Raw genomic sequence first — 283726 nt, forward strand, 5'->3', positions numbered from 1 at the left:
CCTCCAGTCTTAGGGGGTTGGCTAATCAATATCATGGCGGGAGATCAATCCTTCTCATGGTTTAGATGTGCATGTATCATCTCCCAGATGATCATGTCACATTTTGTGAGACCTCCTGATGATGGCGTAGGTAACACATCGTGGAATCGGTTTTGCTGTTCCTTGCGCAGCGGCGCGGCTATGCGTAACTGCATACTGTATGTGTGTATGTGTATGCAGGCAGGAAATGAATTGTGCATGTGCTGTACCCAGGTGCACCGCCTGGAGGTTACTGGGCTGCGAGGAGGGTGTGTCTGTTTGTGTGTGTGTGTGTGTGTGTGTGTGTGTGTGTGACACACGGCACGGGGAGACGACAGGGTGAATCGGGAGGATCATCTCCCCCAAAATCCCAGAGCAAGAAACAAGGTCAAGAAGAAAAAGCGCTGGAAGGTATTTTTATGCAAATTGTTATCATGCACTGAATGCTCAATGTGGAATAGGAAAGAAAGAAAAATACAATTTGTAATAGTCAATACACAAAAAAAGTCAACTGTGGCGGGAAGTACCGAATTACAAATATTTTGTTACTCTATGTACATATTTCAGTTATCTGTACTTTACTTGAGTATTTATATTTCTGATATATATATTTATATTTCGTTTACTTTTACTCCCTACATTTGAAAACAAATATTTGTACTTTCTACTTGTTAGATTGTCAAGATGGGTTTGTTACATTTTCCAACCTCTGCAGATGACAACACAACATTAAAAAAAAAAAACGTAAATTGAGAGGTAAAGTCAACTGTGGTTGAGATCTTGATTGACTGAGATCTTGGGTCATAGGCTATGTTCATACAACAGCTCAGTTCCGATTTTTTGATTCTGTCATTCAAAAATTATCTGTCTAATACATATAATTAAATACACACATACACAAGTTAATTTTACCAAGAAGACACAAATAGCATATTATTAGTGGCCATGATCCTCCTTTACAAACGGGTTTATGTTGGGCCCTCTTTTGTCTGAGCATGTGAGGCTGCGAATACAAGGCTGTGAAACAACAACACACAAAAACGTGCAGACAGAATGGATATTTCTCAACACTTTGGCCTTGAGAAGACAGGAATAAATCACAAGTGCAAATATTTGGTTCGCAGCCTGCGGTTCCAGCTGAATACGCCATCAGTTGGCAATTCTTGATGTGTGACATTCAAATGTGTGTCTGGGTTTAGATTCACCTTTGTGTATTTTTTTTTCTGATTTTGAACTGCTGCGGTCGGGAAAGCTTGTTTTTCCCCCGTGTTGTAAAACAAAGAAACGATCCTCTTCAAAAACTCAGAGGCATCGTAGAGCGCTGAGGGGGATGAAAGGAGAGAATGTGTTGAGGTGAAACAGAGCAAGAAATATACCGGATGGATAAATGTTATCACTGTGATTGTTAAGACTGTATTATCCTTGTTAGTGGACCCCGACTACTAAAATCCAATTTTACAACCTGATAGAACATGCATTGTACATTTGTCTCAATTCATTTAACTCACATATCCTCATATCGGACCAGCAATTCACACTGATGAATGATCACCCACGCATGTTATTGTCTTGATTTAAATGGAGTTAAATGCTGAAATTCGACAGGAATATTAGTACTGATAGATGATGCCGTTTGATCATCTTCAATCAATAGCAGTGTGCGACTCTCGTCAAACTGGACTGCTTTCATCGTGGCAACATAAATACCAAACTAGCATTTTTTATTCAGCACATAAACAAGACGTAAGGTTAATTTTTTATGACTAAGCCCCTGTGATCGTCACTTATTCCTGTCATAGAGGAAAAACAGCTTTTTATAATAATTCAAACTTTGGCTACATATTGTAATTATCAAATCAACATGCAATCTTGTTGTTTAAAGTATTTGGTTCATAATATTTACACTGACATAATTATTATATATATTTTTTTGAATATCGTTGCTAAAAGTTCTCACCGAATCGGCAGTTATTTAAAAAACGCGAGCTTAGATTGAAGATACACTTCTCCAGCAAGTCTCCGACAAGTGCATGTCACGTGACATGCACTTGCAAGCAAAAAAAATAATAAAAATGAGCAAAACTGTGGCTACCGCTGATGCTAGTTCTGTTCAGCTACGAGTGGAGAGCCGACTGGAGGAGAAGAAGAAACATTGTTAAGACGACTACTAAATTTGAAATTGATGACCCTCCAAAATTCACTCAGGTCAACGGTTTGGGAGAATTTCAGCTTCCTGGTTGGGATGGAAACCGCCTCATCGACAAGACCCAGACTATTTGCTGTATGTGCTTCAAAAAAACTTCCCCAAGCCATGTCAAACATATTAATGACAACATCCCAAAATTTATTTAAGTGGGGCACAGAAGAAAACACAGGCAAAGTCGACACTATATACCTATAGTGCCCTTAATAAAGTTTATACACTATATGAAATGTATTTATCATATGAATAAATGATATAAATTGTAAATATATTTAAACATATAAACTATATATGATACATATGGTTTTATATTTTATACATAATAATATATTTATTATATTAAATTATTTGTAACGATATTATATTTACTATTCAGTGTATGGCTACTGCCCTACCATATACAAATATAGAGTAAATATAAACGCTAATCAGTAGTAAATGAGATCTAATAGGCCTACAAGATCATGTACCAAACATTACATCCCCACTAAGATAACAAGAGCAATCAACAGAGAGCTGACCTTTGCTAAGGCTGAATAAAATGACCATATAGTGGTATAATCCTTCATACTCTCATAACAGCAAGTGTAATACTGTACGAAATGAAACAGAGCACCAAGAAATCTGAGGAAAACGACTCTTGTCAATTTGTTCTTAAAAAACGATGACAACATGCGGAGGCCCAGTTGTAGGTTAAAACAGTCGTACAATGATAGTGCATAATGATCCAGCAGCAATTCACATAACAAAGTGTAGACAGCTGCCTAACAAGTAAAGGCCAAGAAGACATGGCCACCAACTCAGTGCCAAAAGATGTCACAATGATCAAGACAAAAACCGTCGGATCCAATTGCCAGACCCGCAACAAATGTCCTGTTATTCTTCCATGTGTTTTCTCAAATTCCTCCCCAAAGTTTTATGGAAAACATTTTTTTTTTATTTTTTTTTAAAACTATTTTTATACCCTATTTTCTGGTTTAATGACCAGTAGTAGTAGACCAGCATTTACACCCACTTAATATCTGCTGGTGAACATCACCGCAGCCAGATGTTGTAGTGTGGTTTGGGATACTGTAGTCAGAAAATCATAATTGTTGAGGTTTTATGATCCCCCTTGCCCTTTATTTAATTGGGGTGTATTTCTAATTATTTTGTGAATATTGTCATGATACCATGTTCTTCACACAGTCAGGGGGTGTTTCAATGTAAATTGACATGCTGTTTAAAAATGGATCTGTCTGAATTATTCAGTCTGTTATTGTAGTGTCAGTGATGATGTCTGGTTGTCACGGAAACACGGTCTCATGATCTCAAGTCCACAGCTGGGTCCCCTCTGGATAGACAGAGAAAATGAACCTCACCATGCTAGTGATTTTGACAGAAAATGAGGTAACAATATGTACCGTCACACCATGTCAAAATGTGCCAGAGAGAGAGAGAGAGAGACCACATGGGACAATATTAAGGGGGTCGCAAAAAAGCAATATAAAAGGTTATGAAGTGGTTGCTGTTGGTGGGATGTAGAGTATAACACAATACTTGAACTGATGTCTGCATGCAATGGCTTCTCTGTGGTTCTTTATTCAAACACACGCACATGCACATTATGGCTCCCTGGCTGTAGGATTCAGGTAGATCACCAGTGAGACATTGAATACATGGAACAGTCATCCAGCAACCACGATGAGGGGCTGCAAGTTGACATTTCTTTCCCTGGACACAAAGGAAACTCTATTCATTGTCACAGAATGAGCTCTACGTGTGCATAGGCTGGCTTTACAGGCCTGAACAGCTGTTGATTTGTGCTCCCAGTTAAAGTTGACTTTCACTTTAAACACAAACCAAAGAGAATTACACGTTGTATATTTAAAGCATTCACATAACTTTGCCTTAAAGGCCAGTACGCTAGCTTAATGCTGACACATAATGGGAATAGCCCTAGACAGGCTAACGAATACCATCAGCGTTGCGGTGTTATACCCCTTAAGGAACGGGTATTTGAACATAAGCAGTGGAGCCACACATGGAGAGAGAAAATATAACAATACTCACAGGCATATATTGTTTATCCTCTGTGAAGAACGACGAATATAACTGCGGCTTATACTGTGAAGTTGTGATTGTGTCCATATATATCTATTTGTCTGTATTGTACTGCCCCCAGGTGGCCAAGGGGCAATTACCAGAAGGAGCAACATAATGTCCATTTAAGCAATGTGGTAAAAAGAGTTGAATTCTTTACATTCTATTTATTCATGGCATTACTGTATGCTTTTCTGTACGATATTATAGAGTGCTATTTATTTAAAAACATAGCATTTTCTTTAATTGGGAGGAGGCTGCAACAGATTAATGGCATTTCCATTCATTTTAATCGTTGGAAGATGATTGGAGATACGAGTGTTTTAAGGTACGACGGTGGTCACGGAACGAATTAAGCTCGTATCTCAAAGCATGACAGTATGTCGATTTCTTTGTGATTAGGCACAGCTCCCCTGTGCCAAGGCAAATTATGCACACATGCGCGCTCAAGCACACACACACAAACACACACGGGGCACACATACAGTATTGAAGGACTCTAGAACATTGCACGGTGTTTCATCATTTCATCATCTGCTTGTAATCTTTCATTTGAGCATTTGACCTTAAAGAAAAAAACAAATTTAGAAATAGGTATCATGTGGTTTCATTTTAACAAAAAAAAATCGGAGCTGATTCTTGTTAGAGACATAAGCACACGTGCACGTGTACTCATAGTCAGAACTTGCCAGTTTTGCGAGCTACTCCAAATCATTTAGAGCACAAAGAGGTGTGTTCCACAGAGCTGCGTGTTGAGCCCTCTCATTCTTCATTTTTTCTTGAAGTCAGGCAAACACATTTAAGATTAAAGCTATTTGAAACGTATTCCAGCACTAAATAAATCTTTCAGTGCTCATTTGAGAAGCTGTGTGCCATGACAGGCAGAACTTAACGCCACTCAGGATATGTTAATCCCTACCATAGCTATTAGGAGAAGCACAGCGTGCTGTCTTCACAGTGGGACTCCAAATTGGTCCATCTCTTCTTGGCGCTTTTATTCCAACCTGTCAGCAGATGAGGGCCTCGTACACCTGCACCAAGCTGTCTCCGTGTGTGTGTGTGTGTGTGTTTTTGAAAGAGTGTCCTCACCAAGAAGCTTGCTGTGCTAGCATATTCACCGCCAGCGTTTCTGACAAGCCTAATGAATCTCCAGAGAAGCGCTACCTGCCAGCTCTCTCTTGTTCTGTCTTGTCTTCATTGTACTCTCTTTTCTTTTTTCTCCCCTCTCCTCGTGCTCCTTCCCATTTCTTGATGTTTGTCTAAACCAATGAGTGCATTCATTAAATGTATCCTCATCATCTGACAAACACACACCTACATAGAATGGGGGATTTTGACAATCCACAAGAACTCAGAAGTGATATATTGCATCTGAATGCGTCTGGGAACTCCTTCCACAGAAGTGGAGATATTAATTATACCACCATGCTATATTAGTCATGCCTCAGCTCAGCTTGTCTATCCTAAATCCATTACCTTTGCCTGAAGAAGCCTTGTTAGTTCACAATTGAGTACTAATTACACAGTATGATGATACATAGGCATCATCTTGCAGTAATCACAGCAATTAGGGAAATAAAATGGCTTTAGATGAGCGGGGAAGCAGAAGGAGCACGTCTGTGAAGAACAAAAGATTCACCTGTGACCAGTTAAGCGTCCACCTTAAATGTCCTTCAAAACACACGTCAAAAGTTGTGACTGCATCAGTGAGCTGTTGTGCATCAAGGCAGCACGAGCACACCGAGCATGAGTAATGAAACGCTTCACACTCATTTGTTTTTTTGCACTTCAAATGAGATTGGAACAGCGCACAACCATTAGATCTATAACGATTGCACAGCCCACTCCCCAAAGACTACACACACCCTCCCGGCCCCCCGAATAGTCTATGCATTATGCATTCCGCCCATCTGCCGTTGTGTGAGCACTCTATCCCAAGGGGGGGGGGGAGCGAGAGAGGGGAGGAGAAGAGAGGGAAGCGCTCACAGCTGGATGCAGACAGGAAAGATCCTTCTCTCTGTCTTTTTCTCTCTATCTGTCACTGTGCGGGATGCTGGAATGTTTGGGGTTAGTATGAGCGGGACTCACCTGGGTTTTGGCTTCCGACACACACACACACACACACACACACACACACACACACACGGGTGTAAGCATCTGTCATTTTGTGGTTACCTCTGCTGTGTGTGTTCAAGTGGTTGTGATTACTAACTGAGAATGAGGGTGGCACAGCAGGAGATGAACGATCTGTAGCACGAAGTATGTGTCAAGCTTAAAAGTGCGTGCATGTGCGGAAAAGGGATCAACAGAGACGCGTGTGTGTGTGTGTGTGTGTGTGTGTGTTTGTGTGTATGTCTATGAGGCAGGAAGGCAATGAGGGATGTTTGAATGTGATGCGGCACGGCCGCATGGTGACGGAGTGGTTAGCACGTCTGCCTCACAGTTCTTAGGTTTGGCTTTCCAATCTCGGCTGCGGCCTTGCCTGTGTGGGTTTTCTACGTGCACTGGACAAGTGTTGAGAATTGGCGCCCATGCAAAAACACTTAAAGCAATGCTTCTGGTTTTTCCAATGTTTTTGTGACATCTATATCAAATAAATTCTATCTTCCTTCCACATTCCAACAACATGCATGCTAGGCTCATTGAATACTCTAAACTGCCTACCTGAAGTCTCATTCGGCCCCAGGCACTGCTAGTAGTGCCTTGCTGGAAGACCTCAAGCAGCAGACACACCCATATGGACAATTTGGATATGGATGAATGGGACGCATGTATTGTCACTGTACATGCTCATAAAGAGAGACACTGTTTGAACACAAGGCAATAAATTCATTATCACAGTCACTGTAGGCGCAAAAAATAAAATAAATCCCCAGTCCTTGGGAACATCACGGCAAAATCCACATAAAGAGAGGTACTGTATTCCAAAGTGAGAGCTGATGGAATCACAAGGCATCTGCTTATCAAATATAATGTTTGTTCAACAAGCTGAGGGCCACAAGGGATCATTTTAATGGCATCTTTGTTTCACAGCTGCCAAACACTGACCCAAACCAAACTGCAACCTCATGATCCTCATCTACCATGTTACCCTTCAGCTGTTTCCGTCTTACTGCTCTTTGTGCGTGCATGTGAGAGGAAACAGAAGCTTTCTTGTTATGAAATCATCGGGGGTTGTGAATGTTTCAAATTTCACGCAAAGAAAGAAATGATGAGGGAAATGAGGACAAAGAGAGTTAATATGCAGATAATGAAGGAAGCGGTGCCTGGAACAATTGTGTGAATTGATAACACTTCTACTTTGATCTTTATCCTGATTTGTGGCTAGTTTGTTGAAACTTTGTGGAAGTGTGGTGCTCCTTTTGGTTATCTGGCTTTTGCAGGGTAAAGCCAAACATTTGGTGGATGGCAGAAGCCATATTGGTGTTGCCCTTTATCGGGCACTCATTGAAATACCAAAAATGTAAAATTTAAAAACCATTATGGACGCCAGATACACAACTTTATTCTTGGTAAGAATGTCGGTCAAGCCTTCCTGCATGGGGTTTGCATGTCCTCACTGTGAATATTAGCTTAGCGTTGGCGAATCAATGTGCCTTATATATGCACAGTTGTGTTATACCCTACTCTAAATGTCATTCTTGTACCCAAACACACAAATGCCATCAAGGCTGTGCTTAATAAAGACCACCAGCCCCTTACCCTCTTCCCCACCGATGTGTGTGGTGCACTGAGCAAGATTAATGCACGCAAGGAGACTGGCCCTGATGGCATCCCCAGATGTGTGCTCAGGGTCTGTGCTGGGCAGCTGACTGAGGTCTTAAGCTGACATCTTAAAATCCTCATACTGAACACTGGTGTTCCACAGGGCTGTGTGTCGAGCCCTCTCATCTACTCATTTATCATCTACAACTACACACCTGTCCATGGCCCTAATATCATTGTCAAGTTTGCACACAGTGCAACGGTGATGGTCCTCATCAGCAACAATGATGAGTCCGACTACAGGGAAGAGGTCCAGCATTGGCCCAGTGACCAGCAACCTGGCCCTCAACACCAAGAAGACCAACAAGGTCATTGTGGACTTCATGAGGAGACCAATGACACTGACCAATAGGATTGCGTATTGTGACCGGCGCATTCCCTCCCATGCTTGCTGTTGTCAACATAGTTAGTCGCCATTGTCAACATTTATTCACGCGCACAAACCAATGTTTACCAAAGCTTTCGAGGATTACTCCACAGAACGCCTGCACGTTTATGTACAACCGTTATTGTTAGCACTAGCTTGCTAGGCTACACAGCATTTTGTTGCCTCCTTGCGAGCCATATCGTATTAAAAGTACGTGAGCATACCTCAAGCAATTCTCGAATGAATGTTCTGTTCGGGGCACTGGTGGCGACCACAAAACATTCTTCCGCATTTTGTGCTCCCCCCTCCCCCCACACACAATACATTGGCGTGATCAGAATATGAACGCACCTGCAGACACAACCACACCACCCCCTTCTATATGTTTGTTTGAGGGAAGAGAAGAACAGATTCACTACATAGCTGTGGACCATGTGCGCACACACCCAACACACACACACACACAGGCATGCAAGCACACACAGATGTGCAGAACAACATTTGTTGAAGGATGGCTTGTTTGTGATTCGTTGGTGAAGAGGGGTGTTGAAAGGTGGAAGTGGAGAAGGGAAGCAGAGGTGTGGAGGTGCTGACAAGCTGGACGTTCAGAAACAAACTGTCTTTGTGAATGGTGCTCTGCGTGTGCGTGTGTGTTATAGAAAAAGTTGTTTTATGTCCTATCATCCTGCTGGGACATGCCGAACACTTTAAGGACAAAAAAACTACAGTATTATTTTCTTTAAGGTCTTGTTCAAGTTTGTAATTTAAGAAAGTTCGAGATAGGTACGGTCCTGTACTGTAGTTGTTGTGACAAAGCTGTGTTTGTGTGTCTGTACCCTGATTTCAGCTGTGATGTAATGGATTTGATAAATCCTTTGAAAAAACGTAAAAAAAATGTTAGAAAAATATTAAATAGGGTTATCTCTTGTCTGCATGTCTTTATGGGTGGTTCTTTGATTAGAATGAAAGAAAATTATATACACTGACTGAAATAAAATTGATTTAATGGCACTTCATTGTAGAATATAGTCTGGAGAATAGCTTGCGAAATCTGCAATATACAATATTGTGTCATTCTTTGTTTGTTATTGAAATCTCATAAGTGCAATGTAGTGTCAGTATCATGGTTTTGTGTATTTGACTAAATGTGTCTTATATGTATGAGAAAATATGATCAAATATAAGTGTCAGACTATCACAATTATCACAACTCATCCACTAAACCCCTTTTCTAAGAGTACTGTGTGTGTGCATATAATTGAGTCATGTTTGGCCCAAGCTACCTTGCTGTGACTCACACAGTCACGCCGCATAATTTATGAACCACGGAATCGCACTATTTGGTGTCAATTAGTCACTCCCACCGGCTCGCTCACATACTTGCAGTGTGCGCACATAAAGACAAACCACACACAGAGTCCACACCAGGGCACAAAGTCTAGCTGAAGGTAGTTGTAGGTGGTAAATGATGGTCAATCCATGCACAAGATGCAATATAAAGCGGCAATAAAGGCAAACACAGTGTAGATATGCGAAGCAAGTCAAAAATGATCTTGAATTATGGAAGCTTCGCCTCGGAACGTGTCCAACCGTTTCAACTTTAAGTGAAAAAGGAAGTCGAATCAGACATTCGAAACAACTCCGTTGTTAAGCAATTCGTTTACAACCCAAAGCAGTTGTTACTCCTTTAAATGTGTATACTCCATACAATCGGTTGATATAATGTGTGCAAATCAAGTCGAAACAAAGACTCTTCCTTTAAGAAGTGCAGCGCAAGATGCTTGGGTCACTGAATATTCTTGTTTGATTGCTTTATCTGCCTTTCACAGAAGACAAAAATAAATCGAACCATGACGTCAGTTTTTCATGATTGTATTTCTTTTTTTGAGGGCTGACAGACTATTGTGTCCCTTCATGAATAGCATAATATCTTGTTTTATTCTTTTTTTAAATGAATTTGTATCTTTTTGCACACATCGAAACGATAAATGTTTGTAAAGGTCAAATATTGTCTCTCTCTCTCTCTCTCTCTCTCTCTCTCAATCCTTGTGGGCGTGATTTCCCACCAGCAGGGCTCACTTGAAGCTCTATTGATTTGTTGGAGGAGGAGGAGGGAAAAAAAGTGAAAGGGGAGGATTGGATGATGAGAAGGAGGAGGAGAGTTCGGGCAGAGGGAAGCTGAGCGGAGATTGTGCGCGTTTTGAGTCCGCCAAGTAGCGAACGACCGTGAAAAGCAAGCAGTTAACGTGTTTGAGGGGTGGGGTGGGTGGGGGGGGGGACGGGCAATCACGTGCGCGGGACTGCAAGTGTGGATGCGGGAACAAGTGAAAGTGTGACCACTATCGCTGACAGACTGACTTTCTCCTCTCCTTGCAGCATCTACGACCTGCATTCCGCGGAGTGTGTTGTAAGTGTTTTCATGCTCCTGCTCACCCGTGGAGGAGAACAAGGAGAGAAGAGTGAGGAAGAAGAAGAAGAAGAAGTCGTAGTTCTCCCGAGGCCCGGCCATCACTCCTCCTCGCCTTTTGGAGCTCGGTCCTCTCCCCCTTCCTGGCCCTGCATGGACGGGGATGGGGAGAACCGGATGCTGTTGCAGCGGGGCTGAGCGCCTCGCCTCCCCGTCTATGGTGCGCCGTTTCCGGCCACTGCTTCTGCTGATCATCGCTCTGACCTCGGCTGCCCGCATAGGTAAGCGTGACACCGCAGCCTCTCTTTATCCCTCTCAGCTCACACTGTGCTATGAACACGATCAACATAGCACACGTATACAATCACCACACAAGCTTTTATGTATATATATTTTTTCTTTGACACCCTTTTATTATTCTTTGTGTTGGGCCCACGCCTGCCTGACATTGGCTCTGTGTATAGCGGCAGCGCAGCAGTCCCAGCCCGGATCGAGTTTCTCCTCCTCTCTCTGGAGCCGTCATTCTCCTGTTTCCCCCTTAATGGCTGCTAGAGAAGGGGATTTAAAAAATAAATAAAAATCAATACCAATTAATAGCATATCCATGCATCCTGAGTAGGACAGGTCTTAATAAAAGTGAAGGTAATTTTATTTTGTTGAAAAGCATATCTACAGCTTTTAGAAATACTAATAAATGGCATCTTTATACGTCGCCTTCCAAATAAAAATGGAAAACATTTACAGCTGGTATAAATGCTAACATCTGATAACAATAATACATCGTATAATGCAGATATCCAGTGGGGATATATTTCATGGTAAAAGTTGAGCTCAGTTTGTGTTGAAAAGCCATCTGAAAGCAATCTATGCATCTCTTATGCAGTTATCTTAGTCATCATAATGATAAGTTAGGCTCAACTTCATGCTTCCGATCAACAAATGTTAGGAAAGACATGTTCCTAACATAAACTGCATTTTAAAAACCAGCAGCAAGAAAAACACATCTTTGTCCTGAATGAAGACTTCAGTCTAAAGGATGTGTGTGTTCACCGGAAGCTAACGGTTCATAAGGTCTTTTATTTATCTATGACCATGAAATACAACAGACGAGCAGCTTTATTTTAAAGCTGTTGAATGACTTACGTCCTAAGGACATGACTTATTTCCTCGTCCCACATGTCTGGATTCTTTTATCCTGGAGAACAAATGCATGTTTATTAGGAACAAAAAAGCCCCAAAAATCTTTATGAAGCCACCATTCCTCTTGTTCAAAAGTGCGTGTACGTTATTGCGCGTGTGCAGGGGGTCGGCTGTCTGTGGAGCAGTCACACCTTCAGTAATTAGTTTAACACAGCAAAGGCAGCGGGACAAAAGCACCTCTGCACACAGCCTGGTGGGTGGGTGTGGGGTTGACGGGGAAAGAGACCCAGCTGCCATTAAAAAGAACCCTTTAGGCAACCCTCGGCCTCACCTGGAAAGAATGCACATCATTCATTTACCAAACTTCGATTTGTATTAACTTGTAATAACTGTCTGTTATTGTTCCTGAGACGTACTTCTCACCGCCGCTTAGCCGTCTTTGCAGACGTCAGCGCCCCGCGTTTGTTTAGACAGGAAGGCAAGAATGTTGGAAGCTTGTCTACTCACTCCGGCCTGTCTCGTCATGGAGGGATGCATGCTGTTGTGAGTTCCTGTAAAGTGTTGCAGCCTCCGCTCGGAGGGCTTTTTGCATGATCCGACCTTTGGGTGAGAGAGAGAGAGAGCGAGCGAGTGCACAACAGGGTGATCAATAAGCACTCGGGCTGCGAGACGATGCCTGGAGATTCCTGTCGGATCTCTGGGGATCAAAGAGGTTGGAGGCTTCCAAATGGGGAGACAAAAGAAAACTCCAAATCAAACTGGGGAGATTCACGTTGTGGATCTTTTGACCCCCCCCCCCGCCGCTCCCCAATCTCTCAGTGTGTTTGCCAAGAAGCCTTGTGGGAAATGCAGTAGCTTGGCTGCCGGCTGAAATATTGCTGATGGTGGCTCATTATTTGAGGTGGGAACAACATCAACGGCAGAGCGTAAGTAGCATCTATCGAGCAGAAGGCATTGAACCTCTGAGATGATAGAAGCAGCCTGGAGAGGCAACGGCGCAAACAATATTTTATTGTGCAATACTGTTTCATTGTGTCTGTTCATCCCTCTGGGTATGAAGCACATCAGGCTCTCAATGTGGTGACTAGCCTTCATGTACTTCTATGTCGCTTAAGGAGATACGAATGCCATTTATTTACCTTGACTCACTGTACCACAAACTGCTAGATTTGTTTTTATTCAAGAACAATTTCCACCAAGCAGTAAAGCATGATCTTTTCTTCAGTTTGGGTGCCAACCACAGTGGAATTTCACAGAGGACGCAGCTGCACACAGCAGTCTGTTGATTGGTTCACTGTTGTGCAACAACGGGGATGAACTAGGCAGAGCACATCACGCATGTTCTCATAAACAAATCTCGTCTTCTTGGAATAAGAAGTTACGTGCCGAGAGGAAAGACCACAAAATGCTCCATTGTCGTCCTTTGTTTATCGTGTTCCAAACATTTAATAACATCAAAATTAATTGATTACTCCCAGTGTCTGTGGTATTAGTGGCCTTTTGATATTTAAAAAAATTGGTGGTGCACTGACCCCCTTTGAGACGCCATAGAAGACAATAACATTTTCTCTGGAGTCCCTCCCAAAGCAGAAATCATTCAATGCACGATTCACTTTAAAATTCAACTGAACTGAAATAAGAATTTGACATAGCAATATAGATCAACATAGCCCCCCCGCCCCCCTGCGCCCTTTGATCATGTCAGACATTTGAATGAGCACTTGTTGACCAGCGGAATTCTTAGGCCTCAATCATAATGAAGCCTTAGGCCAATGGAATTCTTTGCCAGCGGGCATACAGTATCCGACATCAAGCATTTCAGGCTTCCCAGTTTTCTGGAACGCGATCATGGTAAAAACGCAAACCAGAGCACGATTTACATTCCAAAGTGTACCAAAACAGTTGTTATTCATCATAGAGAGATCCTGGTTTTGCGAAACATTATAGCATTTCTTCATGCCTTCTTTGAACTCAGTTCTCATTGGAGTTGCTTCCCTTGTTGCTCCATCACTCTGCTCATTTCTGGTGGTGAAAGGGTGCTTTTGTTAGTGTTAGTACTGCTACTGATAATGGTACCTGAAAGGGAATAAACCCACATTGATTAGATATGAAGCTGTATTTTAGTGCTGCCTGCACATGGGAACAGAAGTCAGGTTAATTCGGTCAGGGACAATGTTCCCTCAGTACTCACAGTTTCGGGTGGCCTGCCCTGTAATATAGGTGTACGAGCTGGTGTCAGTATTTTTGAGTGAGGTGTGAGACATGGTTGTGTGTGTGTGTGTGTGGGGTAGGGGGGGTGGGGGGGGGGGGGTAAACTCAGAGCACTACTGCCCCCAAATGGTGGTACAGACTCCTTCATGCCCCCAAAACCAATATGTGTACAAATGAGTGCTTGTGTGCCTGTTTTTGTGTAAGCCAAATCTAATAATGTTAAATGATGGTGTGATGTCCAAGGAATTTGTTGATTTCAGCTGAAACAATTTCATATTTTTCCTGATTGCCCTGCATACCACCATACGAAGTCTAGATGAAAACACAACCGGCATTCTTTGTCTTGCGTCTGAATGTGTGTATGCAGCTGCCCATTGACTGTAGAGCCCCTCTTTGGCCTAATCTAATAGAGGCATGCTTTGACTGATGCATTAGATCTGCTCTCTACTGGCCCTCCCTCACTCCAATGTTACAAAAACGTCCGTATGACTTTTGTCACATTCCAAAATTTTAGCAGTGAGAACAGCAACAATCCAGATTTGGTTTTAAAAGAAACACAATTGCATGCATGTTTTTGTGTGTGCAGTGTTTCTTGGTTTAAACATGAATTAAAGTGATTAAAGTCATGTATTACGGGCGACTGTCTGCTTTTCTCACCTTCTACGACTCAACCCCTCTTTCGCCCCTCACTGCTACTTTGCCACACACAGACATGCTCTGTCATTAACACTGGCTAAACTTTCCATTTGGCAAGTAAAATATCGTCACTCAAATGAAACCTAATGAGAGTAATATATTTAAACATTTAGCACCAAATGAAACTGTCATGAATAGAAATAGATAGATAGATAGATAGATAGATAGATAGATAGATAGATAGATAGCAAGGTAACTTGGCACAACAACAATAACAAAAAAAAACGTCTCCATATACAAAATAGTTTCCCTGTTTTAAAAACGTATGTAGTACTTGTACGGAGAAGAAGAAAATAAATCACGTAACATGTTACAAGTTAGTTTTTTCTTTTAAACCAATAGCTACAGTAGTTAGCGCTGGCTCAACATTTATGCTATCAAAACAACATAGTCCCATAGCTTTGCCGACATTGTGAATTAAGTAACCAAAAAAAATGCTAAATTAGCTGACAGTGGCAAAAAACCTGAACTGAAACTTGTACAGTATGTTTTCAAAAGTAGGGAGTAAAAGTAAAGAGTGGTTGGGAAAAAAAAATACTCACGTAGAGTACAACAGTATTTGTACTTTCTTACTTCTCACCAGTATACAATTGTCAGTGTCAAAGTGCATAGTGCAAATGTAAGCCAACATGCTCCTGTCTTATTTCGCACACAATGTGGTGAAGGCCTGTGGTAGCTTTTTATGGTTACTGATGATAAACGCGATCTTATCTTTTTCAGCCTTAAGTAGTCCTAACAATTCTTTATCTTTTCTTTCTGCTGCTCTCTGATCTTTGGTTTATTACACATGGCCTTTATTACACTCACAGAGCGCTTCGGTTGATCGATCGAAACGTAAGCAGCCGATGGGCGGCTGTTTTTCTTCTTTTATTAGATTGCAGCCGGCCAGTAAGTTTGTTTGCTAAAGATCAAAGCCGGCTACAAACAGTCGTCTTGGTTGTGTTCGGTGTGGGCATAAACTTTCCATTTCTGCTTCAAGCCAACCTGCCAGCTTTCTCAGACAGATGATCATGTTTCAGGAAGTTTTCAGCCCACCTTTGTTACTTTCTCTCATTCCGCTCTAGGTCAGTCCCAGGTGATCACCCCTCAGTGTCGCATCCAGAAGTGCACCACTGACTTTGTCTCCCTGACCTCCCACCTCACGCTGGCTGTGGATGACTTTCACGTAGAATTCTGCAAAGCTTTGCGGGCTTACTCGGCTTGCACGCAAAGGACAGCAAAGTCCTGCAGGGGCAACCTGGTCTTCCACTCGGCCGTGCTGGGCATCTCAGACCTCATGAGCCAGAGGAACTGCTCCCGAGACGGCCCGACTTCCTCCACGTACCCTGAGGTCCACCATGAGCCGTGCAACTACTACAGTCGCACTCAGCATGTGCACGCCCACGGCCCACACTCGCAACCACAGTCACACAAGGCCCGGATTCCTTTTCTGCGGGCTGTTCGGGGACCCCCACTTGAGGACATTCAAGGACAGCTTCCAGACTTGCAAGGTGGAGGGGGCGTGGCCTCTCATCGATAACGACTATCTGTCGGTTCAGGTCACCAATGTTCCTGTGGTCACGGGCTCCTCTGCCACGGCCACCAATAAGGTAAGAAACAAGGTATTTGTTGATGATTTACTGCTTTTAAGGATACAAAAGAAAACAACAAACTCTTAAGCCATTGTTTCAACCAAGCTATAAATTCAGTTTACAGTAGCTTGACAGTTTGTTAAACCTGGTCTGGCATGCATTCCAAGCCTGTCAAGTTGAAAGCCCCTGCAAAAGGTTGAGCCAAATTCTTGGAAATCTACCATTGTTCTTGACGTCATGCAGGGCTTGACATTAACAGCCGCCAACCCGCCAAATGCAGGAAAATTTCAGCAGTGGCGGGCTAGCACCACAACTCTCACTAGCCACTTTGGAGGCTTGTGCTTTGGGATATTTATTTTTCGTCGGCACAACCCCCCCGCCCCTCCTCCATTGACAAATGTATGTATTCAGTTCGCCAATGTATGTCGCTTATGAAAGACAGTACACAGTGGTGACAAAATAGTTCGTGTCAAGCCCTGGGACTCATGCGAAACCTCCATGAATCTCACAAGTCTTGATGGCCCGTGATGATGAAGAAGAAAAAAAATGTGATAATGACCATAAAATCAGAAACTGAACTTCTGAATTGTAATGTAGGACACGTCTTACATTGTCAGTAGTAATAAAATGTACTGTTGAAAGGGAGCTTATTTTATTTGTTATGTCAAGTGATTCACATCTGAAGCGCAAGCAACCATCATTCTGTCAACGTCAAAGTTAGGATTCTTGTTTTATTTGAACAGATGTAACTATGGTTATGACAGTTAAAAACCAAATTTTAAATAAATTGGGATGGTAACAGCGTAACGCTGAATGGATTGTGTTTGACCGTAGAGGTTCCACCGTGGTATGACATCATACCACTGAGACACAATTTTAAACCTCCTGTAAATTCCATCAAGAAGACGTGATGTTATTCTCTGCTGACCAATCAATGGACTGCAGTTTGTCAAGCTCCACCCCTTTCCTACCTCAGTACTGTTTAAAGGAGTTTGCAATTCCCCCCCACAGTCATTGTGACTTGGCAATAGTTCACGATACATTTGATCTGTGCAAAAGCAACCAATCAGAGACAGAACGCATGACTTACGAGGTGCCAAAGCGTGACAAATTATTGATTTTATTTTTTTCTAAATTTCAAACTTCCCAATAAATGGTCACAAAATGTGGTATGGTGGCGTTATTCGAGTGCCGCCTTTTGACCTTTGACACTTAAAATGGTACCGATAGGTGTAAAATGTTAGCGATATATCAATCTGCTCTACTTTCATGTAAGTATGTCTCTCCGGGTTTCAGCCAGTCAGCCTCGCAGGTGTGCGGCCACAACAGCTCGATCTTGTGACTGTCTCTTGTGACTGAAGCACTGTTGGGGGAAAAAAAAAAAAAACTAACTTGGTTAATGGCTCACCATAGTCTGACCTTTAATAACATGGAATGACATGTGTGAAAGGACCCACTGTTTATTGCTGGGTGCGTTTGTGCGTCCGGCTTCCAGAGTTTTATGCCTTTATCCTTGTATGACAACAAAGATGCACAAAATAAGTAGTGGACATCTAAAAAAGAAAAGAAAAAGGTACATTGATGTTTCTTCTGTAGTTCTGTCATATTTAGTGTAGTCCGTACACATCTTTCGTCATTTAAACACATACACACCCACACAAGCAAATAGACTTGCGTACATACCTTGGCAGACACGCACACACAACCACCCACACACACCCACACACGCTGACACACAAAGCAAAGAGTATGGTGGCTGCACTGTGGAGATGAAGGGCTGACCTTGTGTCAGAGGCGGGGCACGTTATTTGTCACAATTATTAGAAGCACGCACACACAAACAGCTCTCCAGGCTTAGTGGCCTGACAGGGCTCATGCCTCACGGCTGTCATGTGCACAAAGCCGCCATTCACCGGAACTATGATGGCGGAATAGTGCTCCCTGCAAGGTTCACGCCACACCTCTGTGCACACACCACTGCTTCCACTATCCACTGTAGTCCTGTGTGTGCGCGCGCGCGTGTGTGTGTGTGTGTGTGTGTTTGTGTGTGTGTGCATGCGTGTGCCAGCATGTTTGCATAGCTGTGTCAAATTGCAACTCGTTAAAAACTCATTTAGACATTTCTTAAATGTTTCTCGGAGTGTCAATAACGTGTGCAATGAATGAGTGTTAATATTTGAGCTGTGTGTGAGTTGCTAAAAGACCTTTTAACATGCAATTTATTGAAGTAAACTAGTAAATAAATAGTGCAAGGAATAACGCACTGAGCGTACAATTTATAGCTTATCCTCCAGTCGATAGCTCAAGTGCCAGTAATCAGAAATCAGAAAATGCTTCAAAATTGTAACCTGCTCATCAGCTCAGTACTGTTACTTCAATTAATGATCACTCTGAAGTGTGAGCGACTTCACTATATGGGCAAAATGATAAGGAAACCTGGCCATTACACCTATAAGAAGTAAAAATATTTTGAATGAACACAAATAGCATTCACGCTTGAGGGAATATAACTTTGTCTGTGTTTCTGTGGGACAGCCTTCCATTCAAAAGAACATTTGTGTGGTCAGAGATCCCCGATGTTAAACCTGGCTCACAATCGTTGTTGTAGTTTACCTCCAAAGGTCTTTTAAGCAATTGTTTTTTTAAATGCATTTTTACAGTATTTTATTTCATAACTGTAATGCCCTCACATGTGGGATAGCTTTTGTTTGTTTTGATTGACTTCCCTGGGTTTGTTCAGTCCGCAAGTCACGTTTCCATTTTGTCATGTTTGCTGTTGTGGTGCATTTATAGATCACCGTTATCTTCAAGCCCTATGAGGGTTGCACAGACCAAAGGGTCTACCAGGCCGTGACAGACAACCTACCCGCCGCCTTCGACGATGGCACCGTGAGCAGCGGAGACCCCATCCACATCTCCACGGGGAGCGACGGCGCCACCGGGAAAGTGAGGGCCCTTTGGATCTCCGAGCGCAGCCCGGGTCACCACGTGGAGCTGCACGCGGGCTACATCGGCGTCACGGTGATCGTCCGACAGCTCGGTCGCTATCTGACCCTGGCGGTGCGGATCCCCGAGGAGCTGGCTCAGGCTTACGACGCCAGCCAGGACCTGCAGCTGTGTCTGAACGGCTGCCCGAGAGTGGAGCGCATCGACCAGGGCGGCCACCTGCCCCTGTCTCCGCCTTCGGTCGGCCTTCAGTTCCAGCCTCTGCACAGGCCCAGGTATTCTTCACAGACACAGTTATCCTCCCACGGCGACAGGCAGGTCTTCACCGCGGAGGCGGCTAAGGAACGCTGCCGGGACCAGCTGGAGGTGCACGACATTTACTTCCACTCCTGTGTCTTTGACCTGCTTACCACTGGCGACGCTAACTTCACCGTGGCAGCATACAGCGCCCAGAAAGACATGGAGAGTCTTCACCCGCACAGAGACAGATGGAGGATCTACCCTGGAGGTTCGGCCGCCTCCACCTTGTACGCCCAACCTTTGCGACTCCTCACTCTGTTTCTGCTTTTTTGTACACTCATCTTGGTGTAAGAGTGGTTGTCCTGCATGTACGTGAAGTGCACTAAAGAGAGCTTTTGGCAGAGCACTGGTACTGACTACTGGTTCCTCTCTTTAAACACGAAGCTTTTACTTTTGCGGTGGTGACACACCTCTAATAGCGGTAACACTTTCAAGCGTTCTTCATCTTTCGATCAGAATGACTTAAAATGTTGGTGTGTAGGTGAAAAATGACGCATCACCCAATTTGTAAATAATGTTTTGGTCTTTCTAGCACAGTGTAATAGTGCAGAGTGTTTTTTGAAAATTTAATTTCTTTGTTATTTGGTGTGTTTTTCAGGTGTTTGTCTTCTTAGAAGCACTTTATTTTGATTTTTCGCTCGTTCAAATCCACATCAGTGTTTCTTACTCACGCGACTACAAAGTTCCTTCACCAACACTTTCTCTGGCATGTTTTATCCTGGCAGAGTTCAAAGTTGGCGATTTTTTTACAATGAAAATACATCAATCTCACAGTAGCTGACTGTATTCAGTATAATGTTTTAAGTATAATGTGAATTGTTATCTTTTGAATGTACTAAAAACATTTGTTTTTTTCCTCCGCAGTCCTTATTTCAACATGTGCGCGCGTGTGTCAGTGTTTTTTGATCCAATTGCTGACTTGCCTGGATGTGTTTCTGCTTCCTCTGGGAGTCATTTTAGAGCATTCCCACCTCTTTGCCAATAGGCTGCAAGTACATAATATGGACGGCTAATATTTGTTGCTCAGTGTACTCTTTGTTGGGTAGCTTTGAGCCAAAGACAAATGGACATTTCTTCATGTGGAGAGGACATAACGCACCATCGAACCAGCACCTTCCCCCGCTCCTGTTTTTTGAATAGAAGTGTGTCAGCTATGGACTATTAACCATCAAGTCGAATGAAATTCTCTGTAATGATTCCGTTTGTTTGGCCAAAAGCTTAAGCAAATTTAATTAACGCGTTCGCTTTTATCATGCGTGACTGTTTCGTGACGAGAGGCGGCCATACTTAACTTATTTAAGTACTCTAGATTCCTGTATAGATAGCTACATCCACTTGCCATGTGAATAATTTAAAAATTGTAAGTTGTGATTGTACTGTCACCCAGTGGTGCTCTGTTGCTATGTCAGTGTGTTATTCAAGGCACTTAAAAATATGGAGGAAAGAAACATGTGTAAGTGTTTTATTTCTGCAAACAATAGAATCCAGACAGCCCCACTGTAGTTCGCGGTTACCTAATCTTTAACAAAGACATTTAAAACAACTTTCCAAGCTATGAGATGGGAAGGAACATCGGGATCACACTCTTAGAATGCACTAACGTCTGTCTGAGGTTAAGTGCGCTCCTGATAAGACGTGAGGTTTGGCTTCGATACAACCTCAACTGACAACCGTTGCCTACACCTGGGAAGCACGCTTTTCAAAACAATAAATGGCTCTCGAGACCTGCCTCCCTATTGACCCCGGTTGTGGATAAATGACTTAATTCCAAAATTATTCGGATCCAGAATGATTTCATCAAGCCGCTCGCAAAGATGGTGGGACTCTTCCATTTCTAGTGCAGATTTCAGAGAGAAAATAAAGTCTCCTCCATGGGTTGCTTGTGGCACATCCCAGTCACCTGAAAGTAAAACACATTGTTAAGGCTTCAAGAAACAATTTAATTTTGTTCATGATTGATATGACTCTCCACACAAAACCTGATGATCAGTATTAATGTGGTAATACTACTATCAGAACTTGACGTTCTGGCCCGAACTAACGTAACACATATTTCAGTTATTCAACTTCAAAGTATACACATTTTCCAGGGTTGAAAAGGTACCAATATTTTCCTCAAAATGTTGAGTGTCATGGGTACAAGCAGTACGTTTGAGGGTACCACCACAAGACATTGTACCCCTGAAGTTAAAATGACTTTGTTTGATTGATGATTTGTGAGTGAAGCACATATAATCTCTTACCACTTTAGAACAACGTATGTTGTCACCACAGAGTTAAAAACAAGAATCTTCAAGAGGAGCAGCCTCATGCCGATGACGATGACTGCGTTTGTCCATTTTGCAACATCTGGAGGTGAAACCACACCAAGTGTTGAAAAGAACCCCGTCTTTTTTTGAATAGTAATAATAACAACATATTCGCTTGGCACCTCTCATGACTGTACCGATTAAAAAGAAAATGTGCAACACAATGTAAGATAAAACAAACAATATATTCTAAGAAAAGATACAAAATATAAATCATATTAAAACAAACAATACATCAATGACATTTGTTAATATATTATGTCCGATTGGTGAGATTTGAAAGTAAGGGAGTGGGGGCACAACGACCACATGTAATTAACATGTACCTTTGCTTTGATCATTTCCATTGCAGATGTTGTCTTGGGCATCTGGAGGGATTCAAAAGGGATTTTTGTCACGAGAAATATTCAGGACGGTGGAAATGAGTGACTATAAACTGTGCCACCTGTGAAGGTGCCGCCGCGGCGTCTCTTGCCCACTCTGGGATGTCGACTCACAGAGCAGCTGTACGACGCCCACTCATTGGTGGCCACCGTGATTCCCGCCACGACGCTGCCTCCGAGATGCCCGCTGTTCGCAGCTAAGCGGACCGGCCCACTTGACTTGCGGCCTTCTGACGGCGACCTCCAGCTGACCTCCAGACGCCCTCTCCTGAAGTTCCTCACCAAGCAAAACAACAGCGTCCAGCCTCGTCTCTCCCCGGACAGGTGAACGGGGGCTGCCAATGATGCCAGCATGTCACATTGAACTCCTCCAAATAAAGAAAGAGGGGAAGGTGTCAGGGGATTTGAATTGCCCAAAAATCACAGATAAAACAATAACAACATATACTGTAATATCATAGTTTCGGATGTTGACAATTTCATTATTTTTGAGGACACCAGTTTTGAAAGCAGGTGACAAAACTATTAAATATGGTGTAAAAATGTACCGCAATTGAAAATTAAATGGAACAAATACTCACTTTATTCTTTCTCAGGTGAATAAACATTTGGGGGATATGCTACAGCTCATATCAAAACCTCCTTCCTCCTCCAACCATCTTAAATGTTTAGTACAATCTAAATCTAAATATATACTTAGAAAAACAATTTTAAAAGAAAAAAGTGTTTGAAACCACAAAATGTTCTTAAAATTAGATCATTCTGATATTGTAACCCCAGTCAGAACGTTTTGGTCAGAAGTTTGGAATGCAAGTTTTGTGATAAAGTGAAATCATTTTTTGAAATATTCTTGAAAAAAATAATAATTTGGTGAGCTTCCATGCATATCATTCTGTTGTTTTTTTTTTTTAAACAATATACAAACGTAGAACTTCTCACCTTTCCATAAGCAGATGAGGATCAGGTAAAATAATGCTCTGTCTGGTTCTGCAAAGCCTGCATACGCTTTCATTGTTCACTTGTCTCTCTGTACAGTTGTGTAGGCCTGGCAGTTTATATTGTGCGTGTGTGCACGACTTGCGGGTGTGCACGTGAGCGTTGGGTGCATGCCATTTTTTTTTTTTTGTTCAAGAACACTGCATTAAGGGGAATTGAACACCTGATGTGACTTTCCTACCAAGTCTCATCAATTGCTGCACGCACACCCACACGTTTCCTGCACTCTTGTGCCACCAAGCGGCAGGTGGAGTCACTACAGTGGGAGGGTTGGTGGTGGGAAAAGAGAAAGTGAAAGTCTCCAGTGGTGTCACAAGGTTGGAGTGATGAAGCTAAAATGATCAAGGTAAAGCTTTCTCGATATTTGCACCACATGTTAGAAATCCATGCAGGTATTTAAAGACGAATCTTGACCAGCACTGTCATGTAAGCTTTTTTGAAGTGCCTCTGTGCTCCTGCAGCTGTTGTCACCTCACACTTTTAGCTGTGGCCTGATTTCCTTCTGTCCACACTGGCGAGCATGTGGCTTGTCTTTGTGTATGCCACAGTCTCGCCTACATTACGTATTATTCCAAATCTTGTTGCTTTATTGTTTTCTTTGTTGTTTTCTTCTCGATCCCAATTTCCTTGTTCTCCTGATCCCTGCAGGCCTCTGTCCTTGTGTGTCATAATCCGCCTGCCCTTGTGTTCTACCTGCAATGGCTGGTGGGTCATAAACCCGAGTATATTTAGACCCACTTTCCATTCAGGCTTCATCAGATCATGGTGCTCTTTGCTCTCTGTCGGAAGTAACATTATTATTGTAGTTGTTGTTTTGCATCCTGGGAGTTTCTGTTACCATTTACAACACCGAGATTGACAATATCTTCTCCAGAGTGACAAACATTATGGGGGGGGGGAAATCCTATTTTGACAGATGATTAGAAATTTTATACCTTAACTCAGGAGCTGTACCTTTGTGATGTGTAACTTACATTTTCGTCATGCATGCCACAGGATATTTATTAGCATTGTTTTGATCCTGGGACGCACCATAGCCTGGAGAGCATTTTTCTTTTTACGTAATGTCAAAGATAAGCTTGACCAAAGGGAAGCTTTTGGGATGACAGTTAACCAAAGTGAGTCTACAAGCATACGGTGAATTGCATTCGGTAATAACGTACAGGGGGCAGTGGAAAAAAAAATCAAACTTAAGCTAAAGTGGAGACAGTGTCTTCTTGCTTCAGGTGCAGGTACCAGTTCATCAAGGTGGTTAAATATGAATGGACAAGAAGACTAAACAATCTTCTTGATTCTTTGTTAGGTTTAAGATGCAAAGAGAAGGAAGAACGTGGCAACGCCTGTAGAGTTTGGCAGGGGACGCGTCTCCTTTACAGGCTTTCAAAAAGACGGATTTGACAGGTTGCTTTCATCAGCAGTTGTTAGCCTGCTGCACAGCTTTGACTTTTTCTTCAGACGAGGACATTTCATCCAAAATGGTCTTGGTGAGGCTGTTCGTGCTGTCTATTATCCATTCATATGTGGTTGGAGTGCAGCCCGCCCAAATTTCACAGCAGGCATCAAGCGCTTCTCAGCCTCCCGGAGAACAAACTCCTTTAGAGACGGGCAATCTGTCCTTCCCTTGGAGTCGCCTTCGCCTGCCAAGGTAATCTCCCTGCTGTCCTTACCCCCAAAAAAGTCAAGTAATTACAAAGAAAGCTGTTTGAATTTATTACAAGATGCGAGCAAGCTGTCGTTTTCTTCTTAGGTATGTGATTCCTCTTCACTACCGCATCGTGGTGCACCCCAACCTCACTAGTCTGCGTTTAACCGGCTCCGTCACGATCCAAATTGACGTCCAGAACAACACAAATTGGGTTGTGTTACACAGCAAGGGCCTGCAGATCTCCAAGGCAACCATATTGGACAAGAACCTCGCTCATCTGTCTGACCAGGTAGTTTTAATGACTAGTAAAACAAAGCTGTCAAATTAGCGCATTGATACTGATCTAACTGACTGCCTTCCCCTCATGTTCTAGGTTCTACCTTGTCTCCATAACCCTGCCCATGAGCAGATCGGCATCTTTTCTCCCAGGGTGCTCAGCAGTGGACAGAAGTACTTCCTGTATATTGAGTTTGGGGTGGAGATGGCAGAGGGCTTCGAAGGTTTCTATAAAAGCACTTACGCAACCAGTTCAGGAGAGATCAGGTAGAGAGTGTATTTTGGTACGTACTGCAGTTCATATTGGTGTAATGTGTATGATAATATGCTTCCTGGCTGTTTTTAGAACCTTAGCTTCCACTCACTTTGAGCCTACGAGTGCACGGATGGCATTCCCTTGTTTTGACGAGCCAAGCTTTAAAGCCAACTTCTCAGTGCGGGTCAGACGGAGCTCTGAGTACATTTCGTTGTCCAACATGCCGATAGTAAGTGTTTCATTTCCCAATGTGGTCTTTTGTATGTGTGAAAATGGCCACGAAAAAACAAAACCGGTGTCCGTTTGTTTCAGGTCAAGTCAGTTGAAGTGGATGATGGCTTGCTGGAGGATCAGTATGCTGCAAGTGTAAAGATGAGCACGTACCTTGTTGCTTTTGTCGTTTGTGATTTCAAATCGGTCACTGCAACGACATCATCTGGGGTGCAGGTATGGCCCATTTTGTGTCTTTTCCTCGTTTGTTGTAAATATCATAATCACTTCTCCCCTCATACGGTGATAGGTGTCCGTCTACGCTGATCCTCAGAAATGGTCTCAGACCCACTATGCCCTTGAAGTTGCTGTCAAAATGCTGAACTTCTATGAGGAATATTTCAACATTAATTATCCCCTACCCAAATATGGTAAAGCTTTTTTTTTCTTCTGTTGCTTACCATAAAACAACAGATTGTTTTATATTTTCTCCATCCTCTTCCAGATTTGATCGCCATCCCAGACTTTGAGATGGGTGCAATGGAAAACTGGGGCCTGACCACTTACAGAGAGAGCAACCTGCTCTTCGACCATCACTTATCATCCGTATCTGATAAACTGAGGGTTACCATGGTGATTGGGCATGAACTTGCCCATCAGGTATGAGTGTGTATAGTCTCCTTTCAACCAAGCGGTATGGTTTGGAAACAAAGCCATTGCCGTTCATTTAAATTAAGTACATTGGCCAGCACGACTGGACGATTCCGAAGGCTCTGGGCAGATTACCTTGGCATGGCATCACACAGAGGCTGAAATCTGATTGGACAAAAAGATCTAGCATCCACATACACTACTAAAAGCGGTGCAGACAAGAAAACTTATACAAAATGAATAGAATAGACTGTTGGGAATACTTTTTTTTTTTTACAATATAATGAAACAAATATTAGAAATTGGGCTGTAAATATAGGTCAGTGCTTCTGATGGTGTTCAGGCCAGCAGGAAAGGACTTCCTGGCTCTGACATCTCACCACTACTGTCAGCGTAGTGCATCGAACTTCATTCCACTGATATCTTCTCATGCCATCCTGGCTACACATCCTGCCCTTTACCTGAACTTTACTTAACCGAACAACATCACTTAGTTGATGGGGATTCATTCCTATATGTATATTCTCTTGTTCTCATGAGGGATTTTTTTTTCTTTTTTCTTTCTCGCAGTGGTTTGGTAACTTGGTAACGATGACGTGGTGGAATGATACCTGGCTGAATGAAGGCTTTGCCAGATACATGGAGTACATTTCAGTTGAGGCGACCTACCCTGAGCTCAAAGTGGTACGTGCTTAAAATAATCTTACAGTTAGGTGAAGGCAGAATCATGTAACATCACAATGTCACCATTCTTGCAGGAAGAATATCTGTTGCACACATGTTTTGCAGCAGTAGGTCACGATTCTTTGAATTCTTCTCGGCCAATATCCAGCCCAGCGGAGAACCCCACTCACATCCGTGAGATGTTTGACACCGTTTCCTATGACAAAGTATGGGTTCTGTCTTTCTGTCACGAGTGTTATGCTTTTCATAACGTTTGGCTGCATATTGGGTGACTGGCTATGTTTAAAAAAATACATTAAAAATGTCTACCTCATGCATCAACATTTTACTCTGCCATTGTAAAACATTTTATTGCACAAGAAGCAATGTTTTAACTTTTGTATGAGTGTAAAAATAACTGTTGCCCAATGTTAATGATACGAATTTTATTTTATTGACAACATCACTTAGCATTGATACGTCAACTGTGCTTATAGCTGCAGCAAAACATCACAAACAGCTTGAGTAAAAACGATCCATCCATTTTTGATACTGCAGACTGCAGACTGCGGCTTTCGGCTTGTCCCATCAAACTTGCGAAACTCATAAAACAGACTGTATTTGTTTTGCTCTTTCTACCTCTAGGGAGCATGCATCCTGCACATGCTGCGCCACTTCCTGTCAGAAGACCTGTTCCAGAGTGGAATCGTTCGATACCTTCGCAAACATAGCTACCAAAATGTACAAAACCAAGATCTGTGGGACAGTTTGGCCAATGTATGAACACAAATGAAATAAGAATCACTTTGCAAAACCTGTTTGAGAATACACTCCATAAATGTATTCAAATTTAAGTGTAGATTAGATTGATGCATAGATAGATAGATATTCATTCATTCATACATTTGATTCATTCAATATGCCATTTTTCAGACTTGTTCAGAGGAGGATTTCATTTCAGGGCAGTATTGTTACACCAGAGAACAGGCCCATAAAAATTCAGTAAGTCAACTCTGACCTCCATCCGGAAAATGTTGAAAATTGAAACTTGGCTGTTTTTTTTTTTTTTTTTATTCAGTACCTCTTGACTGGGGAACACTTGGACTTGACAGCCGTAATGAACACTTGGACTCTGCAGACAGGTGTTCCTCTGGTAATTGTAAAAAGGGCGGGGTCACGTCTGATGCTCAAACAGGTCCGTTTCCTGAGGACAGAACTTCCCTCTGACCCCCTCTGGTCCACATTGCAACGAGGGTGAGGATGCAGTCAAAAGTGGCTCCCTTCAGCATTTAATTAACAATCACCCTTCTTCTCCAGTTACTTATGGCATATCCCTCTCACGTACAAGACGGATACTTCCAGCGCCATCCAGAGACACCTGATGACAACTCATGCAGGTAAACGATAAAAGTTCAGTTCTTGCCTTCAGAATCAGAATCATCTTTATTTGCCAAGTGTGTCCAAAACACACAAGGAATTTGTCTCCGGTAGTTGGAGCCGCTCTAGTACAACAGACAGTCAATTTACAGAACACTTTGGAGACATAAAGACATTGACAAAAACAATTGTGCAAAAAGATGCAGAGTCCTCTAGCACTTCGAGCAGTTCGAATGACTAATATTGCAGTAGTCCGGCGCAATGAGCATTGCGCAAAGGGCGCCAAGACTTCAAGGAGCGGACGCGGTTGAAAGTGACGAGTCGCGCGATCATCTGGGACAATGTTGGTTGTGCAAATGTTACAGATACTCCTCAATCAGTGTGCAAATGGAGCAGATGCTACTCTGGCATGAGTGGCCAGTATATGCAAATAGTGCAGCATGGCGACACAACTACAGTGAGTGCACGAGTAATACACATGTGGCACAGTGGTGCATGAGACATGCACCACTGTGCCACATCTGTTGTACTTTTTTTTGCATTTCTGCTTTTGGTTTGAATAGTATTTGCCTATTTCATAACCCCGCTTTGAGACTCTTTGTAATGTGAATAAACACTAGAGTTTCAAACTATTCTTTGCCGGGAATGTTGATATGCTGACTGTTACACAGTATTTCCAGCATAGTGGCGTGCCTTCGTCCTGTTGTAATTGTTTTAGTTGTCTGCGTGTTTTACAGACAGTGTCCACATAGGAGAGGATGTCAAGTGGGTGAAGTTCAATGTGGACATGACCGGCTACTATGTGGTTCATTATGAGGACGGCGGATGGGAGGAGATAACAAAGCTGCTGAGAGAAAACCACACTGCCCTGAGCTACAAAGACAGGACCCATTTAATACACAATGCATTTCAACTGGTCACGTAAGATGCCTGAATATACTGTACTGTATGCGTGTGTTTACACAACGTGTTTGGAAGTCCGGTTTCGTGAGTTTAAGTCCAGACTACGATTTGTTCAGACGGACACACACGTTTTGGTTGCGTCCCCGCTGTCGGAACGGAACTTTAGATCACAAACTAGTTGAGTCAGTAGTGATTAGTATTGGTTTGTCTTCTAATATAAAGCATTTAATGTTTAATTCCTAAAACGATTATTAGGACTATTCTTGATTTAAAACAATCATACATTCCTTAGTGTTTTCTGCAACATAAAATCAATAAAAAATGTGTTGCGAATAGTAACTTAATCTGTCATGAATTAATTAACTTGGCAGAATCCTCGGCTTTTACCGTAATAATGACTTTTAACCTTTCAAATATTCTTGTGTGTATTTAAAGGGCGGGTTACCTTCCGCTCAACAAAGCGTTCGATTTGATTGGTTATCTGCATCTGGAGACACATACTGTACCTCTGCTCGAAGGATTGGGCTACCTGGAATTCCTTTACCATATGATTGAGAAACGGAGTGATGTGGATCTGGTGGAAAGCTTCAGGGTGAGAAGATAAAGATGTATAAAGACTTACCTGGAATGTGAAGCGTCACTTAAATTGGCCTCTCTGTTTCCTTTGGCACAGAGCTACATCCTACAGTTTTTCCGCGGTGTCATCGACCAGCAGACGTGGAGCGACGAGGGCTCTGTGTCGACTCGGCGACTGAGGTCAGAGGTTCTCTCTTTGGCGTGCCATCTGAATGACACTTCCTCTGTGGATGAGGCACGCTGGCGTTTCAAAGACTGGCTTCAGTCAAACGGAGCGCTCAAGTCAGTCCATCTATCAGCTTCATTTAAACTTTAGAATATCTGTAGATACTTGACGATGCCCGAACAAACATGTCCTCTAATTGTGTCAACTGTAGACTTCCCACTGATGTGGCCGAGACTGTGTATGCAGTTGGTGCCCGGGATGATCGTGGATGGGCCTCACTCTTGCAGCTGTACAAGAACTCGAGCTCAGCAGCACAGAAAGACAAAATTTTGGTTGCTTTGACCAACAGCAGAGACACAAATAAATTATACAGGTACATTCTCTGGTAATAATTGAATAAAATACCTAATGATTGTATATTTTCACATGGCCTATGCTGCCACCATGTGAAAAAAAAAGATTATATTTATTTGCCCACTGCGTGATACAGAATACCTAATTGTGCGTTTGCTTTGTAGACTGTTGGACCTAGGTCTGGAAGGTCAGGTGATACGACCCCAGGACCTGTCCACGCTCATCTTCGGGGTGGCCAACAACCCTCGAGGACACCGCATCGCATGGAATTTTGTCAAGAAAAACTGGGGCACGCTGGTTCAAAAGTCTGTGTCGATAGGAGATAAATTATTGGTTTTATTTTTGGATATATGGTCTTATGGATATATGCTCTTCAGATTTCAGTTGAGCTCACCGACTATTCGATACATCCTCATTGGCACTACAAGTCATTTTTCATATCCAGAGGAATACTCTGAGGTATTGACATCTTTACCGCATGTCATACACAATATTGTACTGTACCTTTTGATTGAACTGGCAAAGTCTGCAGTAGTGCACTGTATTTCCAAATGAATGTTGATGAATCAATGATAGCTGTGCTGAACTTTTTTTTCAATTTTTTTTTTTTTTTTTTTTTTTTTTTACCTTGCAGGTGAAGTCGTTCTTTGAGTCAATCGGAGAACATGCATCTCAGGTCAAAAGTCCTCAACTTGCACTGGACAACTTGCAGAAAAATGTTCGCTGGATGCAGAGAAACTTGGAGACGTTAAAAAACTGTCTGACTGAGAAAAAGAACTTGTGACAAAAGAACGACTCGTGATAGTAGTCATTTTTAAATTACATTTCTTTATATGAGAATGGCAGTTTGTGGTGTGTCTAAAAATGTGTGTGCTTTTCTGAAGGAAACATGAATTTATTATTGTTATTTTTTTTAGTCAACTTTTATTTAACCAGGTTGGTCTCATTGAGATTAAAAACCTATTTTTCAAGGGAGACCCGGCCAAGACAGGCAGCAGCAAAAATACAAAGAAGTTACGGACATACAAGGAAAGACCAAATACAATTTAAACCAACATTTTGGATTTAACGATCTATGAGTCATACCTACGAATCAATTGTTCAAGCAGCTGAGCTAAAACATTCTGTAGAAATGGCTTCCATTTCTTTCATTATAGATTTGGTGAGTGTGTGAGTGGGTTAATGCAACAAACAATGCAATAACCATTGCCAAATTATGTTGCACAAATAACATTCGTCCATTAAAAAAAAAAGACAATAAAACAATTAATTTTACTTTTTTTTTTTGTCTTGTGATAACCGGAACCTAACTTTTTGGTGTGTGTCAATAGGTATAGCACATATCACAGAGAGCACTCACAAAGTGCTTTGCATAGTTCAAATATACAAACACAAATATTATACAGTTCATATATACAGTATTCCCGGCATATTCCTAATTCGCTGCTTGCCAATTCACCTATTTGTGGATTTTATTTTTTGGGGAACCTATCCTCTGATTTTTGCTTAAAAACAGTTTTTGTTCTCAATCCAACTCTATCTAATTGCTTTGGCCTCATTTTGGGGCATCTTGGCGCCAACTAACTGTTGAGGGGAGCAGCTTACTTTAGTTCATAGCCTTGTCTTGTTGAAAAGTAATGCTGCCACCTTGTGGCATCTATGTAGCAGAGAACACCATATTGTGTGTGTACATGCACACGCGCACACTGTATTTTTGTATACCGTGTACCGTTAATACAAAGGGAAGAATAAATCAAGAGAATCAATTCGAACTGGAACACTAGCGTCCAAACAATTTAGTTTTTAGCTGCTTTAAAATTGTGTGCGGATATGTGGCGCTGAAGTGCAACATCTTAAATTGGTAGCAATTAGACACATAAATTTCACCTTAACTGCGAACATCAAAAGTTTCTTATAATTGTCTTTTTTTAATCTTTTTTTTTTTTTGCCAACTACAAAGTGTTGTTTTTCCGGTTCCAGAGTAACGTCATTATTCTAGCCCCACCTCTGAACGGTTGTTAGCCAATAGGATGCAAGAGCTGGTTCAGTTGTCAACAACTGGTCGGCGAGGAAGTCAAGTGTCATCTGCGGTCTTACATTATACCAATATCGTTTGCGGACATATATATACGTATTTTGTGTCTTTCTGCTTGCAGAACGAGACTGCGTTAGCTAAACGAATCTATTGAAGTCAGTCAGCTACAATTATGTGAAGTTGGCTAGTTCCCTGTTAGCAACTACGTAGCTGGTGTTGGTGTTTTGAGGACGGGCTGCAGTGAGGCAGGCACTTTGGTGGCGTGCTCAGCCATTAAAACTACACGTCTGCTCGAAACGTGTCCAAATATCCTGCTACCGGGACGTAAGGTCATCTTTCCAATAACCTGCTATGGATCCTTTTGACTATAACAGTACAGGTAAGGAAGTACGACGGTGACTGCATAAAGACGGTGACGGCATAAAGTCTGTACGTGACAGTATGCTAACAGCAAGCAAGCTCGCTAATGATAACCATTCATTGGGAGTGACTTGAGAGGCATATTTCCCTCCAGTTATGTAATGTGTGACTGTAATTAATGTTTAACTGTTTTTTTTTTTTTAAGATCATCTGACACTATTATCACTTCTGTAATCGGGCCACAAGGTCTGGTTTATTTCAAGTTCTTATCGTCTCCTTTAGGTATTCCACATTACCCAGTACATAGTTCCTCACCTATTAATAGCCATTTATGCAGTCAGTGTGAAACTGACAGACAGATAGACATGTGACAGAAACTCAGCATGTATGAAGTTAACCCCCACTCCCACCCTTGCATTTAGGGTGAATCAATTCTAAACTCTGTTTAATATCACAGTTCGAGACACATTTTTTTCCTCCTTCAAATCTGTTAGATAGTGGCCAGACATCCTCTTTACTCGTCTTACTATGAAGCAATGTATGGGTAATTAGCATGGGGCCATGTTTTACTATATTGACTAATTTTGAATTGGGAAGCTAAACACAACATTTATTGTTTGGGAAATGAGCAGAGAATGAAATTCCCTCCTGGGGAATTTGATGTAGACAAGGCACATCTTGTGACTGCTCACAATGCAGTGCAGGTTGCTGAAAATCATTCTTGTGTAATCTTTGGTAGCATGTGACAAGAGCAGACAAGACATTGTCTTGATTATGTAATTATTTGGAGCTCGTGGAGCCAGTGTGGCGACAAATAACACTTGCAGTTTACTTCACTTGGAGTCATTGCATCAGCGGCATATTAATGGAACATTGAATATAAATACAGTTATAAACATACATGTAAGTTAAAGTAGCAGGAAATACTGTGGTTAAGTAACAGGAAACTGAGATTGTATAGAATACAATAAAATAAAACATTTCCGCAAAACATTGAAGGGGGATGTTGCGTGAGCCGAGGAAGAAATCATACAATTTTGGTGAGGATGTCAATTAAGGTGCAGACACAGGAATTAGTTGTCAGTTAACAAGGAGTTCTTTATGGAAAAGGTTGAAGAGGATTCATTAACATTCACTTCTTGACTGCGGAAAATAAAAGAAGGGCAAATAACAATAGAACAAGAATGGAATCCTGTGGCACTCCAGTGGCAGTTAATGCGAGCGAAGATGTGAAACCGTGTGAAGACACTCATCTTTCACAAGACCTTTCATTTCCTCTTGTGTGTCATGCTTACTTTACCCTGTTTCTTCCGACTGTAGAGCGTGACACCCTGCCAAGGAACATGATTGAGAACAGCATGTTCGAAGAAGAGCCTGACGTTGTGGATCTGGCCAGAGACTCCGCAGCATATCCGGTACGCTCAAGTCATTTCACTATGGCATCAATCACAAATTAAAACACTCCTACGGTTTGACACTCACTGGCCACACAATATTTGCACATCTAATTCAGTCCAATGCGAGATGTTACCTTCACTAATAATCAGAATGCATAGAAAATAAATGTTTATAAATGATACAAAGGTTGTTATGAAAATAACAAACATATAACCAAAATGGAATTCATGTATCTGACAGTCTCAGTTAAAATTGGAAAGCTCAAATGTTTAAATATAGTGCTTACATTCTGTAGCTCATTCTTACTTAATGTTGTGTCCACTGAGTCAGTGTTGCTGGTCTTTACACTGTGAATTCAGACATTTCCGGCCCTAGACCCAGATGAGACTGTGTATGAGCCTCGCAGCTCCCGGCTACTGGTGCGAGGCTTGGGAGAGAATGACGTGGATGACGACGAAGAAGACTGCGGGTCTTCAGCCCGACTTTTGGGCATGTCCTTCATGAACCGCAGTGCCACCCAGAGATCGAACGCTTCTCCTTACGTCAGACAGCCTCTACCCAGGTAACAGGATTTTGCTTCTTATTGTCTTTTTTCAATGACACTGCTGCTGTTTAGATGTACAGTAGGTAAAATGATTGCTTCTCCTGTGTCCCAGATCATGTTCACCACCCTCAGCCCGCACCATGGTTGTTTGTGTGCTATTTTTGGTCATAGTGGCTTCCATGACCATGGTGTTCTACTTTTTGCCTGGGTGCAACTTTACAAAGGTAAGAAAAATACAGTGTTCTTATGCATTTTAGGATTTTAGATTTCCCCAATAGTCCTCTGTGACTATCAGTCACCTGGGCAGCGCGGAGGTCTAGTGCTTAGTGTGTGTACCTCACAGTTCTCAGGATCAGTGTTTGAATCTCTGTTCCAGCCTTGCTGTGTGGAATTTTCATGTTCTCCCCATGTTTGCGTGGGTATTCAGGCTTCCTCTCACATTCCAGGAACATTCATGTTCACTGAAGACAACAGGTGTGAATGGCAGTATGAATGGTTGTTTGACTATAGTCGCCCTGCGATTGGCTGGGGGACCAGCCAGGGTTTAGCCTGCCTCTTACACAAAGCCAGCTGGGAAAGGTTCCAGCTCACTCCCTACTCTAAGCACAGCAAGCACAATTGAAAATGGATGGATGGACTTTTGGTGGCAGCCAGTTTTCTATAAAATTCATCAATTTTTGCAGATGGGATGTCCTAAACAAGAAAACAAGACATCTAATGGCACTGATGGGGAACTCTTCCCCTGGGCACAATACCAGCTCCCTCGCAGCATACGTCCTCTCAGCTATGACCTGACCTTTACCCCTGACTTCAGCACCATGGATTTCAGCGGCCACACTGTCATCAACATGTTTGTACTTCACAGCACCAAGCGCATTGTCCTGCACAGTGCTAATCTCAACATTACCAAAGCTACATTCAAGGTGGGATTTAGGGTTTTAATCTATCTGACCAAATAACTGGCTTTGAAAGCACAGCAACATAGCGTTTGTAATTTCTGTGCAACACCTGTTACTGGTACTTTCCAGTGCTGGTCCCAGCACTGGATAAGTGTGGGTGTGGGAGAGGGCATTTGATGTAAAAACTAATCTGGACAAATCCTGTGATTTGAAGAATGATTACTCAGTGGGATGCGTAAAATTAACAGCATCGGTACTTCACGCAGAATTTGTTCGGATGCAATAATATTACTGGGGGGGGGGGGGCAAATATATAGTTAAAAGCCCCTATTCCTTGCTAAATTCCCATGAGATCATATTGTTATAAGAAGCGGTTTGTTACTGAGGAGAAAAGCATCTTAAAGCATTTTGATGTGTGCTCTGCAAGTAGTTAACTCTAGCTTTCTCTCTTCCAGCTTGGTGATGGGGAGGCCAGTGATATCACCATACTGGAGTACAAGCCAAGGGAGCAAATTGCTGTTAAGTTCTCTGAAGAGCTGAAGGCAGGCCAGCACTGTGTGTTGACCCTAGACTACACTGCCAGTCTGTCACACACCTATGATGGTTTCTACAATAGTTCCTACACAGATCAAGATGGAAACAAAAGGTACCCCGAGCTATGAGTTTTTTCTTCAGTAAAACCTACTAAAATAATAAGTTCTGTAATGTGTCCAGACTCTTTGTAACATCTAATATAAAACAAAATAAATCAATTTAAACTGCTTACCCCTTGATGATTCGTTACAGAGGGAACAGGAAGGTGCTTGTAGAGTGATACTTTTTGGAATTTATTATTTTTTATTGGAATTGGAATTAATTCGTGTACAGTGGTACCTTGTAGTATTAACACAATGTTTTGCGCTGGTAGTTGAACGTCAGCTTTCAAAACTGAAATTTCCATTAAAATGAATTATTTTTGGAATTATTCCGGAGTCCAAACTGTTAACGTCATAAAACCTTTATTAAATCTCCAGGCACTGTTTTAAGTAATGTTTTACATTATTATAACAATACATGTAGTAACAATATTGTAAAAAAGTAAAATCATTCGTTAACCAGTTTAATATTAAAGCTATATGCGTAACTTCTGCTGCCTCCTATGCTTACTCCGGGTTGCCCCCGTTATCGCTCCCTTGTCGGGCACCCCTATCTGCCCTCCTTTCCACCAAACAAGGGACGCCGCCTTGGCCTCGGGCTGGGCGGGGACAGGCTATATTGTGGGCCTAGCGGGATGGTGGAAGGCGTCTCGTCTCGTCTTTCCTCAACTTGTTTACAGCTTTTGTCTTTTGTTGTCTTCTTTTCTTCGATTATTTAGTTACCTTTTCACTCGCTCTCCTTTTTGCTTTTTTTGTCACTCCCCTTTTAAAAACTTTGTTCTGTTCGACTGAAAAACTGTAATTCTCAACAAATATCCAGCATACAATGAAACCACAGTGGCAGCTTAAAAAGTCCACTGTGACACAGTATAACTGTTCTGGCATAAAAGGGATACAGAGCTTCCTTTCTGCTTGACCTAACAGCCGAACAGGGCAACAAAAATAAACAATAAAAAATTCTGCATTACTAAAACAGCCGTCGCTTCACTATGACGAATGCTATGCCTACATCCCCGCCTCCCAAACCCTTCGCGGGTGAATATACACCAACGTGTAAAACTGCTAAAACAAACACGTGGGGTAAATAAAATGGGCGGAGAGAAACTGTCAACAGTTCAAAATGCAGAGTGCATATATGTTCTCTAATGCCCAGCTGTTGTCCCCAGGGTCCTAGCTGCAACCCAGTTCGAGCCACTATATGCTCGAAAGGCCTTCCCTTGCTTTGACGAACCATCATTTAAAGCCACCTTTTTGGTTAAACTCAACAGGAAGCCAGAGTACCTGACACTCTCCAACATGCCTCAGGTACTTTGACATGAGTTTAGATTTATTATAGTTATTCCTGTTTATAATTTCTGCAAATTGTAGTTTGTAATATATATATATCCGAGAGGATATATACAAAAATATTGCACCCACAATAAAACATAATCATGTTAAATTATTATGTCTCTGATAATAGCAATCAAAATGGAGCATTATTATCAGTTTAAAGGCAGATTTCATGTACTAGATCTCATTATATTGAGTAGGAAAAGTGTGGCTAGTGAGTGTATTGTAATTAGCGCTATTTTCTTTTCCTGGTAATCACAAATCGTTTTCCTTCTTGCAATCCTCCTTGCAACTTATTTGAAGCTTTTGGCATGCAGATATTTTAGTTAAAGCACCATTAGTCTGAGGAACAACTAAATGAAAACCAAAACCGCGTCCTCTGATGTGTGCCTCAGGCGCAGACCACGCAGCTTGCCAGTGGCCTCGTGCAAGACGAGTTTGCAAAGACTAGTGTCAACATGAGCACTTACTTGGTGGCATTCGTCGTGGGTAACTTCACCTCCGTCAGCAAAAACGTCTCTGACACTTTGGTAGGTTTGATTTCTTAAGTGCTTTTTCCATTCGGATATTAATTCAGACCGAAAATCTGAATTTGTGTCCGATGATTGCATTTTTAGGTTTCTGTGTACAGTGTACCAGAGAAGAAAGAGCATACGAACTACGCTCTGGATACTGCATCTAAACTACTTGAGTTTTACAATGACTTCTTTGAAATTAGCTATCCTCTTCAGAAACTAGGTGAACATTAACATTAACACCCCCCCACCCTCCCCAATCATTGGAAACCTCACTGAAATGTATTTTCTCATCTGTCAGACTTGGTTGCCGTCCCAGACTTCTTGGCAGGAGCCATGGAGAACTGGGGTCTGATCACCTTCAGAGAAACCGCCCTGCTGGTGGGGGGACACTCCTCGCTTCTGGAAAAACAACAAGTTGCTTCCATCATTGCACATGAGCTGGCTCATCAGGTACCAATTTTTTTGCCTTCATTGCACTGAATGATGAGGGTGCCTGTGCAATAATGTTGCACTGGTGTGTTCCAGTGGTTTGGAAACTTGGTCACAATGAGCTGGTGGAGTGACCTGTGGCTCAACGAAGGCTTTGCCACTTATATGGAGTTCACGTCACTGCAGACGGTGCTGCCACAGCTTGACATGGTAAGTGATTTTGTATTCCACACACATACTGCTCAACAAATTTATCAGACCACCTAAAAAAAAAAGTTCAAGTAAGTTTAAAGAAAGGGCCACAACTGTCCTAAATTAACAGGATTTGTAGTTAGAATTGTCGCGATCCGATCACGTGAATGGATCGGTGCAGCGCCGTATATGAGAACATCGAGGCGCTGCGCTATGTGCTTGGCCATTAAGTTTGTGCGCTTGTGTTTGTAGGGTAACTTGTTCTTAGCGATTCGATTCAGAGCCTTGGATAAAGATGCACTTAACTCCTCCCACGCCGTGTCTACCGAAGTCAATACACCGGAGCAGGTGCACGAGATGTTCGACTCTGTGTCCTATCTGAAGGTGCATTTCTACATATTCTTTTCGTGGTTCCCATCTACTGGATGCATAATTCAGGTAGTCATGAAAATGTGTTGTGCCTTGGTCTCCTAGGGGGCTTCCATTCTTCTGATGTTGAACACATCTTTGCCTGGTGACCAGCAGTTCAGAAAGGGTATCATTCAGTATCTGAAACAGTTCGCCGGGTTAAACACTGACACTGACGACCTTTGGAACAGTCTTACCGAGGTATGTACTTTATTGTTGATAATTTATGGTTCTGATTTATAGATGGGATATAAATATAATACAGAGAAGTCTTAAACCTGAAATAGCATCAATAGGTTTTCTTTTGGTCCTTAGGTAGAGGTCTCAAGTCAGCATCCAAATGTGTCAGAGATGATGAGGTCATGGACATCCCAGAAAGGCTTCCCGTTGGTTACGGTATCCCGTAAGGGGGATGCAGTGAGCTTAAAACAGGAGATCTTCCAGCTCATCTCAGACAACGCCAGCCATTCCTCCAGGTAGCCCACGCCATCTTCCTCCTCCTCATTCTCCTCTTCTTTCTCCCTTGTGATTTGTGGTCATGGAAAGTCACCGGACCTAAAGGTACATTTTATTTTGCACTCTGTCCTAGCTTGTGGAATATTCCGATGACCTATGTGAATGACAGCTGTAGTTTGGGCCCTGAGTGCAAACAGTTGTTCATGCTGAATACCCAGTCAGGTGAAGGACAAAATTATAACTAATAATGATTTATAGTGTAATCAGTTGCCAAAGTTACCCTGCACAGGCAGGGTAAGTGCTAATTCGGTGAGACACCTTTGCATGCTCTCTTCCTAGGGACTCTTAAGGTGTCAGAAACTGTGAAATGGCTGAAGTTGAACTACAGGAACACAGGCTTCTACATCGTTGACTATGGAGATGAAGGCTGGGCTGCTCTGACTGACGCTATGACCAACAACTTCCAAGTTCTCACACAGGAGGACCGTGCCTCACTGATACACAACATCTTTGCACTCTCCAAGTACGTTTGCAAATAAAACACCCTGATGTAGTTGTGTTCGTCACTCTGTATGTCCTTCACATCATCTCAGACTTGGACGCGTGTCCTTCCGCCAAGTCCTCAGCCTCCTAAACTACATGCCAAATGAAACTGAGAGTACTCCTGTGAAAGAGGCCTTGCTGCACCTCACGGACATCTACCAGATGCTGCACAAAAGATACGAGCAGGGCCTTGTCACCCGCATGAAGGTGCGCTCACACACAATCGAAAAAATATGATTTGAATGTTTTACTGTGCTTTAGATGAGGATGTTACATTAAGAAAAAAAGGCCCAAGACACTTAAGTGGTATCAAATTAATGTATCCGAACCGTACTACTCTTTTGGCAACCTTCCATTTATGGAAAAAGAACTGTACCGTGGCGACCTGAACTGGACAACTTGGTGGAATGTAACACTGAATTCGTTGAAACAATGGGGAACCTTGTCCGGACTCTGATTCATTGTAACATTTATTTCCACGAACAGATTTACAAGTACTTAGTTTGTTTTTGGCTTTCTGGACTTCTCTTATTTTAGTTTGTTGGTTACTAATGAAACGTCAGAAAATGGGCTGCAATTACATAGAGAACCTTTTGATAATTGTTAACTGTTCTTCTGTTCGTTAATTGATAACTGTTCTTTACTTGCCTTTTTAAAAGTTTAAAATTAACATCTTAATTCACCTTGAAATATTTGCAGGCATATATTCTGAAATACTTTGGTGCGCTGATGGACAAACAAACCTGGACCAAGGAGGAAGATTTCTCCAAACAGGACTTTCGATCTGCCCTGTTGGAGACGGCCTGTCATCTGGGGCAAGAAAAATGCCAGCAGCAAGCGAAAGCCATGTTCAAGCAGTACGTCGCGTCCAATGGAACCTCCCAGTGAGTAAAACACATTGCTTTTGTTACAATGGTGATAATGACAATCCGAATTAAACAATTTAAACGAAAGTACTGTTGACAGAAGGAGATGTGTGTTTTTTTTTTTTTTTTTTGGCAGGATTCCAGGCGATCTGCAGCGAGCTGTATTCACTGTGGCAGCTCAGTCGGGTGAAGACTGGGAAACTTTGCTCACTATGTATCACTATGCCACTTATGACTCAGAGAAGCTAAAGATGCTAAAGGGATTAGCATCCACCCAGGACACACAGAAGATTGTGTGGTAAGTACCGTATATAACCAGGATCAACGCATTCATCATCACAGACCAGTTAATAGGCTGTTTCTAGTTTGGCGTTTTCAGATTTGCATCTTGAGCTGAAAAACCTTCGGAAACCCTGCTTTAGACAGTTTGAGCCATACTCGTCTGAAACAAAAGTCATCCAATGTTCAAGGGAACAGAAATTGTAATTGTATTTCTCGGAAGTTGAATCTGCAGGTTTTAGATTTATTTATGTAAATTCTTAGATATTTCCCATCGAAACTTGCCCACTTTGAAAGCCCCGGCACACACACAAGCACACATCCACACACGCAAACTGAAAAACTTGAGTTGCCATTTTTTAGTCGAGGGGGTGTGAATTTTGTGGCTTACGCTGTTGGACTTCAATTTCTTTATTTAATTACAGTCGTCGTTCTCATTTTATTGCTTTTTCTGTCTGAAATTGATTTTACGCTCATTAGGCTCATGTTGTTCCCTGCAGGCTTCTGAATACAGGTTTGAATGGTAATATGATCCAGGTACAGAACCTTCCCTTGGTCATCAGAACAATCTGCGAAAGCTTTGCTGGCAACTTGATTGCTTGGGACTTCATTCAAGAGAACTGGAAGCAGCTCATACAAACGTGTGTGGAGCATTTGAAGAAGAAATTAGTTCATACATGAAGACAAAAGAATTTAATCAGTGTTTTTGCTTGTAGGTTCCCTATAGGTTCCTTTTCCTTCCAATCAATCATCAGGTCTGCCACGTCTCAGTTCTCTGAACAGTCACATCTTAATCAGGTATATAATTTTAGCGAAGAGAAAATCTCGGTGGGTGTTATCTTATGCTATGTTTTGTGTGTGTGTGTTGTGCAGGTGCAGTGTTTCTTCGACAGCCAGAGGGAGCACGGTTCTCAGTTGCGAAGCGTCCAGGAAGCGCTGGAAACCATCCGACTGAACCAGCGCTGGATGGAGAGGAATCTTCCCTCTCTTGATAAATGGCTTTAATGCAGGCCAGGCACTCCTTCCATTCTCCGCTCTCCTCCCGACCCCTGATCCCAGTTTAGCTGGTCAACTGGGGTTACGTTGTCAAGACAACCGCAAAGTTTGCACTTTCGTCTCTTAGCTCCGTTTATCCAGGTCTGTGTTGAGCTGGACCGGGTAACCTCCCGTATATGGGCTCCTGTGAGATCTTAGCTAGCTCAGGGCGGCTCTGATTGTATCTGACAGCAACGTCAGACCTAAACACTCCTCACACTTGAAGCTGTCGACCAAACCTCACATCAGACAATCATGCAATCGATCCACTTTGCTTCACAGACCCTTTCAATCAGTGACTGTGCGAGCTGTTTCATCGCTGCTCCTAATAGAGCAAGTACATGTTTGTCAGCATGACGGTGTTTTTTTGTTGTTGTCCATAAGCCTTGGACGGTCTATATGCTTTATTATATAGACTGTGCAGCACATTTAAAGACATGGACTTGTTAAAATTACCAATGTTTCATTTTGGTAAAATGCGTACAGAAACAGTAGCAGCCTGTAATTACACAATTGTTATGCATCCTGCAGCGTTCGCCATATTAGAAAGTGGTTGGTCGACAAAAAAAGAAAGAATGATCCCATTATGTACAGTAGATGGCGCACTGCACCACTGTGCTGGTTTAAAGGCAACCAAGCAGCACACTTCGCATACTACACTACACGGAGACATTTTCTGTGTCAGTCCAAAGCCTATTTTAACTTTGATTTCCCGAAATGTAAAATTCTGGAATTATAATGTGAATATGTTTGGCCCTACAACAGCAGCAACAGTTTTAAATGTGCCAACAAAACTTTAACTCATCTTGACCTTGCTCCACTTGAGTTTAGCTTTTTTTTTTTTTTTTTTTTTTTTTTCTTCTTCTCATATACATAGAATTTATAGAGGATTTTTATTGATAAAACCCGATCAATGCTCTTGTCCAAACACTTTTTACTGTATTTCTTGGATGTATACCACCGCTTGGAGGTCACTTGCGGAGGATTTGTTTGTAAAAGGGCTCACTTGTATAGAAGAATGTTTATATTGGGTATCTGTCCTCATCTGTCTGATATAATGGTTTAAAGTTACTCCAGCTCCAGAGTAAATAGCTGTCAAACTATTTATTATCTTTACTTGACCCCATCCCCACTGCAAGTTTTGCTCCATTGTGTATTTCATTTCACGTTTTCCACATTTTGCTGTTACAGCTGTTGACCCGCACTCACCTTACATAGATTCCGATTAATCATACACATTCAGTATCTTCTTGCCGTCCACAAGACTTTAACAGTTACCCTTTGTGTGTCTGATTGTGTTTGTTTGTGCTCCATTTTGGCCACCAGCAGAAACTCTGAACGCAGTAATGATTTGGTATGAGACAGGAGGTGAGATATTATCGTGAGGCGTAGACTTCCATAAGTGCTGACACGCTCTAGCTATGCTGAAGAGACTCATCAGGTCACACGACGCAGTAATCTTCAAATGATCTAAACACGTGTGTGTGTGTGCAGAACAGAATGTTTTGTAATGTGCTCCCAACAGACAAAACTTCAGTCCAATGATGTGAAATTTAGTGGAATAGTAACTGATTAAACTGAAGCCACACATTGAGAATTTGCAGGTGTTATTGTAGGGGATGTTTTTATTTTTTGGTCATTTATTTTTTTTATGAGCATGTTTCCATTTTATGTGGGTTCATAGCATCATGAGCTGATTCGTTCCCCAAACCAAAAAATAACAAACCCCTCAATTATATGTGCAACCCAATAACTGTTAAACTAACATCCACTCACAGGTCACACATTCACAATTTAATGAAATCTAATACAAAGGCTGTATCAAAAATGCCCTTAGAAAGACTATAATTATCTGTTTTGATTGACACAGACAGAGGTATTTTTTCAACAATACGTTTATTATCGGCATGTTCAACCCAAATGCATGCAACAACTTCCCGAACAGAAATAATAAGGTTTAACTGCTAAACTGTGATGACGCTGAGTAGAGATAATCGTCAGAGTTTCATACCAATCCCCAGAGACTATGCAAGAAGCAGTAAGTAGTATGATTTGTAATTATAGCTTGACTGGCCCTTTTTTTTTTTTTTTTTTTTTTTTTTTTTTAAATTTACAATTCTAGGAATGTTAGGACATCTTTGCCTTGTTCTTCTTGTTCCAATAAGAGTTTGGAATGAGGGAAATAATGTGCCTGTCCTGAACAGGGGATGCATCTTTTTTTCTTTGATAGCATTTGAAATGTTGTTCTTGAAATAGCAGTGCTGTTATGCACTGTTTAAATGTGATTTGTATATACAGAATGCTGCGAATCGGGCATTGACACTAATGAGTTTTTCATTAAGTATTTGCCAGTTCAATAGATAAGCATTACAGTGTCACTTTTAAACTCAACCTAATTTGTCATGGTACATTGTACAGACTTAATTCTAAAATCAGTTCTAGGTCGAACCCGTTTATGAATGAAACCTCTTTGGTATCAATGTATCCACTGTGTTCCACATTTTATATACTACGAATCTGATGAGCATATTAGTGTGACAGAAACAAGCATCCTATTACTGATTAAAATTTAAAAAATAAGTTTACACAAATGAACTTGTTGCTAAAATTACATTTTGACGAACGACTGAAATGCAAACTAATAACCTATTTTTTGCTAAGTGCCTCCATTTTCAGAGGATAAAAAGTAATTTACTCACAAGAGGTTAATTTGTCAAGTTTGGTTAATTCATAGGGCAGTTTTGTGCCTGGAGCTCCGAATATGAAATCAAAAGCAAATTCAGTGTAACTATAGGAGGCCATGACTAGGTTTTAAAAAAAAAAAAACAAAAAAAAAACAACAATCTATAAAAGATACAAAAGACACTTTTGACATGACTAAGACATGGTATATTCTTTAAAAAGATAGCATGCTGGTTACCACTGGTTAACTCAACATAAAATGGCTTGGAAGACCACAGAAAAAGACTTATTTCCAGGGAAAAATACTTTCTTTGGTGGAGTAAATACTTTCACGGCATAAAACAGAAGTCAAAAATACTATCGACTCAAGTTAGGTTGGTAATTGTGAAAATCTACAATTGAGACACTTTTATGATTTTAGAAATATACAGAGGATTCATAACAGGGTCCAAGTTGCTAGCAACATTCAAGAAAAAGAAGCCGATTTATAGACGGAAAACATAAAAAAAAAGTGCTCACTGGTGTTTTTGGGGCATGTGATTGCTGACAACACACATACACACGCACACACAATATATATATATATATATCACACACACACACACAGTGCCACCAGAAAGTATTCACACCCCTTCACGTTTTCCACATTTTGCTGTTACAGACTTATTCTAAAGCTTATTTGAGAATAGTTTTCTTTTTTTTAAAAAAATCTACACAAAATAGTCCCATAATGACAAAGTAAAAAAAAATTTCAAACATTGTGTAAATCTATAAAAAAAAAATTAAACATTCAAACATAATAGATACATACGTATTCACATATGAGACTCAAACTTAAGCTCAGGTGCATCTTATTTCCACTGATCATCCTTGAGATGCTTCTTCAACTTCAATGGAGTCTACCTGTGGTAAATTCAGTTGATTGAGCATCATTTGGAATGGCACACACCTGTCTATATAAGGTCTCATAGTTGTGCAGTGCATATCGGAGCAGAAACCAAGCAATGAAATCTAAGGACTTGTCTGCATACCTCCGAGACTGGATTGTGTCAAGGCACAAATCTGGGGAAGGATACAAAAGAATTTCAGCAGCATTGAAGATCCCGAAAAGCACCGTGGTCTCGATTATTCGGAAAATGGAAGAGGTTTGGAACCACCGGGACCTTTCCCAGATCTGACTGTCCGACCGAGCTGAGTACTCGGAGAAGAAGGGCCTTGGTCAGAGAGGTGAACAATCACCTGATAAATTGTGACCTGATCCCAACCCAATGGAACATGCTCTTCAACCTTTTTTTTTTTTTGGTGCCTGAAAGTTCAGGTTTTCTTCTTTCTAAACGGCAAATGCTATATTTGTGTGTAACGTCTTGAATTATCGATGAAAGTCTACACTTCAGTCACTGTTTTATTTCAGATCTATTGTGGTGTATAAAGGCAGTATAATAAAAACGTGTCACTGTTCAAATATCTCTGGGCCTGCAACCTACTGCTGGTCGTGTATTTGAATTATGACTTGTGTCAAAAGTCTCTTATGTTGTTCCAAGGAGGTTTCCATGCTAGCAAATTTGCATTTGGCTACTCTTCCATTGAGTGGGTGTAACAGGATCATTCTTTCTTTATTGGCCAATTATAAAAGGGCTCACCTTGAACGATTTAAACGCTTTGTTGTCTGCACAGTCATTTTTAATGTTCGATCTTTTGAAAAGTAAAGTACATTCACTTCTAAAACCTGTTTGAACTTTGATTTGGATGTCATTCATAACTCTGAGATTGATTACGGTGCATGTAAAAAGTCTTCACATAAGATAATTTCAAAACGTTACCCACCATTGAGTGTGGTATAATTTTTAAAACTCCGATTTTTTTTTTTATCTTTTTGCGGGAAAATAAAAATAAACAACTGAAAAAATGTGGTTCACAAGTGTAGCTGGGATTTGACTGTGTTCAGGATTAGCCAATCACATTCAAACTCATGTAAAATGTGAGTCAGCACACACCTGCCAGCATTTCAAGTGCCTCTGATTAACCCCGAATACATTTCAGATTTTTGTTCTAGTAGTCTATTCATTACATTTATCCATCCATCCATCCATTTTCTGAGCCGCTTTTCCTCACTAGGGTCGCGGGCGTGCTGGAGCCTATCCCAGCTGTCATCGGGCAGGAGGCGGGGTACACCCTGAACTGGTTGCCAGCCAATCGCAGGGCACATACAAACAAACAACCATCTGCACTCACAGTCACACCTATGGGCAATTTAGAGTCTCCAATTCATGCATGTTTTTGGGATGTGGGAGGAAACCGGAGTGCCCTGAGAAAACACAGGCGGGGCCAGGGATTGAACCCGGATCCTCAGAACTGTGAAGCTGACGCTCTAACCAGTCGGCCACCGTGCCGCCCATTACATTTATATACTTATTTATTTACTTTTGCTTTCCATCTGAAGCCTGAATGTTTTGTCCTAACAGTGACTGGTACTTAAAACTGTTCATAATTCCTTCCAACTTAAAGTCCCAGGTCCAGCTAAAAAAAAAACAAAGCATGATGTTGCCACCACCATACTTAACTGTATATATGCTGTTCCTTTGGTGATGAGCAGCAATGTTTTTGCGTGCCAAACATACACTTTCGCCTTGGTTTAAATGGACCACAACACATTTTCCATTTTATGTTTGAGAGAGGTCACTGATGGTGTAGCGGTACACTCGCATGACTTTGGTGCAGGCAGCGTGGGTTCAGTTCCCACTCAGTGACGGTGTGAATGTGAATCTGAGTGCGAATGGTTGTCCGTGTCTATATTTGCCCTGCGACTGACTGGCGACCAGTTCAGGGTGTAGTCCACCTTTCGCCTGAAGTCAGCTGGGATGGGCTGCGACGCTAGCCAGGATAAGTGGTGTTGGTAAATGGATGTTTGAGAGATTTTGTTCTGCCTCAAAAACTGCTGAGCCATTGGCAACTACTAATTTTGTTAATATGCTTGCTAATATGGCGGTATGGGTGGCTGAGCCCCGAGGTTTAAAAAAAAAAAGAAATAAAAAATGATCACACCCTTCTCCCTTTCCGAAATTGTTCCCCAAGGTTCTGTCCTTGGTCCTATTCTGTTCATAATCTACCCCCTCCCTCTCAACCATATTTTTCAAAAACACATCATTTTCCCTGCTACGCAGATGACACCCAGCTCTAACTGTCCACATCTTCCCACTGAGGTCCGTGTACACTACATGAATTCAGATAAGTGGCTCTCTTATTAACCTTCTCAAACTTAAGAGTGACAAAATGTTCAATTCTCCTCACTGGCACGAAATCAACACATGAACACTTTTTCAGTTACAGGGTGTTATCCTCAATAACACGCTTTCATCTCTGTCACATCGATTCCTTCACGCGATCTGCCTTCTTTCACCGCTGCAACATCTCCTCTCAGTTAGTCTCTGTCACCCAACCATTTCCCCTCTTGATTACCGCAACTCACTTCATTGTCTGCAGCCCACTTTTGGAACACTCTCCCACGTCACACTATAAAGCTAGAAATCATCAGTCAAAACACATCTCTTTAAACAGGCTTATTCATTATAATTGTTTTATTTTTTTATTTTTTTACATTTGTTTATTATTACAATTTTGCCACTGTTGTGCAGAGGTAAAGGTTAATAAATTTACTGTATTGCACAATAATCTTTGTGGAACTGTGCTCCTGACAGGTGAGTACTACAGTTCCTTTTAGCTATTCTCATTTGCATTTAGGTTTGATCTAATTATTGGGTGGCGATATAAAAAAAAAAAAAGTTAAAGAGCAACACAGTGCAAATGTCAACGTTTCATGAACTTGTAATTAAATATGTATGTCGATGGTGTTTTGACTCAAAACAATATGTTGCTATGTGGTGCGGCAGTCTTTGGTGATTCAGTTAATAATCAAGCTATATAGTACAAGAACAATGCCTGCATAATTACAAAAGTTTTTTGTCATAATCTGTTCACAGTATATTAACATAACAAGAGGCAAGTGCCTGAAACGACACGTGAACTTATTGATGAATAATGTTTATATGCAAATGCACTACTTACATAAAGTTAGGGATATTTGTCAGGTGAAATTTCAGGAGAAACCTAAAATTTACGATAAAAGCAGTCCGCAAACTTTGTACCATGGATTGGTTTTACCAGTAACTAATAGTAAAGCAACCCCAATTCCAGTGAAGTTGGGACGTTGTGTTAAAAACAGAATACAATGATTTGCAAATCATGTTCAACCTATATTTAATTGAATACACTACAAAGACAAGATATTTAATGTTCAAACTGATAAACTTGATTGTTTTTAGCAATAATTAGAATTAGAATTTTATGGCTGCAACACGTTCCTAAAAAGCTGGGACAGGTGGCAAAAAAGACTGAGAAAGTTGAGGAATGCTCATCAAACACCTGTTTGGAACATCCCACAGGTGAACAGGCTAATTGGGAACAGGTGAGTGCCATGATTGGGTATAAAAGGAGCTTCCCTGAATTGCTCAGTCATTCACAAGCAAAGATGGGGCGAGGTTCACCTCTTTGTGAACAAGTACGTGAGAAAATAGACCAACATTTTAAGGACAATGTTCCCCAACGTACAATTGCATGGCATGGGTAACTTACACATCTGTGAAGGCACCATTAATGCTGAAAGGTAAATGCAGGTTTGGAAGAAAGCTTTGCTGCCATCCAAGCAACGTCTTTTTCATGGACGTCCTTGCTTATTTCAGCAAGACAATGCCAAACCACATTCTGCACGTGTTACAACAGCGTGGCTTCGTCGTAAAAGAGTGCGGGTACTAGACTGGCCTGCCTGCAGTCCAGACCTCTCTCCCATTGAAAATGTGTGGCGCATTGTGAAGCGTAAAATACGACAACGGAGACCCCGGACTGTTGAACAGCTGAAGCTGTACATCGAGCAAGAATGGGAAAGAATTCCACCTACAAAGCTTCAACAATTCGTGTCCTCATTTCCCAAACGTTTATTGAATGTTGTTCAAAGAAAAGGTGATGTAACACAGTGGTAAACATGACCCTGTCCCAGCTTTTTTTGCAACGTGTTGCAGCCATAAAATACTACGTTAATAATTATTTGCTAAAAACAAACAAGTTTATCAGTTTGAACATTAAATATCTTGTCTTTGTAGTGTATTCAATGAAATATAGGTTGAACAGGATTTGCAAATGATTGTGTTTTGTTTTTACAGACAACTTAGCATAGAAACCATTCCTCATATCTCCCTATCTCAGAGGAAACTGACATTTCACAAGTCACGGTTCAGCGCTTCAGTTTATCACCGCCAGCCCCATTCAGTCACATCATTTGTCAACAGACATTTCAACTATGTTATTCAAAGGAGACGGCACATGGATGCATCAGCAGCATTCGCTGTGTGACACACTATCCCATAGCTCAGCATTGTACTTTATGTGTGTGTATTCGTATAGACCACATTAAATATTGTAGAACCCCAAAGAAGACCAAGGTGGTTTTGAACCAAATTAGTGGCAGTTACAGTGGGTACTCATTGTGGTGCTAGCTCAGGCTGATGAATGGACAGTGGAGAGTTGTCGAAGGCAGCATGACAAAAGCATCGTGCTCAGCAGCTGTCATCTTGTCGAGAACATGTTTTTATCCTTTTTTTTCTTTTCGGTACACTACAGTGAAGTTTGCACCCATGCTTGCGGTGTTTTTTCTATAGATACACCAGCTTCCGCCCACCAGACGCTAAATTGAGTGGAAATGGTTTTCTGTCTAGATTGATTGATTATCCCTCTCCCTTCCAAATCCAGATTTGAGCGTAGCGGAGTCATACCAACAACCTTTCAGTCGTGTAACCGCACGAGGACCACAGCAGAATAACTCACTATACGACGTTATTGCGATAATCAAGAAACAGTATCACATTTTTGTACATATTTGATCTTGTCATGGGACAAAACTGAAATAATGACACTCTGCTATAATGTAAAGTAGTCAGTGTAAAGCTTGTACAAAAGTGTCAATTCCGCTCGAAACAGCTCAACACAGCTAATTCAAGTCTAAACTGCTGGCAACAAAAGTGGGTACACCCCTGAGTGAAAATGTTTAAATTGTGCTCAGTGTCAACGTTTAAAATTTTTTTTGCTGCCACTATTATTTTTTGCACTGACGTAACTCTCCTGGGAATGTAGGTCACGAGAGTTTCTCGTGCTGCCGCTGGAATTCTAATCCACTCCTTCGTGACAAAATCAAATAGCTGGCTGATGTTAAGAGATCTTGTCCTCTTCTGCCGTCCGTTTAAGGATTCCCCACAGATGCTCGATAGGATTTGGGTCTGGAGACAAGCTTGGCCAGTCCCTCACCTTCACCCTCAGCTTCTTGAGCAAGGCATTCGGTTGTCTTGTTTGTCACGTACTGCCCTGCAGCCTAGTTTCTGAATGGAGGGCCCGTGGACATGGTTCCAGTTAAAAACAGTTGCGAGTCAGCTTGTCTTTGGCAAACCGTCTGCGGGCACTTTGTTGTGCATCTTGTTTAGAAGAGGCTTCTTTCTGGGACGGTAGCTTTGCAGAGCAATTTGAAACAGGTGCTTGCAGGCTAACCCCGACCCCCACAACTTCAACTTCGGCAGCAATGTTGGCAGCACTCACGCATCGATCTTCCAAAGACAACCTCTCGATATGACGCCGATTTTGCGAAGACGCGTTATTTGGTCGACCGCGGTGAGGCCAGAGACCTGAGTTGAACCTCCATCCATCCATCCATCCATTGTCAACAGCGCTTATCCTGGTTAGGGTCGCAGGGCGCTGGAGCCTAACCCAGCAGACTTCGGGCGAAAGGCGGACTACACCCTGAACTGGTCGCCAGTCAGTCGCAGGGCACATATAGACACGGACAACCATTCGGGGAACTGATCCCACGCTGAGTGGGAACTGATCCCACGCTGCCCGCACCAAAGTCAGGCGAGTGCACCACTACACCATCAGTGACTCTGAGTTGAACCTGTCCTGTTAAACCTGAACTTCCAGTGACGAGTTGAAAGAGTCTTACAAAGATAACACCAAATTTAACACACGTGCTCCCTTTTCACACCTGAGACTTTTTAACACTGATGAGTCACATGATATCGGGACGAAAAATGCCCAATTGGCAGAGGTGAGAGTTCGTCAAATATGTGCAAGTCACGTACACTATTGGTAAGTCTCAAGTCTTAACATTTAAACTTCAAGTAAGTTCCAAGTTACTCAGACCCTAATTTGCAAAGTAAAATACACTTGTAAAAACTATACAATTTTTTTTTTTTTTTTAAAAACATAATTTTGTTACCATAGAAACAATGTTGTATGACTTTTTCTGACTTTATTTTCTTTGACCCATTTACACACTGCTGTTGCTAACCTAAAACACTTTTGGCAAATCTGCGTTTCAGTGATTCGAGTACTGTAAGTGAAGTACAGTACAGAAGTAAAGTACAAATTTTGCATACAAGATGTAAATTCACCAAACCCTAGACAAGACCAATGCTGCAGATTGGTGAAAATATTATTTATTTCACTCCATATACTCACTTCAGTCAACATGGAGAATCACAAAAAACATGTACTGGTTTTTACTTTTAAGTTCAGCAAATATCAGACAAGCATAAAATAGTGTATCCAATAGGTTACAATTACGGTAAAACAAACACACACACAAATCTGAAGGGAAAAAAATGAAATTAGAGTACAGAAAATATTAGACATTATCTCTTCGCCTAGCTGGATCTGGTCAGAGAATTTCAATGTTCATCATATTTATGGTTCCTCTCGTTCTTAGTGAATATGTCCCCCTTCCGCCATGTTGTTGTTGACCCCCGATCCTATGTAGAAAAAAAAATACATCTAACCTGCATTAAAATGTCATAGGAAGGGGTATCAAAAGTGCTGATATAGTGCATAGAATACTGCAAGCAGCTGATTGCTTTAACTGTAGGCTTTTCAAAAAATGTTGTACCCATTTTCTTCTTGAAATGTCCTCATGTTAGATGCCACTGAAACTCTGCTAAGTTTTGGCTGAACTCTTGAGTCCAGCCTCCCTCAGCGTCAGTCCGTGGTCCACAACATTGTCAACTGTTGTTGTGCGAATTTCATTTTAAAAAATGTGCTCCTGTTTTTCTTTGTTCTCCTCCTTTGTTGGTGTTCTAATTTGACAGTCAGTGCTTTGGAATTGCAATTGACAGCATGAAACGCTTCCGTGTCTAACGTGTATTTAGTGGTTTTCAAATCATTGTGTGTATTGTTTTGCAAAAAGCGTGAGGCTAATGTGTGTTTAGTGGTTTTCAACTCATTGTGTGTATTGTTTTGCAAAAAGCGTGTCGCTGACATCGTGTTGCATAGTGGTGCAAATCTGAGCCATTTTTTTTTTTGCTTCTCTAGTGTAAGGTTTTTTTTGGATAATTGTGTCATACTCTCGATTTCAGTGTTTACGCAGTCGGAAAGAAAAAACTGTAAGCAAGTCAAATCACACAAACTTGCTCAGTCATAACACGCAGGGGTGATAATCAAAATATATTTACGCATACACGTCTAAAAGGAAATGAACAACTGAGATGATAAAATAAAAGTATACATTTATATTGACTCAACTGGAAAATCTGTTCAAAACAGAAACAAGCAGCATGATTGTCATAAACAATATAAATATTGCATAGCATAAAGAGATTAGGGAATACTGATTTATTTTACAATATGTTGGCACTTTGTTGCACTCTGGTTTGTTTTCTGCTGGGCAACAATACTTTCATGTGTAACTAACATGACTAATCAAAGAATCCAAGCGTAAAAAAAAAACAACCTTAAAAGCTCTCTCCATAATAAATATATATGCATTCTGACAGTCAACATAATACCAACAGAGTAATTGGTGACATTGTCCATTTGGAGTGAGTTGTCAGATAGAAAATTCAGTAGGGATTTCACTATACAACTTGATGCACTTTCATTGTCTCTCCTCTGCTCTGTGTCTCTTTTAAACATAGTTTGCAAGTGTTTCTTCTGTTGGGAAGTATTCTGTGGTTTGTTCTCCACCGGCGTCCCACTGCTCGCTCTGTGCCTCGGGCACCGTGACTATTTGTGTCATGCCGGCTTCTTCCGTGGCTCGAAGGTTGAGGCCCAGCTGTATTTTCTCATTGGCTATCGCTTCCTCATTACCCCTCCGCTGCTCCTCTTCCTTTTTCAAATCTTCTTCCATCTTCTCCTGTTTCTCCTGCTTCTTCATCTTCCAGAAGTAGCACAGATTTTTCTCTGGGTAGGTGACTTTGGCAAGTGGCAGCTTAAAGATCTTATTGGTTTCTGTGGTGATGAGCAAAAATGTAAGTGCAGAGAGACAGAAGGGCCATGTGCAGGCTGGCAGACCAAACTGTGGACAGAAATAGAAAAAAACGTGCAGTTAGTACCCCTGCTATTTGGATGTGTTAACAAAATATTCATTTATAGTTTAGAAAACATACCGCGGACATGATGTTGGCGATGGCAGAGCCCAGGTATGCGCAGAAAAATCCTGCAGAGAGCAAGAGAAGATATGTGTAAGATGTGACATTCATGGCATTTGACAATCCTCAAATAATGCGATTGAAATGCCAACTCACCACAAGTAATAGCAAGCAGGTGCACTTGCCAAGTCAGAGCATAAAACATTCCTCCAATGGCAATGCAGGCTAGCACGCAGTTGTAACCCCATAGGCCAAAATAAATCGCACCAAACGGAGCTGCCAAAGCCAGGCCTGCACGGCAAATATGCAAGTCACAACACAGTACGTCACGACCGTCATGAGTGACATCTAATTGGGTTGCTCACAAAGAAAACTCTGTGTTCATTTGGCACATTATCATGGTCCTCTTTTATAACACACTGAGCTTGCATCGTGAAAAGATTTGTATTTACTTCCCAAACCCACCCGAAAGCATGCCAATTGTAGACCCGAGGACAGCGTGAGCGCACGTGATCGGGGAGGAGATCAAGAGTGAGATGATGAACATGCCTCCTGTCCAAGGATTGTCACAGCCGTAGACCTGGCCTATCCCCACAGGCACGGACATGAACAGCTGAGGAGACGTTTCGGAACGTAAACAAGAACAACTCGGCCTGCTTAGACCTCAGATGACTGGAAAAAACTCTCTCACATGAAACAGCTCAAACTAACTCTTACCTTGGCAACATCGATTTCCTCCCAGGTGATATTTGGCAGCTCAGTCCGTGGTTGGATGAGGACTTGGGGGAAGTGGTGGTTGTAGTGACCTGTGGCCACCATGTGGAGGCACACCAGGATGTTGAAGGGCAGCGTGAACACTGGCAGATCCCAGCGACTGTTAATGGATGCCAAGGCACTGGACACGATTGGACTGAAACAATCAAATGCGCATGGAACTTAATCATTCATTCGTAATTTTATTTGCAAAAGTATTGGGACATATTTTTGTTGATTTACAGTCTTGTACCGATATTTACTAACGTACATCCACCCATTCGCTTTCTATGGCATTTGACCTCAACATGATATGAGGACAGTAGCCAACCCCGATTGGCTTTGCGAGAGGCGCCAGCCAATCGCAGGGCACGAATACTGTAAACAAGCAACCATTCACACTCGTGTTCACGATGCAGAGACTTCAATGATCCTAACATGCATATATTTGGAATGTGGGATGAAGTCGGAGTGCCCGGAGAAAACCCACGCGCCAAGCATGGGTCGGGGAGAACATGCAAAGTCCACACAGGAGAGCCGGAGCCAGGTTTTGAAAACTGAACCTCGGAAGTGTGAGCCAGCTGTGCTAACCACTAAATCATCGTGCTTCCTGCCCCACCTCGTCAGATCGTGCATAAAACTGGCTGGACTACATTGAAATTACGATTCGATGTCATCTTATGTGACATTCACACTTTCATGGTTATTAGTATGGTTACATGCTTTAGAAGAGAAAAAAATGTCTGTCAGGCATGACATCGATCTAACATCTTACCACATCATGGACAGGAAGATGTTGGGCAGCAAGAGCCACCAGTACCAGTTTCCTGCATTGGAGAAGACAGCCATCAGCAAGCCCACTAGGATACCGTTGTATCCATACAGTCCTGCAGCAATTGCACCCCTGAAAAAAAAAACTCATTTTATTCCATCATAGAAGTCAAAATGGTTCCAACTATTATGATATTTGAACATACCCCAAATAGGAGCATGGGTTCCCCCTCTTACTGGTATGAAACTAACTACCTGCACCACTAGTTTAATGCAGAGATGAGTGAGCGCAGTAACCTGTTCTGTCGCAGAATGAGGGCTGAAATGGTGGCGAAAAGAGTCCCCACAAAGCCGTTGAGTGCCCACCAGTAGTTCTGCAGGATGAGGCCGGCAAAGATAATGAGGCCGCTCAGCGGGTTGTTCACAAACATGACCTGGGCAGCCCCACGCAGGACCCAGTCCAGTAACTGCAGCAAGAAAAACTGCTCTGAAAGACAAACAAAGAAGAGAGAGAGAGAGAGAGAGAGAGAGAGAGAGAGATGTTGACGTTATTTTCAAAGCTGCAGTTGAAAACTTCTTTCATGAAAATTCAACTCAAGTCAAATGGAATCGATGGCACGTCTGCTCAAAAACGTGTGCGATCAGAGGTTTGGCTGAGAAGTTCGACGAATGATTTTCAACAGAATTCAAAGCCGCAATATTTACATATTGGACTTAAATAACGGAATACTAACGAAAGAATTCTCTTTCTAGTGTTGCCATGGCGAACCTGGATCACATAATTCCTCTATAATATTGAAGCAAACCAGTGGCTCTGAGACCAAATGCCAGAAGAATTGATACAATGCAACCGGGACTTAATTCCAGCAAGATCTGCTTGGTTATGTTTTGCGGGACAATTCTGACTTTTTTTTTTTTAACTCGAAAGGTGTGCAAAATGCCGCTGCACCGCAATAAATTGGAATCTTCTGCAAAAGTTCATTTGTTTCCCAAGTTCAATTGTGAAAGGGAAACTCATGTAGTAAACATATTGGGAAACACTTATCAGGACAACCCCCGCCGAATTTCTTCATTCAAAACATTTTGTGATTTCCCCGAGAAGGCGAATTTGTGGTGTCCGTTAACTGTAAATTGTAATCATCCAAAATTATGAACAATTAAATCATGGAATATCACCGTGAGTAATATTTATGATCATAGTATATATATGTGAATGTGAGGGCGACTGGTTGTTTGTGTGTATGTGCCCTGCGATTGGCTGGCGACCCGTTCAGGGTGTACCCCGCCTCCTGCCCGATGACAGCTGGGATAGGCTCCAGCGCTCCCGCGACCCTTGTGGGGAGAAGCGGCTCAGGTAATGGATGGATGGATTATATATTTCTGACTTATGGTTATTACATTATGATAGTATTATATTGATGTTCTATAACATTATATGGAAGTAGACATAGGGGTAGGAGAAAATAAGTTTGAGTTTACTTTTTCGCATTCGCGAAAAAAAAATTCAATTCAAATTCCACAAGTCTACTGTTTATAATATGACTCTCACTTTTTGAATTGACCTACTGAAATACAGTTGATTAAGCTTGGCATTGTATTATAATTTATTGAGATGCAGCTGGATGTTACAATATTTATATTTGGGGAAAAAAATGTTTTTAAACTGCGCTTGTTTCAAAGGTTTGTGACCACAGTTATTGTACAATGTATTAAAAATTAGTTTTAAAATTTTGTGTATTGTTCTCCTGTACCAAGAAAATATCCATCCGGCTATTTTCTACAACCGCTTATATCCTGTTGAGTGTTGCGGAGCAACTGGCTGGAGCTGCCTATGCCCCGACACTCACCCGAGGGCACCAAGAAAAAAATCTACGTTTGTATTATGTGTCAGCCTGTAGGGTCAACTTACTTTCCATCCACTTTGCAAAAACTGCCATGTCTCCATAGAAGTAGGAGATGCCCCTCAGAAAGCGAGACTTGGCCCTGCGCAGGCACGAGGTTCGTGCCGTCTGGACAGGGGCGTCCACCTGCTTCTCATTCTCATGCTTCAGGTCAGGTTGTGCCATTAGGGGTTGCGATTCCTGCAGCAATGGTTCAAAATGTAACTGCTCCGTCATTGTGTTTAAAAAAACAAAAAAAACAAAAAAAAAGAAATGTGCACAGCATTCATCACTGGGGATTGGCACACACGCACAAGTTCACGCAAGAGTTCTTGATACTCCCGTTAGTATCATCAGGAAACTGAGCTGTACAATCATTTGGCAACAATAGAACAAATTGGAGCCAAATTATACTTTGTTGCCAAATAATGAAAATGACTCCTTGGATAATTCATACCTTATCAATCTAATCTCATGCACAAGCTGTATTCCATATACGAGTCCTTAAAATTATTCTCGGAATCGGCAGCCCTTCCTCCAGTTTCAAATGATCCATTAGAATCTGGAATTTGAATCTCTCAGCAGCGTCATCTGGCAGAAGAGATTCTCCAAAATAAAATGTATAAGAGCTGTTTGTTTTTCAACTTTCATTTAGACACCATTTTTTAGTCCACTTTAATGTGCAATACATTTGAGCTGGATCATTATTTAAGTACAGTGTTCCCTCGCTATATGACGGTTCACCTATTGCGGATTCAGTGCATTGCAGATTTTTTTTTCATATTCATATTGCACAAGTTTTTTGTTGTTGTTTTTTTTGAGGTGGTAATTGGTATAAAAAGTTGCAGAATATAATTGATATAACAAATGAATAATTGTAGCCATGCAATCCATACACTTAATCCAATATCCTTGTCACATTAGAAATGAATGAATGAATATGCATGTATTTTTATTTTTATTTTTTTTAATCCTCCACCTACCTTTGCACAAAGTGATCCCGGCATGTGTTCAAATGGTCAAGAACTTCATGGGTAAAAATCTGCCAAAGGTTTATAAAGCCTCACACTAAGAAGTAACTCCTACTTTCCTCCCTCCACCTCTTTCCTCTCACCCATTTCTTCGTTCCCTCTGTTCATCATCTGCAGTCCAATCTTTGATCATTTCTGCCCCACCCACAAATCCACAAGATACGCTTAACAACCCTGAAGTATGCACAGCACTTTTTACATTCTTTTGTTTTGGCCCTGTATATTATCCACTGTTACTTGTCAAACAGAGTAAGATGCATATACTGTCGGTATTTCCCTGTATTACGTTTGTCAAATTTTGTTTGTTACATTTGTGACTGACAGTCACTCACTCATCTAGAAGATTTTGAAGCGTGTCTGTGGGAAGTCGTGCCATTTTGTGAGGCCACTGAAGTGATTTTTTTTTTTAAATGTCTTTGTCTTTATCTTTAGGAGCAAAGCAAAAAGATAAAAGAAAAAGAGTTCCTCGCCAGTGTGAGATCAAGTTCTAGTTCAAGGCAACAATTTATACAGTTTACACCCCTGTTTTCTATGGCTAAAATCAAGGAAAACAATCATTTATTGTCATTGTAAACCTGGGTTACCCACACAACTGGTAGCCTCCAATGACCACATCAGTAGCCTGTGGGCCTGTTCTAAAAATAGTTCACCAGTGATGGGGACATTGATTTCCTAGGAATGTAGTGGAAGTGATTATTTAAAAAGGTAAACAAAGTGTTGCACACTGATATATATCTGTTTCCTGCCTTGTTACTAAATCATTATTGATAGTGTCTTCATATAACTGCCTATTATTGATGATTAATAATAATATATGAATAATGGGAGTTTGTGCAAATTTGGTATTTCAGAAGTGTGTATCAAACTGGTAGCCTTTTCCATTCATCAGAACCCAAGAAGAAGCTCGCAGTTTCAAAAAGGTTGACGACTCTTTTGCTGTAAACATTATCAAACAACATTTCATCGGTGAAATTACAACCCCAATTCCAATGAAGGTGGGACGTTGTGTTAAACATAAATAAAAACAGAATACAATGATTTGCAAATCATGTTCAACCTATATTTAATTGAATACACTACAAAGACGATGTGTAATGTTCAAACTGATCAACTTGATTGTTTTTAGGAAATAATCATTAACTTAGAATTTTATGGCTGCAACACGTTCCAAAAAAGCTGGGACAGGTGGCAAAAAAGAAAGTTAAGGAATGCTCATCGAACACCTGTTTGGAACATCCCGCAGGCTAATTGGGAACAGGTGGGTGGCATGGTTGGGTAGAAAAGGAGCTTCCCTGAATTGCTCAGTCATTCACAAGCAAAGATGGGGCGAGGTTCACCTCTTTGCGAACAAGTGCGTGAGAAAATTGTCAAACAGTTTAAGGAAAATGTTCTTCAACGTACAATTGCAAGGAATTTAGGGATTTCATCATCTTCGGTCCATAATATCATCAAAAGGTTCAGAGAATCTGCAGAAATCCCTGCATGTAAGCCGAAAGCCAACATTGAATGCCCGTGACCTTCGATCCCTCAGGCGGCACTGCATCAAAAACCGACATCAATGTGGAAAGGATATCACCACATGGGCTCAGGAACACTTCAGAAAACCAATGTCAGTAAATACTGTTCGGCGCTACAGCCGTAAGTGCAACTTGAAACTCTACTATGCAAAGCAAAAGCCATTTATCAACAACGCCCAGAAACGCCGCCGGCTTCTCTGGGCCCGAGCTCATCTAAGATGGACTGATACAAAGTGGATAAGTGTTCTGTGGTGCGACGAGTCCACATTTCAAATTGTTTTTGGAAATTGTGGACGCCGTGTCCTCCGGGCCAAAAAGGAAAAGAACCATCCGGACTGTTATGGGCGCAAAGTTCAAAAGGTAGCATCTGTGATGGTATGGGCCCGTGTTAGTGCCAATGGCATGGGTAACTTACACATCTGTGAAGGCACCATTCATGCTGAAAGGTACATACAGGTTTTGGAGAAACATATGCTGCCATCCAAGCAACGTCTTTTTCATGGACGCCCCTGCTTATTTCAGCAAGACAATGCCAAACCACATTTTCCACGTGTTACAACAGCGTGGCTTTCGTAGTAAAAGAGTGCGGGTACTAGACTGGCCGGCCTGCAGTCCAGACCTGTCTCCCATTGAAAATGTGCGCCGCATTATGAAGCGTAAAATACGACAGCGGAGACCCCGGACTGTTGAACAGCTGAAGCTGTACATCGAGCAAGAATGGGAAAGAATTCCACCTACAAAGCTTCAACAATTAGTGTCCTCAGTTCCCAAACGTTTATTGAAGGTTGTTCAAAGAAAAGGTGATGTAACACAGTGGTAAACATGACCCTGTCCCAGCTTTTTTTGCAACGTGTTGCAGCCATAAAATTCCATGTTAATGATTATTTGCTAAAAACAAAAAAAGTTTATCAGTTTGAATATATATGCCCTATATGTGTATGTATGTGAGTATGGCATCTTGTGAGTCTCGAGGCAGTGACACAAGACGTGCTAATGTGTGACCTTGTAAGCAAAATGCACCATCTCTATGGAATTAGATTATTACATATCGTAACAAACAATCAAGAGACAATGGAAATGTTTTTTAATGTAGAAATTAGGCAGGAATAAGTGGTGTTTCATTAAACACAAAGTGTTTCATGAATCTATATAATGGATGAGTACCGAAATATATTGACTTTTCTACCATATTCTAATTTATTGAGATGTATCTGTACTATTTACTGTAATTATGAAAATTCAAGGTTATGAATGTGAAACAATGAACTAAATCACACATTAGTGTAATATTAGTGTAATACACTGCAAAAGAAACACTTACTACGATACATCCTGTTTTTCCACTTAATAATTTTATATTCATGGTTATCTGTGCCTTGGCTCAATAAAGGTTGTGAAAAGCTGGACTACGTTGTGTTCCAAGTCATGTACAAACTCGGGCTACGTTGCTACCGTAGCAAAGGAACTCATAAACCAAGGACCCCCTGTAAAATTAAAACATAATCAAGGGAAATCAATGCGATTAATAAAATAATGAATATATGAATGTAGTAAATACAATTCCCATTTCACACTACCAGATAGATCACAGTCATGCACTCAGTCTATTTCCTAAAAGCTATAAAGGCAACTAGGGAGTCTTGACTAACCCTTAAGCAATTAAGAGGTGTGTCCCAATACTTTGCCAATGCAGTGCTTGACTTTGTTTTTATAATCCTTCTCTAGGTGTACGTTAAATGGGATCCAAAATTGCTGATTTGACATTTGCTGACACTGAATGGCACGATCATCATCATTGAAGTTTCATTTATCTTTACACGTGAGCAATGAGCACACACGTGCACGCACACCCAGGGTTGGACTACATTTTGTTATGATGGTACTTATGTGATCAAAGTCAAGTCGATGTCGACTAGTTGATGGGAGGTAATGCTTTGAATGACACTCTTGACACTCGCGTGTGTGCACGCGCACACACACACACACACACACAATTTGGCAACATTTAGTTCCTTTTTTATTCATATGTTCATTGAGGCAGTGCAAATGAAAGATGAGAAAACGTTGCGGCTAACTATCCTATTATTCATTTGAAACATTTTCACGATAATAACAATCCAATGCAAAAAACATTGTTCAGTTGTGGTTGACAACTAAATGTGTTTGTTGTTGGGTTTGCAGTAGTCGGCATGGTGAGCCAGTGGTTAGCACATCTGCATCACAGTTCCGAGATTGGTGGTTCGAATCCAGATTCCAACCATCCATTTTCTGAGCCGCTTCTCCTCACTAGGGTCGCGGGCGTGCTGGAGCCAATCCCAGCTGTCATCGGGCAGGAGGCGGGGGACACCCTGAACTGGTTGCCAGCCAATCGCAGGGCACATACAAACAAACAACCATTCGCACGCACAGTCACACCTACAGGCAATTTAGAGTCTTCAATTAATGCATGTTTTTGGAATGTGGGAGGAAACCGGAGTGCCCGGAGAAAACCCACGCAGGCACGGGGAGAACATGCAAACTCCACGCAGGCGGGGACGGGGATTGAACCCCGCACCTCAGGACTGTGAGGCTGACGCTCTAACCTGTCGTCCACCGTGCCGCCAGACTCCAACCTTCCTCTGGAATTTGCGTGTTCTCCCCTTGCTTGTGTGGGGGTTCTCCAGTGACCCTGTCTTCCTCCCATATTTCAAAAACATGCCCCGGGGGTTAATTGAAGAAGACTAAATTGTCCTCGGATGTGAGTGTGACCGGTTGATTGCATATAGAAGTGCCTGGCGGTTGAATGGTGACCAGTTCAAGGTGTACCCCGAAGCTCACCCGCGACCCATGATGCAATGCTAATACCTTATTTTAGCCGCACATGGAAGATTGTGATTGCATTTCTACACTACTTGCAAACTACAACTCAATTTAAAACACATTATTAACTGCACGTGTAAGTTGAATCCTACTGTGAACTTTTTTAATGAACACTTGACAAGTTAACGAGCTTTAGTTGTCGCCCAGGGCCACTTAATCACTCCCTTGCGTCACACCTCCTGCAGTGCATGAAAAATATACACCGCTGTTCAAAAGTTTGGGGTCACCCAGATCAATTCCTTTTTTTTCAATGAACACACATTATTGTATATATATATATATATATATATATATATATATATATATATATATATATATATATGCTAGCATAAAGTTTGGAGGTGGGGGGGGTCACTTTAAATATTAACAAAAAGGGAAATTGTTTTCGTTTTTTCTTCCTTTTTTTTAAAACTTGCACTAACAATGTGTCGATTTTATTTCTGATTTATTTAATGTTATTTCCATTGGGGTGAAATCTGTGCTTTTCTTTTAGAAACAAGGACATTACTAAGTGACTCCAATCTTTCGACCTGTAGCGTATGCAGTATATCTGCCGTATATATGCTACACTAGTACGATGTGACCCAGTTCGATTATCACAACGTCCTATTCACACCGCTCCACTCTCACACACACACACACACACACACACTTTTGATATCCACCCAAAAAGTTATTTGGTACTATATCTCTCATATCATACTACCTCATCTTAAACTCAGCCTTACATATGCAAATATTGTAAATGCGATATTTATAACCATTAACACCAGAGAAATATGTAAAGTGTTGAACCAGCAATAAACCAAAATGACATGTGATGTTTACAGTGGGCACGGAATGTATGCAGACCCCCTTAAATTTGTCAGTGATGGGACATTGTGATTTCCTAGGAACGTTGTAAAAGTGAGCGTTTGAAAATGTAAATTCTTACAGAGATTTACAGAGATAAAGTGTTGATATTTAAATCACTGTTGATAATTATTGTGAGACATGATCAGTCAGTCTTCACATAGCTATATATTATTATTTATTAATGACATATAATTAAAAGTAATTCGAGCAAATCTGAGACGTCTGTATCAAACTGGTAGACCCTTCCCAAAACAAAAACAAAAAACAAAAAGAAAAACCAGTTTGATGGAATTATGTTCTCTCTAAACCAAAATAAAACCAAAATCATGATATTTGGAAAACATCGGAACAGATCCAGATACAGATAGAAGGTGTACATTTCGAAAGGCTGTATGAAAACACATTTCGAGGGGTAATTATTGATGATCAAATTAGCTGCAAACCTCATATAAAACATCGACAAACCAAACTATCTAAAAGCATTTCAGTCCTTGCCAAAGTCAAGTGCTTCCTGAATCCTAAATCACTTTAGACACATTGACCATTGTATTTATATCTATTTATATAATATATCATATATTGACGCTACAATATACATATCTATAAATGTATATAAAGAAATATCATTCGGTTTTGTAATATATATGTGGTGCCTTGTTTATAATACCTACTGTGCATACTGTGTCATCATTTATATATCGTCAATTGTAGTGAATTATAGTTTTGCATCGTTTCGTTTTGTTTGGTTTGTTCTTGATCGATTTTTGTTTTTTCTTTTACATTGTTGTTGTTAAAGACAATCAGTCAATCAATCAAATTTCCAAAAGGTTGGCGACCCCTGGTCTCGACTTAACCCGGAAGAAAAACCCCATGTCCTGTATTGACCTTCACCAAGTCATTGACTGAGCTAACGGGTCATAATCGAGGACCTCCCAGGAAAATGTTACCACATCCCGTAACATGGCAGCAATCTTCCCTCTTATGACGACCCCCGAGTCTGAGGTCAATCAGCGCCTGAGCTGTGCCAGTGGGGTACATACCAGACCCACACTTAACTCTTCATCCTCGTTTTTAAAAATTGTTTATAGTATTTTTCTTTGCCTTTCTTGAATTATTAGTTGGGTGAATCCAGTCCACTGCCTTATAGGCAGTGGGTTATGCAAAGCAACTGCCCACAATGTTTTACCTTATCAAACACTGAAATCAATAACAAAACCGGAAGCTTAGTGTTTCCATAATCTCCAGTCTTTACATAACCATCGTGACATCATGGTCCCGAGAGGAATTTAGGACATTTCAGAACCAAAATCACCTGCAGCAATAGTGCAAGCTGATGCTGACATCTGCTGAAAGAAAAAAACCCCAGCAAGCGTCGTATTCATGATTCCACTCTCATCTCTTCACCTACATTTTACTCAACCAAACTAACACATTCCTATGGGTTCGCTCCTCACTCACGCAAATAAAACCAGTCTGACAAAGCCGTGCAAATACCAGACACTCCGAAAAAGATCTGACAAGATTAGTGGACTGGAGGCACTGGTGTTTTCATGCAGGCAGCTCACTTTGAAGGGGCCACAAAAATGTGTGCCCCTCCGTGTTCTTTTCAGTGGTTGTGTGTGTATGTGTGTGTGTGTGTGTGTGTGTGTGGTGGGGGGCTCCAGCTTCAGTCAGACTCTATGGAACCTGATACTGGATGACTCCCCATCCCAAGAATGTGAGTTTCCTTCTCTCAGAGCATCTGGCTAGACGCCCAGCCACAATTCCATCTGTGTGTGTTTGCGTGCAACTTGTTACTAGTTGCCCCTTTTTCTGAGCCTCACTTCAGAACACTAAGACATTCTTTGTGCCTTTCTTTGTCTACTGGCTTTGTGGACCTTTGCTAACGTAACGTCAGTTTTGTTTCCAACCTTTATGCTTGTTTAACAGTCAACAGGGGCGGAGTGATGGGTGACCAGGGGGTTGGCTGCCCCCCCCCCCCGACCCGCCCCCCTCCTGCGTGGACAATTAGCCGTGAAAAAAATTCTGGTCAAATTTCCTTGAGCAACGCCACTCCCGTCAACCATCAGCTTTCAAGGTGCAAAAAAGTTCGATCAGCAGATCAGCCCCCACGTAATAATACCAATATCGATTTTATTTCAAAGGATGAATGCCACTTAACAGTGCCCAGACCTCTGTTTACGGCTAAACTTTCGATATGTGGGGTTGGTGGTCAAACTTTATATATTAAATACATTCCTGTATTCCATGAATGTATCCAGATCCTCGCCAAAATTGGCCCATGAACCACTTGGGGGGGGGTAACTAATTGCATGTGTCCTACTGGTAAAATAATAAGTGGTCTAGAAAGTGGATGCATGAACTGCTATTCCTGTACTGTATTTGTTAACAAATCCGTCACGATTCCTCTTAAAGTGATTTCCAAATGGTGTGGGATGTGTTTACAGGTGCGATGGCACAGTCTGACCACAGAGGGCAGTAGCGCTCCACTTACCAGCCTGGTGAGCAGCTCGCTCCTGTAAGCAGAGAACAAAATCACTCTTTCAAGTAGGAAAACACAATATTGTAACTTCGATTGGAACACATTATAACCTCATTGACCCTAGGGTGTTTTTTTTTTCTGTAGTGAAAAGACATTTAGTTCATTTGAAGTTGTGGTTTAGATTACAAAGGAACAACATTCAGTCTTAAAGATGAGAGGCCTGTTTGAGGTTTTACGGTTTTCCATTTTTTTTTTTTTTTTTTTTTTGAATGAAGACTGAAGAGTCTGAGAAACGTTTAGTTGTTTGTGTTTCTACAGAGGAATCAATATGAAATTAATGTTTTGTCTGTTTCAATGTGTCAGCCCGTTACTGACTGCTGCTCAGTTCAGCATCCTCAGAAGGGATGTAAAAAAATATTAACACATGACATGATGGACAGCATAAATTAATCTGCACATTCGTCTTATTCATTCTTTTAGTCCCTGTCCACACAAACACAGATGTGTTTAATTAAAAAAATAATAATAATAAAGTTGTCTTTCACCTGCAAAGCTGTTCAATGAAAATCATTGCTCAGTCCCTTGAAAAGTTCAATTTGTTTTGTTTGTTTGTTATTTATATGATTCCTCAATCCATTTTCTATATCAAATGTCGTCATTTGGGGCACTGGGGAGCTGGAGCCTATCCCAGCGGACTTTGGGCGTGAGGCGGGGAACACCCTGGAAAGCAAGGGCAAACAACCGTTCACTTAGAGTAATATTGCACTGATATATCATTTTTATGAAATATAGTGCAGAAGTCGTTGTTTTCAGGACTTTTGTCACTATTTTAGTAGATAGTGTATCTTCGGCGGGGAGCAAATGCTAGCGGATTCTGAGTTTCGTGCAAGCGCGAGGCTCGCTACGCGTGTTTGGCAATTTGGCAGACCGGTCTGCGCCAAGCTAACCCAAAAAATAGTTTCTTTCTTTAATATCGATGAAGTTATGACTTTTTTGGGCCTTAGATTAAAAGGCCATTCCGGTCAATTAACAGTTTCAATTGAGCTGTGCTTGTTTTTGTTTTGTTGAACAAACATTGTCGTGCGTTTGCATTGGGAGACTGGAGTGGTGGAATTGTGTTTTTAAATAGTACCTGATGTGACCGTAATGTTAAACACATACTGTACATGACCGATGCTCAGAATTATAATACATTTGCATTGAATCACGTTCATCCTTAGCCCCAGTATGAGCGGTGATTGATTTTCCTCATTAAAATGTAAACAATGCAAGGAAAAAAAGTACATAAATCAGATTTAGACTTACCCTTCTTCTGTTGTTCATAAAATAAATGTCTCCACATTCTGTTCTGCTATTATTTTTGCAAAGACATGGATTGGCAGAGAATACTGAACTTTGGCAAGACCGGACCAAAAAACAACAACAACAACAACAACAAAACATCACGAGAAGTCTCGCTCTCCTTAAATTAACTGCTGTTTGTGTCTTTCTCCTCTTTAACTTCCAATAAACTTACACTGCTCCCACTTACCCAAACGCATTATAGCAGATTATGTACGCGTGCGTGTGTGTGTGTGTGTGTGTGTGTGTGTGTGTGTGTGTACAAGGACAAAGGCTGAATTGTTCTCAGTCTTGTTTCTTCCTCATTGCACTTTTCACTCATTTATGTTGTTTAACTCTCACTTCCTCACCTCTCTCACTTTCTGGTGATATTTTCATTCAGTGCACAGTATGCAATCAATGTTTACACGCTTGCCATCCATCACTTACGACGTCCGCCGAGGCCCCAGCAAGATGAGGAGAACTTCAGAGGCTAAGTAAACATATATTATAACAGCATGCTGATTAGGGCGAAGCAGTCTGGATGAAAGACAAGACTGGATGATTGAGCTCTGGTGGAAAATCCATCTTTGAACTGCAAAGAGCGAGAGAGACGACGTGAACGGCGGCGAAACAAAGAAGAGGCCGGTGAAGCCAACTCTTAGCTCCGACAGAAAAGTGCAGGAGAATGAAAATCAGACAGAGAAATTGAGAGCAGACATTAGAGATTAAGAGAACGAGAAATGAGAAGGAGGGAGAGAAGAAGACAGAAAGTGGTTGGGTGATGGCTTCCAGCTGCATGGCGCGCCTCCAACGCAACGCACACACATACGCACACACGTACGCGCACGCTCACATATGCTTGAAGTCAGTAGAGGCGCATCAGATAATGGAAGTCTCTGACAGTCTATGTTAGCAACTGTAACATGCCTGGTTGCACAAGACGACAAACAACCTTTTTTGACTGTAAAATGTTGTTGTCTGTTTAAACTTGGCTTTGGTTGCTGGGGAGAAACCATTTGGTTTGTTCAGGGCAGTGATGGAGAAGTTGCTTCCCCCAAAGAAATAATACAGTGTTCCCTCGCCACATCGCGGTTCACTTAATGTGGATTCAGTGCATTGCGGATTTTATTATTATTATTTTTTTTTTCATAGTCATATCGCACATTCATTCGCCATATCGCGGGATTTTGAGTGTATGTTGTAATTTTTTTTGAAAGCATTTAAAATCCCCCCCCCCCAAAAAAACATAAAGTTCATAAAATTCATAAAAATTAAATGTACATAGTGTACAGTAGTACTGTAATTGACCATGTTTAAGATGTTCAAACTGTGTTTAGAAAGGGTTTATAAGCGTAGTGTAGATGTTAAGAAGCGTGTGGGGAGCATTAATAAACGTCTGGGGAGGTTAATAGAGCTTTAAAATATGTATAAATAATCATTAAAAAAATGGGGTGGGACTTTAATGCATTAATTATGATTAGTTACAAACACATTAATTAGTTAAAACAATCATGCATTTTGATGGCATTTTGTGTTCCAAACAATACAGAACCTTTGTCAGCGCACAATTTCCTGATACACCGATTACACTGACGCGCACGTCGGAGCTCGGCCACCAAAATGGAGGAATTGGATGAAACCGCATTGCGAGGACTGATAGGAGGCAAATTCCCTCGCAAAGTGGAGTACAGATCACTTTTACAAGATAAAGGGTGAAAGATGTGCTACATATAGGCAGCGACGTGATCCGAATTTTTGAACTGTCTTGTAGAAGCCATTTTAAGCACTGATGTCAAACTCAAGGCCTGGGCGGCCAAATCCAGCCCGCCACATCATTTTATGTGGGCCGCGAAAGCAAATCACGTGTAAACTTCCATGGTTCTTGGTAAAATCTGTATTAAAATTTAAAATGTTCATCAGGCCATCCATTCATTTTCTGTGCCGCTTATCCTCACTGGGTCACGGTCGTGCTGGAGACTATCCCAGCTATCGTCGGGCGAGAGGCGGGGTCCACCCTGAACTGGTCACCGGCCAATCGCAAGGCACATATAAACAAAAAACCGTTGGCATTCACATTCACACCTATGAGCGATTTAGAGTCGTCAATCAACCTACCACGCATGTTTTTGGGATGTGGGAGGGAACCGGAGTGCCCGGAGAAAACCCACGCAGGCACGGGGAGAACATGCAAATGCCACACAGGCAGGGTCGGGATTTGAACCCCGGTCCTCAGAACTGTGAGGCAGATGTGCCTCACAGGCACAGTCGCCCACCGTGCTGCCCCCACAGGTGAACGGGCTAATTGGGAACAGGTGGGTGCCATGATTGGGTAGAAAAGGAGCTTCCCTGAATTGCTCACCTCTTTGTGAACAAGTGCGTGAGAAAATAGTCGAACAGTTTAAGGACAATGTTCTTCAACGTACAATTGCAAAGAATTTCTGGATTTCATCATCTACGGTCCATAATATCATCAAAAGCTTCAGAGAATCTGGAGAAATCACTGCATGTAAGCGGCAAGGCCGAAAACCAACATTGAATGCCCGCGACCTTCGATCCCTCAGGCGGCGCTGCATCAAAAACCGACATCAATGTGTAAAGGATATCACCACATGGGCTCAGGAACACTTCAGAAAACCAATGTCAGTAAATACAGTAAATATAGCTACATCCGTAAGTGCAACTTAAAACTCTACTATGCAAAGCAAAAGCCATTTATCAACAACACCCAGAAACGCCGCCGGCTTCTCTAGGCTCATCTAAGATGGAGTGATGCAAAGTGGAAAAGTGTTCTGTGGTCCGACGAGTCCACATTTCAATTTTTTTGGTGGAAATTGTGGACGTCGTGTCCTCCAAATTGTTATAAAATTCTAAGTTAATGAATATTTGCTCAAAACAATAAAGTTGATCAGTTTAAACATTCAATATCTTGTCTTTGTAGTGTATTCAATTAATTATAGGTTGAACATGCTTTGCAAATCATTGTATTCTGTTTTTATTTATGTTTAACACAACGTCCCAACTTCATTGGAATTGGGGTTGTGTATATATATAAAAGGATTTGATACCCAACCCTTATTTCATTAACAGGAACTTCGACAAAAATGGGTTTGACACCCCTGGTTTAAAGGCAATACCGATACTGTTCTGAAAACAAAAACTTCTAAATTGGCAATTTAACTGTTTAACTGTTGTCTGTTTTTTTTTTTTAATTTTGGCCGGGTATTTTCTACAGCATTTTTCTACTGTTTTGTATTTGAAATGTAATTCAATGCATTTTTCCAGAGTTAACAATATTCCTGCCCGTGACAATTATTTGACACATTCGTTCACTAAAATACATTTAAAACAAAGTGTCTTTTTCGGACAAATATTGCTATATGATTAAAATGCAATTAATTGAGATTAATTCATTACAAAGCCTCTAATTAGTTGCATTTTTTTTAACCAAGTACCACCCCTAAAAAAAAAAATATGTACAGCAAAAAGTGATTATTTTCTATTAATGCTCAAAGGGTGTTTTTCATGCAAATATTGACTGTAATTCTGACTTTACTGCTGCGTTAGTGCAGGTTAGCGATAAGCTAAGGCACGTTCCGATTTATGTAAACATTTTTGTTATGTCGCCGCTTGTTGCTTTTATATCCAAAAGTGTACATTATTATCTTTGTAAAGGCCAAATATTTGCGACAGCTCTTGCATTGGTTGGGATTACAGTGGATTGTTCAGGCGGCCGTCATGTTGTGGCAGCTGATATACATCACCTTCCCTTTTATCCCAAACAGGATAAGTGGAATAGGAAATTTGCCGCACGGTTAAACCTCCCTTTTAAAAGATTCACACACACACACACAAAAAATATAGCGAATTTAAACATTTGCTAAAAAAAAAAAACAACTGCAGAAATGCGAACCGGCTGAGACTCATTGGCAAACTCTTTGGGTCCGTATGGCGCAGCGTATGATGCACGCTTGCGTGAATCTGACATCTGTTTGAAAAGATAGTAAATTAGCAGGTTTCCCGAGCTCCGCTCGGAAATAAACTGCTCACCCACGCTGAAACATAACCACACAGCCATCGCGCAAGCTGACATGAACATTAAATAGTCAAACTCGACGTAAATTACTCTGAGTCGAGTCCCAGCCTGTGTAGCACATGACAGATTAATGCTGGCGTTCGAAATTTTTACTGCATCCAAACACTAACAACAAATAAAACATGGAGATACATGGTAGGAATACTATATCTGTCAGTGATATTTTTATCGCGTAGATGAATGGATCACTTGTCACTGTCGTGTTTTCAAAAATGGCGTCAAAATGTCATGACATCGATTATCAAGTGAACACAGTACATAGTCAAATGCAATCATTAGGAATTGTCCAAGTTTAAAGACACGAGCCCCTAGAAATACACACAAAGCCAGTTTCCAGCGCCGACGTTAGATTCACTTAAAATACAAGCGCTGAATCACATGAATTCACGATCACATTCACAGAGGTATTCATTTCACGATATCTGTTTATTACTGTAGTTGCTCTGCTTCATACTTAGAACTGTTGCTATACTTCACTATGATGCAATGCAGTTTTACAGCCACAATAAAACACTGTACCTCTCTGCCCTTGCTTTCAGATCATTAATAACAATGTTATAAACTAGTTACGACTTACTGCTAACCAAATCTATTTTCTACAGCGCTTATCCTCACTTGGCTTGCAAGTGCGTTAGAGGCAACAAGCTGACTGTGGGCGAGAGGCAGCGTATACCCTAAACGGGTTGCCATGCTATCACAGGGCACACATAAAGGTAGCTGAAGTTATCTTGGCACACTTAAAAAGAGTTTCTCTTCATTTTTTTTAAGCCCCCCTGGCGCACGCCCCCCCTGGGAAGCCATTAGAAAAAAGATATTAATGTCACATAACTCCCACTTTCGACTTTATCTACGCGGTTACATTTCTGATTTTGCCGTAAGCCTGAACTGCTGCTATTAATTACTGGCAAAAGGGAGCCTTTTTGCAAAGTCTTAGCAAGATCATTTTAATTATAAGATGCCACCGTACATAAATAATACAGGAGCAAAGCGACGGAGTAAAATATAGGTTCATTACTTGGCAAGAAGTAGGTCTCGCTCACTTTTCATATTTAATTAATCATAGTAGTTTATTAAGATTTTATAAAGTCTTGGTAACCCAAGCACGACAGCATGATTTATAACTGTAAAGTGCACGTGTGTAGTAGTACGTGTTCCTAGATGGTTTGTCTCTTTTGTCATGGAACTATTATATTTGTAAAGGCAGACTTTTTGATAGCGCTATAATATTAGATCTCATGAGATGCAGTTTCCTCAGTAAAGTGGCCGGCAGTGTGGTTCAACATCTCAAAAGCCTTCCAACGCTTCATGTCTCCTCCGCGCTCCCAAAAACACGCAACCACCATGCAAAAGTGGAAGTCATAAATCCTCTCTGGTTGTGGCATTTATCAGAAATACGAAACTTGGACACGTCAAAAGAATTGTGTCACTTTCACTCTCTACCGTCTGGCTAATTGATATGCCGCTAACACTTGGAGTTCCAGTTTAGGTCACTCCCAGGCAGTTTGATAATTCCTTAACAGCTCCAACAAGGTTGGAGATGCTTAATCCCTGTCATGAGTCGGTAAAGCCGACTGATGTTTGACATTCTCACAGCTTCCTGCTCTCGCTCCCTCCAAGCCTCCTTCTCGCCTTGAGGCTTTGTCCACTAAGTCAAAACATTGGCAGCGCCCATGTTTTAATTCCTTTCTCAAAACTGTTTTTTCCCCTTTTTTTTTTTTTTTTTTTTTTAAGGCTCGAGCTCATCTGTTTTCCTTGTGACCGTAACGAGAGAATAATGTTATTAGGAGCGGAGTCAAGTCAAAAAAAAAAAAAAAGAAACAAACCATGGATTCAGATGAAGCTTGAGATTGTGGGACCAAGAGAAACCCCCCGCCCCAGCCCACCCCACTCACCCCGTGCTACAGACAAGCACCATTTTGCTGTGAGGCAGATGGCCCGTGGAGGCCTCTGCAGCGCCATCTTCACAAGTGAGCAAATGATTATCTGTGACATTTCAATACGGCCTTTAGTCCGAGCTTCCGCAAAAGCTTCCCGCTCCATTCAATCTAAAGGAGAGCCTCCTTCACAGGGCTTATTCTCCCCACTCATAAGACCCCCGCCCACCCCCACCCCCTGGATCGCTGCTCGTCAAAATCAACTCAAACAATGTACAGTGGAGGAGTGTTTCCACTGTCGAAAAGACACCAGCGTGTAATGACATTTAAGCCCTCCGACGCGCACTCGAAGTGACTGTATCCTTTTTCCGAGTGTGCTTTGCTCACAGCGGGAGACGGGCCAAATCCCCCGAGCGTGGCGCACTAAATTAACATCGTACGAGTCGACTGTGACCGTCAGACTGAGTCTAGTCAGCCGGGATCGTTCACTTAATTAATGAGCGATCTTTACCTTCACCTCCTGATGGCTCCTTATCGGGCCCAGACGGTGTGGGTGTGTCCTTGTGGAACGTACCATTTTATCAGTTAATTAATCAATCAGAGATTAGGCATGATACTTTAGTCCTCCCTCAATCTTCACTTACAAAACAACGCAACAATATTTACAGACCAAAAGCCATTGTGAACAATTGTGTGTGGTCTGGTGTGAGCGATGCCAAAGATGAGCTTGGGTAAGAAAATAAAACCTTTTTTCCCCAATTGCAGTTCAAAGTCCACTTTATCACTCCCTGTGTATAAGATTAATGCCGCAACTATCAGTGCAGTACACGCTTTTGCACACGAATGAACAAAAACTGCCACCGCAAACACTCGTCCACCAGAAGTGTCACATTTTCTCCCGTTGCCGCTCCCTGTTGATGTCACGGCCACGTGTCCCAATACTTGTGTCCGCAGGAGCAGTGAAATGCCGATTAAGCTTTCAGATGGCGCTACGGATTAGATGGGCCTCCTGCGGAGTTCTTGGGGCCCCGGTAGGTGAGCAGACTCCATTGCCTCGCCCAGCCAACACAAACACATCTCAGTCCAGGCCTTCCCTGAGCTCAGCCATAACATGAGCGTCTACTAAACCAAAGTATGTTGAGCTCAGTCACATTAGATCAGACGGTCAACTGGTGACACTGAGAGATTTTAGCCTCAACTCAAGAAACAAGCGAGTGTGAAATAACGTTAGCACCGGTAGATTTTTTATTTTTTTTCTCATTCGCACACACGCGCACACGCGCACACACGCACACACACGCACACTAAAGCATCTGCTACCACTTAAGAAGAAATAAATGAGATCCGATTCAAATTCCACTCAGCTCTGACGGGTTTTGTGATTCTAACGTCTCCACATGACAACAACCTGCATGTCCTGTTTCAACTAAATAACTTACCCGCTATAAAAAAAAACAAAAAAAACAACGTATACATTTGACTTCACTGATTGGGTAATATGTGAAGTTTTCTTATCCAGGTGGCGGCAGAGTCCGATCTGGAGATTTAAGTGAGGCTACGTGCCAATCTCGCTGGCGCTTTGAAAACGGTATACTTTAGCTTTAATTGAAGTTAACCTTATGAGTTAGGGGGCAAAAATACTCGAGATCATCTTGAAGATAAAAATCCAAGGCCTACGATGTGTCACACTGGATACTCCCGAATGTAGAAAGCTATACAAATTCGACCTTTTGAATGATCTTTTTCTCTTTTGGGGCGGATTCAAGTCAGAGCACAACCTGAAGTGAGTATTTGCAGTTTTGCAAAAAGATTGTAACTCGTCTCCGTGCTTCTTCTAATGGCAGTCTGGACTCAAGAAGGAATATAGCTCCAATTATTACCACCGTACCTGTGATTGATCTCAGCAAATCTGTTCTTGATTCACACGCACACACGCACAGACGCACGCACGTATGCACACACATGCAGACAGTGCGTGTCGACGCAGTCCAGATGTTGGCAGCTACGTTCCGAACGAAAGAGAGGCAGTCGGCCAACGACCCGAACCGCTCTCGCCATCAAATGATATGTTTACAATAATACTCTTCGGAGACTCAGGAGACGCGCACACTATTGCACACGGTATGCACAGCGCGCGCACACGTACGTACAGCATGCGCACGGATAAACTGACACACGCGAGAGTCATCTCAAAGCGGGAAAGGAAATGAACGTCAGGAAAGCCGGCGTACGACGACAGAGGCTGTGAAAACCGGAATGCGTGACAAATCAGCTGATCAAAAGAGACACTAAATGATTCTCGTGACCTTGTTGGGCAGAAAGATGTGGGATAGAAAAATTATTTTGCAGTTATGTCATGTAGCTTGTAGTGTTATGAAGGGTAATGTAATGTAAACGGACAAATTAAAAGAAATTGTTCGCCGCAGAAGAGGAGCAGGGCCTATATGAAAAAACGCATGCTCAAGCGTTTTTGACTGAGCAACTCAAAACAATGGAACCCATTTCTGCCAAAGCAGCACAACCAAATATTATATAATAAACAGATGCTAATTTATGATTTTACCTTCGCAAGACAGCGTCAGCTAATTATCGGTGCCCCCCGTGGGATGCAAACGTATTTCATCACGCCTCGTATGTTAGGCGTTCGTCATAAAGGTTTAAACATGATCATAAATGTATCAATTTCTCTACGTAAAATAAAAGACTTAAAAATGATATGCTATTTGCTCAAACATACATAAATATATGTATAAATGTGTGCGTATAATTTTGTTTTGATTTTTGTATACTTTACGCATGACTGTATCCTATAACTATGTGAAGCACTTTCATGGCTCCTCTCTGTAAAACATGCTACATGAATCAAATGCACTTACTTACTGAATTACTTACTTTTATTGTCATTCACACATTTTGATATGCATTGCGCACATTTGACCACCTGTAAGAAACACATCAGCGAATCGGGACGCTTGAATGCAGTACATTAACAGTTCATTTTTGACTCGGTATTTTGGGGCAATTGAAATGTTTAAATCCATGTTACATTTTACTCGCCTGTTGTTTTTCATTTGAAAGCTGCCCTTGCTCCTTGCGATCACGGTCCTGATGGAGGTGTAATGAAGTGTGCAGCGGAGCCCTGCTTCATGTTGGAGACACACAATGAAAACGAACTCGGGACTTGAAATCATTTTTGAACACAAGAGGGGCTCCCAGTGTGTCACATCATCTCATCCACTAAGAGGTGTGCGTTCACTGCAGGGGCCCATTAATAAAATATGAGTGCATCATATACAAGTAATAGACTTGTCTGCTGAATTACAGGAGACAGAGAGACGGCTTATTTGGAATAATTGTAGGGGGAGTGGGAAAAGGAGGAATACGCGAGTGAGAAAGATGGAGACGAAAGAAAAAATATTTGGTGGCTTTCTTCTCATCAAACCAAAGAAGGAGAATCCCTCGTTGTCCTCCAGTGGGGGGGGGGGGGGGAAGTACACGATGAAGACACACAGCATCTCGACCAAAAGCTTCGTCAAGGATGCTAGCGTGGTGGCTGGGGACTTTTTTTTTTTTTTCTTCTTTCCCAATGACATTAAATGTATAAAAGTACAGTATTCACAAACCTGCAAATTTTGCATTGTTTTGGTCTTCATTCTTGCATATAGTGTCCACAAATCTGTCTGCAAAGAGTCCCACTGTCACCATAGCAACAGAGGCCAGCATTTCTATTTTTCTTCACATGAAAATTTAAGAAGCAATCATCTCTCTACCAAATGAACGCATGTTCATTCATGTTCACTGCTATTATAACGATTGATAATACATATTCTTACAGTTTACTCTGGTCAGAGATATGCTACATGAAATGATGCTGTCTATAATGTAATTCTTTTTCAACAATATTGAAACCAATAATATGTTTGCCATACCTTTGGGCTACTTTTGATACTCTTTTGATCAAAGTAGTCTGTTATTTTCGACATTGTCATGATTGTCATCGCTGAGGAAGTGAAGCTCATCTTCTACTGTACAGTCAGTAGGGACCGGGTTTTCAGGCTTTGCCCCCCCCCCGCCCCCCAAAAAAAAAAAAAAAAAGGAAAAACTGAAAAAAATTGTAAAAAAAAAAAAATCTGACGAGGCGAAAACACCAGTGCCGAACCGCAAGATTGCAGGGGTCCACTGTAGAGCTATTTACAAGTTGTTAGTGCTTCTTATCTTATCATATCTTTGGAATAAAATATTGTAAATTGTATAACTATACATATTGTTTGAAGGGATTGCACTCATTGGAAGTTTGCAAGCCCGCTGGCCTGATAGGACCAGAGCTGGACAGACACACTTGCCCACCAGGTGGTGTCTTCAATCACTGTTGGAGGTGTGCAGAGGGAAGAGAAGAGAAAGGGGGAAGGTAGGGGGGTAGGGGGGCAGGTGCTGAGGGCACTTTTGCCAGCTCTATCCATCTTTGGGAGCGCACGCAACAGAGATGAATGGAGGCTCTGCGCAGTGACACGGCAAACCCAAACATTGGGTTTTGTTGCTCAGTTCATCCTTTCATGTGTTTGTCTTGTGCGGGAGAGAGGAGAGGAATTTCATTGCAGCCCCTCATGACTTCCATCAGAAGGGGGAGTTGTATTTATTTTTTATTTTTTTACACCAGCGATGCCAATGGTTCCATCAGCACCACAGAAACACATTTGGGCAGCTCACCCTGCAACCATGGTAACAAGAAGAATTTTACCAGTGGGCTTCAGCCAATAGTGACGCATTCCCCACTGCGCCGGGTCCAATCGGAGAGCAGCCTGCAGCCCGGCCCACTTCCAAGTAACAGTGATGGGCTAGCTAGTGCAGCGAGGAGTTAGAGATGGAGGCTTGGCTGTTGCGCAAGTAAGAGAGTAAGTAAGTGTGTGCGTACATCTGTGAGAGACTGCGCCATAATCGGATGAGAGGATTCTCTCTGTCGTAAAGCTCCATTCACTCCAGCCATCTGACATTTAGTGTCAAGTGTACACAAACGCAGACAGAGGACAACACCAAAGTGGTCCTGGGGGAAAAAGACAACAACAACAACAACAACAAACAAAAAGACGACGCCATGCACCATGATAAGCTTTCAATAAAGTCATTTAATATTTCACACAATGGATAACATGAACAACTTCAACTGTAGTTCTTCTTAATAAGTGCTCAATGCAGCCAGCCAACAGAAGGACAGCAAAAGAATGAGCTTTTCTTTCTCAGGAAAAAGAAGTTAAACCAAACAAAAATACCTACAAGATCATGAAAGATAAACATGACCAAAAGCATGCCGACAGACATGGATATACATATATATTGCATGTATATATGTGCTTAAAGACATATATCTGTATGCTAGCAAATGCAAATACAAAATATATGTGTAGACTTACACATACATACGGTGAAGAATATATGCATATGCATGCGCATCTAGTATTTACTCTATATGTCAAATATTTGCAGTTTTTTAATATTCATACAATGTACAAAAATGCTTCATGAATTAAAAAATTCATTACAAAAAGAAAAAAAAAAATATCAAACAATGTACAAGTGTTGCTCCAAATTCAACTTTCGGCTCGTCTAAAATACTTATGCATACAATCAAGTGGAGCATGCGAAGAAAGGAAAGCCACTAGAAAAAGGTTCAAATTCACTATGTATACAAACTAAAATATGCCCTCACTTTGTGCTCTAAAGAAGTACATTTATTGGTTTCACTCAGTGATTCATCTGCACTTTATTTGTGATATTCGCTGACTTCCACCTGCGAGGATGACTACGTGAGGCTCCGTCTCCTCACAGAATGATCCAAATTTACCGGACAGTTACTGCTTAGCCGCTAACGGGTTACTGGCATGAACGAGCTGAAAGCGTAAAAATCAGAGCCACCGGTCAACGTACGACACCATAAACCCTCATGGTAAGCACAATCCACGGCCAGTCTACGTCAAAGCTCAGGTTTAGGACAATACTTGTCAGTGTTAGAAGGCACCGGAGCATCGGCTGGTAGCAGATAACGGACAAGACGGAAAACATCAAGGATGTTCAACTCTAAAAGCAGCACGCAGCTGCCGTAGCACAGTTGCACGATCCGCAACACACTGCAGACCAGTCTAAGTCCCCACACAGAGCAAGGTCAAGCACACAGCGACCAGGAGGAGTGTATTTTGGAGGGTTGCGGGGGTGTAACCCAAACAAACAAAACGTCTTCGTGCTACTGCACTGCCCCAACTCGGCTGCGGGCAAAATAGTTACTATCCAGCAGGGACTCCTATTTCTGGTCCAACACTCTGTGGTTTAGATCCTTCCTTCAACACTGTGATAAGACAAGTTTGGATTACAGTGGACCCCTGCCATTCGTCGGACTGCAAATAGTGAAAATCCGCTGATAACTGCGTTCTTTTTTTTTTTTTTTTTTTTTTTAACCCAACAAATTCTTGAATAAGTGAGGATAAACTGGCAATAAGTGTTTTCGGGGTTGGTTCCCCCCTCCCCGTTTAGGTGAATCGAGTATGCGGGGGTCCGCTATACTAGCCTTGTTTCAATTCGAACACTGACTGATGTATAGCAACGCCACCAAAATACGTCAAGGTGGCGATTTTGCAAGTGTACTGTGTTGGGCTTGGAGCATTCTACATACAGACTGCTGTGGTTTTTATGACACAATTCCAAACATCCATTAACACTATTTACCAGAGATGGGCGTATTAATTGATATTTAAGGATTCCATGATTGTGAGAAACTGATTGTTGATTAATCGTGTGGTGAAGCAACTGGGGGGAAAAAACCAACAACAACAAAAAAGAAAACTTGGTTGCAACCAGTAAAAAAGTGCTGATGACTTTGCCTCCATTAGTTTGCTGTCTAAAGTTAAACAACATGAACACTACCAGCGATGGAAAATTGAGCTGCATACACTCTGACCTCCATTATGGCAGCAGCAATCTGCTCTATACAACGATGGCATGGAACCTGGAGTTCAGAACAATTTCTTTTAAAAATAATACTTAAAAATGAATCGATTCGTTGAGGGTTAATTTGACCCCATAGTTAGAACATTTAGTCAAATGCCCCCTCCCTACAATTTACAAAAAGAAGAAAACTGTAGTTTCGCACCCAGTTAAGGCTGCACTTGTAAGTTTCAGTTGCCCTATACTTTACTTTAAATGTCACTTCCTGCACAACTTGTTACAAAATATTACTGGGGTTTTTTTTTTACCACATGAGATCATTTTACTTCGTACGCAGGGCCACTTGGTTCTTTTTGTAGAAGAAATTCTTTTTAAGGTTATTGCCAGCCACGGCCAAGTGCATAGCTAACAAGGATATGCAGACATGCGTGACAATCTCCTTTGCTAGTCATAGAGGTGTTTGTAACTTGCAAATATCAGCACAGATGTTCCACTTTATAATATTCCTATATATGGTTTGTAAATTATGCTAATAATGATAGAAAATATTCATAAACAGAACATTTTGTGTCTGTGTGTTACTGTCTGGTAAACAATACTGCTGTAACTTTATGTAGTCTTAGATTTCAGACATTTTTATTTTTTTTTTTTTTTTTTTTCTGGTCACCATGGAGCTGCTAACAAAAGGTAGGCTTATTGTAAAGGGTTATACAAATAATTTTATAATGGGCGACTTATATTTAGCAGATGGCCAAAGCAATAGAACTAAATGTGGGCTAACTATTTGGCAGGACGTCAGTCGCTCTTGCTGTATTGATTTAAGCAGTTTATAAAGGTTTCATAAAGCCTAATTCATAACCAGTTTAAAAAAAAAAATAAAAAAAAATAAAACATTTAAAGTGGTACTGCTACGTAAGTGAGCTTTTACGCTAAGTATCTCCAGTTTGAAAGTCATCTAATAGAGTGGTGCCAAAATGTCAAAACAGCGCATTGAACACACAATCTTTGCCAGTTGCCCCCTTCTAGTTCAGTTAGGACAATTTGAGTCATATCACATTCAGATGTCCAAGATAAAGATGGGATACTCTATGCACAATCATCAATATTTTGGGTTGAATGTTAAATGCCGCTTGCTATTTCTCAGGTCAAATGTCCTTTCCTAGAAGAGAACAACAGAAATCATAAGGCACAAGTTGAGCTGCTGCAACTGAGAATCCCACCCTGTCCAAAGAAAACAGAATCTCCTGAAATAGAACACTGAATAATATTTCTTTATATACGGCATAAACACTAGTGAAGAGATTGCTAAAAGGACACAGTCAGTACACATTGACATTAAAACAATCCTGGCTACATTCTAGAGTGCACAAAGGGGTGATTTACATTGGTGCCAACGCAATGAAGACGCTGATTCAAATTCTGTTAAATAATACATCCTCACAATTAATACTGAGACTTTGGTTTCAAAATACTGGATTTTTGAGGTCCCCAAAAATATTTTTCAAATGAAAGTATAAAGAGTGGGTTAAGCTTTTCCGAACACTATACAGTATTGGAGTGAGCCCTCTCCATTCAATTCATAGCCGGGCTTCGGTTTGACGCTTTTGGCTGCGCAGCCTGCATATACAAATTGATTAAAAGTAATGCATGCTCTCTGGAATGGATAGACACACCATCCAAGGCCAAAAACCATAAGGCTGGAACAAGCATTTAAGTGCTGCATTTGATTGATGCAAGTGTACAGTTTTTCATAGTGCATTAAACCAACTTTTCAGGTTTACAACAACAAAAAACACAAACACACCTGATATTCCCACTGTATACAACGCCCCCCCGCCCCCCCCCACCCAAGATATAAACACAATTATGAGTGTATGACTGAATACGTGGTTTCTATCTGAAAACAAACGTGTCTTGAGTCGCATCCATGTCTGGTTTTGGTTATTGAAACAATATGCAACGTTCATTGTTCATAGTACAACAATTAAATTGGATATACTGAATTCCAGTACTTGTCTGTGAGCTGGTTTCCTGTTGAACAAGGCAAGCGAGAGTGAAAGTTGTGTCTATGTACAGTCTAGGACGGTCTCATCTACCATATTACCTTTAAGTCAGCGTCCAGGATAAGTGTGAACCGGGGATGGGGGGTTAGTAATAAACTTCTGGATTGGGAGAAGGTGACGGGGGGTAAGGGAAATGGGATTAAGCTGCAGGGGTGGACCAAAAAAAAAAAAAAAAAAAAGAAAACCCAAAACAATCCCTACCAAGACGCTAAGATAACAGACACGACATACAGTAAGCGCAAACACTAGGAGAAGTACAAGAGTAAGGTGGCTAAATAACTGCTGTATTCTCTTTGACAGGCTCCCTCAGAAAGGCAGAAAAGAAGCTGAGCTGCACAGTTTTAGTTTTATATGAATCTTAACCCCCATCTTTCCCTCCCTCCCTTCCCCTTGCTGGTAAAATATATGGCTCACGCCACATTCTGATACAGTATCATCAAGTACCATACACATCACTGTATCAGATACATAAAGAATCACATAATATCCTACGCTATCATTAGTACCACACAATTATATAGCATCGGATTCAGTATCAAACGAAAGCAGATAGTGCCATATTAAATGCAGGTCCGAGGAATCCTTCAAAGGCTTGGCACTGGAAGTGTTCTGAGCTGTGTCATTCTCCTAAATCAAAGTGCACCAAGAAGTCACCGGATGTGAGAAGGTCGAAACATCGCTGGCTCCTTTCAACGCTCCTGTTCATTTACAGAGTTGCAGGTCTATTGATTGGAGGGGGCCCACAAGTTATCCTTGCTGTTGGCCCTGCCCCTGCGTTTGCCCCCTTTGGCCGGCAGAGGCACAGAGCGGGCTTTGTGAACCACCTTCTCGATGGTTGCCGAGATGGAATCGTGGTCGGAAAACTCCAGAGGTTCTGGGGTCAAAGTGGGCCTGAGGCTCTGTCTTCCCGGTGGTTCGTCACACCTCTCCAGAACAGGCATCCCCTGAGTCCTTCCGTCGGCTCTTTTACTGGCCAACACGTCCAACCCGCGACTGTCGGCCCGGCTCCCCTCCCTCCTGCCGGCCGGAACCGATTCATCATCCAGGGGTTGTTTTCGGGGCCGTCCGGGTCGTCTCTTGATGATGTTGTTTCCTGTTTTGGCTTGTCGCTGGAGGCGCTTGGCACGGAGGATCTTCTGCACATGTTCGAAGTTCAAGGAATGCATCCTTCTCACCTCCTTCTGGATCTGTTCCACCTCTCTGCGCTTATACCGACGCTTACCGGGAGCACCTGCAACAGTCAAAACGAGTCAGGTGAATAAATAGAAGGGCACGATTCCTAAAGAGTTCTACTTCAATTAAAACGAACATCCTCTGCAAGGCCAAGAAAGACATGATGCCAATTTCACTCATGGAGGGAATGTCTTCTCTTTTTTTCTTTGACTTGAAGAGCTTCCTGCTCATTTTGACATATTCATACAAGCCTTTGAAAGCCCAGCTGAGCCAGGAGAGCGTATCCTTTCCTGTAATTGTCTGCTTAGGAGCAGAGAGGAGGAAACCCACAGAAATGTCTCCTTCAACCATTTCATATGTTTCCACACAATAACAACCTTGTGCATCTGGAGCAAATGCTGCCAAAAGCCATCTAAACACACACATACAGTATAATTAACGCTCCGATTTCTAATTTCCTTCTTGATTTCAGAAAAGCTCTTTCTGAGCTTGGTCCGTCGCTGTCTTTCTTTTTCTTTTCCATCTCTGAGGACCGCCGCCCGCCACCCCCGCCCCACCCCCTCCTCCGTCTGGGCATTGATTCCAGGATTCGAAACGAACCAACACCAAACATGAAGGAAAAACGCAATCAGGGTGCAGACAAAATGCTTTTCTCTATTTTAACCAATTACTCCTGTCCCTTTGAAGGCCCCCATTTATTGTTTTGCCATAGTATCACCAAGTCTACAGTGAGCGCTAAATAAAAGCCCTTGTTCAATACACATTGCACAAGTGTGGCAAATTTGATGGACAGCAGGAATAATATATTGTGGATGTTTCAGTACTGTCTAATGTTGCACATTTGCTGGAAAAAGTACATAATTGTAACTTTAAAAGGCAACGAAGGTCATTAAACAACAAAGCTAGCAGTGGTTCAAAACTCCTCGGTCCTAGTTACATGAGTAACCCGTACTGTAAAGTTGCACTAGCTAACAATTCAAAAGAACCAAAAAGAAACACAAAGGAGCAAGCGAAGACACTGAGAGTCCTGAGTTCCGTTTCGAGGGATTCACTAATGAACCGAGTTGGAGGAGAGATAAAGTGAGACCTGACCACCCTCCATTTACAACTCACAGGAACATCACAGTCTATTGTTACTTGAGAATTCAGGGCAGACAATGAAATTAGTCTAATGCAGAAAGCAATAAGTATCAAGAGTTTATGAGCTGTGCTCGTTATCAGCTCAACTGAGCTGTCTCTCTCTCACACACACACGCGCTTGCACGCACGCACACACACAAAGTAGATGGAATTTATGAGCTGCATACACGGAACATAAAATGGGTGACCTTCAGCAGCACGAGGGTCCATATAGCACTGACGACCTGTTTCCCTGCGCAATAGGAAGCCCCTGCTCCACACACATTGCAGGTTTGATCTTTGACGACTGTTATTTTATAAGATCCTTCTTGGCATCGTCAATGGGTGGGAGCACGTGACTTAAAGGAAATGGTCCTCATTAATTCAGAACAGGAACGACGTTAGTGCATGTAGGTATATGGCGATTATCAGCTGCAGTGAGATGTGCTGAATAAATAGTATCGCTATTGTGAAAAATACCCCAGCTACTGTGTATACATTGCAGTGTTTAATGTGAGGTACTATGCGTGCATGTGGCTGCATACATGCATGCATGTGTGTGTTCATGTACATACGCACACACGCGCCTGTATTTTAATTGGACTAAAGCTGTGAAGTGAAGCAGTAAGTCATGCTAGACGAGGGGCAGAGGGAATAGGAAAAGGAGAGGGTAATGGGGGAACAAGGGGGAGGGGAGACCTGGAAAAAAAAGAGGGAAGTGAAGGGGGAGGAAGAAGTCTGCATATGGATGTGTGGATTCCAAACCATTGAAGGAAAATCAGGGAAGAAAATGTGTAAAAGGAGTGTAAAGGGAGGATAAGAAGACATTAAACTGGAAGGGGAGCACGCACAAGGAGATGTGCTGGTTCGGGGGGAGTAGTGTATATATGAGTCATCCGTACTGGATACCCTGGGGGATGTATTTTAACTGAGCCCTTGCCTTCTCCTCCCCGCCACTGGACTAGGCCCCAGTCATTAAACCCCTGGCTGCCAGCCAGCTCTTTTAACACAGGCAAGGGCTTTTTACGGCGTGTCTGTAGAAAATAAATCACACTGTGTGAATAATATATCTCTGGCAAAGGCATTGGCAGGAGTGGAGGAGGGGAGGGGGAAGGAGAGATTGGTGAATTATAGTTGTCTCCATCCATGCATTACGTTCTCTCGATCCCAAGCCAGATGTGCTCAAAAGCAGCAGGATTCAGGGTGTACAAAAAAATCCATATTAGTTTGGTTGTGGTAATTCTGGACTAAACGGCCTCTTTAAATGCTTTAAAGTCAGGCTATATTTGTATATTTTAGCCTTTCATATGAATTTAAAATTAGGCAAACTGGCCAACGCTAAAGAAATTGTTCTATTAATTTGCTGCCCCGGCAGGGAATCAAAGTATTATAACCACTGAGGAGCAGAACAATATATTAGACAGCAGTTATATTGGCAAACATGCTCTTCAATGACGACATCGAAGAGGTTCAGAACATGAACCAACTGGTTTGGTGTTGCCCAAAAGACAACTTCTTTTTGACTAAAACTAGTCCAATCTCACCAACAGAAAATAAATCCACCAATGTCATCATCCCTCATGTCACACACCAAGACTGATTAATAGAAGAGCCATTAAATCAGTTCTATGAAGTACAATTAAACCCCAAATAATTCATACCCTGTCTAAACATTAAGTGAGTTTGCATTTGTTGAATGAGTGAATGATGTTGTGCGAGGAAAATCCCACGGACGTTACATAAGACACAAAGAAGCGGTCCTAAGTTATTGATATAGTCACTCGGTTTTTAACTATATATATATATATATATATATATATATATATATATATATATTCATATTCCTGACCATTTTGAGGCTATGCACTATTTTTAATGGATCTTGGTAACTTGTAGCATTCTAATCAACTAACAACTAAAATTGGATATGCCTGTATGGAAAAAAAGTTTATTAATATTTTTGTCAAAATATAAAAACAAAACTCTCTCTCTCTCTCTCTCTCTCTTTCTCTCTCTCTCTCTCTCTCTCTCTCTCTCTCTATATATATATATATATATATATATATATATATATATATTATATGTATTCGATTTTTTTTAAAATACTATATCAACCATTTTTGAACTCTTACAGTATGTTGCCACTTTGTTGTGTCATTTCCAGCTTAATCCCCCTGTACAAATAACATTTCTCTTTTAACTCAGAATTTGGCCAGTATACGAGTACATTTGGCACATTGGAAAGAAAGCAAGCAAGCATTGGAAGCTGACTACAGATTTGGCTGTGATGTATGAAGTGATAAAGCGCACAGCATGTCGTGTAATGTAAGTGCTCAAGTTCCCATTATCTTAATGCACAGTAAGTGGTTCTTACCAGAGAGGGGGGGACTGGAGCGCTCGTTCATTTGTACTGGCTCCTGCCTGGCACTTTGTAGTGACATCAGGCCTTGATCTCCAAACACAGTCGGCCTCATCTTCCTGCTCCTTGACCCGCACTCATTCTCCTGTGACCCCAAGAAGAGGAAGGAAGCTGATTCTTGTTGCTGTGATTGGTTACTGTAGCTGCTCATGAAGCTGTTCATCGGCTGTCCAGTCTGACGCAAGTGGAAGCGGCCGTCAGAAAGAGAGGGCGAGGACAGCTTTTCCGGCTCGAACATCCCTAAAGTGGATCCCAGGCTTGAGCCTCTGCCGTTGGGCCTCTTCTCCTGATGCTTTGAAGGGCCTTGACTGGATATGTCACTAAGCATGTTGCGATGTGAATTGGCCTTGGCTCCACTGAAGAGCCCGCCCAACTCTTGCCGGTCTCGTGGAGAAAGTAGGGGTTCATCTTTGTGCTTATGTTTGTGCTTGTGCTTTCTCTTATGGAGGCGAACACCTCCGAGACCACCTGCACTACTACTGCCGATGGATCCTAATCCCTCCCCTCTTGCAGACGGCCCCTGCAGTTGGCCACTGCTGCTGCGATGCTTGACCCCTGGCTGGAGCTTTGAGTGTCCAGTGGAGTGAAAGGCCTTGGGCGGGGGGACAGCAGGTCTCATAAAGGGTGATGGGGGAACATGACCAAGGGAGTGGTGAGGCAGGTAGAACGGAGGTGCTGGGGGAAAATAGCCTAGGCTTAGATGGGGTGTGTAAGGCAGAGCATACGGTGCTGCATAGTAATTCCCCCCCGCCAGTGGATAGCCATATCCTTGAACAAAGGGTATTTTCGAAGTGATCGGCTCACTGGCTTTGGCCGGACGACCGCGTCTCCTCTTGGCCTTCAGATCAGCACTCCTACGGATATACGGACCGGAGTCGCAAGGGTAGGTGTCGTAGGTGACCGGGTAATAATGATGGAAGTTGAGGCGGAAAATAGAGGGATAGGGATTCTGAGGGTAACAGGTATATCTTCTGTGAGACACTCGTAGCTGCTGGAGCTTGGACACAACCTAGAAGCGGGGAGTTGGACAGGATTAGGAAAATTCAGTACATACTTGACTACATTTGAAATTGATCATTAGTGATCACTGAAATTGTAAAAGTAATGCAGAAAATAATGAAACATGTGGCCAACCTCCTCGAGTTCAGAAAGAAAGTGAAGATGATCCCGGCTCTGAAGACACTTCCTCTTACGTCGATTATGTTTTTGCTTCTTCTCCTGCTGACAAAGGAAGTTGTCCACAGTAGCCTGTCGTTCACTTCGAGCTCTGTTGCCTCTGGCGGATGCTTCCAGAGCAGCAGCCTCCGCAGCCTCAAATCCGCACAGATCAAAAGAATACCTGCAACAATATAACACATTTACTAACATCACAACTTTGAGTTTGATATCTACGTATGTATACAAAAGTATTGCACCTGCGCCGAGACGCAGGGCCTTTCTCGGTTTGATCCGAAGTGCTGTTGTTGTCGGTCCCGATCCCGCTGTCACTGGGAATCGTCTCCTCGCTGTGGGACTCACTGATGGGAGACAAGGTGACCTCCTTCACTGATGCACCTTCTGAAAGCTGGGAGGGGGAATTAGCTAGAAGACGTGGAGGTGACAGTTTCCATCCCCCAGAGAGGAATCCTCTAGCTAGAGGTTTGGGAGGCAGGGCTGAGATGGGTTGCAGACTAGGCATAGTGGCATCAGAGTGGCTGACTCTCATTTGTGGAGCACTGGAGTTGGGAGAAGAAGTGGTGGCGGTCATGACAGAGCTCTCGTAGAGACTGGACGTAGAGAGAGTCATGGAGGGCTTGTCCTTTACACTTTTCGGAAGGTTAGCGCCTTGCGTTTCAGCTCGGGGTTTACGGCCTCTCTTTTTACCAATGTAGATAGTTCCTCTCTTGCTGACATTTATCTGTTTTCCCAGCCGAGCCTCAATGGTGGATGCCATGGCATTCATAGCGGAGGTAACAGGTGCGGAAGGAGACTTCATAGTGCTGTTCTTACTCGAGGTTGACAGGATTTCATTCAGGATGCTTTGCATCTTCCCAAGCTTTACCTTATTTACTGGCTTTGAATTGCTTCTGCCACGTTTGACTTTCAGACCATTGGAATTGGAACTGGTATTTGTTGACACCATTTGGACTAATGTTGTATTCATTGTTGCGTTTAGGGAATTAGCCTTCCTCCTGCGGTTTAGCCCGGCAGAGGTTTCTTGCGCTAGGGGGCTTGGTGGTGAGGTGGATGTCCCCTCATGGATGGTTTCTACAGTTAGAAGGGGCTGTTTCTTGGGGCGTCCTCGTTTTCTTTTGACGGGCATGTGGACGGTCAGGCTGTCTGTGTTTGTATAGAGTGGACTTGAAGGAGTTATAGGAAAGGCTGACGGTGGATCAACTACCATTGATGGACTACTGCAGATATCTCTCTGGGGTGAGGTGATGCTGGTGTGACTTTTTGCTTTCAGGTATGACCATCTGTCCTTAGCCTTACTTGATCTGGAGCTGACTGTAGAGATGGTGCTGTGGCTTGGACTCGGACTCAGGGTTGCCCTTGGTCTGGGGCTGGGGCTAAAGTTCGGCCTGGCTTTAGGGCTTAGGCTAGGACTGATACTTCCCTTGGGGCTGGGGCTGGGGTTTGGGATAGGGAGTCGGGGACTTGTGGAGAAGTTTGGTTTGCTGATGTTTAGGGCAAGATCTCTGTGTTTATGTGCATCGATGCTGTTCTTGGGACGGCCCACTGGGTTCTTTTTCATTCTGTTCATGCTAAAAGTTGATTCTGGATCAGTGCAACTCCTGACTGATTCATCTTTTTCTGCCCTGTCTACCCTTTCTACCTTCTCTCTTTTGTCACTTTTATCCGATCTTTCAGTTTTCTCTGACTTCTCTCCACTGATATCACTCTGACTTGTCAGCCTGGAATCATTTTTGTGACTCTCCATCTTATGAGCTACTTTGGGATCTGTAGGCTTATGCTGATACTTCTCTGTTGTGTTAGAGTCCTGTCGTTGGAGGGATTGTTCCACAACAGAAAAGGATTCATGCAAAGAAGGCTTTCTCCGCCTTTTTCTTCCTTTTCCTTCCTCTGTCAGCATGGGTATCCCTCTGTCCTCTTCTTCCCCTTTCCTTCCGGTAATTATTCGCTCTCTTTCATCCTTCCTTCTTTCCTCTCTTTCTTCTTGAAATTGCTCAGTCGTCTCTTGTCTGTACCGCTGCCTGTCCTCTGAATTTGATGGGCTTCCTATTTCTATTTCAGACTGTCTTCCCCACAGCGTGTCAGCACTGTGAGGATTAGAGAGTATCTTCTGGGATTCCTTCCTGCCATACTTTCTCTTGATGTTCCCAAAAAGCTGCTCATTAACTTCCTGCAAACCTTTCCCCCTGAATAAAGAACACAGAACAATGCAGATGAGGCAAATGTATTGTAGAAATATTGTGTAATTTATCACAAAAACTGTCTCATAAATCGGATTGTAGCAGCAAATGGGATTACCATGACATCAACCACAGTCATGCAAACAAAATGACATTGCAGTTACCATGCTCTCATTATGTGAAGACTGTGAGGCAAACATTTAGAGTAAAGCTATAATGGGTCCACTTGGTTTTATCACGCTTAGTAGAACTGTCACTGTAAGTTTCAGGTTCAAACTCAATCAAAATATAAATAAGTAAAATGTGTGGCTCTTTTAGAATCCACGGCAAGAATATAGCACATATTGGAATTTTTCTGCAAGCAAATAAAAAGGCAATAATGTGTAAATGATGCCTAATCAAATCATCCTAATCAGATTGGTCTGATGTTACTCCTCTGCTGCTTACTAACATTCTCGAGCGTGTGATGAGAACCGCTATAAAGGCAAATACCTGCTCAGAGAGGTAAGGTTGAGAATACTGGCATCTGTAACAACTGGCAACTGAAGGTCTGGTGTCAAAGATCTCTGAGGTGAGTGGCTTTGAGTCACAGTTGGCGGGAAAGCTGCATTAGAATCCGTTAGACCATTTGCACTCCTACTGGCTCCCATTAATTCTACAGCTGGCTCGGAATCTGTCGGATTGGCTGGAGAAACCGAAGGTGCTCTGAACGTGATCCAGTCTGGGCTGACTTGGTGCTGCTGAACGTGTTGGAATTGTTGCGTGGGGGTGTGCTGTATCGGTTGTACAGGGGAGGGAGCGGCTGCAGGAAGAAGAGTGTTGCGAAGCTGGTGTTTGGGTGGAGAGGGATCCCCCAATAGTTGCAACAGGCCTCCTTCTCTCTGCTCGGGCATTCTGAACTGCCGCTCGTATGTCTGTAGAAGACACAAAAGAAACAATGAGTGGTTTTTTTTCTACATTCCTCACGATAACGCCACGAAGCGGGGAGGAGAGGGGAAAAGAAAGGATATGATAACGATAAGTGATAAGATTTTACAATAAAAATGTCCTGTCTTCATAAGATTAGGCCTCACAGAACGATAAGGACTTCCAGTTCACATATTGTAAATATAGGTTGTCAGCATATATTGTGTCATTGACTTGTGCTCTGAGAATCTTGTTGTTTTTTCACTGCAGGGCTGACTGAGGCTTTTAATACAGCTTGTCTGTATGAGCAGACCAAACAAAAGGCTTGTTTACAGAGCAATTACATTCCTGTGGCAAGGATGTTGCATGCTGCGCGAGCTGGGGGAGAAAGGTTGCTGAAGTCTGACAGCACACAGTGTGTAAAACACAGTTGTGGAACTCAGCTGTGTCCTTGACTGCCCTTTCACTTGAAGTATGCACAGTCGTAGCACCTATTGTTATTTTATTCTCATCATTCCTACCTCGCACCAAGGGTGTCCTGTTTTCATCGCTGTTTGTTGAAGCTAGGAATTAACGTTCGTTCATGAAGAAAGATAGGACATTCACGTCATTGTGCATTTGAGTGTGTTTTATACCACATTTTAGTCATTGTGCTAATGTGCTCTACATACCAAACTTCATGGAAGGACAAAACATGCAATTTCGTTCATGATTTGATGGTGACTTTATTGTAGAGGTCTTACTTTTGAGCTGATGGCAATTATTCAATACAACTGCCTTTTAAATTTATTTTTGACCGTGAAAATGACTTCAGTTAAGATTTTGTTGTAAGCCAGTGCCACACAATGGTATTCTGTTTGAGTAAAAATAATTTAAGTAAAAAGAACAATTTAAGAGTAATTTAATTACGTTAAAGACAGAAATAAATGTTTTGGTTTCACCAAAATTACCTTGATTTTTTTCTTAATAACATTTGAGTTTCCTATCAACAGATGAGTATCTCTATTTCCAGGTATTTACATGTGCATCTGTTACACAGCTTAAGATCGTTTGTAATGAAACACCACATTTGTTTTTTTTTGTGTTGGGTGGGTCATTATCTTGCCGCACGATGAAGGATCTCACAATCAGGTTGGCATCTTTCTTAAACTTGGCAGACAAAATGTTTCTGTAGACTTCGGAGTTCATTTTGCTGCTTAACATAACATCTTAAATCTTTTCTTTTTAGGAAAGAGCAATGTAGTAACAAATCAAGTCTTTTCCGGGTTACAGTGTGTGTGTTTAGTTAACTTTTATGGGTTTCCGTCCAAATACGTCTTGACATGAAACCAGTCCGTGGTGCAAAAAAAACCTGGGGACCGCTCTACTGTGCTAAAACAAATATCCATGACGTCATCGATTAATAGACTTCAATTCAACTTCCGTCACATTATAGTTAACTACCAAAAAATATTTAGTCGTTAGTCTTTCAACCCCTAGCGCTGTTACAACCCCGAGTTACAGTTGAGTGTTTTTATTAGAGCTGAAACGGTACGAAAATATCACTTCATGATTATTATGATGAAAACGATCATTAATCGGTATTATCACAATATCACTAAAACAAACGTTAACAAACAAATCACTTACAGTCTGGACACAAAGGGTTGAAAGTCTCCTACCCTGGAGGCAATCTCTGAGCGTTCAAGTCACTAAAACACCACAAATGATGCTAGATTTCTTACCGGGTGCTTTCTCGAAAAACAAAATAGTCCCGCAAAGGGTTGGAAAATGAACGCTCTCCTCTCTCTCTGCACGCTCCCTTACCCATTAAAGCACAGGTGCCAAACCGGTGGCCCGGGGGCCAGATCCGGCCCGGAACATAATTTTATGTGGCCCGCGAAAGCTTGTGAAAATACCAAAATTGGTGCCTTTACTTGTATAATGAGATATTGCAAGCATTTTATGTTACAATCACCTTTTTAGAATAAATGTAATAATAGTTTAAATTTTTTTTATTGGCTTCTGATTTTAAAACTAGTTATCCATCAATTTGTTGTGTATATGTCATTATCTGAGACAATATTTCATATGGGTTCACAGTCATAACGGCGCTCCGAGGGAAGCCAAAACTACAATGTGGCCCGCGACAAAAATTAGTTTGACACCCCTGCCTTAAAGGGTCGCATGGCAAGGCAGTCGTAACAATAATTCCAATTTCAAACAGTAAAACTAACCGTTTGAAATTCTATCACGGTTTAAACCATGACCCGTTTTATCTCATCACCTAGTTTTTATCTCATCATCTTATCTGGAGTCTTAATATTAACACTTTCACTGCCATTGACGGCTTTAGAAGTCAAATATGCGTGTTAACTGGGAAGTGATTGAGTGATTGAGAGTAGTGAACTTGTTTACTGTACAAGCCCACATCGCCTTCATGATGGCGAAAGTTGACCCTGTAGCGGGTTATTTCCAATGTGAAAAATGTTTGGAAAGCAGAACAAATCAGAGGCCGACTAGCCTTTTGGAAGAGAAGGTGCTCAAGCTTAGAAGTTTCTAGTTTGCTTTCAGCCACTTAAAACTGTGAATGAGAAGGCTTGACATGCTGCGTTATACAACAATACACTGCTTAACGTGTCACGGCCGCATAATCAAGTGTCTGCTGGAAGATGAGAAACGGAGCAGCGGACGGCCTTTGTGGTTTAGTCTGTTATTAACAGGCTCAGTATGACGCAACAAAACGCTGCTCTGCTGCGCTGCAGGGAGATGTAACCTAACCACAGGCGAGCCTCTCAGCATGTACACATTGGCACGCAAGTGCACATGCACGATAGAGGCACACAGTGTCAACGCTTTGACCGTTTCCTCTCCTCTATCAGTTACAAACACATAAATGTGCACAGCCAGGGCACCAATTTTAATCAAGACGGTTCAGCATCTTGCCAGATAATTAGCTTCTTGCAGACAGATATGCACAGCCAGCTCTGAATATATAATACAGTCATCACAAAGTACTTACTGGAAGAGAAAGTGCTTATTTTCTATATTTGAGATTGCCAATGTCTGGTTATACCCTCATTTCCCTCTCTCGCAGTCAGGCGGTGACACTTGGGTTGTCCTTGCACGCTTGCTGCAGAGGTTGTTTATTATGGAGCGTTCTCATGAGCAAGAGAAACCTGATTAACACAACATGCAAGCTTGAGAACACACTCACGCAAACACTGAGCAGCATGAATGATTAATAATGCTAGAGTGTTGGCGTGCACATACACACACTGTGCTTATGCTGCAACCGTATGTATGTGCGCGAGTGTAAACTGACACAGGAGCAGACACTCCCCTCCAAATCTTAACTCCAATCCAAATATTGGAACAGTGAGGCCAATTCCTATATTTTTGCTTTAAACGGAAAACATTTTGGCTTGACATCAAAAGTTAATAGTTCCTTTTTGCTCCTGTCATCATGTGTTACATCTTCAATGAAGATCAATGTGCTTATCCCAGAAGGAGCGACGCAAGCCCAACCGTGACATTACCTCCACTGTGTTTTACAGATGAGCTAAAGGGGAAAATGAGCTGATTATTTTCCCCCAAACTCTAGCCTTTCCATCGCTTTTGATCATTTAAATATCATTTTTCACTGTTTCACGCACAACAAAAAGTTGACATCATTGCGGTTTGTCGATTGTATGCAATAGCCAATGAAATGCCGAAGGCAGGAAAATGAGCCAATCAGAATCAGGCATCGCTGTGACGTAGTTACGAGACGCATTATTCGAGTACCACAAAACTTTACGTGACGTGACGCGACACACACACACACAACAACAACAACAACGTCCCGGAGATGAACAGAACAATGGAGAATAAAATGATTGGCACTGTTTGTGAGCACCCGGAACTTTTTCGCCGATACCGGGAGCGTACAAAAAAAGAGCAGGCCCGGAGAAATGTGAGCGAGGATATTGGCGGACCTGGAAAGTACTTGTTTACAGCTCTCATTCGCACTTTACTGTGAGTGCTACTGTATGTAGCAATAGCATTAGCCGCACATTATACACACGCTCTTTATCAAGAAATATAATCGATGATAGATGGTGAGATTTCGCCTACTACCAGTCAGGGAAAAGCTGTTTTCCATCTTCAAATTAAGGTGAAAAGAAGACCAATCAGAGCAAAGCTTATTTACATGTCAAACATGAATGAGAAATCCAGCCATACAAACTAAAATAGCTTGAAAAAGGGCATCCTGGGCATTTCCCACCCAAATTATCTCGCAAACCCGATAAGTGAGGTCTCAAAGACTACCAAAAGTAAATAAATAAATAAATATCCATCCATCCATTTTCTGTAGCGCTTTATCCTCACTAGGGTCGCGGGCTGCTGGAGGCTATCCCAGCTATCTTTGGGCGAGAGGCGGGGTTCACCCTGAACTGGTTGCCAGCCAATCGCAGGGCACATAGAAACAAACAACCATTAGCACTCCCATTCACAACTACGGGCAATTTAGAGTCTTCAATCGACCTACCACACATGCTTTTGGGATGTGGGAGGAAACCGGAGTGCCCGGAAAAAAAACCCACGCAGGCACGGGGAGGGCAAGGATTTGAACCCCGGTCCTCAGAACTGTGAGGCAGATGTGCTAACCAGTCGTCCATGGTGTCGCCGCTTTATAGATATTTACATTATTTATATAATCATTATTATAATAGATCTAGGTTTTTCTTTATATTTTGTACACAATTAATAAGTCATATCACACAGAACACCCTTATTACACAGAATGATCTTATCTTTCACACTTAGTTCATGTTTTTTTTTGCAAACCCCCTCTCTTTTCCATCCAAATAGAGCTCACATGGATTTGTAACTCAGTTTCCCCACAACTTGGTGACGCTTTGCCTCGGATTAGTGCAATTTACGAAGCGATCGGGGTCGAACCTTCGCCGTCTAAAAGCACGACAACGCGTCGGCGCCCGCCGTCTTGCGTACACACGCCACCTTACCCTCTCACCGAGCGTCGTCGTGATTACTTCATCCTCATAACTGTGTGAGGGTCACTTCCCTCACAGACCACGCTCACACTCATTCTGCTACATTGCACCCTGGCCAGGTTGGAGCCAATTATTAACGAAAGACTATGGGCTATGGTACTCACATGGTGACACTATATATATATATATATATATAATAGGTGTGGCATAGGACCTTTCATCTTTGTTTCATCATTCCATATAATTTTGTCCCAAAATGTTTTAGGCTTATTTATGTAATCTTGGGGGAGATAAAAAATAAAAATAAAAATAAAAAAGCCTCTGTTCAAGTCTTCTGCAAAGATTGTATTTTGATACTTTCACTCTTGGTCTCTGGATGTTGCTTGCAATGACACTAATAGCTATTTTTGGACTTCTTCACAATGCTTCTGTCATCAACTGCTGCTTTTTCCCGTGATTTCCCAATTTGACATCTGTTACTTAGGACGACAGAGGTTTCTTTATTCTTCAGGACATTCCAAACGGTTGTATTGGCTATGGGCAATGTTTATCCAGTGGCTCTAATTGATTTTCCATCCTGTCTTTCACACGCTTGATTTTCACCAAGACAGCTTAATGTTATTTACACATCTACATTTAACTTGTATAGCTGTAGTCTCATTCATCTTTTGATGTCGAACCCAAATGTGTTAAGTCCACAGCAACAATAAAAGAAATAGCCTGAGTGTTTTAACACTTCTGGACAAGAGTGTAGATGCTGGAGGTCCATGAACTATTAGATGAGAAGCAACTGATACCCGGCCACCTTCTCATTTTACTTACTGCTGCAGGTTAATGTAGGCCAAGGGGTACAGACAGACAGTAAGATGGCCTCGTTTAGACAGATACTAGCACGCACACACACAAACATGCTCCAAAAATGTATTCCCCACTAACCGCACAGTGGCCACAGACCGATAATAAAGACGACACGCATAGATCTTGTTCTTACCAGGGAGAGGAGAGAGAAATACAAGAAGAAGTAAACAACCACCCTCCACTTTCCATTTGAGGTTGATATATTGGCACCAGTTCAGTGTTTTCTTCGTAGCTTCCTCGCCTCTACACCTTCCTCTTCGCCACAAAAGATTCCATGATTTAGTTCAAGGGCAACCACACTCTCATAGTCACAAAAATAATTCAATAATCTAATCTCGCGTTTATCTAAAATGATGAAATAAATTGAAATGCCAGACCACGTTTCTACTGCAAATATCACAAATGTGTCACGTTATTGGTTTGCAGGCCAAGTTCCAATGTCACAGTGTTGATTTGTTCAGAAGGTTCTGCAGATCTAATGCAGCGTAACTTCTGCTGAACTACAGTGAACCCCCATGTATTCATGGTTTGGATTTCAGATATTCACATATTTTGGGCGGTTTGTCGAGTCTGCTCTCTGTTATTGCTGTTTTTGTGCTCAGACAAAAGCAATAAAATTATATGGTGATGCCATCTTGTGACAGCTCGGTGTCAACGAACTATGTTGAAGTGAGTTCAGGAGTTTCATTTGGACAAAAATAGCGCTTGTGCTGCGATCTTGTGGCACTTTGGTGTCAAGGAACTAACTATGTTGAAGTTAGATGAGGTGTTTGATTTAGATTTTTAAAAATTTGCATTGCTGCCATTTCTACAAGCAGTTATGAATCTTTTTGGCGTTGGGCGTCAATTACTCGTGGATTTCCGCTATTCGCGGCGGCAGGGCTCGCCCACTGTAGTTATGTGATGTTAGTTTGTACAGCTGACTCCATTCTTCCATGTTCAGATGATGTTTCAGAAAAATGGGCAAAATTTCAAATAATTTACTTGCACCCTCCTCAACTACACTATAGGGGGCACACAAGCTGAAGGAAAAAATAAATAGGAAAAACATTTTGTGCATAATTGCTTTTTTTCTGGGTGGTTAGTTTTCCACTTCCAAACAGAAACACTGGAAACTGTGCACACTACACCGCATTGAATGGATCAATCAGAGCGAGAAACTAACAACAATGGAGGCCAACAAGGGTCCCTGTATTTACGTCTTGGCATGTGGCTGCTGCCTATGGGAAACCGATTGGGTTTATTTATTTATTTAAAAGGGTACCAAGGGAACAAGAAAAGTTTGCACTGCAGCAACGTGCACACTGTGGAGTATAATGCAGCAATCAGCACTAAGGCACAGCTACTGGTTAAGCTAATGTTGGAATGTGTGTGTGCGTGTGTGTGTGTGTGTATTTTCTTAAATGCCAAAATAACAGCGATGGCAAATTTGCTCAAGCAATCAGCCGTTAACAGTGGTTTTACCTCACATCAGTGAACGAGGTGCTGGTTGGAAACAGTAACCTGTAGTACCTGTCTTTGAAGATGGAAAAGTGTCCTAGAGCAAGTAGAGCGGTGTCAAGCCGAGAAGGTATCTATTTATATAATGCTTGCGTAGGATCTTTGTGCTTTTTGTTCCTTTGAATCCCTTAACCTCCTTTTATCTTTTAAGGTCCTAAATCATTGTCATTGGCTTATTGTGTTTAAGCCTCGGCAGAGGTCTGCGCTCTCTGCATGCTCTTTTTTTTTGGAAATGTGCCTTGTGAGGTAAGTGCAATCCCACCGGCCTGCAGCAGGGGGCAGCGGTTTCGACATCAGCACAGCAAAAACCAGTCGGGACTGAGAGCTTTCAACCACTTCCTCACTGCTCATTCTCTGCCAGGTTGACCTAATATGTATTTACTACACTGCTAAGACCAAACCTAAAACAAGCCTATTTGATGTGATCTTGCATTACACGGCACTCTCCCTTGAGGCTTTAAGCCCTGTGTTGAGGGGTCAAGGGTCCTACTCCTCAGCTAGGTCAACAACCTTTTCCCTCACGTCTTCCTCTGGGTCAGCTCTGCAATAACACACATTGCTCTCGCAAAGGCTCTTTACCACCCAAAAGACAGATATGGAAGTGTGCAAATTCCCTCCCACTGGTGATGTAACCATCAGAGCGCAGTGGAAGAGGTCACGGATAATAAGTGACTAAGAGCTGCAATCACCCAAGTGAGAGGCGATGAGTCGCTCGAGTCAGCATACGGTCTCTTGACAAATGAGTGAAGGGAACACAGCAGGTAAACAGAACTACCAATGTTCAAAATAAAGGGGCTCCACTCCCCTCTCCTCCATTTTTGCTATGTGGCAGCCTTTCCTGCAGCTTTGCTCTCCCGCAGCCTCTTGTTTTCCACTCTTGTATAAACTCACAAGTGGAACTTTTCCCTCACACGGAGCAACCCTGGCTGCACTAGTGCATACTGGGAAAGAACACCCTCGTGCACGGACGGGCACACCCAAATCTCACGACTAGGCACAGACACACGCCGCGCACACACACACACACACACACACACACAAACACGCTGCCCTTCAAATAGTTTTTCACAGCCCTTTATTTGGCAGCATGCCCAGTGGTTAGAGTGTTTCATTTTTCCCTGTGTATGGAACTGGGCAGCTGTCCAGACAGACACACAAAGAGAAGGAGAGAGGGAGAGAACGAGAGAGACAGAGAGAGAGCGAGAGAGAGAGAGAAGGGGGGCACAGAAAAAGAGAGAGGGGTAGAAAAGGGGAGGTGTGTGTGGGGGTGGTGGGGGTTAGTGGAAGAATGAGAGCCGCGGCAAGGGAGGGAGGAAGAGGACCAGCAGAAAAACAAGGAGTGTGAGGTTGCCTGAACATTTGCGACTTGTTCCCTCTGACACCTTATCATGATATTATTCAACCCCCCACCACCTCCTTCACCCCCCCCCCCTACCCCACGCCCCACGATATACACACACAACACACAAAACACGTACTGTAGTTGTCTCCCATTGCCCCAGTCGCCCCCATCTCCTTCGTCTCATCCTTTCTTTTCTGACCCACTCTTCCCCTTTCTGGACCTGACCACTCTTCCTCTGTGGGAACTACCACCACTCCTCTTCTCTCCCCCCCCCCCCCCCCACAGCCCCCACCTCTCTCAAGCTCCATTCAGAGTGCCGTTTCCCTGTGATCTGTGTTTCTGACAGCTCCACACACACACACACACGCACACACATCCCCTCTGCAAACAAACCATGAATTCTAACACAGCTTTGTATCTGCAGCACTTAAAAACTGCCTAAAAGAGGGGGAGGGAAGGAGGGGTGCATGAAAAGTGATAGATAGATAGATAGATAGATAGATAGATAGATAGATAGATAGATAGCTGTAGCGCCATGTTGATTTTGTGGTCACTCTCATAGAATCCCCCCTCACTCTCAACCACTCCCCCCTTCCTCGTCCCTGTTTCCCGTTCTCTCGTTCTTCCCACCAGTTCTCCCGGGAATAAAGACTTCCATTCATGCGCCTGAGGAGACCCACAGCAGGGGAGAGAAAAGAGGGAGGAGAAGGAAAAGAGGGCTTTTTGAGGGGGGGAGGGATTGCTGGTGTCAAGGTGGGACACTGTGGATCACTGGGATCAGGGCCCAGTGCCATAAAATGGTGTGTATGCGCGTGCACGTGTGCTTGCGAGACAAAGCTTCACTATCTCCGATCTGGTGACATGTGCGCCAGCCAAAGCATCTTCTGGGAAAGTTGGGTGGGAAAACTTCCAACGCTGCTATGTCCTCCAGGCAGCAATAAAAACCTGTTGTGTGTTTTGGTGTTTCCTGCATATTTATATATATTTATATATTTTTAATATAAATATGGTATCACACACTCCCACATTTTCTTTTGTGCTTATTCCAACATTCAGTCCCGAGTAAATTTGTCCCTTAGCTCGCTGCAAAGCAGAAGCCGGATTTAATGCACAGCAGTGGGTCTGCAATAAAAGGTTCCCTCCCACATTTACAGCAGTAATACTGCAGACTGAAGTGCTCCTAAAGATAGAAACAAAACACCCGAGTCTTCTTGTCACCCCGAAATGAGTCAATCGGAAGAAAAGCCTGTGATTGGCTGAACTGAAGCATGTCATTAGGGCCCAATCGGAGCTTGTCTCGTGCGCAGTAATCACAGACACATTTACATGCTACACAAAGTATACATCTTATCCCTGCTATTAGCTTTAATGGTGTCCGTGCACTGTGCATGTGTGATTTGTGAATAGCACAACAATAGATAGCGATTTACTTGTTTCAGAGTCAATGCTGACATTCAGTATAGAGAATTATTCATGCACTATCCCAAAGGATAAGTAGACACACACAAGCGCTACCGTCTATGTTGAAGCAGAATCAATGCGCGTGTTTGGGGAAGTGAACTAAAAGAATTTCACACTCACGATCACGACGGTACACATAATCAAACGACTTTCGTACAAACGGAAACTATTAACAGCCAACGAGCTGCCCTAAATCCTAAGGGATGACTTCCTGTGTGGAATGATGGGTAATTCAAGACAGAAGCTGTGGCGAGATTAAATACTTCCTCTCTGACAAACAGGGGTCTCCAAGGCGAAGCCGACCTGACTGATTACTTATTCACATGCGATGCATCACTGTCTTGTTAGAATGTTTCTTTCTGAGCATGCCATTTGACCATAAAAATCCTAAAATAACTTCAACTATCATTTTAATCCTAAATGTTATGTTCCCATCATATCATTTTAACTGGAGAAGATGCAACTTGTGAGTGCTTTTTTTTTTTTTGCTATTTTCTATAAACATGTATTGACTAGCTAGGAGATTAGGACCGCACAAACCTATATAGTTAAAAATCTCTATAATCTCTATCGTTAAGCGCATGCCAAAGCAACAGGTGGCTGTATAACCACTAACATTAATGTCATTGTAGTAAATCCGAAGCCTGAAGAGATCAATTGGCAAATCTGAGAGAGCAGGTTTCAACTTCGCCAAACTGTTAATAAAAGTGAAAAAGAATGTGAGGTGGTTGTGTGTGAGTGATATATTTATTTGAAATAAGTTTTTATTTGCACCAAACTTGGTGGCGGTGGGCAATTTCGGAGCACGAGAGCACAAATATCCATCAATTTGGAAGATTCTAACATGCAAAAAATCCGTCTCGCCACCTGATTTCAAGGTAAGGTTTTAAGGCCCTATGAAATTTGGAATATATGGTGTCAGATGTCCAAATGACTAACAACTTAATAATTATGTATTTGTTTCAGGACTGAGCAGTGCCATGGAAAGAAAAGAGAGTTTGTTAAAATGAATTTTTATTCTGCCTGAAAAGCTTGTTTTCAGCGACCTAAAACGTTTTATAAGATTCTTGTTTTTCTTCTTCTTCTTCTTTTTCAAATAGCCGCGTGAATGTGGAGCTGACATGGCCTGAGCAACACTGGCTGAGCTCAACATGTGCTGTGCTAAATAAAGAAGAGCTATAATTGATTATGTCAAGGATAATTCCTCCCTGAAAAGTCCTTAGATGATCCCCGGCTTGTCAGTAGGAATGGCGGCGGGTTAGAGAGCCGATGTAATGACATCCTCTGTGACGGGGGAGAATGGGCAAAGTGAGACACAATAGTCTTAACCAATCACGCTGCCTGCCTCCCCTCAGGCCCCCCTCACACAAACAATAAACCGCTTTGTGTGGGGCTGCACTCCACTTGCTTCTCCCCACACACACACACATACACACACAGAGCGAGATCACAGCATCATCTCGCACATTTTCACTCACATCGCAAGCAACATCTGTGCATTTAAACGAATTTAAATGTGCACACTTTGCTAACAACGTGGCCCTGTGTGAAGTGTGTGTGTGTGCGCGTTTCCCTCCAGGGCCGGGCACATGACTGCAGCTGCCCCCTCGGTCCCTCCTTTAAAAACGGCTCCCCTCCTTGTTGTAGGTGAGAGGTCACATGAAGTGACATTCCTCTCAGTCTGAGAGCAAGCGAGGATTGCAACGGGCCCAGAGAAAAAAAGAGCGAGAGCGAGATGACGAGGGCAAAAACACAAGGGGCCAAAAAATCCAATAGAGCAAAGCAGGTAAAAGATGAGGAGCGCAGGGGATTTGGGAATGTGTGTGTGTGTTTTGAAATGGACCACCAAACTGAAGACTCTAGTGGCTCTTTCCTGCCTCATAGAAACAGCTGTTTGTTTAGTCTGAGCACCCTCAAGGGACGAACATGCAGACAGAAGGACAGACAGACACAATTATAATCATTTATTCATGTCCAAATTCATCCTGAGGAGACAACTAGCATAAATAAACATTGGACTACAGAGGGATTACTTTACAAAGTCTTGTCGTAAAGCAGCCGGAAACGGGGAGGACTGGCTCACACAAATGTCGATTCTGTTTGTTCGGTCATATATGCTTAAAGATATTTGTTGATAATGTGCAAATACTGAGAACTACGTACCAGTATTCAGTTGTGGAGATATAGCGTTAAACTTCTCACCTTTTCAGTTTTCCTGATTATTTGGATGTGGCTAAAACGATGCCGAGTGACGCACTTTGGAGTCTAGCATGAGTCGGCACTCCGACACTATATAAGAACTTGAGAGCCTTCATGCACACAAAAACGCACGTGCCTTCATTCACATCAGCAGTTGCCCAGCCTCCACCCTGCAAAAGCATCTTCGCTTCAGATAATGCGGTGGCATGACCGCTTTAGAATGCCTTGTTGTCGCTGTGAGTGCACGCACAGAAAAAGGCCAAAGAGGAAGTGGTGGGGGTGCGGGAGGGAGACTTTACAGCCAACGTGTGGACTGGGGCTTCTGGTTGACGTGGTCGCTTTAGAGTGCCTCGTTGTTGGCCGTGAGTGCACGCGCATCATGGGAAGAAGGTGGAAGAAAATCCTCTCGGACCGTCTGCACCCCGGTCACCAGCTCTTCCAGCTCCTTCCCTCAGGTAGGCGCTACCGATCAACGCAAACTAGAACTAGTAGACATTCCAACAGCTTCTTCCCTCTTGCAATCAACTTCTTAAACACCTAACCTATAATTCCACTACAACAAGCTGGCAATTTTTTGACTTGAGTTTGTTGTCACATTTCTGTGGGGCCAATTATGTATTACTTGTGCACTCACTGTAGTTGTCTCGCCATGCTGCACTATTTGCATATACTGGCCACTCATGCCAGAGTAGCATCTGCTCCATTTGCACACTGATTGAGGAGTATCTGTAACATTTGCACAACCGACATTGTCCCAGATGATCGCACTACTCGTCACTTTAAACCGCATACACTCCTTGAAGTCTCAGCGCCCTTTGCACAATGGTCATTGCACCGGACTATTGCAATATTAGTCGTTCGAACTGCTCTAAGTGCTAGAGGACTCTGCATCTTTTTGCACAATTGTTTTTTGTCAATGTCTTTATGTCCCCAAAGTGTTCTGTAAATTGACTGTTTGTTGTACTAGAGCGGCTCCAACTACCGGAGACAAATTCCTTGTGTGTTTTGGACATACTTGGCAAATAAAGATGATTCTGATTCTGATTCTGAATGAGGATCTTTTGAAGCCTCATTTTATAATCTTGGTGATTTATTATTATTATTTTTTTTTTAATGATTCAAATTAGACAGGGTTGTTAACGATACTTCTCTGTAGTGTGTCAAAGTTAGTTTCACTTTACAGGGAGTTTAATTGAAAAATAGTATTTGTAAAGGGATTGGCAGTTTGAAGACTCTCTGTGGGACCATTTATGTGGATATGTTTACATAAAAATGGATTAAAACTGTCATTACAGCTGCTTGTTTACAGGAAGATATCCTTTTGGAGAGCAAAAATACAACTAATCTATTTGGGCTGCACAATTATGGCCAAAATAATAATCGCAATTATTTTGACCAATATTGTGATCATGATTATTAATCACGATTATTCATCATGTTAGGGAAACTTTTTTCTTTCTACTGCACTACTTTTTAACAAATAATATGTAACAGTGATCAGTTCGAAATGAATCTTTAAATAAGAATACATGATAATAATTAAAAAAAATAATGAATTTAAAAAAAAATGACTTTAGCAAGGGCTAACTGATTAAATTACAAAGTGCGATAACATTAGGCTGCAAGAAACCGACATTTCATTTGAAAATCCCCGTCGTCAAATATCGTGAATTGTCAAGGACGGTATGTCTCCGTTGTTCTGCTTGACCATTGGCCAGTAATGCATGGTCACAAACTGCAAAGAACTCGAAAGTTGTGCTTTCCTTCTCTCTTTAAGTCAAGGCAGCCGATTGCTATTAGTGTCTTACCGTGACATGCCGCCACTGCGCTCACATGGTGAGAGTTCCAACTTCAAAATAAAAAACTGCATATATTACTGCATTGGACATCAATCAGCCATTTTAGGATTTTATTTTGAAGTTGGCACCAGAACGCAGTGCCGCAACTTAATCAAGCCTTAACCACGCGCTCGCCCCCTGGTGGCTGGCTGACTAAATTGCGGGCACTATTGAAAATGAAGCACTTTCAAGCATTTTAAATGCACAAACAAATCGCCGACGTTCAGCCTCATTTAATCTTGGGAGCCAAAATTAATATTCAATTAATTGTGCAGCCCTACTATCTATCATCAGAGTTGATATAACCACTTACAACTACATGCAGACCTTTAGAGGGAAAGAAACCATATTTGGCAACTTGAACTTACGTGAATTGGGCTTTTGATTTAGCATCATCTAATGTATTGACCACAGATGGACTGTATATATATATTTTATTGTTACCAAGATTGGTTTAGACGACACATTGCCACTGTCCTCTCATGGTTTAACATTTACCACCCCCCCCCACACACACACACCTTGTGACAGGCACGTCCCAGGCAGCTGATGGGGCCATCAGATTTCACTGACAAACACACTTGTGTTTCAAGTGAGACATAGTGAAAGTCAATACTGCACCTGACTCTCCATCAACCCTAACCCACACCAGTCTAAATCCTTAATGGACCGTCTCTCCAAACCACTAAATACACTCGGACACTGTATGCAAAGGCTCAAACACACACACACGCACGCACGCGCGCGCGCGGTTGCGTAATGCTACCGTTAGAAAAACATGAAGCTTTAACCAAGCGACACTGTTGACATTACATTGTTGAAACTTTCCATTTTTACTCCAAAATATCAGAGGATGTTTACCTTCACTGAAGTTGTTGTCATTTATTTTTGTGTGTTTAGCGAGGACAGTCTTCTTTTTATTTTTATTAGAATGTACCTTGAGCTAGATAGCATATTAGGGTTTGCCTACATCTGCCTGAAGACCCAAAACAACCTGCTGGGACTGAGCACAATGGTGAATGAATGGGGCTTGACCTCTAGGATATATAGAGAAGACGGTTTGCGTGTGTGTCTGATTGAGAAATTAGCTACAGTGCAAACCAAATGGTCGGGGTGCACACACACACACACACACACACACAAACACACACTCGCACATACACATATGCACACAAAAACGCACGTGCAAAAGCAAATCCAGCCCCGAGGGAAAGAAAGCAAAGGCCAGACTCCAGTTGTCTCAACCCTGACCCACTCACACAAACAAACAATTCAGAGCATACACACACACACACACACACACACACACACAACACAAACACAAATGTGGAATCCAGCCATCACCTCAACTTTTGAATGTCCATCAGGGTCACAGTTCATCTCTCCTTCAGCATTCCTTTGTTTCCCAATGTGTATGTGTGTGCGTGTGTGTGTGTGTGTGTGCAGTGCGTGTGCGCACTCACTGGGAGTGACCTTGCAGAGTCAGTCATGTAGACCCACAGCAGCAGCAGCAGCAACACCACAACATAGCTGATTAGTGTACAATCTTGCTTAGCTTCATGAAGACAGTGCGTGTGCATGTGTGTGTGTTTGTGTGTGTATGCGTGTGCGGTATGTGTATGTGCATGTATCTGCGTGTGCGTGTCCACTTGGTGGGAGAGACTGGTGAACAGAATGTGTTTTGTCTGGACAGTTCTTCAGGTTTGAGAGTCGGCCAAAAGCCGATCAGAGGTTAGACGTGAAGTGTGTGCGTGCATGCGTGCGTGCGAGCGCATGTCTGTCCGTGTGTGTGTGTACGTGTGTTTGTCAGTTCGGGTGTCGGTGTGTGTTTCAAGTGTGTACAGGGTGTGTATGGGGGTCAGGCACAGATGGACAGCTGGTGTTTCAGCAGTGCTAAATCACTTACCCCTCCCCATCTTGTGTGCACACGCACGCACACATACACGTACGCACACATGATACATACATCCCATCCCCCTTCAACCATAGGGAAACGCCCCTTAAAACATTCCCAGCTCTTGCTTTCTCAAAGAGTCCAAACTGACGACACAATAAAAAAAGGCTGGCCATTTTCCCCATGATGACACCAGACACCAAAAATGTGAGCGTTTGGTCAGGCCGTAGTAGAGGTGATCTTTTCATGAGCATAAACATTCATAAATCGCTCAAGAGTTGCTGCTCTCTGCGAGCAAAACGATTCACATGAAAGCACAAAATTGACACACACACACACACACACACAAGGCTATTTTATGAGCTCATCAAGTCCCTCAGGTCACCAACCGCCATCTCAGCCAGGAATAAAGAGCTGACATCAAAAGGCTAACTATTTTACACACACAGAGAGAGACACACACACTAGCCACCGCCACGGTGTGCAGCATTAATTTCCTTGTGAATGCACTTGACTAACACATAATAATCCTAAACACTGCCAGGAGACCACCAAGCCGCAACACACACACACACATATACACACAGCCAGGGGGACCACCTAGCAGAGGGGGCTGTCAAGACAAGATAAGTGTACGTCTATCATCACATACACTATGGGTACACACACGTGCACACACACACACACACAAGTGTACATCAACAACAATAATAACAACACACTGACTGGGCAGCACTCCTGGAAAAAAAACCTGCAGCTTATCTCTCTCCCCAGATAGTGAAATGGATTAAGAGCCAGATTTGGTGCGTCCTGAGAACTGGACAGATAACCAGGAAAACACTCACTCTAACTGCAATCTGGCCTCAACATGATGTGTGCGCGAGGTGTGCGTTCGTCTGTGCGTACGCGCTCGAGCGACGGATGTGTGCGCGGGCGTGTGTGTGTGCGTGTGTGTCTAGAAGACTGATGCGGTGGTTGACCCAGGACCCAATCCGTTAGAACGCACGCATTCATCTTGAAAACACACACAGCATGCCCAGACAAAGAGCTGAGTGTGAGAGGACGTCCAGCATGTGTGTGATGTCAGCTGGAGACAGAGAAGGGAAGAGCATCATATCCCATTTATGCGTGTGTGTGGGTTTGTCCCCTGACACGAGGCGTCTGCACATCGTTATAAATGTCTACGGTGAAATATCATGCACTTCCTAAGACGGCCTCTCTTTACGGAAGGCCAGATTTGCTTCCCGATACTTCCTAAAGCTACCTTTAGGCCTTGCAGTTGTCTGCTGCCGAATGGATCTGTTTGCAAACACTAACGAACATTTATGAAAGCTGTCTTTTAATTCATTACTTTCCACAGGACACTGTCAAAGTGCTTTGCCGGACAAATTTGTTTTGTCTTGATTCCCCACAGAAATCATGTTCAGACTTATTAAGGAAATGTTCACAAGGTTATTTTAAAAAAACAGGTCTTTTTCACCTGCTGTTAGCCTTTAGTCCAAACTCACTAAAAATTGATGTTTTGAATGACCGCAGGTATGATTTTATTTCAAAACATATGTAATTTTGGGAAGTTTTAATAGGCTACAGCACAGTCAAAAATCGGGTGTCCAGGATCAAAGGTGAAGAACAAGAGCGTTGCACTATTCCCAGGATTAACCGCTGAAGATGGTCTGCTGCTCCTTTCCTTGTGACGGAGGTCACACAAAACAGGCTCTTGATCTTCGCCTTTGATCCTGGACACCCGCTTGTTGACTGTGCTGTAGCCTACTGCAGCTTCCCCATACATATTTTGAAAAATAGCAATTATTAGTAGGTTAAATAAAATTGGGCGCATTACTTTTTGACTCTTCCTTGTAATTTGTGTACGCAAAAAAATAATCTTGGAGGCTTTTCTCCTTTTTTTTTTTTTTTTTTTTGTGAAGCATTTTTTGGGTTTACTGTTTTTGTTAACTTTAAATTTAAGTGTGATCAGCATCATCCTTTCCAAAATCTTAAGGTCACCTGTTGCTTTGGCATGGGAGGCTGCAAATAAACACCAAAGGCTTAAAAAAGATTCATGAAATGTTGCTTTTTAAAAAAATACTTATGCACATATGGACATAGTCCAATTATGAAGAGATGCCGAGAGGGCTTGTCAGCATTCTTGACAGTTCAAAATATATATTTTTTTTCTGTCACTCTGCCACTCTACATGTGTATCCTCCTACCTCTCCCTTTCCCTGTCTATTGGAGTCAAATCTCTATATTAATGTGCATCTATTATATCTCGCCTCTCCCCCTCTTCTATTCACCGCGCTACCACATGCACATGCACACTCCCTGTGAGAGGGGCCCCTTAACCAGACTCTCCATATGCCTGACCCCCTCCTCCTCTTTCCAAAGCCCCCTTCTTCTCTCTCCATCCCTCGCTCACACTCTGGCTTCTGCTCTGTTGTTGCTGCCCCATGTTGCCATCTGCTACAAGACAACAGTGAGTGAGAGGGGGAAGAAGAGGAAAGGGAGAACGGTGGAAAAAGAGGAGACACGAAGGGAGATAAGTGGAGAAAGAAGGGACAGATAAAGAGAGAGAGAGCGGGAGAATCAACGTGGACACGATACAATAGAAGGCAGAGAGGCTGTCCATCTGCTCCCCTTCCCACCCCCACCCCCGTCCCTCCTGACACACAGCCACACACACCACAAAGAGAGTATTTAACCTCAACACACACACATGGAAGATGGAAGTGTGTATATGAGGGTGGGGGGTGGGAGGCTGGGGGGGGGGTGTCTCTCCTTAACCCGTTCCTCTCCAATGAGCCTGCCTGTAATACACCCTTGGGCTGGCAGGTGATGAGTGGATGGAGGGAAAGCATGTGTGAGGAGCAGGGGGAGGTGGCATGGGGGGGCGGGGGGGTGTCAGGATGTAGGAACAGAGTGCGAGGGATGAAGTCTTGAAACTGATCTGAATCAACACCATCACATCCTACAAGCCCCTCCCATCCCTTAATCTCAAACCTCAATTGGGACCAGCTTGAAGCCCGTCTCCCCCCCGCGCCTCGCCCACCCCGACACCCTGTCACTATGACAACCTCTGTCAATCATACAGTAGCAGTCCAAATGGGGGCCGGCGGTGCCAGATTAGGCTTGGCAGCCCAGACGTCTGGGTGCAGGGTTCACGTCCCTCAACTTACTCATTGATACAAAAATTGAAACAAACCCTAAAGTGAATTTTAAGTCTGACTCTAACGGCATCAGACATTGTGTAGACCCTCATAACCCACTGAAGATCTCTTTGGAGTAACATTGTTTCGGCATTGTGAAGAGACGACACTGAAATCCACTGAGCAGAACAAAAAGCCTTTATTGTCGTTGTATGGTGCAGACACAACAAAATTGCACTGCAAATCTAAGTTTATTGTGTCAAGAATAATAATTTTTGAAAAATAGAATCGAAAAATAAATAATAAAATAGTTATTACTCAAGACTCAATTATGCTATGCAAATAGCAGAATAATGTTATACTGTGGAATAATGTTATACTGTATGTACAGGTAACAGCAATATCCACATGCATTCTTTCAAGCCTGTTACCATTTGTTATAACTACACTGTCAAGAATATGATCCTCACCTTACCAAGGATTTTATTGTCTAGTCCATGATAGGGCAAGGAACCAACCATATTTGAGAACTTACACTTATAGGGGGAGTTTGAAATGTTCAAACAAAAATCACTTTTTGTCATCTTTTCTAAAACTGTCAGTATGGCCTGACAGTAGTACATTCGTTAAATGAACTGTGGGAAAAGATGTCCCTCTCTCGCCCCATTTTGCTCCTCGAACTTTATGTTTAAGAAAACCACCACACCTGAGGAAAATCAACCTATCACAGACAGAAGGGGTGACTGAGGAGTTGTTAATCATTCACGTGCCTTCGCAGGTGCACCCACAGCATTGCGGTGACCTGTTACATTGGGCTTAACATTTAGTGTTATCGTGACACGCCACTGCGAATGAGTCATGCTGCGAACGACAGCTTGTTTACAGTGCACGTTGCGTACGGTGCACGTTATTGAGGGGTGTGGCTTTTGTCAGAAATTCAAGGGGGGAGGGATTAGTGAAGTGAGGCTCCATTCAAATCTTGCTCGCAGTTTTAACACTGCACCCGCTCACTTTAAATGGGCCGTGTTATGGAAAATGACTACAAATAGTCTCTGGAGCACCTGCCCACCCATCGTGTGTGAGATTAAAGAAGCAAGTAAACCTTTCATTGGTTGCCTGGGGGGCTGAGGGTTGGGTGGTGGGGGTGGGGTGTCACAGTTGTAGCTCATCCCAAATGTGTTTGATGTGGTCTAGTTCAGGGCGCTCATGTTCTTGCCCATCAAACTCATCCAAACCTGTCTTTATGGACCTCACTTTGTGTGCCACGGCACAGTCGTGCTACAACAGAAACTGTTTCCACAAAGTTGGAAGCATAGAATTGTACAAAACGTCTTGGCAAGATTAATTGCTATTGAAGGGGTCTAGACCAACCCCTGATTAAATAATTTGGAGGTGTATCCCAAGACATTTATCTTCATAATGTTTCTGCCAGGGCAACTGTAAGCTGCTTGTAAAAACCTCAAGTGATGAAACACCGCAATCACAAAGTCAGGAAATTTTAATTAAGGGTCCACTAGACGGAAGCATAAGAGAACATCGTGTTGACTACATGACACCTTCGCTCCTGCTGAGCCTGTCGAGCTCAGAGCCGCTGCTGTCAGGTTTGGACACACGCAATCACACACACACACACTCACTCCGCAGCGCAGGTCAACACACTCTGCAAACACTCGATTTCCCCAAGGACCTGTACGTACACAGTGTCACACGCACCAAACACCAGTGCATGTGTAACGGGTGTGATGGAGAAGGGGTGAGGAGGGGAGCGGAGAGGAGACAGGAGGGGTCTGCATATGACCACAAATGGAAAGAGCAGACACCAGCTGTCACTTGCTTATGTCAGCCCTATTCTCAGCTCCTGTGTGTGTCAGTGTGTTTGTGTGTGCGTGTGTCATTGTGATCTCAGCTAGCCATGACTGGTTTCAATTACACAGCAAACTTTGACCCTGTGTAACTAAGCAGGGAGATGAACTACTTAGAGGGAGCTCGGAGCGTGCGAGGCAGGGAGTGGTTCGGTCATGTACAGAGGCAGTCATGGAGGCCAAAAAAACGTGAGCTGCGTTCTCCTCTGACATGCATTAAGCTAATCACGGCGGCAGGAAGACTTACCCTTTTTCTGGGCGGTCCTCTTTCCTCATCCTTTTGACCCCGCCCTGATATGGCCCCGCCTCCAGTTCGGCCCTGACGCCCCCCTTTGCCTCCTCCAGCGGGAGGTCTGATGGTCATCCTGATCTCTGGTGGACAAATATAGTTCTCAAGGCTCTTGGGGGGCTTCTTGGTACGCTTGGTGGTCTGGATCTTCAGCTTTAGACTTCCTTCCTGGAAACTCGCTTCCTTGATGGAGAACTCCTGCTCTTCCAGAAGCCCCTCCCCCTGTTCTTCAAGCCCCTCCCCTTCACTGACGCCACCGGGAATCACATCGTCACTACGTGCCGAGCCGATACCTCCCGCTCCTTCATTTCGCGCCGCCCCGCCTCCCAGTAAGTCCGCCTCTTTGGGTCGGGCCGAGCCAACCAGATCGCTTGGCTCCATCCACTCTCCCGCCAGAGCCAGTCAGGATGGGGGAAGTTGTGGCAGCCAGCCAATCGGATTAAATAAAATTGAAGTCTGTCGGCCTTCTGGGTGGTTGTCAGTCAGCTACTGGGGTTGGTTTGGTGGGCCCACTGACACGCTGGGAAGCCAGGGACAATCTGAAGAGAGAGCAGGTGAAAGATATGATCAGTAAAAGAATGACAACTCCCTAAGGCTGCCGTCACCATTGCAGACGCTTATTAGCGTTAGCAGCCTGTTGTATGATGTGTTTAGAAAAACACACAAACTCACCACAGAGCTGTACAGGCATGCTGAAATGCTCTAATTTACATTTTCTCCCTTGGAAAAACAAACTTTTTGCCTCACTTGACATCCTCTGCCCCCTGCTTTCGTCTTTCATCGCTTCTTGCTAATCTTCCCTCCCTCGCTCCTTCCCTCATTTGAGCCTTCCCGCATATGTGAAGCAAAGCTATGCAGACACTAGTGATCAGTGCAAAATAAGACATTCCTCTTCTCTGCTCCAAAACCAGGCTGAAGTTACCCTGAGGACACAAAGGAGGAAAAATGAAAGAAGCTGACTTCTGTTTTTTTCTTCCTTTCACCAGAGCAGGCGAGGAGGGAGGGAATTACACAGGGGGAATGGGAAGGCAACACAGAAAGACGGAGGGAAGGAATCTAAATTCTTTCCCCAGATGTGGTTTACGAGCTGGTCTGGAAAAAAAACACAGTCTGAACTTTTTTACCCATGCAGTGGCATATCTACACACTTGCATGCAAAGAAAATCCCTGCACACTTCTACAAAAAAAATACACAGAATAAACTTAATAGAGAAAGGTTGTGGAAGCCATTTTGCTGAGGTAACAGGGCTTACTTCCTCTAGCTTAGTGTGCATGTGTGCATTTGTTTTTTTTGTTTTTTTGAAGAGAGGAACCCAAATAAACACTGGACTACATTTCTCTTGCTTTGGGGAATCCCATAGAGTGATGTGTTACACATTGACTATTAATATTTTGACAGATGTAATTTTCCCATATTGAATGAATTAGACAGTTTTTCTAAATGTTGGTCCCCCTTTTCAAGCACAACAACAGCACCCACTTGCTTGTCTAGGATGACTTTCTTCTTGATATTGGTGTCTGGAGGATTTTTAACCATTCATCCATTAATAGCATTTATGAGAGGTCACTGATGTTGGATCAGAGGGAATGGCTCAAAATCTTCATTGTAAATCATCTCATAGTTGTTCTTCCACACCAATTCACGTATGAACCTTTCTTTGTTCACTACAACATATGGACGAACTGCTACCACAAACAAAATGTAAGCATAATGCTCAAAATGTCTTGGTACGATGAAGAGTAAAGAGACTCAGGAGGAACTTAATTGATGAATAAATTGAGGGAAAGGTGCGTCCAAAAACGTTTGTCCGTATAGCACAGATACATTTTCAATGAGCTGAGAGCTAAAATGTTAGATGGAATGATTACCAGCTCCTTCCGGGTCTGTTCTCTCTGTACCAGCGCAAGCTACTGTAGTAACAGCTGATCTCCATTGTAATACCTTACAGGCCTCACATCACATGCTTACAGTGGGATTGAATACTCATAATCCACTGCAGTACTCCAACAAGACCACACACAAACTGTGTGTAATGCACAGGCAGAGTATTTAGTGGATATTTTGTACTACATCTGGAAAAAAAGACTGTTGAGGCATTATATTTTGTGATGTATAAAACATTATTTGCAAAGGTTGAGAACACCCCTGTGTGGTGTTAAGAAGCTGTAAAGAACCCTTGCGGCAGTTTTGCATGTTTAACCTTCTGAACTCTAACACTACTGACATCCATTTACTTTACACATGGAATAATACATTTCATGATTGATTTCCCGTCTTCCTGGTAGCTAGCTAGTTTGTTGTTGATATTGAGTGCAATGCAGTGTCACAGCCGAACGTATTTTGTTTGTCGTTGCAGTTGGATTTGTGCTGCTTTTTTGGACCTTCTGTAATCTCAGATGCCAACACCTCCTCCACATGGGAGAGGAGCCCTGCTGTGTGTATGGCCCTACCATGACCAGGGTTGTATCCATCAGTTAAATACACTACGTTAAACGTCAACTTTAAAACATGACCAGTCAGTGATTGGGACCTGGCCAGTACACCTACAGGAAAATATGGAGTTGCTAGAAGCTATAATGCTTGCATTCTTCTTTTGGAGTGTGTTCAGTCACCCAGAAAAAAAAACACGTGTGAGGTCAGAGGTCACTGAAGTTGGCCCTGAGAGAAGGCCTGTCACGCTTTCTCAAAGGCGTTTGAGGGTTGAGGTCAGGGCTCTAGGCTCTCAAGTTTCTCTATATTAAACCTTAAATGGTTCCTTTATGGACCTTGCTTGAAAAGGGCCTTGCCCAAACTTTTCCACGTAATGTGTCAAGGCGCCGCAATAACATTTTGATACCCTGTTATGATATCAAAAACTTGTTATAAAACTCAACACATTCTCTGAAATGGAGTGAGTAAAACAGGCAAGAGGTGACACTCGGAAAAACCGGTTGTTAACAAATCATACACAAAAGAGTTATAGGAGATGTATTATGCATTTTTTTCCCAAAGTTACAAGAGTTGTCCGGATGTCTGTCTCATGCTTTTGTTAAAATAGCTTGTGGACGAAGAATTAGAGATGTAGTTTGACAGTTTTTCTTGCTATGGTGAAATTGGCAGCTCTGTCTCATGCATATGCATATAAATTTGACCTACGGTATAGATTTAGACTCTGTCGACCAGTCGCGGTAACGCTTGTTGATGGCATCATTGTATCGGCCTCAGTGTAAAAATGCCTTCAAGTACATGTGACAACGGAGCTGGAGGAGCTGCCAGCCGTAAAGGTGCGTCCAACAGTCACCCATCCTCCCTGCTTTCCAGGGTTGCTTGGGAACTACTCGGGGAATGCTAGGAGGCGCTAAGCTAACTTGCTCTGCACCAGCTTCAAGGGGCGGCTGGCTAAACAGTTTCCTTCTACCGTGCAAAGCCACTCATCTAAGTCACTAACCCTCACCTCAATGGCGGCGAATAAACTACACTTCTGACAAGTATTGTTATCACTAAAGAAGGACGAGAAATAAACTCATCACGTGACACACTGAGCAAGAAGATGGGCAAGCCATGCTAACTGCTACGCTAATGTGTATAATGTTGAGTAGCGAAACACCAGACAAAGCGCTGAAGTGGTGTAGTGCACTTTTAACAGGAGTCTGCTTTGAACCGTGTGACAGCAGAGCGTAATCAACTATGAACAGCAAATTAGCAGGTAAATTAATAAGTGTCGAGAGAGAAAACAACACAACAGCTACACATCAAGCACACACGTTCAAAACCTGGAAATGAATCAGTACGTTACCACATACATCAGCCAGGAGCAGCCTATGAAGTAAAAAGTATATTAATGTATTGTATTTTACAAATGTATCGTACATATATGTAATGTTATGTGTTCGTTTGCCCTATTTTGCATCATAGAGTTCTGAGTTTTAATTTTAAGCTTTGACATCTGTACAATAAATGTTCTCAAAATGCTATTTTTTTATTTTTGTTGTTTTTCTTTTTCAAAAAGTCTATTTATCTTGTAGCAGTCTATATAACCTATTTAGAAATGTTACACTTCCTGTATGTTTATATTGCGATATATGCTGTTACCGTGAAGGGATTCATTTGATGCGGGATGAATTTTAGGCCGTATCGTTAAGCTCAATACATCACCAAACACAAACACCCCCCTGCCCCTTTTCTAGCCAACAAGTTCATGTGCTTAATCAAGTAAATGTTCATTAACGTGTCGTGAAGCCCAGAAAACTCAATGCTACTCATACACTCCGGAGACCCAACTATTTGCATGGAAACATCAAAGGGCCAATTTGCCATAATATTAATTGGCGTAAGACCATTCGCAACCATGTTTGGTCCATGTAAAGTCTCCAAAAGTCAACACATAGTGGACTCAAACCCGCATGACCCTGTTTGTGCCTCAAGAGCCTCCGTGTCCCTTATGTCTGTTGGGTGACTCGCCCTCATGGCATGAGTGAAAGCTACCCTGCCCGTCATGTGACTGAGCACAATGACAGGAAAAAGAGACAGCTGCCAGCCACCACATCCCACACAGAGACACATCCATCCACAGGCATCAAAGACGAATCGACCCATTACTACTACTGCAGTGTGACAACAAAATGTCGACATGAATGGTGACAATCTTTATTCTGGGTCATAACTGCGTAAACTACTCAGCTGGGTCATGTCTGTCCCTCCTCCCCCATGCGGCGGCCCTAAACTGTGTTAGTTCTCTGTTACTGGCAGGCATGCACAGTTTATGTAAGACTGACCCCACCACGGGCCTCCCTCACCTACTCCAAGCCACGCTGTCTCCTCTCTGTTGCTCTCTCTCCTACACACAAACACTCACTTCCACATATGCATTTGCACCTCGGCTTGCCTGAGACAGCAGAGGGATTGTGAGAGGCCAGACTCGCTGCATAAATAGCTTTATTATGTTCTCCAAACTGCCAGCACTCCACCAGCTTCTCTCTCAGAAAGCAGAAGGTCACTCAGCGAGCTGGATGTGAAAGGCTGCGAATGGGACACATCATTTAGCTCTCCTTCTCGCTCTGGAGACCATTGTGATAAAACAGCGATGATGAAATGCAGATGGGCAGAGCTGAGGCGGTGAATGGTGTAAACGCGCAAGCAAAATGTGCGCGTGTGTGTGTGTGTGTGTGTGTGTGTGTGTGTGTGTGTGTGTGTGTGTGTGTGTATGTGTGTGTGTGCAGGAGAAAACTGCGAGAGAGAGAGCGAGAGAGATGGCGAGCAAGAGATGGCAACAGAAACACAACCTTTTAAGGCTGCATACCCAGCAGCCCGCCGCTTGAGGTGGACTCACAAATAGCTCACTCACTCTCTCACAACCACATGCACAAACACACACACACACACACACACACACCTGTGTATGGTTGTACTAGGTGATTGTGTTTTTTTTTTTTTTTTTTCCTTTGATGAGCAGAGCTTCGACCATTTCAGAGGGATCATGAACAGTGCAAGTCTGCCATTTTCATTTTTCATTTAGCTCTAACGCTTTCATTCCAATCCAATCACGTAAAGCAATGTTTCTTAGAAGGGTGCAGCGATCTTTCGGGGAACAATCAAAATAGGATGGCACCATCTTTCCATATCTGTGGCATGTATCATTTTCTATACTGGAAAAATGTGATTTCAGAGAAGAGCTAGATGCTCACCTTGCGTGCATCAAAGTCATCCCTTTTTTTATCCTCATATGAACTTAAAATAATTGGGAAATCACGAATAAAAACATTTTATCCTCAGCACCAATGCATGGAAGGATAATTATGAATGATGTATAATTAAGACATGCCCTGCGATTGGCCGGCGACCAGTGCAGGGCATGCCCCGCCTCCCGTTCAAAGTCAGCCGGGAGCCTAACGAGGGCAATGGATATAAAAAATGGATGGATTATTCTGAAAGGCCGTAAAACAAATTTGTATTGCTTTAGCCTTTGCATTCTGACTTTTCAGTGGGACTCATAATTCATTCATGAAACCAAACAACAAAATGGGTCCACATACATACTTTTCAAAGAGAATGTGCCACTTAGACGACTTGACAACCTTTAACAACAACCAGGAAGCATTTAAGAAAATTCTTTCCAACCGATTGGTGAATCACTCACCATAGTTGTCAACTAAAGAGACTAAAATGAGCATGACATACAAGGATGCCATTATAGCTTAATATAATACAAGTAACAGAAAATATCGATTAAGCAAGGCATCGCAATACTCCCCTCCCCAATTCAATATCGATTCAGCAAATCCTCTGAATTGATTCGCCTCCTGGCCAGTGGTGGGTACTTTGCATGATTCCAAGCCGATAAAAAAAGAAAAAAAGAAAAACAATAACATGGCAACCAAAGCAGGCAGCGGAATGAAGCCAGCGCCTTCAACTTTTACATTTGACATTCGGGGTGATTTTGAATTGCCCTGTAAATATGGAACACAGGAAAGACTAAAGATGGTCTTCTGTAGGCTTTGCCAGGCATCATTTTTTATTTTCATCACAATTTCCAGGAGGAAAGAATGATTATTTAAGTTTACATGCACTTTACTTTTTCACTGTTTCTACAGAATGTCATGTTTTTACATTTGTGCTCTATATGCTCAAATAAATTCTTAATTGCGCATTTTTTATTTTCAGATTTTCTCTTCCTCCGAACAAAAGTTAACAGTCACAATACAATACAAGGACTTTAAGAATGCAGGCTGTGACTAAAGGGTTGCCAGTTTGATTCCCCGGACTGGGTATCAGAAAGTCATTGAGGCAGAGAGTCCTTCACTTATCAGCACGCTATCCCTCCACCTCTTTAAAAACCAAGCACTTGCAGCAGATTCGCCCTGATCAGGACCCCTAATTGCACCCCTGGGTGCTGGAAAAGTTAACACTGCTTCACAGTGTGTACTTGCTGGGTTCACTCCCATGATTAAATGTCGAAGGAAATCAATGCAATGCATGTATATGACAGTAAAAAGCGTCGATGGGCATAATACATCAATTAATTGATTAACTGGGAATTGATTGTGGATTAATTGCATCTTGCACTGTTGATTCAGTCTCAACTAGTTTGTGGTCCGAAGAGGAAAACATGAAACATGACATCAGCTGAGGCCTACATTCTGGCAGAACATTTTACAGCAGCCGACGCCACAAAATGGCTGTCAGCAAAAACACCTCTGATGCTCCCCAACTGTCTCCTCTTCCTCCTCCTCACCTCACTCCCACCGACCTGTGTTCGTTTGCTTCATCCCAGCGCTACCTCACCCCTTCTGCCTCTTCCCTCCCGCCCTCAACCAAAAGGTGATCCAGCGCTGATATTCCACTAAGAGAGCCTGCCAACACTTAGATTTGTCCTTGGATGCTGTTCATATTCCCTCCCCCTTTTTCCTGTGATCCTATTTCCACCCGGGGTATCCAGCTCAGATGGGGATGCACCTTATTGATTCCTCATGCTTTAATTTAAAGATTGCACGGGCCTTCCATGACCTAATAAGTGAATTATTATCGTGCGTTCTTTCGCACTGCAAACAAAGCCGCTATAGTTTTACCTGAATTCCATTAGTTCCACCTCTTTACAAGCACCTCTCTTTATATGCCTGTCATCTTTATTTTTCTAGATACATATACAACAGACCTGACCAATTTTCCACACTTCCCCCAGATCATTAATGCGTGTCTATTGCTCCTCCATGGCTGACGCTTGTGGGGGGCTGCTGACAGCCACTGCTTACTTGCCTTTCCCTGTCAGCCCTCACCTGCAGACGTACGGCATGAATAACACTGAGCTGCATTGTGTCACACGGCGGAAACCACATGAAAACCTTTTGGAAGTGCTGATGAAAGACATTCGAGCGGAAAACAAAACACCCATGATATACTGTACCTTATAGAGGCCAATAATTAGGGCTACATTACAAAGTACCTTGTGGGATGGAAATGGGCTCCCCACTGTTAAGACATTCCAAAGTGTCGTTCTTACATCCACTCAGGTGGCAACGACACATTGGAAGTAACAGGTCAACATCAAAGGCTGAACTTGTCTATTATCAACCTGAACTTTCATACAAGTGTATAAATCAGTTAACCGCATTCATTTTGAGCGTCGTTAAGATGCACAGATGCACCTCGCGCACCTGAGTTTTTAACATTTTTCGTCACGAACCTCTGTAAATCGCAATATAACGCAGAACTCTGCCTTAACTTTTGACAACAATTGACGACACTGGCGGTGATGCTGCAGTCAGTCATACTGCTTCCAATCTGAGTCGGATTATTTAATGTACTTTTCATCATATGTTCTTCTCACAATTATGCTTAATATCCCATATTAAGGCTGGTCCTTCAGTTTGAATTAGGCATCACTAAAAATCAAACGCATCCTTTGATACTCACTGATCTTGCACAATATGCTAAGATCAAGCATTATGACTGTTCTGCCAAGTTGGCGCAACTTTAGAGGCCTATTTACCCCGAATTCTGGATAAATTCGGAATTTTTTTAACAGGGGTAATCGGACTTTTAGAGGTATTTCTTGCAGCTTAAAATCAGTTCATCATTAGTACTTACTTAACTCTGAGTCCAAGTGTGAATTTCCATCCCTCGAGGTACAATTAACACTAATATACTGCATAGGTTCAAATACTGGCATACGGGAAACTGCACCTTTTCCAGTGGGAAACACTCGCACTGCTATGTTCCTAAAACCGCAGAGGCAGGCACAAAATCCCTACTTTTAAGCTTGCAATATACAATAAGTGTAAATTTGCAATAAAGGTATCATCATGAACACCCAATGCAGGTGATAATGTTCAACATTTACAGAAGAGGTGTATCCATGTGCAGGAGGAGGCCACTTACCCATGTCTAATGTTGTCACACACTCAGCTCTGACGTGTAAATTATTTATCAAGATCATTTACAATCCATTTAGACACATTTTACACAAGCGACGGATGGAATGGCAGCCTCCCGGGGAGCTGTCACACGCTACTGGAATATACTTGGATGCTTTTTGACACAAAACCCCGAGGAAAATGGCGTCAATGTTGCTTTGAAAATGGGGGGGGGGAATATAGAGCAAAATGGGCTATGCAGCCGATGTGATGCCGCCAAGGGAGGTGGAATCCAATTAGAGACGTTTATGTCCAACTCCAAGCTGGAAGAAGCGCTCTCCTATGCGCCTCGCCTGGCGGCCGGACAGCGAAGCGTCCCCGGGGCGCCTTCCAGGACCGCCGGCCACTGGCGGAGCTTCGTCGAGTTAAGATCCCTCACAAATCCGTTGCAGAGCAGAGGTGCGAAGCCTATTACCGCAGTCAAAACAAGCCCGCATCCGTCTTCGAGCTTCGAGGAGCCGGCTCCGAGCGGGCAAATGTCAGCGACGACACGGAGCTTTCAAGCGCAAGCGATAGCGCAGAGGAGCCGCTGTGGTCTGAGGTGGCTTCCCCTCCTCCTCCTCCACCCCCACCCCCCCACCGCCGCCCCCGCCCCCCCGCGCCCGCCGCTTGCATGGGATCGAGGCTGCGAGTGGACTCTCTGCGCTCTCGCTCTGCTGCTTTCCCGATCGGCGAATGTCAGAACCTGGAGCCTGGTGGCTGGTAATGAGCTCACCCAGCCGCCTGAGCTGTGGAGGAGCGACATCGCCTCCACCTGGTGGCAACTCGCCCTGCGCCCACCCGATCTCATCCTGCCGGGGGATTCGAGCTTTTATTTATTATTATTATTATTATTATTATTATTATTATTGACGTACCGGTGAGGACAAATTCGTTTCAAAATGAGCCCCCCATTGAATATTTGGAGACCTCACTTCCTAGCGACAATGAGACCCAATGCAGGAGGAAGTCTACAGTGGGACCTTGACTTACGAGTTAAATGTGTTCCCTAACAAAGCTCTTTATGTCAAATCAATATTCCCCTTTGAAATGAATTGGAATGTCCTCCAAAAACACTACAGTTTGTGTTTCTTTAAAGTGTGTGGGGGGGGGGGGGGGGGTAAAGCACTGCATTATTTATATACACACACACAATGGACCCCTGCATATTTGCAATTTGGCATTTGCAAATTCACCTATTCGCTGATTTATGTGAGAACCCATCCTACTCATGGAAAAAACGATTTTCTGTAACATGGCCAAAAAATCTTTGTGTGTGTGTTAATTTTGTCAATGAAAAATGGACATTCTGAAGGCAATTATTTACCAATTGCTCCAAAATTGACTGATGTCATTGGAAATGACTTCCAGTTTCATTTTCTTGAACAAAAAAAACAACAACAAAAAACATAATAAATGAACTTGATAGTAAAATATGGACCATGAAGACCTTATACCTCCTTTAAGTGAAACAACAAATAAAAAAAACAGCAAACTTGTTGTCCATCCAACCAAACTTCCGCTTAACCAAACTTGCACTGCGGAAGTTAGAAGGTTGTTGTGTGGGTGCACATAAGTTCCCCACACACACTCACTCATCCACCAACAATCAGTGGGAGAAGATAGAGACATGGCAGCGCCCATGTCTGTTTTGGCTCACAACATCCATCCATCCATCCATTTTCTGAGCCGCTTCTCCTCACTAGGGTCGCGGGCGTGCTGGAGCCAATCCCAGCTGTCATCGGGCAGGAGGCGGGGTACACCCTGAACTGGTTGCCAGCCAATCGCAGGGCACACAGAAACAAACAACCATTCACACTCACATTCACACCTACGGGCAATTTAGAGTCTCCAATTAATACATGTTTTTGGGATGTGGGAGGAAACCGGAGTGCCCGGAGTAAACCCACGCAGGCACGGGGAGAACATGCAAACTCCACACAGGCGGGGCCGGGGATTGAACCCGGGTCCTCAGAACGGTGAGGCTGACGCTCTAACCAGTCAGTCACCGTGCCGCTGGCTCAAAACGGTTTTGCCAAAATAGGACTAAACACGACATCGAAAAAAGTGGATTCCATAACAGCAGCTCAGTGGAACATCGCTAAACCTGTCTGAGGTTGCAAGTTCATGTTGTCACTGCGGAGATCCAGCGGTTTCGTCACGGTATCATAAATGATAATGGTGAGGTCACAAAAAAAAAAAAAACCACAACTCACCAGATCAGATCAAGGATTTTAGCTGTTAGCATTGTGGCTTCTTTTCTTTTATTCTCAACAACTTTGCAATGTGCATCACTGTCACTTACAGGACTGGAAGAGAACGTCACGGATTTCTTGATACAACTTCTGCATTACGGGGACATCTCATTCGAATCTAGGGGTGCACAGATTGTTTGGCCAGACTAGTTTATATTTGACAACATGATGAGCAGCATATATATGGATAGATGGATTCAAACAGATATATTCGAAATACACATTCAAAATAATAATAATAATAACTTAGATGTACTGTATAGTGCCTTTCATTGGATTTAGGATCGTCATAATATCTCCAGATCTGAATTATCCCTCACAAAAAGAGAGACCTCCATTTAACTGTGCACGCTCCTATATAGTCCTAACTAAACGTATAAATCTCATCATATGCTGTTTTATTGTTTTTTTTGTTTTTTTTATGGGAAACACAACGCAAAGCCTTGGGTGAACCAATAAACATGTTTTATTGTCTCTGTCTCCACAGGATGCGTTCGGCTCATTAACCACGACTAAAATGACTATAGATGATGCTGACAAGAACAAAGTAATTGAACATATGTGTTCAGGGAGGCTATTCAACAAGGTGTTCCAATTTCAATGTTTTTACGTTATTATGTGGAGCTACAGCCCTCTGGAAACACATCAAGCCATAGATGGTTCGATCCCTTCATCATTGTCAGAAGTTACGTCCGTTTTGTCTTCTAATGCAAAAGTCGACCTTCATTGTTTGGTAAACGTCCCTTTAACATGAACAAATAATGCTAATTATATCAGATGACCTTTTGTGTGTGTGTGTGTGTCTATCTATCTATCAATGCACAAATTGCAAGTTGAAAATCGGCATTGGCATTATTGGCTTTTTAGTTCCCTCACTGAGCCATATTGACTCTTCTTACCCTGTGTGTGCGCGCATGCGTGTGCACGTGTGTCTGTGTGTGTGCTCGTGCGTGCGCAGCACTTGGCATTAGCTTTTTTGGGCCAGCTGCCACTGTTTCCCAGAGTTACTAGCCACTCAGCATTGTAACCAGCCCCAATGTTATATCGAATCCGCCACGGCGGCGATAACCCATTTGGTGGGTTGTCGAGTGTTAATTTCAAGCCCCATGTGCGTGCGTGCGTGTGTGTGTGTGTGCGTGTGTGTGTAGGCCTTTTGCCTACTTTCTCGTGTCTACATTTGGTGTTTATGTTGCAAGTCACACTGCCTTCCATACGTTATATCTGTGATGGCCTTTGTGTATTATTCACATTTTTCATACTCATCAACAATTCTGGAGTCCCTCAGATCAAGACACATTTGGCAATTGTATTGTTTCTCCACCCATCTATTATTAATATAACCATTTGTGAACATGCAATTCATTTACATTACGACGCTGGCTTTTTATAAAGCTATTTTATGTATTTCTATATAATTTACATCTGTTTATTCGCACCTAACGGACAGCAAAAAAATCCCTTGCAATTAATATTTTGCCAAGGTAGGAATCATTTTGGCCTCAATACTAAAGGAGTGTATTTGCACTTTGACGTGCTGACTGTTGTAATTCACAACATTAATCAGACTCGCCAAACCATCCCTCTGGCCAAGGCACATCTGCATTTGTAATGTTTCTCCAGCCATTAATTATTAATTTGTCACTCGTCTGTCAGTGTGTATGTGTGTGTGAGTGTTCACATGTATGTGTGTGTATTGATTTGGGATATGTGCAAGAATACAAAGAGACCCCCGAGACTGGCGAGGTCAACAGCTGCTCCTCAACAGCCAATCAATTGCAGGGTATCAGAAAACACTACACACAGATACGCGGACACATACAGATGGCAGTCTTCCTCCTCAAATGTGTTGCCATGGAAACCAGATACAGGCAGCCAAGAGGGAGCAGTTTTCCAGCTTAAAACTGTAAATATTGAATTATGATGGGCTAGAAAGAGACAGGCCAACATTCGTGCCTGAACGATCAAGATAATCCTTTCATCACTATTCACAGTTACAAGAAATCACTCACGCCTGTTAAGTTTGACACATAAAGATGAACGTGTCTTACCGATGCAGTCATTTATTTGACTCCACACGACACACTGTCCCAATTCCTTCATCGCTCCTCTGCCTTTTCCACAGGAAGATCTTTATTGCCTCAAGTGGGACTCCAAGTAAATAATTCCCCTTGGCTGATTTGCAACGCATAAAAGTGAATAACCTCCATACTTACTTCGCACCAATCGTACAGTGTAATGTGGCAATAGTTTTCTTGTTGGACTTACAGCTTGTAATAGAGACGACAGTACGTGAGGGAGGCGGGGAAATGATTTAACGATCAATTAACACATTGGCAAATATTTGAAATGAGAACAATCAAGAGATAAATCCAATTGATGTGGGTGTCAATAGCTGCTGTCTTTATGAATAATACAGCTAGGAGAGCTCATAACGAAAATAATAACACCACCTGCATGTTCATCTCAGAAGCGCAGTGCATGAGTGTGTCTGGAAAGAGAGCAGTGAGAGTCATTATGCTAACCTTGAGATGACATTGTGAGAGGGGAAGAGGATCCCATCAATGAAGGGCTTTTCTCAGGGAGTCCACTAATCTGAAAGGGCAGCAGAGGGTTCATCAGAGCTGAGAAACCCATGGGACTGAGCGAGCTAATGGGGTCGGCCCAGACAGAGGCATGACTATAGACGCATGGAAATAAATAAATAAATAAATAAAATGTCTGGGGTGATAATGCTGTGCGCTTGTGCTTGTGAGAGTAACAACTACGCAATCTGTGTTTGTGTGTGTGCGCGGGCGCGAGTCAAAGGGAGCGAGGGCCATGCTGATAGAGTGATGAGTTAATGGGACGTGTGACAAGGTTGATTAGCAAGGCTTCAGCGATCTAGCTGGGTTAATGAAGTAAATGACTCCTTGGTAACACACTCGCTCGCTTGCTCCTGATACGCTGACATCAACCACTGTGAAACCACCTTCTACATAATCGACCTTCTAAAGACAATTGACAAGAATACGCTGGTACCTTTTATTCAGATTGGGCACATTATCCTACTCGTTGTGGACTTTTATACTAGATCTCCTTTCAGTCTACACTTAATCTTGTGCACTCACTGGCAACAACATTGGGTACACCTACACAGTCTAAATAAGGTGACAACAGTGTCAATTAAACATTTGTACTGTTATCTTTGTAAAGCTTCTTTTTTCTCTCTCTCTCTACTGCTCTTATTCTGGATCTGAGTACTGAATCATTAAATTGTGCAGTTGTGCCAAATGAAATTTTATTATATGATCGCATACAGTTCATCATTAAAAGCCCTGGTGTTTATCATATTACAAAAAAAAAAAAAGAGAGAAGAGTAGATCCTGAATCCAATGTTTTTTGGTTTATTTTTCCCCAAAAGAAGAAAAAAACCTTTTGTGGTATTTCTTTAAATAAAACCCAAATGCCCAGAGAATTTAATTTACATCATGTATGTGGAATGTGTGTTTCAAACTTTATTGTTCTTTATCAGCATGTGTAGATGTACCTAATAAGGTGGCCCATGTAAGTACAGTTTATTTCTATTGTCAACTATGAAAAAGGACAAAAGATGATCACAGACGGAGCAGTTCATCATTAGCATGCTGATTGCAGTAGGGATGGGCACAATAATAATAAAATTGTGTATGAATTACATGCAACCAACAGAGGCTGTGTTGATTAGGCTCAACTGGTTTGCCATCAAGGGACAAGATAATTTCTCCTGTTAAGCACATTTTTTTAATTTTTGCAAAAAAAATATTATTCTTCATTCTTTAATGCAAACAAACACACTTTCCACAATATTGTCTGCCATCCAAAATGATCATAAAAATATACGTTTTTTTCAAGAGATTCGTAATGTAATTTTCCACATTTCAAGAAAAATATATATTTAAATACATACAGTACATACATATACATATATAAGGAAAGAGTGGGACGCTGCAAGGCTTTGTTTTCCATTTGGCTGGAAGGTAGAAATCCCCCTAATGAGAGTGATAACCATGTCTGACAGGAGCTACAGACCAGAACCAAAAAAAGCAATGCAGGTGGTAACCAAGACAACAGTAAACACCGCCTCAAATACTTCTAACTGTGGGCTCCATGCCGTCTCTGTCAATCTGAGGAGACGGCACTGCCCCCCCCCCCTCTCCCCCTCTCCCCCTCTCCCCAAGCCACCACTCGAGAGAACATAATCATAATTTTGTTGTCTCGCAATGAGCCAAGCAATCAAATGGGCTCATCATGAAGTCCTGCACAAGTGTTTTTGCTGATGCTCAGATACTGGCCAGAGAAAGTGGCAAACAAAAGCCGTCTTAATACTTATTCAAACTGACAGCTGGCATCTAACAATGTTGTGAAGTCCCCATTTGGTTGTGTACAAATAACAACAAGTCACTGAGCGGCTTTCCCAAAGCTCATCCATATATAACAGCGCCTCAAGATGCGTTGAGCCACTAATCATTGATTATCCACCAATCCATCCATTTTTTTTTTCAACCACTTGTCCTCAATAGAGTCGCGCTAATTTAATTAATTACAAATAATTGACACAGTGTGATAGTATGTGGTGGCCACTCATCTCTATAGTATCGTTTATTGCGGTTCTAATAGGCACCGTGTCTCAACAAGTCAGTGTATGTCGCCCACTTGGACAAATGAGTGCTTCTCCTGAAATTGACTTCTCCTTCAAATCGAAGGCTGGTATGCTTGAGGTTCAGTAAATAAATAAACACCCTCGACCACCAATTAAGGAAATACTCTGTGTGGTAGTTGCTGCAGTGGGAGGTTTACTTACGACACTCCATACATCTCTGTACAAGTAATAATGACCGTGCACGTTGTTTACACCTGAATTACACTTGGGCCACCACAGGCTCAGTCCACTACAAACCAATACAAAAGATGGGTTAACAAATTTGCATTTACAAGTACACAGGTGATCATGCTGTTTTGATTGACACTGTCATCGAGGTGTAAATTTAACAAAATGTCTATTATTATTGCAATGAGCTGCCAAGCATCCACACAATGGCTTTTCCCATTCACATTTGTTTTGATAAATTAATGTCGCCTGTGTTCTTAAACATTAGTTTATGTTCAATATGTGTTGATGTTGTTGCACTTTTATGAAGTATTTTAGGCCTCTGATTTCAGCCTTGGGGAGGAACCAATTGTCTAATGTTTTGGAAAAAACAAAAAAATTATCAACCATCCACAGCATGAAATGGCGAAAACGGATAGGCTGTATAATAATCATATTTAGTTCTCGGAAACCAGATTTGGTTTGTCCTAGCATGTGCGAACTTTCACACCTCCCGCATCCAACTTTGAACATCCTGTTGCATTTTAAGTGTGCATGTGGCCTGAAGCAGCTGCACTGTGAGTGCATTTACTTTGAGAAACACATTCAGCAGGTGTTTGACAAACACGCTGCTAACCGGGATTGGGCTGCCTGACTCATTCATCGTCGTTGACACATTCGGTCCGAGCTTGAAAGCTCTTTTGAAAACGACTCAATCGACAGGACAACCTAATGTGGGGGCACGTACACCGTGGATTGTGAGTGATGTATGAAAACAAGCCAATAAAAAGAGAAGACATTCCCTTTTGAGCATCCATCCATCCATCCATCCATCCATTTTCGATAACATTTATCCTGATTAGGGTCGCAGATAAACTGGAGACTATCCCAGCTGATTTTGGGTGAGACCTGGACTGGTTGCTAGCCAATTGCAAGGCACATATAAATAAACAACCATCCACACTCACATTCACAACCTATGGTCAATTTAGTGTTGTGAATTAACCTAACACACGTTTTTTGGAATGTGGGGGGACCGCGAACCTCAGAACTGTGATGTGGATGTGCTAACAATGTGCCCAGTTTTAAGCAAATGTGTTTATTTATAGTGGTACAGTGGTGGGCGAACTACGGCCTGCGGGCTACATGCGGACCACTCCGTTCCTCAATCCGGAGGACCGAGCGTTTTCATGATCAAGACTCCTCTAAAAAAAAAAATCCTCAAATTGGTTAATTAAAATGTATTGATTCTTTTTTATTTATTTCTTGGCAATTTATCTCATTTATTGATTATGACAAATAAGGAGTCTTTGTTCATCTATCTATGCCAGCGACAGGCAAAACAACTAAATGCTCTTTAGCAGGATAGAAGAAGGTGCAAAATTAACCTGCATATCCACTTTTGGTGACAATTGTGTTTGGTGGTGTGCCATGGAATTTCTTTCTTCTGTAAAAAAAATAATAATAATTCGCCATGGCTATTTAAAGGTTGGGAAACACTATCTGAGATACAACTATGCAGAGATCTAAGCAATCTTTTTTGTGTACATGTGTCTCTGTGTTGTGGCCACATTATACACATTGTCAACAGTACCTCATGTGAACATTCTCAGCCTCCCTGAAACAGGATGTGGTGGTGCGACGGCAAGTACTCGCTCAACAACACCCATTTCCTACGGGTTTGATAAACAGCCTTGTGGTTTCACCCCCCGCCCCTCTGCTCGGTGCGCTTGTACACACAAACACAGCAGCTCAACTGCATCGCCATCTGCTAATGTGACACATAACCAGAGTGAGTTAGTGTGCATAACGCTATCATGAGATTTACTGTGACAAACTATATAAACGCCAGCAGAAGCACTTACGCCTCTATAACTCAGCCGCCTCTCCTCTCATGAGCAGCAGCACTCGCAGAGAAAGACATGAGTGGAATGAGCGTAAGAACGCGCTCAAATCATAGCTGAATTAGACATGGGTATCAACATGTCACATTTATTTTAAGACTCACTGATCTAAGCGGTTTTGAGTTATGTCATGGACAGTTGTGTTCCACATTACGGCCCACCTAAGTGTCTCTAGAGGTTGATAATAGGATGCCAGGAAAGGTTGCTGCAGAAGTCTGAAGAAGAAACAGTTGCATGAGGACATACGGTGCCGTCAGTCACGACTGTGAGCTGTCAGCGTACGTGCAGAATGTGCACATGCATCTGAGGGGAGAGTGAGGGGTGTGTTAGGCCCGCTTATCCTTCACACTTCTCTTGTCAAATGTAACATGAAAATGAAAGCTGTGTGTGTGGGTGTTTGGCGGGGTGCGGGGGGGGGGGGGGGGGGGGGGGGGGGCAGCGCGGGTCATGAGAGAGGAACCGTGCCTAATCCTGTGGGATGTGAGGGCATCTACTGTGTATGGAGATGGGATGTAGAGATGTGTTCGGCGGTGCATGGATCACAAAAGCTCCCTCACTGACAGAAGATACTCCCAGGAGAGCAATGTCAAGCTGCTAAAGGAAAATACATTGAAGGAAAATTGACATTTTTTTGCCAAACTGTGAGGAACATTATAGCATTTAATACTAGCCATGTAACTGATACATTCACTATATTTACAAACACTGTACATTCTGCCTTTTATTAACATACTTTTTCCATTTTAGTTCAGTTTTGATTGACAGGGAGGTATTCATTTATTGTGGTTTTACTTTGCAGTAAAGTCACTGCACTGTATCGTACACAGATCTGTTGTAATATTTTGAAATACAGTAGCTACATAAGAGGAGACGAATATTTGGGTTGTTGTCCACGTGATATATATAAATTTGTACTTTACAGACTGTACTGCTGATAAACAAGATTACAAAAGACAGTACTCAAAATTAAACTGAAATACAGTTTGGAAGAAGTCTTACCGCTGCTACTACAACTAACAACAACAACAACAATAATAATATGTTATTACTTGTGTGTGTGTGTGTGTGTGTGTGTGTGCGTGTGTGTGTGCGCGCGTGTGTGTGTGTGTGTGTGCAGCATACGCTAGTAGCTTAAGTGTGTGCTGAACAGGGTTGTTAATAAAATACATATATTATGCCGAGCCAAGCAAAATATTCGTAAGCAGCAACAAAGAAGAGAGCACACATACAGGAGAAGTTGCAACAAATATCTCAAAGCTGGGAAATAATTGCAGTATGAGTACAGTGGTCCGATGTACATATCCAATACAATAGAACAGTTCACACAACACTTCAAACCCATAGTTACCGGAATGTTGAGGTGAGAAGAAAACCAGGAAGCAAAACGACAGTCAAAGAAACATTAAGTTGTTGTTTTTTTCTCGGCTAAATCAGCAGCTGTAGTTTAACACAGCCGTGACCTTACGTCACCTTCACGTGCTGACATGGCAAACCAGTAGATGGCGGTGCTGCACCAAATAAGACTTTTTCTTTTCTTTTCGTTTCCTTTTTACCCGGAAACACTACTTATAGACCTTTAATAAAGCGGAAGTTGACACTCATGGCAATATACGCGTAATATTACCGTGATGGCGCTTGATGTAAAGTCCAGAGCCAAGCGATACGAAAAGTTGGATTTCCTCGGAGAGGGCCAGGTGAGCCCTATCTGTGGCTGTGTGTGTGTGTGTGTGTGTGTGTGTGTGTGTTTTTACACGTTTAAAGCCTCTTGCAGGTCTTTTCCGGGCTCTGTTTTCTCCTTGCATGGAAGAACGTTAGTAGCGTGCTAGCAACCGGTTGTTAATGTCAACAAAGGCTCTGCTGTGCAAATTTGGAACAAGGGAAGAAATGTTGATCATCAATATGTCGAAATGTTGAATTTTTGCTATGAAATGCCGTACAGTGATATGAAACAGCCATAGCTGTCAAATGATTTTTTTTTTATTTTTATCTTTTTATCTTTTCATTAAGTTGTTGACGCTGTAATGTATTAATTGGGGCGGCTGGAACTCAGCCGGACGTCAAATCTAATATTGCCAGCTAGTTTTTTGAAGAGATGCTAGTTTGTTTCTTGGCTACTGTCGTGGTGCCCTTGAGCAAGATACCGTCTGGCATCTATCGGTCCATGTCTGTGTTCTGACTTACTCTGTGGTGTACAACACTAAATACACAGCAGAGAGCGAGTAGAATTTTCCCCTTGAGCGATTATAATGAGAATAATTAATAAATTTCCCTCAGTATTAATAAATTAACCCATGTATCAATCTCTGCTCTCTAGTTTGCCACAGTGTACAAAGCCAGAGACAAAACAACTGACACTATAGTCGCCATAAAAAAGGTAAAAGCATGCATTTGCACCATGTCAACAACTTTGGGCTATTCTGGTGTATGTATATTAAATGTTGTCCCTCCCCCCCAACCTAGATTAAAGTTGGCCACAGAACTGAAGCTAAAGATGGTAAATTCAGACTCATTTGGTAGACTGTACAATATGTATGAAATATCGACTTTGTAAAGGCATAAATGCTCATTTATCGTTGTAGGTATCAATAGGACTGCCCTACGAGAGATCAAACTACTGCAGGAGCTCCATCACCCAAATATTATTGGAGTAGATACATTTTTATTTGTAATTACTCTTATGTTTCCACAGACACGTAGAGCTCTTTTTTATTCTAACCCAATCAACTCTTTGTTTTAGCTGTTGGATGCATTTGGACACAAATCGAACATAAGTCTGGTTTTTGATTTCATGGAAACTGATCTGGAGGTAAAAAAATTTAATACCTCATGTCTGTGTGTTGTAGCTCATCAATCAATTTTAAATATATGTCTAAAATTATCACTGGCATTATGATGCTGCTTGTTTTATATCATTTATCAAATCCAAAGATTCGCAATTCACCTCCCTAAAATTAAACATTCATCATGGGATTCATGTTTGTTTACTTTTTGACACATTGACAACCATCCGCAAGTCACATAAGGTGAGAAAGATTTTTAGATGTACAGTCACATGATTAACACACAAGACACTGATATAATGAACAAAGTAGTACAACTATGAAAGCAACAAACGTTGTTTTTTTCACTATATATTGTAGTTTTAGCATTCACTGCCCTTGATGAATGTGCACCACTTATGAATCATGAACAAGATTAAAGTGCTTTCAAAGAAAAATCAATAACTTTTCACTCCTGGCTCTAACAGCCAATTGGTGCCATTAGCAGCTATTATGAAATATGATTCTGTCCTCAAGACCAGTGCTAAAAGCTTCTTTGTAGGCATTTAAAAGATGGAGGATGGTATTCATTGCATGTAGGTAGCAGGATACCACACTGTAGGTGGAACAAACAGCACTTTAAAGTGAGGGCTGGTGTCTGAGTTTAGCCGCACAGCTTCATTGACTTCATCTTCAATTATTGGTTGTAAATCATCTCAGCTAGCATCTGGCTGCATTTTCTGTTTAGCCCCTTTTTCCCCTCGCTCTTCTTTTTTTCTTTTTTTTTCTTTTTTAAAGGTGATCATCAAGGACACCAGCCTTGTCCTAACTCCAGCCCACATCAAAGCCTACATCCTCATGACTCTTCAGGGATTAGAGTACATGCATCAACACTGGGTTTTACACAGGGTAAAAACAAAATATACAACGGAAGCACACATACAGAGTTATGGTTCTAATGCTGTAATGGAAAATCACAGATACCATTAAATGTTGTAATGGAGACAGAATTCTGCCAGGTTGTCGTCACAATTGAATGACAGTTACTCAAAAGAAAGCCATAGTATGTCAGGGAGCAACATGAACATGGTCGTAATTCCACACAACATGTGCAGACTGTACTTGATATTTGCTGCTTTGAATTTCCAGGATTTGAAGCCCAATAATCTTCTGCTGGACGGTAATGGAGTGTTGAAGTTGGCGGATTTCGGTTTGGCCAAAGCCTTCGGCAGCCCCAACAGGGTCTACACTCATCAAGTTGTTACCAGGTCTGTGCTGGTGCATGCAAAGCATTCAGGGCAGGGGGAGAAACACATGACATTTATAAAGACGCATGATTGACAGGGGCTCTAGAAAAAGGTATTTTCACTTGGCAGCAGTGGGGGCCAAATTGATTTATTTGTATTTTATTTTTTATGTATTTTGTGGTGCAGTATATCATTGGGAACTATATATGAAGCAATTGTGACAGAATGAATACTTGCACAAAACAATTCACCAGAATCTTGTTTCCTCTTTCCCCCATTTGTTGATATAATCAAATCTTAGTTTTGGTTTGGAATGAATTATCCCTCTCACTTCAAGACCACTTTCCATTACTGGTCACTTTATTAGGTATGCCTGCATAATTTAATGAGATCCAATAGAAGAGCCACAATGCTTTGGGAATCTTATCTACTTGTTTACATGACAGGGTAAATTATTATTGTAATTCATAGTTCAATCAAACGAAAAACTACAATCAGCAAAATGATAAAACGTATCAGACATTCAGAAAAAAAAAATCCATGTATAGATGAAATGTTTCCTTTTAATTCCCCTGCTCTCTAAAACATTGATGGATGGATATATCCAATTACGTTGTTGAGGTGCACCTTATGAAGTGACAAGTGGTGTTGCACTTTTTTAGAACTCTCAAATGCGTTGGTCAACAGTTTGATATTTTTCCTAGGTGGTACCGTTCTCCTGAGCTTCTGTTTGGTGCACGAATGTACGGAGTAGGTGTTGACATGTGGGCGGTGGGATGCATCCTGGCAGAGTTACTCCTTCGGGTACCCAAATATTTTATGAAAAAGCATGTAAAACATTGTTGCTGTGCTTATATTTTGATGTGTTGTTTTTAATATATACTGTATATAGATACCATTTCTTGGTGGAGACTCTGATCTTGACCAGCTGACCAAGATCTTTGAGGCTCTTGGGACTCCTACGGAAGAGACATGGCCTGTACGCATTCGTTTTACCCATTTGTCTTTTTTCTTCTAAAATATCAGGATCTTTGTTCATATTTGTTTTACCTTGCAGGGAGTAAGCAGTCTACCAGACTATGTGCCATTCAAAATACTTCCTGGCACACCGCTTGAGCACATATTTAGTGCAGCTACCGATGACTTACTAGAGTTGCTCCATGGCCTCTTCACATTTAACCCTTCAACTAGGACCACAGCCACGCAGGTGGACTTCTGTCCAAAAAATAAATAAAGTGCACATCTTTAGTTTTCAAAGTGTGGTGCAAGATTGTTGCTTTTATCAGTGACACTGTCATGTTTATACATACCAGGCTCTGAAGATGAAGTACTTCAGCAATCGGCCTGGTCCCACTCCTGGCCCCCAACTTCCCCGACCCAACTGCTCAGCTGAAGCTCTGCGAGAGAAAGAAACAGTCGGGCTCAAGAGGAAATTAGTAGGCCTGGAAACAAGTAATAAAAAGACAGACTCTTATGTGATCTTTCTAGCTATAACCCAACCACTATCACGATGATTTGACTTTAATAAATCGTCACTTTCATTTATGGACCCCAAGACATTTCAGATGTCATATATTTCAGAACATCACATCTAGGTCTCGTATAACCTATAACTTGGAGGACCGTTCCTGTGATAGCTATTTATACACGACATATAAATCGCTTCATTCAAAGTAGCAATTCCGAAGGGTGTTGGCTGCGCGATTCATTATACACAGGAGGCGAACGCACACAGTTCTGCTGCTTAAGTGGATTGTGGGAGGGTATGTGATGTTTTGCTTTGGTGTTCGTGGGAAGTTCAAAGCTTTTCCATTTCCTGTGGTTTGGAAAATATCTGGGTTGGCTATTCTGTATGGTTGAAGCTTCAGTATATTACAGAGAGAGAATTTTAGGATGCAGATGGACTTTTTGGGCATGTAAAATGTACGTTACAAGTTTGTAGTGTGCTTATGTATTGTTGTTGTTTTTTTAACGCTGAAATCACTTCTTTAATTATTATTCATTAATACACTTATTCTATGAATGTTCTGTCTTTAATTTTCAGCTACCATGAAGAAGTTGATATTCTAACCAGATGGGAACAGCCCAGGACTGATGTTGTCTGTAATGTCAACGGTACTACTGACATCCTGCAGTCCAGCGGGGGATGAACAGTACGACCTGTGGTCAACAAGCACTTCTGTGATGCCTGAACTCCAGCCAACAACCTGCTTGACTGGGGCTATTCAATGTGGCAGAAAAATAGAACGACCACACTAGCAAGCCTAGTATGCTTTGACAATATGGACAAAAGTATTGGGACCTCACCAATACACCCAACAAGAACCGACGACGCATCCAAAAGAACGTCTGTGAGGTCACTGATGTTGGATGACAGGGCCTGGCTCACGGTCTCTGTTCGTGGGCCATCCCAAAAGTGTTTGGGGCCGTCACGTTCTTCCACCCCAAACTCCTCTGACTGGAAGGGCCGTCCCCAAACTGTCCTCATACTGTGGGAAGCACAATATCATTTATTTTTTAAAATGAGGAATTAATATTCAGGGTGAACTAAGAAGTCTGGCCCAAGCTCTGATTGGTTAAATGATCAAGAAGTATGTCTCAATACTTTTGTCCATACTTAACCATGTATTATTTGTTTTGTAAATAAAACCAATAAATGGTGCAAATACACCAACTGATTTCTCCAGAGTTATTTTGCATTAAATGAATGGTAAAAGTAAGATTATTACCTCAAGACATGCGGTTCATTGTTTATTGCACTTGGTGGGAGTAAGGCCTTCACTTACATGTACCATAACATGTACATAGATAAAACATGAGCTGGGAGAGTTCCAGAATTTTTTATTTTTTTTGTATCTGTATGCTGCAGAGAAATATGCCCTGCGATTGACTGGCAACCAGTTCAAAGTGTACCCTGCCTTTGCCTGGTGTCTCTTTTTAGGTTTTAATCCATAAACGTGTGTCTGCACCAGTAGTATGAAGTTCTAACCTCCTGCCCTCTTAAAAAAAAAAAAAGAGCTTGGGAATTTCTGATTTCAATAGACAGGCTAAATAGCTGCATGGGTTTAGCATAAGAGCATTATAATGCAGAACCAATCACACTGGCTAAAATTTTGACAGCATTATAAAATTTTACACTCGAAGAAAACTCAAGAAAAGAGGACGTGCTAAGGGGCCAGGCAACCATGTTTGCCCAAAATAATCAGGTCTTGCAGCTGGAATTGCTAACGTTATGTCTCTTTGTGAGAATAAATTGTGAGCAAATTTGCCGGACTTTTTGAGTTTGTATCAAATGTTGAGATTAAACTTTTTCTAACAATTATGTTGTTCTAGCCTAGTACTGGTACTCCAATACTTAGGCTTCAAAAGTCTTCGTGAAGGTCTTGATCTAGTGGATGGCGTGAGATCCATTCTATAACTGGTCCTACCCTGGCCTACCTTTGGATCCACATTAATAGGCTCCAGTTACCCGACAACCCTAATGAGGCCACGTAGTACTGAAAATGGATGGGCAAAAATATAGTTGTGGAAGTGTAAACCGTTTAGTATGAGCTCTGTTTTGATCAGATAGAGCTTGACCATGTCAAGCATGTCTGTCAGCTCCCTGGTGCCCTAGAAGATGTTCTGCTGCCCTTGTGGTGGTATGTCCGCTCTGATTAAATAGGGTGACCGCAGAATTGACACGCTTGTCGCTGTTGTCATATTTAATCAAATCGGTCTGCAAGTCTTGTTAACAAAAGCCCGGGCGGACATGTAATTTTAATGAAGTCCAGGCTTCACCATGACCAGCCAGACACCCCCCCCCCCCCCCCCCCCCCCCCCCCCCCCCCCCCCCCCCAAATAAATAAATGTGGTTCATCATAAATGGCTACAAAGCATCCTCAAGATGCATAATGACTGTGATGCTAGTAGGAGGTCACAATGGTTGTATTTGTTCAGCCACTGGGTCAAATGGCACACAGCTGCGACCTTAGCAGCTCCTTTAAGGCCTTCTCACCATGTTCTGCTCAACACAGACTCTTACAGAGCATGAGCACAATCACCCATTTGTGCGGATTTCAAACATTGCCGTCTGAACAACTGCGTAGAACGAAATGTAATGAATCAACACAACGTGGACAAAACAGTGGGGGGCATTTTATTACGTTGGGGGCATTTTTTAGCACCTGATAACCAATTGTGTTCCTTTGTTTTTATATATGTTCAATAAAGACAAAAACCGTTTTTGGGGTGGGTTCAGTTCATTTTTTCATCATTAATGTACACACTGCACCCCATATTGTCAGAAAAAAACGGAATTGTTGAACTTTTTGCTGATTTTTTTTAAAACGAAAAACTGAAATATCACATAGCCATAAGTATTCAGACCCTTTGTTCAGTATTTAATAGAAGCAGCCTTTTGAGTGTGGTGGATTTTTTTCGCCTGTGGTTCCGAGTCGGAGGTCACCCGGGAGAACTCCGACGTCCGTCGGGCATGGGATGAATGAAGACTTCGAGACACTTGCCGTTTGGGCTAATTCGATTTATTGAACAAGCCTGAGTGTCATAACAGCTGCTTAGAACGACGAAAAAGCCCCCGAAAACCCCTGGATCTCAGTTTATCAAGGTTTAATTCTCTGGGCGTGGAATTAGCCTGAGCACTCTGGAGAAGGTTTTTGTCCAGCCCTGTACTTGGCCACATTCATCTTTCCTTCGATTGCAACCAGTCGTCCTGTCCCTGCAGCTGAAAAACACACCCACAGCATGATGCTGCCACCACCATGCTTCACTGTTGGGACTGTATTGGACAGGTGATGAGCAGTGCCTGGTTTTCTCCACACATAATGCTTAGAAGTAAGGTCAAAAAGTTCTATCTTGGTCTCATCAGACCAGAGAATCTTATTTCACACCATCTTAGAGTCCAATAAATGATGTTTTAGCAAACTCCAGGCGGGCTTTTATGTGTCTTGCACTGAAGAGAGGCTTCCGTCGGGCGACTCTGCCATAAAGCCCTGAGTGGTGGAGGGCTGCGGTGATGGTTGACTTTCTAGAACTTTCTCCCATCTCCCGACTGCATCTCTGGAGCTCAGCCACAGTGATCTTTGGGTTCTTGTTTACCTCTCTCGCCAAGGCACTTCTCCCCCGATTGCTCAGTTTGGCCGGACGGCCAGCTCTAGGAAGGGTTTTGGTCGTTCCAAACATCTTCCATGTAAAGATTATGGAGGCCACTGTGTTTTGTTTTTTGTAACCTTGGCCAGATCTTTGCCTTGCCACATTTCTGTCTCTGAGCTCTTCAGGCAGTTCCTTTGACCTCACGATTCTCATTTGCTCTGATGTGCACTGTGAGCTGTAAGGTCTTATATAGACAGGGGTGCGGCTTTCCTAATCAAGTCCAATCAGTATAATCAAACACAGTTGGACTCCAATGAAGGTCTAGAACCATTTTAAGGAGGATCGGCACCCGAGTTAAATATATGAGCGTCAAAGCAAAGGGTCTGAATAGTTATGGCTGTGTGATATTTCAGTTTTTCTTTTTTAATAAAGCTGCAAAAAATTTAAACAATTCCGTCAATATGGGGTGCTCTGTGTACATTAATGAGGAAAAAATGAACTTAAATGATTTTAGCAAATGGCTCCAATATAAAAAAGAGTGACTGTTTAAAGATCTCAATCAATCAAGAGCTCACTCTATTCTGTGTTTGGAAAAAAATAAAGGAGTAGAAAATACAAATATCGGTGTTCAAATCCAAGGAATATTTACTGTATAAAGCACAGTAGGTGATTGTGGTGCTTTCGCGCGCGCGTGTGCGTGCGATATGCAGTGTGCAAAAGAGTGTGTTTGTGGGGAGAGATAAGGAGGTAGCAGTGGTACAGTGGCGTGTACAGTATAGGATAGAATAGGAGAGGAGAGGAGAGGAGAGATCGAGGAGAGGCGGGCGTAGGGACGCTCTGGGCTGTGCAGGCAAGAGGACAACACCAACACAGCTCTTCCTTCCATCTATGTTTCCATTTGCTCACAACTAGCGCCGGGCTCGCCTTCCTTTCTGTCAAAAGCTGCTTGTCGCGTCTCCCGCAGCATGTGTACTCCGTGCTGTGTCTCGCAGGTGAGGAATAAACGCGTTTAAGCTACTGTCGTTTTGTGTGCGCGTGTTGTTGTCGGCGTTGCGTGGGCTTTAAAAATAGAGCACTCGTCTGTCGCTTTGTGGTTTCCGCCTGATGTTGTTCCCATCCACAGCTGCTCGGTCTCCCGTCAATTAGCGTTTATTTATTCGTTTTTTTTTTTAAATTGTGTGTGGTCAAAACTGTCATTTACTGTTAATAACGAAAATTTGAACAATGTATCATTTCCACTCGTTGTTGACGTGGCTTTATAGTGATGGAAGACAAAGCTAGCTAAACATCGGTTAGCAGGAGCTGCTATGATATAACACATTGGACGTCTGAGCAGATGTTTAAAAGAGAAAAAGGCGATTGCTGAGTTTCAACAGCTGGCTATTGGACAATAGGTGATTTAATGTGGTTTGCGTCCCCTGTATGGCTCTTGCCGTGTTCCAGTTGTACTTTTCCAGCCGCGGACATTTCTGCTCTCTGTCATTTACAACTCAACATATGCGCCAGGTTCCAAGTCTTGTCATTTCTTTCCCAGAAACATGTGTAAATACGTTGCTTCGAACACGTGGCAGGGTTTGCTTTGTATTTTATTTTTGAAGTGTCATTTCGAAAAATCCAGTTATGCGGTGCCTTCATTAATGATGAAGTTTTAAAATTGTTAAAATGTTGAATAAGAATCACGGTTGTGCTGCCATATTATTATCATTACGCACAATGTTTTTGACACTTTTCAACTTCTAAACTAAGAAAAACAAATAATCACCTGCTTCTAAACACAAGTAAAATTAGTATGTGCAAATTTCAGAAATTTATTCTGTTGTACACTATCATCTTTACCTTTGAACGAACGAGCGTTAGCCCCCCTACAATGCTGACCAGCCCTTTTACCCAGCTAGGAGATTTTGCCTACTGGCTCACTGCTGAGTTGCTGTGCTCAAGAATTTAATTACACAAGCACATCTCTCATCCCAGGAAAACTCTCTCCTGTTTCCTGCTTGCTTCAGTGGCAGGGAGATGTGGAAAACTGAAGGGATTTCAAGAAAAAAACAGCAGGGGGGCAAACAGTGAGATCAGTTTCATTTGCAGCTGTCCTGGTGGCTTTCTAATCTTTGTCCCAGACAACCATTTTGTCTATTGTTTCGTGTGTAATTAACTTTCCTGAGTTTGAATATACATGCCCATTGAGGTTTCAAGGAGCCCAAATTAGCGTGTGGTCTGTTCATTTCCTCCTTGTCCCACAAATGGAAATGAAGAAGCGGTGAGCATTGTTTAGTTTGGGCAAAGGAGTGGTCATAGTGTGGGGAGCAAGTCACTCGTACACATCATCTCAGTGGGATTGGCCATGTAGACCATGTTGCAGTGAGGTGGGGGGTAGGCTTTTGCCCAGTGCTGACTTTGGTCCAAAGAGCTGCGAGCATTGGCTGTGAGTGGAGGACAACACTGAAACCATGCGGAAGCATGTAAGCTGCACAGCTAGGCTACATGACTGTCTGGCACAGTACAAGACATTGAGGATCCATCCATTTTCTGAGCCGCTTCTCCTCACTGGGGTCGCAGGCGTGCTGGAGCCTATCCCAGCTATCATCGGGCAGGAGGCGGGGTACACCCTGAACTGGTTGCCAGCCAATCACAGGGCACATACAAACAAACAACCACTCGCACTCACATTCACACCTACGGGCAATTTAGAGTTGTCAATTAACCCACCATACATGTTTTTGGGATGTGGGAGGAAACGGGAGTGCCCGGAGAAAACCCACGCAGGCACGGGGAGAACATGCAAACTCCACAAAGGCGGCGCCGGGGATTGAACCCCGGTCCTCAGAACTGTGAGGCAGATGCTCTAACCAGTCGCCCACCGTGTCGTCACATTGAGGATCTTACAAGCTCAATGCATATTATTTCAAACTACAACAGGGCACAGGTATCGGTAACCTTTTGAAACTGAAATTGAGAGCTACTACTTGGGTAAATATTCATGCGAAGGGCTGCCAGTTTCATACACACTTCTGAAATGACACACTTGCTTAAATTACCTTTAATTACATATTATTATTAATAATGAATGTTATTCGTCGTCGTGAAGACACTGAGCATGTTAATTATTTTTCACAATAATTATCAACAATTATTTCACAAGGTAGGAAACAGATATGCAACACCTTTTCTGTTAATCTCTGTTAGTGTTTACATTTTCAAATGATTACTTCTACTACTTTCCCAGGAAATCACAATGTCCCATCATTGTTGAGCTATTTTTAGAACACACCCGCGAACTACTCATGTGGTCCTTTGGGGGCTACATGTTGCGCACAGGCACGCTGTTAGTGGTCCATGCTCTATAAGGACAATTAGATTAAATAATAGTGAAAATACACATTAAGTTTAATTTTCAGTGCCAAAACATTTTGGTGTGTTTTTCTTTTAGCTAATGGTTATATTGTTGCCAAGTGTTGCAACTGAACAGCACAGCTGCTGCAGTGCCATAAGTGTGACAGCCGATCCGCAAAGTTTGTGTTGATGAGCTGTAAAAATCACTGGACTTGTAAAATTATCACCCCAAGTTAACAGTTTGGCTGCTGTCCCCCGCATCGCTCATTTGGTCTGTGCTGACCTTGTGACTCAGGCAGATTAGGAGAAGCCAGTGTAAAGCTGTATAGCAGAAACTAAATATGATTATAGAAGTGTTAACATACATTGTGCCAACTCACTGCACTGAAACTCAACACTAACAATGGAAGTGTTCATGTGATATGGACTGATTAGGAGCTATGGCAAGACGCCTCATACGATACACTCATATCATTCCTGGTCGACTTAAAGGGGACATATTATGGGAAATGTTACTTTTTAACTGCTTGCATGCAAATAGTTGGGTCTGGGATGCCTCCACCCATATACAGTAGGAAACAATTACACAACCAAGACATATTTGTTTAGTTGTAGCTTTCTGAAAATGGTTCTGTAAGCGAGTTGTTCTAAATTCACAAATTGGTAAATAACTATTTTCTTTTTCCTTTAGTGAGCCTCTGCTGTTTGTACCCCCACATCCCACCACACATCTACCTGTCATTTGTACTTGTAGCTATGAGCTGTATTTGCCAAGAAAGAAGCAAAGACTTGGTGTGTATAGAAAACAGACCAGCGATACATTTTTGCTGTGTGTACACAGCTGCCTAGATGTAGAGACAATGGTGGTGTCCCAGTGTCAGGCAACCGGAGTAGTTGTCACAGTGGCAGGGAGGCAGTGCCATGAATCTTTTTCTATTGTCTTTGATGTCTTCCCTTTCTCCTCCTTCCTCTCAAACATTTTCTGCTCTGCTGTAATTTGAGACAGCGGGGTGTGTCGAGAGTTTTGTCTGAACTGTTTCTGTCTCGTGATACAACCTAGTCAGCGTTATTCCATGGGCAATGCTATCATTAAGATCTTAGATCGACTTTTCTTTTATAGTAGCACATTACTGCATAATGTACGAAAGACCGTTATCCCTCAATTTGTTTTGTAATGGCAATAACAATGATTTTGGTGATGAAACATTTCATTGTTCTAACAGTCCTCTGAGGGAAATCATAACTACAATGCCAAAATGAGTTTGACACCCCCGCCCTAGACTGTACTGCACAAGTGTCTGCTCACCTTTGTGAGTTTTTCTTGTTTTTTGTTTTTCTTTGTGAGATTTCCTTGTTGTGTTTGATTCATGCTACTCTTCCTGTGATTGTAACCAACACCAAATTGAGATGTTTTTCATTCAGTTTGGCTTGGAGATAGGAAAATAGTTCACAATATAAGAGGAATGATAATCATCCTGAGTGCTCAGCGAGACAGCACTGCTGAGATATTGGGTAGAGGATTTGTCTTAATTTTAAGCTTTGATCATTGAGCTGTTCTAAGAGCCAGATGGAAATGCTTCTCTCATCAAAACCACAAACAAACCCCATTTTTAGTACCATTGAGATATTTCCTGAGGTCTTCCTACTGCTGTGTCCTACAATAGGATCTCTGTAGCTAAGAGTGCAGTTTACATTCCAGAGTTTGAGATGGGCCCAAAGGGCCGGTGAATATAACAAAGACAGGGTAAAAATGTGCAAAAACCTAAAACTGATGATTGCAAGTTTCTTCTTGGGTGGGGGGTGGAGGATGACAAATCTTTTGGGAAATTGACTGGTCTCCAGTCAGTTGAGACATTTGTGAGACTCTTGGCTCATTTTCTGTAGAGTATAGCAGCTGGACCAAGGAGGGAGTTATTTTGAGGGAGGATAAAGATCTTTATGTGGGAGGGCCGGAGCAACATGACAAGCAAGCAGGGGGTTGCTATGGACATTGAAGTAGTGACATATGTCAGGGACACGCTGACCACCTGTCGATATGCTCGCAGGGCAGACAGGCAGTTGAAGAGGGGGCCATGTAGTGGGCAGCGTCGGTTTGGTTACCATGGATACTCCTTTTTTCTTTTTTTTTTATTGGTGTCTTTGAAGAGAATTTCTTTAGACACCCTTGCTTGGCTTTGCCTTGCTCTCTCTCTCCCTCACTGTTGTCATTGGCCCCCTCGCAGTATTGAGTTCACTGGTGAAACACCCCCTAAACTAATGAAATCCAAACACCCTCTCTGTAAAATGGCCCTGTTTGGTTCTTGGTTAATTTCACTCTGTAATGCCTAATTAGGAGGATGTGGGTGCAGAACCATTATCCTGTTAAGCAGCGTGGAGGAAAATGCTGGCCACGGGAGCTCAAGTATGTTGACACGGCCTTGGGAGGAGCCAAGGATGGAGCCAGAAACTTTGCCAACACTGTGGCCCTAACCACACCTGCTAAAGGTTCTGTTTGAATGCCACAAAACATCCAAATGAGTAGGTTTGAGATGTAGGTCATAATCATTGTGAGCGACAAAAACTTACAATTGGCGTTGCCCATGGACACATTTAGAAATTATAATACTGTATCTTCCAACAAGGACAACAGACTTTGGCATGTTTCCTCATCTCAAAAGAAAAGAGTATTTAAATCAGGATTAACTACCATTTTCAGTTACAATAGATTAATTAAATACAGGCACTATTTTGTTGACATTAGGTTAATTTTCACTACTGTCTTAGCCATTATTTTACATAGCCTGACACATATTCGGGGGGGGGGGCAATGTGTGAAAGCCCTGGGGCAACAGAAATCTAGCGTAGTCTGCCAGTTGGAAGCAAACTGTTGATCCCAGTTGGCTACCTCACACTAAGCCTTGTTCTACATACTGTGGGGGAACTTACAAAGCAGGGTGGGGTAACTCCAGTAAATACAATTATAGAACGTCCTTTTCTTCCCCCAAATAGAACGTCAAGCCTGTGTTCGCGTGCTGCTGTGTGTGTCTGATTAGAGACTTGCACAACATTTTCAGTTGACCAGTGAGGGTTTAGGAAGTTGCCTCTTGTCTCGTGCTCGGTAGTGACATTTCAAGTTAAGAGGCAGACATTTAGACAAACAGCCGTAATGGCTTTCACCTCTCTCTTAACTTGAAACCTTTTTATTCTTTACTCTAATATTGTAACAACTTCTGGGAAAACAAGTTACAGAATCTACGTTCAGTTACTATGTAATGTAACATGACTTGAGTTCTGGGTTTTCATCCCCCAATTGCCCGATTGGAGTAAATAAGTACTGAAAATCGTGTCTGTGTGCATGACTTCCAAGAGCGTGCTAAAGTTCATAGCTGTCTTTTCATCTTCTGGTCTTTGCTCGACATTGCAGCTGGCCTGCTGCTGTGGCTCAGCAGCCTGCTCGTGCTGCTGCAACTGCTGCCCAAAGATCAAACAGTCCACAGCGACGCGTATCATGTACACCCTCTTCTTTCTACTGGTCACCGTCGTCTGTGTCATCATGATGTCCCCCACAGTAGAGGATGAGATGAAAAATGTAAGTATGCACGTAACGCACAGACATTTAAGGAAAACACCCAAAAATGGTTTTCGTCCCACACAGAATTCAAGGTACATGTATTATTATATGGAAACAAGGCTCGGTCCTCGCATTTATGAAATAAATTACTTAAATAGCCTTAATTATTCAGCACGACTAGACATTTTGGACATACGTATATTTTCTGTGAGTAGTAGTTCCATAGTTTCAATGGCCTGTTGTCCTTGAACTTTTTGTCCACATATGTCCACTCTAAGAAAATGCTCAGCGGACTGAACATGTGTCAACTAGCAAACTTTTCTTTTACCATTTTTTTTGTGTGTTTGCTGTTAGCAAATATTACAATGACTCCTCACTGTCTATCTCCTTCATAGAGTAGCAGGAAAAACATGCCGTTTGGAGAGTTCACCTCCTCCCTCGTCTCTCACACACACACACACACACACGGGTACGCAATCACGCACACACTTGGACTCTCGAAATGTCTGTCAGTGGGAAGTCCCTGTACAATAGAGAAACTATTGTACGCCTCAGGGCTGTAAGATTTACCGCTGTTGGAAACAGACAGCCTCTTCCCTTTTTAATGGCCATGCAAATGTCCTCCTCAACATGTCACAAAGGGTTCGAAAAAGGGTCTTTTAACCTTACGTGTTAATCTGACACTGAGATGCTGATAACTCAATCTGCTAGTGTCTCATGGTGGCGAACTAAACTCTCACAGTTTGTATAGTTTCTGTAGTTACTACTACATAAGGAGTCTGCTATGACATTTCTCCCATTCGTTTGGTGCCACATTTTGATAAGCGCATCTTGTCTCGTCTACAGTGAAGGTCACAACAAGCTCTTTATCTTCTCCACTCTGTTAAGGCCTTTTTTTTTTTTTAGGTAAGAAAGTATTTTAATTTGGTGTTTTATGATGGCTTTATCAAGAAATTCCAATTGTGTTTTGCTTATCGTCTTTCTCAATACCATTCCCTCAATTTGCGTATACAGTAAAAGGCTGTTAATGTTGAGTTAGAACATGTATGTTTTATATATACCAAATATTACTTCTATTAGTTTTATACATCATTCACATGTCATGGTCTGTGTTTTGGTTTGGGTTGTGTTTAGTTTTGTTCCATGTTTTCCTGTGTTCCATGTTTGTCGTGTGCTCATTAAGTTGTTGTGTCCACCTGTTCTCGTCTGCTTTGTGTCGACCAATCAGCTCTCTCCAGCCACTCATGTCTTGTCCAGGTGTTCCTCGTTGTCTCGTCTATCTGTTTGTATTTAGTTCCCTGGTTTCTTTCAGTTCTTGTCGGTTCATTGTCGTTGTCACATGTCTCTGCCATGTCATAGTCGTCAGTTGTCTTTATCATTGTGGTATGTTATTGTCAGGTGTCATTCTCCCTTTCTATTCCACGTCTTACTCAGAGGTCATAGTTTGTTTCCAGTTTTAGATATTCGAGTGTTTCTTTGTTACTTTGATTTGATTGGTATCTGTTGTGGGACTTTGTTTAGTTTTCCCTTTTTGAAGATTAAATATTATTTTGAGACTCCCGCACTCCTGCCTTGCCTCCCTGCTTCCCTGCAATTGGGTCCACCATGTTCTTGCCTTGCGTTACTCGCCCTCGCCTTAACCACGTACGTGACAGAATGAACCGACCAGAACAGGACCCAGCGGGAAGAAGATGGCGTCACCCTGGACACCACCAAACTCCCTCCCACCGTCCTCAGCCTGCCATCCATACCTACCCTCCTCCAGTAAGCCCTATCGTTCAGTCTTTTCTGTCCTTTTCATCGGGTCCCCCCACTTGTCCTAGTTATTCACCATGCCCTACTATTTTACATCCACATGTTTCTTTAGATTCTGATTTTTCTTATTGTGAAGATGGCCCCGATTTAGTTAACCGTCTGTCTGATTCTGACTCTGACACAGACTTAGATTTTTCTGGTTCCTTCCCTACTTTATCCCGTCCTCGTCAGTTTTTGTCACGTCTCCACGTTTCCAACCCCAGTGAGTCCAAAACCTTTCCCTCGGACCTTTTCTTGGGAACCCGTTTGGCCATCTACCCGGGACCGCCGCGTGGTGGCCAACGGAGGCGCCCAAGTAAAGGTCAAATTTTGCCCCCTCGTTTTTTCCCTGTTCACAAGTCACTTAATTTTTCACCTGTTCCCACATGTTGTTCCACGGCTCCAATTAAGTCACGTCCAGTCAAACCTGCCCCCAAGCCACCATGTTCAGTACCAGCCATTTTTCCTAGTTCACCTTCCCGAGACCTTGTGCACTCTTCCACTCCCGTACCCTCTACTCCCAAACCTCAATGGCGGCAGGCTGAGGAAGCGACTGCAGCTCCCGTTCCTGCTCCTCGGCAGCTGCGCCAGGTTCCCGCTCCGGCGGCGCTCGTCCAGCGGCCGCCACCCGTCCTTGCTCCGGCGGCGCTCGTCCAGCGGCCGCCACCCGACCCCGCTCCGGCGGCTCTCGTCCAGCGGCCGCCACCCGACCCCGCTCCGGCGGCTCTCGTCCAGCGGCCGCCACCCGACCCCGCTTCGGCGCCGCTCGTCCAGCGGCCGCCACCCGACCCCGCTACGGCGGCGCTCGTCCAGCGGCCGCCACCCGACCCCGCTACGGCGGCGCTCGTCCAGCGGCCGCCACCCGTCCTCGCTCCGGCGGCGCTCGTCCAGCGGCCGCCACCCGTCCTCGCTCCGGCGGCGCTCGTCCAGCGGCCGCCACCCGTCCTCGCTCCGGCGGCGCTCGTCCAGCGGCCGCCACCCGTCCTCGCTCCGGCGGCTCTCGTCCAGCGGCCGCCACCCGACCCCGCTCCGGCGGCTCTCGTCCAGCGGCCGCCACCCGACCCCGCTCCGGCGGCTCTCGTCCAGCGGCCGCCACCCGACCCCGCTCCGGCGGCTCTCGTCCAGCGGCCGCCACCCGACCCCGCTCCGGCGGCTCTCGTCCAGCGGCCGCCACCCGACCCCGCTCCGGCGGCTCTCGTCCAGCGGCCGCCACCCGACCCCGCTTCGGCGGCACTCGTCCAGCGGCCGCCACCCGACCCCGCTACGGCGGCGCTCGTCCAGCGGCCGCCACCCGACCCCGCTACGGCGGCGCTCGTCCAGCGGCCGCCACCCGACCCCGCTACGGCGGCGCTCGTCCAGCGGCCGCCACCCGTCCTCGCTCCGGCGGCGCTCGTCCAGCGGCCGCCACCCGTCCTCGCTCCGGCGGCGCTCGTCCAGCGGCCGCCACCCGTCCTCGCTCCGGCGGCGCTCGTCCAGCGGCCGCCACCCGTCCTCGCTCCGGCGGCGCTCGTCCAGCGGCCGCCACCCGTCCTCGCTCCGGCGGCGCTCGCCCAGCGGCCGTCACCCGTCCTCGCTCTGGCGGCATTCGTCCAGCGGCCGCCACCCAACCCTATTGCCTGGCCCCTGCATTACCATTGGCTTCGGCACCGTGGCCGTCCACCTGAATGGCCCTGTAAAGACCCTGGTGCTTGGCGTCCTGGACGACCTCCTGAACCGCTCAGCCAAGCACCTCACCCTGGGTGGCCTGGATGGCCACCAGACTGACCTGAGGGGTGGACTCTGTACCCTCCTCCAGGCCCCCTTCCGCCCACCCTGGGTTGGTGACTTTTTGGTTGTTGTTTGGGGAACGTCTGGGATCCGTTCCTTTAGAGGGGGGGTACTGTCATGGTCTGTGTTTTGGTTTGGGTTGTGTTTAGTTTTGTTCCATGTTTTCCTGTGTTCCATGTTTGTCGTGTGCTCATTAAGTTGTTGTGTCCACCTGTTCTCGTCTGCTTTGTGTCGACCAATCAGCTCTCTCCAGCCACTCATGTCTTGTCCAGGTGTTCCTCGTTGTCTCGTCTATCTGTTTGTATTTAGTTCCCTGGTTTCTTTCAGTTCTTGTCGGTTCATTGTCGTTGTCACATGTCTCTGCCATGTCATAGTCGTCAGTTGTCTTTATCATTGTGGTATGTTATTGTCAGGTGTCATTCTCCCTTTCTATTCCACGTCTTACTCACAGGTCATAGTTTGTTTCCAGTTTTAGATATTCGAGTGTTTCTTTGTTACTTTGATTTGATTGGTATCTGTTGTGGGACTTTGTTTAGTTTTCCCTTTTTGAAGATTAAATATTATTTTGAGACTCCCGCACTCCTGCCTTGCCTCCCTGCTTCCCTGCAATTGGGTCCACCATGTTCTTGCCTTGCGTTACTCGCCCTCGCCTTAACCACGTACGTGACATCACATGCTTTATTGTTCCATGTTATGACTGCTGGCTGTTTTCCGGCCGTTTTGTGCATCCTGGTTGTTCCCAGCCATGTTGTGACTACGAGCTGTTTTTCGATAAAGACTAGTTGAGTGCAGCTAGACAAAGATAATTGTTTTGCTTTCCTTTTCTTCTCTGTCGCTCTCACTTCTGTATAACAGATGTGATTGTTTTGCTTAGACTTCAGTAAGGGGTGACAACTCGTAAGACTTGTACCTTTTCCTCTCTTTGCAAAGACTTTTCTTTCTTTTTTGTAATAAAAACACACAAAGAGAAGATTGCTTCCTTACTTATTCTGTCAGAAAAAGATTTGCCAAAACAATGTATTCATCTGTCTCTTCTGTTTGTAAACACTGAACCGTAACTGTAATACTCCTCTAACAGCTTGCAGCCATCATTTCATGAAAGAAGGCTTGAAGGAGAAAAATCAGGGTTGTTGTTGCCGCCCGTTTGCTCTTTTTGCCCCTTAAGAGGCGTGACGCGCAGAATAGACTCTATTGGATCTTTTCACCGAGGCCTAGACAAACATGAGTGGAGGTGGTGGGTGACAGCGGGTTTCAAAGTGGTTCAATACAGCAGTGGGCTAATCCACTTTGGATTTGTGTGTATGTTGTCACTTAGATCCCCTTCTACAGTGAACTGTGTGAGAAGATGAATGCAGGGAAGAACTGCAAGACCCTGGTTGGTTACTCTGCCGTCTACAAGGTGTGCTTTGGCATGGCCTGTTTCTTCTTCATCTTCTCCATCTTCACCATAGGCGTCAATAACAGTACTGGCTGGAGGGCAGCCATACATAACGGGTAAGAATCCTTTGTCCAAGTTGACACAAAAAGTTAGATCTGCTCATATGAAAATGCATTTTCAGTGAGTCACAGTAGGTTATACGCGCATTGTAAATATTGCACCTATATAAGAGTTTAATGAAACATACAGTACATCCATTATAGTCCATCCATTCAAATCAATCCATTTAGTTTTTGTAATGTGGGAAGGAAGCCAGACTAGTACCGCACAAGCACTGGGAGAAAACATGCAAAGTCCACCGTGCTGCCAAATGACAGAAAGTTAAAAAAAAAAAAAAAAGAAAAAAAAGGGAGATAAGCCATCTACATTCAAATGCATAAAATCTTGCAACAATGGTTTTTGTTGTTGTTGTTATAACCATGACGTGCACATATTAGGAGGTAGGGGATTTCTTCATCCTGGATGAAATCAGGGCGGCATGGTGCTGCATGTGTTCGTGTGTCTGCCTCTCAGAGTTGACAGCTTCTTGGTTTGGATTTCTGCTCAGGCCTTCCTGTCTGGATTAGTATGTTCTTCTCTGTGTACTTTGGCGCTCTCCCACATTCCAAAAACATGCATGTTATATTATTTGAAGACTAAATTATCCATTGGGGTGAATGTAAGTGCTAATGGTGTCCTGTGACTGACTTCATTTCTCGTCCCAAAAAGCTGGGATGTTTTTTTGGGGGGGGAATATACATATATTTGTATTCATAGTTATGTCATTGTTTCAGGTTCTGGTTGCCAAAATTCATTTTGCTTGTGGCCAGCTGTGCAGGAGGGTTCTTCATTCCACAAGAAGAAATATTTCTGGAAGGTAAATACTGTGTATTACATTTTCATCTTGACTATAGCCACCTTTAAATGGTAGGCTAAAAGAATGGTATCAATAACGATAGATAAAAGCATGTAATAAGTCGTAGTACGTAGTATTTTAGGATAGTAGATGTTATATTCACTACTTTTACGTGTTGCACTGACACGTTGGCTGTTTTATTCTGCTGCTATTTCTTCTGTTTCTTTACAAATCAAAGTTTTGCACATTGGGACTGTAACCTGTGACAAATTCTTGGTATTAGCTTCAACAATGACCGGAATGTGTGTTCCTTAGCGTGGCGCTATATCGGAGCTGCTGGCGGCTTCATCTTCCTCCTGATCCAGCTGATGCTGCTGGTGGAGTTTGCCCACAGATGGAACACAAACTGGTCAGTCCGCCTTCTTCGGAAGCACACAATGCCACGGCAATACAATGCATGGTGTTCGTGAGAAACTGAGCGGGTGGGACGTACTTGTGCTGTGGGTTTACGTGAAGAAAATAAGTTTGGCAAGAGTGAGTCTTGTAGCTGTGTTGTTGTTGTTTTTGTTGTTGTGGGAGGAGGGATTTGGGCAGCAGTCCGCCACTGTCCAAATTCACTGAATGTGTGCACTGACTCTCCTACAGGAATAACTCACTGTCTTTGATTTATTTCTTTAGGACCCAGTTGTTTTCCCTTTTATATTTTCCTTTTCTTTACCCCACATTCATGTTGTTTTCGCCCTGTTTTCCTTTTATCCCCCTCTCTCTGTATGTACTTGCATACGTAGGAGCTCAGGAGTGAAGTATAACCGCTTGTGGTACGCAGCGCTGGCGTTGGTGACTCTGGTGCTGTTCAGCATTGCGGTGGGAGCCGTGATCTTCATGGGTCTGTACTACACCCACCCCACGGCATGTCACCTCAACAAGATCTTCCTGGGCATCAACGGCAGTCTCTGCCTCATTGTGTCGCTGCTTGCAATCTCCCCCATCATACAGAAACGTAAGGACCTCGACTCGCAAGTAAAATGCAGATAAAAATTAAAACTTCTTTCAAAATGTGCTTCTTCATTAATAAGAACGTTTTGTTCAAGCAGAGGATTTCTTAGATTCTTAGGTTTAATCTCCCTATTCTGGTTACCTTTTGTGTCCCCTCAGTTCAGCCCACATCAGGCCTGCTCCAACCCGGAGTTATCAGTGTCTATGTCATGTACCTCACCTTCTCAGCATTCTCCAGCAAACCAAGAGAACGTGAGTATGAATGCATAAAGTCACAGTGATTATCAACTCACGTCAATAGAGAATAGAATTCAGGTGTCATTTATTTGTTCACGTTAGGCCCGGCCCTCCTCACACCGAGCGACTCGCACGCCTGGCGATTTGTCCCTGGCAACACATGCCAATTCAATGCAACGGAAAAAACTGCGACCCCTGGTGTTCTTATCTGGAAACAAAATTTTGATGCGCCACATATTCTCAGCTTAACTGTACCACAAAGAGTATGGCGCGATATTGGCAAGGAAGAAGTGGATTTCTCTTGCCACCGTAGCCAATTTATAATAGTACAAAGAGTGGAAAAGGGGTAGAAGAAAGGAGAGTGTGTGGATATTTCAGAGGCTGTTGGCAAAGATTGCCCCATTTATTGACTGCACTGGGAATCTCCATGATTTGCTTTTTAGCCACAGTTACATATGAATTATAAATATAGTTTAGTTTTATTGTAAAACACAATATAGATCGGCCAGAAACCGTGTATGTCCAAATATGGTCAAATTGATATTTTAAAAAAAATAAATCAATAGTATTGGTCTGTCCCGAGTTTGTCTGTTGTTTTTGGCAATATTAACCAATCTAAGGTGATAAAAATAGGTTGAATTAATCTATTAACGCGCTTGAAGTTTCAAAATGGCTAGGAAGTGTTGTTAAACTGTGGAAGCCTTGCGGAATATTTGTCGCCATTTTGGAAGTCTAGATGTTTTTTTGTTTTGTTTTTTTTACACAATAACAAGTAAAAATAGTTAGAGTAGATACATTTGAGTAGGCTTGTTTTGTTACAATCATCGGTGTAATGCTTCATTGCAGAAGGCAGCTCATAAGTCATAGAGGTAAGTCTGCGCGCCGATTAATATCCGCCTAATCAGCGCATTGTTTTATTGCATATACTCATGGCTCTAATTCTTTTGAAAAAGAGTTTGGGGAGATGACGTATAACAGGCGTTAGCTTTTGCGAAGTATGAGAGTTTTTTTTTTTTTTTTTTCCCTCTCTTTCTCTCTCTCTCTCTCTCTCTCTACGGCCGGGGGCTTGGCATGAGTGCACACACTTTGAAGTGCTGGCTCCATATTCTACTATTTTTTATCAGTTACTGCATATAATAAATGAGTGCTCTTTTTTCGCTTACTAAATTAGCAATTAAAGCATAATAAGACGATGTGCCCTAACCCACACACTTAAAGCAATTACTCACAAAGCTATCTATGTGCTGGGATAACAATCAGACACCTGGATATGTTGTGGCCTTGTAAGTCTTAAGGCTGGACTAATATGTCAATTTATCAACCACGAGTTTGGAACTTAACTAGTATTAAAACATCATGAAGGGAAATGAATGTGTTGAATCATTTTATTATAAACAATACAATTACAAACACAAAAACTCAGTTAACCTGTGTTAATATTCATATAAAAAAGCAATAGAACCCTAGCATCACTCCTGTCCTATTTTCTTATTTTTTGTGGCATTTCACAGACTGAGCTACTGCCACCTCGTGTGTCCCACATTTTCCCATCACTTATCCATCTATGAGGCCTCAATAGTAAATAATTGATCATTCTTGTACTAATGCATATGCAGGACATTGCTCTACATGCTGCTCTTAATAGCTGCTGGTGCTTTTGTACTTGCAGTGGTGGAGAAGGATGGAATGAACACAACCGTGTGTGTCTTTCCCTTCAAATCTGGGAGGGAAAGTGACAAGAAGATCGTCACAGCTCTAGGAGCCGCTATCTTGTTTGGCTGCATCCTTTACTCCTGGTAACAACTATCGCTGAGATAAGAGCGCGGCAGAAAATTAGATTTAGTAGCCGTCTGGAACGGCACATGATTAAAAAAAAAAAAGACTTGTGATGGAAAATTACAGCCTCTCTGTTTTTCTAACCTCCCTCCCTCCCTCCACCAGCCTGACCTCCACGATCAAGCGAAGATCTGCGGCGCTCCGAGTGTGCCGAAACAGTGAACCGGAGACCGAAGTATGCTCAAATGTTTTACTCTGCTTGAGTGTGTGGCGTGCTAACATTTGTTCATAGTTTCAGGTCAATTAACAGAAGCTGAAAAATATTTAAATTGGTTTAGACTCAGGGGACATTGTGTCGATTCAAGATATCTTTGTCCACATGGGTTTAATGCGTTTGTCTTCATCCCACAGAGAGCCCGATGCTGTTTCTGCTTTGGGGATGACACAGGTAGAAAAATCACTTTTTCTTCATTCCTTGAATTTCACACCTTTTCATTCCCTCTCTAGCATGTGTCCCTCCAGCCTGTTGAGTGTGTGAATATGTTCCCAGTGGTAGTGTGTGCATACAGAGCGCTTCTGCTCATTGTTATTCATCGCACTGATGCGAGATGGTGCGAAGGTATTGGTCAGCAAACGCAGCTGATGTCACTGTTACTGGAAGGTTGGCGTGTCAAGTGTGGAGCCGTTTGTAGGCTTCTACCGCCACCTGCTGGAGGTGGAGGGGGAGGCAAAACAATCCAAAGGAGCGTTCAGAAAGCGCAGATGTCAATGTTCTTCTCTTGTGCGAATCTATAAGTGAATGCTTGCATCTTACAATCTTAGTAGCTAAGAGACAGTAAATCTCCTGGACACATTCAACGGGATTATCCATGTTGAGTTTAAATAGCTGTCCTTTGTGCACTTGGGTGGGTCCAGATGAAACTTTGGTTGCTTTAAAGTTTATGACCCCACATGCACAGAGCAAATTCTGTACCTAAAATGGATCAGATATGATATTTAAAAAAAAATATATATGCCCGTCCAAATTTCTTTCTTTTGTGAATTGCTTTGACTGAATTGTTCCACTTTCAGATGACTACGATGAAGAGAAGACCGGTGCAGGCCAAAATGTGGTGTACGATGAGAGCGAGGCGACCAACTACAGCTACAAATATTTCCACTTTGTCTTCTTCCTGGGTTCCCTTTACGTCATGATGACCATAACAAACTGGTTCCAGTAAGTCGTCAGTCAGGCTTGCTCATTTAGTGGATGTTCCATCCCCGATTTTGTATTTTCACCCATTTTGATGAATCCTTTTCAGCTATGACAACTACAGGATTGAGAAGCTATTGGACGGGAGCTGGTCAGTGTTCTGGATCAAGATTTCCTCTTCGTGGGTCTGTCTGCTGCTCTACATGTGCACTCTCATCATGCCCATCATCTGCCCCAAGCGCTTTGAGGCCTAGGACACAGGCGCCACAGTCTGGCCAGGTGACTTCCAGTTGAGCTGTCGCCATGTAGCTTTGAGAATGAGCCAAGGGACCAGTGACCTTTTTTTTTTTTTAAATAAACCTTGAACCATTGTCTTCTACTGTCCTCACCTTTAGAACTGGAGGAAGGTCTGATACCTTTTATTACACTATTTGCAAATGTTTCTTACGTGTTATGCTGTTGATACCTTGATGGTATTCTTTTTTTTTTTTTTTTGTACAATTACAATGTCTGGACATTTTGTATTACAATCCAATTTAAAGGTCATGCGAATTCTGTTAATTGTGAACTCACCCTCACTATTTCTGACTTTCTGTTCATTTTCCCCTGTGTGAGTCTTGTATTTGTTTTCTCCCAGCTCTATACAATAGTACCATAAATTTGTAGCAAAAATAATCAGATCAATTTGTTTAGTGTTTTCTGTGTGAAATAATATTTGTTTGTTTTGAGTCCTTTTGTGAGGGGAAGTGCAAAAACTGAATTACATTTTACAAATTCATCTCTCAAGCTTACTTGTATGTGAGTATGCTTTGTCATATTGTGTTCCCTTTTGTATATTTTCTTTTTTTTTTTAATGCAAAAAATGAAAAAAAAAAACATTTTATGCAAAAAAAAAAAAAAAAGCTCTCTGTTGTTTTGGATTTTTCGGGTTTTGTCAAACCCAGTGCTCCCTTTGAGCAAAGTCTTTTTCGGTAGAAAAAAAAAACGGATACTATTGACAAAAACGCTCATCTTTGCTGTGTAGATTCTGTATAATCAACCCATTTTATTTAACAGTGACAGTAGTAGATGATGTTCCAACTGTAAAGCGTGCAGCTGTTTGCCAAAGTTAGATGTTTGGAAAACAACTACTGAACTCTCCATGGAAAATGTATTAACTTGCAGATTTTATGTTTCCAGCACATTTAAGACACTTAAATAGAGTTTTGTCCATTTTTATGCATCAGTTTATACTAAAAAAAAAAATTATTATTCAACACTGGATGTTGAGATTACAGTTAAATTAATACTCACAAATGTTTGTTAACAGTAAATTGTTTCTCGCACACCACCACTAAACCCTGTTGTTTTCCTAACAAATCATTTCATTAATTTGTGTACATTTTTTGCTGAGATCATATTGTGGAAAAATTAATTATTAAAGTGAAAAATCTGTTCAGCCCTCACAAACTGGTTGTTGGTAAAAAATCTATTTGTATTTATAAAATGATTGGTTTAAAGGGACAGATTAATCTGTGACATTCATCCTATTTATGTCCTTCCCTTCCTTTTGGATAGATTATTGCACACAAATCCAGCGGAACAACCAAAGTCAGAGACAATGGCTGGATGACTTCCAAGACTATGGATGGGGAGCGATTTCAGAATATAGCCTGTGAGCAGAAGGTCCCCTGTTCTAGCCCCTGGAATGGCATAAATGGGATAAGAGAGACTAAAGTCTCAATTTTAAATTGCCAGATTAGTGCCCCTGAAGCCAAACCTCATGTTCAGGAAATTGGACTAACTGTTGTGGACTAACTGGTCCATGCGCTGATTCATTAAGTGTCTGAATGTTTGAACTTGGAAAATGAGTCAATCGAACTGAGCGCTTATTTTATTACATCTTCATTATAATGTTCAGATGATAACACTGCACTGGATAATGCAAACACATTCAGTACCTGTTAACACACACTTCATTAGGTTCTTTAAAAAAATTAAAAAAAATAAAGCACATGATGGCACCTAGTGAGATTTTATGATTTATCCCAGCCTTCAGTTGATGTTTTGGGCACTGAACTGGTCATAGTCATCAGGAATGGTGTCTGCAGGAAAAGAGGGGGAAGCTCGTTGTAAACATGACAGAATACTCACTAATAATACTCACCATTGCATCTGTACTTCAGATTGGACCAGATGATGTTTTCCTGGGAGAAGCAGAAGACGCCCAGCCTTCCTCCTCTCATGCTGGTGTCAAGGATCACACCCGTGTCCGCCACCAGATCGGAGCCCTCGAAGAAGCGAGCCCTAATTGACAAGATGGAGACTAGTTAGTTTGTGCATTGATGGTGTACAGTATAAGCGTGGGTGTGTCTATACCTGATGTATCCAACTTGAGGTCTATGCTGGAGAAACCAGCGGTAGGACACTTTGTCCTTCCATCCCACATTCCTGGGATCTTTCCACAGGAGACGAACTTGCTCTGGAGTATCTCCGGTGTGCCACAGGGAGTTTCTCAGATACTCACCAGGTCCTGTTTTGGACTTCACCGCCTAATGAGGGACACACAGAATATCAAGTGGGAACGATGTAGTCAAATTCACCAAGACAGCAGGCACGTACCTTCAGTTGTATTCCTGGTTCGGCCACAGCTCGGAAGGGCGCGGCCTGCCAGTAGGTCTGCTCCGTCTGTTTCCACATGACCACGTAGAAGGAAGAGGAGTCCTGGTAACCGAAGATGAAGCCGGCGTAGTCGTCGTCAGTCACGGTGTTGACGTGAAACGTTCCCTCAAAGTCCACGCCACTGAAGGCTGTGTAGCCTGCACAGGACAGAGGTAGCCATTAGTGGGTCACTGCAGCAGAAAAGAAAGCAGAGCGAGGGTGCACCACTCACCTACAGCGAGGCCGGGGTCGGAGTTCATGGTCTGGACTATCTCCATCCCCTTGTGCAAATAATTCAGAATTAATGCCCAATATTCTTACAATCCAGGGGTTCTCAAACGTTTTAGAACATGGGACCCCTTATAGCGTTGCATAGAACACTTCATAATCCCGACGGCAATTAAACATAACCACCATGTGTCTAAATGTCAGAAAAAAATTCAAGTTGCCTATTTTGGAAGAAAAAAAGTCGTGATCTTTACAAGAGCTAAAAGTCACAAAATTTTCCAAGATACATTTGGAATATTATGAAAGTCAAAGTGTTACAAGGGAAGAACGTCATACGTATTGTAGTGAATTTAAAAAATACAAATTCATTCTTCTATTACGATGTGTTTATTCTCGAGAAAAGAGGACTATAGTCTCGAAAGATTTGCCTTTCTTCCTAAAAAAGACAGTATTCTCAGAAAAAGTTTTGTTCTTTAAAAAATGTTTTTCATTATCTGTAATATGTATTTGTAAAAAGCATTTTATCCTGCAGTAATACACTTTTGTTCTTAAAAAAACAAACTTTATTCATGTAGGGATGTCTGATTTAAGTGATGTAATATCAGAGCTTTTAATTAGCCTAAAGCTAAGTATGTGGTTTATTGTGTTTGTTTTGTTGGCCACCGGGCCCCGTATGTCATTGTGCACTTTTTAAAATGATTTACTACAAATTATTTTGCAGATCTCCAAGCTCCGGATTGCGGATCCCCGGGCGCGCCAATTTGACAACTTCTGTCTTCTATAAAACGTAAAGATTGAAATCCCTTCAAATGGTCACCTGGTTGAGAACCACCCAGTTGGGATCGATCTGCGAGTCCCCTTCCGGATCCAGGACCACGGTTTGATAGGCTCTGAAATCCGTCAGGGTGACCTCTGCATTTTCTGGGCAGTGGTCGACGACATCAATGACGTTGTCTTTGTCAAAGTCGCCTTCGCACGCGTCCCCCACGTTGTCGTCTGAAACAAAAACGCGTTGGTTTGGCGCTCCTTTCGCGCACTGCAATTCAAGCGCGTGTCACTAAAATGTCAATATACTCACTATCCGAGTCCTTTTGGTCTAGGTTGGCTACCAATCTACAGTTGTCCTCATCGTCCTTGACACCGTCGTTGTCGTCGTCGTCATCACATTCGTCTCCCTGCCAATAATGTGATACTTTGAAAGGCCTTCAAACACAGGCAAACGTGAGCCCCAGAGAAGTAGAGTGGGATACCTCCATCTTTGTCATTTTGCAGGTGAGTGATTTAAAATGTTATGGCTGCAATAAAAGCTAAGGGGGGGGGGGGGGGGGGGGTTACATCTTGATAACTTATATGAAAATGATGACTTGTGGATACTCGTTTTTATGGAAATGATGTTCTTTTCTCAGATTTCTGGCATTTCATCAAATATCATTATTTTGGACCTGGAACATATTGGATATTATAATGGATCATGTTGCTTGCACTTTAATCCTCAACTGAGTTGCTGTCAGCATCTTCAGTTGCATAGGACCATTGACTTATACTACTAACAAGCTGATGCTCTGGCACCCAGGCTAAAGCACTACTTACTTTCTGAGTCCTTAGTCAATCTCTGAACCTCACTTTCTGGCGTGTTTATGCAGGAGGTTAAGCTTGTTTTCACGGGCGCGGCCATCATGGAATCGGTGTTGGTACAATGTTTCGCTGACGAATCAGGAAAAGTGCTCAGTGTAATAAAGGACTGCTACCCAAATTTCAAATTTGGAACTAAACTTTGATCTAGACCAGTATTCATCTGAAAGATATGCCCTTTATCTTCACAAAAATGGCGTTAGCCCACAATAGTTCCCGGTTTTTCACATGTGCATATGGTCTATATTAACCATGCCGTCCTTGTCTGTGTCCAACTGAGAGGAGTTGATGACATTGGGACAGTTGTCTTTTGTGTTCTGATGGCCGTCTCCATCACTACAAAAGAGGAGCAAGGTCAGGTGAGGTCAGCGTTGCTAGATAGGATATTTCAAAAGTGAAAACTTTTAAAATAAAATAAATAAAGGAATCAAGTGGAGACAAATATAGGTAGCAACAAACAAATATATCGGCAAATTTGGAGACGCTATTCACTGGATAGGAATCATTTGCAAAAGAGCTTTTAATGCTATTTAACATTGTTGTTCACTAAAAGAACTCAAAAGAACTTTTCCTAAATATCACAGCTAAACAACAACCAAAATTTGGTGAAAACAAATCATTCATTCTCATGGAAAGTGTCAAGCTTTAAATAGTTTTCAGGTATGTATTGAACATTTTCAACTCTAAGTCTCTTTGCCACTTTCTTGTGTAATCTCCTGCCAGAACATAAAAATTGAAAGCATAAATATGATTTGATGTCAAATTTCACCCGATTTTTGGGGGAGTGACTGTATAATGAAAAATCTGCTTCATGAGTACTTACGTGTCGATGTTGTCATCACAAGTATCTCCTACGAGGTCATCGTCCGAGTCTGACTGTGGACGGGGGTGGGGGGGTTAGTGTTTTAAGGATACAGGTATTAATGTCTTTTTTTTGGGGGGGGGGGGGGGGGGGGGTTGTCTGGTTAGTTACCTGGTTGGGATTAGCCATGTCAGGACAGCTGTCACAGGCATCTCCCACGCCGTCATTGTCTTTGTCTTTCTGCTCCGAGTTAGCCACTTGTGGGCAATTGTCAACATCATTCTTCAAATCTGATAAACAGATATATTTTGTTTAGTTTTTTTGACCAAGACTGCGAGGTATGGAATGAACAAGCGTGACAGAGTTCTGAACTCCACACAGACAAGTCGATGGCCCAATGTCCGTGTGTTTTCAAGACAAAGGTCAAATAGTTTCCAGAGGCCCTCAGTGCTTGGCGGACGGCTGCTCGGAAAATATTTTTGGGGACGAGACGGACATGACTGAGCTCAGATCTAATCTTCAGGAGGTTGGCGCTGGGCCATGATGAGTGTTGAGAATTCACCAGAACACAACATGTCTGGGAAACAAAAGGTACACACAAGGAGTTGAAGTCTCCAGTGGAAAACATGAGCATTTGAAGGGAGTCATGTAAGGGAAGCCTGTGAAAACTCCTGCAGTTACACTCGGAACATTTGAACATTTCGCACCCTTTTCGGCAGAACTGGTGACGCCTTATAGCTATTAGCTTGCACGTACATCGAATGGCCTAACAAGCGGAGGTGGGAATTGCAAACAGACGGAGAAAAGAAAAGCACAGGAGGATGTTGAACAGATAACGCTTTGCCAGACCACAGACCACTAAAACTACCCGAACAGGATGACGAGTGTGAGTCACACGTCCATCCTTACCTTACAAACTTGTGTTTACTTTAGCGTGCAGTAGTTATTCTAACTCTACATTCAAATAAAGTTTTGGGTTTTTTTTGTTTGTTATAAGTGTCAACATTAAGAACAGGATGGTGGGTGGTTTAGGTAACTCACAAAGTGTCTTTCAATGCCTGAAGTGAACATTTGGTTCTTTTAAAAGTCATTTTGAGCAATAAAAGCAGGAATTATCCAGTGACTTTGACTTCAGCCGCTCCATGACATTTACAAAAACGACACCCTGTAATTACAGCCACTTACAGGGAACATATTATGGAAAATTGACTTTTTTAGTGCTTGTAAACAAATAGTTGGGCTTCTTTAGTGCCTGCCCACCCATCAAGTGTGAAATTACACAACTAAATAAATATTTTGTTAGCGGCCTATTTCCGAAAATGTGTGTGTGAGCAGGCTTTACTAAATTTTGCCAGATTGTGGCGTAACAGTGCAGACGATTGACAAAATACCACCCCAAAACCGAGTTTCTCTGGTTCTGACAGCTCGACTGGGAGAAGAGCCCCCATTTCCAAACGACGGTTATGTTGCACGTTAGCGCTATCATGTCAAAGCCAAAAAGCTAAGCAGTACATTGTGTACATTGTGTGTGTGTGTGTTTAGCACATATTAGTGTGATGCAACAACGCTAGCAATCTGGATTAGCAGTTCATACTCGAATGTTCTGCAAAGTTGTGGATGCAAGGGTAGAGGGTATTTGTGTTTGCTGGTGTGTTCGTTGCAGACCAGCCACACATGCGGTCACACTAATAAGCATAATAAGCATTGGCTCGTTTGCATAAGACTGCACCGGCCCCTCAGAACAGGCGGTAAAAAATATCATGTAAAGTATCCTGTAGTTCTTGATCTTTGGGATATATTGATAAAGGTTTGTCACGGATGTGAGAACTGCTGTAAATGGTGAAAAAAATGCATAGTGTCTCCCATAAATGTCTACATGGATGGAGGGTTGTTGACACCGACAGTAAGAGCACAAACTTACTGTCCCCGTCCATGTCGTCATCACAGTCGTCTCCCAGCCCGTCGTTGTCTGTGTCTCTCTGGGATGGATTTTCCACTGTTCTGCAGTTGTCACAGGCGTCGCCATGGAGATCCTTATCGCTGTTCTTCTGGTCCACATTAGGAACCAGCCAGCAGTTGTCCTGGGATGTTCAAACACGGCGTATTGTTACCTTTCAAATAATATGTGTAAATATTTGCATGTAGAAATCTATTAGCTACGTCTATGTTAATGATGCCATCGCTGTCTGCATCCTCATCACAGGCGTCGCCCATCCCGTCTCTGTCGGCATCCTCCTGGCCAGAATTTGGAACAAACACACAGTTGTCCTGGAAACAACATGGAAACAAATGAATTCAACCCTTTAAAACTATGATGTATTACATGCACTTGGTAGGTAGGAAGTTAAGCTACAATAGGCACCGTAATTTCTCGTGTATAATGCGCACCCCAAAGTTGACCTCAGAATTGTGGAAAACCCTTCTACCTATGTATAATGCATTTTTACAATCCATGATTTTGCTTCTACCCACATGATCAAAACATGAAGTATTATCTGTATTTTGTTAGTTTTTTCAAAGAATTATTCTGAAGTTAAGCACTTTATTTGAACACATAATACTTTCTTTTTATTTACTTGCTCTTGCTTTGAAATTCACAGCCCAACTTTTATTTAGTAAATGAGAAAACACAGAGTTGTGCTCATCTGTTTGAGTACCCAGGCAGAATTTGTAAGCTGGGTACAATTCTTTAAAGAAAAAAATGAAGGACCAGGCGAAACACATTTAATTTTATTTTAATGGTATTCAAATTAAACTGTCAACCATTTCATAAAAAGCATCATTACCGTTAAACAAAACATAACCATAAAGAAATAAATGATGGTTGTTGTTCAGTCATCAGTTGTATTTTAAAAAACAACAACAATATTTCGCAAATTCTGCCTGGGTATGTAAACTTATCAGCACAATTATTCATATATGCAGTCATATGTACCCCTGTCATGTTGGAATGAAAGTGTAGTCTACACTTTTTTCATAACCTCCAGGTGGCATACCAGAATGAAAGTGGACAACTTTTTCACAACCTCTAGGGGCGGTGGCATAGTGGAATGAAAGTATACAGCATTTCATAACCTATAGATGGCTGCATACGTTTATAAAATGTGAAAGTCTTTTTCATTTTCTCTTATACCCATGTATAATGTGCACTATTGTCTTTTGACAATTTTTTGGGGGTAAAAAAATGCACATTATCCATGAGAAATTACGGTAGGTGGATCGGTAGGTTAGATAGTTGCGTACATAGGCAGGTGGTAAGTAGTTTGGCTTGGTAGAGAGTGAGAGTGATACATAACCTTATTACAGTTGTTTCCTGGGCAGTTAAGATTATCGTCAGGATACGCATCAATATCAGTGTCCTTTCCGCAGTTATAGCCATTGCCTGCCCAACCAACACCACACTAACACATACAAACACAAAAAGGCATGTTTTTGTTTTGTTTTTCTTTTCACATCAATGTCAAAGTTTCACCAATCCAATCCAATCTCACAATCATCATTCAGGAGACGGGGAGGAGGTTTTTGTTGTTGTTGTTGTTCTCACCACACAGCTAATACTGCCGTCTCTCTGCACAACACACTCGGCGTTGGCGTCGCATGGGTTGGGCTGACCGTTGGGACAGAGCCTGGTGCCCTGGCAGCCGCTCGCCTGGTCCCCTCTGAAGCCATTTTTGCAGTCTCCACAGCGGAAGGAGCCCTGGAGAAAATGGCGGACGATCACCAGACAGGGGGTTTCGCAACCTTTGGGGAACAGTCGTCGTGGTTTGATCTTATTTTACGGTCTTACTATAGTGTTGTAGCAATGGGAGTTGGCAGTGCAACCTCCGTTGTCAGGCGGGCTCAAGCACTCATCTATATCCTCGCACACCTTCAAGAAACATGAATAAGAAAAGTTTTCACATTATTATTTGAGCAACATTTTGATTATTTCGGAGGCCATAATGGGAATAACCACCACACATAGCAAATGTACTCACACTCTGTACTTAAGTACAGTTACTCTGGTAAACGTACAATTCCCATTTTTAGAACTTGCACAATGAAAAAAAAACTTCTCTACATACAGAATCTGTAATTAACTTACTCAGTGTTCGTATTGAATGAAGAAAATAAATCACGTTCCCTCAATTTCTCACTTTATTTAAAAAAAAAAAAAATCAAAATTCTGAATTAGCTAATGATAACAATTACACTTTACTTGAATGTTTTTTTTGTTGTTTTTTTTTTTTTTTCCGATTACACATATTTGCCTCGATTCATTGTTGTAGTTGGCAGCATCCAAAACACTTCTCTTAAGGCCGTGGACTCGCTGTCATCAGTAATGTTCCCTGTTTCATATTCCCCCATAGTACTGCTATCCCTGTTTTTTTCCCTCCTTATAAGACTGCGAGATCTCAATTAATCAAGATCTCAACCGAGGTTGACGTTGCATCTCTCTATTTATGTCTGTTTTATGTTCTGTTGTCATCCGCTCAGGCTGAAAAAAAAGGAAGGAGTAGAAAGCACTGATATCTGTTTTCAAACGTAAGGACTACTGAAAACCAATACCTGTTTGTTTGATTGAGCATATGACACTCCAACTCCGTTTATTTGTGGTCCATCGTATCCCAAAGGACATTTGCCACACCGGAACCCGGGTGCAGTGTTCTCACACCTTACACCAGGAAAGCATGGATTGAATTGGCACTAAAAGACGACAACACATAATTAGCATCACGTTGTCTTTTTCCCCAATTTGAGCATGATTCAGTACCTCGTCAATGTCATCACAGTGAACCCCGTCTCCACCATATCCATCAGGACAGGGAGCACACTGGTATCCTCCCGTTAAAGAGGGAATGCACATGTCCTGTCGGAAACACGTTCCAGGTGGACAGGAAGGAGGCATTACGTACTGGCCTGGGCCCGGAGGTGGTCCTGGGTTGGTTGGACTTCCACCCAGACCTGCAGACAATATATGGACACAAGTATTGAGTGGGGCTGACGTCATGTTTTTGAGCACCAAACTCATCCAAACATGACTTTATGGATCTTTCTTTGTCATTGCGAGAAATAAGGCCTTCCCAAACTTGTTGGAAGCATAGAATAGTCCAAAATCTTTTAGAAGGAAACAAAGCAGTATAGGCTTGAATTCAGTGGGATCTGTTGGACCAATAGGTTTGTCCAGACATCTTTTCAATTGGGTTATCCATAAAATGGAGAAGAAGAAGAAGAACAACAACAACAACAACAAAAAAGGTCAGTTCAGTGTTTCCGTGCTACTTACCACAAGGAAGACACTCTGTGATGGTGTTCCTCAGAAAGTTGGTCTCTTTTATCTTAGACAGAAATATAGGGAAAACTATAATTAGTCTACATTTACTGTATGTCTCAACTTGTTTCTCTGTTTGGAATGTATATGTATACATATATATATATATATATATATATATATTTTTTTTTTTTTTTTTTTTTTTTTAAATGGCAATATATGTCAGTGGAACAAGCTTCTGTAGCTGTCTCCTCTCATTTAGATATCTCAGTCTGGGCTTCAGGCTAGTATTACCAGTTATAACATCTTGAAGGTTTCATTCAAATATTCAATTGGAACCTTTTTTTTTATTTTTTTATTATTATTATTTTTAACATCTGCGCCAGTGGTTTCACAATCCCTTGAAAACAAAACAGTTCCAGAAACCCAGCAGGTCATTTTTTTTTTTACGAGAAGTTGATTTTATAGCAAAACCGATCTTGCCCAGAAGTAAAGCCACATTAAACAAAATTGCAATTCACGTTCCATTCTTCACCCTTTACCAGTAAGTCTCACTACACTTAGAGTTGCACAGAGAGTAAAACATACATGTGCTGTACGATATGTGTATGTATCTTCAGTATACGCATCTTGTGTTTTTCTTGCCATTTCGTTTAACCTCTTATCACCTTGACTAACAAGAAGCAGATGACTTGTTCATATCAAAACATTGCCATCATCCATCATGTTGCCATCATTAAATCATCTGACTGACTACTTCATATCAGTTTTGAAGTACATTAATGTATATGTTATATACGTATGTGTGTGTGTGTATATAAAAAGTATTTATTTATATTTATATACACACACAAAATCCACAAGTTACCTGCTGATTGAGCATCTCCTTCATCTCGGCCAGCATGCTTCTTAATTCCTGCATTGTGGTCTGCTCCTGAACGCCTCTGCCTGCCTGGAAACCTGACAACATGTCACAAAGACCGTGGTACTTTGGACTATACTGCCATGGTACTACTGCTGTACTGTAAACACGCATTTTGGAAATTAATTGAATTGAAAGATTGGCAACCATGTTGTGTTTTCCTATATTTTTTAAAGGTTGGCTCATTTTATTGAGAGAACCTGCATGTAATAGACATATGAAAATGTATTTTACATTTAATACAGAGGAGTGACTCAAATACTGTAAATAAGCTTGTCCCGTGGTTCCATAGAAGGGGTGCTTTTGTTTACAAGATGGTTTGTGTGTCATGGTGCTCTCACTCAGCAGCTTCAGAGGTTCACTCTGATCCAGGGTGCAGTCCTGCAGTGTCGCCACGTTGTCTATGGTGTCGTCGAGCACCAGTTTCATGTCGGTCACGCCACCCTTCATCACAAAAGCAAAACACAGACATGTAAACAACGGCAGTTGTTGTGCCTTTAATGTAAAATTTCATGGGCTGTACCTGCAGCGTCCGAAGTGCAACCGAGTTCGGACCGCGTGGGATGGACCCGAAGGCAGCTGGCAGGTCATCCAGAGTGTGCACCAGCCTGCAGTCCACATAGATGTTGAGGCGAGCGGGGCCGCGTTGCAGACCGCTTGCGTGCAGCAGCACGTGGTGGTCGTTGCCATCGGCCAGGGAGGCGTGGTTAAAACTGGTTGTGCCGTATCTGCCGTCGGCCTTCTGGTACCTCAGAGTGACTTGAAACGGAGAGCATGTTCAAAGAGAGCGCCAATGTCTCTAAGCTCCTGGATATAAAGTTCACTCACTCACCTTTGCTCAGCTTGGCCTGCACGTTGAGCTCCAGGTACTTGCTGTTGTCTTTGGGGTTAATGACGCTGTAAAGGGATGTGGGGGCCTTGTTTTGGAGTTTGAAGGAGGACAGCAGGAAGGCCTCGTCCCGCCCTTGATTCTTCAAGCTTCCTTGGAGCAAGTCTGGCAGGCAGTCCGGCGACACCAGAAGGTCATACACTAACACAGGAAAGGGGAACTTCCCAATTCATTCTGGCATGTTGGTTAACTTCAGACTTGTGGGACAAAATGGAAATAGAAATCATATGATTTGATGTGAAATTGTCGCAATCATAACACCTTTAGTAACACTATGGGCGTTTTCAAGTAGCCTAACTTTTTTTTTTTTTTTTTACATTCTAACCCATAGCAGTGTTAAGAAATTGGAAAGTGTCAATACTGAGACATAAAAATAAAGCATGAAATATTAACTGTAATAACAATTCACTTGACCGTGATTCGCTTCACTTCCCTTTTTAACATTCAAGAACTCAACTTTCGACGCGAGTGTTCTTGTAAAAGACACCCTTTGGGAGCAGTTTCGCAAAAGCCACAAAAAGCCAAGAAAGCAACGCATGCGACGAGATAAAGTGCGCTGAGCAGGCTTGCGCGATACTCATGTCTCACATGCAGCACAGCTTTTTGCGACGAGTGTCTCAAAAAAGCCAAAGAAAAACAAAACACATCCAGAGTCAACTGTTCGATAGAGGTTATGATGTCTTGCAAGAATGAGAGGTTCGAACACCAAATTTTGTCTGACGTTACAGCAGAGATTTGGCCAGACTTTTGTGCTCAAGGTGCACGTTTTTATTTATTTATATATTTTTTTAAGCGAGAGTGCTAAAGCACTAAATCCCATTCTCTGAAACAATTCATCAGTGGGCTAAACTCATTTTTCACTTGGACTCACGTTGCAAAACTCATCTGCTCTTTTTGTGCAAAAACCTTAGACACTGCAGTGTAAACTACAACACTAGTGTCTGACAAATCTATTTTGACTTGCTGTGTGCGTGATCTGAACACACTGTTTGGTTTTGAACAAACTTTAACAGATTTTGAGGTCATTGTTTGCGTTGTGATTGAAAGGTCAGGGGTTTTGTGAATGCTCTTAGAGGTTCTGGACTTGTGTTGAAAACATGGGTGGAGGTTTCAAGAAATGTGTTTTAGAAATTCTGAAAAACTGTAGAACAAATAAATACAATTAAATCTGTTTATTTCACTCATTTATTTTTTATTATTTAATTAGATATAAATGTAATTTAAAAATAATGATTAAATGACTGAACACATTTTAATTAACCAATCGTTGGAAACTTGTCTGTGGGCCGGATTAAAGAACATAGCAGGCCGTATGTGGCCCGCAAGCCATACTCTGCCTACCACTGCTTTCGATGCACAATTTTCCCAAAATGTTTGGGTCACACAGAGAATTTTTTTTTTTTTTTCTCATTGAAGCTCTACATCCAAATTGTTATAGTTGCCAGTGTACTGTGCATTGCCTTTGCCGAGTCCCTTTATGAAGTGTGACAGGGCATCCACGTGTGCGCTTGTGAGGAACTGCTTGTGTTTTGCAGCCTGCCGTCTTTTATAGAGTGGCGCATTGGAGCTGCCGAGAGGAGCCGGAGCGGCGGCGCGCTCTTTCCACTGGGGCCAACCCACTCGTTTCACATACACGTGCATGCAGCCGTTTGCGCAACTCAAGACTAACATGAAGTGGCAGGGAAATGATGTGGGGGGGGGGGGGAAACGCTGTGTTGTTTCCAAGCAAATCAGGTTTTTGCATACGCACTTTCTCAGTTGCCAGGTAGAGCTGCTTTACCAATTAAGACCGCTCCTATTCAACATCAGTGTTATTTCTCCAACCTCTGAAGCCCCTTGGGTTGCACTCAATAGGCCTCGGCCTAGGCCAAACAATCTTAATCACATCTTTACAAAGCCAATTCCTGCATTACTTGCAAAGATCTCACAATGCGCGTACAGATCCACAATAGAGGTGGCCAACATAATGAGTAATTCATTAATCTGTCAAATTGATTGTGAAGAAGGCAATTGTTTGGAATTGATCGATTTAAAAAGGAGTGCACTAGCTGGCTCCAAACAGCAGAGACACTGTTCATTCAGTCTCAGCTAGTTTTTCTGCGCAAAGCAACAGTGGCATCAAATATGCTCCAATCCCAATAAAAATAATATTTCGATCATTAATTTTCTCCATAGTTTTGATCAAGGACATTTAGACAAATCCCATCTTTAGCCTAATAGTTGTTTGTTTGGGTCATGACCCACACACCCCTGAAAGTTTAGTTGAAATCAGATTAGTGGTCTCACGTCATTGAACACTTTGTAGTGTACTTGAAAAGTCACAATTTCGTCCCATCAAAGTCTTCTCAAAGACAAAGCTTTTTTTCCCTTTCTTCTAAAATGTGATAAAAGCCCAATTAAAAAAGAATAATTCAATTTCGCCATACCATTCCATTGTTTACATATCATAATATAATAATGAGGCATGCACCAACTAGGCTTCCTTTCCCCAAGAAACAGCTAGACAGTGCAGTTTAAAAATGCAACGCAACACAATCCTGCAATGAATGTTGTTTTCGCATGAAGAATAGTCAGTGAGGTAGCCAGCACTCACCAATGCCTTGAGCTGTAGCAGTGATCGACAGCTGTTGCAGCACCAGAGACAGAGCCAAGACTCCAGGCCACACACCCATCGTCTCCAGTCCCAAGAAGATCCGCTCCTGGAACTGAAAAGTTTGAATCGCCTGCGATGGACAAAGCCGAGAATGCAGACGTGGAGGCAAAATCTCAGCAGAGGTGAGGTGGCTATTTGGCCACAGACGCAGCTTTAAAAGCAGAGGGGAGTGTCCTCCCTCATATGTTGCAAAACAGTGGCGGCGACTGTGGAGACATGCGCCAATTAAAAAAGAAAGAAAGAAAAGAAATGATGTAGTAGGCATGCTGTGTATGTGTTTCTTATGGATAGAGATCTAGTTTGTAAAACAGTATTAATTACCAGAGTGCAGAAACAAAATTAGTAGAGTAGACATTCTCAGTAAGGCACACATCTGAATGAAATGAATGATTTGGATTTTGTGTGGAGCTTTGGTATAGTTGTTTTTCATTACTATTGTTATCATCATTATTAAATATTTTTAATCATCCCACTGGCCAGCACAGGGAGGCACACGAAGGATCGTGGATGAGGACGATCTCCAAGTGGCCACTTCACGGCGCAGTTATTGGATTGAAGATCCTTACAATAAAACACATAGAATATTAAAAAAATAATAATAATAATAATAATATTTGTGATCTCATTTACATCATCTGCCCGTGGAGGTCTGCTTGCAGTTCAGTATAAACGTACTTTGCGCACTTTGAACTCCCGGACTCGAGCAAATAAGTTTTTCTTCTTCTGCCATTTCAAAAACTGTCAATGTGCAACTTGCGCGCCGCATTTTAAAGGGAATGAGAGGAGCCGCTTTGATTGGACAGGACTGAAGTCGGCTGCGATCACACCCTCAGCATCGCAGATGTCCCTCTTTTGTTGCGCTGGCGACGAAATTACCAACACCGCCGTCTTGCCCGCCTCTGCCCTGTTACGCCACGCATCGAGTCGGATTTATGCTAGCTAATAGATAGTAATAGATAATAAAATAGAGCCCTTTGTCTTTTTTTTTTTTTTTTTTTTTTTTACATTCCTGTCGTTATCCGCAGAGTTTATTTTGACAAAGTAGAAAAGTATAAATATCTGTGTTCAAATGTAGGGGATAAAAGTTATAAGTCGTTGTAAAGGAGGTGACAGATAGAGTAGGGCTGTTTTTACTTTACTTCCCTATTGGATAGCAGTAACAGCTACGCGTGAAGAGTGTCTTCCACACGTGGCCAGGTGCTTCCAGAAAAGTGACGTCACCCGGGCGGCCGCTGACGTTATGGTTAGCAATGTATGACGTCAGCGAGGGAGCGACCGCCTTCCTCGGAGCAAACATGGCGGCTGCCATGGAGCTACGATGCTGGGGAGGCGACTGGGGTCTGCCGTCGGTCCACAGCGAGTCGCTCGTCGTCCTGGTAACCTTCACGTTCGTTTGCACGGACAAGGCCGTTACTCACGTCACTTTCCCCGGCGCGACATTGTTTCCTCTTTCGCCGTCTCCTCTCCGATTAGCTTCCATGCTAACCGAGTCGGTCCACTTCGCTTGTTAAGAACGGAACAGGCGGTCGTTATTAAACATTGCGCCGACAAACATGTCTGCAGACGCAACGTGTGAATATTAGCGACTGTAAGTTTTGTCCGCGCTCTGTGGCTGTTTGTCAGACATTAAGAGCAAAACGTGTTCCTTCAAGGTCAGTACAGTCAAATTCCTGAGTTACTTCTCCCACTGTTTGCTTGCACTTAATTCAAACACATTTATTGTCGTAGTTGTCATTTGTTATGTATTGTATTGTATTGTATTATCTATACAAGGCTGCCTCCACAGATTTGCCACTATTAGTCCTTCTGCAATTTTAGCTAGCGTTTAGGCATGTGGCATTAGGTGATGCCGTAATGTTAAATGAATTCATAATTAGTGGTAAAGTGTGCTTTTGCTGCAACCTGGCATGCCTGAAACTCAACGGACGGATTCGTAGTCTAGTTCGACTTGGATTGCTGATTGTCTGATTTCAGATCATTTCATGATCATTTATGATAATTGCAGAATCTTTTAATTAGACACAGCCTCGGGCTGAACTGGATCCGCCGTACAAATATAGGTACGTACGATAGATACTTTTGCTTTAAAAGAAAATACTGTATTGATGAGTTCTTATGCGTTTGTGGCTACCGCGTAGAGTATTTCTGATGCCGATGGATGGACGAAAGCTGATTTTCAGGCGGTCGCTCTTTAGCTATCATTACCGGCAGCCTCTCAAATATTTCCAGATGCGTCCTGGAGACGTTTGCAACATTGCGTGCTCACCATCTTGAATCTTGGTGATGAGATTGAAAAACGCCCCTTTATCATTATGAAAATGTATGTGGGGCTTTATCCGTGCGTGTTTTCTCCCCCCTTTCTTGTCTACCTGGCTTTTCTTACCATCTATGTTCATTCAGCTGTTGTTGTTGGTTGTTTTGTTTTTTTTCTTTCAGGCATATGCCAAATTTTCTGGGGCCAAAGTGAACATTTCTCCTATAGACTGGACATGGAAAACTCTGACAGGTGGGCTGAAGCAGAATTATTACCAGGGTTTGTGCTGAAGGTTTGAAAAATGCTTTGATTTTTGGATAAGTGTTGTTTTTGTTGTTTGTTTTGAAACAGCAACAGTGCCTGAGCTGGTTTGTGGCGACACGTCAGTGAAAGAGCCCTCACAGATTCTCAACTTCCTGCGAAAGCAGGTATGAGTGCAATCCTTGTACGCGCTCAAGCGCGTGAATTTGAAAAGGATTGGATTAATTTGTCATTTTCAGAGGTTTAATGCCGACTATGAGCTGACTGCCCGTCAAGGAGCTGACACCATGGCGTACATTGCTCTCCTCCAGGAGAAACTTCAACCTGCATTGGTATCCAGAGCCCTCCTCAATCTTGAACACCGATAAATGTTTAAAGTGTGACTACTGATTCTTTGTTCTCCACCTCATAGTTGCACACTTTCTGGTTGGATGCAGAAAACTACGCCAATCTGACACGACCGTGGTTTGCCTCCCGTTCGCCGTTCCCCCTGAATTTCCTCGTGCCCGGTCGTCATGCCGACAGCGCCCGCTCCCGCATCCTGCTGACCAAAGGAGGGTCGCGGCAATCCAGAATCACGGAGCTGGAAGGAAAGGTAAACAAAGGAGGCTTTAAAAAAAAAAAATAATAATAAAAATAAGTGAACTTGTACTTGTTGTCATATTTTCCTCACTGTTGTTTCTCGCTGTGTCAGCTGTACAGTGATGCTAAGGAGTGCCTGAATCTCCTCTCCTACAGACTGGGAGCAGCAAGCTACTTCTTTGGAAACTTGTACGTAGAAATGGCAAACATTCACAGTAGACAATAGTAATTTAAATCCATTTGCTTCATACGTAATAAATAAGAGCTCACTCTAGAGGCGGTTATTCCTACTCAGTGTATGAAATGTGAACAGAGTAGTAGAATATAGTTTCTCACTTTCTTGCAGTGCAGTTTACTGTATTTGTCACTTTTTTGTGTGTTTGTAGACCCACCAGCCTGGATGCTTTTGTGTTTGGTTTTGTGGCTCCGCTCCACAAGGCCCACCTCCCCAACAGCCCCCTGCAGAGCCACCTCAGACAGCTGGAGAACGTCACGCACTTCTGCGACAACATCCTGGCGGGCTATTTCAGCTCCGCACACCCGTGTAAGATGTGTACACGCGCAGGGAAAAAGTCCCGCTTTAGCATCAACACACACAGATTTGTAAGCACAAGGCAAGGAACATCTTCATGCTTGCTGGCTTTTGAGGGGCTAACTCTTCCTGCTGTTCCACTAAAGCTTGGCCAGCTCTGTGCTTTTTCCATGGGAGTCCTTGTTTTTCCAGGTTTTCCCCCATCTGTTCAGGAAACAATGGATGCCAACCTCCAGAAACTAACTCAGCTTGTAAACAAAGAGTCCAACTTGATAGAAAAGGTGCTTCTGCTTTTCTCTCCCCCACCCCCACCCGTCTTTGCATGGTTGACAGCACTTTCTTATGCACACTGGCCACAACATTAGGTACACCTGAGTTGTTGTACCATAAAACAGTTGGTGCAGGTGTTCCTAAAAAATGGCTGGTGAATGTGACGTGAAAGGGGAAAACTGCAGAATAAGTAGATAAAGGTTCACAATGCAACATCAGACAAAAACAGCAAAAGAAACGCATCGAACGCCTCTGGAAAGTATTCATATTGATTCACTTTTTCCCCCCACATTTGATGTTTATAGCCTTATTCACAAGTCGAATGCTTGTTTTCCCCCTCAAAATTATACACATATCAACCCAGAATGACAATAAGCTTTTAAGAATGGTTTTTGCTAATTTATTAAGATAATATGCATACTAAAGGTTCTCACAGGCTTTGTTCAGTACTTTGTTGATGCACCTTTTGCAGCCTCAAGTCGTTTTGAATATAATGCCACAAACTTGGCACAACTATCTTTGGTGATCTTTGGCCTTTTCTCCTTGCAGCACCTCTCAGCCAACATCAGCTTAGAGGTGATTTCTTAGTTTTAGTTATTTCAATAATTTGCCAAAATATAAAAAATCTTTTACATGTATGTTATCATGGGGTGTCATGTAGAGTTGAGGGGGGGAAATATATATATATATATATATATATATATATATATATATACAATATAAATAATGACTATTTTATTTTGGAATAACGCTGTGACCTAACACAATGTGGAAAAAGTGAAGAAGCTGCATGTGAATATTTTCCGGATGACCTGTAGGTTGTCCTTGTAGTGTTTTTTTTTTTGGAGGGGTGGTTCAGCGTAAATTAATCAGAATTGTGCTGGTTCAGTTCCGCATTTACACAAAAACAATGTCGTGGAGCTTAAAAGCCAAACGTGAATGCACTGCTAATATTTACTTGCGTATGTCAGGTTTTAACTCCTGCCTACACATATACAATGATGAAGCGTGTTGAAAATACATGACTTGAATAAGACTTGGGTGGACGTTGCTGCACATGCATGTGGTGTTTTTTTTATTTTTTTTATTGTTGTTTTAATACAAAGTGACTTTGCCATCTACTTGTCTGGCATGCAAATAAGAGCGTTTTCAAACATTTAGCATTTTCCATGTGAACTAACTTCCAAAACTCAATCGTACCCTGAGTTTGATATATGGATGGAAGGCCACAAAAGAAAAATGTAGGTACTGTATTTCGACAACAGATTTTCGACATGGCTGCTAACACATTGCGTCTTTTCTGGCAGATGGATGACAACCTTCGCAGCAGCCCTCAGCACAAACCTCACCGGCCAGAGCCCAAACCCAGTCTGCTCGTGGAAAAAAGCTCAATGCCTGCCTAACCCGTGACCTCTGACCCTTCCCCCATAATCCCGCCTTCTGAACGGAGGGAAGACCACCTTGTAGATGATTTATTGAGCGTCATCAAACGTGAACCACAACGTAACTGACCGTGTCTGTAAAAGCAATTTGAAAGTAATGATGATGGCTTTCAAAGATGTCTGTGCGAAAGAGAAGAAAGTATGGCATATGGTCTTTAAAAAAAGAAAGGTAGAAACCTCACGCACGATGGCAGTTAATGATAGAATGGAATTCTAAAGTGGTACTATATGGGGAAGACAGAACGTTCAAATGAAAGTCAAAGGGAAAAGAAAATGAATAGTCCTGCAGAGAACGTAAACGGTGCTGCTTTGACACTTTGTTTCTCCAGAAGGGAATTTGACTTTTATTTGTTCGACCCTACAGATGACGGACATCTGTCGTTGCAACAAGGCTTGAGACCAGGGCTGGGCAAAGTATGGTGCCCAGCGCTACATTCTTTAATTCGACCCACCGAGCATTCAGATGATCAAAAATCCTGTGAAATCCATCCATCCATTGTCTAGAGTACGTATCCTTTTTGGAGTGGCAGCCGGCTAGCACGAGCCTATCGGCAGTCAATCACATAGAAGCGGACAACCATTCACAGTCACTTTTACACCGTCACTGAGTGGGAAGGGAACCAGACAGTCCGTCAAGTAAACAAATATACTGTACCACCAGTGACTTGTTCTGTCATATGTTTTGCATTAATTTAGCTGATTCCACCCCCACCCCCAAAATTGGTCAAAATGTTTATTTTTTATTAAATTCATTTATCTCAAATAATTGTGTCAATACTACAATAACCAAGAGTGAAACAAAACATTTTATTGATGCATTATTTTTTTACTTATTTGAAATCTAAACAATTAAATATTTTCAAATACACCTTACTTTTTTTTAATTGTAGTTTTGTTCCCCTCATCTAAATGACCTGGCGTGTCCGCCCCTTTCAAAAATCTAATATTGTGAGCACAGACGTTTGCACCCTTGCTTTTAGCCGTTTAAAAATACAAGACAAAATGTCCTGTAAAGTGAGGTGTCATTTCCGTTCTGCATGCAACCCTGATTGTCGGAGAGCCCCTTCCACTTTTGGGAATCTTGTATAATTGTAAATAGAATCTTAGGGAGAAAGAAAAAAAAAACGCTAAATGCAGTTTGCTCGATATACTGGTTCAGTTTATCACTGTAACATGGTTGGGAATGAGGTGCTGTGGCGATTTAATGTAATAGTAATACGTGCTGAATTTTCCTAGTATCTCCTCATGATCTAAAACCTGTGTCTTCATTGAAGGCTGTTAAGAGTGGCCATGCTGGAATCGAACCCGGGACCTTCTTGCTGTGAAGCAGCAGTGCTAAACACTCTGCTATGTGTTTTAATGCCAGTCGTTATTGTTAGCTGTTCCTGCATTATGTAACTATCACTTGTTTTACCCAATCTTGAAATGTTTTTTGTTGGTTGTTTTTGAATTGTTTTTCCTCCCTTGTATTTCCTTTTTTTTTTTATGTTTTATTTTAAACGAGTGTTTTAGACGCTACGAAATATACTAATCACCACTGATGCATTCCTTTCAATGCAACATATATTGAAAGAACTTATTTATTTCCTGTGTGCAGACTTGTGAGGACAACTACTGGTATATGCTTTGCTTTGTGTGCCTTCGCTTCTTCATTATATCTTCATTTGTGGTCCCTAACGACATCTGCAGCTACTGTTAATGCACTTTGAATGGAAGGTAACAACTCTTCAAATGAAATATGAATAAAATACAATAACAATGACGTGTTGTTATTTTAAGTTAGATTTAATCACATCCGTTATTATATGGCAAACTGTCTGCTTTCAGTCTTTTCAACTAAGCCACTGCAGCTTGCCTGCTCACAGTGGTTGGCCAGTTTACAGCATGGCTGGTCATGCCTTTCTGATAGTCTGTTTACTTGTTTGGAGCATAGAACACTCTTTGTTTGTAGATGGCCTTTGGCTATAGAGAGAAAAGAAAGAAAGAAAAAAGACTAATTGAGAGAAAACAATGCCAGGCCGACATCAGATAGTGTCCCAGTTATTGTTGACATGAGAAAGAGACTCCTGCTGAGTCTTGGCTGCCTACTTAGGGAGTGTGTGAACAAACCACAACCCAAAACAAACATTTTTTTTTTCTTCTTCCAATTACAACTGTGTTAAATGTTAATGGTCAACTACATTTATCCAAATTGCCTGTGCTGGGACTTTAAACCTGTTGCATCAGCCACGATATTTTGATGCTGTACTACTCAGATATAATACAGTTTGTAAATATGTCTTCAGCATGTAACAAAGCAGAAATAATCTTACGTTAATAGGCACTAAAATTCCAGTCAACACTGAGGCCAGCTAGTGATGAAAGTTGTTGTGGACTGAATCAAAACATTCCGGTTGAGCAAATAGAAAAAGAATCATGTTCCTTCATCTCAACAATATCCGTCTCCAATCAAGAAATAAATAAAAATGGAAACAACATAGAAATAAAAACACAACTGATCGCACTGTTAACAAAAATAATTATACAAAAAAAAAACAGGTGTATTGACAATAGGAAACAAAAGTGCTGCAGTATAATTCATTGAAAGATTAATCTATATTTTAGGTTGAAGAGTCTTTTTTTTTTTAAACACCAGATGCTAGGTTTTGTTATGTAGGTGTAGCAAAACGGAACAATTACAAAACAGTACAAAACTGATATGCCGCCTACAATTTACAAACAAGACAACGTGAAGAAATCACTCAAAGGCCCTTCATGTCAGTTCAGTTGCATTTCATATCCTAAATAATGATTTGTGTCATCAATATATTTGATATTTACAAGTTTATAACATTGTTACAAAAAGGATCTATTCAATCACGCCATGTGAGTGCACAGCAATTGGACTTTACAATATGGTTTTGTATGACGGCGAGCTTCATCATGCTAAGTTTACACCAACAACTTCCTGACATGAACTCTAATAACCGTGGAGTATGTCCGCGAACTCCGGCACCTCCGTCACCATGAAGACGGCCAGTCGGCCCGGCACCTCCGGGGTCAGGACAGGGTGGCACGGCCTGGCGAAGTCGTGCCTGAAAGACCCCAACAACTGACCCGTTTGCGCATTGTAGAAACACAGACGCCCCTGCCGGTAGTCGAGGAGCGTGCCCACCCGCTCGGGCGACTCCATCACAAAGACGCAGGACTGAGTGGCACCGTGGAGCAGCTGATAGCTGCAACTACATGAGCACAACCGCAAACAAACTCCATAGACAATTCTAGCAAACAAAAAGGACAGATGTTTGTGTTTTTGACCTACCCAGATGGTGACGGGATGCACTGGAAACACCACGAAAGCTTGTTTTCCCCCAGTGGGCACTTTCTTGGCGCTGAGCTGTACGTGACTCCAAGCCTGTATGCTGCACATCCTGACACGATGGTCTCCCAATAATGGTGACCCCTCGCTGGTAATAACTCACCTAGGACGGATGGAGGCCTGGAAAATATAAAAGACGCTGCACGGTAATTATTGTTTTTTTTATTTCTATTGAGACACATGAAGGACGTGAAAATGGAAGAAAAGGAAGCAGGAACAGCTTCCACTCTTGCGGGAAGACTTTGTACAAGATTGGAGCGCGTCTCTGGTCGGCGGTTACTGTTGATGGGCTTGTGGTTTGAAATCTCAGTTCTGTTTCATTCCATATTTAATAGGGTGGAGGTGGAGTTTTTCTACACCAAATACATCCAAAGACCCCTTTAATAGGCCTTCATTTGGGGCTTTGTCCAACCCCCGATTGGTGCGTCTCAATACTTTTGTCCTTTTATGCGCAACTAGAAGAACCTCCAAAGTTGAACACACTCCACGATGCTTGCTTGTTCTAATTTCAAAACCAATTTCCCACGGGTAATAAAGTGAATTCATGTATTAGAGTCAAACTGTTACCGTCATAAAAGCTTTATTAAATGCACAGGCAATACCTTAAGTAACATTTTACTGTCCATACACATATGGAGAAGTTGACCACTGGATAATAAAACTAGAAAAATATATAAAAATGATTTTTTTTTTTTTTTTTTTTTTTTTTTTAAATGACAAGACAAAGTAGAACTACTCACGCTTTAGCCAGGACCCATCCATTATTTTATTTAGTCATGTTGGCAATTAATGAATTTGTGTATGTATGAAACTGATACTCCATTAATTGTACGGACTCAATGTAGAAAAACAATTATTCACACCCATTTTATTTCTATGGTTATCATACTTTGTATCCTTTCCATCACCGGTAACGAAAAAAGCCAAAGAAAAAGCAAAACATGCTTGTGGGGTTAAATCCTTTAGTTTCAGATGGTCACTGAGCTAAAGTTTCATGACATTTGCTGATGTCTCCTGGGTCATCATACGTGATGTTTCTTTATGGATTATTTTGATCATCTTTCCAGAACAATCCCAACTCCAAACGCTATGTCTTTTGGGGCGTTCAACTTTGAGAGTTCCGCTGTATAGACTCAAACAAATACTGTACTTACTGTTTTTCTGTAGATGATATGTGCTCATGAGCATCTTGGGACAGGTAAACAGCGGTTTGGTCTTCTGACAGCTCCAGAGCAGGATGAGCTGAAGCATTCAGCAAATGAAACCTTGTTCCTAAAAACAGTCATACTGTTACATTTTTAAAATAGTACACACTGTTAGGACAACTTATTAGGTACACCTGCACGATATATTACAGGGGTGGGCAATATATGGTCAGCGGGCCACACACGGCCCCCTCCATTGGGTAATCTGGCCCCTTGAGCGTATACATGATCAAGAATCCTGCATTATTTGTTGCATTCGTTTAACTTTTTTTCTAAACTGCTTCAATACAGCATTTATTCATTTTCAAATGTATTTTTCTCTTTAAATAATTGGTAATTTATTTATTGTAAAATAAAAATAAAATAATAATAATAATTTTATATATATATATATATACAGTACATACATTTAACATTTTAAATTAAATGGGTTGATTAATTATAATTTAATTATAAATGCAACTCAAAATGAGAATCAATTACAGTATTTTTTAAATAAACCATTTTACATTTTCACCATGTTCAGAATTAACTAACCGGATGCAAACTCATGTTAAATGGGAGTCCGCACACACCTGCCACCACTTAAAGTGCCTCCGAATAACCCCAAATAAAGCTCAGCTGTTGTACTACGCTTAGGGTTAGGTCAAAACGTTCCCCCTCGGTTTTTAATCGGACTATAACAAAATTTCCCAAACACATTTGTGAAAATAAGAGGGCGTGCAACCACAATTGATTTGTATAGGTAATTTGGCCACATTAATCATGGGAAAAGTTTTGAAATGATTTATCATAATTTTTTTAGATCTCAAAAAGCTGCCATTTGAACACGGGTGTGTAGACTTTCTTATATCCAGTCCAAACACGATGATGGACTTCTCCGACGTGTCAAAAGTGAACATTATTATCCTTATAAAAACACAATTTTCAACGCAGTATTTGGTATTGTACGTATTTAAATGGACGTGTTTGGAAACCTTTGGTTGAAATGAGAGCAGCCTCGCTTTGTTCGCTAACTCCAGCTTCATTCACAGCTTTGATGTAAAACAGATAATTCTCATTGGGCTGCAGCCGAACCCCGTGTTCACAGTTTTTTATGCCAGCGATGGATCTAGAAGAATAGCAAAGACATACAAATACAGTAGAGTTAGTCACGCATACACTTACACTACTGTGCAAAAATCTTAGGCCACCACTAGCTTTGTTGTTTTCATGACCTTTTTTCGCAGCAGTTATTTCAATAAAAGGGGGCAGAAAGAGGTGTTAGCAAACACATTAATTAGGGTTCTATTCCATTTAGGTCATAAGGAGGCTGTTGCTCAATAAATGAAATCATGAATTGTTTTTTAGTAATTTGGTAAAAAAAAAAAAGGTGTTAAATCCAACATGGCCCCACCTAAGCCCGTCTCCCTCCAGCTCGTACTGGCGACAATACTCCAAGATGAAACTCTGTCCAGGACTCCATTTTGCTGGGCTCCACCTCAGCTTGGCCGAGTCCCACGTGACAGTGCACCGTTCGCTATCAATTACCGGCACTGACGGAGCTGTATATATATTAAAAAAATAATAATTAAAAAAAAAAAAAAAAAAAAAAAAAAAAAAAAAAGAAAAGTCACCCTTGTATTCAATGTATGCTTTGGATCAGAGTTCTGGCATCAAGGTGCGCACTGACCAGTGGTGAAGACGAGCCTCTCGCTGGGCAGGGAGCAGCCTGTGTAGTTGACAGCCATCACCCAAACTTTGTAAGACTTATCAGGCTCCAGCTCCTCCAGGACGCAATAACTCTCCTTGACGGTCACGCGGTATTCCTCGGACACGGCTGTGGAAAGCACAACTTCACTTAAATTGAACTCAAACTGCATGCTTGTGGACAATCATAATGTAATGTCATGATAAACACATGCTTTAATAAATGTACCTATTCTTGATATTTCTTAATTCCTTAATTTTTATTGTACACTGAACACTGAATGTTGTTTATTTCTGCATCATGTATCTGGAATATGATAACATGATGAGGTGAGATTTTTATTTTTATTTTTTTCAACCCCACCCCGGTTTTCTGATCTCACCGACAATTCTTTTGCTATGTTTATGGTTATGGATGCCATTTTTGGCCAATGTTGAGATCTTAAGCAATGTTACAAACACAAAATTCTGTAGGACCGCTCGGCACTCCCAGTGGACCACATTAGATACAGTTAATACTTTTCACCTGAAATTTAAAGTTTACGGGTCACTTAAAGTATTAATGTCCCCCAACGTTTTATTTTATTTTTTTAAAGTGCATTTATTTCAATAAATTAATTATAAAAGTATTGTCAATGTCATAGAAAAAAAGGCTTTTTTAAAATAATAACATTTCATAAACTTTTGAATGGTAGTGCATTACATTTTTCAAATAAAGATTTGTTTTAAATACCTGTTTGTGTGGACACTGCCTCTATAGAAGTGGGCCTTTTATCGTACAACGTCAATAAAACTGATCATTGAAACATACACCAGTGGGCCACAATTTACGGCACATTAACAAATCCGGTATGAGAACTGTGTTTACATTTTGCTTTTATTAAAAGTATTAATACACTATTTTGGTTGTACTTGTACGGTACAACTGTAGTGTAGAACTGCATTGCTAACTCTGACAACTGTATTTTGCCAATTGCTAAACGTGGTAAGTATTATTATCGTTGCAAAGTATCTTGCATTGAATTTCATCAATGACACTATAACAAATGTAATATATTAGTTAGTATATATTATAAATGTATATATATGGACAACAATGGGGGACAGTTGAGCAGAGTGCCACCATATATTTTATCTACCTCCCTGCGGCTCCTCCATGCAATAGACCTGAAAGCAGTCAATGACGTCCCCAGGGTTGACCCTCCAGTAAACGGCGACGCTGGAGCTGGCAGCCGATCCCGCCTCCTGGGGCTCCAGCGTGGGCCTCTGAGGGACTGCGGCGCAGAGCGGGAAACATTTATCACCGGCGCCACACAATTTGACCCGCTGCCGTCTGCACGCGCACACCTGCAATTCCCTTTCGTTGCGCGAGCTGTGAGCCGGAGGCGTTGCCTTTGGCGTAATCCTCAAACACCAGCAACCCCTTGGAGCCCAACTCTAGTGACATGGTCGACTCCAGAGCTGCCTTGAGCCTGGGAAATGATCAAGAACATCCAGAGCATAATCTGTACATAATTCTATTATTGTGGTTGACGTTGTGATGTGGTGAAGGACTTTACTGACTCATACTGTATGTTTCAAATATTGTATGTTTCTGACAGCTGCATCTCAAGAAAGTTCATTCATTTCTGAAGCTCAATTCAAAAAGTCAAATTCATTAAACACATGGGGAAAGTACTTTTCAGAAGGCCAATCCCTACCCAGTGTTTATAATAATAATCACATTGTTTCCATACGTAATATTCTAATTTCTTGAGATGGTGAATTGTGGCTTTTCATCAGCTGCATGCTATAATTTTCAAAATAAAGCCACGAGATTCTATATTTTATTGAGACACAGCTGTGTGTATATATTATATACATATATATATATATATATATATATATTTTTTTTTTTTAATTATTATTTATTTATTTATTTATTTATTTTTTGGAGGGTAGTGACACAATAGAGCAAAATGACTATCCAATGACGTATTTGTTGTTGTAAGAGCTTTGGATACAGTTCTATACAATACATTGGATCTCATATTAAGCTGATGTACCTAATATTGTGGCCAATCAGCGTATTTTCTAGCACAACAGACTCCATTGAGATTACGTTAAAGGCAAATTACCTTGCATGAATGTCCTCAGGGGTCTGAAGGGAAAACACATGGATGATATTGATCAAAGACTCGACTCCTACTTAAAACAACGCATTCATAACGGAGTAAATTGTACATAAATAGTGACTGATAAACGTCAGAAGCCATCAGAAGGACTTACCCGAGCGTCCGCGTCAGCCTCTCTGGCCGTGGTCTCCAGGGTAGCCTTGGCCGAGTCGATGCTCTCCCGGAAGGAGACGATCTGGTCGTAGAGCTGCTCCAGCTTGGCCTTTTTCTCCTCCTCCATGTTGACAGACATTTCGTTGTAGCGCTCCATCACCAAGGCCATCGCCTCGTCGTTTTGCGCCTGCATGGCGGCCTCGCTCTCAACGCACTGGTCCTGGGGGACGGAGCGAGCGCCAAATGAATCATTCTTCACGAACTGGGGTGCATTCATGAACCACAGAGTTTGAAATTCAAAGTAGTCCTTCAGATATACTTTCACTGGCCACAAAATTAGGTCCACTTACACCATCTAATGAGATGTAAAGGTTAACAAACATTACAGGATTCTTGATAGTGTAAATGCTCGGTGGGCCGGATTAATGAACAAATACTTTGCCCAGTCATGCAGTAAATGTATAAACTATATATTCAGATTTATACCTCCACAGAGTGGTAGGCCAACTCCAGCTCAGACACCAGGTCCTCGATGTTCTCAGACCTCTCCTGCAGCTCAGAGATCCAGTCACTCAGTCGCTCCTGTTACGTGGCAAAAGTTCAAAACTTTAGTCACACTTCCGTTCATGCATTTATTTTCCATGCACCTCTAGAAGTAGACGACTTTTGACTTTCTTTCCAGAGTTTTTTGGCCTACGAAAAAGGCTCTTGTTTGATGTTAGTGAATGTGCAGGTGTCACTCTGATCGAGTCATTGCTGATATAAAAAAAAATAAAATAAAAAAATAAAAAGACTATTAAAACATTGTTGACCCAATGTTGGCCCAGCCTGTGTCAACAGATCACATATCAGTGCCCACTTGCTGGTGTCACAGAGGACCTTTTCCAGCGATCAAAGCAGAGTATTACATCACAACTGTTCAATGTGCCTGCGTGCATCCTGCCAGCCGCCAACATGGGTGGAATAGTTCATAACCCACTTAATGAGAACCACTTAACTTCAGGTCACGACGAACCAAACAAACGGTCAAGAGACAAACAAATTTAACTTTATGCTGGACAATGCAAATTACATCATAAGGTACTAGTTGCAATGTCTACCCACCTCTGTATGCAATTTAGGTAACCAAAATATGACCATCTCTGCCAGATCTTCATAAATTGATTTAATTTCACAGTGGAAGTCAATATTTTTTGAAGTTCCAAATATCTGTGACTTTAAGGGTGAGTTTGCAAAAAATTAAAAGTAAAAAAACCGAACACTTCATTGTTAAAAAAAATGTCATTAAGACTTGACAATAGTACGTGGTGAATATGTATGTGAAACAAATAAGCCGTCACTGGCCCGATCTTGTGCCTCTTATTCCATTTACAATAAATTTCCTTGGGTACAGTGGTTTCTTAAAATTACATTGCATTACATTAGTGGCACAAGATGGAGACAGAGAGGGCTGATTTTTTTTTCTCAGATCATATGTATCAGTTACTACTGTCAAGTCATAATAATTGTTTTAACAAGTGTCACAAAACTAGTAATTAATCAAAATAAATGCAAACTCCCCCTTTGGCATAGCATATAGCAATGTACAGTCCAATTAAATCTTTATATTAATTTTTATAATATATCCATCCATCCATTTTCTTACGCTTCCACAAAAGAAATGGCTAAACTTGTTCAATATTGCATGCATATATCGGCATGATACGTTACCCTGATGTCCTCAAAGGCTTTGTCCACTGCAGTCACCTCGTGGCCATCATGGTCCCCGGAGTCACAGGCATCCTGAGACAGCAAACACTGACAGGTGAGACAGAACCAATCCATCCCCTGAAGCTCAGCAGCCAATCGGGCCTGACGGTGCTCCTCGGCATCAATGATGTCATAATCAGCCTCAATGAGATCTTCATCTCCAAACACGTCCACATCCCTCTTCTCTTTGGCCACCTCGACCTCCTGAACCGACACTGGCACTGGTTCCTCTACATCTCTCCATAATTGAGGTTCTGCTAGCTCTCTGGTGTCCTCTTCAGTTATCATCTCATAATCATCACCTGTAACCTCTGGAACGGCTTCAGGTGTCTCATTTTGAGCTTCCCTTTCTCCCCCTTCCTCTCTGGAAGAACCGATCTCGAGATCTGTGTACGTTTTCATAATGTCTCTTCTGGGGCAACTTCTACCTTTTCTTCTACATCTGCAGCATCTGGTTGGAGGTCCTTCTGATGCGGCAGAGATAAATCCTCCTGTGGGGTAAAGCTCCTCAGAGGGGAAAAACCGCCTTCATCTTTGTTCCTCTCGGCCATCAGGTCTTCCAACTCTGCTTTTCCTACTGAAGGTGTAGGTGTGGACGTCTCGTTCAATGTTTCCAACTGTCCAACTGGTTCTTTCGGCTGAGGCAATGATATTGTTTCCACGGTGTCATGATCAGATGTAGTGACATGTTCATATTTCGTGTCCAGATCAGGAAGAGTCAGAGAATCACTTTTTGGAATCCTCTGTGAGCAAGGACTCATGTTTATGTCCATCTCTACAGCTTGGCCTTTAGGGACAAGGACAATCAAGTGGTCGTTTATTTCAGTCCTCTGAGTGTCAGCCTTGCTGTCTTTTGAAGGTGCCTCATCCTTATGTTCAATCATCTCCTGCTGTGTCTCACCTGATTCAGTTGCTTTTTCTTTTACTTTGGTTTTGACATCCAACCCCTGATCAGGCACAAAACAGGCCAACTCGTCAACTGCAACATTCTGTGGCAACACATCCACTCTTGTTTCACCTTGAGGAATGGTTGTTACATCCTGAAGATCAATCCGAACCTCAGTCTGGGGCACCATTTCATCAGCTGTCTTCTCGGTTACCTTGACGAATGCATGCACCCAAGGCTCACAGTCAGTAGAGACCTCAATCGCAGCTTCCCCAGGATCAATCTCCTCTTTCTGATATGTTGTTTTCTCTTCTAGTGTCTCCATTTCAATGGAAAGTTCTGAAGTCTCCATTTTTCTCATTGCGTCTTCTGCTAGGATCTCATCTTGGCTGTCCTTATGAACAGATACCACTATCTCCGTCTCAGCTGCTGCCTTCTGACTGATTTCCCCTACTGTGTCTTCCTGTTGAAGCTTGTCGAGAGTTTGAAGACCCTCAGCAACTGTAGGTGGCATCTCATGTTCCTTTTCCTGCACTGCATGTGTTTGAGACAGATCTTGGGTTTCACTTATACTTTGATCACTGGCTTGCTGGTGCTCCTCTGGTGTCTCTACTCCTAAGCTCTTAAAGTATAAAGGTGTGTCAGTGAAGCCCTCAGGAATTCCATCTTGAGCTTGCACACCTTCCGCCTTCGTCCTATCCTCGTGAATTGAATCTACAGAAACAAGACGCTCTTCCCTTTCCTCATAGAGGCATACTCCTTCGCTTGCCATATCTGGTACTTGCTCTTCAGACTTTAATGCTCCTGAATCTTTAACTGATGCAGTGTTGACTGCTTGTGTTGTGTCCTCTGTCTTGGCCGCGTCTTCCTCCTCTTCCATAGCTCTCATTAGACAGCCCGTCATTTCAAACTTACTCTGTGACCACATCATCCTCCTGTCCCTTTTGTCCTGCACTAAGTCAACTGGAAGGTCTACTGTGGGGGTGTCATCTTTCAAAATGAACTTTTCCAGGTATCCGTCTGCCTCCTCTGAATCAGACAAGCATTTCTTGAATGATTTTTCAGACGTCACACTCTCTATCTCGGAGTATTCCTCGTCGCTCTTTCTCCTCTCGCCTACAGCATCCTCATAAAGGTCAGAGTACAAGAAGGACATGGCGGTGGGTTCTTCCAGCAGGATGGGGTCGATGATCTTAGGGGGTCCAGCGGAGATGTAAATAGGGGTGAGGGTTGTTTCTTCACTTCCAAACAACACTGAGCCGCTCTCCTTCATGGATCTCTGGCTCTCTCTTCTCACTTTTGAACCTTCTTCCCCTTCATCGGCTCTTTGCTGCATTTCATTAGCAGGAGCTCCCTCTCCGTAGAAGACCTCATCCAGGTGTTCCCCAACTATCTCCGCTTCTGTCACAAACACAAACGAGTCTGACGTGCCGTCTTTGACTACCTTTGCAGGCATTGGCTCCACTTTGCATTCCCTCACAGGATCTTCCACCTCCTGCTGAAGGTCTGGAGCTTTTTGTCCAGGAACCACCTCATCCAGCAGTGTAAACTTCTCAAAGTAGTCAATGTCTTTGGAGCCATTTTCTGGAGGGGAAATGTGTCTCAGCCCATCCTCCGCTGAATGCCCAGTATCTTCCTTTGAAGGCTGTGGATTGATCACAATGTAATTACTCAAAAGAGGATTTTATTATTAGTATTTTTTAATTGGACAATTTATTTATTTTTTTATTATCATATGCCTCAATAAATACCTCATTGCATTCCAGTATTTTCACCTCCTGAGGCAGACCATGGTTCTGCGAGATTTCGTTGAGCTGATTTCGAGATCGGATTTTGGGAGTCTGGTCCAGATAAGACAGGTTGTCTTGTAGTTCTGTGCTTTCCTCTTCATCCACTGTAGGAAGTTTGGATGGGACTCTGATGTTAAGAATCTCATATCCCTCTGAAATCAAACTAAATAACTGCTGATCTTTGTTTTTGTTCCCCTCAAAATCTGTCTCTGCTCCTTTCTGCTTCTCATTAGGAAGAGACACCTCTGCCATCTCGGGTCTCTCCACTCCCAGTGCTGAGGTTGATCTTGAACTGCCAGATCTGCTAACCCTGTCCTTCAACCTGCTGTTCCTTCCCGACCTTGTTCTGCGACGGACTATTTTGTCCTCCTCAAAGATGATGGTGATTTTCCCTGCAGCTCCAGAGCCTTCCATGCTGCATGCTTCAGAGAGAGAGCTGGTCTCAGAGGCCCAGGGAGTAGAGCAGCGACTGGAGGCTGTCTCCCAAACGATACCACTGTCCTCGCTCTGGACAGTCACCATGGAGAATGACGGATCCACCATCAGGCACTGGAGTTTGGGCTTCACAGACTGGTCCTGGACAACCTCACGTAGACTGGAAATCGAAAGGAAGTATTCTTTAGAGAGTAGCTATATGTGCTGTCCAAAGTAAAAGGACTACAAGTCAAAACTTGGTTTAGCAACATGTGCCTGATCGAGAAGACCATCGAGAGCAATGCAATAAAAAAGTCAGGATTAAAATGTGCACGGACTCCAAAACAACAGTCAAGTAATAGGAGAAGCAAGGACTTCTAAAACACACCATATCGGTTACTTTAACTATTTATGACAAGGCAAGTATATGTGTAGCACCCAGCATGATAAACGAGAGAATGCACTGGCAGAATAGGGCTGCCCTCAGTACCTAAACTCCTTGGATCATCACATTATAGCTGGAGAGTAGTTTATCATTTTGACTTGAATGACAGTCCTTCTTCATGCAATCTGGATCATGCTCTCCAGCCACTAGTACCTGAATTTTACAATATCCATATAGTACAAAAACAAACCGCACAAAATACGTTGAGGAATTGACCTACTGGGGTTATTCATCTATTGATATCGAGTGTGGTCAGCACCTGTTTTGCAATTCCTCCACTTCGTCCTCATCGTCCTGGTTGATGACATCTGAAGCCTCACACTGGAACTCTGTCAGCTCGGTCATCTCAGAGTCCAAACTCTCACATTCCTCCATCATTACTCGTACTCAGTGTATTTTTTAGGGTGTTCTCGATGCATCCGCTTTTGAGTCGTAGAGCGTTGTTCTGTTCCGTTTGTGTCATTCTATGTTGGGAGGGGTCCATCTGACTCAGCCCAGGCCAAAAATAGACTAAGTGGGGAATGAAAAGAGGGGAGGGCAGGGAGTACATGCAGGGAGAAGGCGCTCAATCTCATTGGGTCTCGAGTCAGATGCAAAGTTTTCAGTGCACAAACTACATTCTTACAAAATCCCAATGGCAATGTGGGCAAACATACATGACGTGGACATCAATCTTTACTAATGAATTGTAGCTGGAGTCGTGTAACTTTAAGATCAAAATCCCCTTTGCCAAGTTAAATATAGGCCGTGTGCTGAAACAGTATTCCTCCGTCTCCCCTGCTGTTCTTGGCAATGCTTAAACAGGGCCATTCATACACACAACTTTCATATTTCCTCCTTAGTTTGAAAGCCTAAAAAAAAAAAAAAAAAACTATACAACAGACTTTCACAAAATGTTTTGTGTGCTTGCGTGTAGTTACACGCTAAAAATCACAAGTTAATTTATCCAGATTCTACAGTAAAGATAAGCAAACGATTCCAGCGCCTTGGTGGAGCAGTGGGCTAAACGACAGAAAATCCAGCATGCGTCACAATGAATTCAAATAGATCACCTTTAGTGATTTAATTTCTTAACAAAACTCAGAAACACGTACAAAAGACACTTGTTATGTGACAGGAGGAAGACAAAAAATAAATCACACTCAACATCAATTCTTTACAACGAGTGGAAGCAAATCATACAAAGCTGCAGCGGACTGGGATGTTTTGAGAAAGATGGATCCTGTGCCTCTTTGGGAAAAGGTGCACTGATGAAGAAGAGTTCTAATAACACATCGAGTCATGTAACGCCTCATTTCCAGGATGTTTCCTCTTCAATGATCTCTTGTACAGGAAGAATTGAGTTCAGGTCCATCTCCTTCCAAAGTATTTGCCAGGACTATGCAAACAAATGTAACATGGAAGAAGAGCATAAAAAGAGCAACAACATAAGGAATATTGTCCAACGTTTTTTAAAAAAAAAAAATTCCCACATACCTCAAGAAACTGAGATTTAATGGCATCAAATTTGGCTTGCTTGAAGACTGCCCGTGCAACATTTTTCCTCTCAAACGGCTCTGAAAGAGAATACCACGGAATTAGTCATGTCCACAAATATTATTGGGTCATATTCTCCCATTATATATTATTATTATTATATATATTATTATTATTATCATCTCCTGTTCATGCGCACCCTTTTTTTTTTTTTTTTTTTTTTAATTATTATAATTTTTTTAATAAACATGCCTGGCTTGCATAATTTCCAGCTAGGCGCATTCTCCCGTCCAAACTTCTGACACACGCATCGCACGTAACCGGGAAACGTGTGCAGCCACCAAAGAGGCGGGACTCATTTAAGTCCGAGGCTGGCTGTAAATCATGGAGCATGGAGCTTTCCTGAGACTTGTAAATATAAAAGAAATCTATTTGGAAAATAAAGCACTTTAAATATGAAAATACCTTCTGTAGCGGATGTGTCGTCGCCAGTGTGATGTGTACACAGCTAACACGCTAAGGGCAGAATGTGTTTTTTTTTCCTTTTCTAATGCTGTATGAATTAAATCCAATAAAAAAATATTCAGAATACTGTGTTTACGATTGAATGCATGATTGGAGGTCCACCAATAAAAAAAAGGGTGTGCCTGTGATTTTGTAGACCTTGCTTCCGCCACAGACCGTCAGAGTCATAGAATCAATTGGAAGAACAAATGATTCAATATCTAATTCACCACTGCACCAACATGACTGTAGTGGGAGCTCTGTGCTTTCAAAAAAAAAAAAAAAGAAAAAGAAAAAAAGCTGCAAGCAGCATATTTGAAGATGAAATGCTTCTCGCAGAAGGAAAAAATAAAATTCACTGGCGCTGATATTTTCCCCAAATTAATATGATACACTGGGAGGAAGAATAAGTGAACCCTTGGACTTAATAACTGGTTGACCCTCCTTTGGCAGTAATAACCTCAACCAAACATTGAATCTACAGATCATACGTCGATAACGATCAGGATGAATTTTGGATCATTCCTCTTTTCAAAACTGTTGCAGCAATTTTCCTGGGAAAATATGGCCAATTATGTACAATGACAATGAGTGTCTCTTTTTTTTTCTTCAAAACTAATTCTAATTGGAGCGTTGAATCAAGTATAATAAACAAAGTTGTCAGTTTTGACTAACCATTTTCATTGCCATGTAGGACCTGTTCCTCGTTTTTTTAAGGCAAACATTAAGTCTGGAAAAAAAAATTCTAAGTATGCATAGAAGAAATAAAATGGCACTCAGTAGAGCACCAAATTGTATACCTTCAAATACCCACCTGCTGTGTCTGCCTGAATCTTGTAATTATTTCTGAGAAATTTAGAAAAATGGCAACACCCCCCCCCCCCCCCTACAATAATTAGCGCATAAGGATTTTGTTGTAAATTCACTGTTGTGGTGCAGTCAGAGAATTTGCTTACCTTCCACACATATGAGTTTGTCGTTCCACTTTGGATGATTCTGCTTGGGCAAAGCTTTGCCAGCTCGAACAGAGATCACGCTCTTCTTCCAGCTGCATTACGGAAAAGATTCAGGATTATTCAGATGTAATTGGAACTAAGTATCCTCAGATTAATTATCTCTGTGGAGTCTCATTAGATTGGGAAGATGTATCTAATGATGTGGCCTACTTGACTGATTTCAAGGGAGCTCTTTGTTTTGCATCAGAAATAACAGAAATGTCATTTATAAAGCACTTCAGACATTTCTTTGATCAGCATTATTTTTCCCTTATTTACAACATGTTATTTTTGGTTTCAAGAATGTGTATTTTCTATTTTCTGACATCAGGGTGAATCAGCGATGACTCATTATTATGTATGAATCAAAGTGACGACAAACATATTCTACTAGAAAAGTGTGGTGTGACATACTATTTCCTCAAGTAATAGCCAGGTGTGTTTATTCACTCAAAGGGTAAAGGGAGACCTTTTACTTTAAAGATAAAAAACAAACGATGGCAGCGCTTGTAATTTTATTTTCGGAAGAGGGAAAAAGTTGGCGTTGGAGATCAAGTACAAAAGCGTCTGGTGATTAAAACAAACCATGGCATCTATTACAGCGAAGGCAAGGAAATAGTAGTGATGCACAAACAATAAAAAGAAATCAACAACAAATAAGAATGTGTTCGGGTGTTCCACATTGTGACGGATCTCTTAATTTCAACCAAAATCATGTCAAAGAGAGCCCGGACACTTCTACAATGTGCCAGCCCACATCATACGATGTCAGGCTTAGTGCTGCGGAAAGCCAAAGGTCACACCTGCCCCTGGCACTCAAGCAGAAACACGAGCGCAGCGACGAGGAAGGACGAGAGAGGGAGGGAGAGAGAGGAAGAGAGGCAGCTGGCGAAGGGAACGGGAATACACAACAAGCAGAGAAAAGCAAAACAGAAGCACGTGAAGCACATGCATCGGCACAGTGTTGTGTTGTGCTGTACACCTGAATTCTGTCGCATAATATCGGAGAAAACCCAGAAGTAGCCTTCCCAGAGACGACTGGTTTTGTGAGTTGTAGCGGGGGATGTTTTTAGCTGCCTCGGGGATCCTGTCAATCTCCAAAGAGGGATCGAAACACTCCTAAAAATCAAGACAAGATATTTACAACTCTAATATGATATTTTATCACTCGTGTTTTATGGTTACAAATCCAGTGCAAAGGCCATGTCAACACAATACACCTAACGTGACTTTTGTTTTACTCCCGTCACATTCCCTAGTGGCTATCCTTAGTACATGTATTTTTAAATGTATAGCAAAGGAGTCTTTTTTTCTCCTCTCCACAATTTACAAAACAATCCCCTGTGTCTTTTAATAACATCTCTGTAACATGCTTTTGTCAAAATACCCCACCCCCGAGGTTCAAGAATTACAAGATATTTTCACAGCATGTTTCTCATTGTGGTAAAATTGAATTGAAAAAAATTCTTTACGACAAAGTACACTTGTTCCTTGTCCTATACCTGTGACATGTTGTGATAGGCAGAACACTTAAACACTCTTCCACTAGATGGCAGAAGGTACAATTGACCGGTGCATCTACCTGTTTGTTGCCCTTTCATACACTGTAAGGTACCGTATACAGATACTTTTTGTAACATTTGTTTAGTGTACTATGAGACTTTTCTAATGGATTGTTTTTCTCTCCATACTTCCCCCTTAAAGAAAGTACAGTGGACTCCGCATACTCAGGGTTCGGCACTCACGGATTAACCTATATGCGGACTTCTTTGCATTTTTTCCCCCCTTGATTTTTTATTTTTTTTCAAACCAGTATTTAGTTTTCTTTTTTTAGGGGAACTAGTCCCGAAAACACTTAGTGGTGTTTTATCCCTGCTTATTTGACAATTTTTGGGGTTAAAACCATTACAAATTCCAATGCAATTATAATGAGCATCAATTATCCGCGGATTTTCGCTCTTCGTGATTCGGCTCGATCCCTCTTCCTCACGAACAACGGGGTTCCACTGCAAATGACTAAAAGTGATCTATTTTAATTCATTATGAAGAACACTGGATTTTTCATGTTTGCATTTATCTATGCAACTGTCAATCTACACAAAAGTAAGTTGTGAAAAAGTGTGACGACTTACTGGAAAGTCCATTTGTAGTGAAGGAAGCACTGGTTCTTTGAGAGCTGCGATGGCAAATAAACTATAATGCATCCTGGAATGAGGACTAAAACGGGTGCCTGATGTGTTTGCGTGTGTGTGTACTGACTCTGGAGGTAGTGTAGCACCATCAGCACCAGTGCGTAGCTGCTTAACGTTCCTTGACTGGCATCGTTAATTTGATGGTGCCGTGCCCACTTCTTGATGACAACGATTAGGGGTCGTATCCTGGGTTCAACTTGACATACAGAGGGTCACATGACCAGGCATGTTTAGCCGTCCTCTAACAGGTGGACGTGACTTCTGAATGGTGAGAACAAGTACCGTATGCATAACTCTTCAGGAGGAATGTGTTTCGGATGCCCACTGTGTTGTTGACGTTCAGGTCAAACACCAGATTGCTTGAGAGAGAACAACATGCATTATTCAATCTTGGATCGGCGCACGATGCGAAACCCAACGTCGGTGACAAGTGTTGCTCCTACCTTACCTGCCTTTTTCTTGGAACCTGAGGATCGGCACTTTGGCTCTGATCAGCCGCATCCGCTCCACATAAACTAGGAAGAAAAGCACCGAATTTGGAGTCGTCCTTTATTCAAAAACATTTCATCTCACCGTGGAAATAGCACCACCTTGTGGTGTTGGAACTTGTGAAGGACCGCAGATGTGGGGAAAATATTACACAACATAGGTGTTTCTAGCACGTCTGGGTGTGCGCAAGCACCCATATACTGAATCAAAGTACCCCTAAAATGTTAGCAAATATTTTTTTACTGTACGTCCTTTTTGTAATCATACTTTTTTTCCGGATAATTTTACTTTTTTCTCTCTCCAATGTGGCCCAAATACTTCATTGGAGCTTTGTAACACACATTGATTCCAGGATTATTAACTTAATTCTGATTTAATTGGCATCAAATGAGGACAGTTCTGGTATTATTTGCAAAGAGTGTAACATGAAATGTTACGAAAAATATTTTTGTACTCACTCATTGACCTCATAATCCTTTGGAGGGCAGAGAGTACAGCAATTGGATCTGCTTTTTTCTGAAACAAAGATTTGTGATTATGAGAGCAAATCTGCGATAGTGCAAAAGGCTGAGTCAAAAGTCAAAAGACATTTACACTTTCATGGAGGACATAACACAAATCGGCGTCACTGCTCCGACTGGCTAATCCGCTCATGGTGGATCCCGTCAAATACAGCCGCCCCACTGTGAGAAAAACAAAGAAGTGACGAAGAAAAGACAATACAGAGTAAAGGAGTCATTCATACGCACTTTCTGAGACTCGCTCGTCTCGTTGCAGCCAACTTCGGCACTTCTCTTTCCGACATAAATCAGAAGACTGCTGCTGGCACATCTCGAACAGCTTCATCACCTGAGCGCTTAGCTGAGGGCACAATAACAGGCAAACAACATGAAAACATAAACGGTGTGATAATATACTGCGTCATCTCATGGTACCTTGTCGTCGGCAAAGAAGCGCATGTTCGTGGAGCTGTGTGGGATCGCAGGCACGTGAGGGTGCACATGGGAATGAGGGTGACTAAAAACAGAGGATGATCTCGAGGAGCCCGCCACCGCATGGTCAGGACTAAAAGAGCGATGAGAGTGCCGACTGACGGGATGTCTTGAAGAGGGGAGGGATGATGAAGCGTCACCACGTAGGCGCTTCACAATCGGGGAGTCGTGGTCCTCCTGTTTCCTCCTGTCAAAGCATGGGAGGTGTTAAAGCCCAAATGACTATAAATGTCAATAATAATCTTTGAGACATACTTGCGCCAATTCTCCATAATGTGAGGAGGTGGGGGAGGGGCCAGTGGACGAGGCTTCCAATCATAAGTAGGTAAGCTGTCATGTACAGGAACATCATACCTGTTAAACACATTATGTCAAACAATCCATGAATCGGCCAATATATTTGCCAGTTCAACAGATTTGCATCTAAACAACAAAAAGTACTGAAACATTGGCATGTGCAGTCTAACGTTTAGAGAAAGTCAATGTACTGTTGGGCTCATCCCGAAATTTTCCCCAAAAGTTGAATGAATATCCCTAACTCTTTTGGGGGTGAGTAGTTTACTTGTGTAATTTGGCATAAAAATGGATAACTGTGACAAAAACCAAATATAGCCCACAACATATTTAGCCCAATCCAAAAACGACAATGGCTCACCCGTCGACCCCTCCGTGCTGGAAAAAGGGGGGATCCACCTGAGCGGGTGCGTGATACGGCCTGGGGTTGTAGGCTGGTCGCCTCCTCGGTGATGCGCCGTGTGGGAACATGCCTCAGCGTCAACAACACTGATATCGAAGATTAAAAAAAATAAGAATTATAACAACAACACAATTAAAGGTAATGAAACAGTAACTTTTATGATAACTAAGTGTTCCCTAGAAAATCGTAAGGATCGTGAAAATGGCACATTACGCTTCACAAGAATCAATAAGAAACTTGTGCTCAAGAGGCAGTGCGCTAGCTCCTGGGAGCTAGCTAGCTAGCGCTTCAGGCTAATACACGCAAGCGGCAATCCGGTGGCGCCTCAGTCGACCATTTAGACATAGATAAACACAGCAATATTATCTTAGGAAAGAAGCCGGTTGCTTTAAAATTTTATTTAATAACAAATTACGCGTCTTCAAGACCTACCGTTTCCAAAAGTGCATTCAACGGAGGTATCCACTTCCTGGTTGCGTAATCTCGCGGTATCGTGACGTACTGTTTTTTTGTTTCGTTTGGTTGTTTTTTTTTAATTAAAGGACGCGTAGCAACTTTTTGTCGTCTGACTCAAGAAAGACGTCACATTGACTGCCTCTAATTTCGCGTCACAGTCAACTAAGGAAAATACTTTCCTTGTTGCAAGATATGCCAAATTGCGTTTAATGAATGGACAGCGATATGTTTCACATTTGTTTTTAGATAAGCCTCATTACTAACTACGGGCCTACAAAGGTTTATATATTATTTTAGTCATACAAAATTTAAGGGGGAGATTGCACCATACAACACTAATGAAGACCCCTCTGCATTTACCAATGAAATCAAGTGCTCACAAACACAAATTTAGATTTGTAAACAATATGTTAGTCTTTTGTGTACTGTACGTAGAACAACTTCAAAATCGCTGATTTAGGCTTGTGAAAAATGGGATTAAAAACAAAAGTGCTGCATATGTTTACAATACCCATTTTGATATTTTGGCGCAAAAAAAAAAAAAAAAAACTACGCAAACTGAAGAACAAAAAAAATGATGAAAAGAAGAAGAAAATAGCTCACAACTGGAAAAAGACATTTTATGTGATTTTCAGATTACACTGCGAATTTTTAAACGACAGAAGACACATCACGTTTGCCACGAATCGTTCTTGTATAGTCGACAGTATCAAATAATCCACTTAAAGAAGGCCGTGCATAACATGAGAGAAGAATTGAGAAACTCTTCTCAGTTGCCTTACCTGGTTAAATGAATAAATAAATGCATGGGGGAATATCTTGCATCCCCTTTGTACTTTGTTATTTTCCATCTTTATGCGTAAGTATCTCATGTTGTGTCCACTGCATCTTTATTTCCCAATAAACAATGTCTCCAAAAAAAGAAAAGAAAAGAAAAGAAACGAGTCTCTTGAGAGCCTAGTGACGTCACTGCGGAGGACGGTACGGTGACGTAGAAGTTTCGATAGCGACACGCTTCTCCGCGGGAGGAAGGCGGACGATGCATCGTTGCTATTCGCAAAGCAGATAACCCATAACCGAACCTTGCACCGAGCATTTTTCGTGCATCGTCGCGATAAATAATATACGTCGAGCCCCGCTGGCGCGCAACAGCGGTGCAGAAGTGATGCGCTCCTCGGAACGTGGGGGTGTTGCCTGTGAGCCAATAAGGGAGAAGGGAGGCGGGTGGACGCTGTGATGCTGCTGTGTTTTATCTCCTGCCTCTGGTTTGTCTTTCCCAGTCCACGCAGCGGGGCTTCTCCACCCACCTCCTCCTCCACCTCCTCCTCCACCCTCCTCCTCCTCCTCCTCCAGTTCGGAAATCTGCCTTTTTGGATCTCCGGCTCCTGAGCTCCAGCGCGTCGGATTTTGCGGAGCCATGCGCACGGCGACGTTTCTGCGTGGGTCCGCGCAGTGACTGCCAACCGCGGGGGATGGAGCGCTTGTCATCACATTCCTGCAGAGGCACCCGACGGTGAAATCGAGCAAAGGAGGACGCTGCAGTGTGGACACAACACCATCATATATATATATATATAAATATATATATATAAATATATATATATATATATATATATATATATATATATATATATATATATATATATATATATATATATATATATATATATATATGCAGCGTCTCATCCGACGGAGTTTGCGTCTTGTCTTGAGGTGTCGCCTTGCGTTTCAGCCTCAACAATGGGGTAAGTGATTTTTTTTATTTTTTTTTTTAATTAGACACAAAGCAATGGCTGAATCTCGTATGAGAAAAGCAATGTTCAAATGCAGATTCAGATGAATGCCAGACGAGTGTGGCTGATCATAAAATGCAATAATAAATGTATTTCTCTTAATTTGGTCTGTTAGGAAGCCAGAGTTGAGGGCCAATATGGAAAGTTGGGTTCATTACCTAACTTTGAGGATCCTAATTGAGAGTTTGTTCCCAAAGTAAGGCAAAACGGATGTCCAAAAGTTTTTTTTTTGTTTTTTTCCTCGATCATATCCCATATAAATTACAACATTGTGGCCATTTACACAGTGTCATGAGGGCCAGAAAGCAAATATTCATTGCTTGGTTTTGATTGACTGTCAAAGAGGTATTCAGTCTACAAAAGCTTTATTAGTGTGGTTATGTAAAAGGTGTTCCTAATATTTTGACTCATGTCGCCAAATGAAAAAAAAAAAATCTATTCAAATATTACTGTGGCTGGTCAGTGTACACTTGAAAAAAAAACCCCCAAAAAAACAATGGAGAATACACAAAACTCTGCCAAGCCTTTAATATTTAGACATATTGTTAAAGTGTCTGAATCTGTTAAATTGGCTTTTCCGTTTTAACTTTAATTACTGCCAAATGAGCAATCTGGATAAAAATGTATTTTAACATTACAGCTTCTGACCTTGCATGCAAATAACACATTCCATTCAAATTCCATGTATGATCTGATATGATAAGATATAGTGAAAAAGCCAAAGTGAAAACTTCCTTGGCGGAGGTAATAACGCCACCTCGCCATCACGCTGCGTGTTCCCAGCCTACATTATCGGCGGTTATGTAAGTTTTGAACACAGGGCGTAAGTAACAACATGCTTTCTTCTCCAGTGCTGTCAGACATCTGCGCTGTGATGTTTTTGTACATCCTCTTTCGGGTCTTTAGAGGCGGCGATCAGAGTCGCTGCGATGCCGAACGCAATTTCTGTGACTGCGAGTGGCATCCTGTCTCCATGGCAGCAGCTGTGACCTTAAATATCTCCCACAACACGCGCCCACCGGTCGAGATGTACCTGCTTGGCGTGCAACAGTGCTCGTTTTCATGCCTCCCACCCGCCCGTCTTGAGCCTAGTGGTCGCTAACCCCCACCAGGCCTCGCTTTCATTAACAGATGTCCCCCACAGTTTAGAGGGATTAACGACCCACCAGGAGGTTGATAATTTCGTGCGAGGCATGGTGCAATTTCAGCCCAAAACTTCTGCATTAGCTATAATACACAAAAGCCTTGCACAGAGCACATTTACACCTCCCACTGTGTGGGCAGCACATCATCCATCCATCCAACCGTCTCCCACCTAGCGTCAGCGCTCTCCGAGCTCTGCCGTGCTGGTGACTAAGTTAGTCTTACGCAACCGACTCAATGAGTCAATTGATCCGCAACGGAACCTATCAAATGCTATCGAGAGCAGAGTGATGCAAATACTTCGGCGCGGATGGGTTAAGTGTAGAACTGATGACACAATTGGAATCGTATTTTAAGGCCGAGCTTGTCACAGTTTGTGGCTGAGCCGATAGCAGCAATGGGCACATGTCAACTCATGATAAAAAGAGTTTGTTGTCATGGCAACATGTAAGTATTGACGTTGGCAGTATCAAGTAAAGTCCGACCATCCGTGCATTTTCGACAGTGGTTGTCCTCATTAGGGCCGCTGGACTGAATTGGTCGCCGGCAAATCGTTTTCACCGGCTGGATATAGTATATATATGGTGGGGCTTTTCCACGCCGCAACCACGAGGCACTCTAAAGCGGCCATGCCAGTGTGAAGTCCCTGTGCACATGCTGGCTGTGGACTTTTTTTCCCCCTTCGCTCTTCCATCTTTTTTCTTTTGACGTGCGCACACTCATGGCTCACGACGGGGGCGCTCTAAAGCATCCGGAGCACCAGTCATCTTCAAACATGTATAATGTACTAATAGAAACAAATCTTAGATTTCACTTTCCAGAGTCTTTAAAGATGAAATTCAAATATATTGTACTAAAAAGTTGAATACAAATTAACTACTTGTGCCAGCCTCAGTGGTACGCGTACCAGACTTTTAAGAATCACTGCTGTGGGCACTTTTTCCCCGTTCCCACTGACCTGGTGCCAGCGCTAGTTTGGATCGAGAGCCAGAAGAATTTGAATTAGGGTCTTTGATTCTTTTTTGATATTGCAAAAGCGCCCACCTGGAACATGCAAAGCACACCACACTACATTTGGGAGCCTAATGTAGCTTTAATGTAGCTTTAAGGGGGCTTTCTCGGCTTGCCAATATTTCCCGTCTTCGGCGAGAAAGCTTCTGAAAAACATCTGAATTCACCTGTTTTTCCTAATTTTCTGTGAGTGTGATTTCCTTACCAGCCCATCTTCACTCTTGGTTTTAATACCAAAAGCTCTCTCTGCTGTTATGACATTTTTGAGGTATGTCCAGGTTAGACAATAACAAGAGATGTCCATCAACATCCCATGGGAAACTACTATCAATCCCTATTCTCCTTCGCTCTTTCTGTCTCATTCTCATGTCTTTGTGCTCGAGAGTGCAAAGGGGAAAGTGTGTTCACGGTACAGCACGGGTCATCTAAGGCACTTTGAGTAAATAGAGCAACTTGAAGCGCACTCATTAACCAGCCCACTCTGCCCAACGTGAACTCAACTCCCTTTAAGGCTCTTTTCTGTGGAATTAATAACAATAATTTAATAATACAAAAAAAGAAAGCTCTCCAAAGAAGGAAAGCCTCTTGGGTGCTGGGTGGGGGGGGTCAAGGTGTCTAGGGAAAGTTATCGCTCCTGCGGGGGGGGAACCACGATTATGCAATGCTTGTTCATCACCACCCCCCTCTCCCATCTGCAGAAATAGGGGCAGCTGCATAGTTAAAGGGGACACACTCAAGTAGAAAATAGCATGCAGCCTTTTGCATGATAAAGTGACACACGTGGAAAAAAAAGCAGTTTGGTTTCAGAAGGAAATTGTTCACATCTGTGCGTCAAGCCCCTGCGGTACATCATATAGACTACCTGTCACTTGACTCCCCCGACATCTGCAGAGGTGTGTGTGTGTGTGTGTGTGTGTGTGGGGTGTGGGGTGGGGGGGTGGGGGTTGTATCTATGTCTGTGTGTCTGTCTTCCTGCCCTATAAGCAACTCTGCCTCCTAAAGTTCACAAAAAACAAGTACTTCACCAGCTGTGTTTCCATAATTGCCAATTGTTCACATAAATACCAATATTTTCTCCACAAATTAGTGACATATCTTTCTCTTTTGTTTATTTACAATGCATTAAACCCCCGTTTATTATGGGGGATACGTTCCAGAGTAGACCCTCCCGTGACAAATGAAGAGCCATGCTACAGAGACCCACTTAAAATTTACTGTAAAACTGACACATAAAACAAAAGAGGATTCAATATTGTATATTTCAACAGCAAAATGTTCAACCAAAACATATAATTTCTGATAGCGAAAGTCTGCTAACTTTGTGTTAACATACAATATCCAACATCATTGATGGGTTAACTGAAATTAGCATAGATTTTCCGGTAATTATGAACATTCAAACAACAACTGCTACTTTAACACACACAAAGCAGCATCGCAATATTGTACAAATGCAACAGTATTCACAGGCATACATTCCATCTGCTAAGTGGGAACAACGCCTACTACTTGAGCTTATTAGGGGACCTTCTCTGCCTTGTCTTCTTGCTCTTAATTATGCTGCTTCTACAGTCAGAAGTACTCAGTGCTTCCCGGCATGATGCGGCACAATGTGGTACTACAATGCATGCAAGAATCTAAATTCGGACTTACAGAAGTATTACAAAAAAAAAACACACGCACACAACAAAACTGTTTAACGAACACGGAAGTGTCCGTATGTCTGAAATGTTCATAAATTTAACGTTCTTAAGTTGTATTAAAAGGAGAACGACAGATGAACCCCGATATAGTGGGGCTTCGCTGCCGTTCATGTTCAAGAATGTCAGTATTACAACGTGTACATCTCATATGATCTTTTCTTTAACATTTGGATCTCAGTGCAAATGTTCCTATTGTTGTGGCTAGTAAGTGTACACGAGCAGTTTGTGGAATCTTTTATGTCACAAAAATGGCTGCATCATCAGCTCTCACTCCTTTGCATTCATCACATCACCCCTTTTTTTCTCCGCCTTCGGCACGCTGCCTTCGACAATCTCGTAGCGTCACCTGCTCTAGCGCACCCTGCATGCCAACCGATCTTCCCCCGCCTCCCCTGCTTCCATACTAAATCTATTATTGTGATTAGTTCATCTAACGGGGCAAAATATTATAAAACACCTCTCGCATTATGCTTTGTAAACTACAACCACAATAATAAACAGATATTTGCAATAACATCTCTCTGACAGTTTCATTTTATGCATCATTTGTGTTAGATCTGATTCGTCTGTACCTAATGAAGTTTCTGCAGAGTTTATTTATTACTGATGACCACTGCAAGGTCATTATGAGAGCAAACGAGGTCAGTTGTGTGATTGCAATGGAGTTCCAAGAAAGAATTATTAGGTAATTGGGCTGCTGATTAAAAATGGATGAAAAGCTGTTTAATTTAAAAGGGCACGTGAAGATTATTGTCACGCATAAAAAAAAAAAAAAAAGGAAATGTTATCCAAATCAATCCATTATTTGCGTGAAGGACTAGCTAGGCCTTTTTTTTCGACAACCGGTGGGTGTCGTATTGGAACAAAACGCTTGGGTTGTTGCCGTCATGTGAGAGTCAAAGCGCAGGAATGTTGTGGTGTTTGATGCGCACATAAGTGAGCGACAAGCGATGCCAAATTAGCCGCGGCTTTGTCGAATTATGCAATGCGATAGGACGGCGGTTGCCAAGCAGCTATTGCACAGATCACGCAGACGGGGCCGCGCTCGTGTGATGTGTGCACAGTGGAAATGACTCACAGTTCCGCCACTTGCACTGCTGTCCATGATTATGATAATTTGCACTCCACAAGCAGCTTTGTGGAGGAGCAGTAATCAGCCCAAATTCACTCTCACACTTCCTGTGCGCTCACCCTTCATCCCCCTCCCGACTTACTTCCCTCTGTTTCTGTGTTGTTCTGTCTTTCTCAGTCTGGGCTAATCACACACAGGAGGGGTACCGCTGATAGAATTTTAATATTCATTTATACACCAAGCCTTTGATGTCCCCCATCACCCCTCAGTGCAGTGTAAGCACTTCTCTATCTCCCGCTCTGCCAGCACTGCCAGCTCAGAATATCTCCCCCTGCACCCTGTGCTTTGACTGTGTGTGCATGCGTGTGTGTCTGTGTACTGACTGTAGATTCTACCCGGAAAGCCTACACAATGAAGGATGAGGCCATTGTCAGTGGTTAAAAAACAAACAAACAAACAAACAAAAACAATGAAGCAAGGCCTACATAGGAGACAGATGAGTGAATAGATGGTCCAAAAACTTGAATATACTCCACGGGCTGGGGTCAATCCAGACTCCTTCTCTGGGCGTCGCACGAAGGTCAATAAGGAATTAAGTTGTTGTCGGTCGAACCCATCGTGGAGCTTTGATCGTGCTACACTGGTATAGATGCGGCAACATGACTTCAGAAGTTCTTCAGAAGTTCGAATGAATAGGTATTGTATCAAAAGAAGTATGTTTCTGTACTTAGTGGACAATCTACTGTAATGTTCTCCATAACAGCCTGGAAAAGTGGAATTGTCAAGGGGTACGCCCTGGAATAATCGGAACTCACACAAGGATTCAAGGAGTTTTATTGTCATACGAACACACGTTTACACACGATATGGCACGAAATGTGTTCTCCGAGGTCCCAGTTAATAGGGCTCAAGAAATACGTTAAAATAATACAACATTTCAAAAAGAATAAGAACTAAATACTAATTTGCAGTTGTGAATGTGTGTGAAGGTGCAAAATGCAGCAAAGATTTGGATGCAGTGAAAATACAAATGCCAGAGGCTTGAACTGCACATAATATTTCAATGATATTTCCAGGGTCTTTTGGCGAAATAAGTTGGATAACAAATTGGATAAATATAAACCCAGTGTTAGGGAATCTTGTTCATCTTCTGATCAATTAACCAAACTATTAGGATGTGTTTCTCTGAGAGGTATACTTTTCTTTGAAATTGTTTATATACAGACACACACGTACAGGAAAGTTAGTCCATGTGGAAAGTGTAGTCCAGTGGGGCGTGTCCTTGGCAGTAAAGCGTGGCCTACTGTCTATATTTAGCCTTAAACGCTCTCTTTTCTCCCCTGCGTGACCCTCGCCCGCGCTGCGCTGCAGACATTCCCATATCGGCGCATAGAGAGACGCCACTGACTGCAAAGAGGGCAAACACTCACAGAGTTTATGGTGCAGTCGGCCGGTGGTGGTGATGACAGAGCGACTCGCCACCTTGAACGCTGATTTACTCTCAAGAATACACCTGCACATACTGGATGATGTGTTTCATAATTTCATAATTGTTTTGGGCTGGAGTGAATTTAACAATGGAGGATGGCGAGCTCATTATTCGCTTGCCCGGGCGATCCGGCACCCCGGTGGACAACAATAGTTTCGGCGTCGGCGTCGGGTTTGGAGAGACCTTGGTACTGCGGCACAAAGAAGTTCATAACTTCTTTTTCGTCCCCTTCAGGGAGCAGCCCATCTACAGCACGCGGGCCCACGTCTTCCAAATTGACCCCAACACCAAGAAGAACTGGCTGCCCACCAGCAAACACGCCGTCACCGTGTCCTACTTCTACGACAGCACGCGAAATGTCTACCGCATCATCAGCCTGGATGGTACCAAGGTGAGCGTCAGTCTTCTCGTGCAGCATGCATTTTGGACGTTCTTTAACTGCTGATCACTGACTTGCTTTTATTCCAGGAGGTGCTTGTGCTCTTAAAACGCTCAGCACTGCCAAAGCACCGCACACTGTCACAAGACTTGTAGCTCATGTTTCAATGTGTGTGCGTGCACATGAATACTATTTGCACACAAACTATATCTGCAAGTCTGTCTAGAAGGATGGATGGATGTACGATATTTAAAGTCCCAGTCAAGTGAAAATAAATGCCTTCTAAATTTGACACACCACAGAGAAGAGTGTTGTTACCAACCCTGCCACATTTGAATGATTAAAAAAAAAGTATATAAAGGAGGCTTGAAAATCATGAAAAATTAAGCCATTGTCTCCACTCTCAAATGCTGTGGGCGTGTTCACTGAATGGGTGAAATCACAGGCCACGGAAAAATGGGCGACATTTTGGCTAGCATTTTATTAATGTCTTTACATCCCTACGTGTTTGATCTTAAAGGTCCCGTATTTTGGCTACTTAGATCTCCATAGAGTGACTCTCTAACATGGACTTAGTACAAAAGATAAGATGTAGGCATAGTTTAGTGGAAGGGGCAACTCAAGCTACGGCCGCTAGTGCGTCACCGGGTCCCGTTTTAGCCACGTCCCAAACAATCTGAGGAACTAAAATGGTAAAAAACAGTTTCACGGCATGGGCCCTATTTTCCTCAACAGCGTAAATCAAGCACGGCAGGTGACACAACTGTGCGCCACAGTCGGGTTAGACTGGTTGTTGGTAATTTCGTAGACGAGGGTAGGTTTACACCCGACTTCATTCACCTCCAATCAAAACGGCTCCTCTCATTCCCTTTAAACGTGGCGCACCAAAATATTCAATAACTGTCATAATTCATCCCAAAGAAAAGGATCATCCCGAAACACTCACAAGTAAGAAATTGTCCAAATGTGTTGTCCAAATCCTGATTTTTCAATTAATTCACTAAGCGATATCAATATACCAAAACCAACTAAAGTGAAGACTTACAGTTCAACTCACATCGGATATCTCGGTGAACGAAATATTCCTTTTGAAAATCTTTGTGGACTCAATAGTTGAATTGCTGAGCACAAAATAGTGTACGAATGAGCAATGGAAATCCAAATCCTTAACACATGGATTAGGAATCATGCTCAAAATCAAAGCCAACGGCTGTGAATTTCACACACTCGACCACTCATTATGTGGCTCGCTAGTGGACTACAGCATCTGGGCCTGCTCCTGATGAGACAACAATTTGTCCATATATTTTATTTCCGTGGGAAATGTCGTGATAGGAGCGACTGAGCCGAGGATGCGGCGGGAGGCTTTCGGGCATACGGGGAGAGATGGCAAATGCAAATATTTTGTCCACCATCTCGCATCGCATTCAACCGGAAACATGAATTGATGATGTAACACGCATGCATGCTGAACGTAACCCTCCCCAAACTTGTATTGATGTCAGTTCATCAGAATGTTCCACAGTATCACCAGTCATTGATCAGATGTTAATTAGCTCTGCTTTAGAGATTATTTTAATGATTTTTCCCCCCCCCCCTACCTATCACCGTCAACAGTTCTCATTAACTGACCAAAGTGTACTGTGTAAAGTCTCTAAATAATTCATGACCTTTCAACACTGTCTCAGCTACATCTGTAGATATGAAGAATCCCTTTCCACTGCTTGATTCTGTTATAGTTTAATCATAATAACGGTGTTGTTTCGAGATGAGTCCGTCTGTTGCTCTAGACATCTTCCAAATGGCAAAGCTGACTCATTGGTTAAAGGCAAGATGAAAAGCGTTCACTGTCCACTTACCAGCTGCAACGCTACACAATTGAAGTGCGCTTTGTCACAGACTGATTCTAATATTTTAACCTCCTTATGTAACTTATTCTGGCAACCAAAATATAAGAACCACCTCTCATAACGATGCAGTGCAGTTCCACGTTCGATTTCATTTGACTGATCCACAGTATGTGACCAAGTAAATGCATATACTGTATGTAAGTGGACTACAGTACACCCGCCGCATTATTTTATTTTTTCACACTAAAGCAAATCGTGTACATCTACTTCACGTTCGTTCGATCGCTAATCTAACTCGTTAAAGAATGTCATTTATCAGTGTGTCAAACGTTGCCTCTGTCAGCCGTGCCCCAGCTAAGACTCTTTCAAAAATCCAGACTTTGAATCTTGAGGCGACATAATGCCACAAGGCTCCTGCAGATTCGAGAGGTGGAGCTATACGACACATGTCAGAGAGTTGAACACAGCTATCAATTTTTAACAAAAAAGGGTTACTCAAATGTATCCATCCATCCATCCATTCATTTTCTGAGCCGCGTCTCCTCACTAGGGTCGCGGGCGTGCTGGAGCCTATCCCAGCTGTCATCGGGCAGGAGGCGCGGTACAACCTGAACTGGTTGCCAGCCAATCGCAGGGCACATACAAACAAACAACCATTTGCACTCACATTCACACCTATGGGCAATTTAGAGTCGTTACTCAAATGTATCAACTCAAATGTTACTCAAATGTGTTATACGACACTTCCCAGACCGATGAAGTGTCCAAAAGACTTCCTAGTTTTGCTCTCAAGCTATTTTCAACACTACATTGGTTTATAATTTGTAAAAAAAAAAATAAAAAAACCATGTGGGGACTGACCACTAGTATTGATTTGTGAAAAAAATATGAACTTGACATTTGGACATAGGAGGTTTCTGCCAGACAGCGACAATATGTAAGGGAGGCAGTGTCATTGATACATTTGATCTCTTTATTGTGCAGGTGTCCTTAATGAAATAAGTAATCATCTACGGTGGAAATAATCGTTTTCTCCGCTTTTCTGTCTGACCCGCTTGTTCACACACAGACACACACACACACACACACACACACACGCACGCATTAAACACACCGTAGTAAGTTCATTTAAAATGTATTAAGTGTCTTTCCTCTGTGCCGCAGGCAATAATTAACAGCACCATCAGTCCCAACATGACGTTCACCAAGACCTCACAGAAGTTTGGCCAGTGGGCGGACAGTCGCGCTAACACTGTCTACGGCCTGGGATTCTCCACTGAGCATCATCTGTCCAAGGTAGCGCCCCGACAAACACAAGCACGCAGACGCACGCCCACAAACAAACATTTAGATGTTCTTTTCTCCTCCTCCCACCAGTCCCTGAGAGGGGATGACATTTCCACACTTTTCTACATTCAAGTTGCCATAGCTTTTTTTTTTCCCGCTTGTAGATGTGAATGTGTGTTTTTATTCACCACGCTGATGTGATTTGGTCAACTGCCACGCCCTCAATTTTCATGTAAGGTAGACATTTACTGGAGGATAGTATTCACGCACGGCTTTTTTCCTCGGTAAAGCGGAAATTGACAATGCGCCCTGTACCTGGCAAGTCTCTTATTTTCAAATACAATGAGTGCTTCGTGCGACGAACCCTCACATCAGGCGCACACCCCGATCTCAACAAAATAGAAACTAAAGCAGTTTATATTAGCAATAAATTACTACTTTTATGTTCTTGGGGCTGCTATTAGTGATCACCCTACATAGAATGATCAGACACAAATCATGATCTTCAACTATTTTATTTATTTTTTTATGTTTTTACGCTGGGAGTCATCAAGCTCAACATTTTGGTTGACGCGTGACTTTTATCTCGTTCGGTTTAACTGAAGAAATACTAACCTGCCGTGCTGGGACCTGTAAGGTTGTATGTACACATTCTTTTGTTAGTGTCTATTGTAAAAGTGTAAGACATTGTGATTTCCTCGGAATGTTATAGAAGTGATCCTTTGAAAAGTGTTGTTTATTGATAGTTTCCTACCATGTCAAGTCATTGTCGGTAATTATTGTGATAAATCATTAATATGATCAGTGTCTTCACACAGATGGATATCATTATTTGTTAATAATAGCATATAATTAAAGGTAATATGAGCAAATGTGTTATTTAAGAAGTGCGTATCAAACTGGCAGCCCTTCGCATTAATCAGTACCCAAGAAGTAGCTCTCAGTTTCAAAATGTTTGGGGACCCCAGATGTAAAACATGCACACAACCAAGATCAAATATAATGTTAAGGCAAAAAAAAAACAACAACAAAAAACTAATAAAACAATTGCATATCAATGTAAATCTGCAGCATCATGCCTCTCTAAAATCTACATGGAATGAAAACCTAATTTATGCCATCATGTAATGCATGTGTGTGTCCTACTAGTTACTGGTTTGCTCCTGTGTGTGAAAATGACTGCTGTGTAAAAAGGTATTAAAGACAGATGTTGGTGATCTCAAACTTTTGCGCTACACTGTACATCTTTTGCTATCTCAGATCCAACGTCTGTCTCCAGGTCGTACACCTACAACTATTGCTTTAACGAGACCCGAGCTATCGTGTTGCGGCAAAGTGGAACGCTATCGAGTTACCGGCTGCCTTTCTCCGAACGGCAGACCCGAGACGGCCTCCAGCAGAGGCGTCAGTTTCACTTTTAAACCGGACAGTCCTCCGCTTGACTGTAGATCAACCCAATGACAAGTTGTGATTATTGCAAAAGTAAATGAGGACGCAACACTAAATGGCAGTCATCAGGACGTGATGACTGCCAAAGTGATACTGCACACGTCTCTGAATTTTGTCATTAGGGTGGATGCGTGCATTATTAACAGAAATTAACCAAAAGGTAGACGGGTGCCATGTCTCCCAAGGTTAACAAAAGTCAAAACAATCATGGATCCTACATTTCTTCTTCACCACCCTGACACAAAGTTATGCGGAAACACAACCTCAGCAATGGTGACAATGGCATTGCTTTGTGTTTTGTGTGTATGTGTGTGTGTGTGTGTGTGTGTGCGTGCGTGTGTGTACGTGTGCGTACGTGTGTGTACGTGCGTGTGTGTGCCATTTGACAAAAAGGTTGACAACAGTGACCTACTTAGCTCATGTTTCTGGTGAAGTATTATAGGCCTTGTTTTTCAAATTCAAATGCAGGACATTATTGATAATAATAGCTTACGCCTGTCCTAGCCCTGACTTTATAGGCCGACCTATTACACACTGATCTCTCACTCTGTGTGCGTGCGTGTGCGTGTGCGTGTGCGTGCGTGCGTGTGGGTGTGCGTGTTGGGGGGGGGGGGATGACATCATACTTGCTGAAATTTGCGTGGTGTGTTTATGTCCAGTTTGCAGAGAAGTTTGCAGAGTATAAAGAAGCAGCACGGCTTGCTAAAGAGAAAAGTCAAGAAAAGATGGAAATGGCCACCTCGCCCTCTCAGGTATGTTCAGAAAGGACATGGTCATAATCACCAAAGAACGTTCTCAAACTTTTTTTCTCAACCGACATGAAAATGATTTTCACCTCGTAGCCCTTTGTAGGACAACGGTTCCTTGTCCGTGGTTGTTTAAATAAAGTAATAAGTAAGATTAAATTGGAGGCATGAAATGGGGACAGAGAGTGATGATTTTTTTTAAAAAGATCATTTTATTCATATTCTACTGTCAGGTCAGACAGTTTTAATATACATGGAAAAAAAATAAAAACTTCGAATGAAGTGCGTTGCGTCCATTTTGACGTTACGATACTATAGATCAGGGGTGTGAAACTCTTTTTTTGTCTCGGGCCGCATTGTAGTTATGATTTCCATCAGAGGGCCGTTAGAACAGTGAAACCATATAAATGTTTAATCATCACCAACACATATTATTACCATTACGCAACAAATTGAGGGATAACTGGTTTTGAAATCAGAAGGCAAGGATAATAGTTTGTTCAAGTATTGTTTAAGTTACTGTAGAAGAAGGGTTTGGTAACAGAAAAATGCAATATCTCAACATTATTGTTTATTATTATGACAATTTGGAATTTGGTTAACGGTTTTAGCAAAAATCACGGCGGTTGACGAGCATGATTTGCTTTCGCGGGCCACATGAAATGATGTGGCGGGCCGCATCTGGCCCCCGGGCCTTGAGTTTGACACCTACGCTATAGCTGGGTTCCTGGCCTTTTAAAGAATCCGACACCTACTGTCACCTGCGAGTGTTTAACTCTTAACTCAGTCTAATGGCAACTTTATATTCATGATGTGAAATAAACAAAGCTCTTGTGGATCACAAGTGGCCTGTACGTGAGGCTTTATTTATGGAATATTGCGTAATAAAAGTTAGTGGGAGGAAGCGAGTGTGTTTAAAAGGAGAATCTCTCCACGGAAATATGTACTGTGATGTAAATGTTGTTAACAGGCTTCCCGTCGCTTTATTTAAGGACAATCATCGCGCCGGCGCATGTCCCATGTTTCTCGCCATTGAGCCAAATCCGTGTAGGACTTCACCGCTCTGAACGAGGAGCAGGAAGCGTAACACGAGACATAATCCGTCTTATCTCTCACTTCCTTCTCGTCCATTAGGGACGCACAAGCGAGGCCATTGTGTTAGCGCACGCACTGCGCACCCAGCCGAAAGTGCTAATAGCTTTGTTTCATGTATGTGGAGCATTGAAATGATTTGTCTCCGCTTGTATGGGACATAAAGATAAGCTGCGCTTGTTCAATTTTCCCAGTGTTATAGTGAGCTATTTAACGAGCTATCGGCATGTGCGAGTGCTCATAAAGACTTCATCAGTGGTGGAGGCAGCTGAGCAAGCACATACAAACACACCTCCATCATTTCCCCAGTGAACTATTTATGTATATGGGAAAGATGATTCATTTATGAGGTTCTCTCACTTTTTTTGTTTTGTTTTTGTTGGTTTTTTTTTGCCATCTCCTATAATAAAAGACCCTGGAGATTGAGTTTGTTGTTCTAGATGTTTTTGTTGTTGCACAAAAACTTGATGAAATGTAGCCATGAATTGTGTACACGCTCCCCTTCAAAAGTATTGCTACAGCGAGTTGCGCAGTGAAGCCCATTCTTTTTATTTTGGCGATAGTCTGCAAATATTCGGGTGTGAACTCGAAAGATGAATATGAGACAAAAGAGCGACAGTACCGCTTTTATTTGCAGCTGTTTACATCTGGATCTGATACACAACTTGGAAGATCGCACCTTTAGTTTGAAGCCACCCAGTTTTCATCCAAGCAAAAGAATTGGGACATGCGATTAACATCTGCGTTTTCTTTTCCAAATGTGTCCTACTTCTTTGACTACTCAAACAGCAAATAATGCTGAGTATGTAAACTTAGTTTCGGATTTGAGTTTTGCCCGTTGAAGACTACATTTGAATTAGTTAAAGGTGTAACCAACATAAAAACCGGAGAGCTCGAAAACAAACGGTTTCAAAGGAATTTCATATACACTGCATATTTTTTTTATTTCATCACTATTTATTCAACTAAAATAGTTTTTACCCATGCAAATTTTATCTCGAGTGTTAAATATGAGTTTCTGTATGCAGAATAAATGATGTGGTCGATATGATCTTGGAGAAACGGCCTTTCATTTAGTTTTTTTTTCCAACACTGACTCGCAGCGTGAGGAAAAAAGATGACAACTTTTCACTTTTCTTTCACCTGAAGGAGTCTCCGGCTGGAGAACTCTCGTCACCTTTGACTCCCGTGACTCCGCCCATGGAAAACATCAACGGCACAGACGAAATCTGTGACACGACCCCCAACTCGGACTCCAGACCAGAACCGTCACAGAACGCGCTGGCCTTCGCTCATAGGTACGTCGCCCACGCTGGCGTCCACCATGTTGCACCAGACGCGGGTGCCCCACTTCCTGTCTTGTCAGTTTGAAGCACAAACGTGTACTTTGCCTTTTTTTTTAATTTATTTTTATTTTTTAAGTTGTTGTTGTTGTTGTTGTTGCCATGTCAGCATGGTGTTGGTAGTATCCATCTCTTCATCAATGCTTTCTCGTGTCAGTTTAAGACTTGTCGGGTGTGCTCTTTCTGATAAGCCTGACTGCTGCTGTGCACAGTACAATGAATATTCAATCAAAAAAATAAATAAAATAAAAATCAGGCTAGCATCTTGTTAATATGCATGCCATGACTTTTGACATGGTGACATTTTGGTGCGTTGATTGATTGGTCCAATAAGACTCCAAAGTGGTTCTCAGGAATCTTTTTTTTTTTTTGGGGGGGGGGTCAAATTTGTTGATAAACTTGTATGTTATGCAATAATTTGACATGTAAATAATGACGTGTGTATTCGACAGAGCATGCTACTGTTGTATCATTTCTCCTGGCGGTGGATTCCTTGTTCCTTGTCGTAGTACTTAGTCTGATTCTTGTGAACTCAAATCTCAACTATTTAAATGAGGTGCAATCGTGAGGTTTATGTCCAAAAAAAAAAAAAAAAAAGATGTTGATGACTTGTTTGAGAAGACTTATACAACATAATGTGTGGAGTGGGTGGTGGAAAAAGACCCACGTAACAAAGAGTGTACAAAGTCTCACATGGGTGCACTAAACTATTATAATAAATTCAAGCTTCCAAAACTGAGCTGCTCTGTTCTGAGGAATGTATCATTTACTGTCACGTCTCTGTAATCTTGTACCAATCATTTCAATTTTCCCCGGTGGTCTCAATTAAAGACATCAATCTCTTAATGTATGATCATGAGTTAGTTTCCTATGAAAGGCCACGTTGGAGGCCTTTGGTGGGGTTTTAATCATACGTCTCCAAATGGGTTTAAAATCTTAAGCGTGAATGCTTCGGAATTCCCAATGTTGCATCATGAAATCTTTATGGCTCCAGAGGAGCTTTGTGCAATGAGGGCGGCTTGTAGCGAGGGGTGTGCGTGTGTGTGTGTGTGTGCGTGTGTCCATTAATACTTTGTGCCTGGGAGACGGACGGGCTCCACTCTGTAATTCACCATTGTAAGTGTGGACATAATGAGCGAACCCCTGTCTTTTCTCATTTTTTAGAGGCATATGCAAAAAAAAAAAAAAAAAAAAAAAAAAGATAGCTGGAATATTCTAACCTTGTCTTTTACATTATTCTGTGCTGCCAGATAGCATTTTATGTGAAATATTGGTGGCCAACCAGCCACTTAGGTCGGCTACACACTCTTTAAATGTGCTTTAATGTGAATGGGAAAGGAAACACAAATGATTTGTAATTCATTTGAAAACTTTTATCTACTCTAGCCTAAAGTTACTCATTCACTGGTCAAAAATGGAGTTAGTTTTTTATATAGGTACATCTTGGCGGAAGGAAGACTTAAATAATTGATGTTATATAATAAAGGGGTGGAAATCATTTTGTTATATACCTCAGTACAGAAGATGGTTGGATGGATATTGTAATAGGGTATCAATAATTTAATAATGTTTCTTCATTAATATCTCCTAACGTCACATCTTACCATCTTTTGTCACTTTCTTGTGTCACTCCCATCTAAAAGATACCCGTCCAGCGAATAAAAATTCACTTTAACTCAATATTTAGACTCATAGGCCTTATTTCAAAATGGCAAATGTCGAACACTCGGGTTAGAAGGACACACACGAAGGAAATGACACAATACAGATGATAAAACCATTTTATTTCTACACAACAATTTGACAGTTGCAATTGAATCACTGCTCTGCACGAAATATAATCTAGATACTGGACTCAACTCACTTTCTAGAGCACTTTAATGAGAACTGCAGTTGTAAAAAAAAAAAAAAAAAAAAAAAGAAAGCGTAGGCCCTTGCGTGTGGGTGCAAGCGGATGATGACGGACATCTTTTATAACGCTTTATGTGTTGGAAGGGCGCAAGGAGTTTTTGTTTCATTTTAGGCGAACGGGGGCGTTGCGTATGCCGAACGTCACGGCGCCGTGACCGCCTGCCTCCGCCGCTGCCATGGCAACTGCTTCTCGGAGGTGCTCAGTGAGGGGAAAGAAAGTAACCTGATGAAGCTGCAACGTCAGGGCACGTGCGATGCGGAAAAACCTGCAGAATCGCACACATTTAGTTGCTCCTTTGAGGACAGTTCTAGTTATTGTGGAGGAGTGAAGCACAAAACAACATGAATGGTTTATTCAGGAGTTAGTGCATGTGGGGTGGGTACAAACCGTCAAAACAGTCAAAACTGATGCCTAAAAAATATAAAGTACTGTCTGCCACATTGTGCACAAGTAATCTTAACAGCCAAATACTTTTATAACCTCTGTGCATAGTTCATCAGCCCTGGTATTGCGAAGACCTACACAAAATAATACAACTGAAAAGCAGATCAGTGCAAGTAACATAACACAACAGTTAACTTACCGTCCGAGTGACCCGCACACCATCTGTGTCGTCCTGAGCCATAATTCAGCCTCCAGTCAGACGCATCTAATGATGCTCAGCTCCAATTGTTTCCCCGCCGCTCTCTTTTTTTGCGTTCTCCGTCCGTCTCTGTCTTCGCTTCTTGACGTCTCGCCTGCTCGCCTGCTCTCCTGCTCTCCGTGCGCCTGTGTGGGGTTTATACATTGACGTGCCTCGGTGACAGCGTGTGTGTGTGTGTGTGTGTGTGTGTGTGTGTGTGTGTGTGTGTCTGTCAGTTCAAACGTGTAGGACGGCATGTCGTCTCCCCCCTATGCGTCACACGCAGACACGCGTGCACTCCAAGAGGGGGGCGGCTGTTGTGTAAGAAGTGAAGGCGCCGTAGGAGTGCCGAGTGAATTAGATCAGAGATTTTTCTCCTTTACTGCTCACTGAGTGGGCGCTATTGGAAATAGTGGAGTTGTGGATGTACATATCATAGATGTGAGTTTGCGGTGATGAGATGAAGAGAAAAGAACGTGACGGTCGGTCAGATCCAGACAATCAAACCTTTGTGGCCCATAATGTCTTTTTTTGCTTTTATACACGCCTCTCTGTCATGAAACTCCTTCACATTTATTCATTCCGCTGGTTCTTCTCATCTTCTCATGGAGCTGGATCAGATTAGGCCTCAAACTGTCTTGAGTTTGTGATCTGAGATTACAGTCAGATAGCTACTAGATGGATGGATAGAATTGGTCAATGGATGGATTATGGATAGATAGATAATAGGTGCGCCGCTAGAATGTATGGATGAAGAGATTGATGGGATGAGGAATGAATTATAGTTAAATTGAAGATTGTATGGCTGATTGATGACAAACTGAGTGGTACATATGCGGATGAATGATTAGTGATGATTACCGGACGGATGGATTTCTAGGTTGGTCTGTGGACAAGGAGTGGATGGATTAACAGATGACAGATGCACAAGAGAAAGAAAGAAAATTGGTGGATAGATAAGTGGATTGCTGCAAGGCTACTAGCGAGATTGCACCCCGAGCAAGCTTCGACCGTGTGATGTGAAATTGTAACGCCCGCTAGCGAGTGTCCGGCGTGTTCAAGTCGGTGTGTGATCACCGCCTGTGATTGTGTCCTGCAGCCCGGCGATGACAAAACACTGGGAAGCCGAGTTGGAGGCGCTCAAGGGGAACAATGCCAAGCTAACAGCAGCTCTGCTGGAGTCCACTGCCAACGTGAAACAGTGGAAACAACAATTGGCTGCTTACCAGGAGGAGGCCGAGAGGCTACACAAACGAGTAAGCGGTGGTGAGGGGCCTTAGGCATGTTCATTGCATGCACACTGAGGTGGCTCATTCTTTTTGAGATGCAAAATACTTTTGGTGCAAAATGAAGCACTCAACACGAGAGGCTTGGAGTAAAGTAAAGAATGAAAAATGTGGGCTCTTGGTTCAGATCAAGTAGAGTTAGTTGCCATAATGATGAATTTCATTAAGTCACTATCTCTCCATGGTGCTGAATTCTGAATTTTGTAGGTGACAGAGCTTGAATGCCAGAGCAACCAAAGCCCGGCCATCAAATCCCAGAAGACAGAACTCAACCAAACTATAGAGGAACTGGAGGCAACCCTGAGAGACAAAGAAGAGGTGAGATTGCGTCCAAAACCGCACCTTACCCTCCTTTGACACCATTTCAATCTGTCTCTCGTCATTCTCCAGGAAATGGAAAAGCTCAAAGAAGAATTGGAAAACATGAATGACCTCATGGAGCAGAAAGACACCCTCGCCCAGAAACTCGAGGTGAGCCTCCGTCCCTCTGAATTATTGATGCTCTTCATGTCCTAAATGTGCCGGCAACAGCCATGTCTTCTGACTCTCGCTCCAAAAGGAGACGGAGCTCCGCAGTCGGGTGCTGGAGCAGCAGCTGGCGGGGGCCGAGCAGCGACTGGAGGAGAATCAGGAGGAGCAGGAGAATTTCAGGAAGAGCCTGCGAACGCTGCTGGAGCTGCTGGACGGCAAGATCTTTGAGCTGACCGAGCTCAGAGACACGCTGGCCCGACTCATTGAGGAGGCCAGTTAAGAGGAGGAGGTGCCACACGACTTCATTACAGAGCCATACGACCATTTACGCCGCCTTCGTCGCGCACCGCAACCATTTGGAAGTTGAGAGAAAATCCGATTGCAGTCGTCGCCCTTCGCGGCTGAGGAGCCTCACCTTTGCCTTCGCATCGAATCCGCGGCGTCGTTCGCTCTGTCCATTTTCAATTGGCAATCGAAAATCAAAAGCAAAAAAAAAAAAATTCCATTGATTTCTTAGTTACGAGCGAGCTTCAGATACGCGGCGGAAGAAGGACAAGGAGAGCCGCAGTCGCCGATGCACTTTCGGCCTTTTATTGATTGAAACAAGCAGTCAAACGCACTGATACCAAATGAAAACACTCACAGGGAGGAGCTGCTGTCATCCACAACTCACGCCCAGACGGCCGCACGCAGATCGGCCAACCCGACTCCACTTCCTGACATCGCTCACTCGACCGCGCCCCTTAAAGGCACATGTTCCGCCATCTAGCCTAAGAGCATTTCATTGTTCTGGACGTCAGTGTACGTCGCTGGCTTGGACACAAGTACAAATGTCGGAAATTCAGACAAATTTAATGAAATGCGATCATTTTCCGATGCTTGGCGCTGCAATGGCACAGTGGTTGGGAATCACTGCACAAGTAGACTTGGGACAAATCACTTCAACAACAACAGCGTTCGTGTATATATCTCAGTTGACTCATTTTTGCGTCTCTAATTCTCTTTACCAAACCTGCGGGTCACATAATGATCAGAATCAATTATTTTCTATCTGAGCTTAAAAATGATTTGTAAAAAAAAATCTTTTTTTTTTTTTTGGGTGTAAACTTTAAATAATAATAATAATAATAATAATGACAAAATAATGAGTGTCTTTCATTTTATGATTTTTGATTGCCAGACGAAAATGGAAAGAATGAATGAAAGACGGAACTTGATTTGGGCTTCTTGCTCAAGTGAACATTTTGCTTGTAAGTGAACTTCAGGCTACATTCCCACTCCATCACTCCCACTTGACAACTGTGCCTCAGTGCCATCTGTTGTTTGACTGCTACAACTACACTCCCCCGTCATTCGTGGAAAGTCATGTGGAAATAATTGCTGTTCAGACTCTTCAAAAATGTCGCCAAAGCTGCCAAATCTCCTCAAACACTGTCCTGATGTTGCAACGACTCAAAGTGACTCGGCTGTACAGAGAAGCAACAAAATGTGTCACAGTACCAGAGAATCAAAAGATGACTTTTCACCCAAAAAAAACACACAAAAAACTGCATTATTCCAATAAGCTGATCCACTACTTACAGCACGTACGTCTTACTTGATAGCAGTGACATTTTATATGAAAGGAAATCAGTAGGGCCGTGACCATTTTCACATAACAAGAAAAGTACCAGTACTCAACAACATGCCCCTCGACCATTTGTTCCAATAAATTGTTCTACGTAAAAATAGAATGCAAAATCCATCGTTGAAAAAAATTAAATAAATACAATACACATGTATTGCTTCATGTAAGGCATTTGTAAACCTTTTTAGGGTCAGGCTTGCAGATTCTCTCAATTCAGGGCAAGGCTAAAGTGCCAATGAGAGACCCCTGCCAAGGTTGAACAAAAAATGGAGACTGGTCGGCGAGGTGATTAGTTCTTGGCAAAATGCTTTGTCGGTCGCATTTTTGTTTCCTTTCCAGATTCTTGTATGACTTTTTAATTTTTTATTTTCCTCGACATTTGACTTCATATTCTGAATTGTTCAATCTCCAAAGCATTTTCAATCTGAAAGATAGTCAATGTGATTCATGAAACTAATCCAAAGTAAAGCTAAGGTAAAATTGTACCTGCAAGTTATCAAGCACAGCAACATACATAGTGTAGATCAAGAGAACGGCTTGTATTCTGCGGTTGCGTTGCCAAGCAGAATTCACAAATTTAGAGCCCGGTGAAACAACAAATGATCACACGACCCGGCAACTTGCGGAATGCCGCCAATGCGCCACGCGGCGGAAAAAGGACCAGGAGAATCGGCAGCAACACAGAACTTCTGGAGTTAGTCTTGAAAACATATTTGCATTTACAGTATACAGTTGTACTGTGGTTTACGGTTTTCGTTTGTTCCGTGAGTCAAGGTAGCCCTGTAGACAACAATTCTACTATTGAATCACTGCGCTGTAAGACAAGTAACGAGCTTTTTTCCCCACAGTGCCATCTGCTGTATCTGGCTAGGCGCTGCCCCGCTTGCCCTTCCTGTAAAATGGCCACTGCTTGACAGAAGACGTAAACCTTCCATGGGTGTTAACGATGCCGCGCGGAAATTTCCGAAGTCACTCTCAGGGGTCGGGCCTGAGAGCGACTTGCATACGAACTGCTTCCATCATCGCAGGCAACTGAGCTGTCTTCCTGCCAAACTCAGTGTGGCGTGTGTGTGTGTCTGTGTGTGTGTGTGTGCGCGTGTATGTGTGTGCATACGTGTTTGTGTGTGTGTGGCGCTTCTGACTTTCTGCTCGAAAGCGTGCCTTCCGAGCACACGCCAGTGGACTCACCGAATCTTTGTACTTTGTACATAAAATGTGTGTGCTTGCGCTGTGAGAGAGCGATCGTGTTTTGGGGACACCGATGGTCGACACACACACACACACACACACACACACACACACACACACACACACTGAGCAATACCAGACAGGCTCTGTACAACACCTCTGTGTCATTCTATCAGGTACTTTTTCTTCAATTGGACTGCACACACATCAACGCAGCTGATCCACCCACTCTGCCCCCGACCAACAGGAAGTGCACTGCTGTTGACCTCCGACCTGTGTGGCAGCCCTGCTGGTCAAAGCGGTGCATCACGAAGGGCTTCTCGAGTGTTCTATCTACTAATCGTGTGTGAAGTGACTTTCCACCCTCAGTGAAACTGGCAACGGCTTTTCACTTCTATTGGTGAACACAGAACTTTTCTCCTTTTTCTTTTTTTTTTTTTTTTTTTTTACACTGGATATAATAATGATATAAATAGAGAACCATATACGACAACTTTGTACTCATGTAAATGAAAGGAAGGCAAATGCAGTAACACCCTGCAGTGACTTATTGTTGTGTATTAACCCACGGAAAAGGTGTTATTGTAGAGTGGACTTTGTAAGCAAAGGGTGGCAGCCTCTTGTCTATATCTATACTGAAAATGCATAACAGTGCAATACTCTTACATATACCAGGTTGATTATTATTAATCTACGGCTTCTTCTGGAAATCTTCGCCTTTGTGACGTTCAAGGTCCCCAAATTTTTTTTAAACTTCACACCAGATGCTGCAACTTCTACGGTCTTAATTCACATTATTAATTGAGCACCTTGTTTCCACTGTGTAACCACACATTTTAACCACGCAATGTATCTAGATTTGACTTTCACGTGATAATTATCTACTTAAATAGTTAGTTGCACACGTTAATACACTGGAATATGGCCCATGTACCGGAACATGTTACCCAAATGTTGGATTTTGAGGTGGCACACCTTAATATAACGTGCTTAAATGCTGACGAATGCCTTTGTACAGCAGCGGAATTAAGCTTTTTCGTTTTATTGTTTTGTAATGTATGGTATTTAATGTAGGTAACATTATTGTATTTAGAGGTATGAGAAGACTGGCAATATTTTTGACTATTTAAAGTAATTTTGAACTCATGATATTAAAGAAGTACCTCAGGATACTGATGCTTGTAAGACCTGTTTGAAGATTTAATGAAAATGGTGAAATCTTTTGACACACCGAAACATTTCTCTCTGTGGACTGACATATGCAATGATTTGTAATTCAAAACATGAGGAAGAAGGATGAGATAAGACAGGCATTCTCAACATATTTGCATTGCAAGGTTTTATTTAAATGCAGGGCAAGGTTATAAAAACAAACCATCGCACAAACAAAATGATTTTTAAGTTTAACAGCAGATGAAGCGTATTTGGGGCAATTGCGTCGAAGCATTTAAATGTGGCTGTGTGAGGTGATTGTTCATGTTTGAGTGCTTGTCTTCATAGTGGTATAGCACATTTAAAACGGGGCACTGTATAGTCAGCCTGCGTGAGTTGACATAAAAAATTTAAAATGCTGAGGAAGAGGAAGGACGAACATGAGGGCGATGACATGCAAAGCAAATACAGTTAGCTGACGTTACAATAAAGTTCTTGTTGATAAAGTGTAGAAAGAGTGAACGTGATCTGGATCACAATAAGCACTTCACAAAATGAACTCCACAGGGTGGTTTCTATTTAATGGCAAAAGAATTCCGAGTCAGTTTCATGTGATGTGAAGTTACGGAATGTGCTTGTACTTGAGGGTTAAGAGTCAAGAGGCAGTTTGCCCTCGTGCATTAGATATTGTGCTGACACTAACAGAAAAGCTGTTTTCCGCCACTCCAATTAATAAACCTCTGTTAGGACTTTTAACGGCTTTAGAATGAATGAGAAAAGTACATCGGTGATTCGTGCATGGGCAATAAGCAACAAGCTCTCATGAGGAACGGGACAGAGAGTGCATGGTTCCTCTGTTCCTTCCTCTGTTCGTAGCCACATTTATAAAAAAAAAAAAAGAAAATGAATTCAATATTAACTGTTCCACAGTCAGGGCTTTGAAACACACTCAAATGACTGTATACATAAATTCAACATATTAAAGTGCTGAAAATAAGCGCTGAAACCAGTTCATATACATTACATAAGTATTGAGACATTATTATTTAGGCGGGATAAAGCTTATGGACCACTGATGAATGTGCAAAAAAAAAATATATATATCCCAGACTCCAAAATCTCCACAGAGGATTGAAAGCTGTTACAACTGAAAAGGGATCTCCTATTTTCACATCCCGTAGATGAACTAGCAAAGTGTCACAATTCTTTTGTCCGCGTCATGTGGTCGTAGTCATTGTACCATACGTGATACTGGAACTGCCACTCCTAAGTAAAATTGTTACACAATGCGGTCAGCAAGCGCACGTTGGCTAAAAACCTAGCGCGTGGGTAGCGTGTGAATGACTGACTTCCAACTGAGCGTGACTGCCTACTCAAGTGTGCGTGTGGAGAAAGAAGCGAGGGGAGAAGGTGGAGTAGCAGTCACCAGTGATGCAGAGCGTCCCAGTCTGTACAAAGCTCGGGGATCTCCTAGCGCTCGTTGCGAACACGCTTTTCTCCTTTGATGTGGCAATAACCCACGGATTGAGGCGCTACATCTCCCACAGCTCTATCGTATAGCATGCTGCAGTTAAGCAGATGGTCATCCTAGCTGGATGAGGAACATGGGGGTGGTGAAGCCAGAAGAGGACAGGAGGGGGAAGGGGGGGGTGAATCAAGCGTAACATACTGAAGGATTTACTGCTTATGTGCAATGTCGTATGAGACAAGCAGTGTGCCTTTACTATATTCTCCGCGCAGCATGACGTACATGTGACACCCCCGCGCAGCACCGGCGTCTTGGCGGTAACAGCGAAAATATTAAAGATGGTGACAGTGGTAATGTTACATGGTAACGCTTGGCCTCGTGATCTCCGTTTAAATCTCAGAGGGATTTGTATTGTTATAATCCATATGACCCCAATTTACAAACCGTGCCCATAAACGTTCTTGTTCCAGTGTCAAGACAGATTTCTGCTTGAGGTTTTCCATTCCATATTTAAGGCTCAGTGCAAAGGGTTGAAAAAAAAACTGGGCATGTTTATATCGGCTACACAACAGTTGAATAACTACAAATAAATATGGCATCGTTACGTTGTGACAGTACACGGTACAATCATTATGAACAATTTGGTGAATAAGAATAAAAAATGATGAGGATGACCTATATTTGGTGATGTTTAGTGTGCCCCATCCCCCTTTGTGTTGTTGCTATGTGTGTGCGTGTGTGTGTGTATGTGTGTGTGTGTGTGTGTAGTAGTAGTAGGAGTGTAGCGTGGTGTAGTGTAGTACAAGTACAGGCTTGGACCTTTAAAGGTACAATGTCACTAGGTAGTACCCTCAAAGGTAGTAGCTATTTGGAACATGCTTGCTCATTTTTGGACTTGGAAAGGATACAAACCGAGTTAAATACTGTAATTATCCCAATAGGGTACAGTAGTGTCGAATGTGCCTTGAGGGACAGAAGCAGGTTCCTATTCGCTATCGTGTCGTGTTATTGGTTACATTTGGTCTCGTCTGAGTTACAAACCCTAGCTTTCCCAGTCGGGCCCACCCAGCCCGTCGTCATCAGAGTCCGACTCTGGCGAGGCCTCTTTTATTCGTCGAAGTGCCTCATAGATGCTTTGGGTCAGAGGGTCTCTGGGAGCAGCGACATCCTGCTGGCCTTTCCTTTCTTGAGGGGGGACTTCCCTCAATTTGACCCCCTTGCGGATCTGCGCCAAGATGCTGTTGGGGTCGTCGTCACTCTGACCAGCGGGAGGGATGCCCCGCTGGTCGACCTTCTTCAGGTGGAAACTGCCTCTCTTCAGGGAGGCCAGTACTTCGTCCATGGGGGAGCTCCCTGTTTAGGAGACGACAGGAAATGATAGGCTAATTTTTTTCAATCAACTATTGGTACAAATAATAATAATATGAGTCATTTGGATGGAAGAATGACTCTGAAAGCTCTATACTCCAGTTTTGATTCCAGTGTTGCATTGAGCAGAAAATTCCTGCATGCTGGAGTTGACAAAGTTAATGAACTGAATCAACAGTGTTTCTATTGGTTGCATTCAAGTAGTCCATTCCCTTTTGCCTCAGTTGCTTCACTACATGATTACTCAAAAATCTATCTGAATTTTTAACCGTCAATATTTCAACAGTCAGGGACAGCAACGCATTCTCTGCTGGCCTAAACATTATTCGAGGCACGGATCTACATTTACAACCTGAATTCTGTGTTCCCTGAAATTGTATTTATTTATTACCAACAATCTATTCTCTTCATTTTGTAGTGTTTCTCTTGGCTGCACTGCTTCTAGTCAGATGTGGATGTCAGATATGTTTTGTCCAATCAGATTACAGCCTCTATGTGCTGCCGAGTCAATATGGTCGCGGTACCTCGTCTGCTGTGGGCCTCAAAGCCTGGAGTCTTCCTCAGCTTTTTGCGGGCGCTCAACAGCTGGCTGCTGTCGAAGAAGCGAGGATGGAAGGGGCCAAGAGGGGACTGAGAGAGCTCCTCTGACGCACTCTGCTCCTCAGCCCTCAGCGCCTGTCTGCCCGGGCTGTCAGAGGGGGACACCTGTTCTCGTATTGGCAGGAGAGGCAGAGGAGGGGGCGGAGGCGGAGGCGAGGCCGGGGACGCCAGCAGCGAGGACAGGGCGCAAGGGGAGCAGAAGGAGTCTGCAGGACTGGGCACGGGCAAAGGAGGAAGTGACTGCGCTGCCAGGACCGCGACGGGCTGGGTGGTGAGCGTGGAGCTGGGGTCCGTCTGCACGCTGATGCTGAGAAACAGCGGCTGCTGGCCCGGGTCCCGTGCGCCGGCGGGCTCGGAACGCTCCTCCCTTTCACCCTCACCCTCCGTTGGCACCATCCTGCCGCGCTCTCTCCTTCTGCCGTGGGCCGCACGCAATCGAGCGGACTTGAAAATCACCTGACCCGGGTAGCGCTGGAAACACACACATGAAAATCAGCCGGGAAAGGGAGGGAGAATTCCAGCTCATAGGCCGACATGAAATGTACCTGCTTGAAAGTGCGAAGTCTATCCAGAGTCCTCTGTCTCTCTTGACGAACTCTGCTATTCTTTCTTTCATCTTCTTCTTCTTCGTATTTTGTCTATAAAATTCAGTGGGACAAAAATACACATATAGATACGCTGCGTGTTTACAACCAGGTGGTTAGAAAGTAAAGAAACATCTACCTGTAAGACCCATTGCGATAAGGAGTCTTTCTGGGTGCTTCGACGCTTTTGTTGTTTCTTAATGTGGTTCGATACACAGATCTCCTGCAGAACAACAAAAGGAACAATTATTTAGCATCGTACAAGTACGTCAGTATTTCCCTCATAATTGAGGTTCTTCACACAAAGAATATCCAAACATGCATTTATGGACCTGATTAAAACCTTTGGAGTTACTCAGTCACCTCATTGAAAGGAGGGTGGAACTCAACGAGGGTGAGGTGTTATACTGAATAAATCTTTTTTCAACGTGGGCTTGTTTAAGGGTTAAATTAGCCTGGTGCAGATATGCGGTCTTCACCTGGAATCATTTTTTAAAACAAGATAGAATACATGTTGCACTTAGTATGTGTGACACAAGCGTACGCACCCTCTTGCTCCTCAGATAGGAACGCTTGGCCGTGATGCGCCCCCGCCGCGCTTCCAGTTGTCGCACGCTGACGTGAAGTCGATGCAGTTCTTCCTTCTCCGCCGTGTCCTCCTCTGTTATTTCATCAGCGCTTTCAAAAGTGTCGTAGTACACCACCTCATTCTGATGCTCTGCAAACACCACGTTGTACACTCCCTTTAGCATAGACCTCCCGTCCTTCTCAACAGGTGGTTCCATGGTGTAATGGTTAGCACTCTGGACTCTGAATCCAGCGATCCGAGTTCAAATCTCGGTGGGACCTTGCTTGCATTTTTAGATTGCGTATTGAAATAATAAACATAGAAGTTGTTGATAAACATGTTCAGTTTTGATGAACAATATAAAAGGCGTACATGTTTACTATTGCGGTTGTAGTTTGGAGTGTTGAAGGACTGCACTGCCTCATACTGAGAGCTCTTTGCCGCTCTCGTTACAAAACTCAACAGGAACATATTTTTAATTTAACATTTCTCTGACAGTGTAACCAAATCTGAGGTGATCTTTATGATTATATACTGAATACGAGACGTCGCCAAGAAGGTGACATGTTTTGCCCGAAAGTAGTCATACCTGTTGGAATGAAGCCATACCTGTCATCTGTCTCCGAATGCTGTCGAGCTGGGCGGTGAGAAGCAGTTCCTCGCACTGAAGAATCTCAGCCTGGATGTCGTACAGTTGGAGCTGCAGCTCATAGTACTGGGATTCCATGTGGTCCAGTAGGGTCATCGCATCCTCGCTGCTACACAGGCTCTGCATCTGAGGGGAAGCGCTTGCGTTTAAGCGTGGCGAAGTGTTATGAACCTGTTGGTTCCCTTGCGTACCTCTTCTCGAAGCGTGCATTTCCTCTGCTCCAGGCTGATCTCCCGGGCCCTTTGCAGCTGCAGGGTTTCCTTGGCGACAGAGTAGCGGATTCTCTCCATACGCTCCACCGCCGCTGTCCATGAGGCCTTACCGAACTTGCGCTGGTCCACCTTCATACGCTCATAAACTCCTGCAAACACACAAACGCAAATAAATGGTCAAACTGCTTGAGTTAACAGTGATCGTGAGCTACAAGAGGACACCAAATATGTTAATTAAAGGTAGACTAAGGATGACAGTGAGACATCTAGTGGTCATTTCAGGGGAGGTTATTGCAGTTGGTGGTTGACACTGGTTAAACTGCACAGAGAATGCACATCACCACTCATGTCTAAGCATTTCATCTTTTGCTAGACCACACCAGCACCTGGTATTCTTCTCACATCTGAAGATGTTGAATAGGAATTTATCTATCTATCTATAAACAGCTGAAAAGTGCAATGGTGACTGTAGCTCACATTTCTTCCCTTGTAAGTCAAGGTACCACTATATTACATTACATTCAATGAGTGGATTCTCAGAGGGAAAAAAAACACAAAAACATCCATCCATCCATCCATCCATTTTCTGAGCCGCTTCTCCTCACCAGGGTCGCGGGCGTGCTGGAGCCTATCCCAGCTGTCATCGGGCAGGAGGCGGGGTACACCCTGAACTGGTTGCCAGCCAATCGCAGGGCACATAGAAACCTACAAGCATTTGCACTCACAGTCATGCCTACGTGCAATTTAGAGTCTCCATTTAATGCATGTTTTTGAGATGTGGGAGGAAACCGGAGTGCCCGGAGAAAACCCACGCAGGCACGGGGAGAACATGCAAACTCCATACAGGCGAGGACGGGGATTGAACCCCGCACCTCAGAACTGTGAGGCTGACGCTCTAACCAGTCGGCCACCGTGCCGCCACAAAAAAAAAAAAAAAATAAAAAAAATAATAATAATAAAAAAAACAATAACAAAAAATTACAAAATAAATAAATAAATAAAACCAATAAAAACAATTTTTAAAAAAAATACATTATCATGAACACACACACGCAAAACATGCTGAGATGATTACAACCTCCTCGGTGGAGTACTAAATTGACCAATGTGAGGGGGAGGGTGACATTGTGAAGCTAACCCTGAACAATCTTCTTTCGGATCAATTGGGCGTCCTTGTTTCCACCTGTCCCTGTCAAAACAGAGCCGCTGTCTGCACTGCCTCATTAATACACATTGGTGGTTGAAAACACCCAGGGGTCATTCAAAGACCAAGCGTATTTGTTTTATTCAGAGTTGTTCCACGACTTTAACGACTTGACACTGACTTTAGCAGTCATGTGTTACATTACCTTTCTGAGCTCTAGCTGTTGTCTCAAAATATTTTACGGTGAACTCTTGGATAATGAGGACAGCTTCTTGAGCTTTCCTCTGCCAATCAGAGTCCTCCTCCTGGAGGGCAGAAATGCGCCTGGGGCCCAGGTAGTCGTTCTCCATGGAGATCTGGTGAGAGAGGCTCAAGTTTGGTACGTTATCCACTCACCAATAAACCACTACCACACCAGAAGTACCTGTACAGTGTTTTTCTCAAGCGAAAGCAGTAGTCAATTGAAAAGAAATATGTTTACATAGGATTAACTGGATGGAGTAAAAACTATAAACGCTGAAAGATGGTGTGACATCCCTTCCTGATCCTACTTAACTCAGCGAATGCACTAGTAGTATAAAGGTACTGCAAATGTGTCATGTTACTATAATACCAGCTCCATTTTCTTGTATTAAAGGGTTCACGCCATCAAAATTTGATTTTTTTTCCACTTTTTCACGCATAACATAGGTCATAATGAGTCTGACCCGGTTTTAATTTGACGTCTGTGCGGATTGTCAAATGAATGCAATGCAGAAATCTGGCTGTCTCGACTGCCAGGCATAAAAGACCAACTAGAGTAGCTTTAAAAAGGACATCCTGGGTATTTCCAACCCAAATTATCTTGCAAACCCAAAAAAAGGACGTCAAAGATTATAAAAAAAAAAAAATTAGGGCATCTTTAATTAACAGTACATGCTGTTTCTTTAAAACTGGTGTCCCTTTTTTTTTTTTTCTATCACAGCCTAATGTTTACACATTAGTGCGGTGCATTAAAAATCAAAACCAACCATCTAAAACAACGTTTAAACCATTACATTACTTTGGGAGCCATTATTCGGTCTCTGTGGTGCTGTAAACTAAATGTTACATTATAGTGTTTACCTCAGTTTAGCATGCATTTGTCAAAACGCAAAAGCTTTGCAGTAACGATGTTTTCCAGACGGTCTTTTAAATCTACAAAGCCCTTCCAAACTGAAAAATAAACTAATAATTTATGAATTTAGGAGAAAATGGCTCTCCTGTATGCCAAAGGTGGGCAAAGTATGGCCCGCGGGCCACATACAGCTCGCCTGCTCAATTTCTTTTTAATCTGGTCTATTTACATACTGATTGAAATGTACATATTTATTCATTTCTATTATTTTTTTAATTAATTTATCAAATTAATTAATTTGTAAATTGATTTACTGTTGTATATAACACAATAAGCAATATTAGTAAAATAAGCTCCCCCATGGACGACAATTTCTTTCCAAATAAATTAATTATAAATGACACAATAACCGTTCATTTGTTTGACTTGCTACTGAATGGCGGTTTGAACGTGACTGTGAAAGGTTGTATCTCCATGTGCCCACTACATATACCCGTTATCCCGAATAGGATAAGTCGAATAGAAGATGCATAGATAATAAATTTTTTAAATTATCCTGATTATGGCCTGATCTGACTTTAAAAAAAAAAAAAAAAAACTGCTGCTCCATAGGGTAGCGTGAAATACTGCAGACCACCACCAGACCACCACTCGAGCTCCAGTGGTTCCATGGTGTAATGGTTAGCACTCTGGACTCTGAATCCAGCGATCCGAGTTCAAATCTCGGTGGGACCTGGGTATTTGGTTTTTGCTCATTTTCACGGTTTTTCAGACAGTGATGAAAGAAATTAAAGTGAAATGAATGTGCAGGGTAATCCTATAGCAGCACACAAACCCTAATTTATTTATGTGTCTCTGAGGCTGCAGGTAATTGGAGATCCACTGAATGCCGCTAACCGCCCACTTCCACATTCAAGTATACTCTTTAAAGACATTGAGCATATGCATTACAAGAGCTCTAACAAAACGTTTCCTTTTACAAAACTAATTATAATCAGTTGATTGACACAGTCAGAGAGGTATTAATTTGAATAATGGTTGTGTTGGTAAAGTAACTATGGGAGTAACAATTAATTCATTCATCACGAACAATTCTGCTAAGAGTGTGAGTGGATCGCTTGTTGATAAATGGCGTCTTCTTTCTTCAAGCACCTCAGTCGAAAGTCAGTGCACGGCTTGACTGCAACCAGCATGTGCACTGTTGATTCAGTCTCAATGAGGTTGCCATCTAAAGATGTAATAAATAATATTTCGAAAATACCAATCAATCGCTTAATTTTCTCAATAGTCGTTCAAAGGCAGTCCGCTCTAATGTTCCTGTGTTTCAAAAAAAGTGCTTGATGCACATCTATTCCATCTTTGTACAGAGATGTGATTTGGAAGTGATGAGCTAAAAGTAAACACCCCATTAACATTTCATGAACTGAACAGGGTCTTTCCATCTTACTTCTCAAGAAAATGATGTTTGTTTTGTATGGTGCCCCACATATTTTTTTATTTATTTTTTCTTTTTTTTAAACTAAACTGAATAGCCTCCCACATGTGCCGGTTCAGCAATTATCAGATGCGAGATGCCTCTTTTATGCTTTTGAACGCATTGATTAAGTAGAAACGCTTACCTGGCACGTTGCTGTAAGCGTGTTACCTTGATCTGCTGTCTACGCAGCATGGCAAGCTCCCTCATGTCGCGGAATGGCTGCAGCAGGTACTGGTACAGTTGCGTGGAGGCCTCCAGCAAGCATCCGTAGGCCTGGTCCTCCTCCTCATAAAGTTCTAGCAAGTCAACCATGCTGTCCAAGCTCTTGTGTCTGTCCAGAAGCTGCACGCACACGCACGAGAAATAAAATGTTATTGGAAAATGGGATGAAACGTACGCAAGTTGGTCCACTTATTTCAGCTATATCAGCTTACACTCTTGTGGGAAGACTTTCTGTAACATTTTGAAAAAGTGTGTCTGTTAAATCTGAAAGTCAGCGAGTCAATTCACAAGCCACCATAACATTAAAGCATACAAATGGTATATTGAAAATAATACTGTACTATTAGTCCATCAATAGAAGCACACACGCCACTGGCTAAAAGGAGGATGTAACTGTAAATACTGGCAGTCCAACAAAGCGCACACAGTCTGTGCTGAGTGTGATCTATTGCTGGGAATGAGATCAATAGTCACACGTTATGTTGCCAAACAGAACAGGCGACACGCAGCCCTGAAATAAGTCAACCCACAAACGGAGAGAGGACCGATAGCGTGTGTGTAGAATGTGTCTTCTCGTGGCCTCGTTTCGCTGCAAAAAAAAAGTTGAGTACAAAGCATACGACAACAACACAAATACTGTTTAGGAAATTGTAGGGCGTGTACAAAAGGTGGAAAGATCGTTTCATTTTCCAATGTATAGGGTAAACGAGGCAGCACGGTGCGGTCAAGGTTTGCATTTGTGCCTCACAGTCAAACGGAGCATTTTAAATCTAATGTCCTCGAGCTAGATTGATTTTGGTCTGACGAGTCTGAGTGTGAATGGTTGTCTGCAACCCCCCAATGAGGACAAACGGTTTCCAACATGGATGGATGGATTTTTTTTTTTCACGTGAATTTTGTTGTGGTTGTAGTTACAGTTGTCTTGAGCATATCCTCTTCTTTTGCACGCATTAATAAAACAGTGAGAAGTGAATATGGGCTTCTACTCATGGCTAATTAATCCACTGATTAACCATTTTTCTTCTCATGCTGTTCAAAGAGCATTCGGCATTATTTTAAGAGTGGCTTTTTAACCCTCCTGTTATGCGGCAGGTCAAATTGATCACTTTAAAGTTTTAAAAAGATAGGAAAACATATTTTTTCCCGTTTTTTAAAAAAACAAAATACAAAAATATATTTGATTTGTGTTCTTTTTGTATTTTGACAGCAGGTCACATAGACTTATGAACATTGGTGGTAAGAAATAAATACAGTAGGATTATAATCCGTTTATTAATTACTATGAAATAAAAGAAAAACGCCTGCAAATACCCATCCTTGATATGATGGCCAAACATTACACATCTGTATTCTTACACAATAAAGTCAATTATGAGAGCAATGTTTGCTACACCTGACTTCCAAACATTGATTAATGAAGTAACTGGATAAAAATCGATTTTGCACCATTAAAAGACAAAATGTGCACGTGAGGTGCAGATATCATTGTTGCCCACTTGGGGTCACCATCCTCACATTCCACAGTACAAAAGATGTAACTTTGAGTGTGTGTGGCTTTAAAGGAGGGGAGGCCTGGCCTGGTGGGTGATGACAAATGAGACAGTTTAGCATTTAGCGGCTGGCTGTTAACTGGCTAAACGTTTGCCAAGTTTTGTGTTAAATGCCTGGAAATAGCAGCTCGTGCATGAACGCGCGCGTTTGTTTTGTTACCGCTTGTTCAATAAACCGGATTAAAAGTGCACCGGCAGCTGTGTCTATCCTCGACAAATAATTGCAATACGGAGTGGTAGGTTATACGCTTTCGAGACATTGAAAAGAAGCTCACTCTCACCTCTCGCAGGTGTTTACTTTCGCGGAAAAGCGCCTCTTCATATCCACACTGTTTCAGCTCGCTCAGGCTCTCGTAGTACTCGTCTGGGTCATCGTTTTCCGCGAACAGAAGCTGCGAGAGGATCTTCCAGCCGCATATGTCGAGCGCGTGGCCGAGGTAGAGCTGCAACTCGGAACACAGCTCATCCATCTCGGTCTCCGAGACCTCGGCCGGTCCAAACAGCACCGTCCACATCCCGCTCGGTTCCTCCGGGAAGACGGGGAGGCAGGGCTCTAGGTCCGAGTTGACCGAACACAGCTGCTGATGGAGCGCCCGCAGATCCTGGAAGGAAAAGAGACCTGCCCAGCTGCAGTCCTCCCGGCTCAGACTATCCTCCAGGTCCAACGTGTCCACGGAGGGCAGCTGCTCCTCTCTCTGCGACTCTCCGTCACAACTGACGTGAGATGACACGTAGTTGACCACCGTTTTAATCTTCACAGGGCTTAGTTTGGAACCTGGGGGCTTGCCTTTAAGGCCTTTTACGGCAGCCTCCCTGGCTCCTGAGCCGGGGCTCGTGGAGACTTTATCCCCGGCGGGACTTCCGGGCCATCTTGTTTTGTCTCCATCCTCGGACGGAGGGTCCCTGCTGCTGCTGCTGCTGCTGCCAAAGCTTCTCCTTTGCGCCGTCCTGTTGTGAGATGTTATGGCAAATTTGCCTTCCACTTCGTTCCAGGCTACGATGAAGACAAATTTGTGCTTCTCCTTCTCCTCGAACGCATTCGGGCGAACGGCAACCCAGCCCGACTCCAAATGATCCTCCATTGTGAATGACATCTGTGCAAAGTGATGAAAGTGCACCGCTACGCCCGTGAAGGCATCACCGACTCTCTCGGTGTTGCCGTTCTAACCATTTACCAACAGCTGACGAGCTCGTCCGACTCTCTCAATTCGCTCAAGCGGCTGTTTGAAGCATCGTGCGGTGTCGTTTCCATCCACTTGGGTGTCAGGCAACCAGCGTCCGTTAGCTTCATCATTAGCATAGCCTTGAAGCATCTCAGGCGGGCGCTGTGTTTAACCACCGCGGAGCGCCTTTAAAGAAGCGGCGTTCCTCACCCTTTCCACCATGCATGCTTAAGACGCAAAGGAATGAGGCCATTAAAAGAGGGCAGCCTTGAATGAGGCTAACATTGCCTCCGAGGCGATAACATTGACAACATGTTTACCTTGACACGTCAGCTGACCGCCAGACCACAGACGTGGTGCCTTCCTGGACCCTGGGAAACGTGGGAAATGCGTCAAGGTAGTTAATTAGCCTTTTTTGTTTTTCCCTATTTTTGTCCACCTAGTGGAGGGGGTGCTATTGAATTGGTGTGTTATGGTGTTATTACTAATTCATAATTGTATTGGTGGAATGTAATCGTTTTTAGACTCTTCCTATCACATTGCATTAGGTAAACAACAGCTTCCATTTTTATCTGTTGCATTTGTAAGGATTTCACTGATCACTCATTGCTTCCATTTCAGTGTAAGCATTTGCAATATAATAAAACCTACATTGCGCCTATTTTATTATGACGCATAATTCATGCGGACATTACAGTTACCCCCTCCTTGAGCAGTCACCTTATCGTGGTGGAGGGGTTTGTGTGTCCCAATGATCCCAGTAGCTAAGTTGTCTGGGGCTTCACGGCCCTGGTAGCGTCACCCTTGACAAACCGGTCCTAGGGGAGGGACAAGACAAAGCACGGCTTCAAATACCCCTATGATGATTGAAAACAGAGGAAAACGTTTTCCCTTGCCCGGACGCGGGTCACCAGGGCCCCCCCTCTGGAGCCAGGCCTGGAGGTGGGGAGCGAAGGTGGCCTGCACCAGTGGTGCCCGGCCGGGCACAGCCCGAAGGGGTAACGTGGGTCCCCCTTCCCGTGGGCTCACCACCTGTGGGAGGGCCCATAGGGGTCGGGTGCATTGTGAGCCTTGGCGATCCGATCCCCGGCTACAGAAGCGGCTGGGATGAGAATCGGCACCTCCAAATCTGAGACCATGGACCTCAGTCAGAAAAGGGTGGCGTGCCCTCTCCAGGTCATGGATGAGATCCTGCCCCAATTGGAGGAGTTCAAGTATCTTGAGGTCTTGTTCAGGAGTGAGGGAACAATGGAACGGGAGATCAACAGGCGGATCGGTGCGTCGTCGGCAGCGATGTGGACTTTGTATCGTATAAGAAGGAGCTAAACCGAAAGGCGAAGCTCTCGCTTTACCGGTCGATCTACGTTCCTACCCACACCTATGGTCACGAAAAAACAAGATCCCGGATACAACCGGCCGAAATGTTTCCTCCGCAGGGTATCCAGGCGCGATTCCTATCTTAAAGATAGGGTGAGAAGCTTGGTCATCCGAGAAGGGCTCAGAGTAGAGCCGCTGCTCCTACGCATTGAGAGGTGGCTCGGGCATCTGATTAGGATGCCTCCCGGACGCCTCCCCGGTGATGTGTTCCGGGCACGTCCCACCGAGAGGAGACCCCGGGGACGACCCAGGACACGCCGGAGAGACTATGTCTCTCAGGTGGCCTGGGATCCCCCCGGCAGAGCGGGATGAAGTGGCTGGGAGAGAGGGAAGTCTGGGCTTCCCTGCTGAGGATGCTGTCCCCGCGACCCGACCTCGGATAAGCGGAGGAAAATGAATGAATGAATTAACATTACAGTTTCATATTCGCTCAAATTTCAACGTGTTATAACAAAATGCTCCACGTTATACATTCATCAGGAAGTGAATTTCATTTCGCAGAGAGGACTCACAAAGTTCTTCAGATAGTTCAATTAAAGTCATACATCTATAAAATGCAGAATGACATTTTCCATCCATCCATCCATCCATCCATACTTTATATCCGCATTGGGTGATGGGTGAGAGCGGATTTGGTCGACAAAGAGGAAGAGGAAGCTCTTGTTTCTCAGGCTGTTTACGTGTTAGATATGAATACATATGGTATTGTTATTTTATTTAGATTCTGGAAGACAAAAAAAAACAGCTGGTAAAAAAGCATTGCCGCTGTAAAAACAGTTATGGAAATGTTACGATTGACTGTGTTTATTACTTACAGACGCTAGATGGCAGCAGCTCGTTTTACCCATCGTTTGGCGGTGATGACGCACTTAAATACGTCACTTCCGGGCGGGTCAATTCAATGTAACTAACGTACGCCAATGTTCGTTGCGTGCAAATCGACTCATACGGACTAGCGATTGAAAGTCGACCGTAGCATAAAACGTATAATGAATTATTTTTGTGTATTGTAACGCTATTGTTAGTTTGCTTTGGATGTTGCATCATTCGCACTGGACAGCAAGATCCCCCCCCCCCCCCAAGATTTGATCGGACTCTGTTTACGAAGGTAACTTGAATTTTGTTCTTTATTCAACTATACACTGTCCGTATTTATTTAAAACTAGACGTTTATTCGCAATGGCAGTGCTTCTCAACTTTTCTCGCAATCCACTTTTATAGACGTGTGTGACAGTAAATAAAATGCATTGTTCATAAATAGCCATTAAAAATATGATATATTTTCGATATTTTAAATATAATTTTGAAACAACCTTACTTGATTACATGTTGATTTTAAAGAAAAACGGAAGAGTAATGTCAATGGCATGCACAAAAATTAAAATAGTAAAATAGCTGAACCGCCCCTACCCGTTGACAAATGAATATCAATGCTGAAAGCCGTAATTGAAGGATTAACATTTTCCATCTGCACCCCCTAGCCCCATCGACGATTGGTTTTCAGGGGCGCATCACAAAATCTGTGTGTGCCCCGTGCAGACTTTTGCAAGCTACTGCTCATATCTCAGCACTGATCTCATCTTCTATATCTTCTCTTGTCTTCTACATAACCGAGGACCCCCTGTACCCCGGCCCACTTTTGGGCCGTGAGCCACCATTTGAAAATCCCTGCGCATATCAAAGAAAGCCCAAAATGGGGAAATCTGAGTCACGGATGTCAGTAAATAAAATGTTTTGTATTTGTTTCTGCCAAGCTATTGTGTAATGGAGCCATGTGACGACACGGGGAACCTCAACCAAGAGGAGGACGTGCCCCTAAGCGATGGATCCAACGGCCAATCAGACACCACGCCGGACATGCTGAAGTGCGCTTCTATCTTGATCGTAACAAGTATCCTGTGTCATATTTGTGTAAGTTATTGTAGTCTCTTTCAGAATCAAAGAGCAGCTCTTTAACCAGTGCTTTGAGATGGAAGTGCAACGCAATAGAGGTACACGTCTCATTTTCAGACCTTTACGACAAATTCCTGTCCTGAGAACAAACGTGAATATCAGATCTTCACTTGCAGGCACAAATCAGAGGCCATGCTCCCTGGCTGAAGCAGAGCGAGGCTTGTGAGTGCTTGATTTGTCATCCTGTCGTCCTACCGTCAAATTGCAGATGCTTCTTAAGATGTTTGTCTTTACAGGGCAGACAATGTCAGGGAGCTGGAAAGAATCAAGGCATTTCATTTTAACCGAACACTGGCTTTGCACAGGTAAACCACTTTTTAGCACTTAGTTGTCACAGCGATATTCTGTTAACAATGTGTTTGTTATTGCTTTATCTGACATGATGCTAGGTGGCTTGACTTTACGTTAATAAAATGGCAAAATAAGCACCAGGTGCGCAAATTATAAAAATGCAATGAAATTAAATACTAAGGTGATTAATAGAAGATACAGCGAAGATAATAGACATGACACTGCACTAAGCACATAAAAAACTTAATGTTTTTAACCTGGGTACCACTAGTGGTACGCGGAAGAGTCCCTGCCTTAGTAAAGTTCCATTTGATTTAACTTTTTAAATTAATTATTTAAGTAAAGTTTTATTAAATCTACTTTTCAGGACTAAAACCTCTGTCTCGTTTTGAATGAACGCTTGGGCCTTCTGCGCTCCTCAGAATCAGAATCAGAATCAGAATCATCTTTATTTGCCAAGTATGTCCAAAACACACAAGGAATTTGTATTTTAATGTTGGTCCTTGGGTGTGAAAATCGAAGAACCACTGATTTATATTAATCTAGAAAAGCCACTCGACGGTGTCAATCAAAACCAAGTACGTTGCAATGGATCTCATCAGACTGCACAGCTGTACCTAACAAACTGAATGCATAAAAGTATACGCCTGAACACAACTCTGACTTGATATGCGTTTTAGAATGCAGATGTGGCACGCCATTGGAGAAAAGCTGAAACAAAATGATTCAGAGGCTGCGTAAGTTAACAGAAACAATTAAGAGACTTATTTTATGGAGCCGGGGGGGGGGGGGGGGGATGATGTTGTTAGCTTGATACACTGTTGTGTTGTTTTCAGTGAGCTGAAAGCCATCAGTGACCGCTGCATGGTGCTTTGCTCGCATATAAAAACACTTCAGCAGGTAAGCAACTTTTTATTAAAAAAAAAATTTCCCCTGTAAAGTAGAATGAGAAGGTTTTTGCGTGGGAAGTTTTCCTTAACGTAGACCCTGGGTCTTGTTATGGTGATGATACGTTGTTTTCCTAATTTTCCTCTCTTTGTATTCAAGGAATCAAGGGCTCTCCACGATGAAATCACAGTACTCCAGAAAAACAGGCTTGGTAAGTTAATATGGTTTACGGGAAACATTTTTCTTCCCAAAACATGTTTGACAAAATATTTGTGTTGTGGTTAGAGCTGAAGCGTCGCACGCATGATAAAATGAAAGAGATCGATAACTTGAAGGTGAAGAAAGCGCACCCGGATTCAGAGAAGTACGAAGCCGTCTTGCAGAAGGGCCGCACAAACCTGGAAGAATTCAAAAAGATGGTCATCATAGCACAGAATGTATTCAGGGTAAAAAAATAAAAATACACTGCAGTACAATTTTTTTAGGAAATGATTTTACCTTTGTCTACAGTGAAATAATTAATGTATTCTCTCATGTGCAGGGAATTCTGTTAGCGTATAAAGTAAACTGGATGGAGGATCCACAACTGCGAGACATAGCCCTGACTCTGGAGGAATTTCCTATCCCCGACTAAAGTAATCCACTTGTCCATTGTGTATACGTGTATGTATGTATGTATGTGTGTGTTTTTTTAAAATATTAAATAAACTATATCTAAAAGACTTGTCATAAAGTCGTTATTGTTGTCATACCGAATATGGCCACCAGGGGGGGGTGTTAAATAATCGGATTACTTGCCAGCGAAGAAGAGCGTGGGCTCATCACACGTGTTTACAAATCCACTAGAAGATATTTTTCCTGATTTTTTTTTTTTGCGTTTCTGTAGCATTTGCGTCCACAAGCGTCAGCAAGATGCCGAAAGTTAAAGCGGAGAAGAAAAGCAGGCAGCATCAGGAAGTGAAAAACCAAGGTACATGTGAAAAGTTAGCTTTAGCATGTTTGCTTCGTGGGTATACGAGTTACTAATGGCATTGCTTTGAAGTACTTTATAAATGAAACATGAACAAATAATAATAATAAATCAAAACATTAACGCAGGCTCGTGATAAAGTAAACCATTTTAGGAAACCGTCATATGAGGGCAAATCTCCGCTGTTTACATTGACGTTGATTAATGTGATTTCTACAGTACATAATGGCACTTTCGTTATTAACGTGAAATTCGTCATTAAAACATGTCTAAAACAGGTTTTTCCCCCTACTGATGTCACACGGTACCCACTTGTATCGAACTTAACTATAAAGAATATGTATTGTTTTATGCTCTACTGTAATGTTTGGAAACATTGGTTTAATAACTTGCTCACATACTGGTTTTCAGAGCACCTTATTGATACACAGAAATAACATGACTACTATATGTACAAAAATAAAGTAAAACAGAATATTACAATTGCACTAAATATGACCACAACATTGGCACTGAGCTTTTCTTTTTTAGGACAGTGCAATGTCAATAGTTCAAAATGAAGAATGAAAACGAATTGTGTGAGATGGTGTTTAAATGTTGCTGGTAGTCTGCAGTGCTCTATGCCCCCCCACCCCCTCAATCTGCACTGCCATTCAAATGAATTTGATGCTGCACCAATAGCACATCGCTGATTGGCTAGCCAGAACCTCTGCAAACTGGCTGAGCCGCACTGTGTTTGTTTACGGATTAGACATGGGACAAAGACACTAAGTTTTTACACTTCATATTGATTACCTAATATGTTTTGAATGGAAACTCTTTTCGGTGCTGAGGTGTACAGAATACGACTAGAGTACATGCATTGTTACAACCCTAATAATGTTTCTGCTGCATGCATGTTAAAAAACGGACTCTATCACTAACCTAATTGTTGTAATTACAGTAAATATCCATCCATCCATTTTCAACACCGCTTATCCTGGTTAGGGTCGCGGGACGCTGGAGCCTATCCCAGCTGACTTCGGGCGAAAGCCGGACTACACCCTGACCTGATCGCCAGTCAGTCGCAGGGCACATATAGACACGGACAACCATTCGCACTCACATTCACACCGTCACTGAGTGGGAACTGAAGCCACGCTGCCTACACCATCAGTGACGACAGTAAATATTTGTATGAAAAAGACATCTTGCTCAAAAAGCAATTAAATTATAAACAGTAAATACAGTAGTCACTGAGCATGCCATCTTGTGCTGTGTGATGACATTCTTACGCTGTTGCACAAAACTAGTTCATTGTGTGCCATTCATAACCTGACAACGTCATATGTGGGCACCTCTAAGAACTGAGAACCCTTTTTAAATTTTGAGTACCTTTCCGTCACCCACTTTTTTTTTTTTATTTTTCAATTTTTTTTACACTGACCCACCAGTTGAGAATCACTGTAATCAAAAGCAAAAAGTAATTAAGTATAGTGGCTCATCTCTTTTGTTTCAGGCATAATGTTCAACACAGGAATGGGCCAGCACATCTTGAAGAATCCTCTTGTTGTTAATAGCATCATCGAAAAGGTAGCCTGACTGCATCAGCGCATTCTGATCGTGATGAGGTTGTTTGATCGCAATGTGTCACTTCATTTTCAGGCTGCACTAAGGCCAACAGATGTGGTTTTGGAGGTGGGTCCAGGAACTGGTAACATGACAGTTAAACTGCTCGAAAAAGCCAAGAAGGTAAGAGTCTTTTTAGCATAAAACTTCAAGTAATGTGATTTATTTTGTATGTAAAGTATCACAACACACAAATAGAAAATAACATTCTGTAATTTACTGCTTCAATTTGATTATTTATTTATTTTTTAAAATCAAAACTAAATACTATATTGGCCTTGTTCGTGTGTTGCAGGTGGTGGCGTGTGAGGTGGACTGCAGATTGGTGGCTGAACTGCAGAAAAGAGTACAATGCACGTGAGAGGCATCATTGATTAGCTAGCTTTGAACACTTAAAAGTGCATGTGTGGTGCAATAAGCATGTCATGGCTTCCAACAGACCCATGCAGACCAAACTTCAGATATTAGTTGGGGATGTTTTAAAAACAGAACTGCCGTTCTTTGACGTGTGTGTGGCTAATTTACCGTACCAGGTAAACGTGTATTTTCTTCACATTGTCAACAATTTACGTGCTAATACGACTGAACATGTTTTCTTGTGTCACTTTTAATTCTGCAGATTTCATCGCCATTTGTCTTCAAACTGCTGCTTCACCGACCTTTCTTCAGGTATAAATACTCACTTTCCCATTTTTCAAATCACACTCAGTAATTTGCAGCTCCTGTGTCTGCTTGTCTTGTTCAGGTGTGCCGTGTTAATGTTCCAGAGAGAGTTTGCCATGCGCCTGGTGGCGCCACCTGGAGACAAACTCTACTGCAGGCTGTCCATCAACACTCAGCTTCTGGCTCGCGTGGACCATCTCATGAAAGTACGTGCCCTTGTATTTATCATGACGTTTTACCGAGAAGAAAGTGTTGTTGTTGATTTTCTTTTTTATCAGGTAGGGAAGAATAATTTCCGTCCTCCTCCCAAAGTGGAGTCCAGTGTTGTGAGGATAGAGCCAAAAAATCCTCCTCCTCCAATTAACTTTCAGGTGGGATTATTTATTTATTAATTTTTTAATTTTTAGGAATACTTGAGACATTTTAACATTGGATGTATCTGTTCGGTTCAGGAGTGGGATGGCCTGGTCAGAATAGCCTTTGTAAGAAAGAATAAAACCCTCAACGCTGCGTTCAAGTGAGTATTTGTGGCAAACGTTTTTACTCCTGAGGGTTCTGTTTGGAATTGTAAACCCTGATCGTGGGATGTAAATAGTGGGTGATTGTTGCAGTGTCACTGACTACTAAATGTGGAGTTTCCAAATACACTTTTAATTTTATGAAATGATAGTTTGAGTCCCATTCATGATAAACGGGAGCAAGAACAACAGTGTGAATTGTTCACAATGCTCAACTGTTTGGTAGATCAGAAGATTCACATTGGTTTATTGGATGTCCAGGTCGACCGCAGTCGAGCAGCTCCTGGAGAAGAACTACAGAATCCACTGCTCGGTACACAATGTGGTGGGTCTACCATGAAAATGAGTACAGCAATTGTCTGTGACACACAAGTTGGAACAATAACATCTTCATCCTTACAGGAAGTGCCAGTAGACTTCAGCATCACCAAGAAAATAGGGAGCGTCTTACAGGGAGCAAAATTCAGTGAAAAGAGGGCCAGGTCTATGGACATTGATGACTTTATGGTGTAAGTTGGATACTTCCCCCCCTATCTGTTGAATGCCATTCCTGCAAACCTGGTCTACTGTCTTTGCAATGTCCTGAGAAATTATATCGCTAGCAACTGGATTGTTCTGTTGGTCTTAGAAGACGTTTCAGCTCTTATCCGAGCAGGCTTCATCAGTTCATGCAACAAGGCTTAGCTAGGGCACTAGCCAGTGTTTGTGTGGAAAAACCATCACTTAACGGGGGGAATCACCTATTTCCAATGCCATCCTTTCGTCCATTCCAAAGAAACTCAATAATTCTGCCTCCTTGAACAATAGGTAACTCCACAAACAGGAAGTTTCCACTAGACAACTCTGATGGACTGACAATGGCCTCTCAGCCAGGTGGCTTAACAGCTCCCGCCCTTTTTTGCATTCCAAAATAATTGATTCCATACGTGGTGTGGGGCATGCTTCTAAGTTGGAGCATAAATAGTTTTCCACACCAACACTGGCTTGTGTGTCCAAAGCCTTGTTGCATGATCTGATGAAGCCTGCTCGGATGAGAGGCGAAACGAAACGTCTTCTAAGATAAACAGAACATTGCAGTTGCGATTGATTCAATGCCGTGAGAATGAAATGACCTGGATGAATGAGAATATTCACAGGCGTCTTTATAATTGTTTTGCTATTTTGTTACAAGTCAGAAAGACTTGCAGGAATTATTTTCCAATACCTGCAAAAAATAGAGAACTCTATTCTTATTTTAGAATCATTGGTCAAAAAAGTACATTGTGTTCACTTGATGAATGCATTTCTAATCCATTGCTTTTATTCCTCAGATTGCTTCATGCGTTTAACTCGGCCGGGATCCACTTTTCTTAAAGGTATGGAGGTGAGGAGACACACCAGTGCATGGTGTTCAGCAGCTCAAAGACTACAGAATTTCTTCTGTCTGGAGCCCTATGAGAAATTTTTATCTAATTGTAAAATATATATGGTATATATATATGTATACACACACACGTCATGAACTCATATTGAGCTTCTTCAGTGTACTATTTAGTGTTATACTGAGCATATATGGGTTTGTATGTCAAGATTATCCTTTAACCTCATCAAAATCTTGAGAAAGCATCCTGTAATAAAATAATTGCCCCTTGACAAAACATCTGAGTCAGGATTTAAACTTGGGTTACAGGGAGGGATGGGAATTGAAAACTTTTTTTTGAGAACTGGTTCCCAATAATACGATTCCTAGCAATTGTTTTGCTCGCCTGACAATCCTGCTTATTGATTCCGCTTCCAACACAATGCTCACTTGTTTTCTTCTTCTAAAGAGTCAGCTTTCTATAATGCAAAAGGTATTTTGCAAAACCATATATATTTTTACAGAACAATCCATATATTGGGAAATTTACCCACCGGGGGAAAAAAAAACCTGGATTAAAAGAGTTGATAAACTGTCAGGATTAATGAAAAAGGCTCTGCTTTTGACTGTTCTCAGTATCAATTTTAAAAGTTGTATAATTTCGTCATAAACATTTCATTTTCTCCGGACCAATAAGAGTTGTACTGGACAATTTACTAAGGCACTCCAATATCTTGTAAGGTACTCAAAAACTGCATACATCTTTTTGGTGTCTTGACATACGTATGAGTGCATACTGGATATGATCAACATAATATGCTGTGAAGATTTTTAAAGAGTAAAAAAATAAAAAAAGTACTGCACTATTGGGAAACGAGTCATAGATAATGGAATCAGAATCGCTAAATTCTTATCAATTTCAATCTCTAGTTACTAGTGGGAGGAAGCTACCTTTTTACATGGAATAAACTGTTCTTTACTCACAAATCAGACTTGAATGATTAAGAGGTGCTACTGCTTAGCCAAAATGAACTTGCAGCAATACTCCATGCCGATGTGCCTTGTAGGAATTGCGAGTAGCATTGTGCAGTCAGTCACAAAATGACTTTGATATTTCATGTCAGAATTATTTTACAATACTGAGCATTTCATATACTTTTCAATATAATTCTACTTAACAAAATATGGTTCCGTGCCCTAAACGGCTGTTTTTTTAAATGAGATTTTAAACCTTGGCCTCTTGCTACAAAGACTACAATGTAATAGTGTTCTTCACTATACATTTATTGTTAGGTGTTTCCCAGTTGTTTTTATAACAAAGTGTAATGGGTGGGAAATATGTTGAACATCAAGTTTAGAAACTATTGACGCATAGCATGAAATGGCACAAATAGAAGCGTACTACACTTAAGTCTTTTTCAGGGACACAAGAAACATCGTTAGCACAATTGCCTGAGTCACTTTTGGACGTTTTTGGAAAACATGAAAAAAAAATCAAATTCAACCTTCAGGATCTGGAAATCTACAAAGAAAAAAAAAAAAAAAAATTCAAGTCAATCTTAATTTTAATGAAGCACACATCAGTGACTTGTGCTTTTAGGCTAACAATATTTCACTCCGCTGCTTCTTCCGCACAGGTAAAATGTGAGAGGGAAACAGACTGCATATCAAACATGACTATAGAGTGCCAAAAAGCATGAGGATGCCATAACATCATTGCACAAGCAGACTACGTGTTAGCCAGGGCAACCGGAAACCAAACACTGGTTTTGTGTGGCAAAACTCTCCCCCAAAAACAAATCAGTTCAAAAGTACAAACAAGTATTAAAGAAAATAATTTAAGAAGAATGGTTCGAGTCCTAAACATTCTCCATGAAGAAAAACAAAAACTTATTTCCCAAGTTTTCTTTCTAAATTTCCTAACAAGACCAAAGCAACACAGTCTCATGTTTCTATGACGAGTCAGAACAGTTGCGATTGTTTGAGTCTGTTGGGATGGTCAGTCCTTTTATTTGTGCTTTCACAGGCAAACGAACTTTTGTCTAGTGGTTCTCTTCCAACCTCCTCATATTGTCTAAAGAGCACGTGGCCTCTTGGGGTTGATCTGCTTGCTGGCCTTCTCCTCCTCTTGGAGAGCACAGCGGAAAGACTTCACGTTATCTGCACAAAACAAAGCAGGAGAACAGATCAGCGTTGAGGGATTGGATGGAATCCACTTTCGATGTAAGTCTGCCTCGGTCACACCTCGGAGCTCAGTGAGGATGTCTATCTTCTGGTCCAGGATCTTCTCCAGCTGAGTGGCATAAGATTCCACGTCGTAGTCTACTTCCTCTTCTGTCATCTTCAAGAGCTCCTTCTCGTCCTCCAGCCACCTGATGGACTCCTGGAAATAGGAACAGTAGTTTCACTAGCAGTGGAGGACAATCATGAATCATGAAATGAAGCGATTTAAATGCATTGGAAGGAGCCAGAATATTTGGATTTCTTGTGTGGTCTGACCTGGAAAACAGCCCGGTGGTCTTCTAGGACCCGCTCCTCCATTTCCACCAGCTGAGAGACAGCCTCGTGGAAGGAAAAGAGCTGAGGAGACACTTCCTCTTCCTGGTAGATATGGCAATGACAAACCCAGACTAGCTTCACACAAACTAGTACTACAGAAAAGCTACTAGACTTGACACACACAATATAGCATAAAGTAACAATATATTATGCTACTTGCTTGAGTTAAATTAACTATTTTGCACATTCTTCTTCTTCTTTTCCTTTCGGCTTGTCCCGTTAGGGGTCGCCACAGCGCGTCATCCTTTTCCATGTCTCCTGCATCCTCCTCTCGAACACCAACTGCCATCATGTCTTCCAACTGCCATCATGTCTTCCCTCACGACATCCATCATCCATTCTCTTTGGTCTCCCTCTAGCTCTCTTGCCTGGCAGCTCCATCCTCATCATCCTTCTTCCAATATACTCACTATTTCTCCTCTGGACGTGTCCAAACAATTGAAGTCTGCGCTCTCTAACTTTGTCTCCAAAACATCGAACCTTGGCTGTCCCTCTGATGAGCTCATTTCTAATTTTATCCAACCTGGTCACTCCAAGAGCGAACCTCAACATCTTCATTTCCGCCACCTCTAGCTCTGCTTCCTGTTGTCTCTTCAGTGCCACTGTCTCTAATCCATACATCATGGCTGGCCTCACTACTGTTTTATAAACTATTTTGCACATTAACAGAGCTTATTCATTCTTTTTTTAAGTTTGGCTTTTGGCACAGGTCTGTGCTCGGCTGTTGTTTTTGTAAAGGCAGATTTTATTGGTCTAGTATGATAGTTGTCAAATATATGCTGTTCTTTGAGTCATGATGTAACTGTGGCTTATCACCATAACATGAATGTTTTTAATGTTTTGTACCTTGACCTATCGCAACATTATGAACACTGTACAATTTATCAATAAGATCCACTATCAAAAGTTCAAAAAGCCACAAACCACTTACATTCTGCTCACAGAGCAGTTTGAGGTCATCTCTCTGTGGCGAACTGTTTTGCCATTCTTCCTCTAAAAACTCCAGCTGGGTGACGGCGTGGATGTTGGCACGGCCTCCCTCTGTCACCTGATTGTGGTCCACAGTAAGTTCCTTCACCCTGAACACCAAAGGAACATTAATTTCACCAGGATTGCTCATCTTCACCCCGCAGACCTGACTGTTAGATGGAGGTTAACCGGGGGGAGGGGTCGACGCAGTGACGCCGTGCATGGAGAGGGATGGTTTGTACGGATGTCACAATGAGCTTGCTGTGCTCTTGTCCCTCCCACAGTGGTTCATCCATACATTTTCATTGAGGTGCAGTTCATGTATTTGTGACAGTAACACGTACCCAATGTCTAGGTTCACTATCATGACATGCATGGCCAACGATGATATGTGCACATATTAGACAGTCAAGAAGATGTATGGGTGCTACTTAAGGACAACTAAAAGATGTTGCCATCAAAGGCAAAGAAAAAAGTGGAAGTCACATCATGCAGATGAAGAGAGAAGAGGCTTAAAGATGGCGGATGTGTCCAACGGTAAAAGGACGCTGATAAATTTAACCCATGAGTATGAATCATAATCTCTGTAATGCACTAACCGGCCATATCATTAGGTACACTTGTACAATGAGATCCAATACAAGAGCTGTAGGCTCAGTAGTAAGCAGACCTTCATCACAGTCCTAAAGAATGTCAGATTACGTAAAAGCATAGGTGTGTGCATAACTTACACGAGATAATCAATAAAATTCCAATTCTTTAGGAGTTCACCGCTTCCATATAGTTTTAGTTCTGCTACAGAAGACTCATTTTGAGCAAGGCGTGTGGTTTTGGTTCAGTTTGGTACGCATTTTGTTGCATTGTCATCGCCAGTGGGTCCCAAAATATAAGGCAAGATGCACTTGCGGAGGGTGAAGGTAGGAAAAGGGTGAGGAAACTTTTGTGCTCAAGGGCCACATTTGATAATATTATTATTGTGCCAAAAAAGCCACTCAAGGTCACTGTACCAACATATAGTTAAAAGAAATCAACCAATCCAATAAAAATAACAGAACATAAAACAAAATGGCAAATGATACGGGAAATATTAAAGTGAATAAGCAGTCCGGAAGAGGTATCAATTTCACTATTCAATTCATCAACAATCACTTCATAAAATAATAATTGTTAAATGTAAAATGGATTATTTTCTTTGCTTTTTAAAAATTGGATTTTAGTATATGGCCCACAGACCATTGATTGAGTTGTTGTTACAATGGAATGAATTAAAATGGTAAGAAAACAAAAGATGCAAGGAAAAGCACCATTCAAGGCAGCACTGTATCATGTCACGTTTACTTTTATGTAATTGGCAAACTACATGCTACTGCACCCGTATGCCATGAATTTTAATCACTTGATTGACTAAGGAAGAAAAGGATAATTCAAAAATGTTCCTTAGCTCATACCAGCACATGAGAGATACCACTTCAAACTAGACTTTTGAATTCAACTCTTGTATTGGCTCTTATTGTGGCAATTTAACAAGTGTAAATACCCGATGGAAGCACATGCGCATGTGTGTGTAGTGCAAACGCTTGACCTGCCAGGGGGAGTAGCAGCAAAGTCATCATAGTCAAAGGTATTGGTCGGAGAGTGCTCGGGGCGACTCCCCTGACCACCCTGGGAGAAGGGGATGTCTGACGGACTAATCCCAAACTCCTTCACTCTACGCCAGCGCATAGACGGACGGGCAGCATGGGAGAGGCGGGAAAGGGAGAGGTGAGAAGAATAAAGGGAGAGGAGGGATAGAGAGTCAGACTACTACCAGGAGTAGCAAGCAATTTCACATTGATGTGTTGAATCTTGAGTAAAGCTCAGCTATTATCAATCTACTGAAAGCAACTAGGGGATAGTCTGTCGGCTTCAACGACAAGAAATTGTAATAGACGAACATATGAGCACCTGTTGGCGTAGCGGAGTGTGTTCAGGGTATTCTCGCAGGATGTCATACCAGGAGAGATAGTTGCAATCTGCCCAGACAAATACAAAAAATCATTCAGATGATGACAGTGTGAAGGTGCTGTACATGTAGATATCGATATGGAGGAAATGGACTCACCATGCACGTACGGGAATTTTCACCAATGAAGGAGTCTCGCAGGACCTGCGTGAGTTTACTCGCTCGGAAAGGAGTATGCGGCTTGTTGCGGCCGAGAGCCCTGATGCACTCCTGAAATAAGAGGGAAGGAACACGCACGTTTTCCACGGAAGAGAGCAGCGTAACGCCACCGTCTACAGAAAAGGATGAATCCGTAATTCTTTTGAAAATCCTTCAACTGAGACAGTTCAATTCAAGTGACAAGTCACAACATGCAGGGAGGCAGCGAGATAAAACGGAACGGCTGCCATTGATTTGACTTCCCACAAACCTTGAGGGCCAGCAGGCTTTTGTTGATTTCCGCACCCTCCAGGCGAGTCTGGCGGTCAGCACTTGAAGTATCGGCACCCCTCTCGTTCCCGGCCAAGTCGATGAGGGAGAACTTGCCGTGCAACTTTCCCTTCCTCCGAAGAATAATCTGGAACACGGCGTGGCTGCGAGACGAGTGGGCATTGGCCGACGTCTGTCCCGACGTCCTTGGGAGAAGGACACAGGGATTGTTATGATGAAATATATTTGTATTTGATGCAGTCCATCACTAACTGTTTCAACTTCTAAGGTCATGTACCTGCAGCTGTTACCCAAGTCTATGAGTTTCAGGACATCCTCTGTGCACTTGACCTCCTTCTCCTGAAGCCCCACAACCTGCACTTGCTGCTTCCGGTCCTCCAGCACTCTCAGTTTGGTTTTGCGATTCAGCAGGTCAAACACCTTATAAGACATACACAGTGAAGTGGACATTGTAAAAAAGAAAAAAAAAGAAGACCATAAAACATCAAATTTGTTTTTGCTCACCTTTCCACTGTAGATTTCAAAAAAGGTTGCATACACTTGTAGCTCTAGTTTCTTGTAATTGGGTTTCTTCAACATGAGAAATACATCCCGAGCTGGACAGAAATAAAATATGTTGAACGCAAAAGTAGACACTTTTTTATTATTTACACATTTTGAACATTAAACTGCGACATTTGTAGGTATGGCCTATGACTTACCAGCCAATGCGTAAATTCCTTTAGAGCAGTCTTGGTTCTTCCCAGAAAAATCTCCACCCATTGTCTAAAACACACAAGATGTTAGGACATTTTGAAAATGTCTCTGATTTTAACTTGTAGTCTACATTAAAAGCTACTCACATGTGTTTTACCACTTCCTGTTTGCCCATAGGCGAAGCAGGTGGCCATGCCCCTCTCAAATATGGTCTCCACTAATGGTCTGGCAGTGAACCTTCAGGATGACAAAGAGAACATCATCCGGGCAACTCCATTAGGCACACCCACTTTTATACTGAGATGAGTTTATCGGTTTGTAAACAAAGAGCTTTAGAAAATGCACAAGCAGGACAATCAGCAGTGGACCAAACCAACCTGTAAACAATCTCATTGGTTGTGGCGTCATCAAAAGCGTAGTCGAAGCGGAAGGTTTGGTTCTCCAGGAAGCGAGTCAGGTCCACCTTCTGTTTAGGTTCGTGTACCATCACCACGTCTTTACTGGGAATGGTTATCACGTCCAAATCCTTCATGGTGAGCTCTGAAACAAAGCCCAAGCGAGAATTAGCGGCCCAGTCAAGACAACTGACACACATGCGATTGGGGAAACCATACCTTTCCTGTTCAGTGGACGCTTCCTCACACATACACATATTCTGTGTTCTTCAATCTGAGTGGTACAACATTAAAATGTTAAACGTTAAATTGCTGTTGGGGGGGGTCATTTAATATCTATAGGTGACATAGCAATGCTTTCTTCTCACCAGATCTGCTGCAGTCAGAGGTCGGTAGTCTAGACTTGCACGGAAATCCCTAATCATGCACATGATCTCAAAATTAGGAATGGTTGTGTCCACCTCCTGCAAGAAGATTTGGAGAGACAAACTGAGGCACTACTTGACACGACAAATCAAATGATTGTTTAAATGCTGTTGTAGTCATCAATATACCTGAGCCCTCTTTTCCCTCAGCTCCTGTTGCTGGAGCCGACGCTTCTCCCTTTTCTCCTGCAGCTTCTCCACCTCCTTCACACAGTTTGACTTCCTCCTCGCTGCCACAAAGACAAGAGGAGCAAGAACCTTTAGATTTTAGGTGACAAAAATAGTATTTATTCTTCACGCAGCGCGATCTTAACACTTGTCTCAATCCCAGTCTCCTACTTCCTCAAGTATTTTATTTTTGCTAGTACTTTTTCTCTTGGCCTTTCTTCTTTCTCAGCTCTCTGGAAGCAACTTTCCAACAAAGCAATGCACAAACTCAAATGAGGAGTCACAATGCATCCATTAGAATTAATGGACAACAATCTCAGTCCGCACCAACAGCATAAAATATTGTCAAATTACCATTCATACATCCATCCATCCATTTTCTGAGCCACTTCTCCTCACAAGGGTCGCGGGAGTGCTGGAGCCTATCCCAGCTATCATCGGGTAGGAGGCGGGGTACACCCTGAACTGGTTGCCAGCCAATCACAGGGCACACATAAACAAACAACCATTCGCACTCACATTCACACCTACGGGCAATTTAGAGTCTCCAATTCATGCATGTTTTTGGGATGTGGGAGGAAACCGGAGTGCCCGGAGAAAACCCACGCAGGCACGGGGAGAACATGCAAACTCCACACAGGCGGGGCTGGGGATTAAACCCCGGTCCTCAGAACTGTGAAGCAGACGCTCTAACCAGTCAGTCACCGTGCCGCCTGCACCAGAACTATATTGCTATATTACATTGAGTTTGGTTTGGATCACTGTACTGTTATGTGATGTCAACACCTCCATATCTGTCTTATTCCATAATTTCAATTCATTGTACATTTTCCTGGTCTGACACGGACTCCGGAAAAGCTTCGCAAGTGTTCTCAAATTCAATTCAAAAGTGTTTCTTTCTCTAAACCCAAATCTCCTTGCACAACACACCAACATATTAGTGTGAGTCAAGGTTACAAAACAATGCATGAGTAGTTACAGTGCTAGTAACGACCCGTCCTGACAACTTGAAGAGGTGAAAAAAGAAGCGATGGTCCTGGTTATGCTGCAAAGCACCACCTTGCCTTTCCAAAGAAAGCACTGCTAATACAATCCTGGCCTCCTGCTATCTCCAGTTCCAAAGAACACAGACTATCAGAGCAGAGGGATGAATAATCTCCTCTAATCTAGGAGGAATTAATGAGCTAGGTCAGTACCAAGACAAAGCAGTAAAACGGGAAAGCAGCACCATCCCTTGTGAGCTAAACAGAGGCTGTCGGTGAGGCAGCAGCAGGCTGAAGAGAAAGCTTTCCCAAAGGCTCATTAGTGAACACCGAACTGAAGAAAAAGCTTTTTTTTTTTTCCTCCTTATGTGCCTAGAGGAGTAACATTTTGTGCCAGAGGCTTTATCAATGGGAGCCAAAAAGACGGCGCAGCGAAGCTGCAACACACTTATTTTAACTGCCTGGCTTGACACCCACAATCCTCTCTGCAGGGTGGTTTTATCTGGGCTACATCACCAACACAACAGTGACATCACAGCTCTGAATAGTACCTGGCAGACATTCTGGGTGTACGTACACAAATGTACTTTAAAGGCAAAAGGACTGTCAGATTCTATTGGGAACTCTATTACAATAACCAAAAGCACTGAGGGCACTAAGCGGGTTATACATACAAAGTTGTCCAATCTCCTTTCTGGTAAGCGGCTGATGTAAAGACTCTGGAATGAACGTGGTCGACAAACATAAACAGCATCAAAGAGGGCCACTTTTCTCCGATAAAAACACTGGTCAGGTTAAAAGCGTAAGTGAATAGTCAGAGGACGAAAAAACAGTCAGAGGACGAAATAACTTAACACCCGCAAGCCACACAATGTAGTAGTAAGGTCAGAACTTCAACTTTACCATTCTGCAGCTGTTGCTGTGTGGGAGCGTGGGGAGGCAGAGCCTGCTGTGATGGAGGGGGCAGTGCTGCCGATTCAGCGTGTTGAGACTGATGGGGTCGGGCCTGAGTCAGAATCACTGCAAAGCCGCAAAACAAGCAACAAATATAGATGTAGGCCTTGTTTTTATTTCTTCAGCCAACAAGAAAATGTATGTTTTTGCTGTTTTTTCCCCCCATTTTAATTGGACTCTATTTATGCTCCAACTCAGAAACCACGTATGGTATCATTCTTTTTTCTTTTGCATTTCCATAAAGAATGATACCAAATTACCAATGAAACATCTTCTAAAACAAACATAACAGTTCAGTTGTGATCGATTCAATGCCCTGAGAAACATATGTGTTCTTTTTTAAATTTAGTTCATAACGTACATTCTAGAAGGACAACAACAAATAGCTGTACCTACATGAGGGGTCTTATTAGATTGTTACTTTGTTTTAAGATTAGCAAAAAAAAAACCCACAAATGATCAACTCAAACTACAAATAAAGCTGTTTTAGTTTGTCATAATTTCATGTAGAAGCCTTAATAGTGTGTACCCTAAGCACCCTCTGAAACAAACCTCTACTGTCCCTGGATGGAGTGTCAATCTTTGAAGGTGCTATCGTCCCACGGTTCTGCCAAAAACAACAACAAAAATAAAAACCTGCTCGTGAGATATCACATTTTTTAATGTCTAATCTACATTGGGGGGGACAATACATTAGATTTCATCTCATTTTCATCCTCTTCTCTATTCCTAGTTTACTACCTTAACTATGTACATAGTTAAATTGTTAAAGCCTGTGAGACAAGATTAGTGCTGATTAGAGCGCATGTCTCTTTTAATCACATTTCAGCCTTTGACTTTGTGACTTTGTCAATTTAACTAAATGCTTTCTCAAGCTGTCCATCTTTTGTGTGTAAATTAAATGGACAAATCAGGATATAAAACAAGATGTACATGAAAGCAAACATACAAGATGCGGATGATGCTAAATCATGGGGTTTCATTGAAGCTTTGCTGTAATTTGTGAGTAAAAACATTTACAACAATAACAGAAATGTGATCTAACACACAATACTTTCCAACTGGTCCACTATCGACGCAACAACAACGCATGATAAATACATCCTGACCAACTATAAAAAAAATACATAATAAAAAAATCAGTTTTACTTTTGAATACCTAGAGCCAACCTCTCAATAATTAAAACCCTTTCAAACTAGGACACAACTGCAGTAACTAATACAAGGAGAGTATGATTCTGCCATTAGGCTCCCAAATGTTTTTATATAAATGTATATGCAGGGCAAAGCAATACCAACCTTTCGTACACCTACTCTCACCTTTGCTATTTTATTGACCTTTACACCTGTAGTAGGAGGGGGAGTCTCTGGACTCCGGACAATTTCTTCATCTGGACACATATCGGGGTTAAGTGAAAATATACTCTCCAAATCAATCTGCCAGGAAACAAAGGACAACTATTGAGATATTTTGACAACACATTAGTTAAAAAAATAATAATCCTAAAATCATAAAATACAGCAATGTTCCACATCGTGTCAGACAACCATAACTAGCACGCCAAAGCTTGGCTCTACGATAAGTGTGTCTTCTGCATTGGTTGTGTAATCATCAAAACTCTTGACGTCGTCTCATGAATTATTCATTCAGCGCAAAAAGAAGGCCCGTGTCACTGCTGGTGCCTTTGAGCAGTAATAAAAGGTGGTTTACCTCTTTCCCTTTTGTGTCTCCTTTCTCCTCCCACTCCACCGTGACGCTCTCATTGTCCTCGTTCAGAGATGTCACCATCGCCTCATGTATGCGTCCTGTCCAAGAATTAGACATAAACATCAGATAAAAGCACTAATGAACAGAAGTTAAAAAATACTTCCAAATCAAGTGCTTTAATAACAACTTCACCAAATGTGATCAAGTTTGTGCATAAACGCGTATAGTAAATAGTCATATGTCAATATAAATGTCTCCTTGCATTTGCACATTTACATTTGTATGACTTCATACATTTAGGTGGATGTCATTTCTGAACATGTGGCAGAATAACTGATAAGATTAGTCACTATAAAAGTGTGACGAAGTATCAATAATAAATGAAACACGAGTGAATTGCATGGGTACATACAACTGGTCAACTCAACCATTAAAATAATTTGGTTGTAGTGCGCATTACATATATACAGGTATGTATAATAATGTGAAAAAAATCAAAGCTAAAAAAAACATCATATTTTAATATTACCGTGAACTAAACTATAAATTATTCTGAATTAAATTATATGGTAGAGTCTTTGAACACTCAGATTCTGACTTTGGGTTTAGCTCATCGCTTGATAGAGAACCACTGATAAGAGATAAACACAACTGCCCCAGCTGAGAATACAAGTATACACTACTCTATATACTTCTGACAGCATAATATCTCTCAACATAACACAAGCGTTCAACAGCACCACAAATTACAGTCGAACTGTGCTGAGCCCACTTAATGCCTAAAGTTCGGCACATTTGATGAGTGTGAGCACTCTGATGTGGGGCTATAAGAATTAACTCTAATTACAAAAAAAAAAAAAAAAAGTCCAAGAAAAATCTCTACCTCGATCCTTTGCAGGCATCCAACTACACACTCTCATTTGCTGATACACACGTCACTCACATAGCAGGCCAGGTCCTGCCTTTTAAAGCCACACATTCACAGACACAGATACTACAGTGTAATCCAAGTAAAGAAAACACAATATCCACACCTCACCTGCAAATTCTGTATTGGTATTGTTATTTAATAATGAAAAATCTTTTTTTATTGGGAACTCAGCCTTACTCAAGAGAACCCCAACTATAACTCAGGCTGCAGGTTATTACACACGACATCAAAAACTACCATAATTAATGCAATCACGCCACTTTCCAGATATTCATAACAGCCCACCTTGCACAATGCAAATAAACAGAACTACTACAAATAATTCAGCCAAAAATTAAAAAAATAATTAAGTCCCCACGCCACGCTTGCTCACCTGTGCATAATGCATGTGTCATGATTAATGTGAGTGCTCTTGCCATTTATTAATAACCACATACTTGCAACATAGAAGTGCATTAATCCACAAACAATTGCAGTAATGCTGAATTTATGAGAAAGTGATGGCACACCTTAAGAGGACTTTCATTGTGAGTACGCCCTAAATCCTCTTTCAAATAAAAATAAAAATAAAAAAGAAGGGCTTGAGCTAGGTGTACCTGATGTATTAGTGACTGTATACTGTACAATAGCTACTCAACTGGTTAAACCAGGGTGCCAAACTCAATTGCAGAGGGGCAAAACTCAATGCACACTTTTCGGATGCAGGCCCAACACAATAGCCATTTATTGAAAAGACAGAAATGCGAATCTAAACAGACAGGATACAATATTATTCCAAAATAAATCAACTGAAAATAGTTTGCTCTGCATATAAAATATCTCAAAATTATACCAACTCTACATACAAACATGCCGCAAAAACAATCTGAAAAGAAATATATATTTTTGGCTTTCAATTAAAGGTTAAATGAATACAAACTTTCGAGGTCCTTTTAACAATGAATAAAAAGTTTCATTTTCCTTTTGTCAGAGTTGGATATTTGGCAGCTTTTGTTGAATTCTCAGGATGGAGCGACTGCAGGTGTTCTTCAGTGAGGCGACTCCTATGTGATGTTTTTTTAAAAATAATCATCAGAGTACAGCTGCTCACACATATATGTACTGTGTTGGTAAATATCTTGATACTACATTACTCAGAAGGCTTAGGGCGCGAGACCAGAACAGGAAGTGTTACTGTTGTTGGTCGACGGGTGTGTACGGGAGTCGTGCTAGAAGAACAATAGAGTTAAGGTGTCGTTTTGTTCCTGGTTTATTTGAAAATGAAACAAACAACCCCGAAGATACACAGCGCTCAAGCAGCGAGTCGTCGGAGCTACGGAATGTCTGTGGGTAGCCTACTGTTCAGTACGGCAGCTGTTGCGCTGCATTAAGAGATTTGTAGTTTGTGTGTCATTGTCGCATCACATGGCACATGTAATCACAAAAATTGTGATTGCAGCAGAGGCGGCCTTTATTCGCTCAAGCTCGCCGCGTCGGCCGACCCACACTATTTATCAGATGGTTACGAGGGCCAGATGTAATTGTGTACCGGGTGGGATGTGGCCCGCGAACCGGGAGTTTGACTCAGGCTAAATGTCTCTTCTCTATTCAACTCTCATTGAAAGTTAACTTTTCCATATGTGGAACTAACAAGTACTGCTGTCAATGAACTTCGACATGCATTCTGAAAGTATATGGAATTCCACTGACTGCATTCTTTTAAAGGTCGGCCATCCCAAGAAGGACTTCATGATCGGGGAAGGGGACTGTTTCTTCACCAAAATCCTCTGCAGGCGTTTACCTACATGCAAATATAGGTCACAATAGCTAATACTGTTCACCACCGTGCCATTTGTCACGGTGTCACCTTGATGATGAATGCAGGAAAGGTCTTCCCACCCATTGAGTGCACTTTATTTTGTCTAAAAGACACCATCAACAATAAATACCATACAAGTGACGGACTGCCCATTACTCAATTAACCAAGCAACCAATTATCTATATCACTAGTTGCGTCTAAATGAAGATTAGGCACTCAACAGAACCTGTGTTCACACCTCAAATTGCACTGGTGAGTTTCAGATGATAAACCGGCTCATATTTTGCTTGTCCTCTGAGTAGGATCACACACTATTTACATATTGTGACAAAGCTCGTAATTAAGCAGGGGATGGTCTCAACCCAGAGTTGCCCCATCCACCCATTCATTTTGCACTGCTTATCATGTTCAGGGTCACAGGTCAGCTGGCGTCTATCCCAACAGACTCTGGGCGCCAGTAAATCTCAGGGCACATATATACACACACACACACACACACAAAAAACCCATTGGGACTCATTCACATCTATGGTGCAAATTAGACACATTAATTAGTCTGCCATGCATGTTTTAGAAATGTGGGAGGAAGCTAGGAGTACCCACAGAAACCTATGCAGCACAGGGAGAACATGCCAACAGTCCACAGACCATTTACTACTGGTCTGCCTCTGCTCACCTGAATCTTAATGATTCATCTTACCAAGACACTTTGGATTATTCGATACCCTTTTCTTTCTGTTTCAGCATGACAGTGCAAAGAAAGACAATACACCGCTGGGCATTTTATTTTAAAACCACTTTAGGCCTGACCTCAACCTCATCAAACATGTTTGGGATTAACCAGACCAGAGATTGTCAGCCAGGCCCTCAGATCAAACATCAGTTACCTCGGACATCACAAATATATTGGGGATTCGTGGACAGACATACTCCAAAAAAATCTTGTATAAAATCTTCCCACAAAAGTGGAAGCTGCTGCAGAGAGGAAACCAACTCCCTACATTCTAAAACATTATATATGAATCTTAAGAACACCACTACTGTACTTTTTTCATTTATACCGCTATGAGCGACATTGCTAAATCACACTGGGCTCTGTCATAGCAGTTCATTTGAAAGAACCCATTGTGTCTACTGTGTCCCACTTTTATACTAAAGCCAAGCTGATGCTTCCTTCGCAGTGGCTGAAGGGGCTCAAAGTCGCGGGTGCATCGAGCGCTGATCAACCAGAGGAACAAACAAAAGGCTCTAAAGCATCAGAAACAGTTCAAATGTCAATCGATCATAAAAAAAAAAGTCAACATGGTGAATACATAGTAGGTGCCATATTATCAGCAACATGTTTGGTTTGTACGTTATTATAAGATATATTGTTCTCAAGAAGAAATATGTAATAAAGAAAGCATAGATATTGTCAGAATTAAGGATGCTGGCCACAACAGATGGGATTGGTGGCCTGAATCTGCAGGAGTCTCACCATCGCCTCCCGCCGAGAGGGAAATCCCTGCTCTGGATGCAAAAACCAGCCAGTTGAGAACTGCGCAGAAACAAACGCTTTCCTCTCTGGGCCTACGCACTACTGTCTTTACATTTGACCCCTGTAAAGCCCGATCGGGAGGAACAGTGTGTATTATATACACACACAATTTAAGATGTTTTAGGATAATTGAACAAATCAGCGCCAACACATCCGGGCCACCTGTCGAATTACAAGCTCATTGTGCTAAAACCTATTTAAGTGTTTTAAATAAAAGCAAATACAATAATACTGTTCTGCTTCTCAAAACTTTCCCAAAATATCCAAAGGGATGATTTTAAGCACTGAAAGTATCACGCAGTCCTCTGAGAGCAAATAATCCAATACATGTTTATTATAATATATCATGAAACTTCAATGTTTTGGGGCTTTAATAACAGTTGAAATTTTTATTTGTTGAGAATTGCATAGTGAGCTGGATAAAATGCTCTTTTGAGCCATACTGTCTATGGCGCCCTGGCCGTACGGTCCCTGTTTTTTTTTTTTTTTTTTTTTAGCAAATAAGCAGAAAATCTAGTGTAGCATGAAAGGTTTAGGTAGGAATATATAAACAAAGCATAATAGTAAACTGACCACGATTTTTAGAGTACTGTATGACTTTAATACCAACGTTATATCGCTTGATGTTGTGGACATCATAGTTTCCATAGCAACTGCCATTTACAAGGTCAAGCTCCCGCCATTATCACTTGAGCCAAGAAAACCGAATAGGAAAAAAACCCAAAAACATTTGCAAAGAGGCGCGTTCAACGGGTAAACACACCCGACAAGCTGACACATTAACGACATCCTGTTTCTCATCTGCAGTATAAAGCTGGTAACGTTAGCATTAGCCATTAAGCTAATCCCCGGCAGTTAATGGTGCGCAATGAAGAACTTCCCAATTAGGTTGGAAAAGTAAGACTATTTGAATAAAACTCGTTAAAACGCACGTCTACGGTGGCTAATATTCAAATCATGCTGTAATCCTTCAATTGACGTGTTTGTTGAGATTTGTCGCAAAATGAGGACGCCGGCTGATCATCATCATCATCATCACACAATGAATTAAAATCACGAAGGAATTCATCTTGGACGGAAAGAAACATGATATATTCAGTCACGTTGTCATTTAGCTTCGGTTCGACGATGTCCATCAGAAAATAAAACATCGCTGCATTCAACAGCACCACCTCTCAACAAAGCTCCCCACACAACTTGGGCTCGACACTGCGACGAAGACGAACACGAAGAAGAGCAGCTCGCCTCAAACTTACCATCACTACGCTTTATTTCCACAAAGACGCCGACGACGAGCTTCCCGAACGCCACGGCCATTCTACATTCCCTGTGCAGGTTAACAAGTAAATGGCTATGGAGTTGGAAGCGAGCTGGGAGAACCAACCCTTTGGCGAATGATGGGAATTGCGAGGAGTCCTGCTCCAGCTCACAGGCCAGTTCCGGTGTAGCGTGGCTCCACTTCCTGTCACAAACCGGAAGTAAACAAACAATTCGTGGTCCCGGTTGCTACGTACTTCTCTCCGCACGACGACGGTCAGTAGCGTGATGTGATCCCCCCCCCCCTTCTAAAAGCAGCGACAGTACTTTGTGAAATGACGCCAGTGATAGACTGTTTCATCAGTTTGATACATTCGTCATTTTTACAGAGCGAGTTGCGAATGTTGACCACCGTCACTCGCCGTTTTTTTTTAAATTTATTCTAGTTTGCTTTTATTGTGTCCTTAAAGCCACCCGTCATCATGTACTGCGCCTCTGTTTCTGAATTTACCTCATTTTGTGATTGGGCTGTATCCATAAATGGTTTAGTATGTCCAGTTTTGTTTTCGATTATGTTTAATAATAATAATAATGCTAGTTTCAAAAATACAATCATTCAAACATTAAACATGATTAAAATCGTAATAACTAACAAACATTGTTTATGATGAAAACCTCAAAAGGTCCTCGTCTTTAAATATCAAATATAATAAAAAATAAAGCAAAATATATACACCTGTGCAATGTAATTACATGTTGGAGGTATGCTAATCTGCTTCTTTGCAAATGCCAAGGTGCCCTTGAGCAAGACACCCCCCCTCACCCCTATAACTCAAGACGTGCCGCCCCTTTTACTCTGAAATCGCTCCTTGCATGTCTGCATGTGTGTTATTGGGTTCTCTGTGTGTGGTGTGCATAACAAATAACATAGCAGACTCTTAAGTTGAATTTCCCCATGAAGGATTCTAATCAGTACAATAATTTGAAAAAAATACATTAAAGTGAAGGTAAGCAGAATATTAGAAACACTTCAAAATATGATACTCGTCTACACACCAGTTGTACACCACTGCAAACTACAACTACGGTAGTAAACACATTGCTATATCATTACACTCGTGACAATGTTTTAAATGAATACAATTTGGACAAAGATCCTATGCGCGTTTTAACTTTTGTGACTCTGCTTCATCTTTTGTAGATGCAGTCTTCATTTCTTCAGGCCAACGAAGGTACGATGAAGTGCGGCGCAAAATGCTGTCAACCTCAAAATACAATACTGGCTGTCCCGTATCTCACCATCGTAAGTCATCTGTTTGTGAAACTCGATATTTTTTATTTAAGTAATATTTTTTATATATATTTTTTTTTGAGTAATTGCTTGAATTAATTCATTTACAGTTACAGCTCAGTCACTCGTGAAGTTTTTTTTACGTTCTTGTTGTATTTGTTAGTATAACAGGCTACTGCTACCATATGGTATTAAACCTTTATAGTCCACAGTGTGCCATAGACCAAAATGCCAAGCTTAAATACAATGCTGTTTTGAGAGCACAAACCACCCATCACTTTGAGTGAAAATATTCTGGACATGTTCTTTGAACATTCAAATTCTTGATGGACAACCATTTAATAAGCAATTTTTTTTGTGTTCAGATGCATACTTCTATAAGTTATCTCACAGTGTTTACTTCCAAGGGTGCTACACACACCATATATTGACAGTAAAAAGAATGCAAACTCATTTTGAATTAAGGACCAGTTGCAGTCTGTTCATAAGCATTGTTAAGATGGTTGCATAAGACACTAGTCTCGCAATTGTTCACACTGGAATCTTTTTCAGAGGTAAAAGGCAATTTGCCCACTGGGATCTAAAACTTTTAGAGAAAGCAGCATGAAACGGTAAAAAAAAAAAGAAAAAGACATTTTGAAATGTTTCCACATTTATGAAAACAAGTGCAACGACACACACCCAGCACAAGTGTTTTAAGATCAAGTGTATTTTATTCTGTAGCAGACAAAAACATCAACAGTCACACACGTCGATTAACTCCACTTACGACCATCACTCAGAGGCTCGAGATCCTTTCTTTTTCTAGAACCTACCAGGTTACTCTGTGGGCCCTCCAGCTGTCAACACCCCCAACCCCCATCACGCACACACAGTCCACCCACTCAGATACCCCCTCCTGCCACTCGCATCAGGCATTTGCTATTGAGTTCTCAGCTGTCTGTGCCCGAAATAAACCTTATCAGGAGGAGACCATCTTGGAAAGTTGAAAGAGGGTTGCCTTTGGCAGATATGCATGCATATCATTTTCATTTTCCTCAAAAAAATTGCTGTATTTTCAAGACCCAACAATATTATTTTCTGCAACACAAGTAATCTTAGTTTTACAGAACCCTTTAAGTAAAGTATTTTTGTTTTCTTTCCTCAGGGTAGCTTGTGTCTTAGTGTGCCCCCCCATCCGTCATGAATGGTCCACCTTGAGTTGTCCCGCCTCATTGTGACGACAAATATAAATGGGGGTCTCGGTGGAGGGGGTTAGGAATACACAGCACTGTCAATCTCATCTGACTGAAGTTCTGAAGTTCTGGGAACGGACGGCAATTGGAAGAAATATTGAATTTAAAGAGGAGCAAGGTAATGTATAACTTCCTGTCGTTATTTTCGTCTTTTTTGTTTGTTTTGTGGGTGGGGGCTAATCAAGCATGTCGGGGGACATATGCACAATAGAATGACATCGGGGGTGCAGGGAGTGTGCATCGCTGTCCATTAGGAAAGCAGTATTTGTTGCACTGCTCACGACACCATTTCCAAAAAAGGCCTGAGGGGAGGCCATTTAAAGTTACAGATAGCATGTGCATAAGATGTGCTTAGCCATTTGCTACCAAAGACTCGGGTCAGCAGGACACTTTTACAAACAATGGTGAGAATCGATACGTTAAAAAAAAAAAATATTGAATTAATATATTCTTGTATGAAATTATGTATCGCTTGTGCTTTGATAAGATAATGATTGTTTTGTCTTGTGACTAAAACTTTTTTTTAAATAGATGGGAGACCCAATCCAGTTAAAAGATGAGGGAAACAACCATTTCCAAGCAGGAGATATTGACAAGGCTATCGAGTGTTACACCAAAGCAATCAATGTGTGTCAGGACAAGAAGGTGTTGGCTGTTATTTACAGAAACAGATCTGCGTGCTATCTAAAACAGGTAAGAAACTTACTAAAACTTTGCATCTCCGTCATCAGAATCATCTTTATTTGCCAAGTATGTCCAAAAACACACAAGGAATTTGTCTCCGGTAGTTGGAGCCGCTCTAGTACGACAACAGACAGTCAATTTACAGAACACTTTGGAGACAGAAAGACATTGACAAAAAAAAACCAAAAAAAAAAACCAAAACAGTCACTGAGCAGTAAAGGGTTGCTAGTTATCTGGTAATGCCGGTAAATAAAAAAAACATTTTTTTTTTAAGTCCATTGTTTTAACTTCTTCACAGGAAAACTATTCCAGTGCATTTGCTGATGCATCTAAAGGTACCAAATAGTAACAAATGTACAGTAAAAAATAATTTACCATTAGTTTTTTTTTAACTGCAACACAAAGACAAAACTTTGTCCTGTGTTCATCTTTTACAGCTATTGATGTTGATGCAGCTGACATCAAAGCCTTGTACAGGCGCTGCCAAGCTCTGGAGAAGCTTGGAAAACTGGATATGGCCTTCAAAGATGTACAAAGATGTGCAACCATTGAACCAAAGAACAAAACCTTCCTGGAGACTCTCCGCAGACTCGGGGCTGAAATCCAGACTAAGGTCAGCTTTGAATCGAGCTGACCCACACATAAAATGTCATCACAACACATGTCCAAGTATAAATAAAAACAAACCTTTAGAGAAACATCATATAGCTGCAAACTGTTTAATATTTTGATGGTGCCTTTTTGGAATTACATTTTCGTTCGTGTGTACCTAAAGTACAAAGGTTATGCCTCAGAATTTCAACATCCCTTGTCCAATCATTTGATGAGACGTGAGCAGAGATGAATTTCTATCTGTGTTTTTATTCACAGCTCAAAACAACGTTTTCCACAGATTCAAGGGTACAGAACATGTTCGATATTCTCCTTGAAGAAGAAATGGAAAAGGACAAGAAGGAAAAGGTGGATTCTTTTTTTAGTGTCACCTGAAAATACAATTCATAATAACCTATTCCTTTTAGTGGATGAACATGAGAATCTGTTCATTTTAGATCACAACACATTGCATTTACAGTACTGTATATATGATTTTTTTTTAATGGAAAGGCTGCCAACAACCTGATTGTACTATCCAGAGAGGATGCAGGAGCAGAGAGAATCTTCCAGAATAATGGCGTCCCTCTGCTTCTCAACATGATCGAGACGGGAAAACCAGAGATGATCCTCGCGGCTATTCGTACTCTTTCGGGAATGTGCACAGGACACAAAGCTCGGGTGAAAATTAAATATAGATGAATAGGATTGTGTAAATGTGCACACCCATCCTATGTTGACAGTCTGGAAATAAGAACATTTCAATAAGTGTATTTCTCTTCACATTGCTCTTGACAGACAATGGCCATTATGCACATGGTTGGCATTGATAAATTGTGCAGTATTATGGCACTCGACAATGAGGAGATTGCACTGGCAACATGCAATCTCTTCCAATGCATCAACGACTCCCTCACAGGCGAGGATAAAAGAGAATATGGGAAAGAAGAGTCCTTGGTTTTAGGTGAGACTTAATTGTAAACTATTATCTTTAGCAAAAAAGGGTATAGAGAAGTTGATGTTCTTGATGACCACTAACACACTTTAATCACTATCTTGAATGAATAGATCTACTTTTGGATTATCAGTAGATGTCTGCATAAAATATTCCATCTTCTGTTCTTCACAGATGCCTCTAAAGACCTGAAGACTATTCTCCTATCTTTGGTGGAGATGGTTGGCAGTAAAAAGGTGTCTGGCCATGGCCGAGACCAAGCGCTGAACCTCCTGAGCAAGAACGTCCCTCGCAAAGGAAGGAAAGAGCCCGACAACTCAAGGGCCCTCTTCACTGTTGATCATGGTGAGCCAGAAGAGTTCTGACTACCACTCTGAGAAAAACAAAACAGGCAGAGCTTATTCAAAAGACTTCTTTTTCATTGTTTTATTTTTATTTTTTTTTTAGGTCTGAAGAAGATCCTCAAGGTGTGCGGTCAGGTTCCTGAACTGCCCGACCAGTTACCCTTGACTGAGAACACACAGCTGATTGCCAGCGTTCTCCTCAACCGGCTCTATGATGACCTCACGTGTGACCCAGAGAGAAACAACTTCAGGGATATTTGCGATGAGTACATAAAGTGTGTCCATTAAGTCCCTCCCGTCAATTCAGAGACAAGCTAATTGATATATATATATATATATATTTTTTTTTTGGCATCTACTGACATTTTCCACTTTTCCACAGAGCCAAAATCGACCCTAACGACATGGACAAGACGATACACGCCATCAACGTGATTTCAGGGTTGCTGCAAGGTCCGTTTGACGTTGGGAACGCCTTGGTCGGAAGGCAAGGCATCATGGAGATGATGGTGGCGCTGTGTGGCTCTGAACGTGAGGTGGACCAGATGGTGGCAGTGGAGGCGCTTATCCATGCCTCGACAAAGATGAGCCGCGCCAGCTTCATCATTACCAATGGCGTGTCACTGCTTAAGGACATCTATAAGAAGACCAAAAATGAGAAGATTAAAATGCGCTCGCTGGTGGTGAGTATACTTTGGATTGAGAGTAGAAAACTGCACTCACTGGAGAGGAACACAGTGATGAACACAACAGCAATGATGTACTATTAAGCAGAAAAATTCATCTAGATTTTTTTTGCGTGTGAAATATATTTATACTAATTGCCACTACCTTGACAGGGTCTCTGCAAGCTGGGGTCAGCAGGAGGTGATGACTACAGTTTAAGACAATTTGCTGAGGGCTCCACTGAGAAGTTAGCCAAGCAGTGCAGAAAGTGAGATTTCACACATCAACGTACTGAAAGTGAATTCACTTCCCATACAAATCTGCAAAATTTACTTTTTAATCCATTTCATACATAATATTTCTATTATTTCATGCACAAAAGTATTAGGACACCTGTTTATAACACATTTCCCCTACTTTATGTGTTATAAACACATAAACACAAATGGAAGCGACTGTGCAGTGGGTCTTCAAACCTCCCACAAAATTTGAAGCGTAGAATTGACCAAAAGGTGAAATTTAAATTCAGACAGAATTTAGGGGTCAATTAATAGGTGTGCCTCACTACTTTTGACCAGGTAGTGTGCCTGTTGTTGACAATCTGCTTTTTTCCCAACAGTTTAAACAAAGCATCAGACAGTCTATATAAAAAAGTAACTTGTCTTTGTTGCCTCTTCTAGGTGGCTTTGCAATCCCCAAATCGATTCCAAAACAAGGAAATGGGCTATCGAGGGTTTGGCTTACCTAACTAATGATGCTGATGTCAAAGATGACTTTGTTGAGGATGAGCAAGCATTGAAAGCCATGTTTGAACTGGCCAAGGTTGAAAATTGACAAATGAAATCTAGATTATAATGCTCATATGGGTTGACATTAGAAATAACTCCTTTTTTTTTTTAAATACAAAAATTCAGTCTAAAGATAAGACCATCATATATGCCGTGGCCTGCACCTTGGTCAACTGCACCAACACCTATGATAAGAAAGAGATCATCCCTGAGCTGGTACAGTTGGCAAAGTTTTCAAAACAGCACGTGCCTGAGCAGCACCCTAAGGTACAACAAACTGTGGAGCACAATATGTACACTGCCAATGCACACGCTCCTTACATTATGACTCAAACATGATTTCAGGATAAGAAGGATTTCATTGAGAAGAGAGTGAAGAGGCTTCTCAAGGCTGGAGTCACATCTGCTCTTGTTGTAATGGTCAAAGCAGACAATTCCATCCTGACGGACGAGACCAAGGAGATGCTCTCAAGGTATTAAACCTGAAAAGAATACTCGCAATACTACTGTGCATTACTAAACTGAATTAGTACGACTGAGAGATTGTGTGGCTGTAAACTAAGCGATACATGTATTCTGTTACATTTACTGAAGTAATTTCTGGGAGAATTTGTGATTGTCACAGTAGCCAGGCAGTCACATGAAAGCACAGAACGCCACCACAGCCTCACACAGAAGCAAATTTTTTGGGGTGAAAACTGGTAGAAACAGAGAAAAGAACATCCATGTAATCTCTGCCTGGTCATCTTATTGTGCTATTTTGGGAGTATAAACAAAGAAAGTTACTTTAAAACAATTTCTTATGGCAGATTTTGCCTTCATTTATGTTGCTTTATAAAGATGTATTATTGTTTCACTCGAAGTGATATTGTTGGGCGATGTCTGAATTTGCACATTCTCTTTTTATATTTGGGTCCAGTTGATGTTCATGCTTTGATTAAAAAGTTACTCACACGTTACTCAGTACTTTGAGTTTTTTCCCCCCCACAGAATACTTACTCAAGTAAATGTTTCCAGTCTACTTTTTACTTTTACTTAAGTCACATTATTCTACTTCAGTACTCTTAACTTGTGTGCAATTTGTGGCCTCTCTACCGACCTCTGCTGACAACACATCAAACATAATGAGCAAACCAGTTTCATGGTTCCCTGCCCTGGAGAGTCCAGAATAATTTAAAAAGAATAGAGGTTAAGTTAAATAAACAGCTCTGTGTACACTTTGTATGCGGATATAACTAATCCTAACACACCATTGCTGTCATTCTATATAGAGTCCACGACTCAGTCTTTATTTTAAGCATTGAATGAAGTAATTTTTTCCTCTATAGGTTTCATGGTTTCTTGTTATTTTACTGTCTCTCCTCTTTAGGGTTTTCTTGGCATTGTCGGAGGATCCCAAAGATCGTGGTACTATTGTTGCCCAAGGGGGAGGAAAGGTGAGTCAAATCTTTGGGGAATCAACATAGAAAATGCAGCAATGTGCTCATGCTACTGAAAAACGCAATTATTGTTTTTCCTGCCCTCAGGCTTTGATCCCTCTGGCTCTGGAAGGGACAGAGCCCGGAAAAGTGAAGGCCGCTCACGCGCTTGCCAAAATTGCATCCATTTCGAACCCAGAAATCGCCTTTCCCGGTGAAAGAGTAAGAAAAAGACTGAGGCAACGACTATTTTCTGGGCATTTAATATAATCTTAACTTGTCTTCCTTTTTGTTTCCTAAGGTGTATGAGGTGGTGAGGCCTTTAGTCAACCTCCTTCACACAGACAGAGATGGAATGCAAAATTTCGAAGCTCTGCGAGGCCTCACCAACTTTGCCGGTTTCAGTGAAAAACTAAGGTATTGCTGCATTTCTTTCCTTGTGTGATTTTGTTAGACATTTGACCAAATAACATACCTTTGCTATATGGCTTTGGCAGGATAAAGATCGTGAAAGAGAATGCGCTACCTGATATTGAAAGCTATATGTTTGAAGAACACGAGCAGATCAGACAAGCTGCCACTGAATGCATCTGCAACCTTGTGACATGTAAAGATGTAAGAACACGAGTAGATAATATCAACCCAGAGTGGTTAATGTCACATTTTCAAGTACAAGATGTTTCGAGTTTAGCAACATGAAGCAACTCTTTATACTGTAGGTGCAAGAGCGCTACCTGGCGGACGGTAACGATAAGCTGAAGCTGCTGGTACTACTTTGTGGGGAAGATGATGACAAGCTTCAGATTGCTGCAGCTGGAGCACTGGCTATGCTTACTGGTGCTCAGAAGAAGCTCTGCACTAAGATGACTCTTGTGGTACGTATCCCGACAAAATGAGGATGCACAAAAAAAACCTCAGAGGACATATAATTGTAGTTTCCCTCGCTTAAGTACACAGTGGCAAGCCGTGCATTTGGTGCCTGGGCGTTCAGTGGGGACTCATCCGACTTAATCCACCTCTTAATACCGACGGAGAGACGGTCCACCACTGGTTTTACATAACCACACAATTGCTGCAGTAACACTAAACAAGTGACATCTCTCAACAGACCGTCCAGTGGCTGGAGATCCTCCAGAGGTTGTGTCTACACAGCAACCCAATGATCCAGCACCGCGGCCTTGTGACCGTGTTCAACATGTTCAACTCGGACGACTGTGAGCTGGCTAAGAAACTCATCGAGAGTGAGCTGCTGGAAATCATGTCAGTGATTGGCAAGGCAAAGGACAACCCCAAGAGGCAGGACGTCATCGACGCGGCACGGTCATGTCTGGTCAAAGCTATGGATCTGGGTCTCATCAAACCCTTCTCCACCCCTTCTTAAACTTCGCCCATGAACACAACAGCAATAGACATTCTTCCTTTTGTCATTTGTTATTTGTTTTCAATATATTTTTCCACATTGAAGAAATGACTGGATGATTGAGCTGGCTAAAAATATATTATTCTAATTTTAATACGAGGACACAGAGGGTACAAGACATTCAAACATTTTTCACCTGCAAAATAATACTAACACCTGACTTTTTATTTTTATTTTACATTTGGTTCTTTTGGGTCATGGAGAAATTCAGGATATAGATTTGAACTTGTTTTGCATTGTGAATGTGTGAGTTCCATCAACAAAGAATCTCTTGTTTGAGAATAATCTGTTTTAACGGGATTACATCATGTTCAATCCCATTACCCGTTTGCTTATGTGACAAAACTACGACTACATGTGACAATTTTAAGGTTCGTGCATACCAAAGATTTTTTAAAAAAATTAAAAAAAGAAGAGTTTTAATTTGTATTCTGGAAGCCCATTTCTACGTGTTTCTTTATTCCTACTATTTGGGACAGTCATGATGACTAACCTCAAGGTACACAACAGTGCAAAGTGGTTGAAACTGCAGGCACTTATTTCTGCACACTTGTTTTGTGTTCATGCTTACGTCACAAGCAAATGGAGACCAAACCAATAGAAGAGAATTGTCCTTCCTGTCACTATGTGTCGCCGCAATAGATACATTATTTGTCGTAAATAAGTTAAATTGGAAAATTATTTTGTGGCATACCATGATCTCTCACATGCATCCATTATCTGAACGTTAATAACGAATTTTAACGTTGGTCATTATGTTGGTACATGGAGAGCTAAGTATTTTCTGATGTGGTCCTTAATGTAAACAGTGAGACTACAGACTTTTTAGTGAGTTTGCCCTTGTGAATTTCCTTTTTGTGGCCGACAGATGGCGGAAGTGAGTCTGTTTCCAAAGTTGTGTCGCACCGCCTGGCACGGTGTGTGACAAAACACGCGCACACACTCAGTGGTCGTCCTGCCTGCTGGTATCGCCAGGGTAGTTTGTGCCCAGTGATAGTCAAGTCGGGTCGCGTTGGGCGTACGCCGCGCTTGAGCTGTTTCATATTTTTGAGGACCTAACTGCAGCAAAAACGTAGCACCACCGCCGAGGGAAAAGAAAACATTTCTTTTTTCTACTCGTCTGCTTTCGGCAGAGGTCGGCTAGCAGGTAAGGTTAGCTCGGATCCAATAAACCAAGCAAATATCTTAACAAGAATTTACGAAAAAGACACATTATATCATTATTCCATTCATTTGTGTCTTTAGTAACTATCGCGACAGGTGAGCGATTGCGAGCAGGTGCATTTACTGTTTATATTGAGTCAACTCCACGCACCAACATTGTTTATAATCATGGGAAACTAACTATTCCACCTGATTTTTATTTTATTTTAATTCAACTAATCAAAATATACTCACTGGCCACTTGTCTCCAAAATAGTAATTGGCACGGTCATTAATTTAACAGTGTTTATTATTGTTTGTGCTGTAGTACAGCACTGCGCCATAGGCTACTGTTGTAATGTTTTGGTTACCTTGTTTAGCTACAAGAGTGGCAAAAATTATAGAAACAACTCTCGGAATAATGCAGCTCCAACCCCAATAAAAGACAACAACAAATACAGTAGATACAATAATACGTCCCACACCATTTCAAGTGTGTGCATTATTATCTTTGTCATGGTATAATTTAGGATTCAGCTCTTGTATTGGATCTCATTAGACTTTGCAGGTGTACTTAATAAAGTGGCAGGTGAGTGCATTTTTCTTCTCTGTCAGTGCAGCACCATGTACAGTCATTGTTCTGTCCTCTCTTGTGTTTTATGGAGCTGTAGTGAACAATAATGAAAAGGTGCAAATAGAGTCACTTGATTGCATTCTCCAACAAATGATGAATGGTCCGATACAGTTAATAGGATAAAGCCTAATAATAGTAGCTCTTACAATTCACAAGTAGGCTATTTGTTGTTCACTCTCATTTCTTTCCATGTAATGGATGAAAAAGGTTAACAGTGTGATTTATGAGAAACTGCAAATATGTCCTCTCCGGTGGGAAACAATGATTGGGCAATCTTTTCTGTCATATTTTAGAGGAAGTCACACACAGGTTTCAAACAGCACTGAAATTATAACACAATAGCCTTGACTTTCAGCCTTTATTGTAAAAAAAAGAAAAGAAAAGAAAAATAATAATAATCATACTAACTTGAATTAATAGAGCGTCTTTCAAGGGACACCATAAGATCTACTAGAGTGTTAATATAGATCATTTTTATTGGATTGTGCAATTTAGGTCCACATCACAGATACCTTATATTTGATACAGTATTGATTTTCAACCTTGGGACTCATTTGCTGCCCGGATGCTCAATATTTCTCAGTTTTCTTTATTGTAATGGGCTTTCTGTGTATGATACCACAACATCACCATAGTGTTGTTAGTATAGCATTTTTTATTTTATTTTTTATTTTTGATAAGCATTGTTACAACAGAAAATAATCTACCAAACACCATTTTCCGATCTTTTTGTTATATGTTTTAATTACACTCAGAATTATGATAGACTGCAGGTTTGTGGTTTCCTCAAAGGAAGTTCCTGTGTTCATTTTGAATTTGCCTGGGAGACAGCAAGAGTTAATTCCGCACTGGCTGAAACTATTTGAAATGGAAATTGCTCATGCAAATGCTCGGCTGTGTCTTTAGGGGTAACACCAGACCTCCTGTGCGCAGTCTGTTACTCTTTAAACTAAAGTGTAGACCGAGTAAGCAGTATCTGTCTGTTATGTAATACTTCCCAACAGTAAGATGTGCCACCACATTACAGGGCTGAATGTTTCTTAGCATTAACCTTATGAATCGGATTATCTGCTTTACAGTATTCGTGTCTCAGACACATCAAATGGCAGTCCCTTCCCGGTGCATTTAGGTAGTTATAAGGTATAATTGTGTTTCCTTGCTTATTGCTTCACCTATACAGTTGTTAAGTGTGTATTTTACAGTATTTAAATCACTATACCTACACAATAAGCAGGCATTTGTTGACCAGTTAGTACAACCACTGCACACAACTCGCACAACCTTAATGTTAGCATTGATTTACGAGTGCTCCAATTTTGAGTTTTCCGAGATATCAACCGTCGCTCAGTTGATTGTTTTTTTTGCTTTGTGTCTCAAGCGAAAATGTGATTTGCGAATGACTTAGAATGCCCCGACCTTACTCAACGAAAAAGAACCAGGGAGACAGCGGCTCGTCGTTCCTCTTCAGCGGGTCGTTGGCGCTGGCGTCCGACGATGATGCGCTGTGAGCGATCACGGCAAGTGAGACGCTCGGCTCCCCTGGCTGATTCCTTTGAATTGGTTTTTTTGTTTGTTTCTCTGTGGGTGTTGTTGATAAATGGCTTTCTCTTTGCATGGTAGAGTTTTAACATGCATTTGCAGATGTAGTGACCAACTATGTTAACTGACACTGTTTTTTTTGGGGGGGGGGGAAGTGTTCCTGAGCATACGTGGCAATATCCTTCACACAATGATGCAGATTTTTTATGTGGAGCTTCCTGCCTTAGGAATCGAAATCCCATTCATTCAATGTTGGTTTTCGGCTTTGCTGCTTACATGCAGAAATTTCTCCTGATTCTCAGAATCTTTTGATGATATTACGGACCGTAGATGATGAAATCCCTAAATTCCTTTCACTTGTATCCTGAGAAATGTTGTTCTTAAACCTCTTTGAACAACCGAGTGTTTCGGGGATGCTCCTTTTTAGAATGTTCTACGTGGTGTTTTTTGAGCCTTCCTCAACTTTCCCAGTTTTTTGTTGCCTCTGTCCCAGCTTTTGTGGGACGTGTTGAAGGCATCAAATTCAAACTATTGGCAAGAAACAATAACTCAATAATATAAAGGAGTTTGAACAATCAATACTTCCATCCATTTTCTGAGCCGCTTCTCCTCACTAGGGTCGCGGGCGTGCTGGAGCCTATCCCAGCTGTCATCGGGCAGGAGGCGGGGTACACCCTGAACTGGTTGCCAGCCAATCGGAGGGCACATACGAACAAACAACCATTCGCACTCACATTCACACCTACGGGCAATTTAGAGTCTCCAATTAATGCATGTTTTTGGGATGTGAGAGGAAACCAGAGTGCCCGGAGAAAACCCACGCAGGCACGGGGAGAACATGCAAACTCCACACAGGCGGGACCGGGGATTGAACTCGGGTCGTCAGAACTGTGAGGCTGACGCTCTAACCAGTCGGCCGCCGTGCCAGCCCAATCAGTACTTTGTTTTTGTAAAGTATTTAATTCAATCTAGGTTGGATAGGATTTGCAAATTATATTCTGTTATTTACGTTTTACACAGTGTCCCAACGTCATTGGTATTGGGGTTTGTAAATTGAGCTGACGAGCTTGCTTAAGGAACAAATTAAACTCGTGCATCAAGGTACTACTGTATTTTAAGCTGAACTTGATACTAATGTTTGCCTTTTTCCACCAATGTGTATTTATTGGAGCATATTTAGTCCACAGACTTAACTTCTTGCAAAAGCGGCGACCCAACTATGACGAGCTGTGAGGATTTGAGTGCAGTCTTGTGACTGTCGGTCAAAGAGCGCTCTGTGTGTACAGTGCTCCATGGGATCCAGTAATGATTGTAGCATAATACCAAGCATATGAGGATCACTTAAGACAAGTTACATAAGTCAGCGCTAGGTCCCAGTGATTAGTCTCATGCCTGATAATGATGTTAGGGGCCGAGGTGCCTCGTGTCTTCATGCAGGGGTGTGCCCCCTTGGGGGGTGTTGCTTACACTGATAAAAATGCCTCACTGTTCTGTGATAATGAAATGCGGGCCACTCGTCATGTCACTGCATCTCTTTCACATATGTCCACTTTTTTTTTTAAGCACAAAGGGAATGTCCTGGTCATCCATTTACTAGCAGTACCTGCACAAGAGCTCTTTATGTTTCTTGTCTCTTCTTTGTTTTGTTTTGCCAAGAAGTCCTTCAGAGCAGATAAAATGAGATTAGTCCCATAATAAAAATGTTTAGTGGAAACAAGTGACTGGGTTAGAGGGATGAGCAATAAGGCAGCAGCATGTGCTGCTGTTTTTATTTCAAAATGGATTTTATATTTCATACAGAGCAGTTAATTAATTGCAAGATTTTGGTAATCCAGACGATTGTGTGAAATTCATCGTTAGTCTTACAGCAATTGAGGCAAAATGGAGGGCACTACGGTACTTGGCTACAACCAGCAGAAGTACTGTTGATTTAGTCTCAACCTCTAGCTTGGTATCTAAAGAAGGAAAACAAGATCAACTATGGGAAGTACGTTTCAGTTTGGTCAAATACTGCAGTTTTCCCAGCATAGCCTGCGTAAGTGGTTGGTGCGCAACCATTTTTCAAAATAAAAATCCCACAGCTACTTATTAAGGTTTTTCTGTAACATCATGATTGGCATGAGAAATAGGACAAACTTGACTCAAATGGACAGTACAGTATTTGGCTGTAATTAACCCTGCGCAATGCTAGCTGGTGGAGGTTGCCGACAGCAGTTTGTGATGGGTTAATAAGTGATGGGTGTACTCTCAAGATGGTGGCAAGCCCTCAGGCTTTGCCTCGAATGATTACTCTCTAACTGGTTAATCTTGTACTGCTTCCAGCATGGAGGACTGAAGTTGTTAGACAGAAACTATCCTAACATTTTGTCGTGGAGACATTGACGACACCGACTTCTACATTAGTTTGATGAGCTGATTAATTTAGTTTGGTGAGCCCATGAATTGTTAACATCTCACCAAAATTTCAAATAATCAGGCCCCTATATGAATGATGAAGAAGATGCTTTGTGGCCTAGACAGGTCAAACAGGCCTATAAAACCTACATACGGTAGTTGATCAATCTCTTGAGGCTTAGTTTGCACACATCTATTCTCGTCTGTTGTTCATCCGCAAGAACGACAAGCTCTGTTCTCTGTTATCTCCTTTTATTGTGTTCATTCACTCTTGTCAGCACTGGCCAAATGTCGCACAGAAGATATGCAACATCAAAAATTACGTGTTCAAAATGGGAAGTCACTTGCAGTACTCAACTGTCGGTCACTCCATCTTGCGACTTATCATTTTCTGTATAAGCAAGTGAGTATAAGCAATTGATTAGAACATATACAACACTGATTTTTGACAGTTCTTAAACAAGAAAACACATTTGGGCAAAAAACATTACATACATCTAAAACAATACTTTCCAAATATTGTAAATATCCCGTCATAATTTATCCCTGAGACACAATTTTCTGAATATTCTAGTTTCCAGTGCAGCTGTACGTAAATGCAAACTACAAATTCAAGTGGATATTACAGTTTTGAAAATGTACATTTATAGTTCAGACATTTCAACTGTCAAAACTGCATTTTGTCTCTTGTAATGAACCTCATTATTAGATTGATTGTTAGATTATTACTGTACTAGTGAATAGTAATTCATCTGTGGCTTGTGAGTGGATCGAAAAAGAGCACTGGCAACACACGAGAAAACAATACTATGTTGTCTGCGTTTTTATGCTTCAAACAACCCTAATTTGTATTTTCCCAATAACTCATCCTGTCATGGGGATTTGTGCAGTCACGCGATTCAGTTGAATCCTACTGACGCCAACAACAACTCACATTATGTAATTTGCCGAAGTGGCCTGATACATGTGAAGAAGTTTTTCTACTTCATGCAGCTGTGTTATGGTATGACACGGATGTGTGAACTGTGGGACTGGTACAGTATATTGTCAACAAATACCAGTGTCACTTTCATGATCTTTGAAGCAGGCTAAATCTGGATGTAAAATTTGCCTTTATAATTCAACCCATTCATAATGACTTCCCCTCCATGGACCCACGGCACGCTCTTGCAAGGGCTCACAGCCCTGATTGTCGCATAATTGGGCTCCTTATTAGACCATTGGAGTCTTGCTGGTACGGTGAAAAGTTGGCAGGCTCGCAAATATTCCGATTATTCAGTGGTAGTTGTTTGTTGTCGCTTCTGTCCTGCTTGTTGTTTTGGTCCTGCTGAGCCCACATGCCAACCTCCTGCTCCCCTGTCATGGCTGTGATAAGACTAGGAGAGGCCCACCCAGTGTGGACCCAAGATGTATGGATGACAAATGAAAGGATAGAAACGAAGACCTTGGGTAGAGACGAGCAATAATTAAAGTAGGGCCCGAACGATTTAATCGGCCAATTTTAGCCCTTTTTAAAATAATCATAACCGGCTGGATTTTTGCCCTCCCCCCCAAATTTTGTTCAATATATATATATATATATAAATATATATTTAAATGCATTAGCACATTACATCACGAGACAAAGATGACATTCTTGGATGTCCATTTTATTCTTAGTCGAGTCCATAAAACAGTACCGGTACCTGCTGAATGGTGTCTTGAGTAGTGCAGGTTGATGCCAACTACTTGGAGCTGTGACATCACGTCATTTAATCATCAGTCTTCTCAGTAACGGGAGTGGGCCCGAGCGGTACTTTCCGACAAATAAGTTTATAACTTATAACGACCTTGTGAAAATACCAATTACCCAACAAGTCTCCCATTTAAGTTTAACACTTTGCCATGTGCCATGACGACGCGTGCTGCGTGGCGTCGGTCATGCTTTTCGTTCACGTTGCGTTGCTAATGTCGTGCTAACTAACCTATCTTAAGTTACTCCATCCCTGTAGCAGAAATAATGTAAGTGTACAAGTTATTTTCACAGTGAATAACCATTCATCGCTACGTTAGTTGCATTTAAAAAGACGCAATAGGAAGTTTTACTTTGTTGGAAAATGCTATAACGTGACTAAGATTGGGCATCAAGAATCTATTGGAACTGGGATTAATGTCCCAGTCATCCCGGAATCATTCATATTTAAAAATGTTGGTTCCTATTTTCCATGCCGGGTCTGCCGACGCGAAGAAGAACTCGTTGGAAATCACCGAAGAAGAACACTGCTGGAGTGTGTTTGCGACGGCGCTCGAAAGTGTGACCTAAATGAATATATAAATAAAATAAATAACAAAACGGCTCAGTGCAATTAACACGATCATTACATGGTTTAGAAGCAACCGAGTGCCTGTCTGTGACGTACGCGGCTCCGGCTCTGAGGCTTGGCACAGCACCGGAGTCAGAATCATTGAAGTAAAACAATAAAATACGTGTTATGACAGTGAACAAGTAAAACTACACCGAAAAATGGTGGGTCAATCAACTCAAATTCAAATAACCAACTAACACTAGCATATGGAATTCAAGCAAGTGTGTTCTAAAGCTCTCTTGTGAAAGTGTAACCTACCCCAGCGAAAACATTTTAATTCAAGTTCATGGGTTTGATATTAACATAGGCTTAATGGTTAAAAATAACCCTTTTGAAAAATTCATATTAAAGCTTGTAAAAAGTTAACAGCAACAAACTGTGCGTGTTGAAACTTGTATAGAGTAACGTTAGTGCTTTACTATTTGTTTGGTATGTACATTGTATACTTTATTTAAAATCCAACTCTGTCAAAGGCATTTGATTTTTATTCGGGTTCGTAGGAGACATGATTTCATGGCAAAGAAAATAATGGGAGTCGAGGAAATGTGATGTAACGTTAAAGTTGTTGTTCTAAGCGTTTAACAACCCCAAAAGAAGTTATTTTTATTAATTGTAATTCATTTAAATAAATCGGCCGAATAATCGTTTAGCTTTTTTTTTTTTTCTTTCTTTCTGCCAAATGTCTGTATTGGCGTCGGCCTAAAAAAAGAAACATATTGGCTGCGGCCTAATTTAAAGAATGCCAAATGTCAGCCTGATATTTCTGTTTTTTAATAAATTTCGGTAGCTTGAGCCCTTTTAAACAGTGGAATGAGATTGGAATTTTAACACATTTTCTGGAAAAAAAGTGGCCTTCATCATGCCTGACGTCATCTGACTTCAGCATCTCTCGTGATACTTCAGTGAGCACATACAGAAGTGTTTAGGGAGTGTTCTTTTGACTTTTTGGGTGTGTTTTGTGTGTGTTGCCACTACAGTAGTGTGCAATGATGGCAACAAAGAAAAGTGTGATCATAATCATAGAACCAGCAATGGAACTTATGGTGACAAAGAAAACTCTCTGTCCCGGCTGCGCAGTACGCTATGGCTAAAGCCGACCAAAAAGAAGGTGAAGCAAAGCACCTTAAGCACAACACAGCTAATGTTAAAATGCTACTTCAAACATTGCAACATTAATAAAGGTTTTATGATGGTGACAGTGTGACCCTGGAACATACTAATTCTATTTCCATTATTCCTAACAAAAACATAGTTTGGAAATCAAATCAAGGTACCTACCATACCAGAATCACTAATAGATGGAAGTAATAAACCTGTCTGGGTTGTACAGGTTCAGAGTGAGTTTGGACAAGTTGTTCCTTCTTCCTCTTTTATATCATTGTGTAGTATATGATGTTTGATATGATGTTTTTCATGTCATGTTAGCAACTGAGGCAAAGTTGTATACGGCATGTCACTGATGTCATTGGTCAGAATAGTTAGTCCACTCTAATAAAGCATGGAATTTTCTTTTGCGTCACTATGGCATCTTTAGAGGATATTGTTTCTGTTTTTTGGCCGTATAATCATCTCTATTTACTCTCCCCAGCCCACTCCTTTGGCGGATTCATGTGACTTGCTGGACAGTACCTCTTCCTCACTGCCGCTCAAGCAGAATGGAATTGGGGAGAAGAACTCAGTATAGCGTATCCACAGGCCTCTCATAGGGTTTGTTTTGCAAAAATGTATTGTTTTTTTTTTTTTTTTTTTTTTTTTTGCCTTACACCAAGAGAATGACTGCAGTCAATGGATCTACTGTGCGTGATTGTACTTGTTAAAATAGAACTCATTGTTAGTGGTGTAGACTACACAGTCGCGCTTGTTCTCTGCAGTGGCTTCGTTATGAATATAACCTTGATGATATGTCTGATTCGTAATTGTCCAGCGGGAGGTAAGCAAGCAACTAAACACTACTAATGGAGAAACATTTTGTTTCTGTCTTCCTCATTACTGTAACTCACCTCTCTGTTCATATCACTTGTGAAAGGTCAACTCTCTCCCTAGTCCAGTAAAGGTCACACGCGGAACGGTGGCATGCAATATGGTATTGTTTAGAGGTGGCAGCATTGTGACACAACACATGCAGTCCTTCCATGGCGATGCTGTTGCAAGTACACACTTTATGCCACGTAACATTACATCCTCAATGTGAAAAGAACATATAGGCGGATGATAGAATTCACTGACGATAACTGCTTACAGGAACTTAAGTTTGCTTGGTTGCTTGCTTAGTTTCAAAGACAAACAAACCAGTGGCGCACTTATTTCCTGAAAGAATTCTTCTTGCGCCCCCTCCTGGCTTTAAATTCATTTTCCTCATTTCCTTAGTCTAGTCAATAAATAGCTACTATGACATGCCAAACACTTAAAGGGCACTCGTTAGAGCTCAAAAGTGAACCCAAACAGGAAAAATTATTTATGTAGCAGCACCTTCACCTGGAACCTCCCCAAAATTGTATGGGCCACGCAAGAGCCGGTTCATTGTGAGAATAAAATTCTCATTTACATACCTTATCTAGCGCCTCACCTTTATAAATGATTTCTCAATTGGTACATATACTACATACAGTCCTCAAAGTTGTGGAAATGTATTTTTGTAGTTTGTTTTCCTAATCCTGCTAACTAGCCAACCACCTATGATTGTATTTGTAACTAAAAATCTTTGGTTATGATTTTCCACGACCCGTGGCAGACCACACACCATCACCACCACCCTAATGATACATCACAGTTTGCCCCTCGAGGAACGACACAAACAAGAATACATACAGTGAGAAGTGCTGTGATACATGTTGCAAAATGAAAGTATCCCTGTTCGCCAAACTGTAAACTCTCAACTGGTGCAAAGGTCACTTAATTGTGCGACGGTATCTTGTCTGGTTGGTTACTGTGTTTAGTGACAAAATACAGTCTTAGAAAAAGCTCTGTATGATGTATGTATGATGCAGTTCTACACCACAGCAAACCTCAACCACAATGATAAACATTTTGTGAAATTGCCATTCTGAAAATGTGACTCAGTCAAAACTGATCCTTATTATCTTTATTGAAGCAGACTTTGTATAATTTTTTTTTTTTTTTTTTTTATCTCATTAGATTGTGCCTAATTTTCTGGCCGGTACATTAAAACAACATTAACTCCAGAAGGTCACATCATATGTTGTTTAGTGACTTATTTCCTATCGAATGGAGTGGGGCCCACACACAGCAGCTTGCTGTTTGATCTATAACAGAACTGACTACTGTATTTTCCACAGCAGGGTAACTAAGCCACTGACACACCAAACTGTGACAGACAAGTGTTTACCCAGGGTGACAGAAATACAAAGTACTGCTCCACACAACGTATACACACTGTCTCCCTCAGGAGGTACACTTTGTTTGGATATGTTCCGTTATACGTATTTATTTTACACATTTAATTTGGCCTTGCAGCTTGCGGTGCTGGAACTAGATCTTGATCGTTTTTGGGGAGAAATACTGTCAGTGACCCTGAACGGGATCAGCGGTGTCAAACGTATGGAAGGAATGACAAATACTGTAAATTAAGTTGATTTTATAACGAGACAAAGAACTTCAAATGATCAGAGCAGTTTGATAAGAGTGCCAATTTAAGGATTGTTTGTATTGCCTTCCCAGAGGTCTTATCGAACATTCAGTGTTTTAGATGGTGAATGTCACAGAGACCCAGTCCAAAGCCACGGTTTGGTTGGCGGTATACTATTGATTAGACTTTAAACCGATTTTATCGGCCTGACCGTTATCGGCCGATATTTAGCATTTTATGCTGATCGGCTTTAATGTCAAGAAATTTGTACACTACTGTCTAACAGTTTGGGATCGTTTTTAAGTGACCCTCAAACTTGTCAACAGTAGTGTATATACACAACAGTGTGTTTTTGTTGAAAACACAAAATAGTCTGGTTGACCCCAAACATTGAACAGTAAGCCTATTGTAATGTAGCCATTTGTGAGG

General features: G+C 42.1%; 18 protein-coding genes, 1 long non-coding RNA gene and 2 other non-coding genes across 38 annotated transcripts in view; 13 read left to right on the forward strand and 8 right to left on the reverse strand.

Moving 5' to 3' along the window:
* The first annotated feature begins 10563 nt into the window (after positions 1-10563).
* rgmb (repulsive guidance molecule BMP co-receptor b) lies at positions 10564-21154 on the forward strand. Its single transcript, XM_061671723.1, is given in 4 exon segments — positions 10564-11123; positions 15954-16294; positions 16296-16478; positions 19254-21154. Coding segments are annotated over 4 exon segments (1386 nt in total). The 5' UTR covers positions 10564-11005; the 3' UTR covers positions 19998-21154.
* LOC133399819 (uncharacterized) lies at positions 11253-12932 on the reverse strand. Its single transcript, XR_009768262.1, has 3 exons — positions 12399-12932; positions 11986-12313; positions 11253-11390 (listed from the first exon to the last, which is right to left on the reverse strand). It is a non-coding gene; the product is annotated as an uncharacterized LOC133399819 (long non-coding RNA).
* Positions 21155-23683: 2529 nt separating the features above from the next.
* erap2 (endoplasmic reticulum aminopeptidase 2) lies at positions 23684-31746 on the forward strand. The gene is made up of 21 exons (XM_061671721.1): positions 23684-23740; positions 24698-25039; positions 25142-25328; positions 25413-25582; positions 25662-25800; positions 25884-26018; positions 26092-26212; positions 26287-26441; positions 27003-27116; positions 27191-27322; positions 27741-27872; positions 28029-28097; positions 28174-28349; positions 28413-28492; positions 29210-29393; positions 29811-29967; positions 30049-30233; positions 30329-30490; positions 30636-30776; positions 30849-30930; positions 31106-31746. Exons 2-21 carry the CDS (start codon positions 24870-24872, stop codon positions 31253-31255), a joined length of 2841 nt encoding a protein of 946 aa, XP_061527705.1. The 5' UTR covers positions 23684-23740; positions 24698-24869; the 3' UTR covers positions 31256-31746.
* A 785-nt stretch (positions 31747-32531) lies between these two features.
* lnpep (leucyl/cystinyl aminopeptidase) lies at positions 32532-44473 on the forward strand. The gene is made up of 22 exons (XM_061671724.1): positions 32532-32885; positions 34187-34281; positions 34624-34826; positions 34921-35032; positions 35492-35731; positions 36163-36353; positions 37509-37647; positions 38070-38204; positions 38292-38412; positions 38491-38642; positions 38718-38831; positions 39066-39197; positions 39288-39422; positions 39537-39697; positions 39811-39899; positions 40017-40200; positions 40271-40427; positions 40920-41104; positions 41223-41384; positions 41866-42006; positions 42082-42163; positions 42239-44473. Exons 1-22 carry the CDS (start codon positions 32858-32860, stop codon positions 42368-42370), a joined length of 3090 nt encoding a protein of 1029 aa, XP_061527708.1. The 5' UTR covers positions 32532-32857; the 3' UTR covers positions 42371-44473.
* An 8173-nt stretch (positions 44474-52646) lies between these two features.
* slc14a2 (solute carrier family 14 member 2) lies at positions 52647-59098 on the reverse strand. 2 transcript variants are annotated; one of them, XR_009768263.1, is made up of 10 exons: positions 58925-59098; positions 57971-58142; positions 56359-56548; positions 56066-56194; positions 55255-55447; positions 55003-55150; positions 54694-54828; positions 54556-54605; positions 53061-54464; positions 52647-52926 (listed from the first exon to the last, which is right to left on the reverse strand). XR_009768263.1 is itself a non-coding variant. In XM_061671725.1 (9 exons), exons 1-9 carry the CDS (start codon positions 58946-58948, stop codon positions 54075-54077), a joined length of 1431 nt encoding a protein of 476 aa, XP_061527709.1. In that variant the 5' UTR covers positions 58949-59098; the 3' UTR covers positions 52647-54074. The 2 variants fall into 2 exon arrangements, 1 of the variants encoding a protein (XP_061527709.1); XM_061671725.1 differs by having other exon boundaries at positions 52647-54464.
* Positions 59099-80393: 21295 nt separating this feature from the next.
* On the reverse strand, positions 80394-126998 carry setbp1 (SET binding protein 1). 6 transcript variants are annotated; one of them, XM_061671731.1, is made up of 7 exons: positions 126949-126998; positions 113262-113842; positions 91528-91949; positions 89098-91041; positions 88817-89021; positions 87638-88691; positions 80394-84202 (listed from the first exon to the last, which is right to left on the reverse strand). In XM_061671731.1, exons 2-7 carry the CDS (start codon positions 113682-113684, stop codon positions 83694-83696), a joined length of 4557 nt encoding a protein of 1518 aa, XP_061527715.1. In that variant the 5' UTR covers positions 113685-113842; positions 126949-126998; the 3' UTR covers positions 80394-83693. The 6 variants fall into 6 exon arrangements, with proteins under 6 accessions (XP_061527715.1, XP_061527711.1, XP_061527714.1 ...); XM_061671727.1 differs by lacking the exon at positions 126949-126998 and adding an exon at positions 122158-122777; XM_061671730.1 differs by lacking the exon at positions 126949-126998 and adding an exon at positions 121867-122126.
* A 5751-nt stretch (positions 126999-132749) lies between these two features.
* On the forward strand, positions 132750-137831 carry cdk7 (cyclin-dependent kinase 7). Its single transcript, XM_061671733.1, has 12 exons — positions 132750-132849; positions 133470-133529; positions 133616-133649; positions 133735-133802; positions 133893-133961; positions 134713-134823; positions 135064-135182; positions 135866-135965; positions 136054-136140; positions 136219-136368; positions 136475-136613; positions 137206-137831. Exons 1-12 carry the CDS (start codon positions 132784-132786, stop codon positions 137229-137231), a joined length of 1029 nt encoding a protein of 342 aa, XP_061527717.1. The 5' UTR covers positions 132750-132783; the 3' UTR covers positions 137232-137831.
* Positions 137832-140995: 3164 nt separating this feature from the next.
* serinc5 (serine incorporator 5) lies at positions 140996-158616 on the forward strand. The gene is made up of 12 exons (XM_061671736.1): positions 140996-141244; positions 146986-147150; positions 152009-152187; positions 152905-152987; positions 153282-153375; positions 153755-153966; positions 154122-154214; positions 155869-155995; positions 156141-156210; positions 156387-156423; positions 157047-157191; positions 157277-158616. The coding sequence occupies exons 1-12, from the start codon at positions 141218-141220 to the stop codon at positions 157419-157421; spliced, it is 1377 nt and encodes a 458-aa protein (XP_061527720.1). The 5' UTR covers positions 140996-141217; the 3' UTR covers positions 157422-158616.
* Positions 158617-159022: 406 nt separating this feature from the next.
* thbs4a (thrombospondin 4a) lies at positions 159023-172324 on the reverse strand. Its single transcript, XM_061671734.1, has 23 exons — positions 172125-172324; positions 169475-169672; positions 169166-169401; positions 168984-169086; positions 168589-168680; positions 167736-167787; positions 167223-167413; positions 167018-167155; positions 166257-166337; positions 166014-166166; positions 165766-165870; positions 164630-164737; positions 164391-164550; positions 162641-162759; positions 162491-162543; positions 161919-162003; positions 161114-161210; positions 160853-161031; positions 160040-160088; positions 159769-159965; positions 159526-159698; positions 159314-159453; positions 159023-159251 (listed from the first exon to the last, which is right to left on the reverse strand). Exons 1-23 carry the CDS (start codon positions 172201-172203, stop codon positions 159202-159204), a joined length of 2838 nt encoding a protein of 945 aa, XP_061527718.1. The 5' UTR covers positions 172204-172324; the 3' UTR covers positions 159023-159201.
* A 1134-nt stretch (positions 172325-173458) lies between these two features.
* On the forward strand, positions 173459-179428 carry mtx3 (metaxin 3). Of its 3 annotated transcripts, XM_061671739.1 has the most exons (9): positions 173459-173560; positions 174621-174690; positions 174790-174866; positions 174939-175031; positions 175112-175294; positions 175394-175470; positions 175668-175825; positions 176006-176094; positions 177391-179428. In XM_061671739.1, exons 1-9 carry the CDS (start codon positions 173480-173482, stop codon positions 177484-177486), a joined length of 924 nt encoding a protein of 307 aa, XP_061527723.1. In that variant the 5' UTR covers positions 173459-173479; the 3' UTR covers positions 177487-179428. The 3 variants fall into 3 exon arrangements, with proteins under 3 accessions (XP_061527723.1, XP_061527724.1, XP_061527725.1); XM_061671740.1 differs by lacking the exon at positions 176006-176094 and having other exon boundaries at positions 177391-177483; XM_061671741.1 differs by lacking the exon at positions 177391-179428 and having other exon boundaries at positions 176026-176067.
* cmya5 (cardiomyopathy associated 5) lies at positions 178656-192194 on the reverse strand. Its single transcript, XM_061671742.1, is given in 15 exon segments — positions 178656-180746; positions 180827-181003; positions 182038-182155; positions 183066-183199; positions 183485-183632; positions 183761-183907; positions 184917-185051; positions 185125-185249; positions 185895-185917; positions 186046-186264; positions 186531-186626; positions 187755-188198; positions 188201-190324; positions 190431-191064; positions 191588-192194. Coding segments are annotated over 15 exon segments (4902 nt in total). The 5' UTR covers positions 191704-192194; the 3' UTR covers positions 178656-180484.
* A 58-nt stretch (positions 192195-192252) lies between these two features.
* tent2 (terminal nucleotidyltransferase 2) lies at positions 192253-199156 on the reverse strand. Of its 2 annotated transcripts, none has more exons than XM_061671738.1 (15): positions 199106-199156; positions 198632-198759; positions 198232-198306; positions 197920-198163; positions 197734-197845; positions 197579-197667; positions 197443-197500; positions 196944-197010; positions 196778-196854; positions 196563-196691; positions 196436-196479; positions 195286-195422; positions 194265-194356; positions 192805-192884; positions 192253-192706 (listed from the first exon to the last, which is right to left on the reverse strand). In XM_061671738.1, exons 2-15 carry the CDS (start codon positions 198739-198741, stop codon positions 192620-192622), a joined length of 1401 nt encoding a protein of 466 aa, XP_061527722.1. In that variant the 5' UTR covers positions 198742-198759; positions 199106-199156; the 3' UTR covers positions 192253-192619. The 2 variants fall into 2 exon arrangements, with proteins under 2 accessions (XP_061527722.1, XP_061527721.1); XM_061671737.1 differs by having other exon boundaries at positions 192255-192706; positions 198232-198330.
* Positions 199157-200815: 1659 nt separating this feature from the next.
* Positions 200816-223762, forward strand: homer1b (homer scaffold protein 1b). 3 transcript variants are annotated; one of them, XM_061671745.1, is made up of 9 exons: positions 200816-200874; positions 207575-207731; positions 210734-210865; positions 212965-213057; positions 215293-215441; positions 219120-219276; positions 219514-219624; positions 219697-219777; positions 219866-223762. In XM_061671745.1, exons 1-9 carry the CDS (start codon positions 200870-200872, stop codon positions 220055-220057), a joined length of 1077 nt encoding a protein of 358 aa, XP_061527729.1. In that variant the 5' UTR covers positions 200816-200869; the 3' UTR covers positions 220058-223762. The 3 variants fall into 3 exon arrangements, 2 of the variants coding, with proteins under 2 accessions (XP_061527729.1, XP_061527728.1); XR_009768264.1 differs by lacking the exon at positions 200816-200874 and having other exon boundaries at positions 207250-207731; positions 219866-221027; positions 222769-223762; XM_061671744.1 differs by lacking the exon at positions 200816-200874 and having other exon boundaries at positions 207250-207731.
* Positions 223763-223905: 143 nt separating this feature from the next.
* Positions 223906-236203, reverse strand: LOC133399832 (junction-mediating and -regulatory protein-like). 2 transcript variants are annotated; one of them, XM_061671748.1, is made up of 11 exons: positions 236166-236203; positions 234964-236072; positions 233079-233252; positions 230543-230693; positions 229173-229342; positions 228942-229107; positions 228313-228482; positions 227904-227987; positions 227726-227818; positions 227105-227651; positions 223906-226565 (listed from the first exon to the last, which is right to left on the reverse strand). In XM_061671748.1, the coding sequence occupies exons 2-11, from the start codon at positions 235774-235776 to the stop codon at positions 226255-226257; spliced, it is 2679 nt and encodes an 892-aa protein (XP_061527732.1). In that variant the 5' UTR covers positions 235777-236072; positions 236166-236203; the 3' UTR covers positions 223906-226254. The 2 variants fall into 2 exon arrangements, with proteins under 2 accessions (XP_061527732.1, XP_061527731.1); XM_061671747.1 differs by having other exon boundaries at positions 234964-236193.
* trnaq-cug (transfer RNA glutamine (anticodon CUG)) lies at positions 228542-228613 on the forward strand. Its single transcript has one exon. It is a non-coding gene; the product is annotated as a tRNA-Gln (tRNA).
* trnaq-cug (transfer RNA glutamine (anticodon CUG)) lies at positions 232097-232168 on the forward strand. Its single transcript has one exon. It is a non-coding gene; the product is annotated as a tRNA-Gln (tRNA).
* On the forward strand, positions 235785-241044 carry cenph (centromere protein H). 2 transcript variants are annotated; one of them, XM_061671756.1, is made up of 10 exons: positions 235785-236242; positions 238977-239087; positions 239158-239213; positions 239292-239337; positions 239412-239480; positions 240147-240203; positions 240303-240366; positions 240514-240565; positions 240640-240800; positions 240896-241044. In XM_061671756.1, the coding sequence occupies exons 2-10, from the start codon at positions 238987-238989 to the stop codon at positions 240986-240988; spliced, it is 699 nt and encodes a 232-aa protein (XP_061527740.1). In that variant the 5' UTR covers positions 235785-236242; positions 238977-238986; the 3' UTR covers positions 240989-241044. The 2 variants fall into 2 exon arrangements, with proteins under 2 accessions (XP_061527740.1, XP_061527739.1); XM_061671755.1 differs by lacking the exon at positions 235785-236242 and adding an exon at positions 238120-238330.
* dimt1l (DIM1 dimethyladenosine transferase 1-like (S. cerevisiae)) lies at positions 240907-247220 on the forward strand. The gene is made up of 13 exons (XM_061671754.1): positions 240907-240989; positions 241241-241324; positions 242823-242896; positions 242969-243055; positions 243228-243289; positions 243372-243465; positions 243552-243601; positions 243678-243801; positions 243874-243966; positions 244048-244112; positions 244375-244438; positions 244516-244622; positions 245424-247220. The coding sequence occupies exons 2-13, from the start codon at positions 241267-241269 to the stop codon at positions 245464-245466; spliced, it is 921 nt and encodes a 306-aa protein (XP_061527738.1). The 5' UTR covers positions 240907-240989; positions 241241-241266; the 3' UTR covers positions 245467-247220.
* Positions 244372-262497, reverse strand: LOC133399833 (kinesin-like protein KIF2A). Of its 4 annotated transcripts, XM_061671751.1 has the most exons (22): positions 262264-262497; positions 256744-256838; positions 256353-256469; positions 255585-255639; positions 254982-255098; positions 254753-254797; positions 253057-253157; positions 252871-252966; positions 252722-252776; positions 252485-252647; positions 252254-252344; positions 252113-252176; positions 251916-252007; positions 251689-251831; positions 251392-251596; positions 251082-251192; positions 250925-250992; positions 250563-250688; positions 248943-249090; positions 247952-248053; positions 247697-247835; positions 244372-247612 (listed from the first exon to the last, which is right to left on the reverse strand). In XM_061671751.1, exons 1-22 carry the CDS (start codon positions 262322-262324, stop codon positions 247527-247529), a joined length of 2280 nt encoding a protein of 759 aa, XP_061527735.1. In that variant the 5' UTR covers positions 262325-262497; the 3' UTR covers positions 244372-247526. The 4 variants fall into 4 exon arrangements, with proteins under 4 accessions (XP_061527735.1, XP_061527737.1, XP_061527733.1 ...); XM_061671753.1 differs by lacking the exon at positions 254753-254797 and having other exon boundaries at positions 262264-262495; XM_061671749.1 differs by lacking the exon at positions 250563-250688 and having other exon boundaries at positions 244373-247612; positions 262264-262492.
* On the forward strand, positions 262407-272038 carry unc45b (unc-45 myosin chaperone B). The gene is made up of 22 exons (XM_061671746.1): positions 262407-262540; positions 263466-263567; positions 264703-264908; positions 265322-265483; positions 265773-265809; positions 265912-266087; positions 266345-266434; positions 266579-266746; positions 266864-267029; positions 267195-267365; positions 267468-267639; positions 267747-268047; positions 268204-268298; positions 268711-268852; positions 268945-269085; positions 269164-269291; positions 270188-270254; positions 270345-270458; positions 270538-270653; positions 270734-270851; positions 270956-271111; positions 271345-272038. The coding sequence occupies exons 4-22, from the start codon at positions 265322-265324 to the stop codon at positions 271615-271617; spliced, it is 2793 nt and encodes a 930-aa protein (XP_061527730.1). The 5' UTR covers positions 262407-262540; positions 263466-263567; positions 264703-264908; the 3' UTR covers positions 271618-272038.
* Positions 272039-272602: 564 nt separating this feature from the next.
* pip5k1bb (phosphatidylinositol-4-phosphate 5-kinase, type I, beta b) overlaps positions 272603-283726 on the forward strand; it is a 31726-nt gene continuing 20602 nt past the window's right edge. The window contains exon 1 of one of the 2 annotated variants that reach the window (XM_061671757.1): positions 272603-272803. The gene's annotated coding sequence lies outside the window, so the exon portion shown is untranslated. Of the gene's footprint in view, positions 272804-281488; positions 281642-283726 lie in introns of those variants that run through there. The other variant, XM_061671758.1, reaches the window with a different exon arrangement.

This window comes from Phycodurus eques, chromosome 3 (genome assembly GCF_024500275.1).
Source record: "Phycodurus eques isolate BA_2022a chromosome 3, UOR_Pequ_1.1, whole genome shotgun sequence".
Classification (NCBI taxonomy): domain Eukaryota; kingdom Metazoa; phylum Chordata; class Actinopteri; order Syngnathiformes; family Syngnathidae; genus Phycodurus; species Phycodurus eques.

What these genes read in the sequence shown, in the direction of transcription:
- erap2 (XM_061671721.1), top strand. Translation starts at nt 24,870, where the DNA reads ATGGTCTTGGTGAGGCTGTTCGTGCTGTCTATTATCCATTCATATGTG. An exon ending in AGTCGCCTTCGCCTGCCAAG is followed by an intron (nt 25,040 to 25,141) that starts GTAATCTCCCTG and finishes TTTTCTTCTTAG; the next exon opens with GTATGTGATTCCTCTTCACT. An exon ending in ATCTGGTGGAAAGCTTCAGG is followed by an intron (nt 29,968 to 30,048) that starts GTGAGAAGATAA and finishes CCTTTGGCACAG; the next exon opens with AGCTACATCCTACAGTTTTT.
- lnpep (XM_061671724.1), top strand. Translation starts at nt 32,858, where the DNA reads ATGGATCCTTTTGACTATAACAGTACAG. An exon ending in AACATCTTTGCACTCTCCAA is followed by an intron (nt 40,201 to 40,270) that starts GTACGTTTGCAA and finishes ACATCATCTCAG; the next exon opens with ACTTGGACGCGTGTCCTTCC. An exon ending in AACAGTCACATCTTAATCAG is followed by an intron (nt 42,164 to 42,238) that starts GTATATAATTTT and finishes TGTGTTGTGCAG; the next exon opens with GTGCAGTGTTTCTTCGACAG.
- slc14a2 (XM_061671725.1), bottom strand. Translation starts at nt 58,948, where the DNA reads ATGCCGGGATCACTTTGTGCAAAG. An exon ending in CGGGATCACTTTGTGCAAAG is followed by an intron (nt 58,143 to 58,924) that starts GTAGGTGGAGGA and finishes CCATTGCTGCAG; the next exon opens with GAATCGCAACCCCTAATGGC. An exon ending in TTTTGCAAAGTGGATGGAAA is followed by an intron (nt 56,549 to 57,970) that starts GTAAGTTGACCC and finishes TTTGTCTTTCAG; the next exon opens with AGCAGTTTTTCTTGCTGCAG.
- setbp1 (XM_061671731.1), bottom strand. Translation starts at nt 113,684, where the DNA reads ATGGAGCCAAGCGATCTGGTTGGCTCGGCCCGACCCAAAGAGGCGGAC. An exon ending in GAGGACCGCCCAGAAAAAGG is followed by an intron (nt 91,950 to 113,261) that starts GTAAGTCTTCCT and finishes TGTCTTCTACAG; the next exon opens with ACATACGAGCGGCAGTTCAG. An exon ending in CTCCAGTCCCCCCCTCTCTG is followed by an intron (nt 84,203 to 87,637) that starts GTAAGAACCACT and finishes TGACTGTTGCAG; the next exon opens with GTGCTCCCGGTAAGCGTCGG.
- cdk7 (XM_061671733.1), top strand. Translation starts at nt 132,784, where the DNA reads ATGGCGCTTGATGTAAAGTCCAGAGCCAAGCGATACGAAAAGTTGGAT. An exon ending in TCATGGAAACTGATCTGGAG is followed by an intron (nt 133,962 to 134,712) that starts GTAAAAAAATTT and finishes TCTTTTTTAAAG; the next exon opens with GTGATCATCAAGGACACCAG. An exon ending in ATTAGTAGGCCTGGAAACAA is followed by an intron (nt 136,614 to 137,205) that starts GTAATAAAAAGA and finishes TTTAATTTTCAG; the next exon opens with CTACCATGAAGAAGTTGATA.
- serinc5 (XM_061671736.1), top strand. Translation starts at nt 141,218, where the DNA reads ATGTGTACTCCGTGCTGTGTCTCGCAG. An exon ending in AGAAGAAATATTTCTGGAAG is followed by an intron (nt 152,988 to 153,281) that starts GTAAATACTGTG and finishes TGTGTTCCTTAG; the next exon opens with CGTGGCGCTATATCGGAGCT. An exon ending in CTCCCCCATCATACAGAAAC is followed by an intron (nt 153,967 to 154,121) that starts GTAAGGACCTCG and finishes GTGTCCCCTCAG; the next exon opens with TTCAGCCCACATCAGGCCTG.
- thbs4a (XM_061671734.1), bottom strand. Translation starts at nt 172,203, where the DNA reads ATGGGTGTGTGGCCTGGAGTCTTGGCTCTGTCTCTGGTGCTGCAACAG. An exon ending in CACAGAGTGTCTTCCTTGTG is followed by an intron (nt 167,414 to 167,735) that starts GTAAGTAGCACG and finishes TATTGTCTGCAG; the next exon opens with GTCTGGGTGGAAGTCCAACC. An exon ending in TGTGATGACAACATCGACAC is followed by an intron (nt 162,004 to 162,490) that starts GTAAGTACTCAT and finishes CCTCTTTTGTAG; the next exon opens with TGATGGAGACGGCCATCAGA.
- mtx3 (XM_061671739.1), top strand. Translation starts at nt 173,480, where the DNA reads ATGGCGGCTGCCATGGAGCTACGATGCTGGGGAGGCGACTGGGGTCTG. An exon ending in GCGAGTCGCTCGTCGTCCTG is followed by an intron (nt 173,561 to 174,620) that starts GTAACCTTCACG and finishes TTTTTCTTTCAG; the next exon opens with GCATATGCCAAATTTTCTGG. An exon ending in GACATGGAAAACTCTGACAG is followed by an intron (nt 174,691 to 174,789) that starts GTGGGCTGAAGC and finishes GTTTTGAAACAG; the next exon opens with CAACAGTGCCTGAGCTGGTT.
- tent2 (XM_061671737.1), bottom strand. Translation starts at nt 198,741, where the DNA reads ATGTTCCCACACGGCGCATCACCGAGGAGGCGACCAGCCTACAACCCC. An exon ending in CAGCACGGAGGGGTCGACGG is followed by an intron (nt 198,331 to 198,631) that starts GTGAGCCATTGT and finishes TGTGTTTAACAG; the next exon opens with GTATGATGTTCCTGTACATG. An exon ending in ATTATGGAGAATTGGCGCAA is followed by an intron (nt 198,164 to 198,231) that starts GTATGTCTCAAA and finishes ATGCTTTGACAG; the next exon opens with GAGGAAACAGGAGGACCACG.
- homer1b (XM_061671744.1), top strand. Translation starts at nt 207,429, where the DNA reads ATGGAGGATGGCGAGCTCATTATTCGCTTGCCCGGGCGATCCGGCACC. An exon ending in CTGAGCATCATCTGTCCAAG is followed by an intron (nt 210,866 to 212,964) that starts GTAGCGCCCCGA and finishes GTTTATGTCCAG; the next exon opens with TTTGCAGAGAAGTTTGCAGA. An exon ending in CCGAGAGGCTACACAAACGA is followed by an intron (nt 219,277 to 219,513) that starts GTAAGCGGTGGT and finishes TGAATTTTGTAG; the next exon opens with GTGACAGAGCTTGAATGCCA.
- LOC133399832 (XM_061671748.1), bottom strand. Translation starts at nt 235,776, where the DNA reads ATGTCATTCACAATGGAGGATCATTTGGAGTCGGGCTGGGTTGCCGTT. An exon ending in AACAGCTAGAGCTCAGAAAG is followed by an intron (nt 229,343 to 230,542) that starts GTAATGTAACAC and finishes GTGTGTTTGCAG; the next exon opens with GAGTTTATGAGCGTATGAAG. An exon ending in TATCGCAATGGGTCTTACAG is followed by an intron (nt 227,819 to 227,903) that starts GTAGATGTTTCT and finishes TGAATTTTATAG; the next exon opens with ACAAAATACGAAGAAGAAGA.
- cenph (XM_061671756.1), top strand. Translation starts at nt 238,987, where the DNA reads ATGGAGCCATGTGACGACACGGGGAACCTCAACCAAGAGGAGGACGTG. An exon ending in GCTGAAGCAGAGCGAGGCTT is followed by an intron (nt 239,338 to 239,411) that starts GTGAGTGCTTGA and finishes TTGTCTTTACAG; the next exon opens with GGCAGACAATGTCAGGGAGC. An exon ending in ACTCCAGAAAAACAGGCTTG is followed by an intron (nt 240,566 to 240,639) that starts GTAAGTTAATAT and finishes TGTTGTGGTTAG; the next exon opens with AGCTGAAGCGTCGCACGCAT.
- dimt1l (XM_061671754.1), top strand. Translation starts at nt 241,267, where the DNA reads ATGCCGAAAGTTAAAGCGGAGAAGAAAAGCAGGCAGCATCAGGAAGTG. An exon ending in CTCCTCCAATTAACTTTCAG is followed by an intron (nt 243,967 to 244,047) that starts GTGGGATTATTT and finishes TGTTCGGTTCAG; the next exon opens with GAGTGGGATGGCCTGGTCAG. An exon ending in ACTGCTCGGTACACAATGTG is followed by an intron (nt 244,439 to 244,515) that starts GTGGGTCTACCA and finishes TCATCCTTACAG; the next exon opens with GAAGTGCCAGTAGACTTCAG.
- LOC133399833 (XM_061671751.1), bottom strand. Translation starts at nt 262,324, where the DNA reads ATGGCCGTGGCGTTCGGGAAGCTCGTCGTCGGCGTCTTTGTGGAAATA. An exon ending in GAGACACAAAAGGGAAAGAG is followed by an intron (nt 256,470 to 256,743) that starts GTAAACCACCTT and finishes GTTTCCTGGCAG; the next exon opens with ATTGATTTGGAGAGTATATT. An exon ending in AACTGCTCTGTGAGCAGAAT is followed by an intron (nt 248,054 to 248,942) that starts GTAAGTGGTTTG and finishes CATATCTACCAG; the next exon opens with GAAGAGGAAGTGTCTCCTCA.
- unc45b (XM_061671746.1), top strand. Translation starts at nt 265,322, where the DNA reads ATGGGAGACCCAATCCAGTTAAAAGATGAGGGAAACAACCATTTCCAA. An exon ending in ACCAAGGAGATGCTCTCAAG is followed by an intron (nt 269,292 to 270,187) that starts GTATTAAACCTG and finishes TCTCCTCTTTAG; the next exon opens with GGTTTTCTTGGCATTGTCGG. An exon ending in TTGCCCAAGGGGGAGGAAAG is followed by an intron (nt 270,255 to 270,344) that starts GTGAGTCAAATC and finishes TCCTGCCCTCAG; the next exon opens with GCTTTGATCCCTCTGGCTCT.